This window comes from Barbus barbus (assembly GCF_936440315.1).
Source record: "Barbus barbus genome assembly, chromosome: 27".
NCBI lineage: Eukaryota > Metazoa > Chordata > Actinopteri > Cypriniformes > Cyprinidae > Barbus > Barbus barbus.
In genome coordinates, this window is record NC_136755.1 from 30,154,268 (window position 1) to 30,394,267 (window position 240,000).

The 240,000-nt window shown below is 38.8% G+C and overlaps 6 protein-coding genes and 1 long non-coding RNA gene across 10 annotated transcripts in view; 3 read left to right on the top strand and 4 right to left on the bottom strand.

Annotated features, from left to right (window-relative positions):
* Positions 1 to 9,325, top strand: part of LOC306847565 (ras/Rap GTPase-activating protein SynGAP-like) — a gene marked incomplete at both ends in the record, with an annotated part of 77,718 nt that extends 68,393 nt beyond the window's left edge. Inside the window, 6 exons of the mRNA XM_079381562.1 lie at positions 1 to 172; positions 2,644 to 3,102; positions 3,946 to 4,119; positions 5,212 to 5,423; positions 5,504 to 5,576; positions 9,296 to 9,325. The exon at positions 1 to 172 is cut by the window's left edge and continues 368 nt beyond it. Of these exons, the coding sequence (XP_079237688.1) occupies positions 1 to 172; positions 2,644 to 3,102; positions 3,946 to 4,119; positions 5,212 to 5,423; positions 5,504 to 5,576; positions 9,296 to 9,325 (1,120 nt within the window). The remainder of the gene's footprint in view (positions 173 to 2,643; positions 3,103 to 3,945; positions 4,120 to 5,211; positions 5,424 to 5,503; positions 5,577 to 9,295) is intronic.
* An 18,660-nt stretch (positions 9,326 to 27,985) lies between these two features.
* LOC306846937 (tumor necrosis factor receptor superfamily member 6B-like) lies at positions 27,986 to 32,644 on the bottom strand. The gene is made up of 4 exons (XM_079380647.1): positions 32,462 to 32,644; positions 31,118 to 31,499; positions 29,113 to 29,289; positions 27,986 to 28,660 (listed from the first exon to the last, which is right to left on the bottom strand). The coding sequence occupies exons 1-4, from the start codon at positions 32,462 to 32,464 to the stop codon at positions 28,359 to 28,361; spliced, it is 864 nt and encodes a 287-aa protein (XP_079236773.1). The 5' UTR covers positions 32,465 to 32,644; the 3' UTR covers positions 27,986 to 28,358.
* A 15,307-nt stretch (positions 32,645 to 47,951) lies between these two features.
* Positions 47,952 to 82,397, bottom strand: LOC306847099 (ectonucleotide pyrophosphatase/phosphodiesterase family member 3). 2 transcript variants are annotated; one of them, XM_079380872.1, is made up of 25 exons: positions 82,310 to 82,397; positions 79,729 to 79,819; positions 79,015 to 79,146; positions 77,423 to 77,548; positions 76,927 to 76,987; positions 75,173 to 75,270; positions 75,025 to 75,104; positions 72,452 to 72,571; positions 72,273 to 72,382; positions 70,465 to 70,530; positions 69,993 to 70,065; positions 69,620 to 69,728; positions 69,416 to 69,538; positions 69,295 to 69,326; positions 65,624 to 65,751; positions 65,150 to 65,219; positions 64,843 to 64,930; positions 64,501 to 64,667; positions 60,093 to 60,138; positions 56,058 to 56,212; positions 55,789 to 55,915; positions 54,524 to 54,601; positions 54,189 to 54,321; positions 53,612 to 53,768; positions 47,952 to 49,026 (listed from the first exon to the last, which is right to left on the bottom strand). In XM_079380872.1, exons 1-25 carry the CDS (start codon positions 82,346 to 82,348, stop codon positions 48,853 to 48,855), a joined length of 2,583 nt encoding a protein of 860 aa, XP_079236998.1. In that variant the 5' UTR covers positions 82,349 to 82,397; the 3' UTR covers positions 47,952 to 48,852. The 2 variants fall into 2 exon arrangements, with proteins under 2 accessions (XP_079236998.1, XP_079236999.1); XM_079380873.1 differs by lacking the exons at positions 77,423 to 77,548; positions 79,015 to 79,146; positions 79,729 to 79,819; positions 82,310 to 82,397 and adding an exon at positions 77,318 to 77,336.
* A 620-nt stretch (positions 82,398 to 83,017) lies between these two features.
* LOC306847098 (autotaxin-like) lies at positions 83,018 to 112,088 on the bottom strand (the record flags this gene model as incomplete). Its single annotated transcript, XM_079380871.1, has 25 exons — positions 83,018 to 84,546; positions 87,835 to 87,988; positions 88,186 to 88,318; positions 88,811 to 88,888; positions 89,615 to 89,738; positions 89,838 to 89,977; positions 92,825 to 92,882; positions 92,956 to 93,125; positions 93,209 to 93,296; positions 93,370 to 93,433; positions 94,535 to 94,662; positions 94,740 to 94,771; positions 95,676 to 95,798; positions 95,989 to 96,097; positions 96,203 to 96,275; positions 97,249 to 97,314; positions 101,168 to 101,223; positions 101,439 to 101,558; positions 102,825 to 102,904; positions 107,445 to 107,542; positions 107,624 to 107,684; positions 108,075 to 108,200; positions 108,684 to 108,815; positions 108,895 to 108,991; positions 111,960 to 112,088. 25 exons carry the CDS (start codon positions 112,086 to 112,088, stop codon positions 84,376 to 84,378), a joined length of 2,610 nt encoding a protein of 869 aa, XP_079236997.1. The 3' UTR covers positions 83,018 to 84,375.
* Positions 112,078 to 140,839, top strand: LOC306847101 (tripartite motif-containing protein 16-like). Of its 3 annotated transcripts, none has more exons than XM_079380876.1 (7): positions 112,078 to 112,322; positions 123,279 to 123,855; positions 124,156 to 124,251; positions 124,332 to 124,565; positions 127,719 to 127,878; positions 128,006 to 128,053; positions 139,551 to 140,837. In XM_079380876.1, the coding sequence occupies exons 2-7, from the start codon at positions 123,283 to 123,285 to the stop codon at positions 140,072 to 140,074; spliced, it is 1,635 nt and encodes a 544-aa protein (XP_079237002.1). In that variant the 5' UTR covers positions 112,078 to 112,322; positions 123,279 to 123,282; the 3' UTR covers positions 140,075 to 140,837. The 3 variants fall into 3 exon arrangements, with proteins under 3 accessions (XP_079237002.1, XP_079237001.1, XP_079237003.1); XM_079380877.1 differs by lacking the exon at positions 112,078 to 112,322 and having other exon boundaries at positions 123,171 to 123,855; positions 139,551 to 139,751; positions 139,861 to 140,839; XM_079380875.1 differs by lacking the exon at positions 112,078 to 112,322 and having other exon boundaries at positions 123,103 to 123,855.
* A 23,119-nt stretch (positions 140,840 to 163,958) lies between these two features.
* On the top strand, positions 163,959 to 167,156 carry LOC306846832. Its single transcript, XR_013782116.1, has 4 exons — positions 163,959 to 164,516; positions 165,656 to 165,761; positions 165,891 to 166,159; positions 166,440 to 167,156. It is a non-coding gene; the product is annotated as an uncharacterized lncRNA (long non-coding RNA).
* A 42,255-nt stretch (positions 167,157 to 209,411) lies between these two features.
* Positions 209,412 to 212,506, bottom strand: LOC306847492 (uncharacterized protein; the record flags this gene model as incomplete). Its single annotated transcript, XM_079381433.1, has 3 exons — positions 212,396 to 212,506; positions 211,545 to 211,672; positions 209,412 to 209,573 (listed from the first exon to the last, which is right to left on the bottom strand). The coding sequence occupies exons 1-3, from the start codon at positions 212,439 to 212,441 to the stop codon at positions 209,412 to 209,414; spliced, it is 336 nt and encodes a 111-aa protein (XP_079237559.1). The 5' UTR covers positions 212,442 to 212,506.
* Positions 212,507 to 240,000: the final 27,494 nt, after the last annotated feature.

Genomic DNA, 240,000 nt, shown 5'->3' on the forward strand with positions numbered 1-240,000 from the left:
CGTGCCGTCCTTCGCTCACAGCGGCTTCTCCCGCAGCGAGGATCTGTCGGCCCTGCGCACGCAGAACAGCCTGGTGCAGCCCAACATTGTGCACTCGCACAGCTACAGCGACGACTTCACGCGCCACAACCAGGCCGACTACGCCCGCAGACAGCTCTCGCTGCAGGTGCAGGTGATCTGACGCACTCGCATCTCACCACAGAACACAGGAATAGTGCTGTTTCATTAAGTGAATACAATCATATCAGTTAATAAATGTGACCCGTGCTGGCAAACTGAGTCGAAATGAGCAAATTTTCAAAAATGTGTTATTTTTTTCAATACCTTCAAACTGATATATGCAATCACCAGAGTCACCAGAGTTGATTTAGAGAAAGATCAAGTTAAAGTTTACTGAAGATTACAAAGCAACATCACCAAGCAGCGTGGCATATTTTCCTCCTATTCTTTTCTTAATATAATTACTATATGTGACCCTGGAGCACAAAACCAGTCATAAGGGTTTTATTTTTTGTTTTATTGAAATTTATACATCATATGAAAGCTTAATAAATAATTCCATTGATGTATGGTTTGTTATGACAGGACACCATTCAAATGAACAGACACACACGGGAATTGCAACCGGTACATCTCTATAATTTATGCGGTTCCCATGGTCATGCTGCAAAATCTGGAAATATTAGGGCATTTTTACTCTAACCTCTACTTTAAAAAGTCATAAAGGTAGTGAAACCCTTTAAAAAAATAATATTAACATTTAATTTTTAAAATATCAATATGATTATATAGATTAAGTACTATAACAAAACCTCATATTGATACATATTTATTGTAAATATTGTAATTATAATAATTAGTGCCGTCAATCGATTAAAACAAATTAACTAATCGCACATTTTTCTAAAATTAATCGTGATTAATCCCACCTAACTTTAAAGTTTTTAAATATACTTTTATATTGCAATAATTTCACATTCAATCTTCAAATGTACAATTTACAAACATAAAGACAGTATATTTTTAATATTTATTATGATTGAATGCCAGCATCACTGATATCAATACTACCGATGTCTCTATAAAATAGTTTTCCCCTGAATATTTAACCATTGACTGTAGCCATTCAGCATTACAGTATAATTGAGATTGATCAATTTGAACATTTATTAGACTTAACTTCTAGTTTAAGTGAACTTAAAACAATCTTCACAAGAACCCATTATAATAAATGACATATTTAGCCACCTGTGCCCTTCAGCAGAAATATACAGAAAATGAATACTTACCAAACACTAAATTCTAAATTAAATATAGATGAACCCCTTAAAACTATACAAGTTATTGATTTCCTCTTTTTGTTTTAGTTCTTGGATGAATAGGCATCACAGCAGCTGGTTATTATCTTATATACCTGCTATTGCTTTAAAAGCTGCTGCTGAATGGGACGCGGATCTGACATTTTCTCACAAATCTCTTTACCTTTTCTGACCCACTTCAGGTCTTAAAGTCTCTATTAATGAGCGGACGAGTTGAATCGTGTGTTTTAGATGAGGGAGACAGTGCTGGGGTGCCTCAGGACCGTTTTAAAACCATTTCAGATGTGACGCATATATAACATATTGCATGCATGCACACAGTTTAAGGCAGCTTTAATCGTCTTTTTGGTAACTTCATGCTTAACTGACGGCATAACTATGACATTGCATGCACGTAGTTTCTTTCGCTGTTGGATATGAAATGACAGGCTACAGTATCGTTCCCGCGCTCGTTTGACTCGGAGGCGACGTATAGAGCGCGTCTGGAACGTCTCCCGCTTGATGAAGTGCCAGAGGCAGCAGTTGTGAGTGGGGTAGCCAACCCTAGCCCCGTCCCTGCGTTAATTGCGTTAAATATTTTAAACGCGTTAATCTGAAAAAATTAATCACCTGCGTTAACACGCTAATTTTGACACCACTAATAATAATTTATTAGTATATTAACGAATGTTTGTCATGAATACTGTAATGTTTATTATAAATATTTATTATAAATTTAAAATATTAATATATTTCTTCAGGATTTAATTGGATTAAAATGATAAAATTATTGTTCCATTGGATTCTTAATCTTAATAATAATATTATTATTTAATCTTATTTTTTAATTATTAATGAGGAAGGTCTTAGAACCTTCAGTGATCAGCAGGTGGGAACTCTGCATCAATTATATTTGAGTATTATTGAGTATTATTATAGTTTTTATTAATATAATGATAATTGTTGTTTTTTATTTATATTTTCTTTTTCATTTTAATGTTTTATTACAGTTTTAGTCATTTTGTTATGTGTTTTATCATTTTTATTTTTTTTAGATATGTCTGTACATTTCTATTACGTTTTATTTCCATTTTAGTTATTTTAGTAAATCAAGTTCAACTAAACAATGAGAAATGTTGGCAACTAGCTGAAATAAAATGCATTTTTGTTATAATATCTTATCTTTTATTTCCACTAATGTCACTGTATTTCTAGTAGCAAAAATTATTTGTAAAGGTTGGAGTTGAGTTAACTCTACCAGTGCTGATAGTCTGTCTCTGTGTGTGTGTGTGTGTGTCTGTGTGTGTGTGTGTGTGTGTGTGTGTGTGTGTCTGTGTGTTTTCAGGAGAATCTCCAGCAGCAGGTTCTGATGGGCATCGCCCCACAGACGTCCACAGGCACGGGGACGCCCGCTTCTCTGGCCACGCCCCCCACCACCATCCATCCTGTCCGTCAAGCCTCTATGGCCCCGCCTCCTCCTCAGCGCATGAAGCCTCAGCCCTCCCACCAGCTGTCCGTCAGCTCGGCCGCTAACTCCACGCCACCCAAGACCCGCCCCCAGAGCGGGAACCTCCTCCAGTCGCCCGACTCCAGCTTCGGGGGGAGGCAGTTGCCCAGGCAACAGCTGTCTGTGAAGGATAGCCCCGCCCCCGGCCTGCCGCATCAGTCCAGCACGGCCTCGGAGAGTCCCGCCCCTCAGGGCGGAGCCAATGAGAGCACAGAAAACACACCGAGCAACCAACCAGCAAAACCTGCACAGCAGAGCAACCAACAGCACCTGCTCAAGCCAACCATGAACAAACAGGTAAACACATATGCACACTTATTCACTCACACACACATACACTCTCTCACGCACACGCACACACACACACACACTCTAATGCACACACACACAGTCTGTTGTCACACATTACATTTGTCGTTCAGCAGATGCTTTTATCCGCAGCACCGGTGTGTGTGCGCAGGTTTGAGTCTCGTCTGGGGTTTTATTCATCTGGGGGTAATTGAAATTAAATGCAAAATGGGCATAAATGACGTCCGCAAGTCCTTTTGTGGGTCACTTCCTAAACTACTCGTTTATAGCAGATCTGCACCATTCAGAACTGAACTGACAGAGCATTAAAAAATTATAATTTGAATGTAAGGAAATAAAAGTAAAATGGTTTGAAAATCTAAGACAGCCAATGAAATGCAGTTGTCTATATTTTTGTCATCAAGTACAGAAACTTTTGTAGATCAGAGTGAAAGAGCATTTCCCAGAATGCATCACCTGTTTTGAATTTATTTTAATTGTTATTCAGTAAATATGCACTACCGGTCAAAATGTACATATTTTGATTTTTTTTTAATTCTCTCCTGCTCACCAAGGCTTTATTTGTTTGATCAGAAATTAATATTATCAATGTTGAAAAAACCCCCAATATTTTTGTGGAAACCGTGAAGCATTGTAATTTTCAGGATTCACAGATGAATAGAAATGTCTTCAATTTAACGCATCCTTGCTAAAAACATATCTTTCTTCTTTCATTGTACTGACAGTAGTGTGTCTGCATAGTCTCAGATTCTGCTGTAATCCGTGGATGTATTCTCATGTCGTCTGTATGTCAGATGAGCGTCATGTTTTCTCTGTGTTCGTGTGTTTCAGGGCTCAAAGTCTCCGTCCACTCTCAATACTCCCTCAGCTGCGTCCGAGCGTACGGTGGCCTGGGTGTCCAACATGCCGCACCTGTCTGCAGACATCGAGAGTCTGCGTGTGGACCGCGAGGAATTCAAACTGAAGGAGCACTCTAAGAGCATGGATGAGTCCCGTCTGGACCGGGTCAGTACTGACGCTACTGTAACTCATGTTAAACAAACATGACACAATAATAAACACATTGATGTTTAATGAAATTAATTAAAGGTCTGTAAAATTATTATATAAAAAAAAAATATGTATAATAATTAAAAGTCCAGCTCATATTTCACTTCAAAATCAGCTTTTTTATTATTATTAATACACACATTACAAATTAATAAATAAATATAAAAAATCCTTTATGCAAAAATATTTATTTTGCATCAAGAAAATGTGTTGGACCAAGAGGGGGGGTTTTCAGTTTTTTTTTTTTGCATTGTGAAATTATTTTCTTGATAATTAAACACAGTAATTTTTATTTAAGAAAATAAATTAGTATTTTTATGCAAAATACTTAAAATTATGTTTTGCATAAAATATTAAGACATTTTGCATTGTGACATTTTCTTGATAATTAAAGGCTTTGTAATGTGAATAATGTATCAGAATTATTCAGCATCACAGTAATAAGACTTAAGGATTAAATATGTTAAACTATCAGTAAAATTAATGTCAGTGCAACAAAAAATTATAATAACTGTATTTAAATGAAATGTTTTGAATGATTAACATATTTAAAAATAAATAAATTTCTATATGCAAAATATTTTAAATTATATTTTCCATAAAGAAAATGAAGACTATTTATTGGACCAAAAGATTTGGTTTTGCATTTGACGTAGTAATAAAAACAGTCCTAAATCAGCATAAATGGCCTTAATAATTTATCATAATTATTCAACATTACAGTAATGAAAGTTTACTATTAAATATGTTTAAATATTAGTAAAATAATAATGAATACATTTTAAAGTATTTTTATGTAAAATATTTACAATTATATTTTGCATAAAGAAACCCAAAATCGTAATGGCTTTATTTTGTTAAAGTCTGTATAAAGTCAATTCTGAGAATTGTTTGTAAACATATTATAAATGTTAGAAATAACACATTTTTCTGTGGTGTGACACACTCAGAACACACATTTAATATTGACTTTACACAGACTTTAAATTTCTGATCGTGTTGTTGGCAGTGAGATTTACCCTCATGCTCGTTTTATACTCTGTGCAGGTGCGCGAGTACGAGGAGGAGATCCACTCTCTGAAGGAGCGTCTGATGATGTCCCACCGTAAGCTGGAGGAGTACGAGCGGCGGCTGCATTCGCAGGAGCAGCAGACCAGTAATATCCTGCTGCAGTACCAGAGCCGTCTGGATGACAGCGAGAGACGCCTGCGCCAGCAGCAGATGGAGAAAGACTCGCAGATCAAGGGCATCATCAACAGGTCAGACGCGTGTCATGCACTCGTGACTTTGTCCCTGCGATTACCAGAGCATCCTGGGAATGTGTGTGTGTGTGTTGCAGGTTGATGGTGGTAGAGGATGAGCTGAGGGGAAGTGGAATGCCTGACCTCAAAACCAGAATATTCACTGAACAGGTCTGTCACACGCACATCTGTAACCTTCATGCCACTCCATCAGAGTGACCTGGTGCGTGACATCATCACATCTGTCGTGTGCGTGATAGTGAGTAGAGGAAGTGAGTGGGGCTGTGCGGTGTGAATCATGTGACCCAACACTAAACATTTCTGTGTAGACGACCAAGTACAGCTTGTGTCACAAAAAGACAGTTGCTGCATGTTGTTTACAGTAACTTGACATTATTCTAGAGATTATTCTCGAGTCGATCTGCTGTGCATCACAGGTGTGTGTGTGTGTCATTTGTTCCTCTGTATTTCTGCATACGTCTCATCCAGTCAGAAGCTAGTCTAAATCTGTTTACTAACATCAGTTTGACTGGGATTAATATAACGATGAACATAGCAATAACTTTCCAATAGCTACAGTGATAAATAAACAGATAACTATACTGATAACCATAACAGTAACTTTACTGATAACTATAACAGTAACTATACTAATATTGTATACCAATAACTACAGTGATACAGTAGCAACTATAGTAATAACTAAAACAATAACTATTCCGATAACTATAGTAACAACTTACTAATGACTAGTGATAAATAAACCGATAACTGTAATAATAACTGCACCGATAACACAGCAATTCCATGCAAATGTCAACCTTACCATGAAAAAATTAAGTTTTTACCAAAAGAACAAAACCCTGTTTAAGTTGTGAGTTTAGGTCTGATTTTTACTGCATTAACGTGCTTTAATAGAAATTAAGGAAATCGCTGTGTTTGTCCACCACATATGAGGGTGCACCTGTAGTAAAAATACGTTTTCATTCGACTGTGTTTCATGTTTTCAAATGAGATATCAAAGACTGCCCATTTTGTAATTTATGCCAACAGTACATATTTTGTAGAAAGATGGAGGCCTGTCTGAAAAGTAAATAAACTCACTTTTATTATTTTTGAATTTATAAGGACCTCAGGACGCTTCAGCCCTGTGTCACGTCCGTAACGTTTTAAAGATTAAGTTTATATCATATAGTAATTATTAATGCAATTAACTTGAAACTTTCTGTACAAAGCCAACTTATGGCCACACTAATTATGATCAACAGCTCATCTCCATTATTTGCTCTTATCGACCAATATTGCGTTACGTACGTGACCGTTACGGACGCTTCATATTAAACCATATGCATACTAGCACGCATGTTTAGTTCGTTGCTGATGACTGATAGTCTGTGCATGGCTATACTGCTGTGATCCGTTTCAGGCTTTCCATATCATAACATTTTAGAAATCAATTCATTGTAACATTTCAGAAATTGCATTCTCAACGAGAACATCAAGCGGAGATATATATATACTGCATTTGCTGTGCGGGTCAGAAATGCACAGGCGGACTGAAGGAAAAATCGCCAAAACTATTTTAAATGTCATATAATGTTCATTATCAATATCATTATCTTATTTAAACCTTTTATGTGTTTAAAACAAACTTGTGTCGCTATCTGCGTTGCATTCATGCAGAGAGCAAGATTTTGCGTGTTACGCATGCGGAGAGATGTGACATCATTCTTATTTCTCTAAGTTCGGGTCAGGGTGTTTCAGGATGGGTGCGGTCGTGAATCTCTCCTTAAGAGATGTGAAGGCCTTTGTGGACTCCTCTTTCCACCGTAACTTCGTGGGTTTATTTTTGAGTAGGGAGGTTAAAGGAGCTGAGACAAGACTATAAATACGAATGAAACGTCGATAAAAGTTTGCAAAGCCAAGGAAACGTTGCAAGCCAGTTCGGTCTGGAGTTCATGAGTGAGGCCTTGTTGAAAAATAGCTTTGAGAGATACATCGTTAAATCCACTTTGGGCGGCAAGAGTACGGAACTCAATAGCATAATCAGCAGCAGTGCGGGTACCTTGAGTAGTATGCAGGATCTGCGTCGTTACGCTCTTTCCTCCAGCTGGATATTCAAAAACTTCTCTTAGTTGTTGGATGAAGTAATCGACGGAGGTTCTTAGACGTGGATCAGAGTCCCAGACTGCAGCTGCCCAATCGATCGCTTTACCAGTCAGCAAGGTCATGATAAAAGCACATTTGTCCCCATCAGAAGTAAACTTCTCTTTTTGGTGATTGAGATAAATTTCCACTTGACGAAGAAAGCCTTTGCATTGCTCAGCGGATCCATTAAATTTATCGGGAAGAGCAAAGCTTACCGTTTTCGGTGTGGGTGAGGGAAGTGCTCTGATGTAGTGCGTCAGCTGTATTGACTGACTGTAGGTTAGCGAGTTGTTCCTGGTAGCCCTTTAATAGTTCACTTTGGTAAGCAAATGTCGTCTTCAGATTCGAAACTTCTGCTGGGTTCATTCATATTCTGTAATGATGGCGCTGAGGCAGAGTTAGAATCCACTCGCAGAAGTTTATTAAAAGGGGTTGCAACAAACAGAAACGTGAAGTCAGGTAAGAGGTCTATACCAGTATCACAGTTGAGTCCGTTGATACACACAGGGGCAATCCAGAAGGCGGAAATCAGTAGGCAGGCAAAGAGTTCGTACACAAACATCAGCCCAAACGAGCAAACAAGGCAGAGGGGCAAATCCAGGAAATCAGAGTCGAGGTCAACAGGCAGACTTATACACAGCAAGGCAATGAGAAAGACAATGGTAAACGCTTGGTAAGGCAGGTACACTGGAAATACTTCGCAGTTTGACATGTGCTCAGTTTCTGGCTTATAAAGCAACAAACAGGAAGTGGCAGTAGAGGAAGCAGAGGGAGTGGCAAGCAGTCAGTACTCTGGTGAGAGCTCCCTCTGCTGGTTTGGTGTTACAAGTACAGAAAAACAGCGTAGATCATTTATAAAAACATATATAAAAGAATGCTCATGCGCAAACGTCTACACCAATAAGCTCTGCTGTATTATAAACCAATGAAATTGGGGGTGGGAAATCGTCCAGGGTGCACTCGCTTCCCTAATTAATTTTTTAATCAGATTAGTTGTCCAGTCGGGCAAGTAAAATTCTCTTCTTTCACTTGCCCCTTCAAAAAATCCACTTGTCCCACACAAGCATTAATGTTGAGCGTACGATAATGTCTCTTTAAATGCTCGAGCTCTTTAAAGCAGGATGAATTCTGATTGGCTATCAATTGCTCTGAAAGTGACTCCAGTGATATCGTTCCTCTGTGTCATTATCATCATAGTTGTGAGTGTGGACTTCATTATCAGAGCCATTATTAAAGCTTTACGGTCATTGTTGTAATAATGGTTGTTTGTGTGAATGGGCCTTTTCAGTGAAATGACATGTCATGTTGTGCAGTGTTTTGTTGTGCCGCCCAGCCCCAGCAGTGAACACTGCATGTGTGTGATGAGCTGAAGAATCACAGTAAATGAGGGCCTGTGATTGGCTGACAGTAGCAGCATGTCCTCAGAGGGAGGGCCTGTGATTGGCTGCTGGAGAATGACTTGAATTCCTTCTGTTCTGTCCTCCACGTCTGTTTCCACTCGTCTCATCCACTCATCTTTCCATTTATTCACGTCGCTGACTTTCTTTCTTCAGCTGAACAGCAGGAGATGTTTAGCTGAATGTTCACGCTGCTCTTCTCCATGCGATCACTTTCATATTTTCTATCCACATGAGTTTATTTTTAAATGTATGATGAATATTGACTAAGTTCTTGCTGTTGAGATGAATTTGAGTGTTTTAACGCATCGGGTCACTGATTCTCGGCTTCTGTTTCTCCCTCAGCCGATTTATGGTGCCCACTCTGGAACATGATTGGCCCGTGCAGGACTAGCGGACCTGTGATTGGTTGAACCTCAATCCAGGAGCGTCTGATGATTGGCCGAGAGAGAAGTGAGAGGCGGAGCCTGAGCAGGATGACCAACTGCAACTGGACAAACTATCTCTCTTTCTCTCTCTCTCTCTCTTTCTTTCTTTCTCTTTCTCTTTCTCTCTCTCTCTCTCTCTCTCTCTTTCTTTCTCTTTCTTTCTCTCACTCTCACACACACATTGAGAGTATATATATGTATATAAGTGATATATGACTATATATCCCTCAGGTGTGTCTCTCTTTCTCTCTCTCTCCTGCTGTCTTTCTCTTTCTTCTGAATTTTTGAGCCAAATGGACGACAATCAGCATCTTGAGGCCGAAACAATCACAACGATAGCACAAAGAAAAAGAGGCAAACAGACGGACGGAGAGAGGGAGAGACAACTTTATACGCTCTCATTCTCTTCCCATCATCCCCTGCCTCTCTCGCTCTCTCTCTTTACAGCAGGAGTGTGTTTGTGTACGCGTGTGTGTGTGTGTGTGTGTGTTTGTGTTTGATCAGTTGCAGCCTCAACTTCCTAATAATGACTCAATAACAAATCTTGTTTTTTTCAAATGATGTTTTGAGGGGCTTGATTCTTTCTGAGCCAATCAGACATCGGTGTGCCGCTCAGAACCCCGCCCCTTCCTGTACCAAGCGGGGGGGCGGGCTCTCCTCTCCGTGCCTAAAGAGCTCCATCGAGAACAACAGGGCAAAAAAAGACTAGACGAGTGAGTCGGACACCATTTGCTCATCTCTGACAGAGACGGTCATGTGACCCGCTGGCTTCGCATCGTGGACCCAAGAGAGGAAGAGCGGTCGTGGCTTTGCTGTTTTCTGGGTTTTGTGGTGCTTTGATGGTAGAGAGCGAGCGGATGTGTTCGTTTAGTGCTGGTGTGTGTTTGTGCCAAACGCCCAGATGATGCGGTTTGAGACGCGACCGAGCTAAATCACCCACTGAAGCTCTCTTCAGACCCAGTGAGCCGCCCGATCCGATGCTTCACACATCCCACAATGCATTGAGAGACAGTGGAACGTCTAAATGTGTATGATACGGATTCATTATTATTCAGTAACTCTATCTTATATTCAAACTTTAGTTTAACTTGAAATTGTGACAAATATATTACTATTGCACAATAGAATGTACTTCTGTAAGTAATATTTCAGTTATTAAAACTGTAGTTTTTAGGGAATATGCCAGAATTTTTCTTACACAGGTGTTTTATCATTTTAACAGTAAATCTCATTTTGTGGCACTTTACCAAAAAATAAAAGGAATAATTCATTTTTGACTGATGAATTAAAATATTAATTAAATTTTTTAGGGTTTATGCCTTCATTTGATTACTGATGTTTTTTTAGTATTTTGTATTCAATCATAAACACATTCCTTAGGCCTTATTATTATTATAAAATTAGACGTTTTGATTATTAAAATGAAAATAAATCTAATTTTAAAAATTAAATGTATTTCAGAGGACCCTAATTTATTTTTATTTTTTTTTACTTTTAATAAATTGTTGGTAAATTGTATAAGTTACATAATTTCGATTAATTATGCATGTTTTTTTATTACTAAAATGTAATTTAACCATTAAAATGGAAATACAGAGAAAAAAATCATAAGGCCCTATTATTGTTCAAATTAATTCAATTGTTTATGTTTTATGAATTCAATTTATTTGATTCAATCATTAAAGCATAATCAAGAAAAATTAAACAGATTAATTTAACCATAAATTGAATCCAGAAAATTGAATATGAGGGAAAAAAAAACAAAAAACAGATTTTAAAGTTGCCTTTGATGAATTTCTTAGATTAATTGAGTTGGTAAAGTGTTTCTATGTGCTGTTGGGACCAGTCTCATTTTATATTATTATTATTATATTTTTAAGCAGGTTAGCATGACATGTTGACAGAAATTCCATAATGGTGCTTCCCTACAAATGTTTATTAATATTTTTCATAAAATGGTATTTGGTGTGATTTTCTGCTGCTTTGAGTCTGTGAGGAGCTTCAGTGGTCCGTGCGGCTCACTAGGTTTGAGAACGGTGCTTGTGCTTTATTTACACACACACACACACACACTCGAGCACTGACGTCATCCGGCGAGGTCGGCTGCTGAGTTCTGTACATAGAGTCCAGATTTACTGATGGAAAGTTTCTCTCATTTTAAGTCGGTTGAGTTTTTCTCTTTTCTTGGTGTTTGATGGATGATACTCATATACGCCAGTAGCTGCTTTGCTGGGGCTTTAGTCGATTACTTTTGTCTTTATTTACTTTTTTCTGTTCAAAGTATTACTTTCGTCTGCATTTCAGGTACTACTAGTTATGAAAAAATAATGCTAATGAACAGTGTTTCTGTGCCTACAGTTCCCCTAGTGCGCTCTGATTGGCTGAACACGAGCGGTCACATTTGCACGCGATGCGGTTCGGAGGCGGATGACGCGAGGGCGTTTTTGGGCCGGGTCTGTATCGATACGTCGTTTCTCACCACTTTTGGCGCAGTTGTGCGATCATATCAGCCAGCGTTTGTGTATAGGGGTCAATTATGCTACGACAGATCGTGATCGTGTATCTTTTCCCCATTGTGTAGCACACTAGCTCTTACTGCTATGAGTTTGTCTTCATGATGAAACGATCGGTCCTCGCCGCGGGACCCAGCCGCCAATTTAGCCATAGACACGGACAAGCCATAGCATTGACCCTTGACCCGATTCAGGAGCGTAGGATGTATATATTTATATATTTACCCATGGAAATATTCTGGAATGCGCGAGAGATTTGTTGATTCTAGAGTGGAGCATCTCTGAATATGGAGTGATGTTTTGAATGTTCATATTATTATTATTATAAAGATATTATATTCAAATATGATTATTATTGTAATTATGAATTTCATTTTATTGACAATGATTGATAAACAGAAATGTCTTTCTTTTTGTGAATATGGAGAAGTTTACATTTTTCTGGGGAAATATTACAAAACTTTAAATATTTAAACAAACAAATAAATAAATATATACATGCTTAACAGGAGATGTGCTTTTATTTGCTTGAGCCTGAGATGAACGAGTTATTCTGTGCGCGTCTGAATATCACAAACTTACAGATGCTTTATTTTTATTTGGCAAATTAAAGTACACCATTTCCATAGCAATTATTTAACCAGTAATGTGTAAACCCTTCAACACAGTCTTCAGTTTTTGAAGTGTCAAGTTCCTGGTACTGTACCGTTTTTTTTTTTTTTTTACAGTTTTTCTCGATTGCTAAAACACTATAACCAGGCTTTTTAACTAAAATTTCAAAACCATAAATCCATTTTTAAAAAAGCACACCCATTTCCCTGAACTATAAACGCTATTCCCTGCTTTGACACGAGTCAGATTTGGTGAACTGTTACTGTAAAACTCCACACAAATCCTATATTTCTCAGCGCTTACACCATGTGCTCGTTTAGAAACACTAGCATTCAATATTGTTCACTCAAGTCTGCAGTTTGAGCTCAATTAGCACACAAATGATCACACACCAATCAGAGCCTTCGATGGATAGATAAAAGGGTCGAACACAGCTTAGTTTTTCTCAGTGGCTTTTCCATGTATTCTGCTACATGTGTGGACATATAGTGGAACGAAACGGTGCTACATAATTAAACAAACATACAACAATAGAAGTAAGAAACAATTATGAACCTATACATAACTACCCTACTGAGAGCAGTAATCTAACTATACATATTACAAGTATTTGACTATATAGACAAACTATACAAGTATTATAATTACATTAATACTGTACGTGATATTGTACAAAAGAGGTATTTCAGGGCAAGAGTGCGAGATGATTTGTAGCGCATGTGCAAGTAAACATCTGTTATTTTATCACGTCTTTATAAAAGTGTCTGGTGCATATAGAGAGAAAAGAGTGTTACTAGTATACTGTAAAACAAATTAAATACAAATACTGGCAGCTCATTATACACCACATTATCCATTCATTTTACAGACATTTCTGTTAACTCTAAAACACGATATAAATACTGGGAAAACACCTGTAAAAAATAAATACGGAAACATTCCTTCAAATAGGGCACAATATATATTGTATAATTTTAACTTTTTTTTTTCTTTAGAGTGTATAATTTACATTTTCTTTAGCCTGAGTCTCATTCATTTCACTTTTGGTATGAAAGGCTTTTACTTTTGCCAAAAATTGAGCAGTTTTATTATTATTATCTGAAATGCGTTCAGGAATCACGCCAGTGTCACTCCATTATGAGGTCATCTAATACAAGCAATGGCAACCTAGAAAACCGGGAGTGCTCCTTGAAAGAGCAGTTCATCGTTTTACTGGAAAATCCAGATGGGTTTATTTTTGTTTCTGGATTCACTGGAAAAATGAGACTCATTCTGTTTCTGCCCCTTACGAAAAAGACGTTTATTCAAGTGTGCTATTAGTATACTCCTTTTAAACTAAAAAATAGGAAAGTCTACTTTTAGTCTACTTTTTATGTACTTCTCAGAAATATACTTGACTTATACTTCATCTAAATATATTTGATCTATACTTGTGCTCCGACTCCTCCGAGAATCTGTGTTTTCATTGTTATGGGGGACGCTTCTGTAGAATTTCCCAAAAACACGAGTGAAGAAGCACCAGCGTTGCCAACTTAGCAACTTTTCAGACTACTTGAGCAACTTTTTCTTCCAAAAGCACCTAGCAACAAATTTAGCTATTTTTAACATTTATTTGGAAACTTTTAGCAACTTTTGATAAATGACTCAAACGATAAAAAGGCACATATTTACAATTTAAATGACACAAAAAGAGAAAACCTGAATAAATAATAAAAGCTGAATAAATCATCTTTCCATTGATGTATGGTTTGTTATGATAGGACAATATTTGTCTGAGATGCAACTATTTGTAAATCTGGAATCTGAGGGAGCAAAAAAATCTAAATATTGAGAAAATCTCCTTTAAAGTTGTTCAAATGAAGTTCTTAGCAATGCATATTACTAATCAAAAATGAAGTTTTGATATATTTACTGTATGAAATTTACAAAATATCTTCATGGTACATGATCTTTACTTAATATCCTAATGATTTTTGGCATTAACAAAAATTTATAATTTTGACCCATACAATATAAAATATACCCCAGCGACATAAGACTGCTTTTGTGCTCCAGGGTCACTAATCACAATGCATAATTAAAAATGTAGGTAAAAAAAAAACTTTTGGAAAAATCAATACTGACAATTCCTTCATATTAACAGTAGATAGTGCCCTATTTTACAGACTTTTCTTAGAGTGTAGCACACTAACTAACTACTAATAACCACTTAAAAATATCATTGTTCAGAATGTGCAGTTTTAGTTATTTACCAGCTAACAAAAAATAAATAAATTGTAATTGTTCAAAAAATGTGTAAATTTTCAATAATTCAATGTATTTAAAAATGGTTATTTACATTTTAATATTATAATTATTTTATGAACACATCTAAATTAACACACATAAAATATATTTTTTGCAAACTTCCCCTGAAAATGAGTTGGCAACACTAGAAGAAACAGAAACATCAGATGCTTCCTCGTGTAATCGAACACCATCATCAGACAGAAAACAGTATCGTAACTGTGTAACTGTGTAACTGTGTAACTGTGTAACTGTGTAACTGTAACGTTATGAATCAAATGTCACCAATGAAGAGAGAATAATGACTGTCAAGCTTTGGGGTCTTGATCGACTCCATTATGTTTCGATTATCATTCTGAATCCAATTCTTAGTCTTTTTTCAGCTTTTTGTTCAAAATGTTGTTTATTTTTTATTTATGAAACTTACCCACATCCAAGTGTTTGAAAAAGAATGCATGAAGTTAGAATAAAATGTTTTTGATGTATTATATTCAAATGTTGATAAAAAAAATGAATGCTTGAAACTGAAAAAACAATTATTTTTGTTTAAAAACAGAGTATATTCTTTATTTTGATGTATTGGATGTTCAGATAAACAACTAAATATTTTGGGGGCCATGAAATTTTAGTGAAAATCATCAAAACGCTTATGGGGAAAGAGTTGAATGATTTCTGGCACAGATATTAAAATAAATATCATGATATTGTCAGTATGACCAATAGATGGAAGCAGAGGATCATTTACTATATTTAACCCATTGTCTCATATCTACTTGAATCACACAAACTATTTGCACACAGATGAGCTATTCTGAATTCAAAACAGCATGTTTCAGCAAAAGGTGGCTAATTTAATCTTATTAATCTTCTCAGTTCCTCTCAAATGTAAATCAAACACCCTTTCACAAACATGTCGTGATTTGATTTATTTAGAGCAATAGAGATACTCAGAAATGAACTGATATTAACGTTAAATCACTTTTTTAGGCAACAACGTTAAATGTTGAATGACATCATGACTTGGCTACAATTAGGAAAATTAACCATGATTTTACAACAAATAAGAAAACTTGGTAATCACAAATTAACCACGGTCTAGTTTAACCATGATATTTGTAGTAAAACTGTGGTTAGCCTATACAAATGGTTATCAATGCCCAAAAAGATCATGGTTACCACACTTTTACTGTAGTAAAACCATGGTTAATTTTCGTAGGAGGGGACATAAAATAGGGTAAGCTCACCAGTTTCCGTTCGTTCAGTTGCTTGGGTGTTGCTGTCCTCAGTTTAACCAGTGTTTGATTTTCCCTTTAAACTCTTCCTTCCTTCCTGTCATAATCCAGTGAGATGTTTGAGATCTGATCTGATCATCATCAGTCTGTCTGGAATGACATGAAGAAACAGAACAAACTGAGACTAAATCCAGAAGAACTGTGTCTCCAAGACGCTTCAAGAAACCTCCTGCAAAGCTCCTGAGAAACTCTGCTCAAGTGCACCGAGGACAAAAGCTGCTTTAAACACAAAGGATTCTCACTACAAATGTTCGTTTACTTTAGTTCATAGAACTTAATTGATCAAGAAAATCCATTTGTGACATTATTTTTGACAGCATCCTCATTTTACAGCATTTTTACACAAGTGCCTAAAGCTTTTCACAGCACTGGAGCTTTGCAGGAAGGGTCTGAATGTCAGCTCATGATTGCAGGTATTCGTTACCTCCACTGAATGTAATACATCATATTTAGCTCAATATAAGGGTTTAGTCAATGATTTGCTGATCTCGGCAGGTATAGGAGGCTGGTTTGCTGAAGCTTTGACTCCGTGAGCCGGTTTGTAGGTGCTGTGTGACGGGACACACTTCTTCTGGTGGAAGCAGGTTCCTGGGACAACACCCTAAAGAGACCCTAAAGAAACAAGCACAATGAATACTACTGCTACACATCTACAACTAATAATAATACATTTTATTTTTCACAGCACTCAAGGACACCTTATCAATAAAATACAATCAAAGACAAACAAATCAATCAAATCACTAAGGCCCTGTTTAGTGTGTTTTAGTTTTGAACTCTTTTCAAAAGGTTTTAATTCGGCTGTGGAGGAGGAGGAGAGGGGAGGAGGGGGGGAGAGGAGGAAGAGGGGAGAGGAGGAGGAGAGGAGGAGGAGGAGAGGAGGGGGGGAGAGGGAGAGGAGGAGGAGGGGTGGAGAGGGGAGAGGAGGAGGAGGAGGAGAGGAGGGGGGGAGAGGGAGAGGAGAGGAGAGGGGAGAGGAGAGGAGGGGGGAGAGGAGGAGAGGGAGAGGAGAAGAGGGGGGGAGAGGAGGTGGAGAGGGGAGAGGAGGGGTGGAGAGGGAGAGGAGAGGAGGAGGAGGAGAGGGAGAGGAGAAGAGGGGTGGAGAGGGGAGAGGAGAGGAGGGGGGAGAGGAGGAGGAGGGGGGAGAGGGGGGGGGGGGAGGAGGAGGGGGGAGAGGGGGGGGGGGGGGGAGGAGGAGAGGGGAGAGGAGGAGGAGGGGAGAGGAGGGAGGGAGAGGAGGAGGAGGGGTGGAGAGGGGAGAGGGAGAGGAGGGGGAGGGGTGGAGAGGGGAGAGGGAGGGGGGGGATAGGAGGAGGAGGAGGGGTGGGGGAGAGGAGGAGGAGGAGGGGTGGAGAGGGGAGGGGGAGGAGGGGTGGAGAGGGAGAGGGAGGGGTGGAGAGGGAGAGGGAGGGGTGGAGAGGGAGAGGAGAGGAGGGGGGGGGAGGAGGAGGGGTGGAGAGGGGAGAGGAGAGGAGAGGAGAGGGGGAGAGAGGAGGGGGGGAGAGGAGGGAGAGGAGGAGGGGTGGAGAGGAGGGGGAGGAGGGGTGGAGAGGGAGAGGAGAGGAGAGGAGAGGGAGAGGAGAGGGGGAGAGGGAGAGGAGGAGGAGGGGGGGAGGGGAGAGGAGGGAGAGGAGGAGAGGAGGGGTGGAGAGGGAGAGGAGAGGAGAGGGAGAGGAGGAGAGGAGAGGAGGGGGTGGAGAGGGAGAGGAGGGAGAGGAGGGGGAGGAGGGGTGGAGAGGGAGAGGAGAGGAGGGGAGGAGGGGGGGAGAGGAGGGGGAGGAGGGGTGGAGAGGGAGATGAGAGGAGGGGGAGGAGGGGTGGAGAGGGAGAGGAGAGGAGGAGGGAGAGGAGAGGAGGGGGGGAGAGGAGGAGAGGAGGGGGAGGAGGGGTGGAGAGGGAGAGGAGGGGGAGGAGGGGGGGAGAGGAGAGGTGAGTGAGTGTGTGTGTGTGTGTGTGTGTGTGTGTGTCTGTGTGTGCGCATGTTTATGTGGTTTATGAGGACACAAATTTGTATAATGACATGGGTATGACAGAGGTATTACAATATGAAGGTGGTTTATGAGGACACTGCCTATGTCCCCGTAATTCAAAAGGCTTAAAAAACATACTAAATGGTGTTTTTTGAAAATCTAAAAATGCAGCATGTTTCCTGTGAGGGCTAAGTTTAGGTGTAGGGTTGGTGTAGGGCAATAGCACACACAGATTGTTCAGAATAAAAACCGAAAACAGAAAATGAATGGATCAATTTCCAGTATCATGAAAGACAATTTAGGAAAGGTCTGGATACAAAACGATTACAAGAAAAACAAAACTTTGTACTCACTGGAGATTTCAGGAAGTGGTCAAAGTTGTTTACAGTTCTCAATGGGGCCTTCTTCAAAACCGGGATATTTTCCATAAAACGCACAGATGGAAGACAACTTGGACTACCGTTACTCAAATCAAACCCTGTTGCAAACCCGGCCGGTTGGATTGAAAAACAACTGCAGTATCTGCGGGAGGTGATACAACCAGCGATTGCATCTGCCACAAGACAGCATCAGAGAAACCCTCAAAAGGTAGACATAAACTAACTAACCTACCTACAGCAGCATCGCAGAGCAAAGGCGATTGATATTATTCTAAATGACTGCAAGTTTCCCACGCCAGCGCTTGATCCTGGTAACACTGAGCAAGTGTACAATTATTATTGGAAAAAATGCCAGTCTGATCCCTCATCACGCTTGAATTACCCCCGTGGAATGATGACTTAAACAACATAATGACTGACTCGCCGCTGTCTACATCAGCGTTTACAATAGAAGAGATTAAGAAAGTAATTGTAAATCTGCCCAATAACAGCGGCTCAGACGGTGTTACTTACGAGAATCTGAAAGCCGCTAGGCAAACATCCTGCTACATATGAAAAGCATATTTAACACCTGTTTGATTAATGGTAAAGTCCCTAGTTCATGGAAGAGAGCACTCATTCATAGAATACAGAAGAAAGACAATGTACCAGAAGACCCCTCAACATGGAGGACATCTCTCTATTGCCATCTCTATACAAAGTCTTTATGAAGAGCCTGCTTTCAAGAATACTACCTTGGCTGGTTGATGCTGGAATTTTGTCCAACAAACAAAAAGCTTATATTGAGCAACAAGGCATGAATGAGCTTTTTTTTTCTTAAAAACGGCCATTGACGATTTCAAGCACAAATCTGCTAAACTATATATTGTCCTCCTCGACTTCACATTGCCTCATAGAGTCATGATTGAAGCATTGGAAGAGATACAGCTCCCTAAGATCTGTGTGGACATAATAAAAGATGTATATTGTGACTCCTACATACAAGTGATCTGTGGAAAAGACCTCACTAGACCGATACCACTTGAGGTAGGAATCAAAACTGGCTCATTGAAATCACCTCTTCCTGTAACTGTGCAAGCAATAAGAGACATAGCTTTTTCTAAAATTCAACATCTTTTTGCAAATGTCCATATTCCACAAAGATTATTGCATGAAATGGACAACAAAACCGTAAACGTGGTTAGGAAATGGCTTTGTCTCAACACACATTCCACAAGATGTTTAATCTTCCAGAAAAGACAGGACGGGGGGCTTGGAGTGCCAAACTGCATGTGGGAGTATATAGCCACAACACAGTCTCACCTTACCAACATGCTAAACTGTGATGATTTCAGCGTGAGGCAAATGGCCAGAGCATCTTTACTGCTGGATTTTAAAAGATGGAAGGTGTTACATGCATGTGGTGGGGAAGACAGCTTCCGGGGTTTTAAAAGAAAGACCAATGGAAAGCTGGATGGACGGCACAGGGATTTGGTGTGTCATCAGACTGGCCAGATTTAAACGATCTATGCTGGAGGACAGGTACTGAACTGAAGTGGACCTCCCACTACCAACCTGTAGAGGTCTCTGATGCAGTCGTAGAGGACCCATCTGTCATCGTGGAAGCCAGGCTGCACCATAACAACATTGTTCACCTGCTCCAGCCTAGAACATCAACCCAGACTCTCTTGTCTATCCAAAGAGCCCAAAATATGGAGTACTGGTCCAGTCTAAAACTCCAGGGAAAGTTGGCAAAACTGCCCTGTGCGGACCACTCTGTATCACACACCATCTACAGCAATGCCACCATCAGTGAGGAGATTCTTACTTTCTGTGTAAAAGCACGTCTGCAGGTTCTTGTAATGTGGAATCAAATAAAGTATATAAATGTGTGTGTGTGTTTGTGAAAGAGAGTGTGTGTGTGTGTTTGTGAAAGAGAGTGTGTGTGTGTGTGTTTGTGAAAGAGAGTGTGTGTGTGTGTTTGTGAAAGAGAGTGTGTGTGTGTGTGTTTGTGAAAGAGAGTGTGTGTGTTTGTCAGTAATGCTGGATGTCAAACTCCCACTCAAACCCTGTTCTCCAGAACCCATCTCATCAGTGCTGAAGAAGCAGGAGACGTGTGGACCTGCAGCTCACTGACAGACGCCCACGTGTCCAAGCGTGTGTTTGATTTTCTGTGTAACCACCATCACCACTAAACTGGAAACTGCTGCAACAGCATTAACACGTATCTACAACAAACATGATATCATAGGCTACTGAGCTGGGGACTACTTTCAGGAGCTGTGTAATATCGCTGCGCCCGCTGCACCCACGGTACGGCAGCAAAGCTCCTTGATTATTACGCCGGAATGAGAGTATAGGTCCTAGCCATATCAGCCCAGAAAATCACAACTTTTCATTTTCTGTCAGTCTTAGCACACGATGTAACTACAGAAGAGTCACTATTTAAATAGGAAAATTATCGAAACTCTTTGGTCATTTTTGAGCGAGATGCTAATGGTCAAATCCAATTCAATGATCTATGCTAAGCTAAGCTAAAAGTGCTACCGCCAGACCCGGAGATCGGCTGAATGGACTCAAAAACGGTAAAACTCAACTGTTTAACTCTCGGGGAGGTGGAAAATGAGCCTATTCCCCAAAAAGTGGAGTGTTCCTTTAACCAACAATGAAACAATTTACACAGAAATTTATAGTGAATTTAACAAATAATAATAATAAAAAAAGACAAAGACTGAAGTAGTATTTTCCGGTAACACATACTGCACTAATCTCTCTCTCTAACATATATATCTTAATAAGATCTGTATTGGAGCTTTTTCAGAAACAGATAAAAAGTAATTGTCTAAAATGTTCACAAATGTTCAGTATTCATCTTCCTGATGTTTATTTTACTCCACTGGGTCATTTAAAGGAATAGTTCACCCAAAAAAAGAAAACTTGCTGCAAATGTATTTCAAGATGGGGAAGAGTTATGAATCATGAACTCTATGGTATTTGAGTTAGAAACGTCTTAATGCTGGATGTGTTTCAGCTTTTGTGTTCTCCAGATGTTAACTGATGGACTGGAGTGGTGTGGATTATTGTGATGTTTTTATCAGCTGTTTGGACTCTCATTCTGACGGCACCCATTCACTGCAGAGCATCCATTGCTGAGACACTGCAGATTACAGATTCCGTCTCCATTACAGATTTCCGCACAATTTTGGCGATATTTTATAAAAGTCGATAAAAACGTATTGCGAAATGACCACGTTTCCATTAACAGATGTTATGCGACAAAAACTTAATTTTTAATTTTAAAAAACGTAATATTTTTTCCTCTCACAATAAGTCATGGCAACAGAATTTGATGGGATTTTGACAGATTTTGGCTATACTTAATGGAAGGAGGCGTGTACATGTATCTTTAGTAAAGTAGCACGGAGAGCTGCTTCAGAAACTCATAAACACAAGCATAGAGTAGGGGGGCTGAGATCGACTCCGGGGGTCTTATCAGAGCCACACTGCGCCGCAGATGTGTGCAGTGTCAATGATCTAAGCAGGAATGGCAGGCAGAGCCCCTTATACTTGAGAGCGGCCACATATTAAGTGTTTCTTGGAGGTTATAGTAAATTGAAGACTGATCATATGACATTTTACTTACACCATGTGACCTGTAATTGCGAAAAAAAACGTTTCCATTGCAGTTTTGCAAATTATTCCTTTTTTGCATTGCCTGAAAAACCACCTCATGCGAGCGTAAAAACTTTTTTGCGGTATATGGGCGTTTTTAAGAAATTTAGGCATTTCCATTAGGCGTATTTTCAATTCGCAGTTTGAAGGGTAATGGAATGCAGACACATTTCTACAAACCTGACGAAGAAACAAACTCATCCTAATCTTGGACGACCTGAAGGTGAGCACATTTTCATTTTTAGCTGAACTTTGGATGAGTCACTTGAACTACTGTGCTATTTTGATACTGTTGCCGTGTCATGTTTGGTTCATCCGTTCCTATGTGTTTACGAGCGGTTAATATTGTACACCATCTTTGTCCATATTAGCATGTTTATTTTTGCAAATAAAGACTAAATAAAATGAGCTCCAAGAATAGCATTATGCAAACAAACACAGCTGGCTCTTTCACAGAAAGGAGTGCAAACATCAGCTCTTCATATTTGAGTAAAAGCAGATATAGACTGTCTCTGACGCCAAATACATTTATTAATCAAATGAGCAAACGGAACCACTGACCACAATTAGTTAATGACGAACATACAAACCATGTCACAGGAAGACTCCTTTAAATTCCCATGAGTGAGTCTGAAAATAACACTTTGCTCTATAAAATCACCCAGGACATGCAGTCAGATGTTCAAATGCTCCAAAAGTGAGAACTTTAGAATGAAGCTATAAGAGAAGTCAGAATTACAAGAAAAAAAATCAGAATTGAAACAAACTCCGATATTGTAAAAAAAAAAAAAAAAAAAAAAAGAATTGTGACATACAAACTCTGAATTATGAGACAGTCATTGTGAGAAAAACTCAAACTTGTAATAATCTTTGTGGCGATCTCTTATTCGAAGGAGCGCAATACCTTATCCCCTAATAGCCCTCACACGCACTTCACGACTGAACTGGTCAAGCTGCCACACAGACCCGACTACACCGGGGAACACCTCTCAATAAAGCGAGTCAGGTATCAGGCGGAGTGGGGTCACAATTTATGAAAGCTTTATTTATAGTAATAAAATACACTATAAATACTATCTTTTGAGCTGATGCCATATATTGACAATCAAATAAAACTATACTAACGATACACAACAGCAACTCTTCAGAATTCTGGGTGGCGCACCTAGACAGGATGGAAACAGCAATCAGCCGTCCGTCCACACACACACACACACACACACACCACAAGTGAATACAGCATTCAGGCAAAAACCCTCCACCACACACAGAGGAAGGCTGCTCTTCCACAATTAGCCACCTGGTTCTGATGAGAAACAAAAAGAAATCAATAACTCAAACACGTAGTCAGGTTAGAACACCATGGTCAAAGCACATATTACAATACACATTTTAAACAGAAGTATTCTCTGTCTCAGTTCTGCCCAAATAGGCAAGGGTCTGCGTCCAGCCACAACAAGCCACAACAGAAAACAATCTTCATTTAAGAACCAAACAATAAGCAAAAACAAACTCAAAAAGGGACTGTGACAGAGAAAAAGTTGATCTATTGTACACCGCTATAGACTTTAATTCCAATGTTTCTCAGTTTCACTTTACTCACGACGCGTCACTGGAGCGGGGAGAACACCACAGCACAGTCCAACTGATCCTGCGAGAGTTAAACACAGTCAATATACTCAATTACAGAGAAAAGAAGTGCACCGGCCGATTACTCCAACCGATCTGCCGACTCAATTCAATCCCAAGGCCGCGGCACAAAGCCTCAGTATGGAAGAACCACTCGAACCATCAAGTTTCCAATCACAGTTGAAACAAACCCCCGGGCCCACTGCAACACCGCACACGCTGGCTCACACCTATAATATAAAACACACCTCTTAACGAGCCAAACGCTAAAAACATCCTCGCAATAGATTTGACTTACCTCTAATGCGATTCACATAACCTAGTGACGGTGGCGTTTAAATACATCTCCGTAAAGACCACCATTGCTGCAGACATCCCGCAGAGCTCCTCAGTCCACCCTTTAACAAAATAAAGCCAAATAAAAGAAATCCTCGCCGGAAGTGAGCTTCCTCTCTCTCTCGCGGACGCAGAACAGACACACATAGGGCCCCTACGGCCACTTCTATATGTTGTTCAATTAACGTAATTACCAACACTCCTCCTATTACGGGGTACGTCACAGGTAGACCGTACTGCTAGGTTTCTGAACTCTTTCCCCACCAGTGTTTTTGCTGATTTTCACTAAAATTTCATGGCAACCAGAATATTTTGTATGAATATTTGAACATGCAGTACATCAAAATAAAGATCAGACCCTCTACTTTCAAACAAAAAAAAAAAAGTTTTATTCTAGCTTCAAGCATTGTTTTTTTTAATCAACACTTGAATGTAGGTAGGTTTCATAAAAAAGCAACATTTTGAGCAAAATCGTATTTTTATCAAACACTACACTACATCATTTGTCATGGTGTACACAGCAGGGAGGAACAAGGTACACGCAGACGAGGATGTAACTCAAAACAAAGGACTTTAATGTCGACATCAAGGTAGGGCAAGACAGGACAAGGTAGACATCGACATCAAACACCGGGGAGTAACGAGTAGACCAGACGAAATAACACTGCACAGACAGGACTAGAAATACACAGGTAAATTAACAAACATGGCTGAACAAGGATAAACTACTGATGACAGGAAACAAACCAAATACGGGCATGAAAACACAGGGAGCACGTGGAAACACAAGACACACACAACAGAGGTCTGACCATATTCAGTAATATTATCAAAGCAAAGATGCAGTATATGGTTTCCATCGGTCCTCCCAAAGCTTGCACAGGCCTTTAACACTTTCTGGATTGATATTTCACTCTGTATCCCTAATAAAATCCCTGATATAGACAAAAGCATCCAGCTATTGCTGTAGACAATACATGCACAATTGCGACAGTATATGGTTTATGTGTGTTTTTCAAGTCATCTCCAGTTAATAAATAAAAATAAGATACATAAGATATTAAGTCTTGTTTTCAGAGTTTTTTTTTTTTTTTTAAATTAAACTAATTTTTGTTTAAACAAGAACCAACAAGTATCTGCCAGTGGGGTTTTCTTTGTCCATTATGTTTTTTTTTTTTGTTTTTTACCACAATGGCATTTTTTTTCTTTAAAAAAATGACACTAACATTGATATACTACCATTCAAATGTTTAAGACAAGTAACATTTAAAATTATAATAATGAATAAAGAAATTAATAGTTTTATTGATCAAGTGTGCATTAAATTGATCACAAGTGACAGTAAAGACCAGTTTAGGGTCAATATTGCATTACTCCCCAAAATGTAACTAATTACGTTACTTTTTATGGCTAGTAATGCAGTATGTTACTACAATAATGGGAAACAAAGAAACTACCATTACATATTTGAAAAAGGCACTTGAAAAAGTTATGATTTCAGAATGATGTAGCCTGAGAATAATTCAATTTAAACAAAAAAAAATCATATAGCTGACATAAATGGGTAAAACTTTTTCCTGGACCAACTAGACTTGGGCTAAACCCCAAATGTTTACATTGTCTGGCTCTGATCCTTATATAAACTCAGAATTATGAGGAAAAATAGTCAGAATTATGAGATAGAAACTAAGGATTATGAGGAAAAAGAAAAAAAAGTGAAAGTGACGTGACATACGGCCAAGTATGGTGACCCTTACTCAGAAGAGCAGTCTGGGTTCTAACCTTTTCAACCAAAAAGGTTAGAACTGTGAGATATGACATAATTATGAGAATGATGAGGAAAAAAGTCATTTTTCAGAAATGTTAAAGGTTCTTTATGGAATCATCAGTGTCAGTAAAGAGCGTTGATTTCTAAGAGTGAATGTGAAGAGATAGTTTCAGGATTACACATGACCTTTGATTTGTGTCTCTATTTAAAAAGCAGAAGAACTGGTTTCTGTTCCTTTCTCTTCTAATACTTCTTTTTTTTAGTTTACACTAGGTTTCCACGCTATGGAATGCGGAAGCATCATTGTACCTGCTTCAGCACGTCACTGACAGACAATCCCATTACATATGGTTTAGAACATCACGTCACGTACCATGAAGAGTTTCCACAGATGCTTGTTCAGGAATTCCACACAAAACATTAAAGCTGCACGTTAATCACAACCACATGCAAAAGAGACGCATTTACATGAAAGAAGAGTAAATGCGCAGTTTACATGTGACACGAGAGGCACAGTATCACTAACACTGAGACATCAACTTACCTGCCTGCCTGTCAGTCTGTCTGTCTCTCCGTCTGTCTGTCTGTCTATCTGTCTGTCTCTCCGTCTGTCTGTCTGTCTGTCTGTCAGTCCTTGTCTGTCTGTCTGTCAGTCAGTCTGTCTCTCCATCTGTCTGTCAGTCCTTCTGTCTGTCTCTCCGTCTGTCTGTCTGTCTGTCTGTCTGTCAGTCCTTCTGTCTGTCTGTCTGTCTCTCCGTCTGTCTGTCACTCCGTCTGTCTGTCTGTCTGTCAGTCTGTCTGTCTCTCCGTCTGTTTGTCTGTCTGTCTGTCAGTCCTTGTCTGTCTGTCTGTCTGTCTGTCAGTCTGTCTGTCTGTCAGTCCTTCTGTCTGTCTGTCTGTCTGTCTGTCAGTCCTTCTGTCTGTCTGTCAGTCCCTCTGTCTGTCTGTCTGTCTGTCTGTCTGTCAGTCCTTCTGTCTGTCTGTCAGTCCCTCTGTCTGTCTGTCTGTCTGTCAGTCCTTCTGTCTGTCTGTCTGTCTGTCTGTCAGTCCTTGTCTGTCTGTCTGTCTGTCAGTCCTTCTGTCTGTCTGTCTCTCCGTCTGTCTGTCTGTCTATCTGTCTGTCTCTCCGTCTGTCTGTCTGTCTGTCAGTCCCTTCTGTCTGTCTGTCTGTCAGTCCTTGTCTGTCTGTCTGTCAGTCAGTCTGTCTCTCCATCTGTCTGTCTCTCCGTCTGTCTGTCTGTCTGTCTGTCTGTCAGTCCTTCTGTCTGTCTGTCTGTCTCTCCGTCTGTCTGTCACTCCGTCTGTCTGTCTGTCTGTCAGTCTGTCTGTCTCTCCGTCTGTTTGTCTGTCTGTCTGTCAGTCCTTGTCTGTCTGTCTGTCTGTCTGTCTGTCAGTCTGTCTGTCTGTCAGTCCTTCTGTCTGTCTGTCTGTCAGTCCTTCTGTCTGTCTGTCAGTCCCTCTGTCTGTCTGTCTGTCAGTCCTTCTGTCTGTCTGTCAGTCCCTCTGTCTGTCTGTCTGTCAGTCCTTCTGTCTGTCTGTCTGTCAGTCCTTGTCTGTCTGTCAGTCCTTCTGTCTGTCTGTCCGTCTGTTTGTCTGTCTATCTATCCATGATTAAATACAAAATCAATAGTAGTTATTAAGATTGATGTGGTTTGGATTTGGTAAAATGTGCTTGGAAAAAAATATCATCAGAATATCAACGTGCCTAATAATTATGCTCACGCTATATATATATATATATATATATATATATAAACTTTCAGGCTAGGCTTTGTCAAGCAAACTTCAAAGTTTGTTAACTGACTTTAGTTTTTACTTCATTTTTAGTTTTAAGTTGTAAGCATTTTAGTACTAAAACTTCATTTATTTAATTTCAATTAGCTGCGTTAAATTTTTTCAGCAATTTTTTTTTTCATTTCAGTTTTATTTAAATTACCAAAAAATGTTTTTAAAATAGTTTGTTAACAATAAGTACAGTTCGAAATGATCCGATCAGACTTGACGCGATATTAATATGTCTTGAACTCCCTTCCTAGTTGAAACTTCATGTTTGTTTCCACAGCTGTGCTTTTTCAAATGCATTCTTCTGCATGATATTTCTCTTATCTTGCCTAAAATATGACAGCAGACGCATTTCAGGTCAATCAAAGGAAAACCCTAGAGACAGAATATAGTTCACATCCGCTCTTTTCACTGTTTAATGAGTTGTTTTGTAGTCTTATACAGTTTGGTCAATAAATAGAGAACAATCTTTAAATGCAAAACCAATACAAAAAGTAATCTGTAATATTTACAAAACAGTGGAGTCTAGTGCAATACAGCAAGTGAAATTTATTGACAGGACAGACTGTAAAGTGCATGAGTACAATCTGAGTGTCACACATCCAACATCCTTCACTGGAGCCTTAAACTGATCCAGATGTTAAAGTATCTAACGGTCACAACAAATCTGATGCACTTCTAGATTTTATAAAGCAGGTAAGACAGTATCAAACTCAAATCAGTGCAGTGTGTTTTTCAGTGCAGTGCAGTGTGAACAGGCTTCATCTTTTATACAGAAGTGCAGTGTTAGTGCAGCGTTGCTGGAACTGCAGGATTTTGCGTGCGATCCTGTCTGCAAGCAGGTTCAGGTGCGACTCCTCCAGGATGGACGGCAGATTCAGTGGTTCCTCCTCTGACGTCTCTTTGCTCCAGTGCTGGAGCCGCTGCATCGAACGCAGTGCAGCTCGCTTGCCATTCCTCTTCTTGCGCAGACGGCGGTTTACTAACTTCTGCAGACCCTCAGTGGAAATCCCGTTCTGAACCTGCAGACTGGACAGAACCGGCTTGAATAAATCCATCCAACCTGGAAGAAAAACATCAGCCGAGGATGAATTTACAGATGCAGCATTCTCACTCAAGCTATGACTATAATTTCACCCCGTTATATCTCGCAATTCTAGATTTATTTCTTGCAATTCTGTGATAATATTGCAACTCTGCATTTTCCTTGCTATTCTAAGTTCATATCTTGCAAGTTCTAAGTTTACATCTTTTAATAAGTTTGTATCTAAAAAATTTGCGTTTATATATTGCATCTTCTGTTTATATATCACAATTCTGCATTTACATCTTAAAGTTCTAAGTTCTAAGCTCACACTTGTGATTACATCATGCAATTTTAAGTTTATATCTTGCTACATCTCACAGTTCTCAGTTCTCATTGTGAAATATAAACTCCAAAAGGCAGTTGCTATGGTGATCTGGGTGGTTGTGTGTGCAGTTGCTGTGTAATTGTGAATGTGTGTGTTACTGTACCATTCAGTGCGAGGTCACAGGGTGCACACACATTATCGTGCCACCTGGATCCCGGCAGCACCAGTTGTTCATCTGTCTTGCAGGCGCTGTGAGTAACGCATGCTGCATGCGTCTGCGTGCCATCTGCATAGCGTCCGTCTGCGCAGAGCTCACACACCGTGTCTCTGTGTGGTGTCCCTGCAAACACATCATCAAACATTACACATCAGTCTCCGGGATACACCTTCACAGTAATCACTGTTTGAACAAGACCAGTGCAGACAGTGAGTCTGCGTCCTGACCACAGCCAACAAAAGCACCGGCTGTGTGACAAAACACACTGAGCTTTTAATGACATCAACGGATCACGTAGAGTCATCCTGCAGATGAACTTAATGGTTGCCAAGCAACATGATGCAGCGGCACTAAGGGCTGTGAGTATCAGCTGTTGTGCTGTTGCCCAGCAACCATAAACAAGCTACAGGTACACTTTAGAACTTACTTGGAGAAGAATAGTTATACTGAATATTAATTAATATTATGAATTGTTCTGAATATTTATTAATTTCAGTACAATTTATCTATATATTTAATATAAGTTATATATATTACAGTGTTAGTAACTAGTTACATGTAATGAATTAAGTAATTTAATTCCAAAATAAATCTAACCGTAATCTGTTACAGTTATTGAGAAAAAATATGTAATTAAATTACAGTTACTTATGAAAATGTTAACGATTACAAGGGAGTTGCAACATACAGATTTAATTGATTTCTTTCATAAATTGCATTGTTCTAAAATATAAGATGTTTCAAGAGTTTAGGGCACATGCTTATTCAATAAATGTTGTATTTCCTATTTGGGTTTATGTATATGCTTTATTTTTTTAAGTTTAATAGTTTTTCCAAGGCATTGTCAGATGCCAGTGTTTCCTGTCATAGCTATTTATTGTTATGATATTAAATCTGTATTTAACCCCAGAATGATCTCAAAGTAAAAATGATGTGCTATTAAATTATTATAATCTTAATTTAAGTGATGAAGGTGTAATGATGAGGGGGGGGGGGGGGGGGGGGGGGGTAGTTATGCTACTTATTACATTTTAAATAGAGTAACTTGTAATCTGTAGCCTATTAAATTTCCTAAGTAACGTTCCCTTCCCTAATATTTACAGTCAAGCCAGAATGTATTCAGACAGCTTCAACATTTCTCACATTATGACGGTTTATTTGCTATAGTTTAGAAAATGGTAATAAAATATGAGAAGAAAGAGTTAAACTGTGTCAGAACTTGATAATGCCAGATAACTTTGATAGAAAGGCATGAAATTAATTCGCTGTCAGATGTTACATTTAAGAACACAATTAGATAAAACCAATTTAGCTCAACTAATCACCAAGCAATGCTTCATTTAGTTCAGTCTGTGGTGGAAAAACATCACATTAGCAATTAAAGAAAAACACTTCAGCAAAACATGCTCAGCTCAAAGTGTCTGAATCATTTTTGAGCCCAATTTTACTGGAAGTCCACAATAGACAAAAATACATTGTATGGCTCAAAATTATAGATTTTTCTTTTATGCCAAAAATCATTAGGATATTAAGTAAAGATCATGTTCCATGAAGATATTTAGTAAATCTCCTACCATAAATATATCAAAACTTCATTTTTGATTAGTAATATGCATTGCTAAGAACTTCATTTGAACAACTTTAAAGGAGATTTTCTCAATATTTAGATTTTTTTGCTCCCTCAGATTCCAGATTTTCTAATAGTTGTATCTCAGCCAAATATTGTCCGATCATAACAAACCATACATCAATGGAAAGATTATTTATTAAACTGACCCTTATGACTGGTTTTATGGTCCAGGGTCACATATTTCAGAGTTTAATTTATTTTGCCATCCTCACTTACATAAACTATAGTGTCCTGCACCCACTAGTAAAATACATATGAAAATTGATATAATTGCTATTTTGACTGTATTAATAACTGGTCGGCTATATATAGGCTGGTCACCTGGAGCTTTGACTCCGTGGTCCGGTTTACAGGCGCTGTGTCTCCTGCAGAAGTGCTGGTCCCAGAAGAACCCCGCCTCACACTCGCACACCGTGTTCACGGTTCCGTTACACGGCTGAACGACCCGCTGGTGATCGGAGCACGCGTTGCAGCGCAGACAGCCGGGGATGTAGTTCCAGAACTCCGTGAACAAACCCTCTCTGCAGGGCGCGCAGTCCGTCTGGCTGGAGCTCGTGCAGTGCGCGCGCAGGCGCGTTCCCGGCGGGCACCTGTTACACAGCAGCTGCTGTCCGGTGACCGGATCCCTGCGCCGGTAAGAGTGACCGTCCTGCGCCAAACCGGCTCCACAGAGAACCGGCAGAACCAACGCTGTGAGGAGAAACTGAAGCGCAGAGAGGAGAAACGTGGGTTTCACTTTATTTTGATGGTCCCTTTAGTTTAACATTCTACTGAATAGAAGTCATGTTGCCACTACATTTCTACGAACTCTCATTAGTGTTAGTAGTGTATTAGTAGACTGGTAGGGTTAGGGTTAGAATGAGTTAACACGTTCTTGCAAAGTTACTTATAGTCAGTAGAATATCTGTTGGGAGTCCAACACTATAAAGAGTTAGTAGATATGATGCAGACCTTCTAATACTCTTATGAGAGTTTGTTGACATGTAGTTGCAACATTACTTAGTGTCAACAAATTGTTTAAAAGGGGCCATTAAAATAAAGTGTTACCGAAACGTGTTATACATGTGACCCTGGAGCACAAAACCAGTCATTATGGTCAGTTTTTTCGTTAAGATTGATGCATCTGAAAGCATAAATAATCTCTCCATTGATGTATGGTTTGTTATGATCGGACAATATTTGGCTGAGATACAACTATTAGAAAATCTGGAATCTGAGGGTGCAAAAAAATCTAAATATTGAGAAAATCACCTTTAAAGTTGTTCAAATGAAGTTCTTAGCAATGCATATTACTAATCAAAAATTAAGCTTTGATATATTGTCGGTTGGAACTACAAAAAAATACATTCAAGGAACATGATCTTTACTAAATATCAGATTGATTTTTGCCATAAAAAGAAAAACCGATCATCTTTAGCAATGCATATTACTAATCAAAAATTAAGTTATATATATATATAATATATATATATATATATATACGGTAGAAGATCTACAAAATATCTTCAAGAAAAATGTATAATTTTGAGCCATACAATGTATTGTTGGTTATTGCTACAAATATACCTGTGTTACTGATGACTGGTTTACATATAGAAAAAATAATTATACAAATAACTAAATGATATAAAGTGAAGATGTTAAGTTTTTAAACGGGTCACTCACCATGGCGCGCGCTGTTGTCGGGTTTCATTGATGCGCAGGGATGCGCGGGTTTATATCCTCAAGACACGCCCACAGATCAATAAGAACTAAACCATGACTCTAATGCTCATCATCACACTTAACATTAAAACGAGAGCAGAGTGAGTCATTCACCTGCTGGAGCAGGAAAAAACCCTCAGACTCGAATTGAAAGAGGAACCGAGACCCTTTACATCACGCCTAGAACACCACAACAATGAATCAGCAGAACACGAGCTACAACACATCATTCACCAAACACAATCAAATAATAATAAAGGAATAAAACAGAACAAACACAACTAATTTCAGTTTGAATGTTACATCTCATGATATGATGGTATTGATATGATCAGGATTTTTTGAGTAACAGTATGCTTTTCATAATCACCAGATCTTTCCAATCTCATAACAAAACATTTCAAAATACAGTAAAAGATTTTTCATGTGAAATGAGTCTTGATGCATAAAAGAGTTGTAGTTTCACTGAATTAAATCTTGAGATCTTGTCTCATAGATGGTAGAAATACAACCCCCTGCTGAATTAAACATCTGAAACTGGCCTGTGCTGGTCGATTGGTTTTTAGCTGGTTAGTCTCCCAGCGTGACCAGCTGAAGCTGTGGTCAAAACCTCTCTAAAACCACCAGGTATGACCAGGCTGGAAAACCAGCTCAGTCTGGTTTCAGTTGGGTTTTTGTCAGCACATGATTAGGGTCAGAAATGCCCAGAGGTTCTTATAATACGATTTAGACTAAGCTGGTTCTATCTGGTCTTCCAGCCTGGTCATAGCTGGTTTTAGAGAGGATTTGACCCTTTGTTTAGCTGACCAACCAGCTTAAGCCAGATAAGACCAGTCAACCAGCACAGGCTGGTTTCAGCTTTCAGTAAGTCATGACCAGTCTTGAAGAAAAACATAGATGACTAAGACTAGTTTATGCCAACAGATATTGCTTCAAATCATATATCTTGATTTGTGACTATAAAAGAAACATACAACTGTATTTCATTGTCTGATAACTGAAAATTAATTTCTTTATGAAATCTGCGAACTATCATGAGGTTCTTTCGGTTTTCATGTCATCATATTTCTTTAGTGCACTTAAACAGCATAAATATTAATGTTGTTATTAACGGAACTGAAAAAAATATAAAAAAACTTAGAATAACCAAGTGTGGTAAACTGTAAATCTTAGTTAGAAATGGTTGCCCCACTCTCACAATAAAAATAAAGTGATACATAATTTGTCTTTGAGACTATTAGAATATTGTATCATTATAAAATTGATCATGCCCTGACTATTCATTGTGATTTATTTCTAGCTATTTTTGACAGTAAGAACAGACTCCATTTGTAAATGTTCTGTCTAGTAACACTAGCAGTACTACTAGTTAAGAGCTGTAGTGCCACCTGCAGGCCGATAAACACTGACACAGATGAAAAACACCTGATGTTAAAGCCATTGCTCATCCCAAAATGATGTTTTTTACTTTCTTCACCAAAGTTACAATGACTTACATTGTATTCTCTGTCCGCACAATGCAATGTCATCGGGAAACCATTTCACCAGCATTCTTCAAAATCTCCTCTCAGAAGACAGAAGGTCATACAGGTTTGGAATGTTTGGAAGCCAGTTTCCACCACAGAGTAATAACCACAACAACAGAAAAAGAGAAAATAATCATGACTTTATCTCACAATTCTGACATTTGTCTTAGAATTATTGAGATTTCAGAATTATAAGAAAAAGTTGTGAGATATGACCTCAGAAATACAAGGAAAAAGTCAGAACTGCGAGATATAAACTCAGAAATATGAGTAAAAATTCTGAATTTCAAAATATAAACTCAGAAATTCAAAGAAAAAGTCAGTATGGCTGGATATATTGAATTGTCTGTGTTTTCTAATGAAGTTGACAACTTGTTGAACACTGATGGATTACTGCTTAGCCTGGATGAGTTGTCTTCTCACTACAATGACCAGTTGCAGAATGTTTTAGATGTTGTTGCACCTGTTAGAACTCGGATTGTCTCATTTGCTCTTACTGCTCCACGGTACACTTCTGAGTTACGTCTGTTAAAAGCTAAGGGGCGTCAACTTGAGCATTTATATATGAGATCTGGTTTAATTGTCAAGTCAAGTCAGTATTATTTGTATAGTGCTTTTAACAATGCAAATTGTGTCAAAGGAGCTTTACATGGGCTTGTTATAAAGCTGGGTGGCTTTATATCAGCTTTACAGTATTTAGACGGGAAATAGTTTGTCGAAATAGTGTCATTCTCCTCTGGTCAGACAAAATCAGCAGTTGTACACAAGGAAATGTATGATCACCACATCAGAGACTACAAAGATGCCCTTTCTACTGCTAAAACTAATTATGCCAATTTGATCAACTCTGGTGACGGGAATACAAAAATATTGTTCTCTACGATGAATAATATTTTGAGACCACCAGATGTTTTTTCATTACATTCGCATTCTAATACTACATGTGATACTTTTATGAATTATTTTAGCGATAAAATTGAAACTATTCATAAGAATTTAACTCATAATGGGGCATGTGGTTCATTCTTCTCTCGTCACAATGTTTCCACTCTAACTGCTTTCTCTAGCTTTTATTTGCCTACGGCGAATGAAATAGCTGAATGTGTTCAAAAATCTAAATCTACTACCTGTCAGTTAGATCCTATTCCCACACACCTTGTCACCTTCTTTATTACCATTGATAACTCAAATTATACATTCTTCTCTTATTACTGGTACTATTCCTTCATCATTTAAAGTTGCGGCCATAACTCCCATACTTAAGAAACCTGGTGCAGATTGTAATAACCCAGAAAACTTTCAACCCATCTCTAATTTACCATATCTTTCTAAATTATTGGAAAAAAATTGTTGTTCAGCAGGTACATACCCACTTAATGGAGAATAACTTGTTCGAGCAATTTCAGTTTGCCTATCGTCCATATCATAGCACAGAGACAGCACTTATTAAAGTCACAAATGATTTGTTAATGGCTGCGGATTCAGGAATTTTATCAATACTCATTCTTCTAGATTTAACTGCAGCTTTCGACACTCTCTCACATAGCATTTTATTGGAGAGGTCGATTTCTATTGGGATCACTGGTATCCCCCTTGATTGGTTTAAATCATATTTATCTGGTCGGACTCAGTTCATTTAAATACATTTTTTTTAAATCACGGATATCTCAGATAACCAGTGGTGTGCCTCAAGGCTCAGTCTTGGGTCCTCTTCTGTTTATTGTTTATTTACTACCTCTAAGACAGATTTTCTGTAAATTTAATATAAATTTTCACTGTTACGCAGATGTCAGGGAAACGTCAGAATTGCGAGATATAAACTCAGACATATGAGGAAAAATTCTGAATTTCAAAATATAAACCTAGAAAATTAGGAAAAATTCAGGATTGCGAGATATAAACTCAGAAATACAAGGGAAACGTCAGAATAGCGAGATATAAACTCATAAATATGAGGTAAATTTCAGAATTTCAAAATATAAATTCCCGAAAATGAGGAAAAATTCAGAATTGTGAGATATAAACTCAGAAATACAAGGGAAATGTCAGAATTGCGAGATATAAACTCAGAAATATGAGGAAAAACTCTGAATTTCAAAATATAAACCTAGAAAATTAGGAAAAATTCAGAATTACATTTACATTTATATATTTATTCATTTAGCTGACGCTTTTATCCAAAGCGACTTACAAGTGCTATATATGTCAGAGGTCGCACGCCTCTGGAGCAACTAGGGGGTAAGTGTCTTGCTCAGGGACACATTGGTGTCTCACAGTGGATTCGAACCCGGGTCTCTCACACCAAAGGCATGTGTCTTATCCACTGCGCCATCACCACCCCGAATTGCGAGATATAAACTCAGAAATACAAGGGAAACGTCAGAATAGCGATATATAAACTCATAAATGAGGAAAATTTCAGAATTTCAAAATATAAATTCCCGAAAATTAGGAAAAATTCAGAATTGTGAGATATAAACTCAGAAATACAAGGGAAATGTCAGAATTGCGATATATAAACTGATTAATGAGGAAAAATTCAGAATTTCAAAATATAAACTCAGAAAATTAGGAAAAAGTCAGAGTTGCGAGATATAAACATGGCAATACAAGTAAAAAGTCAGACTTGCGAGATATAAACTCAGCAATACGAGGAAGTCAGAATTGCATGAAACACTCAACAGTCCATTCTACTAACAGTTGCAAAGACACTGACAGTCAGCAGAATGTCTAAAGTGTGTAGAGTAAGCAGAATAAATGCCAGAACTCTTCCTCAGAATTAAAAGAAACAAAGGTAAAATTATGAGAATTAGTCAGAGTTACCTTTTTTTGATCAATTATGGAAAAAGGCATGAGGGCAAGTAAATGCTGATATTTTTCTTTACCAGGTGAAACTAACCTTTTACTTCAGTTAAAGTCAGCATCTGATTCATCCTGTTTCTGAACCGGTCATATGTGTCAAGATATTTTTGTACATCGCTGACTAACAGCAGTGCTTTTTATGAAAGTCACACGTCAATCAGCAGCTTCTCACACTATTTTATCATATTCATCGTCACGCATTCTGGATGAACTGAATCACTGAACATTCAAACACGGTGACAGAGCATTAATGTATTTGCTAATAGCTGTTGGACAACCACTGATTTATAACAGTGAGTCATTGGCGGGCCATTTCCCATTTCAGGGGATTCTGTAAACACACTTGAGCCATTACTCATGAAAAATCTCCTGCCAGCAGAGGAGGTAAAATGATATTAGGGAAGCCTTTGTTTACATCACAGTCAAACACATGGTAACTAATGAAACTAACCCACTCAGATGAATCAGCCATATAGAAATACTAAGAAAAACTTAGAAATACTAACAAACATCAGAAGCAAATTAATTTATGAGACCCAAGCAGCTCTTTTAGTGCAATTGTACAAATGTCCAGCTACAGCTGGTGCTTCACGTGTCTTTTTGCTGTCGTATCCTTACAAATTCTTATCAAGTAAATGTCTACAATCAAGGTATTCAGATACTACTTGTAGCCTTTCCCTGATACAAAAACACCTGGCATTGCGCTTGAGCTATTTGTTTTGGTTAATTAAAAAAAAACTAAAAAAACATGCAAACACCACTTTAGAAATATTTAACTGTAAACAGCATTGTTCTAACTAAGGTATTACATGAATAATAGATTTAGTAAATCCATTTGCCACTCGTGACGCACTGCTCCCATGTACTGAATATAAATAACAGTGTCCGCACACATTTGGATAATAATCTCTGGACAAACAGATGGAAAATCATTGATATACAATGATATTGGCAATGGACCCAGAATAGATCCTTGGGGTATACCTGTGGATATACGCAAGGCTGTTGAGTTATAATACTGTGCTTGTGCATAAAGTGTTCGACTTGATCAATATGATTCTATCCAATACAAAGTCTCTGGAAAAAAAATTAAAACCTATTCATTTAGACATGGGGATTCTGTGGATAGCAGTGTCAAACGCCTTCTTGAGGTTAAGAAACACCGCTCCAATAACCCCACCATTATTCAATGAAGACTTGACTTTTTCAGTGAAGTAACAGTTGGCAATCTCAGTTGAGTAGTTTGTTGTGAAGCCAAATTGCATTGGATGCATGGCAAACAAACTAGTATTCAACTGATCAGTGATTTGCACAGCATTCATTTCTCTGTAACCTTAGACACCGTAGAAATAAAACACCTATAATTACTAGGATAGTGGGAATCTCCACTGGTCAATATAGGAACAATGACTTCCAAGCAAAAGCTGAACAGCAAGCTGCCAAAGGCTTCAGAATGGAAAGGTGACAGGTTTTTATTGTGCATTCATGCGCTTATCCAACACTGCATTCATCTGAAGAGTTTCCTGAGGATCGGTGATGTGTTTCTACAGGAACATGGATCTGAAACGCATTCCGGAATCATGCCAATGTTTGCAATTCCTCTTCAGAGAAGTGCGATTCACTTCCTGCGCACGCGAGTCACTCCATTATGAGGTCATCTAATACAAGCAATGGTTCCCTTGAAAACCGGGAGTGTTCCTTGCAAGAGCTTTTGAAAAGCATTTCATCGTTTTACTGGAAAATCCAGTTGGGTTTTTTTTTATTACTGGATTCACTGGAATAATGAGACTCAGAGGAACGGTTGTTTGTGTTTCTGCATCACGTGCAGGTCTAGATGAAGTCAGACAGGTCTAAAGAATGTAATTACTAGATACCTCATCCATGAACTAGCCACAAAAACAAAGCTGCTTTTGTAAAAAAAAAAAAAAATGTGTGTTGATGAGTGAGTCACAGGCGTGAAACCCACACACATGCTTAATAACTCACTAAATAGAAACAGAAATCACAACATATTCACTCATGTAATAAGTCACAGCAATAAGAGATGACAATCTCAAATAAATGTTTAGACGTCGCCATCTGAAACTACTTTAAAGTGTTGTTCTGCAGTACAAATATTTAGCACAAATCCAGTACTAAACCTTTCAAAAATCAAGATGCATTAACATTGTATTAACAAAAGCCAAAAGGACTGAATTTTTTTTATTTTTGTTTAAAATAAATATTTTGTAACGCATTACAAGTAACATAATCAGATTACTTTTTTCAAGTAACTAGTAAAGTAACATTACTTTTAAATTTACAAGAAAATATCTGAGTTACTTTTCAAATGATTAACAGCAGTTCCTGTGTTTCTGATGTATTGAGTGACAGCTCTGGTGTTGAGAGAAATCAGGAGTAAGTGCAGAGTATTGTGTGTGAACATGATCTTACTGTAGTTCTAGACTAAATATCTACATGATCTTACTGTAGTTCTAGACTAAATATCTACATGATCTTACTGTAGTTCTAGACTAAATATCTACATGATCTTACTGTAGTTCTAGACTAAATATCTACACGATCTTACTGTAGTTCTAGACTAAATATCAACACGATCTTACTGTAGCTCTAGACTTCTAGACTAAATATCAGCATGATCTTACTGTAGTTCTAGACTAAATATCTACATGATCTTACTGTAGATCTAGAGTAAATATCTACATGATCTTACTGCAGTTCTAGACTAAATATCTACATGATCTTACTGTAGTTCTAGACTAAATATCAACATGATCTTACTGTAGTTCTAGACTAAATATCAGCATGATCTTACTGTAGTTCTAGACTAAATATCTACATGTATTTACTGTAGTTCTAGACTAAATATCTGCATGATCTTACTGTAGTTCTAGACTAAATATCTGCATGATCTTACTGTAGTTCTAGACTAAATATCTGCATGATCTTACTGTAGTTCTAGACTAAATATCTGCATGATCTTACTGTAGTTCTAGACTAAATATCTGCATGATCTTACTGTAGTTCTAGACTAAATATCTGCATGATCTTACTGTAGTTCTAGACTAAATATCTGCATGATCTTACTGTAGTTCTAGACTAAATATCTGCATGATCTTACTGTAGTTCTAGACTAAATATCTACATGATCTTACTGCAGTTCTAGACTAAATATCAACATGATCTTACTGCAAGTCTAGACTAAATATCAACATGATCTTACTGCAGTTCTAGACTAAATATCTACATGATCTTACTGCAGATCTAGACTAAATATCTACATGATCTTACTGTAGTTCTAGACTAAATATCTACATGATCTTACTGTAGTTCTAGACTAAATATCTGCATGATCTTACTGTAGTTCTAGACTAAATATCAACATGATCTTACTGCAGTTCTAGACTAAATATCTACATGATCTTACTGCAGTTCTAGACTAAATATCTACATGATCTTACTGCAGTTCTAGACTAAATATCTACATGATCTTACTGTAGATCTAGAGTAAATATCTACATGATCTTACTGCAGTTCTAGACTAAATATCTACATGATCTTACTGTAGTTCTAGACTAAATATCAACATGATCTTACTGCAGTTCTAGACTAAATATCAACATGATCTTACTGCAGTTCTAGACTAAATATCAACATGATCTTACTGCAGTTCTAGACTAAATATCTACATGATCTTACTGCAGTTCTAGACTAAATATCTACATGATCTTACTGTAGATCTAGAGTAAATATCTACATGATCTTACTGCAGTTCTAGACTAAATATCTACATGATCTTACTGTAGTTCTAGACTAAATATCTACATGATCTTACTGTAGATCTAGAGTAAATATCTACATGATCTTACTGTAGTTCTAGACTAAATATCTACATGATCTTACTGTAGTTCTAGACTAAATATCACGATCTTAATGTAGTTCTAGACTAAATGTCATCATGTATTTACTCATCTCACCTGCACTAAAACACATTCAGTGTTCCTCAGAATCAATAAAAACAGTAAAGCTTAAAACCAGCGAACCTGTAATGATTAAATGTTAAATAGCACAAATATTCTTTATGTATTTAATTAATAATTTAATCATATTTAGTGCTGTCAAATGATTAATCACGATTAATGAAAACTTTTGTTTACATAATATATTTGTACTGTGTATATTTTTGTATATAAATACACACAAACATATAGTATATATATTGACAATATTTACATGTAAATATTTATAGTCATGTAATTTATATTATTTATAAATATATTTAATATATAACCATAACAGATTTTTCTGAAATATAAACATGCATGGGTGTGTATTTGTATATACATAATAAATATACACAGTACACAAAAACTTTATTTTGGATGCAATGAATCATCTGACAGCACTAATTATTTTATTAACCAATGACTTCACTGCTGACCTTCGATGTTCCAATTCAACCATACTAGCAAACAAAAATCACTTTACATAAACATAACATTTGTGGTTTATTTTATTTTAATTGCTGAAGAGTGTTGAACTTTCTTTTCCTGTGTCAAGTCAATTCAAGTTGTGTTTACTGTCATTCTGCTACATGTGTGGACATATAGTGGAACGAAATGCTACATAATTAAACAAACAAACAAACAACAATAGAAGTAAGAAACAATTATGAACCTATACATAACTACCCTAATCTAACTATACATATATTACAAATATTTGACTATATATACATAATCTAAGACAAACTATACAAGTATTTTTACATAAATAGGTATGTAAATAGGTACATTGGGAGGTATTTCAGGACAAGCAGCAGTGCGAGATGATTTGTAGTGCATGTGCAAGTAAACATCTGTGTTATTTTATCGCGTCTTTATAAAAGTATCTGGTGCATATTTATTAACCTTTATTTAACCAGGAAAGAAAACTCACTGAGATTACAATCTCTTTTTCAGGAGTGTCCTGGCCAAGATAGGCTGCCCAAATTGACAAATACATATAATAAAGAATCACATAAAATACACAAAATACTACACAAAAAAAGAAATTCGCTAAAAATACAGCCATTAGAAACATATCTTTCTACAAACAACTTAAGTGTTTTAAAATATCTAATTGGCACCAACTGATTTAACCTTAATTTCATTTGAAGAAAATTCCAGTCCGGAGGGGCAGCATATTTAAAAGCTTAGTACCCAAATTAGTTCTAGCAGAAGGTATGTAGAGATTATAATACATTTGTGAATGAAGTGAATAATTACCAACTGTTTGAGACACTGTGGTAAAAAAAAACTAAATTGCCTTATATATCATTAGGTACAAATGCATTTTTCGTTGAACAGCAAGGAAGGACCAAGCAACTCTACTGTATAATGTACAATGATGTGTTAAATGTTTACAATCAGTGATAAACCTTAAGGCACCATCATGCACAGCATCTAAAGAGGAAAGAAGATAAGATAACAAGATGGCGCCACGCATGGCAGCCATTGTGCTTGGCTCTCCAGTTGTTTTAGTGTTTTTGTTAGTTTTTCCTGTTTTTTGTTTGTCTAACATGATCAGTTTCACTAGGGAAGAACTGCTGAATATTCGGCAGAGCACACCACAAAATCTCCAACCGGTTTTCGATTATTCTGATGTTTTGCTGAACATAGTAGTTGCCGGAGCTGCAGCGCTCTTTAGACGCTTCAGGAGGTGCAGACGGGGAAGTGAGCCGGCGCATTTCGAATGCTGTTGCCTAGCATGTGGCGAATCTCCGCTCTCTACCCAACAAAACGGACGAACTCCTTCTGCTTTCCCGGTTTAACAAGGACTTTTCAAACTCTGCTGCTCTGTGTTTCACGGAAACCTGGCTGAACATCATATCAGACAGCGCCTTACATCTGTCTAATTTCCAGCTGATCAGAGCAGATTGCGACGCGGAATCAACGAGGAAATCCCGCGGCGGGACATGCTTCTTCATCAATGAGAAGTGGTGTACAGATGTAACTGTGTTAAAGAAGATGTGCTGTTCAGATCTAGAAACGCTCTTCATTAACTGCAAGCCGTTATGTCTACATTCCACCGCAAGCGCACGTGAGAACAGCTTTACAGAAACTCACTGATCTGATCACAGACACAGAACAACAACACCCGGACTGTGTTTTAAGTATTCTCAGGGACCTTAATAAAGCAAATCTCACATGAACTGCCAAAATACAGACAGCACATCACATGTCCCACCAGAGACAGTAATATATTGGATCACTGTTAAAGGACGCATATCACTCGGTTCCACGAGCAGCTTTAGGACTCTCTGATCACTGTTTGGTTCATATTATTCCATCCTACAGGCAGGAACTTAAATCTGTTAAACCTGTATTAAGGACTATAAAGAGATGTGCTAATGAGACAGAGCGGGTTTTACAAGCCTGTCTCAACCTTACTGATTGGACTCTTTTTGAAGCTACTGCAAACGATCTGGACGAGCTCACAGAGACTGTAACATCTTATATCAGTTTCTGTGAGGATATGAGCATTCCTAACAGGACTCATCTATTCTACAACAATGACAAACCATGGTTCTCTGCCAAACTCAGACAGCTCCGTCAGGCCAAAGAAGATGCTTACAGAAAGGGGGATAAAGTCTTGTACAAACAGGCCAAATACACACTGGAAAAGGAGATCAGAGCGGCAAAGAGGAATTATTCTGACAAGTTAAGGATCCAATTCTCTTCCAGTGACACGGCTTGAGTGTGGAAAGTTCTGAAAGACATCACCAGTTACAAGACACCATCCCCCAGCACTGTGGAGAATCAACAACTGGCAGACGATCTGAATGAGTTCTACTGCAGATTTGAAAATAAATCATTCACACCTCCTGCAACCCCCCTCTCCCCCACACCTGAACTGCAGATAAGAGAAGATGACATGGGATTCCATAACCACAACCCAGTTTTATTATGCCCTGTTTAGAAACAATGTTTACTACCCCTAGGCGCGGGGCGTAACAATGATCTATTAATATTGTTTAATTTTTATATTTGAATGTCTTATATGTCTTATATTTGTAACCTGTATTAGGGATTTACACAACAAAAACAAAACAAAAACAAAACAAAACTGCATGTAGTTTCAAATAGGTACTTTTAATTTTTTTAATTGATGTGAACTTATAGCAAAAAATTATAATTTTGTTTTTTTAAAGTGAAGTGACATACTGCCAAGACGTTTTCTGCCCGAAGAAGGCCTCACTCATCGGCCATGGGACTGCGCGATCGATCTCATACCAGGTGAGCCAGTGCCCAAGGGTAAAATATACCCACTGTCACTTCCCGAACAGAAGGTCATGGAGGAGTATATCGATGAGGCACTTAAGCAAGATTACATCTGCCCTACAACCTCCCCTGCTGCTTCGAGTTTCTTCTTTGTGGCCAAGAAGGACGGAGGCTTGCGGCCTGGCATCGATTACTGGGCACTGAATAATATAACTGTCAAATTCCGTTACCCACTTCCTCTCGTCCCAGCCGCCCTAGAACATATTCGAGGTACCACCATCTTCAGGAGGTTAGACCTCCGCAGCGCGTATAACCTCATCCGGATACGCGAGGGGGACGAGTGGAAGACAGCCTTTGTGACTCCTACCGGCCACTATGAATATCCGGTTATGCTGTATGGCCTTGTCAATGCCCCCACCGTATTCCAGGACTTCATGCACGAGGTGCTCCGAGAGCATCTACACCGGTTCGTCCTAGTTTACACCGATGACATCCTCATCTACTCTCTGAGCTTGGCCGAACATCGCCACCACGTTGCGGAGGTCTTACAACGCCTGAGAAAGTTCCAACTGTTCCTCAAAGCCAAGAAATGTTCATTCCATCAACCCTCAGTGCAGTTCCTAGGATACATCATCGACAGTGGTGGCATCCGAATGGACGAGGGGAAGGTGGATGCAATCAAGACCTCGCCCGTACCTTCCAGCATCAAGGAACTCCAACGATTCTTAGGTTTCTCCAACTTTTACAGAAGATTCATCCAGAATTACAGTGCCATAACCAGTCCCCTTACCAACCTTTTACGTAACATGCGTGAAAACAATGATCATTGGTTCTCATGTCAACCATGCACTTTGAGCTTCCGTTTACCATATTTAATGTGCATAAGATAAATAAAAAATGTAACATACTTTTTAAGTTGAAATAAAATTGTAAGGAGTAAAAAGTACAGTTTTTTCTTCAGAAATGTAATCAAGTAAAAGTACAAGTAGTCAGTTTAAATTGTGCTTGAATAAAGTCAAAATCCCCCAAAATAATACTTAAGTAATCAAGTAAAATTACTCAAGTATTTTACACCTCTGCGTGAAAGTGCTTTGAAATGTATTGAATAAAAGGCTACAGAAATAAACGTGACCGACATTTACACTTCTGCATTTTGCAGACGCTTCCATCCAAAGCTCCTAAAAAAGAGGAACAACATGATTTCATCCCAGAGCTAAAAATATTCATAGAGCTAGACTAGAGCCCCTTTCACACAGAGATTCCAGAAAATACACAGGTGTTCACACAGAAGGCACTCCGGCAATTTTCCGGGACTAACGTGCAGTGTGAAAGGGGCTTATGAAATGAGCTCCAGCTGAGAAGACAAGAAGTTGGTTTAGTGTGTGTGTGTGTGTGTGTGTGTGTGTGAATGAAAGAATAAAGTGAAAAATAACAGGCTCATGCTAAAGAAACACAAGCGCTTTTGAAGAAAAACACCACTGAACCTCTGGAGAGTTTCTGAGCACAAACCACACGCCTCAGATGCGGAATATTGAGAAAAGTACACGGACAAAAATAGCACTTTCCCTCACTGCGGTCGCTCTGAAACACGAGAAACGTCTTGGAAGTGGGAACATGATTAATGCATTCCTATCAGAAGCCACGGATGAATCACTTCTGCAGAAACCCACTAAAACAACAAGCAGCAGCAGTACACGACCATCCAACAGCACATAATGCAGAAACACAGTGAAGCACAATAATATCTGCAGCCATGGTAACTTGTGAACTCTCTGCTGGTGTGACCTTTGACCTCTGGGGTCAAGGATGTGACATCAGCAATCTTTCTGTCATTACTTACTGTACATTCAAACGTGACTTCACCTCAGTGAAACGCGGAAGATATTTGAAGAAATGTGTTTACTAAAACTAAAAAGAAAATATTTATAATTATTATTTTTTATTTTTATATTTGCTTTCACATCAATTTGAACAAAAAATATTAACAAAAACTATACTCTGTTCCAAAGAGAAATACCATATCTGTGCTGATTAAAAGAAAATGTGGGCGAAAAGATTGAATCCCAGATTTGGTGATAAAGCATAATGAGAGATTTATCAGCCATGACTTGTGGAAAGTGTGGAAAATAATCCATAAGAAAGTGCAACAATTATCCCAGTTTCATGGGAAGTTTTTATAGGCTTTGTGTGTAAAGCTGTGTTTTAGTGCAGTGTGATAACATTAACTAGCATTTCCAGGAAAGCTCAAATCCTCTGCGGTCTAAATGACAGTGACAGTAAGTGAGGTTTGGGTTTCTTTCTGAGGCGATTTTCTCTAATAAACCAACACAAACACAATGAAGGCGGCGTTCGTCTAACCTCCAGCTTCCTGCAGTGCATTCTCTGGAAATCCATCATTCCACAAAGAAATATTGACTCTGAATGAAGTCAATTTTGAGACATCATCACAGGAAGAGGAATGAACCCCCCCCCCACACACACATACACACACACTCATTCTCACACACACAACAGGGATTTTATTAACTAAAAGTAAAACTAAGATTAAAAACAAAAAGTTTTGGTAAAATAAAAAAATCTATGTGTGTATATATAGCACAGGTATATTTGTAGCAATAGCCAACAATACATTGTATGGATCAAAATTATACATTTCTCTTTTATGACAAAAATCATTAGGATATTAAGATCATGTTCCATGAAGATATTTTGTGAATGTCCTACTGTAAATATATCAAAACTTCATTTTTGATGAGTAATATGCATTGCTAAGAACTTCATTTGAACAACTTTAAAGGAGATTTTCTCAATATTTAGATTTTTTTGCCTCAGATTCCAGATTTTCAAATAGTTGTATCTCAGACAAATATTAATCTTTCAGATGATGTATAAATCTCAGTTTTAAAAATGTACCTTTATGACTGGTTTTGTGGTCCAGGGTCACATATTAGATAAAAAAAAAAACTATATAAAAACTTATATATAACTATATAAATTATAAATGAAAAATATTAGATGCAAATTTTAAGCTGAAGCACCAAGATTACTAGATTTAATGGAAATAAATAAAAAATAAAGCTGATCTAAAACAAAAACTGAAATAAAAATTAAACCTAAATAGTAATATGCCAAAAGCCATAGAATTACAAAAAGAAAAAAAAACAAGAACTAAAATTAGAATGAAAACTGAAAATATAAAAATAAAAGCCAATTCAAAATAATAAAAACAGTATATATGTAAATAATACTGTGCTACACACATTTACTTGATAAATTGGAACTTCTACGCTGCAAAAAAATTATAATAGAAAACAAGAAAAAAAAAATGAAAATTTTTTGCAGAATATAGACTTCTATTGCTTTTATATACAGCTATTTACAAATACTCTAACAACCCTAACAGAAAACCTTCTGCACTTTTACTATTTTACTTTAATTTGATACCATTTTTACAAACGAGGACGCCTCAGGAGGAGGTTTTGGGAGGTGTATTTCACTGAAGGGTGCAAAGCCATAGAGCAGAAGATCTGGTTCAGGACTCATCGATAATAAACTCATAGACTCATAGAAATAAACCGGCTAGAGCAGCAGCAAACTCAAGTCCAGCCTCTCAAACACGGACTGACCCGGGTCAGACATACTGCTGTTTCCATCATACGATGATCAGAGCGTCTATCGATCGTTTGGGAAACACAGCAGATACTTCCCAGCAGCCCAGTCTGATCTCATGCATTAACACACGCACGTTTGCAGGAAACCACAGAGAAAATACTGGAATTGAAACAGAAGTTCAGGAAATTTGTGTTGAAGTTATTTTAATGCGTAATGATGATGACATCTGTGTGGCTTTGTCACTGCAGTGAATCAGAATAAGATCAAAAATGCACTCAGAATCTGCACTCAATTCGTTTGGACCACAGCAACTTATGAGTGAATATGAAAACTGTTACCAAACTGCATGTGCCCCTTTTTATTAATTAAAAAAAAAGGAGAAATTCTTTGAAATTTCAAATTGCACAAAAAGCACACAAAAACCCCCAAAACAAACTATTTAAAAATCAATTAATAAATAATTATAACAAATTTAATTTGAATAAATTACTGTATGAAATTTCTAAAAGCATATAATCTGAGAGTTACCCATATTAACCCCACTGGAGTGAATGGACTTTAATTAAATTCCTTTGAACCTACATATTTATTTCTAACAAAACATCAAAACAATATAAATATTGCTCTAAGAAGTTTTCAAACTAAATTAATTGATTTTACCAGCATAAACGAGTGATCTTTTTGTTTTATGCTGCAATGTTTGGTCAATAGACGCACATAATCATAATCATAATCATAAATTAAATCATAAATTCTAAATTCAGTCCAAAAGTGTGTGAGATATGGAGAAAAGGCTTTATATATTTTAAAAGGATTTTTGACACTAATATAAATTCATAGATACATTTCCAGAAAGTATTTTTGACGGCTAATACATACTCGGGTCAAAACGGTTTTATCTCTGAAAAATAACTGTAAAAAAATGAATGAAGTGTATTTTGAGAGTCTAAAAGCATTTGCAAAGTTTCTTTCCCCTACTAAAATCTACATATATTTTTTTAACTATAATTTTACGCATCTATTACAGGTCAAAATGGACCTGAATGTGTTATGAGGGTTTAATAAATACATGAACACAATCAAATCAGACTCAAGCTTTGGGATGAATGGCGGCAGTGGGGCGGGTCTTCAGGCTCAGGAGCTCAGCGATTGGACGCTTGCTGTCCTGGAAAAAGTCCAATCCGGTGATCCACTCCACATCTCTGACGCGTGATTGGTGCATCCACAGGAGAGGCTCCACCCACTGAGACTCCGGCTGATCGTCCTGCACACAAACAGCTCTTGAGTTCTCATGGGTCTCATTATTTGTTTAATTAAACATCCGTTTTCAGGAAGTATCATCATTCAAAATACAGAAGCAGCAGAGACCAGAACAATGAACGATGACCAATGTCTTTGTTCTGTTGACGAGCATCATGGGACACACACCTGCGTCACTGTCCTCATATTTACCTGTATTTGCATTGTTTTCCATATTACACATTGTTTCAAAGCAGCTTTATGGAAAATCATGGAGTAAATCTTCTCAGAGTCACAACTGAGCATTCATTTTGTAGTGATAGAGGATTGTGAAATCTAAGATTATGAAAAGATTTGGTTTTAATATAAAATGTTTGTATTCAATTGTATAATTTATATGTGACCCTGGAATCTGAGGGAGCAAAAAATCTAAATATTGAGAAAATCGCCTTTAAAGTTGTTCAAATGAAGTTCTTAGCAATGCATATTACTAATCAGAAATTAAGTTTTGATATATTTACGGTAGGAAATTTACTAAATATCTTCATGGAACATGATCTTAATATCCTAATGATTTTTGTCATAAAAGAGAAATGTATAATTTTGATCCATACAATGTATTGTTGTCTATTGCTACAAATATACCTGTGCTACTCATGACTGCTTTTGTGCTGCAGGGTCACATATGATTTAAATTAATATGCATAAATTAAATGGCAAAGATGTTAGTTTTACAGCTTAATGTCACAGATTTTTTTTTTTTATGTTTTCATTATTTTTAACCACATTTACTTTTTACTTAATGTATAAATAAAAATATATAGCAGTAGTTTGTTTCACAGTTTAATCAATGTCACTGAAAATTATTTACTTAATAAAAAGATGAAAATAAATAAAAATATGAATGTATATTTTTGTGCATTTATGAATTGTATAATTTATATCAATTGGTATGCATGCATAAAACAGCAAAGATGTTAGTTTTACAGCTTAATGGCAATGAAAAACGAAATATAATAAAATGAATAATTCATTAAATAAAAATATTTAAAATGTATAAATAAATAAAACATTAATAAATTGTATAATTTAAATTAATATGAGTAAATAAAACAGCAGTTATTAGTTTTACAGCTTAATGATACTAAAAAAATTAAATAAAACATCTAATATTCAAATGTATTTTTAATTTTTTTGTGAATAAAAAATGGATTATATATAGTAAATAAATATAATAAAAATCAATGCATTGTATGATTTATATAATTGAAATTAATATGCATAAAACAGCAAAGATGTTATTGTCATAGTATTTATACACACACATATTAGTGCTGTCACACACATACAGCATATATTTTGAAAATATTTACATGTATATACATTTACTTATTTATATTCTTATATTTTATATTATATATAAATATATTTAATATATAAACATAACATTTTTCTTAAATATACACATGCATATATTTATATATACATAATAAATATACAGAGTACATATACATACATCTTCTGAGTACATATACATACAAAGAATGCAATTAATCGTTTGACATCACTAATATATATATATATATATATATATATATATATATATATAGTGTGTGTGTATTTATATATATTTATATAAATATATACAGTATATACACATACACACATACGCTGTGTTGCTTAAAAATTTGTGAACCTTGTAGAATTTTCTATATTTCTGCATAAATATGACTCAAAACATCAGGTTTTCATATAAGTCCTGAAAGTAGACAGAGAACACAATCAGACAAGTGAGAGAAAAATATAATTTGTCATTTATTTATTGAGAAAAATGATCCAGTGTTGCATATCTGTGCGCTGCAAAAGTATGTGAACCTTTGCTTTCAGCATCTGCTGTGACCCCCTTCTGCTGCAGTCACTGAAGGGAAAGTTATATATAGCAGTAAATGCTGATCAGTCCTGCACAATAACATGTAGGAGTTTTAGCCCAGTCCACTTCAACTCTGTGATGTTGGCGGGTTTCCTCATATGAACTGCTTGCTTAGGTCCTTCCACAACATTTGAATTGGATTAAGGTCTGGACTTTGACTCAGCCGTTCCAAAACATTAATTTTGTTCTTTAATCATTCTTTGGTAGAATGACTTGTGTGCTTGGGGTTGTTGTCTTGCTGCATGACCCACGTTCTCTTGAGACTCTGTTCTTAAACAGATGTCCTGACGTTTTCCTTTAGAATTTGCTGGTATAATTCAGAATTCATCGTTCCATCAATGATGGCATGATACTAGCACCACCATGTTTCACAGACGGGATAAGCTGAAATGCAGTGTGTTCTTAATAGCTGTTTACCTGTTGCTATTTAAAGCTGATTTTATTTCATGATATTGAGCCTGATGAAGACCTGAGGGTCGTTATTAAATTCATTTGGAGCAGCTATTTTCAGTGTGCGGACTTCTCTCCTTTTCGTTCCTCAGTTGTCCTGCACCTGAGCCCGATCTGGGTGTTTTTTTATTATTTATTTTTAATAGCTTCTCATTTAAACCAATAAGTTCTACTTTGGTTTCATCTACCCACTAAACCTTTCTCCACTAGTCCTCTGGCTTGTCCACATGATCTTTACCAAGTAATTTTCTTTTTGGAGAGCAGTGCATTTCTTGGAAGGTGTGGCCTAATGGTTAGAGAGTTGGACTTGTAATCCAAAGGTTGTGGGTTCGAGTCTCCGGCCGGCAGGGATTGTAGGTGGGGGGAGTGAATGTCCAGCGCTCTCTCCACCCTCAATACCACGACTGAGGTGCCCTTGAGCAAGACACCGAACCCCCAACTGCTTCCCGGGCGCCGCAGCATAAATGCCCACTGCTCCGGGTGTGTGTTCACGGTGTGTGTGTGTGTGTGTCTGTGTGTGTGTTCACGGTGTGTGTGTGTTCACTGCTGTGTGTGTGTGTGTGTGTGTGTGTGTTCACTGCTGTGTGTGTGCACGTTGGATGGGTTAAATGCAGAGCACGAATTCCGAGTATGGGTCACCACACTTGGCTGAATGTCACTTCACACTTCACTTCTTGCAGCTCTGCCATGCACACCATGCTTGCTCAGTGTTCTCCTGATGCTGGGCTCAGGAACATTAACATTAGCCAATGTGTTACTCTGGGAACTTTTCTATTACACGTTCTGCTTTGGAGTGACCTTTGTTGGTCGACCACTTCTCGGGAAGGTAACAGTGGTCTTGAATTTCACTCCATTTGTACACAATCTGTCTGACTGTGGCTTTGTGGAGACCAAACTCTTTAGAAATGGTTTTGTAACCTTTTCTAGCCTGATGAGCAACAGCAACTCTTTTTCCCAGGTCCTCAGTAATCTCCTTTGCTTCGGACTTGATTCACTTCCACAAACATGATCAGACTTTGATAGATTCCTGTTCTTTGAATAAAACAGGTCATGTAGTGACACTTGATAGTCATTGCACTGACAGAAAGCACCTCTGCACAGATGGACTTTAAATTAACTGCTAATACAAGAGATTCACATACTTTTGCCACTCACAGATATGCAATATTGGATCATTTTCCTGAATAAATAAATGACAAAGAAAATATTTTTGTCTCATTTGTTTGACTGGATTCTCATTGTCTACTTTCAGGACTTGATGTTTTGGGTCATATTTATGTGTAATGAACTGCCATGGCTATCTGCTCTCATGACCGGAGTGGAAAACAGATCTGAAATGAAACGCAACTTTCTGTTTTCAGCTTAGAAACAACACAACGGTGACAGTATAGCTCAATGAAAATAAACAACTTGACCAAAATTAGCTTTTGTCATTTGTATTGAATCTGATTGGCTGACAAACATTCTAAGGTGTGCAATTATTTTCAGGGAAACGCGCGGCGAACAGTTCCAGCTCTTGACCGCATTACATGACCATATCACTTCACCAAATGATTTTGGTTATTTAAAAAGGTCCTTACAGCCTAAAAGAAACTGCAAATGAGAAATAATTTTGGTTCTGTGTGTGGTACGATAGAATAGAGCCCTGCACGGGCCTCAAATTTAGGCCCTAGCCCGGCCCTAGCCCGAGACGCTCAGGCCCTATCCCGGCCCTAGCCCGAGACGCTCAGGCCCTAGCCCGGCCCTAGCCCGAGACGGAGCATTTTTGTTCGTTAAATAGCCTATAAGTTTTAGCTTTTTTAAAGTAACGACCAAGCGGCCAGCGGCATGAGCTGATCATAGCCTATGTTTGATCAATTTATCCTTCTCATATCATCACGACTTGCCTAAAATAACATCTATAGATATACTAAAACAGTTCAAGTATATAACAATGTTTAAACGTTAAACCTGCTATAATAATAATAATGTGTGTATCTATATCTGAGTTTGTGCTGAGAGTGGAAGCTAAAGCTGCTCTGCAGGACATGGAGACACCAGCAAACACTTGCTTTGTTTTCAGTGGAAACATTAAAATAGCCTACGCCCTCTTTTTTTTAATTTTACTGATTCATCAAAAAGAACCAAATGGAAGGATTATCGTGACGATGGATTCAGTGAAACTGCCGCAGTCATGCTTTCAGATGTGTGTGACAGCGACAGGAACAGGAAGTGAGAGTGTGACACTCACGGCGCAGCTCTCCATGTTGTCGCTCCTGTGCGGCAGAAGGAAGGAAACCGTCTGAAGTTCACCAGAACATTCTCTCACCGTCTGCGTGTCGTTCTGACAGCTCGTCACCACCGTGAAATAATGAGTGGGAACAGGAATAGACGAACCTGCAACAAACCTGAAAAATAAATTTATTTTTTAAATTATACAGTAAATAATTACATTTAAACTAAAACTATTAAAAAAAAATTTGTTAATTGAAATAAAGCTAAATATATATATATATATATATATATATATATATATATATATATATATTGCATTATTATTATTATTAGTAGTAGTAGTAGTATAGAATAAAATAGTATAAAATGTGAAATAAGTTAAAGCAATTATTAACTGGAAATAAATAAAAACTAATGGAACAAATCACAAAGTTAGAAAAAAAAACTAAATAATGACATGATATAAAAATCAAAGCTAATTCAAAACATGTATATAAAAAAAAACTATAATATAAATAATACCAAAATTAGACTGGAGAGTAATGGATTATGTAAAAAGAATGAAATGTAGGGCAGGAATCAAGAATACGTACTCCTGGATCTGCTCTGGAGAGTCGAAGTGTCCGTCAAAGTTGTAGTCGTACACTGGGCCAGTGACCACATTAATACCGTTATACTGAGATGCGTATTTGACCAGCAGAACCTCCTGCAAATACTGCCAAAGTCCTGGACAAACACTCACCATCAGTGACCATATACACATGAAAAAAACATGATTCAAACACTCACTACTTAAACGCTCACACACTCACGATTCAAACAAACTCACGACTGAAACACTCACGAATCAAATATTCACAATTCAACCACCACATAAACACCAAATTGAAATACGATTCACAGAAACACTCGTGACTCAAACACTCACTCTTGAACTGTGGGAAGACAGGCACCACGTTTCCGAGTGTCAGAGCATCAAACTGATCTTCAGAGGAGCGGTTCAGATCTGACAACACAAACACATTAAACTTGACTTTTTAGGCTTTACGGTTAACTACAACTGGTAAAAACATTTGTTAAAAAATAAATACATATTTTAAAAAAATATATACATACTTAAATTAATATGCATAAATCAAACACTGAAGTTATTTTTACAGCTTAATGTAACTGAAAAAATTAAATAGATTTTTTAAAATAAATTATTACTTTATTCTGTATTCTGAAGTGCCTCTCAGAGTTATTTGTTATATTAATATATTATGAATATTAAAATAGATAAATATTTGTTTTAAATAAAATAAAATTAAACAAATAATATTAAACAAAAATAAACAGTTTAAAAATAAAACAAAAACTAGTAAAAACACTGGAGTGTAATGGACAATGGAAAAATTATAAATTTAAGGCATGACATAAAGTGCCCCTATTATGGTTTATGAAAGGTTCATATTTTGGTTTTGGGAGTCCCCAAATGCATGCAAGGTCAAAAACACATTCGTTGTCTTATATTTATTTTTACCTTACTTGCTCAACGACTCCCAAACGATTCGCTCAACGATTCATTTTTCCAAACCCCTCCTTTGCATGACGCTAATCTGCAGTGATTGGTCGATTTCATTTCAAGCAGTGTTTGTGAGGGCAGTGCTACTTTGTGTACAGAGTTACAGAGGAAACAGCTATTTTTAACGCTTCAATAGTGCACCTAGTGGCAAAGAAAGAATTTGCATTTTCATTCAGACCAGCGCAAAAATCAAGTTTTCCCAGGTCTGCGTGGGCGGGGAATATGCTAATGTTTCATTTTGACATCAACATGAAACGGCTTGGGATTCGTTTTAAAAACAACTCGTTTCAATGTTTCAGAGTCGACTCTTTCTTTTGAGAGACATTTTCAGATTTAAAACTTTGCAGGATGTTTTCATTCACTTACAGCTGTGTTACACTGCATGAAAGCTCATTTTCAAAAATACATAACAGGGGCAATTTAATTCAAATTATCAGTTGTCGATTGAATGTTAAGATGTGTGAGCTTCAAGGAGCGGAGTTTAAAAGTGCTAAATAATTGGAGAAATCATGCATACGCCACCAGAGAGAAGATCCAGTTATGACATTCTAATTAAAATATTACCATGTCCAAAAAAAGGTATAATATTAAAATGCATCGATGAAACACACACATGCACACACACTCACTGGGTGGGAACAGGAAGGCATGTGTGATGTTGCCAGCATTGTTGTACTGGTCACATGTCGCGCTCTGATTGGCTGGAATCCTGATGTCTGCCCGGAGACCATCAGAGAGGACTGGAGAACTTTCAGCCTACAAACACACAGTTTGTCATTACAACCAGATCTGAGCATCTTCAGCTGAAGACATGAGTCATGCTCTGATGATGTGACATGCCCTGGCTGGTTGCTAGGGTGTTGCTATGTCACTGCTACAGTGTGTGTGCGTGTCTCACGGTTTTGTCCAGAGTGAAGGAGCTCCAGACTGGCGTGTGTGTGCGTGTGCTGTAGGCCGTGATGAATCCGTGTTGATGCAGGATACAGTATTCAGCGTCAGACTGCAGGACCCGCGGACGGCCGAACAACATGTGCTGCCTCTCACTCTCCGCCACTGCACACACACACACACACACACGTTTAACACACAAACACAAGAATACATCTACTGGATTTTACCCCCGCTGCCTGGCCAGGGCCAGTATAGCCCGTGATGCTGAAGAGGTTCTCTGGCCTGTCCCAGACCAAAGACGGGATACTGGGGCAGAATAATTATTTTTGTTGTTGTTTGCTGTATTGTACTGTACTCTACACTACATTAAATTGAGGAATAAAACATTTGGGGAGTACCACAATCAACACTTATTACCGGTTTTTGTAGTATTGTTTTGAATTGATCTCATCAGTGTGTAAAACTGTGTTGTGTGTGTGTTTTTGAGGGTTTGTGTGTCATGTCTGAGAGCAAAGGTTGGTTTTTCAGCAAGATTGAGTTGTTTTGAGTGGAGAGCTTCATTTTGACCTGAATATAGGAAGTTTGGGGAATCGAGTTAGAAGTTATGGATTCGTGTTTACTGTTTTGAGAATACGAGGCATAGTTTCAAGAAATGTGTTTAAGCAATCGAGAAAAACTGTATTATCAATGTGGAAAACAGATGGGCTGCACAATATTTTTGTGGAAACTGTGACATTTTATTTTTCAGGATTCACAGATGAATAGAAAATTCAAAATAACAGCATTTATTTGAAATCATTTGTAGCATTTTGTTGCCAGCAGATTCATAAGTGATTGGGGGAAGATGACTAGTGCATGTTGCACTTTCAAATGCATGTTATAATGGGTTTCCATCCAAATCAAACACCCACATACAGTCCGTTAAGGTCAGCTGTTTAGCAGGTGACCGACAGAGAAGGCCAAAGACCTTCTGCTGAATTTCATCAGGTCTGGTCTGAGTAATCATGGCTTTCAACATCATGTAATCTCACCGTTACCTCAGCAGTACTCCTAAACACTGACATGAGTCTGATAAGTCCTTTACAGTCTTACACAGTCACTTCTTGATTTTCCACACACTAAACTTCCTCTTTCAGCAGGTGAATCAGCAGTTGATCAGAGGAGAAACACCAAAGTCATGGGTTTGCTTCCCAGGGAACTGAAATGCCAGTGTAAATGTCAATAAGCTGCTCTCACTGACCAGATGGTTTACATAACCACTTGGTAGCTGCTTTAACTCAAAGTGACTTGCATTGCGCATTTTCCTTGTGGTTCACACACAGTATTTGGCAGAGGTGGGGGACTCGACTCACAATTTTCAGGACTTGCGACTTGCTTGATTAAAGTATGAAAATGACTTGACTTCACTTTGACTTGAGAGCAAGTGACTTGAGACTTGACTTGAAGTGGAAGACTCGACAATGACTTGAATTTTAATAAACAGCATTAAAATTCGTTTTAAAAATAACTATTGTGACGTCAGCACCAATCAGCGTCTGTGCCTTTAACGCTGCACAATTGAAACTGCGCCAAACAGTAGTCGAGCTCCACAAATAGTCTCGTTTGGCTATAAGGACTTCGAACTGGACCGTGCCAATAAAAAAAGATTTGCCAGATGCAGAGTATGCAACGCAAGAATATCCGACACGACAACCGCAACGTCAAATTTTATCCGACATTTCAAGAACCACAAGGAAAGTCATTTCTTTTTAGTCAGTAACGATTAATCTAATGAATTAATAATTTATGTTTGTCATAATTTGGCCTTGGTTGCATATTATATTTTATTTTTTCTTATTAGATGTGATCATTATCATCATTGATACGTCTTGTAGATGTGGGGAATTTGACAGCGCATGTTTTACGGCCTTCATATAAAAAAAAAAAATATACATATATACCTGTGTGTGTGTGTGTGTGTGTGTGTGTGTGTGTGTGTGTGTGTGTGTGTATATATATATATATATATATATATATATATATATATATATATATATATAGAGCTTAGTGCTAACATCTTGGCGAACCTTATTTTCTGTAAATGCAACACATTTTAGACAGTTTCAATTAAACTGAATTAGACAGATTGGATTATACATCTTAGACTGGATTTTAAAAGTTTTGTGTAAGTAACAATTTTATTTTCAGATATTAATGTAGTACACATGCATATAATTCATATATAGCAAATGTATAATGAATAAGATACATAATATATGTATACAAGTTAATCTTTTCTGTGCAAAAATAAATATGTAAAAAAAATTTACCTCTATTTATTTTAGTACTGTGACTTGACTTGAAACTTATCACGACTCGACTTGACTTGCTTAGGGTGAACCCTTGACTTGACTTGCTTGATTTGTCTGAACTGTGACTTGAGACTTGATGGTTAAGACTTGAGACTTGCTTGGACTTGACCATGTGTGACTTGTCCCCACCTCTGCTATTTGGGTGTTGCAACCGGAATGATCTTACTATTTAATCTACAGGAATGCCTGTAATGACAGCCAGCAGTTCACTGCAGCAGTTCACTCCTCCATACAGGCCTTCTCCAGATCTTTCAGGTTTTGGGGCTATCGCTGGGCAACATGGAGTTTCAGCTCCCTCCATAGATTTTCTATTGGGTTCAAGTCTGGAGACTGGCTTTGAAATGTTTCTTACGGAGCCACTCCTTAGTTGCCCTTGCTGTGTGTTTGGGGTCATTGTCATGCTGGAAGACCCATCTTCAATGCTCTTACTGAGGGAAGGAGGTTGTTGCCCAAAATCTCACGATACATGGCCCATCCATCCTCCCCTCAAACGGTGCAGTCGTCCTGTCCCCTTTGCAGAAAAGCACCCCCAAAGCATGATGTTTCCACCCCCATGCCTTACGGTTGGAATGGTGTTCTTGGGATTGTACTCATCCTTCTTCCTCCAAAACACAGCGAGTGGAGTTTATACCAAAAAGTTATATTTTGGTCTCATCTGACCACATGACCTTCTCCAATGCCTCCTCTGGATCATCCAGATGGTCTTTGGCAAACTTCAGACGGGCCTGGACATGTGCTGGCTTGAGCAGGGGGACCTTGCGCGTGCTGCAGGATTTTAATCCATGACGGTGTAGTGTTTCTAATGGTAACCGTTGAGACTGTGGTCCCAGCTCTCTTCAGGTCATTGAGCAGGTCCTCCCGTGTAGTTCTAGGCTGATCCCTCACCTTTCTCAGGATCATTGATACTCCACGAGGCCAGATCTTGCATGGAAACCCAGTCCGAGGGAGATTGACAGTCATCTTGAATTTCTTCCATTTTCTAATAATTGCGCCAACAGTTGTTTCCTTCTCACCAAGCTGTTTGCCTATTGTCCTGTAGCCCATCCCAGCCTTGTGCAGGTCTACAATTTTGTCCCTAGTGTCCTTAGACCGCTCTTTGGTCTTGCCCATAGTGGAGAGGTTGGAGTCTGATAGATTGAGTGTGTGAACAGGTGTCTTTTATACAGGTAACGAGTTCAAACAGGTGCAATTAATACAGGTAATGAGTGGAGGATAGGAGGGCTTCTTAAAGACAAACTAACAGGTCTGTGAGAGCAAGAATTCTTGCTGGTTGGTAGGTGATCAAATACTTATTTCATGCAATAAAATGGAAGTTAATTATTTAAAAATCATACAATGTGATTTTCTGGATTTTTTTCTTAATATTCTGTCTCTCACAGTTGAGGTGTACTTACGATGAAAATGACAGATCTCTCCATTCTTTGTAAGTGGGAAACTTGAAAAATTGGCAGTATATCAAATACTTATTTGCCCTACTGTAAGAATGTTCATAAAGAGGTTTATCAGGGGTTCAAGTTTGGGGCATGCCATGCAGCAAAAATAGAGGAAACTATTTCTGAACTTCTATGCGGCATCACAATGTCAATACATGTGATGTGAATGAACGAAACCTGCTGTTATGACAACAGACGTGTGAGTGAGTGAGTGAGTGAGTGAGTCAGGGACTCAACACTCATCAGGAACACACTCACCTTCAGCATCAGTGAGATTCAGATGCGCATTGATGCCACTTCCACTCTGAAAACACACACACACAGCTAAATGAGTGGAGCTGTCAGTATGTTTGGGTCAGTGGCAGTGCAATTATCATTGTTAATGACAACTACTAAAATGTATTTTCAGTAACTTCAAGAAATAAAACAAAATATGATGCTGCCTAGTGTGTGTGTGTGAGTGAGCGTGTGTACCAGTGTGGTGCAGCTCCAGCCTTGTGTGTGTGTGAGCGAGTATGAATGTGCGAGTGTGTGTGTGTGTGTGTGTGTGTGTGTATGAGTGAGTGAGTGTGAGTGTATACGAGTATAGATGAATGAGTGCTGGCCTCCACCCAAACAAACTTGGTGCAAGAGTGCTAAAGGACAATATCTACTTCTCCCACCATCATCCTTCAGTGGTGTGTGCCAATCCACTCAACCTGAATGGCACACAAACCTGGACAGAGTATGAGTGACCAGAGGTCATATCAGCTTTCGAATCATCATGTGGTTGAAGAATCCCACAATGACACTGATAACACCACGCAGCCACAGCACACTCGGCTCATAGAAACTATCCTGGCTGAGCCCTGCCCGCATTCCATCTTTCGGATGAGACGTTAAACCAAGGTCCTGACTCTCTGTGGTCACTACAAATCTCATGGCACTTCTCGTAAAGAGTAGGGGTGTAACCCCGGTGTCCTGGCCAAATTCCCTCCACTGGTCCTTGTCAATCATGGCCTCCCAATAATCCCCATCCGCTTGATTGGCTCTATCTCTCTCTCCTCTCCACCTGTAGCTGGTGTGTGGTGAGCGCACTGGTGCCGTTGTGCTGTGGCTGCCGTCGCATCATCCAAGTGGATGCTGCACACTGGTGGTGGTTGAGGAGAGACCCCCTATATGATTGTAAAGCGCTTTGGTTGTACAACAATACACAATAAAGTGCTATATAAATGCCTCATTCATTCATTCATCCATCAAAGACAGATTGTGACGTACTACAACAGCTCCAAGACTCAGCACCCAAGGACAACTTTCTGGAAAACAGCCAGGGAAGCCAGGACAACATATTACATCCACCGGAAACACAAGAGCCAGAGCCCATCTCACCAGACACATTGTCCCTCTCTCCAGCATCTCCACTAAGCTTCTCACAGAAAATGGAGGAACTGGTGTATGCTGGGACCAAACTCTCCCACTTTTTTGCTGCAAGCCTCGAGATATCAACTAAAAAACGGCAGGCCCCACAACCACCAAAGCCTGTGGGCCCAGCTCACCCTCCTCCTGTGAGAGCTCTCCAACCGCTGACACAACGCCAGGGCCCAAACCCTCCTCCATCTGGTGTAGGTGAACCAAAAACAACTGATAATAGCTCTCAGTGATGTGTGTTGGGTCCCCACTATGATAGCAGCAACATTCACAAATGTTTACAGAACAAGCGGGAACCCAGTGTGCCTGTAGCTTTCTCTATCGATCAGAACTGTTATCAATGATTTCTTCAGAGTTTGACTGTTTTGCTATTGCAGGGGATTTTAATATTCACATAGATAATGCAGAACTACAAAAGAAATTATAACTGCTTTAAACATTTTTGATCTGATTCAGCATGTGCTTGGACCCACACACAATCGTGGACACACCCTAGATTTACTCATCAGTAGAGGTCTAAACATTTCATCCATTGTAATTAAAGACGTAGCATTATCTGATCACTTCTGTATTTTCTTTGATATACTGATCTCTGTTACCACTGAATCTAAATCTGTCTCTCTCAGAAAGAGATGCATTAACGAAAAAACTAGTGTTATTTATGGAGGCTATATCTTCAACACAAAGCATTTCTGCAGACTCTGTTGATCTTCTCCTTAATTCCTTTAACTCAAAAGTTAAGAATGTTATTGATGATATTGCTCCCGTGAAAGTCTGCAAGAAGAATGGCAGACAAAAATCACCTTGGAGGAAATCAACAGCAGTACAGAGCATGAAAAGACAATGCAGAAAAGCTGAGTGGATGTGGCGGAAGACGAAACTCGAAATTCACTATAGCATCTATAAAGACAGCCTTCATGCTTTCAATGTAGAACTAGCCACAGCTAAACAGACCTTCTTCTCAAACCTTATAAACAGTAACTTAAACAACACTCACACTCTTTTTGCTACTGTGGAGAGACTGACAAACCCCCCAAGTCAGATTCCCAGTGAAATGCTCTCCGACAGCAAATGCAATGAGTTTTCTTCCTTCTTTTCTGAGAAGATCAATAATATCAGAAAGGAGATTGGCACATTTTCTAGTTATGCAGAGGTCACACAGATTCGACCACAATTTCAAAAAGTAGTAACTATCTCTGTTTTTGAAGCAATTGATTGCAAAATTTTGGAAGAAATAGTACAGCACCTTAAATCTTCAACCTGCTATCTTGACTCACTTCCCACATCTTTTTTCAAAAGTGTGCTTAATTGTTTAGAAGCTGATCTCTTAGAAGTGGTGAATGCCTCACTTCTTTCTGGGACTTTTCCAAACTCCCTGAAAACTGCAGTTATTAAGCCCCTACAAGCGCAATCTCGATAACACCATGTTGAGCAACTATAGACCCATATCAAATCTTCCTTTCATAGGTAAGATTATTGAAAAGGTATTTTTTAAATCAGCCGAACAACTAAAACTCAAATGGATATCTGGACAATTTTCAATCTGGTTTCAGAGCGCATCACAGCACAGAGGCCGTGCTTAAGATAATAAATGATATTCGCTTTAAAATTCATCAGCTGGAAAAGAATGTTGTTTCAAAGGTGGAGCAGTTTATCAAGTATTGATGAAATATTTGTTGAATGAGCACTGTGCTACGTCCAAACTGACTGCACTGTATTTTATGTATAATCATTTTCTACTCTTAACTGTTTTGAATTCATTTTAAATACATTTTTATATAATTTTAATAGTTTAAGCAGAAGGCTAAAGTAAGTGCTGTGATGGTAAAGATAATGTGGGCAAAGAAAGACAAGTGTGTTGGCTAATTAGTTGAAAGTAGAACCTCTGAGTTCAATTTGTTAGGTTTCTGGTTAGGGACTGTCTCTAAGTGGAGGGACTGCGGGAGGGGGAGAGCGATGGACTCACTTAGACGTGAGTGAGGGACACCAGCAGAAGAATACTGGTGTCATAATTAAGGTACACCTGTAAGTGTAAAGGTGTACGAGTGCACATCTATAGATTGAGAGATGTGCACAGTCCGGGGGGGGGGGGGGGGGGGGGGGGGGCAAAACGCATTCTCTAAGGCACTAAGAACCGTAGTGGCAAATAGTACAGGAAAGGTATAGGAAATACAAAGACAATATGAGACACTAGACGTGGGGTTCTAGTCGTAAATCGCTCTACCAACTCTAAACTCCTACCATTACAGACAGGGGCACGCCCTGAGTTTTAGCGAATAGGTCAGGTATGATGGTCAAAGTAAGTAGGGGGTGAAGTAGTGGAATAGTTAGGTGTTTTGGAAGGTTTTTTCACTTAGTGCGGAAGAGACTGAACAAAGCTTGAGAATATTTGTTTTTAAATTCCTTGTTTTTATTATTATTTTTTAAATTCTTTATTTTCATTGTTGAGATTATTTTTTAATGACTATTTTACTTCCTTTAATGTAAAGCACTTTGTATGAAACGGTGTATGAAATGTGCTATATGAATAAGCTTGCCTTGCGTGAGTGTGTATGCATGTGTGTGTGTGTGTGTCTGTCTGTGTGAAAGTGTATGAGTATGAATGAATGAATGAATGAGTGTGTCTATGTGTGTGCGTGAGTGTATGGGTATAAATGAATGAGTGTGCTTATACGTGTGTGTGTGTGTGTGTGTGTGTATGAGTAAGAACGAGTGAGTGTGTGAGTGTATAAGAGTAAATGAGTGTGTGTGTGTATGAGTAAGAACGAGTGAGTGTGAGTGTATAAGAGTAAATGAGTGTGTGTGTGTGTGTGTGAGAGAGTATGAGTATGAATGACTAAGTGTGTGAGTAAACGAGTATGAATGAATGAGTGTGTGTATGTGTGTGTGTGAGAGTGTATGGGTATAAATGAATGAGTGTGCTTATACGTGTGTGTGTGTGTGTGTGTATATGAGTAAGAACGAGTGAGTGTGTGAGTGTATAAGAGTATGAATGAATGAGTGTGTGTGTGAATAGGAGTATAAATGAGTGAGTGTGGGTGAGTGTATTTTAGTGTATATGAGTGTGTGAGGGAGTGAGTGTGATTGTGTGTGTGTGTGTGTGTGTACACCAGTGCGGTGCAGCTGCAGCCCAGTGTGTGTGTGTGTGTGTGTGTGTGTGTGTGTGTGTGTGTTTGAGTGTATACGAGTATGAATGAATGAGCGTGTGAGTGAGTGTTAAGTGTGGTGCAGCTGCAGCTATGTTTATGAGTGTGTGTACCAGTGGGTTGCAGCCCAGTGTATGTGTAGGCTCCAGGCTGGTGACTGGGCACTGCTCTGGGTCGCTCTGCTCTGTCGGGTGACTGGGGTTGTAGATGGGCATCCGCAGCAGGTGGTTCAGACTCCCGTGAGTCCCGTTATTGTGGAATGGAGTTATTTCCAGCACATCTGATAGGAAGAGAAAGAAACAGATCGACAGCTTAGATGTGTATTGGATGTGCTGTGTTTTCCATTCTATATTTTCTTTATGATGCTACTGTATTCCCTACTGTAAAGCACTTCAGATCAGCTTAGCTTGTGCTCTAAAAATAGACTCAGATGTCATGTTTTGTGGGTTTCGTACCACACATGAGGTTGTACAATTCAATGTTGGAAAACGGCTCCACTTCCGTCTGAAAGTGGAATTTTGGCCCTAAACTGAGAAACGAGGCCTGAGAGAGAAAGAGAAACCACAGTATGAGACTGGAACACACACATTTAACAATTACATTTGTACATTTACATTTGTACATTTGGCAGATGTTTTTGCTCTCTTTTATTAACTTGCTCAAACTGCAAATCAGACGAAATTAATCAGCAACACATACTCCTGAAAACACACCTGCAGGAACTCTCGCGCACACACACACACAACACACACACACACACACCTGCATGCTGTAGACGTCATTGTCATATCCATGATTTCCTCCTGAGCAGAACGTGAGAGACCCCTGATACCTGCAACACCACACACCATCAGAACATGTGCTAGGGTACATAGTTGATGTAAGTCCAGTCAGTATAATCAAACACAGCTGGACTCAAATGAAGGTGTAGAACCATCTCAAGGATGATCAGAAGAAATGGACAGCACCTGAGTTAAATATATGAGTGTCACAGCAAAGGGTCTGAATACTTAGGACCATGTGATATTTCTTTTTTAATAAATCTGCAAAAATGTCAACAATTCTGTGTTTTTCTGTCAATATGGGGTGCTGTGTGTACATTAATGAGGAAAAAATTAACTTAAATGATTTTAGCAAATGGCTGCAATATAACAGAGTGAAAAATTTAAGGGGGTCTGAATACTTTCCGTACCCACTGTAAGTGTGTGTGTGTGTGTGTGTGTGTGTGTTCTGTACCTCTCAAAGAGCCAGCGTGGGTTCACCATGATGCTGACGTCTTCGATGCGTCTATTGTTTGCGTAATGGAAGCGTTTGGGCAGGTGATGTTTCAGGTATGGCTTGATCTGCTGCGCTGGCCGTTTACACTGAAGAACAACAGCCAATTACACACACACGAAACACACTCAGAACACTGAACACGTAACACAAGTAACACACATGGAACACTGCACACATAATGTACATGTAACACATGAAACTCTGCACATGTAACATGCATAACACATACGTAACACTGCACACGTAATTCACAGGTAAAACTGCACAGGTAACACACACATACTACACAAAACATGTAACACATAACCCACACTGCACACGTAACACACAAAACACACAAAACACTGCACAGGTAACACAGATGAAACACTGCACACGTAACATTGGTGATGGCTGAGGAGATTCCCCCTTCTATGTAAAGCGCTTTGAGTACCCAGAAAAGCGCTATATAAATGTAACAAATTATTATTATATTATTATTATTATTATTATTATTATATTATTATAATAATAATAAGACACACACAACACTAAAGATGTAACAACTAAACACTACACAGGTAACACATAAGTAACACTGCACATGCAACACAAATCACAGCACATATAACACACAAAACACTACACACATAACAAAACATTGCACATGTAATGCACCCGTAACGCTGTACATGTAACACACATGAAACACACACGAAACACTGCACACTTAACATGCAAAACACTGCATGTGTAACACACACAAAACACTGCACGTGACACAGTGAAACTGCTGAGTTCGGGTCATTTTGACCCTGAAAATGCTACTTCTAACGGCACTGGACTAAAACTTACTGACACAGGGTGAAACAACTTCCCAAAAAATGTACAGTATGCAGTGTGTTTTTAATGTGCTGCCCTCCACGTGAGTTGGTGTGATGAATGAGCTGGCATTTCAACATCTTCCTGACACATCATTTGATTAGACTGAATAATTACAACATTTTTACACTAAATATAAACCATCACATCCTTAATATCGCTGTGTCATTTCACATTTATTCCTACAGCAAAACCGCTTTACAGAGATGAACAAAAAAAGTAACTGTCAATGTTGCGAAATTAGTCAGTTATGAATCAAATTCAGTTTTAGTTTCACTTGTAATAACTTATTGTACAAAAGCATGATCCGCACTCACATGAAACAGTAAAACATTAAACTTGTAAATAATTATAAATACTATATTAATAAATACTATTTATGTTTAATTTATTCTCATTTTAGTAATTGTAAATGAAATGATCACAGATAATAATTTTGATGTACTCTGAAACCTGAAACCTGGCTGAAACCAAATGAATATTTTGGTCTAAATGAGTCTACTCCACCAAGCTACTGTTATAAACATGAGCCCCGTCAGACTGGTCGTGGCGGCGGTGTTGCAACAATATATAGTGATATTCTCAATGTTACTCAGAAAACAGGATACAGGAGATTTAACTCATTCGAAATACTTCTGCTTAATGTTACACTGTTAGATATGCAGAAGAAATCTCTCCTATCTCTTGCTCTGGCTACTGTGTATAGACCGCCAGGGCCATATACAGATTTCCTAAAAGAATTTGCAGATTTCCTCTCAGATCTATTGGTTAATGTTGATAAACTGCTAATTGTCGGAGATTTTAACATTCACGTTGATAATACAAATGATGCGTTAGGACTTGCGTTTACTGACCTAATAAACTCTTTTGGAGTCAAGCAAAACGTCACCGGCCCACTCGTCGATTTAATCATACGCTAGATTTAATTATATCGCATGGACTTGATCTTACCGATATAGATATCGTGCCTCAAAGTGATGATGTTACTGATCATTTCCTTGTATCGTGCATGCTGCGTATTACTGATATTAGTTATATGGCTCCACGTTATCGTCTGGGCAGAACTATTGTTCCAGCCACCAAAGACAGATTCACAAATAACCTGCCTGATTTATCTCAACTGCTCTGTGTACCCATAAATACACATGAACTAGATGAAATGACTAGCAACATGGGCACTATCTTCTCTAACACATTAGAAGCTATTGCCCAACTCAAATTGAAAAAGGTTAGAGAAAAACGTACTGCGCCATGGTACAACAGTTATACCCATTCTCTCAAGAAAGAAACTCGTAATCTTGAGCGCAAATGGAGACAAAACTAACTTGGAAGTTTTTAGAATTGCGTGGAAAAGCAGTATGTCCAGCTATAGACAGGCTCTAAAAGCTGCAGGGTAGAGCATATCTGCAAACTCATAGATAATAACCAAAACAATCCAAGGTTCTTATTTAGCACAGTGGCTAGATTAACAAATAAACAGACACCGCCCGATCTAAATATTCCCTCACAGTTTAATAGTAATGACTTTATGAATTTCTTTACTGATAACATCAGAAATACAATATCAAATGTAGATTCTACTGCGTCTAGTATTTCAGCTTCATTCATCGCACCCAAAGAAAAACTGCAGTGCTTTACAACTATAGGACAGGAAGAGCTAAATAAACTTATCAGTGCATCTAAACCAACAACGTGTTTATTAGATCCTGTACCCACTAAACTACTGAAAGAGTTGTTACCCGTAGCAGAAAAACCGCTTCTCAATATTATTAACTCATCGTTATCTTTAGGTCACGTCCCAAAACCATTCAAGCTGGCGGTTATTAAGCCTCTTATTAAGAAACCACAACTAGATTCTAATGAACTGGCAAATTACAGACCCATTTCAAATCTTCCGTTTATGTCTAAAATTTCAGAAAAAGTTGTGTCTGCTCAATTGTGCTCCTACTTGCAAAATAATGATCTCTATGAAGAATTTCAGTCAGGTTTCAGGCCTCACCATAGCACAGAAACTGCACTTGTTAAAATTACAAATGACTTGCTTCTTGCTTCAGACCAAGGCTGCATCTCATTGCTAGTATTACTTGATCTTAGTGCTGCGTTCGACACTATAGACCATGATATACTCATAGATCGATTACAAAACTGTACTGCAGTTATATCTGATCAAATGTACATTATTATTATTCTTTAGCTTGGGTTGAACAAATCATTTTTGCTTAGATGGAACAGCAGCTACGCTAATTATGTCTCTATTTGTTTCTCTGTTGATTAACATCCTGTGGTAACTAGGAATGACAGAAGCTTCAGTCTGGATCCAACCCTTAAATGATCTGAGATGACCGAACACCTGAGAAAAGATGATGCCAACCCCTCAGAGGACCTCAGAGGATGCCAACGCTCAGACAACATACAGAATTAACAAATTTTGCCATATGTCAAATATATTAAGGTTCTGCAATATATAAATATATTGTGGAAACTTAAGTTCCTGTAGAGCTGCTTTGCAACGATTTGTATCGTAAAAAGCGTTATACAAATAAACTTGAACTTTATTTATTTGTAGTTAGTAATTTTAGTGCTTCAACGTATTAAATGAAAATCAGAAGCCAAAACAAATTTAAGTATATTTATATTTTAATAAATTTTAGCTTTATTTCAATTAACAACAACAGTTTTATTGAATGATTTTAATCCCGCTCTGAATACCATCTATAAACATCAGCAGGAAGTGTGTAGTTTGTACTGTAGTATGCAGGGACTCTTACCGACATGTTTGCCACGAGTCCAACAGCGTCCACTGTCAAAGACACACACACACAAACACGTTACTGACACGTCACTCACTAGGGCTGATCTTAACTGTGTGTGTGTGTGTGTTTGACTTACAGGTGTGTGTTGTGTTTTTTGCTCTGATTCGTCCAAACGGCCCCTCATTGACAAACAGATGATTGACATCACCTATAAAATCCTGAAGAGCCTCTTTACGTTCGCAGCTGGTCTCCTCCATACCTGTACACACACACACACACACACATCACACTTGCACATAGTGTGTTTCCTCACAGCTGTGTGTGTGTGGGTGTGTTTTACCGTGATCAGCGACGATAATGATGTTGACACACTGATGAAGGTTGAGTTGTTTGAGGCCGTTCATCAGCTGACCTATGACTCTGTCCACGCCCTGCAGAGCTAAGATTAGCTGCACACACACACACACACACACACACACACACACACACACAGATGTCAGCAGATGGTTTGATTTTGAAAGTGTTTTTCAATATAAATCAGCGTTTTAAAGCTGTTTGTGGCATTAGATCAACATCATCTGATGCTTCTGGCCTTCATATGTCAGCGCAGACAGGAAGTGATGAGAAATATCATCAGCACACACCAGTGAGTGTGTGTCATCTGCTTGTGATGCCTGATAAACAATGCTTAGAGTATGTGTGTTTGTGCTCACCCCTCCACTGACGGGTCCATAATTGTGTCCTGAGCTATCCGGCTCCTCCAGGTATACTGTGAAGAAATCTGGCCTACAGCAGCAGAAACACACAGACACGTCTGACTGATGAACGTCCAGTGAACCTTATTTTGCCTTTGAATGAAGTTTATTTTTCTGACCCCCATGGACAGATTTTTTTCTGGTTTAAAGCATGAACTCACTTCATTTTGATCAGTTTCAGAAAATAAGAATTAATCTTCTGTCACTTAAATGTCTCTTGTTTTAGGAATGTTCAGATCTTTGTTCAGGAAACGACACAAATTAAATATAGAAATCGAAGTAAGATTGTTTTTTTTGCAGTGAATGTAACGGGTTGTGAAACAAACACTCAAGACGCTCCAGCTGTGAAAACTCCCTAAAGACACAGAGCTACAGATCCTGCAGATTCAGATGCGTGATGTGATGAAGGACAGTGATGAAGATGATTTACCGTCTGTCCTCTGGTAACTGCAGCCACTGCAGAACACTGAAGATCCTCTCCTCATACGGGATCTTCCTGCACACACACACACACACACACACACACTGAAGGAGTGGATTGCAGATCTACAATGGCCCTCATATTGATGTTAATTATAATATTTCTTGAATATTATTTATCAAAGTTACATTTATGCATGTTAGAAAATAAGTTGAATATGGCTTACGTCTGCCTTGTTACTCTCTAAGAAGCTGATCTCAGTGTGTGTGTGTAGTTAACAATATTTAATAATATTCAGGGCAGAGCCCGGCAACTTTGAAGTACAGATAAGTGTTCTCTGCGTATGTGTGTGAATGTCTATCTTTGCAGCTAGGTGCAGAGAGAGAGCTCTAGGAGGAAATCATAATTTGCCATCACCATGATGTCCAGGGTAACAGAGATACGTCTCTGGAGAGACCTATTGCGTCTGAACTCTGATCAATTGTCACCAAATATAATCACTAGAAGATATGCTTCCAGTTTTACGTCCATGTGTGGAGATTTTCAAAGTTTATCTACCAACCAGAATCTTGCTTATCTATGTGTTGACGTAATTAGTGACCTCTGTTAGAGTATGCGTACGCAGAACGGCCTACAAACTGCATCGCGAGTGTTGAAGCTGACTTCTGCTGATGAAACTGTGAACTATTTTCTTCAGTAAAGTTCTCTTTAATTTATCCCATCTCTGACTCCTGGTCATTGTTCATCACACCTGGTCCATGGGTTTTAACTGTTACTCCCCAACAGTTAAACACACACACACACTCTCTCTCTCTCACACACACACACACACACACACACTCTCTCTCTCTCACACACACACACACACACAGTATGATCAGGTCACATGTTCAGTCATGTTTAAGTTTGTTCTGTGAGATGATGTACTAAATTGAATTTTTGACAGCAGGTAGATGTAACCCATTACTACAACTACATATTAATAATAAGACAAGAATTAATATTAATAACAGCAATAATAAAACTAATACAAATTATAATAGTAATACTAATAACACTACTAATAATACCACTGCAAATACCAGTACTTAAAATAGATACTAACACTAATAGGAATACTAATGATAAAACCAATACCAATATTAAAATTAAAACTAATGCAACGAATAATATTAAAACGAAGATTAATACTAAAAGTAAAATTGATCTACTACTACTACTACTACTACTACTACTAATTTTAATACTATAATTTAAACTATTACTACTAATAAAATTAATATTATTACTAATAAAATGATAATACTAACAATAAGATTAATATTTAAAATAATACTTTTTAATATGAATACTAACAATAATACTAAATTTAATACTAGCAATACTAATACTACTAATAAAAATAAAACACTAGATATACTACTATTAATCATAGTAATAATTTGAATTTCTAAAGCACTTTTCCAGAGTTTAAAGCAGTAAACAAGCACATGGACTACATTAAACACAACTACACAATTTCTACATAAATCTTAAACAAATGCAGAGGAGACCCAGAGTCAGTGCATGGTCAGATATTTATAAACAGTGATGAAACAAAAACAGACACCATCTGATAACATCTGCACTATCCAGTGAATGCACGTTATTTATTTGATAAAATACAGTGCGTCAAAGAGCTGCGGCCTTGACGATACTCCCCACCTGATCACTGAACACTGTTTATACTATCAGGAATGAATCTGACGCACAAACCGTCCTCACCATGTGATGTGTGTGTGTGTGTGTGTGTGTGTGTGTGTGTGTGGAAAACTGACCCGTCGTAATTCATGTAGATATCTGGGAAACTCCCGTTTATGGCCACATCCGATCCCGGCCAGAAGAATGTTCCCGCCTTCAGCCCCTGATACATGGCTGTGTTCCAGATCTGAGGTCAGAGGTCAAAGGTCAGCACAGGACATCAGGGTCTCAGATGCGTGTGTGTTTGTGTGTTTACCGGTTGTCCCTGGTACCATCTGGGATTGTTTTTCTCACTGTTGGACAGACTGAAGGAGGCGTCGAACACGGGGTCGTACATGTTATTATCCACCAGCCCGTGCGACTCAGTGTACAGACCCTGAACAAGACCAAACACATGACATCACTTCCTGCACTCACACACTTTAATCCAAGACACCTTACAAAAACAAGACACTTCATCATGTTTGAGCAGGAATTTCCAAGACTCTAAACAATCAACATGATGCTGTTAAACCTGCTTCACACACAATCTCTGGACGATAGTTTAGAGTGTTTTCTCCAGTAAAAGCTCTTTTAGTGTAACTGTACAAGCGTCCAGCTTCAGCGGCTGCTTCAGGGTCAAATCTGGACTGATTTTGATCAGAATAACTGCAGTCATATCTCCAGATGAACTCTTTCTGGACTGAAGCAGCTCAGCTTTACTTGATTCTCCATCAATCATTTTCTAGAAAATCAGTGCGTCTCAAATCTGATCATCAGGATCTTTTGAGTTTAATGGAGAGATAATAATGTTTTGAATGTATAGGTTTCATAAATGTAGACCGTTTTGAGCAGCCGTGTTCAAAGGAATTTAATGAAATACATTGAAGTCAATACTAGTAATATTCAAATACAATTTTTTAATTTTTGAAGTTGTTAAATATTGTAATAACAAGGTAAAAGCTGTTAACATTGAAAATTAGCACATTCTCTCAATAGAGACATTACTCATTAATAAATAACTAAAGTCAAAATTATTATTGTAAATCCCATTTTTTCATCTTTGACCTAAGAGGAATGCAGATGCTCAAGACTTCTTTTTATGAAAAAGAAGAAATTCATATTAATTCATTTAAAAAAAAAAAAAAAAAATGCAAAACGGCAAAAAAAGAAAAAAGAAAAAATAGGACTATTTGCTTTTAAACTACACACTTTTCACTAAGTGTAAGCAGTAAGTTTCGGGAGTTCATATTTAGTCCATCTTCTATCCTGAAAAGTCTGTCTTGCAGAGATTGACTGAAAATGAGCGGCAGATTGTGGAAGATCAATTCTTGAAACGGTGGTACAAGAAGATGTGGTGCTGGTCCTTCAAGAGTCACTCTCCACTGATCGGTCTATAAAGCCTGTACAACAAACCAGTCTCTCACAACACTTCAGCATGTTATTCTTATGAAGAGAGGGTCATTTTTAGGATTTCTTACCCAAGCAAAGTCTCTGAGAAGCTGATACACTGTTCTTCTGGAGACTGATGTTTCCTGATGGTTTCACACTAATTCATCTTCATTCTTCTGTAGTTAACGTGTCTTTTCTTCTCCAGCTGTTTTGTTCTGACGCCGCTGACCCAGTGAGCATTTCACTGACCGATGGTCATGTCTTCACTTTGCACTTTCTGTATTTGGAATATTTCTCACGGGGATTTAATCACTTTTGACTTTTCAGTCTGAGTTCAATCTCTTTTTTGGCTCAATTCATGTGAAAGAAAACCTGACTTATAATTCTGCATATAAGGAGTTTTTCACTTCCAGCCCTCACGGACAATTATATACCACCCATTAATGATTAAATACATTATTTAAGATTGGTGTGGTTTGGAATTGGTCAAATGTGCTTGGAATAAACAAATATGATCAGAATATGAACGTGCCTAATAATGATGTACGCACTGTAAGATGTGCTCACTTTACTCAGAGAGAGCCTGATCTCGAAATGGAACATGAACTGCGAGCGCTTATTGATTTTAATACCCCGCATATTGATAGCATGAAAATGATAAACAATATTAGAATGTTTGCGGGAGCGGGACAGGGTTTAGGAAAAGTGTCCCGCGCAGGGCTCTAGCTGCGCATCAACACACGACCCCATCTCCAGCCCAATCATTAGTGCCGTTTCCTTCTGTCTTTGACAGCACATATAGGACCATTCTTGAAATAGCACCATATACTAGATTAATCCAAGCACTTTCAAGGACCTATGTTTGTTTTCAAGTACTTTCCAGGCCTTGAATCCATATGACTGAAATACAAGTACTTTCAAGAAGCGTGGGAACCCTGTAGCAATAGCCAACTATACATTGTATGGATCAAAATTATACATTTCTCTTTTATGACAAAAATCATTAGGATATTAAGTAAAGATCATGTTCCATGAAGATATTTAGTAAATTTCATACAGTAAATATATAAAAACTTAATTTTTGATTAGTAATATGCATTGCTAAGAACTTCATTTGAACAACTTTAAAGGAGATTTTCTCAATATTTAGATTTTTTTGCTCCCTCAGATTCCAGATTTTCAAATATTGCATCTCAGCCAAATATTGTCCAATCATAACAAACCATACATCAATGGAAAGATTATTTATTTAGATTTCAGATGATGTAGAAATAACAGAATTTACCCGTATGACTGGTTTTGTGGTCCAGGGTCACATGTTGTTATATCCCTTCTCCTTGCTTCTCGAGGAGAAGCGATATAACAACATCAGCAGCCACAGACATTTACAAAATAGGAATTTCTGAAACTTCGGAACAGGACGGTGCAGGAGGAGTGTGTTTGTGTCACATGACTCACTGTGATGATGGAGTAGTGGTTAGGGAACGTCTTACTAGGGAACACAGCCTGCATGAAGGGCGCCGATGTGCCGCAGCGTCCTGGACACACACACCGCGGTTTAGTGGATTACAGAGGATGAACACGTGTGTGTGTGTGTTTGACTCACGGATCTTGTCCAGCACTGGCACGACCGTATGCCACGACTGCAGATACTCGGCTCTCAGACCGTCCAGAGACACCAACAGCAGCGGCTGCCTCTTAAAACTACACAAACACATCATATGAGTGAAGACGTTCACCCTTTAACTTCATGCTGTTCTGATGTTTTGTGTTCATCTGCTTCTCCCATTTGCTCTTTTCACATTGACTATCACTCTATATATTAATACGGAAATGTACTATTGTAAAAGTGTAACCATGTTTTTTCTATAGCTAAACTTTTTTTGTGTGGCATGAGTGATGCTTCATTCACAAATGAATCGATTCTGTTCCAAGACCTCAATCAAACAAGTAGGCAAAATGGTCTGAATTGGTTTGCAAATCAGTTTGAACGATTTGTTCAGTTTCCTGCAAGCACTGAATCATCTGAAGTTGTTTCTTATTCATAACACAAATTTGAAGAATACAATGAACATAGAGCGTTATGAAGTGAACTGAAACCAAATCTGAAGATCCGAAGTAACTAGCAACATTAAGGATATTTTGTCCTCTTTAAGGATCACTGAAGTAACTACCAAGATTATTATACTTGAGTAAATACTTGCACCTTTTATTAAAGTTTTTGAAAACTCTACCCACCTCTGTTAGAGCTGCAGTGATTCACTCATGACTCAAGACACTTATTGGACATTAATGTTTGCACTAAATTACCACATTGTAAATAGTGTTATATTTTATTATCTAGACACTCTATGGGACATTCATGTCTGCACTCAACTACTATACTGTAAATACTGTTACATTTCTATCCTTAAATTTATCTTGTCTATTATTATACTAAGTGCCTTTTTATTTTATTTTATACAGTAATTTTATACTTTTACTACATTTACTATGTTCTGTGTGCTGCTTTCTTGTTTTACTGCTGCTGGCCTCTGTGAGCTACCAAACAAATTTCGTTGTATAACTACAATGACAATAAAGTCTCTTTACTCTTTACTTTATGACTGATTCAGCGGTGTAGCGATTCATTAGTAATTCACATGCTGAAGTCATGTTGTATATTCCAGTCTTTGCTCAGTGAATGAAGCGTGTGAACTCTGATATACTGTAACATCTCATCTCATCTGTTTCTCATCTGTGTAATTCCTCTCTGATTTTATCTGAGTATTAATAGGCTTTTCTACATCATGATTGTGATGAGATTCAGTGCAGGTTTTGTTCACTTCACTTTGATTTGAGTTCATTCAAGACAGAAATTCAACAGAACTCCTCAGTTTTACTGGATTGATTTTTTACAGCATATGATCATAATATGTGTCCCTGCAGCACAAAAGCAGTCATGAGTAGCACAGGTATATTTGTAGCAATAGACAACAATACATTGTATGGATCAAAATTATACATTTCTCTTTTATGACAAAAATCATTAGGATATTAAGATCATGTTCCATGAAGATATTTAGTAAATGTCCTACCGTAAATATATCAAAACTTCATTTTTGATTAGTAATATGCATTGCTAAGAACTTCATTTGAACAACTTTAAAGGAGATTTTCTCAATATTTAGATTTTTTTGCTCCCTCAGATTCCAGATTTTCTAATAGTTGTATCTCAGACAAATATTGTCCGATCATAAACCATACATCAATGGAAAGATGATTTATTCAGATGATGTATGAATCTCAATTTACCTCAATGTACCCTTATGACTGGTTTTGTGCTCCAGGGTCACAAATGTGTGTGTGTGTGTGTGTTACCTGGCGGGACATTTGGCAGTGCTCATGTCGACACACTCATCCTGAACCCACTCTGTGTCTCCTGCATCACACACAGAAGAATATTGGAAGATTAAAATCATGAGATATTTGGCCTTCAATGCATTTGTCACTCTGATACTGAACACTCAAAAACACTCTAAAATAATGTGACATTGTTAATCTTTATAACTCGTAAAATTAAACATTTTTCACTCAGAAATTTGCCAGTGAATTTCAGAAATTACTACAAAGAAATAGAAAGTAACACACTGAATTAAACCATTTTTTTGGGGAGAAACCTGAAATAGTTTTGACTTATTTACAGATTAATTTTCTATGCTGTCACTGTTTGTGTGGTTCAGAATGAAGTGTGTGCTTTAACTCAACACACATCAGACTCCTGCTGCAGAAAGCGCCCGAGTCCCTGAAGCACAGACACACTGCTGCTGCTGCTGATGATGATGATGATGATGATGCTGATGAAGGTGGGACTCACCCTTGCAGACGCTGTTGTAGTTGGAGCAGCAGTCTCCTGCGCTCATGCAGTCCTCAGAGCAGTGGCACCTGCTGTCGGTCATCCGTCTCTCTCCGCAGCGCAGCGCAGTGCACTCCCAGCTCTCAGCTGCACACAACAGCTCTACCGTTTCATTCACATTCCTGTTATAACACTCACATTCTCATGCTTGTGTTAATATTCCATCTGTTAAACATCCCTGAGGTTATGGTAATGTTCAGCAACTGTGAACATCACCTTACAAAATATACGTTTTACAGACTGAACTTAAATTTACAGTAAAAAAAAAAAAAAAAATAAAAAAAATAAAAAAAAGTGTACTTCATTAACTTAAATATTGTTAATATATCAAATGAGTAATATGTGACTCTGGTCATAAGGGGCATCTTTTTAAAATTGAGATTTAAATGAAAATCTGAAAGCTGAATAAATCATCTTTCCATTGATGTATGGTTTGTTATGATAGGACAATATTTGGCTGAGATGCAACTATTAGAAAATCTGGAAAATATCTAAATATTGAGAAAATTAATTAAAAATTAAGTTGATATATTTATGGTAGGAAATGTACAAAATATTTTCATGGAACATGATCTTTACTTAATATCTAATGATTTTTGTCATAAAAGAGAAATGTATAATTGTGATCCATACAATGTATTGTTGGCTATTTCTACAGATATACCTGTGCTACTGATGACTGCTTCTGTGCTGCAGGGTCACTAATGTGTCTAGTGCCTTTATAACATATGGACACCCGGCATAAAACATATGATCGATACAAACAGCGCTTCCACAAGCTGATGGAAATACCAATATATAGGTGCACACAGTGTCATACACACACAAATACAAAACATCATAAGACACACAACACTAAAACAATGCAATATAAATTAATTTAACAGCATAAGATGGAACATTTAACTCTAATGTACAGAGAAACTAAAACATTTTTTCACTTCCAAAAATTGTAAATTGAACAGTATTTTACAGTAATGTTACATGAAATGTCCCATTAGATTTATTATAGCTTGTATATTGAGTACAGTTAAAGGCAATTATAATAAATATCAGACTTTATACAGTAAAAGGATATATACTGTATGTTGTTGCTCTCTCGTTGGCCTGTTTGCTTCTACTTTGTAAGTCGCTTTGGATAAAAGCATCTGCCAAATGACTAAATGTAATGTAAAAATTATTGCAATTATAATGGTGAAAGTTAAAATTGCAATAATTTTTCATAATTGCCTTAATTGCAATAAATCAATAAAGAAATCAGTCACAGCAAACATCAGCAGGAATTCAAGCTGAAAATTAATAAATGAATAATGTGGTTTGGGACAGGCTGGTTGCTTATTATATTTTGACACTTAACAGATGCTTCTATAGAGGGAATAATTTATCATCTAACTTGATTTAGAAAACATGAAGGCAGTGTAATATCATAACTGAGTCGAACCATTAGTTAAAAATCTGTCAAATGTCTGTTGATATTTTTGTAAATCTGTTTATATGAGATCAGAGACACAAGAGCAGACATTTAGATGATGACACACATTAAGGGCACTCACTAGGCAGCAGACAGATGTCTTTATAATCAAAGCAGCAGCTGTGAGTCTCCACACACTGACTATCACAGCGACACGACGCTGAATCCACATCCAACGGCTCGTAACAACGATTCCTGCAGGACAACGACACATCTGAAACACACACACACACACACACACACACACACACACACACACACACACATCAGTGGATAGGTGAACGTCCATGTCATTATTTCATTATAAAACAATGTCCTAATACAAAAAAAAAATGGTTCTAACAATATAATTTTCAATAGGCAAAATATCATGTTTAATATCTGGCAATAGCATAGCAACACCATAGCATACCCAGAATACCCTGGACACCACATAACAACCTACCTACCTAGCCATCTGAGAGACAGTATGGCCTTAAAAACAGACTTTAAGCTTTTAAAACTGCTTCAAACTTAAAATATCCAAACTTAAAATATTTAAACCACAAACTTAAAACCTCCAAACTAATTTTTTTTAAAACTTAAAATCTTCAAACTATTTTTTTTTTTAAACGGCAAACTTAAAATCTTTGACATCTTTACACTTAAACTATTCAAAATATTACAAATATTCAAACTTCAAGCTCACTCCAAACTTTCTAGCTAGGCTTTCTCAAGTCAACATGAAGTTTGTCTTTAATGTTTTTCATCTATTTCTGTGTTAAACACAAGGTGCTGATGTTGATGTGTTTCTCACCTTTATCCCTGCAGTCCTGCAGCTGGAGACCGAGACCCAAACCCAAACCCAGAATGATCACCACCACACACGCGGCCAGAAGCACCGAGATCTACACACACACACACACACACGTTAAAACATCAGAGGCTTAACATTATAATCCAATATAATATAATAATTCAGAGATTCTAAACACTAGTGGGCAGGAGCATTAACTTAGAATGGTCTTATAATAAGTTTTATCATTTCATTGTTTTTAAAAGTTCTCATAACTTAAGTCAGTTTGCATAAAAACAGATGGGTAAGACTGATTTTCCCTTGAGACAGCGTCTCAGCATTCTGCATAGTGGCACTTAATGCAACTATCCCCTGATGTGAAAGAAAATTAAAAAGACTTTTAAAAAGTGCAAAAAAAGCATTATTTCCTTATCAAAAAAGAAAAGAAAAAAGAAGCACAACATGATCTGTGATTGTATTTTGATATTTCATAACATAGTTTATCAGGCCACATCATCACATTTATATCAGCTTCACTCCATCTGTTTAACACACACACACACACACACACACACACACACACACACACACACTAGGGAAGTGCATCTCATGACATATGAGATATATATGCAGCAGCTAGCGATGCATGTGATATGATTCAGCTCTATTATGATGCAGTGCGATTCGATGCAATGGAGGTCACTTTTAACGCCTCGAGGCCTGTTTCATAAAACAAGTTCACCAAATAAACCAGCCTTATTTCAGTTAACCTGACTCATTGTCAAATGATTTGGTTCCATAAAGCACATTTATCATAGGCCTAGATCAAGTTTAGTGGTAACTTACGCTGGGAAACTAGCCTGGTCTATAGTAACCTGGTTTTATAACAGCTGTACCTTTTATAGTTTGCAGAACATTACAATCTAAAATGGCTCTTTAAAGCATTCAAATTAAAGTTTAAGTTTAAAAAGGTAATTGGTCGTTTATGGAACCCCTTTAGCCCTGATTGATTGATTTGATTTGTTATTTCAAGTCAGGTTTTGGACTAATCTGTGTTTCCTCGGGTCTCTGTGCTGTTGTTGTGATTCATCATCGTCACGCGCTTGAGAAACAGTTTAGAAGAGAAATCAATCTACAAATAAAATATTGGTCACAGTTTATTGGTCACTTTCTAAATAAAAAGTATAGCGCATCCTCTAGTAAAAAAAAAAAAAATTATATATATATATATATATATATAAACCGTTTTTTACCGATGCAAATATATTAGAAATGATGCATCACGGTATAAATGACAACTTGTATCCGATGCACACTTTTTAAACCGATGCATCACATCGTTCACTTTTTATGCCGATGCACTGAGCGAATCCTCCCATCCCTACCACACACACACACACACACTCACACACACACACACACACGTTGGTTTTTGTGGTTTATGGGGACTCTCCATAGGTGTAATGGTTTTTATACTGAACAAACTGTGTGTGCTATTGCCCTACACCAACCCTACACCTAAACTTAGCCCTCACAGGAGACTTTGTGCATTTTTAGATTTTCAAAAAAAACACCATTTAGTATGTTTTTTAAGCCTTTTGAATTACGGGGACATAGGCAGTGTCCTCATAAACCACCTTCATATTGTAATACCTCTGTCATACCCATGTCATTATACACATTTGTGTCCTCATAAACCACATAAACACACACACACACACACACACACACACGTCACGTTCCGTTCATGGCTCCATAAAAATGAAATAGCTCAGTAAAATATTCAGACTTTGTATTTCAGTTGTCCATTGCCAGTCGTGTGTAGTAACTGATTACATATTTTCAGGATTACATAATCAGATTCCAAAAATCAAGTATGCAATTAGATTAGATTACATTTTAAAATGCTCATAAGCAATTATAATTACTTTATGGATTGCATGATTACATATTAACAAAATGGCAGTTAAATTATTTAAACATTATTTTCCCAAATTCCGTTTTTTTCTTTTCAAGTTTCCTTTTCTAAATATTCAAGCATTTAGCTTTGACAATATTCACAATTCATTTTCTCCAATATGAAAAATTTGTCCATTAGAATTTGTAATATAATTATCAACAGTGCATACAGTAAAATAGATTTCATATATATATATATATATATATATATATATATATATATATATATATATATATATATATATATATATATATATACACACACATACATGCATATATATACGCATATATATATATACACACATATATACACATGTTAATACTGTTTTTAAACAATTAGAGCCCGTCTGACTGCTGATGAGTGTGTTTGAGGTTTCCATGAATGAACATCTCACACTCATTAACAAAAGCCAATCCATAACTGTGATGGGACATTATTATTCATCTAGAGCTCATGAAACCTCTCTGATCCTCCACAGATGATCCTACAGAAACACTCACCAAATCAGTCCTTCTACCATCAAACTGGAGTCAATAAGAGGAACTACTCAACTAATAAACTCAAAAACATGACTTTCACTGGATCCAGTAGGATTTATGAGATCGATACATTAATAATCAGATGAAAAGAGTCTCAACTCACCACAAGGACCTTCTTCTTCTGCTTACTCTTGAACTCCATGACGGCGAGAAGAACCGAAACACACTCAGACCTTCTCCAGGTGTGTGTGTGTGCGCGCGCGCGTGTAGTGCTGGAGTGTGTGTCTGAACTCTGGACTGTTTGAGAACAGCAGCTGATAACACACACACACACACACACACACACGTGTGTATCTAAGTTAAACTGTATTTCTATTTGAGTGCTGGGACTTCTGAATAACTATGAAAGTACAAACATTTCCTCTAATAATACAAGCTGCTCAAACTGAGATGGTTATTGCAGGATATGTCGTGATGATCAGACTTTAGATATTGTGCAGATCAATGTATTTTAGTCATTGATATACTATTAATATTTTAAATTTGTTTCTCTTTTAATTTTGGTTAAAGCTTTAATAATTCTGTTTTTGAGGTGTTAGGTCTATTTAGTATCTATACATTTTATTTGTGAGTTTCAGTTAAATACTTCAATTTAAACTAAGTTTTGAGTTTCAGTTTATTGCAATAACCCTGGTGCAGATAAACTGGAGAGAATGAGGTTGAAAAACAAGTGTTAATATTTTACTGCTCAGTATCAGATTATCTGCATTTTAGTTTGGTAATAAACAGGGCAGAGTGAGAACCAAATGCACACGCAGATGTATGTGAACAGCAACATGTGACACAAACCATGTTTTTTGTTGATTTTATTGATGGAACGTAATCATTAACACTCATTAGTAAGACAGCATCACTTGCTCAGATGATGGTCACATGACTGTCTCCTGCCATCAGCAAGCAGATTCACGATCACTGAACACGCACAAATTCACCTTTCACACCTGTGTTCTCACACTTTTTACACGCTAAAGACAAATCCAGAGCGAACAGAGAAACCAGCAGGACAAATACTAACACACACACACTTAGTTTACACGCTGCGTTCACCACGTCATAATTACCGCAACTACTAAACAACCTGGAACAATCACATCCTCGCAATCATGCCTTTCTATGGAAAGACTAAATAATCAATAGATAAAACCAGAACACAAATAAAAGACACTGGTAACATTTCACAATGAACTCCTATCAGTTGATGACTTTATGCATTAACAAATATTAACTAACAATAATGATTCTTACAGTATTCCTTAATATTTGTTAGTCATTAAAAACACAACTGTACATTGTTAGTTCATGTTAGCTCAGCGCCATTATGAAAATTATAATTTGTATGTTAATATTATTTAATGTATTAGGAAACGTCAAAGTGAATATTAACTGCACTGCAAAATATGTTCTTCAGTATTTCTCTTGTTTTCCAGGTCAAATATCTACACATCTTTAAATCAACATACATTTACTGGAGAAGCCAAATGACTATGAAATCCTGCATTTTTTTTAAATTATAATCACAATTTTTAAGCTTAAAATAGTTGTTTATTTATTATGAATTTGAATTTAAGTCTTTTGCATCCATCAGTAAATGCATCTCATTTTAAAAATGTGAGAGATTAATAAATGCTATATGTATTTCAGTTAGTTCATATTAGCTAATGCGGTTTACTAATATTAACAAATGCAACTTTACTGTTAGGCATTAGAGTCGTTATGCAAATGCATAGTTTATTTGCCTTTGTACTATAGCGACTAAAATGTAACTATTGTATGTTCTTTGGTTTGGATTTTAGATTAATCTTGCATTATGATATTAACAATAGTCAATTATAGGAATCATTATACTAAAAATAAAATACAAAACTCAAGCTGCTGCAATTTTAAATGTGTTTTTTTCCATGATATTGCACAAGTGTGAGTGTACCAAAAAAAAAGAAAAGTTTCCAAGTTTCGCAAGGATGTGAGCGCACCTGGGAATCTGGTAATTGCATGACGGCGTGAACACAGGTTTACAGACGTGAGGAGCTGGAGGCTGAAGTGGGACTGCGCTTGTTTGTTGTGAGCCTTGAGACGGTTTCATCATTATCAGCTTGAAGGTGAATAATAAATACGACAGTGTATAAAACTATACAGTGGAAGTGTGGGGTGCGGTGAGTGTTAGACGTCACGTTACACGTCATCCTCAAAGGTCCGCATGTGTGTTTTGAGCGCCAGCACACGCGTGTAGGGCAGCGCGGCGGAGCGGAAGAAGTCCAGTCCCGTGAGCAGCTCCACGTCTCTCACTCGAGCCGTGTGTAACTTCAGCAGATCCTCCACCCAGTGAGACTCGGCCTCGCAGCTCTGCAGAACACAGGGTTAGCATTTCATTTAACATGCCACAAAACGGTTTCAGAAGTAGCTTTCTTGTCTGTATTCATGTATTTCCTGTTGAAATATGAGAAAGTAAACCAAAAAGGCAAGAGAACCAAAATTTAAATGCATAAATAAAATTTGTCTCAACTACTGTACATAACATTGTGAAAAGATTCAGGGAATCCAGAGAAATCCCAGTACATGCACGGCAGGACACCTCAAGTGAATGTGCTTGACCTTTGACCCCTCAGATGGGATTGCGTAAGAAACAGTCATGCTGCAGTGTTAAATATATCCACATGGGCTCAGGAGTACTTCAGAAAACCACTGTCATTTACCACAGTCTGCTGCTGCATCAAGAAATGCATCTTGAATATCTGTTACTCCAGGAGAAAGCTCTACATCAATTCAATGCAGTGATGGACCAGAGCTCATCTCAGATGGTCAAAAACACAGTGAAAAAGTGTGCTGTCCTCAGATGAGTCCGCATTTCAACTTGTTTCTGTCTTCAAAGAGGGACCATCCAGACTTTAATTAGCGGCAGAAGCACAAGCACACATCTGCGTGCAGCAGAGCAAACAGCATGGGTGACCGGCGTGTGTGTGTGTGTGTGTGTGTGTGTGTGTGAGGGTACCAGTGACATGAGGCTTATATTGGGATTGCACAGAGACATACTGCCATCAAGATGATGTCTTTCATGGGAAGTCTATGGTTAGTAGATTAAGACAATGTCAGTTCTGATTCTGCATGTGCTACTACAGCGTGGTTTTGTAGACTCCGAGTGAATGTGTTAGACCGGCCTGCCTGCAGTCCAGTTCTGACTCCGATTGAAAATGTATGACCAGTCATGAAAAAGGAGAATCACAACGACGATCACAGACTGCTGAGCTTCTGAAGGCTTGTTTCAAGAGAGACTGGACAAACAATTTGCTAGCAGAACTTTAACAATAAGAATCCTCAATTCCCAAACAATGAAACATTGTAATTAAAGGGAAAGTTGACGTGACAGTGTTAAACGTGCCTCTGTCCCAACTTTCAGTTCATGAAAATCGATTCATTTACAACACATTTATGTTGGTCAGTGAAAACTTTTCTTTGCACTTTTGTCAGTTAAATAAAAGTTAAAGAACGAACAAAATCAGATTGTATTGCTTTTTACACAATGTCCCAACTGGAACTGTGGTATGAATGTGGAGCAGCTTAGATTATTTGATGAAAAATGACTGGGTTAAACGGAGATCTTTGATTTCAGACTTTGAGCACAGTCTTGAAGATAATTTACTCTGCCGTGTTGTCCAGGAGGAAGAGCGGAGGTAACGTTGAGATGTGAGCAGTTGTGTAAAGGTGAAGCCAGAGGGTTTTATCTGAACTTCATCCGCCCGTCAGCACTGACTCACCGTCTGAACCGCAGACTTTAGCAAACACTGCTCTTTCCAAACTGTACTTTTCACCATTGCGTTAAGAATATAAATCACATTTAATATAATTTACTGGTGAATCATAAAGCAGTGTCACTGTGGCTTAATTAACAGCTCACTCTCTGTGTGTGTGTGTGTTGTGGTCTGGTGTCATTTAGAATCTAAATGGCTCCATCTGCTGGTCAATCCTCACACCTACATGACAAACTACACACATCATATTCACTAATAATAATTACGCACATTATTCATATTATATGCACAGGAGAACATCTTACAAACACTTCACATTTCTCAAGTGTGTGTGTGTGTGTGAGACTGACATTGCAGCTCTCGCTGTTGTGTGTGTGTGTTAATGAGTGAGTGAGTGTTAGTGATGCGCGGGGGCGGGTTGTAAAAATAGATACAGTGGTGCAGGACGGGCCAAATAATTTCATTAAAGCGGGACCCACGGGTTGGAAAAAACCCGACCAGTGCATCACTAGTGTGTGCGCGCGTGTTTTTGGGACAAATGAGGACGTAAATTTGTATAATGACACTAAAATGAACACTCGCCAAACACCAAATATGAGTAAAAATCTGTGTTGGCGAGTACATGTAACCGTGTCAGTCGCCAATTGGCAGGCAAACTTTTTCAAAGTATTACAATGCAACGCAGAGAGAAGAACAGCCAGGTTTAAAAGGGATACTGTACACACCGAGCCGCTCTTTACGGTCATTTAAGACTACGTTTACAAGGTAACTGGCCAATTTAAAGTAAAACCTGCCAAAATGAAGGAACTAAAGAAAAAGAGAAATCACTCGACTGATTAATAAAGATGAATCTGTATAGCTTATGCATATGCAATTTATAGTGAAGTGTATGTGAAGATTGTTTTAAAATCACTTAATATTTCAGAGCCTATTAAAATGTTAAAAATAATGGCTCAGTTATACTGTAATGTTGAATGGCTATATTAAATGCATTTTCCCTCAATTTTACCTATTAATTAGAGACACCAGTAGCAGTATTGGTATCAATACTTCATTAAAATGGGCTACTTAGTAAAAAGATGCCAATAAAAACATGTTTCTACATTAATTTGGGAGGTTCAATGTACATTTATTTCTAATTATGGCAGGATTGAATTTCCATATAATTTCACAAAGTAAAAAATTATATTTATAATATGTATAATTTTATTTCCTTCTATATTTTTCCTCCCATTTATTTATTTTAAAATGTATGCATTTCCACATTTATTTATTTCTACATTTCTTTGTCTGTAGGGTATATATTAATATTAATGCTACTGAGGAGCACCTATCCGCTTGTCAAGGGCTGAAGTGTCCATTTATAGAATGGCTCGTAACTGTAATTGTATATTATATAGTATATAATATCTGTAGAGGCGTTATTTCAGATCCAATACATGGCGGGTTTTCATGCACGTCAGCAAGTTATTAACAGATTTTATTCCTATTTTTCCCAGTCTTTGAAAACATATTTCCTACATTACTTATTTTATTTTTTGTTCAGTCATTTAGATGTGTATTTCTATTTTTTTTCTGCCCATTTTTAATTTAATTTATAAATTCATTTAAACAAAAAAAAAAAAAAAAACCTAAATAAAGTGTAGCCTATAAAGTCCAATCAGAAGTTAATTATAAAATCACATTGCAATTGAATAAAGTTAAAGGTGTAATCTGCCGATTGGCCTGCAGGTGACCTCATAATTCTGTCTTGTGATGCATGTATAGGGATTTACGATTATTCCAGAGCACTCGTAGACCTACGAAGATTTGCAGGTACTACTTAAGTTTCAGAGTAATGTACACTGTGAGTGTGTGTGAGTGTGAGAGAGAGAGAGATACTGACTTTGCAGCTCTCGCTGTTGTCCGGTCTGTGTGGCAGGATGAAGCAGGTTACTCTCAGATCTCCGTCACACTCGTCTAGCGTCTCGTTGAGCTTCTCACAGCTGCTGATGATGCTGTAGAAGTGAGTGGGGATGAAGACGGAGCCCAGCGCCAGCCTGCAACACACCGCAGGAGAGGAGAGAATAACTGAAATAATTACATTTAAAAATATTTATATATAATGCATGCATATAACTAAAATTGATTTCTATTTAAAATAAATATTTAACAAGAATTATTTTATATTAATTAATTTGACAATTTAAACATGTTAATAAACATAGCTTGAGGGTCAGGGTTGTGAGTTTCTCACTCTTTGATCTTCTCCTCTGGGTCTCTCAGTCCGTCATGATCGTGGTCAAATATGGGTCCCATGATCACATTAATGCGGTTTTCCTCAAGGCTGTATCTCTTGAGGACGTCCCTCTGCAGGAAACTCCACACCCCTACACACAAACAGTTTATTTAGTCTCATTTCTCTCTCAACACGTTTATTCTTAGGTGTGATGTTTCATGTTTTCAATCATACGTTACTCTGTTTGAACTGCAGCAGTGAATGGAGCTAAAATACATATGTATTTGTGAAGTATATTTAATTAAAATATGAGTTAATTCATATGCACAAATCAGTTTTTATATAAACAGCAATTCACAAACTCAGCAAATTCATATTCACAAATGCAAGTTTGCACTTCTGATTTTACGTGCACTGATCGTTGCTCTGCGGATCATTGTGTGGATTGCTCTGGATTGGTACCCATTTTCAAACTTTCCTGCCCTGTGGTTTTTAAAAAGGCCTCAATTTTTTTAACCAATCAAATGAGTTTTCACTCCAGCTAATTTTCCACACACTCAATGCTGAGAGTCTTGAAGCGCAGCTTTGTGCATGCATTTGTGAATCATATTTAGTAAGTAAGTGTTGGCAGTACAGCACTCACTCTTGAAAGCGGGATACATGGGAACGGTGTTTGTGATGAGTGAAGCCTCATATCTGGATTCAGCCGTAACAGAGAAATCTACAGAGATCAACAGCAGTCATTCAACACATACATCAGATTTACCTGGAAATCATCTCGAGCCAAGACACTACAGGCAAACCATTGCTTTATGCACTGGTCAATTTTGCTTCCATATCATGAAACATCCAAAACACACATTGAAATGTTTATTTTATTGCTCTTTATCTGCATCTGTAGATTTCAATTCCAATCCTCTCTATATTCTGATGGTTTGTTCATATTTAGTTTAGTTTAGTCACTTTATTATCCACAAGTGGAAATTTGTCTTTGGCTTCACCACACAAATACATTTAACATCTTCACACAATTCACAAAATAAATAAACAAGTAACAATCCCCTCCATCTCACACTTCACACTGATTTATACATTTTACTCCTAAAAACATAGAAAAAAAAAATTTCTCTGTCTGTTGACAGTATTTTCTGATTTATGGAGTGATAAAGAGAGAAATACAGAATATCCTCGGAAAAAAAACTTTAACATGACAAAATCAAATGAGAATTATGAACCAATGCTTAAATTTCTGTATGCAATCTATTTGCATGTTTAAACATTTCATCAAACTTTGATAAAAAAAAAAAAAAAAAGCAATAGTCTTTGATTAATTAGCTGAAGTATGGCGAGACCTCTTCTGAAATCAGGCGTCACTGAGGTTAATTTTTTTTTTAATTCAGTGAAATATCATCTTGATTTCAGATCAACAGATGAGTGTGTGACTTACCCGGTGGGTAGAGGAAAGCATGCGTGACGTCTGGCTCCTGGGTGTACGAGTTACATGTGTGCGTGTGATCGAGACGAGGGTCTGCTCTCACACACTCGCTGGACGACACGGCCGGAACATCCACCTGCACACACACGTTTGGGTTTTATGGTTTATGGGGACAGGCAGAGGCAGAGGCAGAAGGGCACACGTGGCGCCACGGCTCCGAGGAACATCTGCGCACCTGTGCTGTGAGTGTGAACGCGCTCCACAGTGGCATGTTGATGACGTGACTGTATCCGCTGCAGTAATCCGAGTGACACAGCTGTGTGTAAGACGTCTGGAAGAGAACCGCCGGACGGCCGTATGGCAGGTGTGTGACGTCTGCACAAACACACACGATCAAAAATCACACGCTCAAGAGATTCACTCATTCTGTCTGCCTGGACAATCATTCCTCAAAATATTACATACAAATAACACTAAAAGGTGCACTTCTAATGTTTTTGGTAAAAAAAAAAAAAAGGTGCATTTCTCCTCGTCTTGCTTAGTTTTATTTATTATTTTTATTTTATTTAGTACAAGATAAACTAAACAGACAACTATCTGAAATAAATTGAAAAGCTTTTTTTATTTAATTTTATTTCAGTTAAAAACATGTTTCCTGGTTTTAGTTCACTATCAGGGCCGCACGGGCCTACCGGGCACTGGACCAGAGGGGCCCGGCCGAAATACTGCTGCTCCCGGACCGTGATTCCCCCTCAGATTTTTGAGGCAAGAGGATTTTGAATGCAGCTTCCAAGAGACAAAAAATAGCCTAATAATATTTTTTATATTTAATAAACAATCACACCGATGTAATTGGATCATTCAGTGCGGCACATCATCAGCTGCTAAATTGTTTGCTCATCGCCGCTGGCTGGCACGGAGCCAGAGACAGCCATGTTTTTCTACAGCACTGCGCATTATAACCAATCACATGATTCTGTTGAACTTATGAGTACAACGGCCAATAAGAGGCTGTTTTGTTAACTGCGCGCGCTCCCTGAATGATTTCTGCTCTGCAGATTTCTCTCATCAGAAACAAAGTGCAGAAGTGCGTACGATGCAAGCAAGATATTAATTTCACATTGTAAACAACTTCAGTGATTAACGGGAGTTTTTGAGAGTGCTTTAATTCTGCTAATGATAATGTTCTTTGAGACTCCATTTAAATTATATTTACACAGTGCAAATTGCCCGACTTTTGGCAGAGACTATTCACAGTAACTCCGCCCACCAACGTGTGAGAGGGACTGCCAAGTTTATAAAAAACGGCTTTTAATCATGAGATCCAGTGGCGCAGATGGTAAAGCGCATGCTTTGACGCGATAGACCTGGGTTCGAACCTGCGTTTTGCCGAACTTTTTTCTCCCTTTTCAAGTCTCATATCACTTCGTAAAAGTATTTGTCAATAAAAATGAAAGAAATAATCAAAAAGTTGAAGTATTGGGTAGGGCTCGGGAGGGCTTTATTGTACCAATAAGGTAGCATCCATTTAATAAGTTGAATTAAAATTATTAAAAATGTACACTCAATACGTTAATGCATACTGTTTTATAATGTAATACAATACTGAAGTGCAGATAATTGTCACTATTTTGCGACAAGTAGAAAGTACTGCTATTTTCACTTGGCGTAAATAGAATCCATCACTATTTGAATTTAATGAAAAAATGAGTGCCATTTCAACTGAGGGGGGCCTTTAATCAGTCTGTGCCCAGGGCACCTGTGTCATAATCCGTCCCTGATAACTATAATAACCCCAACAGTGTTGGGGAAAGTTACTTTGAAAAGTAATGCATTGCAATATTGTGTTACTCCCTAAAAAAAAAAAAAAAAAAAGTAACTAATTACGTTACTTAGTTAATTTTTATGGAAAGTAATGCGTTACGTTACTTTTGAGTTACTTTTTAAATCTGGGCAGGTCTTGCTTTTTTGTTTTTAATATAAAAAAAAAAAGCTATTCTTTTACAAATGTAAACGCCCTTTCAAATCAAAAGTGAAGTGAATCCGGCTCAGACTGAAGGAAATGTAGATTCAGGTCTGTACAGTAGAGGGCGCCGCTCAAACTAATCACATGAAGAATATGAGAAGAAAGTTCAACACCATTCAGCAATAACTAAAATCAAACACAAATGTGTCATTTTTGCTAATTAGTATGATTGAATTGAATCATTGAAGGTCAGCAGCAAAGACATTAGTGGATAAAATGGGATTATATAAATGTTTGTCTTATTTAACCTATTTAATCGCAGGCTTGTATAACATTCTGAGTTTGCATTTGACTTTTTATTGATGTTGAGGAACACTGAATGTGTTTTAGTGCAGGTGAGATGAGTAAATACATGTAGATATTTAGTCTAGAACTGCAGTAAGATCCTGTAGATATTTAGTCTAGATCATGTAGATATTTAGTCTAGATCATGTAGATATTTAGTCTAGAACTGCAGTAAGATCATGTAGATATTTAGTCTAGAACTGCAGTAATATCATGATGAGATTTAGTCCTGTAGATATTTAGTCTAGATCTACAGTAAGATCCTGTAGATATTTAGTCTAGAACTGCAGTAAGATCCTGTAGATATTTAGTCTAGAACTGCAGTAAGATCATGTTGATATTTAGTCTAGATCTACAGTAAGATCATGTTGATATTTAGTCTAGAACTACAGTAAGATCATGATGATATTTAGTCTAGAACTGCAGTAAGATCATGATGATATTTAGTCTAGAACTACAGTAAGATCATGTTGATATTTAGTCTGGAACTGCAGTAAGATCATGTTGATATTTAGTCTAGAACTACAGTAAGATCATGTTGATATTTAGTCTAGAACTACAGTAAGATCATGTTCACACACAACACTCTGCTCTTACTCCCGATTTCTCTCAACACCAGAGCTGTCACTCAATACATCAGAAACTGCTGTTAATTATTTGAAAAGTAACTCAGATATTTCCTCCTAAATTAAAGAGTAATGCGTTACTTTACTAGTTACTTGGGAAAAGTAATCTGATAATGTAACTCGCGTTACTTGTAAAACGTTACCCCAACACTGAACCCCAATACTTATATTTTTGGTTATGTTATATTGCATACACACGAGCACACACACACTTCCTCCCGTTTCATCACATGACATGTTAATGAAGGATGTGAACATGAATGTGAAAGTGAAAGGGATCTTAACTGCTCAACAGTCCATCAGTAGCGGAAGGAAACCTCTGGGAACTTTCTTCAATGTTGTTCTGTGAACGAGAAGAGACTCAATCCACTGACCTGTAGAGAACACGCATGTGTGTGTGTGTGTGTGTCGCTGACCTCATCGTCACAGTTACAGCCCAGGTCATGGGTCACCTCAGAGGGCGGGGCTAAAGGCGTGGGTGATGTCACTTCCTCTGGCTGTGTAGGGGTGTAGGGGGGGCTCCTCAAGACGCTGTTTAGACTGCCGTGAGTCCCGTTATTAGGAGCCGGAGTCAAACCCAGCAGATCTACACACACACACACACACTCCATTATCTGTCATGATTCTCATAATTGAAGACCACAAATAAACCCGGCGGGATCTTCTCACCACACATGACGTTATACAGCTCAATGTTCTCAAAAACAGGCACTTCTGTCTTGAAATTGAAGCTCGGTCCAAATCCCAGAAAGATCGTCTGTGAGAAAAACACAAGAGTGATAAGACTGATGGACAGGTTACTGTACTGATTGACTGATTGATTGATTTACCTGCATGCTGCTGATCTTGTTGTCAAAGCCATGATCTCCAAAGAAGCCGCAGGTAGCCGGATCTCTGCTCACACACACACACAACAAATATCACATCTTACTCTCAACTAAAATGGGTTTTTTGAAGAAATCTTCAGAATTCAGAAGGTCAGATGGGATGTTGTCAGGCCACATGTCCTGTCAGCGGTTATACTGGGCTTGTAGCATACGATCTTCAATTGCACACACAGATACGGTTGTGCACGCTGTAGCCTGTATCACTTCATATTGAAGCGCGAATGAAACTAGGAGCATGCGTTCGAGCCGCGTCACGTTCAGCAGCAGCAGCTCTAATAGCAGCCAAATGACCAGCTGCTGTGACGTCTATTCATCAAAGAACAAGAGGAAAAAGAAAAAAAAAGAAAAAAAAAAAAAAAACACGTTTTATAACTTTATACTATTTCTGTATATTTCCTACTTGCTGAAGGGCACAGGTATCTAAATATGACATTAACTTCTAATTTAAGTGAACTTAAAATAATCTTCACGTAAACTCATTGTAGTAAAAGTTATAGTCTAATAAATGTTAAAATTGATAGACCTCAATTATACTGTAAGGTTGAAAGGCTATAGTCAATGGTTAACTATTAGGAAAAATAGAGTAATTTCCTAGGGATATAAAAAGAGAGTTCTTGAGTGATAAAAAAAAGATGCCATTACACAAACAAAAAAAACTTTTTTCTACATTAATTTGAAGATTGAATGTGAAATTGCAACGTAAAAATATATTTAAAAACTTAATAGCAATTAATTTCAGAACAAATATGTGATTATTTTTAATCAATTGACAGCATGCATGCATATATATATATATATAAATTAGTTTGTGGTTTATGGGGACTCTCCATAGGTGTAATGGTTTTTATACTGAACAATCTGTGTGTGCTATTGCCCTACACCAACCCTACACCTAAACTTAGCCCTCACAGGAAACATGCTGCATTTTTAGATTTTCAAAAAAAACACCATTTAGTATGTTTTTTAAGCCTTTTGAATTACGGGGACATAGGCAGTGTCCTCATAAACCACCTTCATATTGTAATACCGGTGTCATTATACATATTTATGTCCTCATTGGTCACAAAAACGTGCACACACACACACACACACACACAGTGATACCCACATGGCCACGTGCCACTTCCTGTCCATGAGCAGGTGCACGTCCTCAATGCGTCTGTTGTTGGCGTAATGTAGGCGTTTGGGCAGGTGCTGCTTCAGGTACGGCTTGAAGTGCTGATTGGGCATCTTACACTGGAAACAGGTCAAAGGTCACATGCAGCACGGTGTACAAACAACACCTGCCAGGAGGATGGGACTGATGGACTTACTGTTAAATTAGATACGATCTCCTTTGGATCATCTGAAACATGAAGAAATGAGGGACTATAATCAGCTGAGAAGGTTTCAGAAGTACACATCTGTTTCTCTGAAATCTGTTTTTAGAGTGTGTGTGTACGCAGGGTGTGTACTATTTTATTACCACACTGATTTGAAGAATTTATACTTTACAAGAGTGCTACTGAAACTCAATTATTGTACTCAATTACAATTTCAAGGAAAAACAGTTTACCATGTACTTTATTTTAATGAAAACAGCCAATGAATTCTATTTTGATATAAAAAGGTGTGAATTCTAGAAAATTCATAAAGTGATCAAATGTAAACAATGCAATGGAAGTTGCTTTGGATAAAAAAAAAAAAAAAAAAAAAAAAAAAAAAAATCATGATATGAATATATCAATTTAACAGATAGAAAACTGACCATAACTTTGATCGTTAGACTTTGTAAACTGAAGATTCATCAGTTAATTTAACACAACTTTGAACTAAATTAACCACCCATTTAATTCTAACCAATGCCAAACAAATGTTAGTCATATTCAAATGATAACGAGTGATAACGTTAATAGATATACTGCTGGTGAACTTCAGGTTTAATAGCTTCAGCTGACCTCTGGTGTATCAAAAGAACAACTACAAATCATGCAAGAAACTTATGTAATAAATTTGACTTATACAGTAGTTTTACTTTTTTCGCATTCATATATTTTGGCAAGACCATATGATCTTAATTGGAGTAAAATATTGACAGTATACTTTTTTTACAAAATTGCTGAAGAATATCTCTACAAATTCAGACAATGAAAAACTCAACAGGATAAATATTTCATGAAGTGACTAAATACTGTATGGGCTCACCCTAAAATGCAATGATTTATAGTTTTTATAACGAGCTTAACGGAGAGGAATGTGTGTGTGCTCACATGGCGTGTTGGCGTTTTTAGGGCCGATTCTTCCAGAGGATCCTGGGATCAGTGTGATAGCGTCAACATCCAGTCCGTAAGAGCTCAAATACTCTGTTCGTTCACAGTGAGACTCCTCCATCCCTGAACACACACACACAGAACATTTGCTGTGAAATGACCATTTAAATGATGGTGCTAGATCTGAGTCTGTTCGATTCATTCATCATTTAAATCAGATTTAGAGCAGAATTGTACTTATTACTCATTCTACATCATAACTTATGATTCCTCAGACCTATAAACCTGATTTTACGAACACCAGAGATCGTACCGTGATCGCCCACCAGGATGACGTTCACACAGCGATGGAGGTTCATCTGTTTCAGGCCGTTCAACAGCTGACCGATGATGTTATCGATCTTCTTGAGTGTGTTATCCAGCTGTCACGCACACACAGTAAAAGCAGTTAAAACATGTCATAATTAATGTCACACACTAATCAAAGTCTCTGAATGTGTGTGTGAGAGAGAGAGCGTGTGCTTCACCTCGTTGCTCAGTGGACCCAGGATGTGTCCGTATGCATCCGGCTGCTCTGAATGGACAGCGTAGACATATGGCCTGGAAAATACAAACCACACAAAAATACATGATTAATCAGCACAGTAAAACTTAAAAAAAAAAAAAAAAAAAAAAACCACGTAATGCAAAACGGTTAAGTTTATGAATAATGTTGTGCCTTGCGCAAATGAGGCATTATCCAATTAAATATGCACTAATTTGCATAAATGTCCAAAACAGAAATCTGAGCATTGGTTCATAATTGTGGTCTGATTTTGTTGTCATATTAGAGTTAAAGGTTTTTCCAGAGGGGAGTATGGTTCTAGTCATCATTGTAGTAATTTTCACTAGTTATTACAGTAATCGCTAAAGTTATTACATTTCTCACTGTAGTTATCACTAGTCATTACTATAGTTATAATAGTAATTACTATTATGATTTCTAAATCATACAGTCATTGTTGGAAAGGGTTCAAATACACAAAAATGCTGGAAAACCAAAGAATTTGTGGGAGCTGAATGATTTTTCAGAAGAACAGCAGGCAGTTTAACGGTTCACGACAAACAAGGGACTCATGAACAACTATCACTAAACAAATAAAAAACACAGCTGTGGATCATTCAGGGAACAACAGTATTAAGAACCAAGGGGGTGTAAACTTTTGAACGGGGTCATTTTTATAAATTCAACTTATTTTCTTTTGTGGACCATGTAAACATGTTATGTGAAATCTTATTCAGGTCAGTACTAAAACAATAACATGCATTTTGTACGATCCCTCTTATTTTGGTAAAATGATCAACATTTTGCAGATTCTAATTCCTAGTCATTCAGTTGAACTCTTGACCTCAACTGAATGACTAATTACAGTTCTTAAAGTGGATAGCCTGTTATAGTAGAAAAAAAAAAAAAAAAAAAAAAAAGTACTACTTTGAATGTTTTATTTTATGCATTCCAGTAATGAGACCCCCGGGGGCTTAACTGTCCCTCATCAGAATGTTTTGTTCCCCCGCGAGCAGTCAAACACCGCACCTCTCGTCATCAGGCAGGTGCAGCCACTGCAGGATAGTGAGGATCCTCCGCTCCAGAGGAATCACCCTACAGACAGACAGACAGAGAGACAGAGAGACAGAGAGAGACAGACAGACGGGTTCAGTCAGCCCTTCACACACAACGTCAGGGCTCTTCTTCACAAGTGGCTGAACATGTTTTCAGAACGCAAACAAGTGAAGCTCTTCAGAAAAGAACATGAAGCTCGGGATAGACTGAGACTCTCTCCACACTCTAACAAAAATCTAAAAGGGCAAACATAGAAAAATACTTACATGTTTTGATTTAAAAAAAAAAAAGAAAAAAAAAGAGCTTTCGACTGCATTTGGCATGATGGTTTACTGTACAAATGATTACAAATTGGCATAGGTGGAAAAACATTTGATGTTATACAATCCATGTATAAAAACAGTAAATGTTTGGTCAAATTTGGGAATCTCAGAAGCGCGTTCTACCAGCAGGGTCGTGAAGTGAGGCAGGGATGCAGTCTGAGCCCAACCCTATTTAACATCTACATCAAGTTCAAGTTGAGCTTTGTCATTCCGCTACATGTGGGGACATACAGTGGAACGAAATGTCGTGCCTCGCAGGACCACGGTGCTACATAAATACAGACTTACAATGAAGTAAAAAAAAATAAAAATAAAAAATAAAAATAAAAAAACTAAACCTATACACAACTAACCTACTGACAGATTTAACTAGAAGTATACTAATTATACACCCACACACAGTATTTACCCTATACAAAAACAAAACAAAAAACAAACTGCTTCAGAAAAATGTTTCAGGAGGTAGGGGTTTGCATGGGGTTTCAGAGGGGAGCGGGGTGGTTTGAGTTCAGGGCTCTCACAGCCTGGGGGAAAAAGCTGTTGAGCAGTCTGGCGGAGCGGGCTCTGATGCTCTGGTACCGTCTTCCTGATGGTAGGAGCTGGAAGAGACTGTGGGAGGGATGGGTGGAGTCCTTCACGATGCTGTTGGTTTTGCTGGAGCATCGTGTAAGGAAGATGTCCAGGATGGAGGGGAGAGGGGCACCGATGATCTTTGCAGCTGTGTTCACTGTCCGCTGGAGGGTCTTGCGGTCAGCAGCACTGCAGTTCCCGTACCAGACAGTGATGCAGCTGGTCAGCACACTCTCAATGGTGCCCCTGTAGAATGTGGTGAGGATGGGTGGAGGGAGACTTGCTCTTTTCAGCCGGCGGAGAAAGTGGAGGTGCTGTTGTGCCTTTTTGGAGAGTGACATGGTGTTGGTAGTCCAGGTGAGATCCTCTGTGATGTGCACCCCCAGGAATTTAGTGCTGCTGACTCTCTCCACAGTCGAGCTGTCGATGGTCAGTGGGGGGGGGTGGTCAACGGAGTTTCTCCTGAAGTCCATCACAACCTCCTTTGTCTTCTCCACATTGAGGGACAGATTGTTAGTGGCACACCATTCAGCCAGCTGTGCCACTTCCTCTCTGTAGAGCGTTTCATCGTGGTTGCTGATGAGACCTACCACTGTTGTGTCCTCAGCAAACTTGATGTGGTTGGAGCTGAACTTGGCAGTGCAGTCGTGGGTCAGCAGTGTGAAGAGCAGCGGGCTGAGCACACAGCCTTGTGGGGCACCTGTGCTCCGTGTGGTAGAGCTTGAGGTGTTGTGGCCGACACGGACTGACTGAGGTCTTCCGGTTAGGAAGTCCAGGATCCAATTACAACGGGAATTGTTAAGACCCAGCAGGTTTAGTTTATTTATGAGCTGTTGTGGGATTATTGTGTTGAATGCCGAGCTGAAGTCAATGAACAGCATTCTAATATAGGAGTCTTTGTTTTCTAGGTGGGTAAGAGCCAGGTGGAGGGTGGAGGAAATTGCATCGTCCGTAGAGCGGTTTGGACGGTATGCAAACTGGAGCGGGTCGAATGTGTTGGGGAGGCTGGTTTTGATGTTGTGCATGACTAGCCACTCAAAGCACTTCATGATTGGAGTCAATGCTATGGGACGGTAGTCATTTAGACAGGACACAGGTGAGTGGTACCGGTAGATTGTTGTGGATTTGAGACATGTGGGGATGACTGCCTGGCTCAGCGAGGTGTTGAAGATATCTGTTAGGACATCTGTCAGCTGTGCAGCACAGTCTCTCAGAACACGGCCAGGTATGTTGTCAGGACCCGCAGCCTTGCGTGGGTTAATCCTAGATAGGGTCTTCGTTACGTCGACTGGAGACAGAGCGCCCGGTCGTTGGGAGGTGTGGGCAATTTGTGCAGGTGTGTCATTCTGCATTTCAAACAGTGAATAAAAGTGGTTGAGTGCATCGGGGAGGGATGTGTCATCAACGAGCTGGCAGAAGCTCTGGAAAGCTCCGGCAGTATCCCGGGCCTCGCTCTGCACGTCTCTGAAGTCAAATGCCTGCTGCATGCGGATGACCTGGTTCTGCTGTCCCCTATAGCCGAGGGTCTCCAGCACAGCCTGGCCCTGCTGGAACAGTACTGTGAGGAATGGGCTCTGACGGTCAACCTGGACAAAACCAGAGTCATGGTGTTCCAGAAGAAGGCCAGGTCTCAGGGAAGCAGATACCAGTTCAGTTACGGAGGAGAAGTCCTGGAGCACAGCACCAGCTACACTTACATCCAGATCTCTGCATCAGGGGGCTTCAGTCTGGCTGTGAAGGTCTTGAATGAGAAGACCCGGAAGGTATTTTATGCCATCAAATCACGGTTTGGCCAATTAAAATGACCAATTAAAACATGGATTCAATTATATCATGCAATCATTAAACAGATTCTACTGTACGGGAGTGAAATTTGGGGACCAATAATAAATTAAAAAAATTGGGATAAAACTTCAATAGAAAAACTACAGAAATTATCAAAAACATTTTAGGGGTCCATAGAGGTACGTCCAATGATGCCCGCAGAGCTGAATTAGGTTTATACCCACTGAAGATTGAGATCCAGAAGAGATGTGTTCAGTTCTGGCATCACCTCCATCAATCTGATCCCGATTCAATCCGATATAAAGCCCTCCTTAGTCCTTACCAATGAAACCTCAGCAGAATCTCATCCTCGAAACACTCGCTCTTCAGCTAGTCCATAAAACCCAGCTCCTCGCTGAATACAGCTTCAACCCCAAAACCATTGTTAAAGAAATTGACAAATCTACAAAGACACTCACGATGAATCTCTAAAAATACACTTTGACCTTCAAAATAAACTCCAATGCTACTCAACCCTAAACAGAACCACTAAATTTGCCAATTATTTATTGATTAAACCATTTAAAGAAACACAAATCCTCTCCAAATACAGATGAAGTAAGCATGATTTAGAAATAGAGAGGAAGACACAGACAAACATGGCCAGAGCGAGAGCAGAGGATCTGTAGACACTGATCTACAGCAAAATAGAGGACGAGAAACACTTTCTGCTCATTTGTCCTAAATATCACAATGTGAGAGAAACACTTCTCCTCAGATCTGAAGCCCTGATCCCATCATTTACTGAACTTAGTGATACTGAGAAAATGCCCTTCTTACTTGAAGATAAGATCAGATGCACTAGCTGCTAAATATGTATTAACCATTCACAATTTTAGAAGTTACACATGATTAACTTCAAACTGACTTTTCATTTATTTAGATGGATTTTTTATATATATATATATATATATATATATATATATATATAAATAAATAAGTTAATGCTTTGGCAACATTGTGTTACACACTCATGCTAATAAAGCTGAATTGAATTGAGTGAGTGAGTGAGTGCGTGAGAGATTTAATCCTAATTTAAAATGACACTCTGCTGCAGAAACAGCCTATTAACCAGGAAAACAAACATTTACGATTAGAAACCAATATTATAATCTCACTCTATGTGACTTTATCTGTGACATTCAGCACATTTGGACTGAGATCTCGGTGCTCACCAGGGCCAGAAGAACGTCCCAGCCTTCACGCCCTGTTTCTCTGCTGTGATCCAAATCTGAGACAACAAACAGAAAAACGCTCTAAATTATTAAACATAAACCCACTGAGCCGGATGATTTATTTAGTGTTCACATGTAATAAGAAACATCCTCTGGACCACAAGTACAGAATCACATTTATGCCTTACATATGCAAACAACCTTATACATCTTATGTAAAGCGTCTCAGCTGTGATTGGCTGAGGCATGTGTGGGTGGAGTCATGACTCACGGGCTGCCCACCCCACCAGCAGGGATTGAGCTTCTCTTGTCCTCTCAGTCTGAAATGAGCTTTGAACACAGGATCATACATGGAGTTACACACGATCCCGTGAGACTCGGGATACAAACCCTGAGGAGGAACACAAGACAAATCACAAGCAGTTCACTTAAAGGGTTAGTTCACCCAAAAATTAAAATTAGCCCGTGTTTTACTCACCCTCAAGGCAGCCTAGGTGTATATGACTTTCTTCTTCGAGACGAATCCAATCGGAGTTATTAAAAATGATCCTGGCTATTCCAAGCTTTATTTGCCATTCTATAGAATGTGGCGATGGGAGGGTGTTTTTGTTAAACAGTCCAAAAGTAGTCAAATAAAGCGCATCTATTCATATTAAAACATGCCTTACGCAGCTCCAGGGGGTTAATAGAGGCCTCCTATAGCGAATCGATGCCTTTTAGTAAGAAAAAGATCCATATTTATATCCATATCCGTCTTTCGGATGAGACGTTAAACCGAGGTCTTGACTCTCTGTGGTCATTAAAAATCCCATTGCACTTCTCGTAAAGAGTAGGGGTGTAACCCCGGTGTCCTGGCCAAATTCCCTCCACTGGCCTCTATCATGCCTCCTAATAATCCCCATACACATGATTGGCTCTATCTCTCTCCTCTCCACCTGTAGCTGGTGTGTGGTGAGCGCACTGGCGCCGTTGTGCTGTGGCTGCCGTCGCATCATCCAAGTGGATGCTGCACACTGGTGGTGGTTGAGGAGAGACCCCCCCACATGATTGTAAAGCGCTTTGGGTGTACAGCAATACACAATAAAGCGCTATATAAATGCATCATTCATTCATTCATATTTAAAACGTTATGAACACTTCTCACACTTGCTCTAACTGTCATATGCAGAAGCCGTGGAAATATGGATATTTTATTACAAAAATGCATGGATTTGCAACAGGAGGCTTTTATTAACCCCCTGTAGCCGTGTGAGGCACTTTTTATTATGGATGGATGCGCTTTATTGGACTTCTTTTGGACTGTTGAAAGATAATAGCCATTCACTGCCATTATAAAGCTTCGAAAAGCAAGGATAATTAATATAACTCTGATTGAATTCGTCTGAAAGGAGGATGTCATGTTTCAATATTCTTGTTTTGTTCAAATCAAATCTTAAATCTCAACGTTGGAGAACACGAAACACTAACAGATCTCTTATTAAATGTTCTTGCGCAAAAACGCATTAAGACTTCATTTCAACATTTCCTCTCCTTATACAGTCCAAAGCAAAGCCTGCTGGGAATTAGACATGTTCTGCTTCATAGGAGTTTTGTGATTAGCGCAGTGATTGAGTGAATAGTGTGACTCTGCTGCAGTGTTGTGAAGTGTGTTTGGTACCGTGGCCAGCGTGTAGAGGTTGGGGAAGGTTTTGGACGGGTACATGGGTCTCATATGAGGGGCGTGGGTTCCACACGATCCTACCAGAGAAACACATGAAACAGTTTTAATGAGCATCTGCTCCTGTCCCAGTCTGATAGACCTAAGATGCTGTTCTTCATTAGACATGAATGAGAGTGAGAGATGATGTGAGTCTCTGTATTGGGTCACTCAACACTGTGACCAAACGCTCTCTGATAATGAGCGATGTCACGGTCATGCCTTGTCCAAATAGCCACACTTGGGGTCTTTGCATTTGACTACTTGAATGACGCATTCCCTGTGTTTGGTCTTAAGTAAGGATGAAGACCACAAGTGTGTGTTGAACTTTTCATTATCTGATGGGACACACTTATAGTGCGATAAAAGTGCAAGTGTTTACATAGCTTAACTTTTATTTTAATTTAGTGTTGTCAAACGATTAATCACATCCAAAATAAAGGTTGTGTACAATATGTGTTTGCTGTGTATGTTTATGTATATGTATATGTATATGTATATGTATATGTATATGTATATGTATATGTATATGTATATGTATATGTATATGTATATGTATATGTATATGTATATGTATATATATATATATATATATATATATATATATATATATAAATACACACGCATGTAGATGTAAATACATGTAAACGTTTTCAAAATATATACTGTATGTGTGTGTATTTATATATACACACAATATATGTGTGTATGTGTTCTGTGTATATTTATTATGCAAACAAAAACTTTTATTTTGGATGCAATTAATCACGATTAATTGTTTGACAGCACTATTTTCAATACTTTGCATGTTCAAATCCACTTCTAAATGTCTGTTCAGTAGCCCCTATAGCAGATGACACTTTAATTTGTGGTGCTTCTAATTAAGTGATAAAAAGCAGTTGCAAGTGTTGAACAAAATAAATACCACCACTACTCATCTTTGCACCAATAAAACGAGCAACACTTTGTTTTTCTACCAAGTTATATGTAATATCTAATTATTAAATGAATATTTAATTTACATTTGAAAGGTTTCCGTGACCTCTCGCGAGATTTCTTAAACATTTAAATGGTCAACACTGCAATGAATCAGCTACAAAAATATGTAACGCACTGTTTGATCTTTTAAGGAGAGACACTACAAGCAAAAAAAAGTTGTTTCATATATTGGTCGATTTTGAACTTTAAGAGTTGTAACAGACTAGCGCAAAGAAAACATCCAAAATACAGTTTAATGTGTACCCATGGTTATATTTGCATTATTTTAAAGGTGCAGTAAGCGATTTCTGGAAAATGCTGCTGCCATTTGAAATCACCAAAATGAACTAGCTCCGCCCCCACAGCCACAACACAGGCAACAATTAATGGGGCTATAGCGATCACTAAAAGGGGAACCAAAAGGAAAAGCATTATATTAGGAGTAGGTTCTCACTTTTCAAACACTTTGAGAGCCGATGCTTGAAACAGATGGCAAACGTTTAGAAGCTCCAGGCTTTTTCTCTTTTTCATAGATTAAGTGAAGGAAAATAATAATGCAAATGCTAAAAAGGGAAGATGACACATGAGCAGTGTTGGGGAAAGTACATTTTCAAAGTAATGCATTACAATATTGCACTATTCCCCCAAAAAGTAACTAATTATGTAGTTACATTACTTTTCTCATCTGGGCAGGACTTGCTTTTTTGTTTTTAATATAAAAAAAAAAAAAAAAGAAAAAAAAAAAGTTATATTTTTTGGAAATGTAAAAGCCCTTTCACACCAAATGAAGAATAAGATGCAGGAGAAGAAAGTTCAACACTTTTGCTTATTATTATGGTTGAATTGAATCATTGAAGGTCAGCAGCAAAGACATTGGTTAATAAACTGAGATTAAATACATAAATTATATTTGTCTTATTTAACAAAAGACAAAAATATTGCAGGTTTGTATAATATTCTGAGTTTGTATTTGTCTGTTTTATTGATTGAGGAACACTGAATGTGTTTTAGTGCAGGTGAGATGAGTAAATGCATGTAGATATTTAGTCTAGAACTACAGTAAGATAATGTAGATATTTAGTCTAGAACTACAGTAAGATAATGTAGATATTTAGTCTAGAACTACAGTAAGATAATGTAGATATTTAGTCTAGAACTACAGTAAGATCGTGTTGATATTTAGTCTAGAACTACAGTAAGATCATGTAGATATTTAGTCTAGAACTACAGTAAGATCATGTAGATATTTAGTCTAGAACTACAGTAAGATCATGTAGATATTTAGTCTAGAACTACAGTAAGATCATGTTCACACACAACACTCTGCACTTACTCCTGATTTCTCTCAACACCATTGCTGTCACTCAATACATCAGAAACACAGGAACTGGAGTTAATCATTTGAAAAGTAACTCAGATATTTTCTTGTACACTAAAAAGTAATGCTACTTTAGTTACTTGGGGGGGGGGGGAGAAATCGGAGAAATCAAAGCATCTCTCTAATGTTATCTGTAATAACTATCGTAAGCCAGCTGTGCTGTTCAGTACTATTAATGCGGTTTTGAACACTCCAAGCTACTTGTTTAGAGCCTTCTGCTGAAATGTTACAGTTTTACACTTTATTGATAAGATTGAGACTGTTGAAGCTAATATTTCTCTCCCATTGACTTTTTAAAACCCATTTCCACTGAGTGCTCTGCTGTTTTCTCTTGTCTCTTGCCTCATTGAGAGATCATTGTTAAAATGAAATCATCCTCATGTGGGATGGATATTGTTCCTCCTTGTCTTCTAAAAGACTTATTTGAAACTATTGGTCCTAAAATTCTTGCAATTATTAATAGTAGCCTGGCCTAGGGAGTTGTACCCAAGTCTTTTAAACACGCATTAGTGGAACCAGTAAGAGAGAAATCTAATTTGGATTCATCAGTTTGCTAATTTTAGACCCATCTCGAAACTTTCGTTTCTTTCCAAACTACTGGAGAAAGTTGCATTTGGACAATTGTATTGATTTCTAGATCTACATGATATTCACGAAGTGTTTCAGTCTGGTTTTAAATCTCTACATTGTACAGAAACTGCACTGTTGAAGGTTAATGATTTGTTACTTGCTACTGCCTCAGGGGACTATGCCACTTTAATTCTACTAGACCTAATGGCTGCCTTTGATACTGTAGACCATACGATCTTGATTACACGCTTATAACAATGTTTTGGCATTAAGGGTACTGTGTTGGGATAGTTTAGATCCTATTTGTCTGAAAGAGCTTTCTCAGTTCGGTTTGGAGAGTTTGTCTCCTCAACTGCTTCTTTCATGTGTGAGGTCCCCCAGGGCTCCATTTTGGGGCCTATGCTGTTCTCCCTGTATATGCTCCCCTTAGGACATATTATGAAATTTGGTATTTCTTTTCATTGTTATGCAAATACACAAATGTATCTGCCTTTGAAACTAAAAGATACTTGCTCTTTAGCGCCTCTACTGCAGTGTCTTGAGGAAATTAAGGCCTGGATGGCACTAAATTTCCTTAATATTAATGAAAATAAAATGGAAGTTATGCGGTTTACGCCAGGAGGCACTTGTGAGTCATCAGATTTGGATCTTGGTGAAATGAAACCACTTGTGAAGCCCCATGTAAAAAAATAAGGTGTTATGATGGATTGTGATTTTAAACTGGACAGATTAACTCTGTAGTTAAATCTAGTTTTTTTCCAATTGAGAACTCACCAAGGTGAAATTTTTCCTGTCTTCTAAAGACTTTCAAAGAATTGTACATATTTTTATTTCAACTCGTCTGGATTATTGTAATGGCTTCTATATATGTATTAGTCAGGCCTCTCCAGACTGCAGATGGTCCAGAATGCGGCAGCTCGCTTCCTGACAGGTACACGAAAGCGGGAACACATCACCCCTGTTCTCGTCTCTCTTCAATGGTTACCCTTCCATTTTAGGATTAATTTGAAGATTTTGGTATTTGTTTTTAAATCTCTTAATGGTTTAGCACCTAAATATCTTTCTGATTTGATCAAGATGTATGCCCCCCTAAGAGCACTTATGTCTGCTGACCATTTGCTTGCAATTGTCCCACGGGTAAAGTTGAAGAGCAGGGGTGATCGGGCATTTGCTGTGGCGGCACCGAAGCTCTGGAATAGTTTGGCCCTCTACATTAGACAGACTCAAACACTTGCGGTTTTTAAACAGCCTAAAAACCTATTTTTATCGTCTGACATTTGACGCTATGTGAGAGCTGCTTTCTTGTACTGTATTGTCTTGTGTTGTTGACTTTGTATCATCAATATTTTTATTCTTTTATGTGTATACAGCACTTTGATAAACACTTGCTGTTTTTTTTTAAAAAGTGCTTTATAAATAAACTTTGAAAAAAGTAATCAGATTACGTAACACGTTGACATCTTACTGCTGATTGGCTACAAGTGTGTTTTGGTGCTCGGTCCAATTCCCTTCTCAGCTGCATTTTGAAAAAAAAACTAAAAAAAAAAAAAACGCTTACTGCACCGTTAAACACAGCGTCTGACCGCGGTCCAGTGTTAGTGTGTGTGCAGTGAGGGACTGTGGGATTGGTGTGATGCAGAGATGAGGTTCTGTACTCAGTTTGTGGATGTTGGGCAAGACGCTCTTCCCTTTCTTGATGTAGGAGGCACGGAAACCATCCAGAGAGAGCATGATGAGAGGAGGACGGACAAACCTTCAGCAAACACACAAGAGCAGATTGAGTGCACAAGCTCAAAGTGTGCATGTCTCTCACACACGCGTCTACATCACTCACCCTGCAGGGCATTCTGGTCTCTGAATCTCCTCACAGTCACCCTCCAGCCAGGAGCTGTCGCCTGCAACACACACGCACAGACAGACACATCCACGCACGCACACAGAAAATAGTCAGGATGAAATCTAATTACCTATAAAATCAATTTAATTTTTCCACAAATTCTGGGTTTTCGGTTTTAATTTTTCTGGATTCTGCTTGAATAGTTTAACTTAATGATCAAAAAATGGTTGTGAACATTTTATTACTTAAATTAATAACTATGTGCTTGTCTGACCTGTGTTGAGTGTGTGTGTGTGTATGTCGGACCGGTGTGCGTGAATGAGAAATGCATGCGTGTTCTAACCCATGACAGTGAGTGCATGTGTGTGTGAGTGAGGTGTGTGTGTGTGTGTGTGTGTGTGTGTGTGTGTGCACGCGTGTGTGAGAGATGCGTGTGTGTGAGACTGACCCTTGCACAGTGATCTGTAGTTGGTACAGCAGTCTCCTCTCTGCAGACAGTCGTCTGAACAGTGACAGGCGTAATCCTTGTTCCTGACCTCACCACAGCGCTCCCGTGAACACTCGAACCCTCCCGCTAAACACACACGCCACACAATAACCACACTGCATGACAGCGGTACTGGTTTACTTCTGTTCATTTGGACCAGTATAATAACACTGTTTATTCGAGTTATTATACTTAACTAAAATCCCACCTAAAAAAAAAAAAAAAAAAAAAAACTTGCAAGAGTTACTTGCAAAAGAATAAACCCTAATATTTCTAGTTTTCAATTAGTTTAACTATGTTCTCTATAACAATCTAAAATTGAAAATGAATAAACTATACACAAAGAAAGTGTAAAAATGAGAAAAAAAAAAAACAAAATGACTAAAACTTTAAAGTTAAAATGCAAATAGAAATATTGAAAAGAATTATTTAGAGCATCTTAATGTGTTATGATTATGTAATCCAGATCTCATGTAATCTGTGACTAGCCAGCTCTGGTCGTGAGAGTGAGAGTGAGAGTGAGAGAGTGTGAGAGAGAGAGAGAGAGAGAGAGTGTGAGAGAGTTCTCACCGGTCTTGAGGCACTGCTCGTCGAAGTCAGAGCAGCAGCTCAGGTACGTCTTACACAGATTATCACACCTGCAGCTGGGCGGCTCCGCCTCCTTCAGCTCGAAACAACGGCCCTTACAGGAGCCTGAGAAATCTGACCACACACACAGACCTCAGTCTGATGCAATAAACACACATGAATAAATAAATACAGACGGTTGAGACGGACTGACCTCTGATCTGTGGAGGAGTGACTTCCACCTCTCCTGAGGACTGACCGGCCTGAAACACATACGCTTCACATATGGCCAGCGCTAGCACACACACCGCCTGAGGAACACACACACAGTGATATACTGTAAATATAGTCACAGAGCTACATAAGCCCTAAAAAGGGCAAAAGCATAAAGTGACATGAGAATTACTTTATTGCCATTTTTCAATTATATTTGATTTTAATGTTTGTATCCCAGGACACGTCGCTCCTTTGGGGTATAAATTGACTAAAAACAGAAACTTGTTTATCGATGCTCGTTATAACATGGCTGTAATTCCTGAACGCTTTGGAAACAGACCTAAGGTTAGTATCTTTTAAAGACACATAGCAGATTATTGCTGAAGTGAAAGCATTTCAAAACAAAGTGTAAAAAAAAAAAAAAATAAATAAAAAAAAGTTTAATTTTGCAGTAAAGACAATGTAGAATACATTTTTACATAATTTTTATAAAATGTTGTACTTTAAACAGCTACAAAATCAAAGCCATATGTCTAACCAAGTTAAGTTGATATCACAACAATTGTGGTTCCTGTGAGATTTAACAAAAACTCTGTTGAATTGTTCTGATGCAGTTTTCCACAGATCAATCATTTGTCACAATATCACAAAACAGCAAATAAATATGGAACCTTGACTGTCAGATCTTTCCAACCATATGTGATTTATCAAGATTAAAAGAGATGTGATTTTCTAAGACATAAGCCACAAAATAACAGTCTATATATCTGCATTTATACTCCTAAAAATGTGACGCATCTCCTGAGATACAAACAGATTAAACAAAACGCAAGCATTGAATTCATAAGATTTCAGTGTAAACCTAACAAGCTAATGCTGAACAACAGATTTCTAAACAGGCGAGTCCCCTCCAACATGTGTAAATATTAACTAGATCAACTTTCATCAGAGAGCGAGTAGATTTCCCGCTACAGCCGGCCATGCTGTTTTAAATGCTGCCCGTGAGCTAAACAAAGAATGGAGGAAGTCAATACATCTAAAGCAGGAAATAAGACCTACACTGTCACAGCTTCTCAAATGTTTGTCCACCAGGATACATCACCTCTTTTAGGGTTAATGTGTTGTACATGCATTAAGTGCCCTAATAATATTATTAATAATAACAATAATATGAAAATAAGAGAGCTGAACAGAGCATTTACAAACCATGACCCAAATCACCCCACTATGAGGACAACCACATCATTAAACTCTGGCTTGAACAACCAAATTACTAAAACTTTAACTACAATTCAGATGAGAATAGAAATATAAAAACACTGCACCAATATCCAACATCTTTGTTTTTATCCATTTTAACAAAAACTTCTGTCTTTCTTGTTCTTTCAGTCTCCGCTGTATTTCAGTCATCAGTCATGAACTTCACCGTCTGTGATCTTACAGCAGAAATTCAGGTGAGGTCTTACAAACTTTGATTTGAACAAACAAACTTATTTGACAATGATACAAGATTCACAACAAAGATAATAGACTGTAAAATTAACAACCTTAAATTAAAAGCAATGAAGAAATAAAACATGAATATTATTAGATGAATATAATACATAATTTACCATATATTAGTACAAGTATTTAAGACTTTACATCGCATATGTCTTTAAATTTTTGGTAACTTCACTTAAAGCCTTTAAATATAATGCATTATAAAAGTAGTTTAATGCATTAATTATGCCTTGTAATGTATTTTTGGTTACAAATATTTATGACAAGATATAATGCATTACAACGTACACTGAACAAAATTATAAACGCACTGTTTTTGCCCCCGTTTTTCATGAGCTGAACTCAAAGATCTAAGATTTGTTCTATGTACACAAAAGGCCTATTTCTCTCAAATATTGTTCACAAATCTGTCTAAATCTGTGTTAGTGAGCACTTCTTTGCCGAGAATCCATCCACCTCACAGGTGTGGCGTATCAAGATACTGATTAGACAGCATGATTATTGCACAGGTGTGCCTTAGGTGGCCACAATAAAAGACCACTCTAAAATGTGCAGTTTTATGCAAAATGAGCTTCCTCATCACGCTGGATATCGGACCATCATTAACGCATCTGACTGTGAGAATGACAAACACAGCAGACGCCCACTGACCAACACCACACACAAAACACCTTCTGCACTACTGTACTTCATACATGATCACCTGGACCTCTAACTTCGTTTATATACATGCCATTTCACTTCTGTTTTAGATGCTGCATTTCAAGGTCTTTGATTATCAATTTTACAATTGATTTGAAAGCTTTAATGCAATGCATTGGACAAAAGCATCTGCCAAAAATGCAAATGCATGAATGAAAAACAACACAGTAATCTAATCAGATCCACAGCCTCCTTAAAATAGAGTTGTGACTGTACAACAGCATGAATTAATAAGGCCAAACCTACTATTGATGCTTGGCAATGTTTTTCCTCTAACATACTCAATTATATAAAGCAATGGTAGTTTGTATTAACGTCATTTCAGTTTGTTATTTTAGTACTTAAAGTTAAACTAAATGGAAATGTTAAATTGACAACTGGCTGAAATAGGAGCTCAAATGTGATTCATTTCAAATTGGCTTTTTTACTTAATATAATAACCCTGAATCTAATGGACTTTCATATTTTATTTTAATTATATAACCTGAATTATTATGAATCTTACTAAAGAACCTAATAAGCAGACATTAGATACTTCAATGATTACATGATAAAGTTTTATGCTCATTAATCTACATTAAACACGTATTTCTGCAGCTCTGCCTCTGATATGAACTCATCAGATTGTCTGGTGTTTTTCTGGAGTGGGAGAGAGATGTGAACACAGGATAGTTCGATAGTTTGTATTTACACACCAGCTTGCGAAATCTGACCTGCAAAAAACGACCAGCACAGACATTTATTTCAGAACTTAGCAAATAACAATTGCGACACTATTGTGTTTCGTCTGTTCTCAGCTCGTGTCGTGTCATAGCGCGTTATAACGGCAGCGAGAGTGTGTTTTCATCGCAATCTTACCAGTTTTCCCACGCTCATGATTCCTGATAATCCTGCTGCTGAGCGACCGCGCTGCTCCGCTGCTGCGCGCGCTCCCGCGTCTCTGCGCGTGACCCCCCGGTGCGTGACCGCGTTCGCTGCGCTGCGCATGCGTGGAGAAAGCCCGGGAGCGCTCGGTCTGAGGCGATGCGGTGAACGCTGCGATTAGCTCGTTAGTCGACACAAAAATCACCCAAAGTGTGATTTTAAATAACGTTTTAAATAACATACATTTAATGGAGCGATTTTTAAACTGTTCGAACTGAGAGTTGATCGGTGAGTTTCCTCAGAGCTGCTCAGACATGCCGCAGATTTTCCCAGAAAAACTCCTCATATATCCAGCAGGTAAGAGACAGGAAAGAGCTCCAGCAGAGGACTGTTATTCATCTGGTAACGAAGTAATTATGAGACAGGTGTGTGTAAGACGCTTCAGGTGTGTTCCCGCGCACACTGATGATTGACAGGTGCGTTGGAGGCCGCCAGCCTCTGATTGGACGATTTCACCTCAACATCGACCCGCCCACTTACTGTAATGTTGAATATTTTTGTGGAAACCGTCATACATTTTATTTTTCAGGATTCACAGATGAATATAAAGTTAAAAAGAAAGGAATCATTTGTAAGGTTAGAAATGTCTTCATACATTTCTTCTTTTTTTGTAAATCTACTTTTGAATAGTAATATATCACAACATATATTGAGCAGCACAACTGTGTTCAACATTGATAATAATCAGAAATGTTTCTTGAGCAGTAAATCAGCATATTAGAATGATTTCTGAAGATCATGTGACACTGATCCAAATATGATGCAGTGTATATACTGAATCTGGTTATGTATTTAGTTTTCTTTTATTATAATTGCCTCTAAGCTAATCTGGTTAATTACTGGGCCATGTGATGACAGTGAGTGTGCTGTAGTAGTGTGCTACTGTCTGTCACAGATTCTGTTTTTACGGTAAGTACAGTACACTAGTAATCCATTCAGAATGGTTTGAGAAACTGTTGTCAGTGTTGATGATTGCGGTCCCGTTCTGCTGGATTCGTCTGATCTGATGGCAGGTCTTCAGCGCTGCTGTTTGAAGAGCTGAAGGCAGATGAACGTTGACCAGAGACAGACAAATATTTACTCCGGTAAAAGTGCAAGCGCAACACATTTCCCGCATGTTAGAACCTGTACGGATCCATACTGTTCCTGTCAGAGCTGGGCCTCTCTCTCTGGCTCGTCTATTCAATTCACATAACTTTATTAGCATAAAGCACATTTTGTGTCGCAAAAGTATTAAAATGACATAGAAAAGTATTTGTAACTTAATTTGAATATATATAATAATCATTTGATAATCAAAATCAACATGCAAATTGTAAAGAGAAATATTATCTTGAAGAAGATTATAACTAAATTTTTAATCTTATTTTTGTATTCTAAATGTAGATATTATTTAAATTATTTAGAATTTTTGTTTTTGATCATACATATGCATATATGTTGACTTGATGTATATATGTGTTTAGGTTCAGGTTGGTGTGATCATTAACAGCGAGTATCAAGTCATTCACAATAACAGGTTACTAAAGGGAGGTTATCATGAGATACGGTTTGTCCATAATGCCTTTATGAAACTATCCAAACATCAATATTTTTGCAGTCAACTTACTTTGTCAAGTTGCATCTACATTTCTTTACTGGCATGATATGAGTTAATTGAATACGATAGCCAGCCTGACATCAGTGCAGACCTCAAAAATAACAAATCTGAAGCTTGAGGTCATTTAATTGGATCACGGCCTCCATGAGGTCAGAGGTCAGAAACGACTCATCCAAACCAAAACCTCAGTAATATTTCATCTGTGGATGGGTGAAGATGATCAGATCCACACCCATGCAAAGGTATGTTAGCTACAACACACTGTACAATAATAATACAGATAAATATTATAAATAATATAGATAACTGCTTCCTCTAAGATACAGGAACATTGAGTGCATACAAATGCAAGTTACTTTGCCTGGTCTGTTAGTTTTTAATACATTAGTTAGATCAAATAATGATTGGATATTTTAATTCAATTGAATCTGATTCAAATTTGATCTGTTCCCCAGGTCTAACATCTGCCTCATGAGACAAAGACTCATTTTTTCTAAAGCCTTCAATGGTAATATGCTGTGAATTCTTTTACTTGCGTATATGTTTATTTTTGCTGTACTTTATAGGCTTTGTTTGTCCTGTCCTTTATATTTATATAGCTCATTTTATATCCTCAGTATATTAATGTTGATTATTGTTTAGAGGATTTCTGCAGAGCTCAAGGAAATTACAAAAAATGTATATCGATATTTTACATTATGATACCGTAGTACTTTTCCATTGATTCATTTAGCATTTATTGTTCATTCATGTTAGAGGGTCAAAGAAGATTCAGGTCAAAACATGGCCAACACTGTTCACACCTGCAGATCTACAGGACGCTCTTCATCAGCGATCAGGAAGGTTCTTCACTGAATGCTGTACATACTGTGATAGTAGAGGAATTCAGATTGTGTCATTGTCTAATCATGGTTAAAATGACTCTCTAGTTGCTGCTATGGTTATAATGACTGGTTCCCAACGGAATCGTATAGCCAAGCTTGAGAAACTGGAGTTTTGACTGATCTGATATTAGTGTGATTAAAGATGCACATATAAACCGGAGCACATCAGTGTTGAATGGATATAAAGCCGTTCTACTGTTTGCCATCTGCAAATATGATGTGCTCTGAAAACATCCTGAGATACATCACAGCGAATATCAATGCATACATAATTTAAAACAAAAAATGAAGTATATGAAGAAGAAAATGATAAAAACTATTTATATATTTACAAAATATAGTCCCTGTCTTGGCATAAAAGGAAATTTGTGTCCTTGTATGACTCAACTAGCTAATTTAATATAGATATTTACATTACTTTCCAGGACATTTATGGTGCAACAGGAAGTATAGCACAACAAACAATTAACAAACTGGTAAAATCACCAAAGAAACCGAGTAATGATAATAAATATTATCGTAATAAAATATTGAAATTAATAATAAAAGTTAAAAAACAATACCCTAAATCAGAATTTAAATGTTTCCTGGGAGAAAAAGAGCCAAAAATATCAAAAGTTATAGGCCTATTAGAGAAGAAATTAAGAAAATTAAACCAGATATAGAAATTGAGTTAAAAATTAAATTTCCCAGTAATCCAAGTTTATTACACGAGTTTAAGAGCTTCTGAGAAAAACAAACTAATAATATAAAGACACAACTAAAAAATATAATTTTACGAGGGAAATTACTGAAAATATTTGTTCACTTTTTCTAAGTGTTGTGAAGTAGTTGACAAACAATATAAATAGTTTATATATGAGAAGCTCAGTGATTATTTTAACACCTTTGCTGTTGCATTAGCTTATAAAGATATAAAAGCCATCACAAACCATTTTAATCTGGAAAAAGTAAAACTATATCTTTAAATTTAGAATAATTGTAGTGCATGTGTGTTGCTATGTAGATATAATTGTATGCATTTTTTAAAATCAAACCATTGACATTGCATTGTGTAATGGCTCTATTAGCAGCGGCTCGCCCATAGAGGGCGCTGGGGCGCCGACCTCCCTGCCAGTTTTTTATTTTTATTTATTTTTTTATTTAATAATAATACGTTTTTAATAATCTCTCATTTTGAAAAATGATCTGTGTTAATGACATGCTATTAATGGTTTTACTTTAGAATGTGTTTAGAACTCTCCAGAATGATATTTGCATTCACTTCATGTTGGTGTAGTAGTAGCCAATAGGCTGTCTTCCCTGGGCGCCAGTTCGCTCAGCCCTACAGTGCTGGAATTTAAGCCAATGGTTCCCCTGTTGCTACGCAAAAAAGTTTATATTTTGCCAATCATCGTCGTCGAATTTTATGGTTTGGGGGCTCTGAAAATATCACCCGTAGTACCAAGATTAGAGCAGTGCACCTGCTGCGCGGGACATTTACCTCAGAGGAGTGCGAGTGCAGTATGGCAGCGCCGGCGACGTCGAGTAGCATTAATGTAGTCGTGGGAGTTGAGCTAGCCCCAAATTCAGTTAAATCTCTACACCTGTATCCCTTCGAAAGAAGAACATTAGCGGAAAAACTAATTGTAAAAGAACTCGGACCAGACAAGCCAGAGGTGAATATAACCCAACAGGCGCAAGAAAAGGAGAAAACCTACAAGAGAACCTTTTCCCGAGGTTGGTTCGATCTAAAGGTTTATAAAGCATGTTGCAGTGCATTCTGGGTTCATATATATATATATATATAGATGGATATTATATATCACTTAAATGACTAATAGGTCATTTTCATTGTGATTTAAGTGAAATTACTGAACTTAAATATATACGAGCTTGATAAAAATTATCATTCTAGAAGAAAATTTCAGATGGCACTTAGAGGCTTTTGCATCTGAACTCTTCATATATATATCTCACCATATATATATATATATATATATATATATATATATGAACCCAGAATGCACTGCAACATGCTTTATAATTGTCACCATTGTTGGAATTCACAGGCTGATTCTTGATGTCTGTGTGTCTCTTTTTTTGTATAAGAGAAACTTTTTAGAAATTATTTGGATTACATTGTAAAAGTTAAAAATATTATACCGTACAAGGCCAGTGCTGCTATAATTAACGTGGTACAAAAGCTGGAACTCACAGAAAATTCAGAGTTTACAAGTTGTAATGAAGAGATCTATGAGAAAGTGAGCGCTTTTAACCAGTTGGAGTCTTGTAATTACAATAATTCCCACATAGCGTGAACGCATCTAAAGTCTATAAAAAGAAACTATTCACCTCCAGAGACTCTCTTCTGGTCCGAGTCAGTTTTTCACACTTTAAAATAAATCTATAATAATAATATAATAAAATAACACTTTAGATCAGCAGCACTTTCAGACACATGCAAACTCTAAATTTTCTCTTTTTCTAAATTAAATAATTTATTTTCTAAATATTCCAATATTCTTATAGATCATACTCTGTCTTTAAAGATATTGGAGTACATAAATTATTTTAGACTGAATTTTGAGGAGGTTAACTTTAAAAATGAGTTTGTCTCTGTCTCCTCTCCACCTGTAGCTGGTGTGTGGTGGGCGTTCTGGCACAATATGGCTGCCGTCGCATCATCCAGGTGGATGCTGCACATTGGTGGTGGATGAGGAGATTTCCCCCCTTCCATGTAAAAGCGCTTTGAGTACCCAGAAGAGCGCTATATAAATATAACAAATTATTATGACCATTTATTAATTTGCATTTGCCATAATTGAGTTTAAATTTATTATTTATTTTGGCCTTCAAAATGGTGCCACTGTGTTTGGATGCCGTCCAGGCCGCTCCACTTTTTTACTTACTTTTACTTTCTCTTTTTACACATTTCACTTCGGCACTGATCACCTATAACATAGAAACACTTCCAGGACATTTTAGCCACGAATCCAGCATGGCCTCTGGAGATTCTTCGGAACGCAGAGATGAACAATAACCCCCCGATACAACAGATCAAGAAACACGCTGGGATTCGACACAGACTCAGGAAAAGGGCTCACAGTCCTCCTCTTCTGAGCATTCTGCTCGCAAATGTCCAATCCTTGGAGAATAAGATGTACGATCTTAGAGCCAGGATTAGTTTCCAACGGGACATAAGGGACTGTAACATCCTTTGTTTGTCCGAAACGTGGCTTTAGTCCATGGTCCCGGACACTGCTGTAATGCCAAGTGATAACTTCTCTGTTTTTCGGACGGACAGAACAGCAGAGGCCGGTAAATCCAGGGTTGGAGGAGTGTGTTTCATGATTAACAAGAAATGGTGTGATCCCAGGAATATCTCCATTCTGTCACGTTCCTGCTCGCCTCATCTGGAACATCTTTCCATTATTTGCTGCCCATTTTATCTGCCCCGGGAGTTTTCATCGATCATTGTTACTGCTGTGTACATTCCACCACAGGCAGACACCGGCTTGGCTTTGTCTAAACTTCACGATGTGTTCAGCGGCTACATTAACAAACATCCTGACGCTGCCTTTATCATCGCGGGGGACTTTAACAAAGCCAACCTCAAGCAGGTCATGCCGAACTTTCACCAACATGTATCCTGTCCAACTAGAGGACCAAACACACTGGATCATTGCTACACTCAGTTTAAGAATGCCTACAAAGCCCACTCACTACCGGCTTTTGGCAAATCGGACCATGCTGCCATTTTCCTCACATCGGAATATAAACAAAGGCTCGTTCAGGATCCTCCGGTGCAGAGAGTAGTGACGCGCTGGTCCTCCCACTCAGAGACTATGCTGCAGGCGGCTCTTGATGACGTCGACTGGGACATGTTCCGGGCGAGTTCTTCTGACGTCAGTGAGTTCATGGATGTAGCATTAAGCTTTGTAAACACGCTAACCGAGCAAGCTACAGAAACAATAACGATAAGGACATTCTCCAATCAGAATCCGTGGGTGGACAGAACAATCCGTGCTGCGGTTAACACACGCACTGCCTGTTATGAAATCAAGAGAAGGATTCAATAGCAGATAATCACAGTTTATTATAAAGAAGAACAGAGTCACAATTAGCAACTGAGCTTGTGCACAGCATAGATGGGAGACGGATGCAGGGACGCAATGGGCAGCCAGATCCGACTGTAGAATCTTCCGAAGTCAGAGCAGAGACAGGAAACACACCAGGAAGCAAACGAGAGGCAGCACAGGAACACATAGAAACACTGAGGATCTGACAGTGAGAGTAGCGTTATCAGATCTTAAATAGTCCCCAGTAACGAGTAACAGCTGGAACAGCTTAGCCCGTAATCACGAGTTGGCCACACCCACTCATGCCACACACACCACAACAGACAAGCAGGCTGAGACAGTGATTCTATGAACCGTGACACTGCCGCTTACAATGAGGCTCTTCTGACCGGGAATATGAGCGAGTACAAAGCATCGTGCTATGCTCTCCGACGCGCAGTAAGAGCCGCTAAACACATACAGAGAGAGAATTGAGTCTCATTTCCAGCTCAATGACTCTCAACGGATGTGGCAGGGACTGAGGACCATCTGTGCCTTTGGAAACAAATCCTCCGCGGAGGTGAGAGCAGATCCGTTGCTGGCCGACGAGTTAAACATCTTCTACGGCCGCTTCGATGGCAACGGCCGACCAGCGCGTCAGGAAGCAGCAGGCAGAGCAGCGATGATCCTGTAATCACCGTGTCGGAGGATGAGGTTCGGAGGGCGCTAAAGAGAGTGAACGTCAGGAAAGCAGCCGGACCTGATGGGATAACCGGCCGTGTTCTGAGGTCCTGCGCCGATCAGCTCGCTGGTTTGCTCACTTCTATCTTTAATGAGTCCCTTGCTACCTCCGTGGTTCCCACCTAATTAAAAAAATCCATCATTATCCCCTGTGCCTAAGAACAATAAACCCTCTTGCCTGAATGACTATCGCCCAGTTGCCCTCACATCTATAGTCATGAAGGTTTTTGAGAGACTTGTAAAGAGCCACATCTGCTCCTCCATCCCTGATACTTTGGACCCTCTTCAGTTTGCCTATCGCCCAAACAGATCTACGGACGATGCCATCTCTCACGTCCTCCACTCTTCCCTCACACACTTGGACAGCAACAATGGGAATTATGTAAGGCTGCTATTCATTGACTATAGCTCCGCTTTCAACACTATAGTCCCCATCAAGCTGGCTTCTAAACTCACAGACCTCGGCCTAAACTCCTCACTCTGTGACTGGATTCAAGACTTCCTCACCGGCAGACCTCAAGTGGTGAAAGTTGGCCAGTTCACCTCAAACTCCATCACTCTGAACATAGGAGCCCCACAGGGCTGTGTCCTGAGTCCCCTGCTCTACTCTCTCTACACGCATGACTGCGTGTCCTCTCACAGCTCCACATCTATTGTCAAATTCGCTGATGATACTGTGGTTCTGGGCCTCATCTCCAACAACGATGAGACCGCATACTTGGACGAGGTAGAGAGACTCACATCATGGTGCCAGGACAACTGTCTCTCTCTGAATGTGAGCAAAACTAAAGAGCTGATCATGGACTTTAGGAAGAGACAGCAGCAGCCCTACACTCCTCTTATGATCAGTGGGACCCCTGTGGAGAGGGTGAGTAGCTTCAAGTACCTCGGTGTAAACATCTCTGAGAACCTGACTTGGACTACACACATCCAAACACAGGTTAAGAAAGCCAGGCAAAGACTGTACCATCTGCGACAGCTGAGGAAATTCAGGGTCTCACCAGCAATCCTGAAAACTTTCTATTCAGGGACCATAGAAAGTGTATTGACTCAGTGCATCTCAGTGTGGTATGGAAACAGCTCCAATCAGGACTGCAAAGCTCTACAGAGAGTTGTGCGCTTAGCTGAGCGCATCTCAGGGTCTGCTCTCCCCTCTCTGCAGGACATCTACCTCAAACGCTGCAAAAATAGAGCTGTTAAAATCATCAAGGACTCTAATCACCCTGGTAACCATCTATTCACTTTGCTTCCATCTGGTAAGCGCTTCCGTAGCCTGATGGCAAAACCTGAGAGACTTACTCCTAAACTCTAACTCTGTGTCATAATATCACATGACTCCATGTAAATATCACCATATCAATAAGCTATTCATAATTGTTTCTCATATGCATACCTCATATGCTGCCATTTAAATACCCTGCACAACTTTTTTTGCACATTCTTTTGCACATTCCTATTATATTACTATTTATGTCAACAACATACTGACCTGCACATTTATATTTATATTTTTTTATATTTTATTTTATTTTATTATTTTTACTTTTCTTAATATTTGTATTCTATATAATTGCACTGTCCTTGGAGCGGACCTGACTTACATGTCACTGCTGGTTATACTCTGTATAATTGTGTATGTGACGAATAAAAATCTTGAATCTTGAATCTTGTTTCATGTTCTTTTTTTCATGTCTTTTATTTTGAAGTTTAGTCACAGTTCCTGTTTGTTTCATGCTTCTCTTGCCCTCTTGTATTCCTGCTATTGGTTCCTCTGTTTAATGTGTCATGTTCTGATTGGTTGTACTAGTCATGTGTCTTGTTTCCCATTGGTTTGTTCATGTCATGTGACCCTTCTTGTTTGCTATAAATAGCCATGTCATTGCCTTTGTTTCTTGTCGTGTATTGAAGTTGTAACCTACTGTCAGCGAGTCTAGTTTGTTTGTCCATGTCAAGTTTGGTCAAGTCAAGTCTTCGTTTGGATGATGTTTGGATCACTTTTGAAATAAACTGCACTTGGGTTCTCACTACGCTCGCCTTCAGTGGACTCTCATTACGGTGCCGAGAAAAGAAAAAAAAATAGTGAAAACGAAGCCTGTGCATCGCTTCATAATCATAAGCCCCTTTCACACTGCACGCTGGTCCCGGAACATTGCCGGAAAATTGCCAGAGTGCCTTCTGTGTGAACGCAACCACGACCCGGGATTGATTCCGGGACCAATCCCGGGTTGGGGACCTAGTAACATTGCCGGGTCCAGTCCCGGAACGAGCGCTGTGTGAACAAAAGCCGGATAAATGCCGTAAAGGCTGATGACGCGCGTTATCATGCGACTCTTTTACCAGGTGTTTTGAAGGCAGATCAACATTCACACAACGAAAAATGTGTAAACTGGAATGAAGCAGCGATCGGAGCTCCTCACTATCCGCGCTGAAGCTGAAATCGTTCGCCAGTTTAGTTTTTTTTTTAGTTTTTTTCGTTCGCCAGTTTAGTGAAATGGTGCGCGGCGCATTATATACGTCACATGATGACGTCACGTGTCATTCCGGAACGCGCGCACAGATTCCGGAAAATCACTGGCAGTGTGAATGCAGCAAATCTAACGACCCGGGAACAATTGCCGGAACACATTACCTGTGTATTTTCCGGAATCTCTGTGTGAAAGGGGCTATAATGTGTTTTAATGTCAGAAATAATTTCACCACCATGTTCCCTTACAGAAATTAGCCATGGTTTTAACACCAATAAAACCAAAAATCATGGTGCTTGTAGCCATGGTAACCACAAATTAACCTTGGTTTTGTTACTTCAAATAATAATTTACAAAGAAGTATTAAGATAATAATTTTTGTGCTTATAAAAACAGACCTAAGCCAACAACAGCCTTTAATTTTTAAAATGCATTATATAAAAACAAAGAGGCAATAATGATTGGTTAATTAATAATTATATGGTTTCATCCAATAAAACTGTTAAAATAGCCTACATAATGTAGGCTAAAACAAAATAAACAGTTTATGTACATTTACATTTTATTACAAATGCCTGCAAAGTGAGCCGAAGGCCTGGTAATTGCTGCTGTCACACTTTCAGGACGATCAAGTCCTTTAATATTGACCAAACATTTCATTCAAATATCCACTTCATCTTTCATTTTTGGCCATCTTTTTGCTATAGATGACACAGCCTCTATCATTTCTTCAACAAAAAACATGTGGACATCACAACCCTTACAAAAATAAACCGTGGTTTTATCATAATAAACCTGCTTAATTTTCTTTTGTGTGATTTCTGAATGCTTGAGAATATAAAATCAATCACACAACTGTATTAATAAAATAATAGCCATAGGGAACTTCTAGGGCTACAATTGTAATTTGTGAATAATACTATTTATTTATTTACTTTTATATTGTATTTTCGTTTTATTTTGACCCCTATAGTAGGTGTTTTTTTGTTTTTTTACTTCTATAATATTTGCGGGAGGAGACACAACAATACAATCCTGCTTAGGGCACATTTGGCCAGCAGTGGTCCTGGGTGAGACCCTCCCATTTACTCCCTCAATTGAAAATCATTCATTGGTTTGTCATTTAAATGTGTTCTCAGTTCATCTGAATGATGCACAACACTGACATGCAACAGAACAGACACTGTAAAGACTCACCATGCACTGCATTACACTGTGTGTGTGTGTATGTGTGTGTGTGTGTGAGAGAGAGAGAGAGAGAGAGAGAGAGAGCAACACTGACATGCAACAGAACAGACCCTGTAAAGACTCACCATGCACTGCATTACACTGTGTGTGTGTGTGTGTGTGAGAGAGAGAGAGAGACTAAAGGAGAAGGAATGAGGAAGTTGCTGCTTTTTTTTTTTTTTTTTACTCACGTGACTCAAACACAGAAGCAGGAAACAGGAATCACATGAGTTCGGGGAAAGTGAAACTGAAGTGTAGTTGAGCTGTTGTGTGTTTGTGTCTCTGTATTCACGCAGTAAAATGGCTGAACCCAGATTTTCTCAGGATGAGTTCTTGTGTCCAGTGTGTCTGGATCTCCTGAAGGATCCAGTGGCCATTCCCTGTGGACACAGTTACTGTAAGAGCTGTATTACAGACTGCTGGGATCTGGAGGATCAGATGAGAGTCTACAGCTGCCCTCAGTGCAGACAGACCTTCAGTCCAAGACCTGCTTTAGCTAGAAACACCATGCTGGCTGAAGTGGTGGAGAAACTGAAGAAGACCAAACTCTCTGCTGACTGTGACGCTGGAGCTGGAGATGTTCAGTGTGACGTCTGTACTGGAAGAAAATACAAAGCCATCAAGTCCTGTCTGATGTGTCTGGAGTCTTACTGTCAAACTCATTTTGAGCGTCATGAGGAGTTTCATTCACGTAAACCACACAAAGTGACTGAAGCCACTGGACGACTGCAGGAGATGATCTGCCAGAAACATGAGAAGATCCTTGAGGTTTTCTGTCGCACTGACCAGAAATGTATATGTGTGCTGTGTACGATTATTGAACATAAAAACCATGACATTGTACCAGCTGCAGACCAGAGGACAGAGAAACAGGTATTTAAAACTAGAGATCAAGTCAATACTCAGTGCAGTGATCCAATAGTCTGTTTATTTTCTGTGTAGAGCCAGAGCTTAATTACACAGAAACACTGTCAGTCTGAAGCTCTACGTCTGACTCAGTTTCACTTTTATAATACTTACACTTGCAGTGTGAAACCAGCATTAATCTTCATGTTTATTCATCTATTTCAGCTATTAGTTATCAGCTCCTCTTGTACTGGATTCATCTGCTCACGTGATGATTTAGTGCCAGTAGTTTTCTGTGAGATTCACTATTATCTGTTTGTCCTGCAGAAGCAGCTGAAGGAGACGCAGAAGACGCTCCAGCAGAGAATCCAGCAGAGAGAGAAAGATCTCCAGCAGCTGAGAGAGGCTGTGGTGTCTCATAAGGTGAGTCTGGAGAAGAAGAGAAGTTTGTCTCCGTCTCAGTTCAGACTCACTGAAGCCTGAATCACTGTGTGTCCTAACAGCGCTCTGCACAGACAGCAGTGGAGGACAGTGAGAAGATCTTTACTGAGCTCATCCGCTCCATTGAGAGAAGCCGCTCTGAGCTGATATGGCTGATCAGAGATCAGGAAAAGCAAGCATTGAGTCCAGCTGAAGGACGACTGGAGCGACTGGAGCAGGAGATCAATGATCTGAGGAGGAGAGACGCTGAGCTGGAGCAGCTTTCACACACACAGGATCACATCCAGTTCCTGCAGGTAACACAGATCTAGAAGAACAGCATCATAGTGGACTTGAGCAGATCCTGCTGTGACAGGAGACCAGTGGTGTAATCGGGGCCATATGCAAGTATACGCCGTATGCTTACTTTTTCCTCGGGCTGTTTGTGTATTACGACTTCGTATTTACGGCTTTAAAAAAGTTGTATTTTTTTAAATATTAGGCTATACCAAGCGTCCAGCGCCAGACAGTGAGTTGAGCATATGTTTGATCAGTTTAGCCTTCTCAAATAAACATCAATGCTTCATGCATTTTACAATATACATTTTAAAGATTTAAGATAAATGTGTGATAAATATAAAATCGTTTGTGCAAAAAGTGGAAGCTGAAGCATGTTTAGAAGGACATGGAGGCGCTAGCCAGATCACTTGTATTTTTTATTTTTTATTAATAAGAGGAAAATTAAAATACGCTGTAATTTTTCCTCATAAAAGTATACATCATTCGAAGCTGCAGATAGTTTTATTTGTGTGCACTCACAATATCAACAAATTATTTTGCTTTTTAAAATAAAGAAAACAAACATGGTCTTTATCTTGAGCAGGAACACTTCACAAAAACTGAGCCGAAACTCAGCAAATACTTGCCTCACTGACATGATAAATATATTTAGAGAATGCTATAAAATACTACTTTACAACAAAATAATTCAAATCAAAAAGTAAAAACTCTTTCATTAGCCTATGTACAGTTTGCATATGGTCTGGAGCTGACTTGCTACGCCACTGATTCAGCACCATAGTCATTTACCATGGTTATACTTCTTGTGACCACCATCTTACTAATACAAATTATAAGCATATATATATATATATATATTGGTGGTGGTGGTGGGACGGGGTAATAGTAAAGCACTTTTTCTTTAGGACTACACCACTGCAGGAGACTCACAGAGAAACATTTCATGAGTGTCTTATTATATAATAATCAGTCAGACTCTCATCTTCTTCTGAAAGAGACGCTGCTTACAAATGGCTTTCAGCTCTGGAAATCTGTACGGATTCATTTCTCTGAGCTCTTCTGGAAGATATATTTAGCTGTCAATCACCACTAGCACCACCAACAGCTCAAGAGCCGCACAAATCTGATGTTGGAGCAGGTTATTTGGTGAAGTGTGGAGCTGATCAGAATCAGAATCAGAATCAGAATCAGAAAGAGCTTTATTGCCAAGAGTGTTTGCACACACAAGGAATTTGTCTTGGTGTTATGAGCTTCCAGTACAGAAAGTACAAACATAGTGCAGACAACATATAATTAAGGTGATAAAGAACACTAATGAAGAGAATATACAATAATTAAGAATAACAATAGTAATAAAAATAAAAATATACAGAAAAGAGACTTGACCATAGACAGAACTGTGAATGTGCATGTGTCCTATGTACAGATGAAGGTTTGATGGGTTATTTACAGATGTACAGTACCGGGGTGTGTTATGTGTTGTTCAGGTGGGATACGGCCTGGGGGAAAAAACTGTTCTTGTGTCTGGCTGTTCTGGTGCTCAGTGATCTGTAGCGCCGGCCAGAGGGCAACAGTACAAAGAGAGAGTGAGCTGGGTGTGAGGGGTCCAGAGTGACTTTCTTTGCCCTTTTCCTCACTCTGGAGGTGTAAAGTTCTTGGAGGCTGAGCAGAGGGGCACCGATAATCCTCTCAGCAGTCCTAACTGTCCGTTGTAGTCTTCTGATGTCTGTTTTGGTAGCTGAACCAAACCAAACAGTTATAGAAGAACATAGGACAGACTCGATGATTGCAGAGTAGAACTGTTTCAGCAGCTCCTGAGGCAGGTTGAACTTCCTTAGCTGGCGGAGGAAATACAGCCTCTGCTGGGCCTTCCTGACAATAGAGTCAATGTGAATATCCCACTTCAGGTCCTGAGAGATGGTGGTGCCCAGGAATCTGAATGACTCTACTGAAGTCACAGTGCTGTTCATGATGGTGAGTGGGGGGAGAGCAGGGGGGTTTCTCCTGAAGTCCACTATCATCAGTTTTGAGCGTGTTCAGCTCCAGGTTGTTAAGACTGCACCAGACAGCCAGCTGCTCAACTTCCTGTCTGTAAGCAGACTCGTCACCGTCCTTGATGAGGCCTATGACTGTAGTGTCGTCCGCAAACTTCAGGAGCTTGACAGAGGGGTCCTTTGATGTGCAGTCATTCGTGTAGAGGGAGAAGAGCAGTGGGGAGAGAACGCAACCCTGAGGGGCGCCAGTGCTGATGGTGAGAGTCCTGGATGTGAGTTTGCCCAGCCTCACTAGCTGCTGCCTGTCTGTCAGGAAGCTGGTGATCCACTGACAGATGGAGGAGGGCACAGAGAGCTGTCTCAGTTTGTCTGAGAGAAGGTCAGGTATGATGGTATTGAAGGCCGAGCTGAAGTCCACAAATAAGATCCTTGCATAATTCCCAGGTTTGTCGAGGTGTTGCAGGATGTAATGCAGTCCCATATTGACAGCGTCATCCACAGACCTGTTTGCTCTATAGGCAAACTGAAGAGGATCCAGCAAGGGTCTAGTGATGTCCTTCAGGTAGGCCAGGACCAGTCTCTCAAGTGACTTCATGACCACAGACGTGAGTGCGACAGGTCTGTAGTCATTAAGTCCAGTGATTTTGGGCATTTTGGGGACGGGAATGATGGTGGAGCTTTTGAAGCAGCAGGGAACTTCACACAGCTCCAGAGATCTGTTGAAGATTTGTGTAAAGATGGGGGCCAATTGGTCAGCACAGACTTTTAGACGGGCAGGTGAAATACCGTCTGGTCCTGAAGCTTTCCTAGAATTCTGTTTTCTGAAGACCCGGTTCACATCCTCTACACAGACTTTAAATGCAGGTAGAATGGTGGGGGAGGGAGTAAGGGGGGTTGCAGGGGGGGAAGGTGAATGTGTGAAGTGCAGATCAGAGCGGGTGCTGGGTGTCAGTCTGGCCTTTTCAAATCTGCAGTAAAACACATTGAGATCGTCAGCCAGTTGTTGATTCTCTGCAGACTGTGGGGGTGGTGACTTGTACATGGTAATGTTCCTCAGACCAGTCCATACCGACGCCGGATCGTTGGCTGAAAGTTCTTTTTTCAACTTCTCAGAGTAGTTCTTTTTAGCCACTCTGATCTCCTTTGTTGATGAGTTTTGATTTGTGTTTTCTGTAGAGTTTCCAGGCTCTCTCAGCACCTCCTGAATCTACAGACGGAAATGATGATCTCTTCAGTTCTCTCGTCTCTTTTGATGATCTGAGAGAATCTGTTCATCAGCTGAGAGACAAACTGGAGGATTTCTGCAAAGAGGAGCTCAAGAAGATCTCAGACAGAGGTAAAGTCTCTCAGAAACCAGTCCATCATCATCATCTCATATCATGGAGAACATCATATTAGAAATGTGTTAGGAACGGATGCAGGATCATGAGAATCACACTGTTCATGTCTGTTGATCTCCACAGTCACATTCACCAACATTGATCCCAGGACCAGGAAGGACTTCCTACGATGTAAGTCAGTAAGAAAACAAGCAGAAAACTCTCTGAGTTCATGTTCTTCTGTAGAAGGAGAAAAAAGAGTTTGATAATTGATGTAAATGATAGGGCTGCCCTCGACTAAATATTTTTCTGATTGACTAATAGTCATTAATTTGAAGCCATTAGTCAACTAATCGCACATTTATATTAATTAACTATTTAATTCATAATAATGACCCTTTAATTGCCTATAGCCTATCAGCGCTCACATAAAGCTTGCCACAGCGCACCGCAGAAGTAATGATTATCAATATTTCAGGGATAAAACAGCAAGAAGACTGCCTTAACATCATAATAATTGATTGATAAACTAGTGTTTTCTGTATTTTCGGCTGCAGTGATGAAGTCAACACTGACTCATCATCTCCTCAGTGGACATGTTTCATACGGATTACATATAATCTGAAAATATTTGTTTGCATTTGAATTGCTTCATTTAAAAGTAGACATTTCGCTTTCTGTAGATATATGTTTCATGTCTGTGAGGCAAGCACAGCGTTTCGGTTAATATATATATATTTGTTGTTGTTGTTATTGTGAGTGCACACAAAAGACCTTTTACAGATTAGAAAGATGTATTACTTTTATCTGTATGACCAAACATGACGGAGTATTTGAAGTTAAATGCAAATGATTGCAGCGGTCATGCAGTGAGCTTCTGTTCAGCTTCTGGAATAGCACACATGTACAGGTTAACATTAGATTGAGTCAGGCACCTGCAGAAGGGGGGCTTTGGGGACTCCAGCTCTTTTTCAGAATTATTCAAAAGTGAAATATATAATAATATATGGTTCTTTCAGTGAGTGGGTCGATGGAAGGACAAAATAAACCAAACAATATTTTAAACATTTTTCATCAATAATCAAAGCTAGTGTGTCGATTCAATTAAAAATCCACATATTAAATATTTTAGAATATTACATAATTCATCAATGACTGTTTGTCATGTATAATACACCAACCAATCATGATCTGGCACAAGAAGTTCAAGTTTCATTGGACAATATGTGAAATGGAGCGGCTATTTTCCGTTCTTGCTCATAAATCGGTTGAAAATGACACGGGACAGATGAGCTTATTTGTGGAGCAATCTGGATCAGCAGTTTGTCTCATTTTATAAATCAAATTACATCGCTGGTGTCACGAATCCGGTTCATGGGTTCCCGTCCGACTGCCACAAGAGGTCACATACACTGTTATGTGAAGTGTAGGCTGAAGAACTTTATTATATTACCATTTCTGATAATTATGCCTCATTATGAAAGTGCCTTATGCTCATCAAGCCTGCATTTATTTGATCAAAAATACAGAAAAAACTATAGCCTAATATTGTGAAATATTACAATTTAAAATGTTTTTCTATTTTAATATACATTTATACTATTTTAATAAAATATTTATTTATGTGATTCAAAGCTGTATTTTCAGCATCATTACTCCATTCTTCAATGCATGGTCCTTCAGAAATCATTCTGATATACTGATTTATTATCAATGATGGAAACAGTTGTGCTGCTTAATTTTTTATTTTATTTATTGGAACCTGTGATACTTTTTTGGGGTTCATTGATAAATAAATTTTTTTAAATGAACAGCATTTATTCCAAATATAGATGTTTTCTAACAACATCAATCTTTACCTTCAGTTTAACAAATCCTTGCTGAATAAAAACTAATTTCTTTAAAAAAATAATACTGACCTCAAGCTTCTGAATGGTAGTGTAGGCTATATTGTTACAAAAGTGTTATTTTAAATAAATGCTGTTATTTAACTTTTTATTCATTAAAGAATCCCAGGTTTTCAACATTGCTAATAAATAAGCATTGCATGAAATGCATTAAGTAAATAAAGTAAATAAAGTATATTAAAATTTTGATCAAATAAATGCAGGTTTGATGATTATTAACTTCTTGTAAAAATATAAAATAGTAATGTATCCAATCTTTTGACCTCTATTATTTGTCCATTTGAGCCGCTGAGGAACTCTCTGCTCGTCCCTGGATTGAGTGGCCATGTAATGATGCGACTACTTACATGTTTCTGATCATAAAACATATTTGAGGCTGATGATTGAAACAAACGTTTGCATGTCCTGACTCCTGACTAGGGGTGTGCGATATTTGATATCTCAATATTTTCTGGATGAGGATAATTAGGTGATATTTTGCTGAGTGTGTTATTGTTCCATGGACAGCTTACTCCTAAAGTGTTTGATATTCTTCATGTGTGGTGGTCAGTTCAAAACAGTGACAGAAATTAATACATTTTCTGCCTGTAGATCATTGTGATTAATGATCTGTTCAGAAATACAATGTGATTTGTGTATTCTAATGTGTTGCATTAGAAATGTGTTGGGCTCTTTAAGAACAGGCTCTCCCTCATTGGGTATATATACAAGAGACGCACGAGCACACAGTCAGTGTGTGTGTCTGATATGTCATGTTGGTGACACAAGCTCTGTTAATAAAATATCACGTTCACATGTGGCCGTCACAGTGTTAATTATTCGGACGGTATACAACATGGTGTCAGAAGACGGCACGGACTTTTCGCCTGCGAGTGAACCATTTTTGTAGAAAACAGAGTCTGCTCCTAAAGGTTTTTTTTTCTCAAAGCTGAATAGTGAGTGAATATGGCAGATTGTTTTCGGAGACCTGACCCGCTTTCATTTGAAGGGCACGTTGCCGACAATTGGCGAATCTTCGAGCAGGAGTGTGACATTTTCATCGCGATGGCGCACCATGATAAGCCTGAAAAGACAAGGGCCTATATCCTCCTCAATCTCGCAGGGCCGGAGGCCATAGAACGAGAGCGTTCGTTCGTCTACGCAGCGGAGGTGCGTGCACCGGGTGCGGATGGCGCTGTTTTAACTCCCACTGAATCAAGGGAGGATCCTGAATGCCTGAAAAGGAAGTTTTGTGAAATTTGCAACTCTCAACAAAACAAAACCATGGAGAGACACAAATTTCACTCCAGAAACCAGAAACAAGGTGAGACTATTGAGTCCTTTATCAGTGATCTCAGGATCAAAGCAAAAGCATGCCATTTCGGAGAATTGACAGACGAGTTAATCTGTGACAGGATAGTATGCGGCATCAACAGTGAAAGCTTAAGGAAAGTTTAAGTCGACACTGGGGCAAAGTGTAACGTAATGTCGCAAACGACATTCAAGCGAATTGCCACCAATGCACAACCAGTGGAGCAAGAAAGCACACCTAACCTTGTGGCTTATGGTGGTGGTAAAATCGAAACTAAAGGTTTAGTTACATTGTTGTGTATAGTTTAAAAGGACAAAGTCACTCACTCCCATTTTTCTTGGTGGATCAAGAAGTCCAACCGCTGTTAGGATTTCGTGCATGTTTAGACATGGGGATTGTCACGATGAGCCCACGTTCATCTGGTCTGTATGGAGAGCAGTACTGAACAAATCCTCAAAGACTTGTTCACTGATGAACTTGGAGAACTCCCATTCACATACTCCATGACAGTAGACTCAAGCGTGCAGCCTGTAGTTCGCCCTGCACATCGCATTCCACTGGCAATGCAGGACCGTGTTAAAGCAGAGCTGGACCGCATGCAGAGTTTGGGTGTCATAACACCAGTCTCAGAGCCAACAGACTGGGTTTCGTCCATGGTCGTGACACATAAAAAGGACAGACAAGAAATCAGACTGTGCATAAATCCTAAAGATCTCAACACTGCCTTAAAGAGACCCCATCATCCAATGCGCAGCGTAGAGGAAGTAGCATCCCAGATGTCGGGGGCAACTGTATTTTCTGTGCTGGACGCAAAGAACTCTTTCTGGCAGATACGACTTGACTGCAAGTCCTCTATGATGACAACGTTCAGCACTCCATTTGGGCGCTATAGATTTCTTCGTATGCCTTTCGGCATAAACTCCGCAAGCGAAGTGTTCCAGCACTCAATGGAGCAGCTATTTTCAGGTTACCCCTGTGCTATCATTGTCGATGATATCATCATTGGAGGCCATGATGCTGTAGAACATGATGTCAATTTGAAAAGAGTGCTGAATCGAGCACGCAAGATCGAGCTCAAACTAAACCCTGCCAAATGTAAATTCCGTCTGGACCAAGTCAGCTATGTAGGCCATATCTTCACTAGCGAAGGCTTGAAGGCGGATCCTTCAAAAACAAAAGCAATCTCTGAGATGCCAGCTCCCAAGGATTTTCCAGTGTTGCAGCGCTTCCTTGGAATGGCAAATTACCTGGGGAAGTTTATCCCAAACTTTAGTGATGTTGCTGCACCTCTAAGGAAACTAACACACAAGGAAACTGTATGGTGCTGGTACCAGCAGCACCAACAAGCATTTGATACTCTCAAAGCTTGTTTGACCACCCCACCTGTTTTGTCATACTATGATGTAAAAAAGCCAGTCACATTAACTTGTGATGCATCATGTTTTGGATTCGGTGCTGCATGTATGCAGGATGGCAGACCAGTTGCATACGCGTCTCGCACACTCACAGACACGGAGATGCAATACGCACAGATTGAAAAGGAGCTGCTTGCTGTCGTATTCGCCTGTACCAAATTCAGGGATTATGTGTACGGAAAATCAACAGTCGTCAAAACAGACCACCAGCCCCTGGTGACCATTCTAAAGAAACCCATTCACACTGCTCCTGCACGATTACAGAGAATGATGCTCAGGTTACAGTGCTACGACATCACTCTGGTGTACAAGAAGGGTAAACACATGTATCTTGCGGACACCCTATCTCGAGCTTCAAACACAAAAGTCCCTCCAGATGCTGAAAATGACACATTTGAGATCATGTCCGTCAGTTACATCTCTACTGGCCGACTAGAGGAACTCAAAGCAAACAGCGGAGGATGAAGTGCTGCAGGCTCTTAGCATTGTGATTCAACGAGGTTGGCCAAATAAAGAACATAGCTTGCGCCCTGCTCTGCGTCCATACTTTCCCTACAGAGATGAACTAGCTGTGGAAGACGGAATAGTGATAAAAGGCCACAAAACTGTCATTCCTCGCTCATTACAGAGAGAATACATTGGCATAGTCCACGGAGGACACCCTGGTTTGGACGCTGCCAAGCACAGAGCAAGAGGTATCATTTTCTGGCCAACGATGACTGCTGATATCGCAGCGGAACTCCTCGCATGCTCAGTCTGTAATAACTGTAATCCCGTTAACTCCAAGCTGTTAGAGCCAGCTCCCAAACCTGCGCAGCAAGTCACTGCACAGCTTCTCCATAAGAGGATGACCCAAAAGCGATACTACGATGCCTCAAGTCGTCCACTGCAATCACTGACAGAGGGACAAGTTGTCAGAATGCAAACCCCGAAAGGATACGACCACCTTGGCACAGTAAAGGAGGTGAACAAGGAGCCTCGGTCTTACACTATCCAATGCAATGGGAGAACATACAGGAGGAACCGACGCCACATCCTTCCCGTTGGAGAGCCCCCTCCTTCACGGCTTACCCCCGAGGACATTGACTCTCAAAATACCACGACACATACACAGGACTATGTTCCCCCTGCACCACAAACACACCTCCCACAACCAGAATCCACACCGACTGCCTTGCCAAAGCATACCGTTTTCCTGCGACTAATAAAATTTTGTTTTTTTTAGACTATTAAAATTGTGATCTTCGTAAATACACGCGACAGAATCAATCAAATATCACAGCCAATCAGAGGTGTGTGTGGGCGGAGCCTCTCTGGAAGCACTAATGGATACGTTTATAATCTAATTCATAAATATTAAACCTTTTAACATCATTAAATGTACTGAGTGACTGATAACATCTTTGTCATGAAATACACTCGTTGGTTCAGAGCGAGTCCACAGTTTAAACTTTAAACTACTTTCAAGATCTGAGGTTAAACTATCTGTTGTTGGCTATAAGGTCACGGAATATGATATATAAACTCATATTAGACACGATTGACTGAATAAAGCACAAAATTATCTGAGATTATCTTTTTAATTATAGTTTGTGTAGTTGTTGCAGCCGCGACGTCGCAGAAATAAATAAATAAAGCGGTTCTAAATGAGAAATTTGCGGCTAGTTTACAATTTTTTACAATCGCTATGGCAGTTTTTTCAATACATTTAACAAGTTTCCTAAACTCTTAACACAGTTAGCACTACATCCGCCTGTGTAAGCTATACTATTAACACATTTCTTGTTGCTTTAACACAAAATGCATACAATTAACACAAATGTAAAATGCTTGAACTTCTTTTACACACAAGCTCAAACAAGACCAAAACAATGGATTTTTACTGCCAAATTTTCCAATGCTTTAACACTGTATGTCAGAACAGATAACACCATGTTCTAAACCTAACCTTACAGGCTAAAGTCAAAGTGAACAGCTGTTCATATTGTGAATTGAAACACAAATATATTCCCTGTATTTTATTCCATTGATAATGAGAAACAGCTTATTGAAGTTATGCAAATATATAAATCACAGCTGATTCCCATCTAGGAAGCACACTCAGGTGTTGAGGTTCTTTCAATCACATGATCATATGTTCTAAAAGAGGACTCTTTGGGCTGATCTTGTGTGGAAAAGGAACAATATAGAGCAACACAAAGAAAGAAAGAAAGAAAGAAAGAAATGCTTGCATGAGGGAGAGGAAGACGAGTACCAGGACAAGGGAGAGGAGTGGGGCAAGGACAAGGACAAGGGAGAGGAGTGGGGCAAGGACAAGGACAAGGGAGAGGAGTGGGGCAAGGACAAAGGAGAGGAGTGGGGCAAGGACAAGGGAGAGGAGTGGGGCAAGGACAAGGACAAGGACAAGGGAGAGGAGTGGGGCAAGGACAAGGACAAGGACAAGGGAGAGGAGTGGGGCAAGGACAAGGACAAGGGAGAGGAGTGGGACAAGGACAAGGACAAGGGAGAGGAGTGGGGCAAGGACAAGGACAAGGGAGAGGAGTGGGGCAAGGACAAGGACAAGGGAGAGGAGTGGGGCAAGGTAGAGGGAGAGGAGTTAGAATGTGTGGTGGCGCTCAAAGAAGGACCAGAGCTAGGGTAACTGATCAAATAAGAGCTACTATCATTGACCATGTCATAAACCACGGGCTATCATACAGAGAGGCTGGTGAACGAGTACAGCCAAATCTCAGCCGGGACACAATGGCATCCATTGTCCGTATTTTCAGAGAAACCAACAGGTAGGATATTGCTTCTCCTACAGCAAAGTGTAAATACTGTAATATTACCATTTACAGTATTAGAGTGACTGTATGCCTCCAGTCTCTAATATGTAACTGTATTTTGTCCCTCTAAGGATTCAACGTCTACCTCCCTCAGGGGGCAGAGGGAAGCTCCTGAATGAAGAACAGGAACTTGCTATTGTCAACATGGTGATTGCTGACAATGAAATAAAACTGAAGGACATTCAGTCCAGAGTTGTAGAGGACAACCTTGTCTTTGGGAACATTGCAGCAATCAGCATAACATCCATTTCTCGGACTCTAGCTAAACACAGAGTCTGAATGAAAAAACGATACAAAGTTAATTTGAAAGGAACAGTGACGGTATCAAAGAACTCCGTCACCAATACGTCCAGGTAAGGTTACGCAATACAGTCATTACTGTACAATACAAGCTTCGTAAACACGCTAACCGAGCTTCGTAAACACGCTAACCGAGCAAGCTACAGAAACAATAACGATAAGGACATTCTCCAATCAGAAACCGTGGGTGGACAGAACAATCCGTGCCGCGGTTAACACACGCACTGCCGCTTACAATGAGGCTCTTCTGTCTGGGAATATGAGCGAGTACAAAGCATCGTGCTATGCTCTCCAACGCGCAGTAAGAGCCGCCAAACACAGATACAGAGAGAGAATTGAGTCTCATTTTCAGCTCCACGACTCTCGACGGATGTGGCAGGGACTGAGGACCATCTGTGACTTCGGAAACAAATCCTCCGCGGAGGTGAGAGCAGATCCATTGCTGGCTGACGAGTTAAACATCTTCTACGGCCGCTTCGATGGCGACGGCGCGTTTCTGCCGACCAGCGCGTCAGGAAGCAACAGGCAAAGCAGCGATGATCCTGTAATCACCGTGTCAGAGGATGAGGTTCGGAGGGCGCTAAAGAATGTGAACGTCAGGAAAGCAGCCGGACCTGATGGGATAACCGGCCGTGTTCTGAGGTCCTGCGCCGATCAGCTCGCTGGTTTGTTCACGTCTATCTTTAACGAGTCCCTTGCTACCTCCGTGGTTCCCACTTCATTCAAAAAATCCATTATTATCCCTGTGCCGAAGAACAATAAACCCTCTTGCCTGAATGACTATCGCCCAGTTGCCCTCACATCTATAGTCATGAAGGTTTTTGAGAGACTTGTAAAGAGCCACATCTGCTCCTCCATCCCTGATACTTTGGACCCTCTTCAGTTTGCCTATCGCCCAAATAGATCCACGGACGATGCCATCTCTCACGTCCTCCACTCTTCCCTCACACACTTGGATAGCAACAATGGGAATTATGTAAGGCTGCTATTCATTGACTATCGCTCAGCTTTCAACACTATAGTCCCCATCAAGCTGGCTTCTAAACTCACAGACCTCGGCCTAAACTCCTCACTCTGTGACTGGATTCAAGACTTCCTCACTGGCAGACCTCAAGTGGTGAAAGTTGGCCAGTTCACCTCAAACTCCATCACTCTGAACATAGGAGCCCCACAGGGCTGTGTCCTGAGTCCCCTGCTCTACTCTCTCTACACGCACGACTGCGTGTCCTCTCACAGCTCCACATCTATTGTCAAATTCGCTGATGACACTGTGGTTCTGGGCCTCATCTCCAACAACGATGAGACCGCATACTTGGATGAGGTAGAGAGACTCACATCATGGTGCCAGGACAACTGTCTCTCTCTGAATGTGAGCAAAACTAAAGAGCTGATCATGGACTTTAGGAAGAGACAGCAGCAGCCCTACTCTCCTCTCAGGATCAGTGGGACCCCTGTGGAGAGGGTGAGCAGCTTCAAGTACCTCGGCGTAAACATCTCCGAGAACCTGACTTGGACTATACACATCCAATCACAGGTTAAGAAAGCCAGGCAAAGACTGTACCATCTGCGACAGCTGAGGAAATTCAGGGTCTCACCAGCAATCCTGAAAACTTTCTATTCAGGGACCATAGAAAGTGTATTGACTCAGTGTGGGTGAGTGCATCTCAGTGTGGTATGGAAACAGCTCCAATCAGGACTGCAAAGCACTACAGAGAGTTGTGCGCTTAGCTGAGCGCATCTCAGGGTCTGCTCTCCCCTCTCTGCAGGACATCTACCTCAAACGCTGCAAAAGTAGAGCTGTTAAAATCTTCAAGGACTCTAATCACCCTGGTAACCGACTATTCACTTTGCTTCCATCTGGTAAACGCTTCCGTAGCCTGATGGTAAAAACTGAGAGACTTAGGAGGAGCTTCTTCCCCCAGGCCATCAGGCTCCTAAACTCTAACTCTGTGTCATAACATCACTTGACTCCATGTAAATATCACCATATCAATAAGCTATTCATAATTTTTCTCTACCTCATATTGCTGCTATTCAAATACCCTGTACAACTTTTTGCACATTATTTTTGCACATTCCTCTTATTACTATTTAAGTCAACAACATACTGACCTGCACATTTATATTATATTTTTTATCCTATTTTATTTTATTCTTATTTTTTTTTATGTTTTGTACTTCTCCTTCTTAATATTTGTATTCTATATAATTGCACTGTCCCTGGAGCGGACCTGACCTACATTTCACTGCTGGTTATACCCTGTATAATTGTGTATGTGACAAATAAAACTCTTGAATCTTGAATCACAGTGTGTTTTGCAGTAAACTGCTCTATAAACCTGGAGTACATTAGGACATACAGTAGATATACAGTACAGCACAGCATTTACATACACTGTGTCTAATTATGTTCAGAGAGTCATGGAGTTGGAGGCCAATCAAGTCCCACATGAAATTATCTATGTTGACGAGGCTGGCTTCAACTTGGCGAAAAGGCGTCGCCGTGGGAGAAACATAATTGGCAAAAGGGCCACAGTTACCGTGCCGGGCCAGAGAGGAGCCAACATCACCATGTGCGCCGCAATCTCCAACAATGGTGCACTCCTGCATAAATGTGAGATGGGCCCCTACAACACCGACCGCCTTCTCCTGTTTTTAGAAGACCTGCACGAAAGACTGGTGCCAGAGGTAGAAAGGGGACAGGTGGGGGACCACTTGTCAATATATGTGATCACATGGGACAATGTGGCATTCCACCATTCCGGTGCAGTCACAGCCTGGTTTGACGCCCATCCAAGGATGATGTCCCATTTCCTTGCCCCTTACTCCCCTTTCCTCAACCCCATTGAGGAGTTTTTCTCAGCCTGGAGATGGAAGGTTTTTGACCATCGTCCACGTGACCAAATGTCCCTCCTGGATGCAATGGATGCTGCATGCCAAGACATCACAGCTGAACACTGCCAGGGGTGGATAAGGCATGCAAAAAGATTCTTCCCACGATGCCTTGCCAGAGAAGATATCAGGTGTGATGTGGATGAGAACATGTGGCCAAATGCAGAAGACCGGGCAGATTAGAAGATTACTTTGTTTTTTTTAATTATTATTCCAGTGCTTTTTCTGTTTGTATATCTGCAGTAATGTCATTTTGCAAATAAAGTCTTTACTGCAGCAATTCTGTCTCTGTCTTTTTTTTCATAAACTGTACATTCTATAAAGCTACTCTGAGATGGTCATTCATTTTTTGTATTGAATTTCTGCAGCGAAAGAAACAAAATGCATGCATTTACTAAACCCAACAAAACAAAAATTTAGACAGGCTTCAAAAGAAACTACAGTGCAAAACACAATCTATGATCAATACAATATACTGTCTATTGTATAAGGGCAGACCTGACACATAAAATAATGCAGTTTCTGTAATTTCAGCTGATGATAGTGTTTTTTTTTTTGTCATTGTGTTATGATTGACTAAATGTTCCTGTTGGAAGAGAACATGTGTTAGTGTTTTGAATAATTATTTGATTTTGAAACATGTTTGCAGTGTTTTGTTAGACATAGTGTATTGTGTTAGTGTATTATTGTATTTTAAAAATAAGTTTTGGGGTTTAGTTTACAATGTGTGATTTTGAGCATGAAATGAACTGTTTTGCCAATTGTGTGTTTTAGGTGAGTTGGTGCGTTAAGAGTTTTGGAAAATTGTTAAAAGTATTGAAAAATCTGTCATAGCAATTGTAAAAAACTGTAAAAACAAAAGCTCTGATTAACATAGAAATATCTTTTATCTTGTGTCGTATAGTGAGGACATGCCTCTATTAGTAAATGATGATTAGCACAGATATCTGGTCATCTGTACTGAGACACTGATGATACACTGAACATGAAGAGTTCAGCTACATGAGAAGATCAGACAGATTCATAATTCCTGATTCTGATGTGTTTTATCTCCATCAGATTCCCATCAGCTCACTCTGGATCTGAACACAGTGAATAAACGCCTCCAGCTGTCTGAGAACAACAGAGTGATTACTTACACTAATACAGATCACCAGTATCCTGATCATCTAGACAGATTTGATTATTATCTTCAGGTGTTGTGTAGAGAGAGTGTGTGTGGACGCTGTTACTGGGAGCTGGAGTGGAGTGGAGATAATGGTGTGGATATATCAGTGTCATATAAGAGCATCAGCAGGAAGGGATCGGGTAAAGAGTGTGTGTTTGGATCTAATGATCAGTCCTGGAGTTTGATCTGCTCTTCCTCCAGATACTCATTCAGACACAATAACATAGAGACTCGTCTCCCTGTGAAGTCCATCATCAGGAGAATAGGAGTGTTTGTGGATCACAGAGCAGGAACTCTGTCCTTCTACAGCGTCTCTGACACAATGACCCTTATCCACACAGTCCAGACCACATTCACTCAGACCCTCTATCCTGGGTTTAGAGTTTATCTTGGATCATCAGTGAAACGGTGTTGATGAATCAGAATAGACTGACGAGAGATTCTACCCATAATGCTTTGAGCTGCATGATGAACATTCTTGTTTCAAATATACAATTAAAATAGAACACAGCACTCTCTAATTTCAGATATTATTGTAGAAGTTAGAACATCACAATTACACATAATAAAGAATAACTGATAACAAACTATTTACTGTTTTACATATTGATATTTACCTGTTCCTTTTACAGCAAAACCTGTTTTATTTGGTACTATGCCCTGACCCTAACCTTATCTTTTATGATTCACAATTAAGATTAAATAAATAATCAATTAAGATGATTCCTCATCTTCAATGGAAGTATAAGACATGTGATTTAATATTATACAGCATATATCTATATGATATACTAATAAACAACTCATTTATATTTCCTTTTTAATGGATTGGCCTACTATTAATGTGCTTTTAATAAAATATTATAAATATGATGTGTTATAGATTACTAGTATCAACTAAGACAAGTGATTATAATGGGAAATATATTTAATTACGAGAATTAAAGTGTGACAAACTGTTACATATTCTATATGATGATTTGCTGGAGCTTTGAATCCATGTTTGTGATGCTTTACTGCCTTTAGCCCTTTGCTCTTTCTCTCTCTCTCTGGCTTTTTCTTTTGTGTGAACCCTCAAGCATCCTTTGTATAGCAGCCCTTCATTTGTCATTCATGGAAGATCATTTAATAAATGTCATATCACTGTCTTCGATAAAATAAAAACTAAATTTATACAGTTTGTGATTTTTGGTGTTTGTTGGTTTTTATTTAACTGTAAGATGTAGCGTTACACAGTTTTGATGCTGTTTTATGTCTGATGATGGTGTTAGATTACACGAGGAAGCTGATTCGGTTTCTGTTTTTTAAAATTCGGTACAGAAGATGTGTGCTAGCGCCCCGTACAGTATAACAATGAAACACGGATTCTAGGAGCACATACACTTAGACTTTTTCTAAGTATAAGTCAAGTATACTTAAATGTCATTTTAAGTATATTTCTGAGAAGTACATAAAAAGTAGACTAAAAGTATATTTTCCTATTTTTAGTTTAAAAGTAGTATACTAATAGCACACTTGAATAAACTTATTTTTATGTTATATTTAATATCTCTTATACATCAGTAAAAAAAAATAAAAATAATTCCAGTAAAGTTCAGACAATCAAAACCGGTTTTGAAAAAATTGTGGTGACATCTGGCGATGTTACGGGGCTGACGAGACGTGAGACGTGTGGATCCATGTGCAAAGCTTTATTATAAAACATGGTCATACAGGCAGGGTCGGGAGACAGCAAACAGGTATGGCAGAGGCAAGACAGAGCAATCCGTGGAGCAAGCGTGGGTCGACGATCGGCGAACAGTATCCAAAGGGGCAAGGCAGAGAGATAATCCAGAGACGAGAGCAATAATCCAAACGGGGAGCGAACAGAGTCCAAACGGCAAGGCAAAGGGGTAAATCCAGGAAACAAAGGCAGGTATCAAAAACACAGGTAAACAGGCTAGGCAAGACTACGACTAGGGCTCCGTAAAGTTGCTATCGCTTGATGAGTGATAAACGCTAACAATACTCAGAGCCCTAGTCGTAGTCTGTTTACCTGTGTTTTTGATCACTCAGAGGCTATGCTGCAGGCGGCTCTCGTCTCTGCCGACCAGCGCATCAGGAAGCAGCAGGCAGAGCAGCGATGATCCTGTAATCACCGTGTCAGAGGATGAGGTTCGGAGGGTGCTAAAGAAAGTGAACGTCAGGAAAGCAGCCGGACCTGATGGGATAACCGGCCGTGTTCTGAGGTCCTGCGCCGATCAGCTCGCTGGTTTGTTCACTTCTATCTTTAATGAGTCCCTTGCTACCTCCGTGGTTCCCACCTAATTAAAAAAAATAATCATTATCCCTGTGCCTAAGAACAATAAACCCTCTTGCCTGAATGACTATCGCCCAGTTGCCCTCACATCTATAGTCATGAAGGTTTTTGAGAGACTTGTAAAGAGCCACATCTGCTCCTCCATCCCTGATACTTTGGACCCTCTTCAGTTTGCCTATCGCCCAAACAGATCTACGGATGATGCCATCTCTCACGTCCTCCACTCTTCCCTCACACACTTGGACAGCAACAATGGGAATTATGTAAGGCTGCTATTCATTGACTATAGCTCCGCTTTCAACACTATAGTCCCCATCAAGCTGGCTTCTAAACTCACAGACCTCGGCCTAAACTCCTCACTCTGTGACTGGATTCAGGACTTCCTCACCGGCAGACCTCAAGTGGTGAAAGTTGGCCAGTTCACCTCAAACTCCATCACTCTGAACATAGGAGCCCCACAGGGCTGTGTCCTGAGTCCCCTGCTCTACTCTCTCTACACGCATGACTGTGTGTCCTCTCACAGCTCCACATCTATTATCAAATTCGCTGATGATACTGTGGTTCTGGGCCTCATCTCCAACAACGATGAGACCGCATACTTGGATGAGGTAGAGAGACTCACATCATGGTGCCAGGACAACTGTCTCTCTCTGAATGTGAGCAAAACTAAAGAGCCGATCATGGACTTTAGGAAGAGACAGCAGCGGACCTACACGATCAGTGGGACCCCTGTGGAGAGGGTGAGTAACTTCAAGTACCTCGGTGTAAACATCTCAGAGAACCTGACTTGGACTACACACATCCAAACACAGGTTAAGAAAGCCAGGCAAAGACTGTACCATCTGCGACAGCTGAGGAAATTCAGGGTCTCACCAGCAATCCTGAAAACTTTCTATTCAGGGACCATAGAAAGTGTATTGACTCAGTGCATCTCAGTGTGGTATGGAAACAGCTCCAATCAGGACTGCAAAGCACTACAGAGAGTTGTGCGCTTAGCTGAGCGCATCTCAGGGTCTGCTCTCCCCTCTCTGCAGGACATCTACCTCAAACGCTGCAAAAATAGAGCTGTTAAAATCATCAAGGACTCTAATCACCCTGGTAAGCGTCTATTCACTTTGCTTCCATCTGGTAAGCGCTTCCGTAGCCTGATGGCAAAAACTGAGAGACTTAGGAGGAGCTTCTTCCCCCAGGCCATCAGGCTCCTAAACTCTAACTCTGTGTCATAACATCACTTGACTCCATGTAAATATCACCATATCAATAAGCTATTCATAATTTTTCTCTACCTCATATTGCTGCTATTTAAATACCCTGTACAAGTTTTTTTGCACATTCCTATTATATTACTATTTATGTCAACAACATACTGACCTGCACATTTATATTTATTTATATTTTATTCTTTTATTTTTTTTCTACTTTTCTTTTTCTTAATATTTGTATTCTATATAATTGCACTGTCCTTGGAGCGGACCTGACCTACATTTAACTGCTGGTTATACTCTGTATAATTGTGTATGTGACGAATAAAAATCTTGAATCTTGAAAATAAGACCACCTGAATTAATTGGACCCTTTACTCCTGATATATGTCATACTGAAGAAAAACGTATTAGTGCGATAAAAGAATAAGGAGATTATAGAGGAACGACGATTAGTGTGTTTATTAAATTTTACTAATAGAAGTCCCTAATTAGGCTGAAAAAAAATCATGATTCTTGTATAATTCAGTTATCCAATTTCTCTGGAGATTGCTGATGTCTTTTCACGGCCATAGTTGTTCATCAATTATGATCATCTGCATTCAGCCGCAAACATGAGGTGCTAGCTGGCGCGGGTGTGGATGCGGGAATTGCGTGTCACGTGTTTTTTTGTTGTTTTGTTTGTTTTTTTGGAGAAACTGGGATGGTGCACCCCTGGGTGTTGGTGCCCTACGTAAACTGCGTACTCTGTGTATAGAGAGTGGCGGTACTGACAAGAGCTGAAGGACTTCAGAGAACAACAGGCAGATAAAATGAAAAAAACATGTGGAAGAACGTTCATTGTCAACCGTCATTCATTATTTGAATTCAGATAATAACTGTTGTTAGAGCATTATCATTTTTTGCTACAAGTTCACATCAATTAAAAAAATTTAAATTACCTAATTGAAACTACATGCAGTTTTGTTTTGTTTTTGTGTGAGTGTGTAAATCCCTAATACAGGCTACAAGACATTCAAATATAAAAATTAAAAACAATATTAATAGATCATATATAGAAGTAATGTTAATAAATAATTATAATATTTATGGTATAAATATACTACTAATAATGAGAATAAACTATTATATTTTCTAAACCCTAATTCATGCATCCTTACAATTGTGTCTCTTCAGAAGACTTAAACCGCTCATTTCATATTAATTTATTATATATTTATTTTATTATTTTTGATCTCTTTATGGACATTTTGAAGTGTCATAGTTTCAGTACATGGATAGGGAATCGCTCAAATTTCATTAAAATATCTTAATTTGTGTTCTGAGTATGAACAAAGATTTAGAACCACATGGGAGTGAGTAAATAATGACAGAATTTTATGAATAACTTTGGTTGAATTATTCCTTTAAATGTTGTGTTAATAGTTTAAATATTTTGCTTATTGATCCAGCGTGTTTGTTGCATTATGCATGTGCCAAAATTACCAGATGGAGCAAGATGAAGGTTTAAGGTGGTAAAGTTTAGCTTTCTTTAAATGAAATACAAGGTTTGTTGCGATTTTTGATTTAAGACTTTGCTTATTGCTGCAGAATTTAAATTTTTAAACATTTTTTTTGGCACAAAATAATAAAATTTTTGTTGTAAATTTTACTGCATACCAAATAATTAGTTGAGTTTTTTTTATTATCCTAGTTTGAGTGGAGTAAAACTGCATACCAAGTCGTGTTCCTTTTGAAGGCTTCATTTTGCCAAATGCCAATAAACACTTTCTGTAATGATGACAAAGTCTTGTTTGTGTTGTATTTACAGTATTGTTCGTACTGTGTGCATTTGTGTTCTTAAATGTTGTGAGGAGCATACAATGTGTCTTAGAATCTGGATGTAAGATTAAAAGTAGTTGAGTCACCTTAACAAATTAAAGCAACTGGCTGCAAAGCTTTTTTTGAGTTTACTGAACTTCAACTTAGTTCTTGAAGTTCAGTAAACTCAAAAAAGCGTTGCAGCTGGTTAGCTTCATTTTTTAGGTCGACTCAACTTTTTATTTTTTTACAGTGTGTAAGGACTACTCACTTCGCACTACAACAAAACTATAATTAGGTGTAAGTGCCTAGGAACTTTTTCCCAAGAAGGAGTGATGAAATGTAAGTATCCAAGCATTAATTCACTTAACTCGAAATAAATTGATATAGCCGGCATTTATTTAACAATGAACCATAAACCCAGAATGACTTTTTCCTTCCATTTCAATGTATTTAGTTAGAACACAATATCGATTTGTAACTCAGAAATCAATGTCCTTTTAGTAAAGAACCAATGTCAAATATTGGAATGTCCTTTCAATTCGGAAATCTAAATCCAATATGTTTCCTTCAGTATAAAATGTCTTTCTAGTCCAATGTCTTTCTAGTCCGATTAGTGTAAATGTATTTAGGAAAAAAATATGGGAGTGGAAAAAAATCAAATGCACCTTTCAAAACTAGAAATCAGAGCTCTGATAAAAATCCTCCAAAAATGAAATAAAATATTCTACCCGGGTATTGTGTTTTTTTTTTTAAGTATGCTGAGATCTCCTGCGCTTATCTGTGAGATGAAATGAAGACACGTAGAATGGAATGATTCCTGCTGGATAAAGACTCCTTGCACACTCTGCTCTTTCGCCGTGCTTCCGTCTGTCCGATGGCGATGAATCCAATGCCCGTAGCAAATCATGCATGAAAAAAAACCAACCTGCATAACAGGGCAACATTCAATTACTCTTATCAAAATAATTTCTAATTCCTTCACCAGATCTGGAAACAATATTACTCAAAAACCCATATTCATAATTGTACAGCAGTTTAGAATTTGAACAGGATACACTCTCTCAGTCGCTGCACACGTAACTCAGACTAGCTAATTACACTGTAACCTAGATTATAGCATCTCAGATTTATGCGGCTCAAGTTACTCTCCAATTGTTTTTTTTCTTTTACTCTGAAGAAAATACACATCAAGATATTGAAATATCAAGATCACAATTTTACCAACAAAACAGTATCTTGCAAAAACAATACTTAAAACTTGTGTCATGCTAGCAACACACATGGTGAACACTCGGCAAACTCACCGGAGAAACAAATCCACAAATCTTTGTCAGTGCTAAAACGTCTCTTCCCTCGTGATAGCGTATAAAAGATGATTTCTAAGTAGAACTAGCAAAATAGTTCTAAACCTTATGGTTTAAATTTTACTCCGTGTGGTTCTTTCCTCGTGTAGAGCTCAGCTCACTACAGGTTCTGTTTTTTTCCGTTACTGAAAAACTATATTGGTTTCACCTCTCTGCAGCGCCACTACTGCCATCTGCTGGCCAATAATGATATGCAGTTAAAACACCTAACTAAAAATAATCTAAATACTAGATACAACTAAAAATCTCTTAAATTTGCTTTAGGTTACTTTTAAGGTGGTTACATCCTCACCCCCTTAATCTGCATGCATCCTTGCATGTTGCAGCCTACACTGTCTCTGATGTTAAAGGCGTCATATTACATATGCAAGGTACTGTGTCAAGAGTAAGGGTTTGGGAGAAAGCTTTGTCTAACCCAATTAAAATTGAGTGTATAACTGTAACTAGAGGGTTCCCTAAAGTTGGATATGTCAACTTTTTGGGAGCTGTTCGATCTCTAGAAGATCTTCTCAATGGCACCTCATCGTCAGAGATAACCTCCGTCTTCTCAAACTCGGTGGGTTCTTTTACATTCAATTCTTCCTCCATCTCATCCCATACAGTGTCTGTTCCATTTATAGGAGTACAATGTTCAATCAGATCTGTGACAGGAACATCAGGAATACTTTCCTCAGCTCTTATAGTCTCAGGTACAGGTGAGTGTTGAGCTCGACTGACCCCACAGGTTCCATCACCTTCACCATACTGAGGTTCAAATACTGGAGCTTCAGGGTTCAATGTAGATACATCAAAGTTTGTCCTAACTACCTGATTCTCAGGAACGGACTCATTCACCATTTGAACATTTCGGTCATTTGATATCCCAACTTGAGATCTTTGCTTGTGTCTGGCTTCCTCTTGAACTGTCCTGCTGTCCTGCTCAACACTTGCCTGGATGCTTTGTAACTCAGGGTAGGGCTGATCGTAAAGAGAATAGTACTCAACCTCATCCTCTACCTCAGACAATTCGTCATTATCTTCAGCACCATCACCCTCAGGAAGAGGTGAGTTATCAGATTTCTGTCTAGATTTTGAATTTGTGATGCGACGTAATGGTACATCTTTCACAGTGGATGGAAGAAATCCACACGGCAAAAGCAGGTCTCGGTGTAAAACTCTTTCGGGTCCATCTGTATGTTCAGGAACGACAACATAGACAGGGGAATCTTCAATCCGCTTGACAACAGTATATATTGTTTCACTCCATCTATCAGCAATTTTATGTTTCCCCCTGATGCCAACATTCCGCACTAGGACTCTATCTCCCGCTTCCAATGTGGACTCTCTTACTTTGCTATCAAATCTCTGTTTGTTCTGCAAAGCATTCTTTAAACTGTGTGTAGTAGCTAACTGATAGCTTTCCATGAGACTCTCTGTCAACCTCTTAACATACTCAGAGTGAGACACTTTAGTGTTTCCCTCTGAGTTCAGCCCAAAGGCTATATCGACTGGAAGCCTTGGCTGACGGCCAAACATCAGCTGGTATGGGGAGTAGCCGGTAGTATCGTTTTTTGTACAGTTATATGCATGTACAAGGGGCTGCACAAAATCCTTCCATCTGGCTTTGTCGTCTTCTTGGACCGTTCCCAGAATTTCAAGAAGTGTCCTGTTGAATCGCTCCACAGGATTTCCACGAGGATGGTAAGGCGTGGTTCTCATTTTTTTTTATTCCAAGCAGCACACACAGGTCTTTGATCAGAGCTGATTCAAAATCGCGACCTTGGTCGCTATGCAACCGCTCGGGAAAGCCATAATGGATAAAAAAGTTGTTCCATAGCGCTTTCGCCACTGTCCTTGCCTTTTGATCAGCCGTCGGAACTGCTACTGCATGTTTCGTGAAATGATCAGTTATGACCAAAATATTCTTTGTTCCTTTACCGTCCGGCTCCAGTGAAAGATAATCTATGCAAACCAACTCTAGAGGACGTTGCGTTCTTATGTTCACAAGGGGAGCGCTGCGTTCAGCACGTGCCTTTCTCCGTATACATCTCTCACAGGTCTGAATTTTTTCTCTCACTTCCATAGCCATATGGGGCCAAAAGAAACGGGCACGCACCAAGTCCAGTGTTCTATCAGTACCCATATGTCCAACAGCATCATGAAGACTTTCGAGTGCTGACTTTCTGAACCTTTGGGGAAGGACAAGCTGATGGAAAGGCTCACCTTGGCTCATGCGTTTTCTGTACAGAACAAGATTACCAACTGCCCCAGTTCTCTCAGCATCAACTGGACCTCTCTATCTTCCTGACACTTTAATCTGAATGAGAGTCGCTTTCCTGTTTGGACAATATCTATTACTCTACTGATGGCCAGATCCTATCTTTGCTCACGAGCCCAGTCTTCAAGTGACATTTGTGGTAATGTACATGATCCAAGCATATCAGGTTGACTGAACCCTACAGGAATAACAGAGGCCTCAATCGCCAAGCATTCGACTGGTACAGGCAGTGAGAAGTCTGGTACTGTACTTATCACTGAAACACACTGATGCCTCTGACAGACTGCTCTCACAGCCTCAGATGGGAAATCGGCTCCTCTGTCATCCCGTAAGAACTGGGAGATGAATCGCTGGATACGGTCATCCTCATCCTGGGAAGCTAGATCAGGCTGCTGTTGGTCATCAGGATGTGGACGCCTTGAGAGACCATCCGCATCTTGATTCCTCTTCCCAGCCCTGTACAGGATGTTGAAGTCAAAACTGGAAAGAGCGGCCAACCAGCGGTGACCTGCTGCATCGAGTTTAGCAGATGTCAGAATGTACATCAGTGGGTTGTTGTCCGTCACAACGGTAAACTTTGCTCTATAGAGATAGTCGAAAAATTTCTCTGTGACACCCCACTTTAAGGAAAGAAATTCGAGTTTATGTGCAGGGTATCTTTGTTCACTACGGCTAAGTCCTCTGCTTGCATAGGCTATCACTCTCAATTTGCCTGCTTGCTCTTGGTATAGAGCCGCACCGAGACCATGAGTGCTTGCATCTGTGTGTACAACGTAGGGCTTCTTCGAGTCGGCGAACCCAAGGACCGGAGCTGTTGTGAGTTTCTGAATGAGTCTTGAAGGCGTCCTCACAAATCGATGTCCATTTCTCATTGAAGGGCCTTTTGAAATCTGCACTTGAGGAACGTATCGAGCTACTGTGCGAGGAGGCTGACCGCCTTTTTGGAGGTAGGTACCCAGTGGTTAAGTCATTGAGAGGTCTTGCAATTTTGGAATAGTCTTTTATGAATCGCCTATAATATCCGGCAAATCCAAGAAAAGACTTAAGCTCCTTGATGTTATTTGACCTGTGCCACGTCGTGAGAGCAGCTATTTTGGCCGGGTCGGTGTCTACCCCACTTGCAGACACCACATGCCCAAGATATTTAACAGATGTTCTAAAGAATTGACATTTCTCTGGCGAAAGCTTTAAGCCAAATTCCTTCAACCTCTGGAGAACTCTAAGTAATCGGCCCTCATGTTCCTCAAGAGTAGCTGAGAAAACTATGACATCATCAAGAAAAACCAATACTTCTCTCAAATTCATCCCACCCATGCACTTCTCCATTACTCTCTGAAAAGTACTGTGAGCATTCGTAACTCCCTGCGGCAATCTGTTGAACTCCCAGAAACCCATCGGGGTCACAAAAGCCGTTTTACACTTGTCTTCCTCCTCCATTTCAACTTGATAATAGCCAGACTTGAGATCCATGATAGAAAACCACTTCGAGCCAGTCAAGACAGAGAAGGCCTCTTCAATGTTGGGTAAGGCGTATGCATCTTTGATGGTTTGGCTATTCAACTTCCGATAATTCACACATAGTCTGATGTCACTGTTCTTTTTCTTAACCACAACAATCGGAGAAGCAAAAGGGCTTTCTGATTCACGTATGATGTTAGCGTCCTGAAGCTCTTTTAAATGATGTCTGACAGCTTCATAGTCAGAAGGATGGATCGGTCTGGGCCTCTGTTTAAATGGAGTTGGATCTGACAAGTGTATTCGATGTTTAACTTTAGTGGTATGACCAAAATCGAGGTCACTGAGTGCAAAAACATCTGACACTGAATTTAATTTCCTAGTGATTCTTTCCTTCCACTCTTCGGATAAAGGAGAGTCAGCGAAATCAAAAGTGAGTTTCCCACAATCAGACACATGCATGGAGTTGCATGTTGCAGAAGATGAAGTAACATCACAGTGTAGTTCTCTTGCATTGGGAGTTGGCAGGGATGACACAGCGTTAGGAAAGGAAAGCTCAGCAATGTTGTGTCCTAAGGGCACTTTGATGTCATGTACCATCTCATTCTTAACTAAGACAGGCACCTTGAAAGATGGGACTGATGGGCTTGTCATAACGTAGCTACAGAACAAGAGACCAGCAGGTAATCTCGATTTGGGAGGCTCTACTAAGAAAGTCGTATTTGTAGCTACAGGGATATGTCTTGTGTAGCCACTTAAAGCCACCTTTTCTCCTGCAGGAATGATGACACTCTTCTTGCTCTGCAGCTTCACAGTCCCCACTCTACCATTTTTCTGATTTATTTTGAATCGGTGATACAAATGTTTCAGAAGTGGAGAACCATGACTGTCCTTGGTCCTGTGCGTCACAGACTCACCCTGGACAAGCGCACACTTTTCGTACAGAGGATCAAGTGTATTGGTGCCTATCAGCAAGGGGACATCCTCATTTGCCTTGTGATCAGGTACAACAAGTGCAAGAGTATGATTTTTTTCAGACTTTCCCAAGATATCTTCTGGAAAGTCTACGTCAACTTGAATATAGCCCAGATACGGTACTTCCTGACCACCCGCACCTTCTATGTCTAAAAGACCTTGAATGGGACAAATGGGTTGATGTGAAAGGTGGTTCTCATGGAAAGACTTTGAAACTGTACTGACCTGAGAACCTGAATCCAGAAGGCTATCACACTGAACTCCCTCAATGATAACAGTTGACATACATTTCGGTCCTATCAACCCCTTTGGAAGAGCTCCATCAACTAACTGAACTTGCGAATGAGGTTTACAGATGACTGTTTCTACTTCTTGACTTGGCGTGGGACGTTTCATTTTATTTCTGGGCGCAGTCAGTCCCTCCACCGCGACCCGTTCCAGTTTAAATGCCCATATTTGGTTTGCCATTCATCTTGTCTTGCTTTCAATTCCTCATATTTCTGATCCACTAAAGGCTTATTTGGAGGATTTTCACACTGTCTTGCTAGATGCCCATCATTACCACATTTAAAACAGAACCAAGCCTTTGGCCTGGGCTTTGGCACTGTCTGTTGAGCTTGAATTTCTGCCACCGTAGCTGAGGTGATTTCTTGAGCTGGATTTTGAGTTTTGTTAGCATGTCTCTGTTGCCTTTGCTCCTTCTTTTTAGTAAGCTGCATTTTTAGTTCTGCAACCTGCTTCCGCAACGCTTCAGTTTCTGTGATGATGGTCTGCAGGACATTAGCACTAGCATCATGAGAACAAGGGTCTTCATTCACTACCTGCATATTCATAAAATATTTGGGCTTTGTGCTCCCTAAATGACGCTGCATGCGATCATGCTTTGCCGCTCTCCTATCTTCCTCTGTTCTCACCTGTAATAGGAAGTCTGAAAAATCGGGAGGCGATTTTTGTTTTCTGTTTTAAGCCCCAACTGCAATGCCAGAATGAGAGACGCAGCAACTGTTTATTGGCGTCTGCTTTATCAATGCCACCTCTCTTTGCTGCAGTAGTGATGAGCACCTGCAATCGCTGCAGGTACTCTGAAGCTTTCTCTCCCGTGTTTTGATGAGCACTGAGGAACCTTGCAAAGATTTCGTCCCCATCCTCCACTAACCCATATGCTGAATCAATATGTTTCACATAATCGCAAGCATCTGCATGTGGACCCAGCTGTCTGATTAAATCAGAGGCTGGTGGAAGCAGACTTTCTAAAATTTTACGTCGCTGCATGTCAACCGGAGTTTTGTCTTGAATCATAAGCTCTACATGAAGGGACCATGTCTGGAAATCCACTTCATTAGGAGGCTTAGGAAGTTTGTCTGAAAATGGACGAAGCCGTTTGGTTCCCTGATTTGCAACAGTTGCGTTATCACTTTTAATGATATGCTCCACAATGATCTTCTGAACGTCTGGTGGATTGAAAAGATCATTGGCAGAGGCTACTTAATTCATTGCAGCTGATTGTGTTACTGTCGTCTGCTTTCTGGCTGTAGCCATGAGTGTGGGGGAAGCATACTGAGTTTTATTCAATGTATTGCGTGGTTTACAAATTAAAGGGGTCCCACTATCATCTGAATCTGGCTCACTATCACCGTGTGAGCTGTCACTAAAATCTAAGGGCTTTGCTTGCACTGGGGATTTCTTTGGAGTAGAAGCCAGGAAGTCGTGGCCTAATGGCTAGAGAGTCGGACTCGTGATCCAAAGGTTGTGGGTTCGAGTCTCGGGCCGGCAGGGATTGTAGGTGGGGGGAGTGAATGTCCAGCGCTCTCTCCACCCTCAATACCACGACTGAGGTGCCCTTGAGCAAGGCACCGAACCCCCAACTGCTCCCCGGGCGCCGCAGCATAAATGGCTGCCCACTGCTCCGGGTGTATGTTCACGGTGTGTGTGTGTGTTCACTGCTGTGTGTGTGCACGTTGGATGGGTTAAATGCAGAGCACGAATTCTGAGTATGGGTCACCATACTTGGCTGAATGTCACTTCACTTTCACTTTCACTTTCACTTTCACTTTATAAGCCCTATCTACACGTCAAAAAATATTAGGGTCTCCAACACTAGAGAAATACTTTGGGAGGTCAGGTGCTATGTTTGTAAGAGGTTCCTCTGATTCGAACTCTACAAGAGCTTTCACACCATTCTCTTGCCCTGTCTGCCTCAACCTAAGAATTTTGTTGACAGATCCAAAAGTCGAGCAGAATTCAGTTATCTGTTCATCAGTATCAGCTGTGGTAATACCTTCAATGTACACAGCATTCTTTAAATTGACGCCACACATCTGTTCAGTGTCCATGGCTGCATAGGATTTCACACAATGTAAAATCGTAAACTAAAATTTTTTTTTAAGAAGAAAAAAAAAAAAAATATTACACTGTCAAATAAATCAAACACAGCAATGTAACCCAAAAAATATATATATCTCAATTATTTCTACTCCTCCTGGCTGGCTCGCCACATTATGTAAGGACTACTCACTTCGCACTACAACGAAACTATAATTAGGTGTAAGTGCCTAGGAACTTTTTCCCAAGGAGGAGTGATGAAATGCAAGTATCCAAGCACTAATTCACTTAACTCAAAATAAATTTATATAGCCGGCATTTATTTAACAATGAACCATAAACCCAGAATGACTTTTTCCTTCCATTTCAATGTATTTAGTTAGAACACAATATCGATTTGTAACTCAGAAATCAATGTCCTTTTAGTAAAGAACCAATGTCAAATATTGGAATGTCCTTTCAATTCGGAAATCTAAATCCAATATGTTTCCTTCAGTATAAAATGTCTTTCTAGTCCAATGTCTTTCTAGTCCGATTAGTGTAAATGTATTTAGGAAAAAAATATGGGAGTGGAAAAAAATCAAATGCACCTTTCAAAATTAGAAATCAGAGCTCTGATAAAAATCCTCCAAAAATTAAATAAAATATTCTACCCGGGTAGTGTGTTTTTTTTTTAAGTATGCTGAGATCTCCTGCGCTTATCTGTGAGATGAAATGAAGACACGTAGAATGGAATGATTCCTGCTGGATAAAGACTCCTTGCACACTCTGCTCTTTCGCCGTGCTTCCGTCTGTCCGATGGAGATGAATCCAATGCCCGTATCAAATCATGCATGAAAAAAAACCAACCTGCATAACAGGGCAACATTCAATTACTCTTATCAAAATAATTTCAAATTCCTTTACCAGATCTGGAAACAATATTACTCAAAAACCCATATTCATAATTGTACAGCAGTTTAGAATTTGAACAGTCGCTGCACACGTAACTCAGACTAGCTAATTACACTGTAACCTAGATTATAGCATCTCAGATTTATGCGGCTCAAGTTACTCTCCAATTGTTTTTTTTCTTTTACTCGGAAGAAAATACACATCAAGATATTGAAATATCAAGATCACAATTTTACCAACAAAACAGTATCTTGCAAAAACAATACTTAAAACTTGTGTCATGCTAGCAACACACATGGTGAACACTCGGCAAACTCACCGGAGAAACAAATCCACAAATCTTTGTCAGTGCTAAAACGTCTCTTCCCTCGTGATAGCGTATAAAAGATGATTTCTAAGTAGAACTAGCAAAATAGTTCTAAACCTTATGGTTTAAATTTTACTCCGTGTGGTTCTTTCCTCGTGTAGAGCTCAGCTCACTACAGGTTCTGTTTTTTTTTCCGTTACTGAAAAACTATATTGGTTTCACCTCTCTGCAGCGCCACTACTGCCATCTGCTGGCCAATAATGATATGCAGTTAAAACACCTAACTAAAAATAATCTAAATACTAGATAAAACTAAAAATCTCTTAAATTTGCTTTAGGTTACTTTTAAGGTGGTTACAAGTGCATGGTACAGGCCTCTGGTTTCCTTTGCTCCATTTTCCCATCAGCCCTTTGTTGCTATGGTTACTCATTAATCAGCTCACACCTGATTGTGTTTTAGTTAATCACTGTGTGTATTTAAGCTCTTCAGTTTGATTTGTTTCTTGTGTGCATGCCGTGGATTCTGTCATTTGGGTTAACCAAGTTTACTTTGTTTTCTTTTGGTTTAATAAATATAGTTTTATTTCCTTCACTTGTCTTCTTTGGACTGTTACATCATGTGATTTGTTTGGTAAAAATCACTAAACAATTATTTAGTGTTAATTAAACACATTCTCCTTTGTCTCCTGCTGTCTGTTATCTTGTTGGAATGAATCAGAGAATAGAATTAATCGGTCTGAGATTGTTCAGTTATATATAGTCTAGGCAAAAAAAAAACTTGTATGTACTAGTATATGATAATAATTCAGATAAATACATAACATCAGCTGCGCAAAGATGAATCTAAGTGTGAGAGATGCACCAGAGACTCTCACTGTTAAGGCGCCGGTCTGATCTGGGTTTGTTTATGTTGTGTCCTGGTCTGTCTGAAGCACATGGCTGTCAGTTGGTAATTGTGTGTGTCATGTGGTCTATTGTTACCCCCGCCCCTCTTGTTACCTTATTATCTTATTAGGGTTGACACCTGTTTGAGGTAATTAGTCACCCTTTATATTCTCCTCTTGTTTTCTGTCCTGTGCCAGATCGAATCTCTGCTTTGCTGAGTTAACCTGGCTCTTGTCTCTGACGGTTATCTTGCTCCTGTTGTTGTCAAGCCTAAGTCTAGTTCTGTTTTTTCCTCAAATTTATTTTTTACCTTTTGAGATTAGGGATTTTTCTTTTGATTTAGTTTAGTGCTATCTAGTTCCTTGTTTTGAGCTCCTGCCTTTTTAGTTTTGTTTTTCCTTTTTCCCTTTTGCTCCCCAGTTCCCCCATATTTCGTACCCAGCTGCCTGCCATTGTCAAGTGGGGGCCTTTTTCAAGACCATGCTCAGCCCTGGTGGATTCTGGGGCTGAGGGGAATTTCATTGATGCCACCCTGGTGGCCCGGTGGGGCATTCCCCTTACCCCTCTCAAGACGAAACTCATTGCCAGGGCTCTCAATGGCGCCATCCTCACCCAAGTTACTCACGTCACTCCCCCTGTAAGTTTAACCGTTTCCGGCAACCATTGTGAGGAGATTACGTTTTACCTCCTCGAGTCTCCCAGCACACCCATTGTGCTGGGGCACCCGTGGTTGGTGAAACACAGCCCTCACATTGGTTGGGCTGAGAATTCTGTGTTGGCATGGAGCTCATTTTGTCATAAGTTTTGCCTTGGGGTTGCCTCGTCTGCTGGTTTTTCTTGTTCTGTGTTTCAGGAGGAGCAGACTGCGGATCTGACCGGTGTTCCTGCTGAGTACCTCGATCTTCGGAGGGTTTTTAGCAAGTCACGGGCGGCATCTCTCCCTCCTCACAGACCCTATGACTGTGCCATCGACCTTCTCCCAGGCACTTCTCCGCCTCGTGGTCGCCTTTATTCTCTCTCAGCGCCCGAGAGGGAGGCTATGGATAAGTATATCCAGGAGTCTTTGGCAGCTGGCCTCATCCGTTCTTCCTCTTCTCCTGCAGGTGCGGGGTTCTTCTTTGTGGAAAAGAAGGACGGTTCCTTGCGCCCCTGCATCGATTATCGTGGGCTGAATGACATCACCGTAAAGAATCGGTACCCCCTGCCGCTGATGTCCTCAGCTCCCGAGCTGCTGCAGGGAGCGAGAATCTTCACTAAGTTGGACCTCCGCAATGCCTACCACTTGGTTCGGATAAGGGAAGGGGATGAGTGGAAGACAGCTTTTAACACCCATACTGGGCACTTTGAATATCGGGTTATGCCCTTCGGGCTTACTAATGCCCCAGCTGTCTTCCAAGCCCTGATTAACGATGTGCTTAGAGACATGATCAATAGATTTGTCTTTGTGTACCTTGATGACATTTTAATTTTTTCTTCGTCATTGCAGGTACACACTCAGCATGTCCGTCAGGTGCTGCAGAGGTTACTTGAGAACCAGCTGTATGTCAAGGCGGAGAAGTGCACATTCCACGCAGACTCAGTTCCGTTCCTGGGACAGATAATCTCGGCGGAGGGGGTTAAGGTAGATCCTGCCAAGGTAAGGGCCGTCTCTGAGTGGCCAGTCCCCGACTCTCGTAGAGCATTGCAGCGGTTTCTGGGATTCGCCAATTTTTATCGGCGTTTCATCCGGAACTATAGTCAAACTGCTGCTCCTTTAACTGCTCTAACCTCCACTTGTGTTCCTTTCAGGTGGACGGAGCAGGCACAGGGGGCTTTTACGAAACTTAAATTATGTTTCACATCTGCACCTGTTTTGTCTGTTCCAGACCCTGATCTGCAGTTTATTGTGGAGGTTGACGCTTCTGAGGTCGGGGTCGGGGCGGTTCTTTCTCAAAGATCCCCCCTTGATGGGAAGGTGCACCCTTGTGCATACTTCTCGCACCGCCTGAGCCCGGCAGAACGGAACTATGATGTCGGTAACCGTGAGCTGCTTGCGGTGAGGCTGGCACTGGGTGAGTGGCGACACTGGCTGGAGGGGGCGGCGGAGCCCTTCTTGGTTTGGACGGATCATAAGAACCTTGAATATGTCCGTTCGGCCAGGAGGTTGAACTCTCGGCAGGCCAGGTGGGCTCTCTTCTTTGACCGGTTCCGTTTCACCCTCTCGTACAGGCCTGGGTCCAAGAATATCAAGCCGGATGCCCTGTCTCGTCTCTTTGCCAGTCCGGGGAGCGGGTTACCGCCCGACACTATTTTGCCCCGGGGTGTCGTGGTGGCGGCTGTTTCCTGGGGTATTGAGAGGCGGGTCAGGGAGGCCTTGCGGGGGGTGGAGGTTCCGAGAGGCTGCCCGACTGGTCTGTTGTTTGTTCCAGGTCCGTTGCGCCCTTCAGTTCTGGAGTGGAGTCATTCTTCTAGGCTGGTCTGCCATCCAGGTGTGCGGAGGACGTTGGCTTCTGCCCGTCAGCGCTTTTGGTGGCCGTCTCTGCACCATGATGTCAGACAGTTCGTGGCTGCTTGCTCGGTTTGCGCCCAGAACAAGACTTCTAACAAGCCTCCCATTGGTCTGCTGCGGCCTTTGCCGATTCCCTCCCGCCCTTGGTCCCATATTGCCCTGGATTTTGTCACTGGCCTCCCCTCCTCCACGGGCAATACCGTGATTTTGACGGTGGTGGACCGCTTTTCGAAGGCGGCTCATTTTATTCCCCTACCTAAATTGCCCTCTGCTAAGGAAACTGCTCTGGTGGTAGTCGATCACGTCTTCAGGATTCATGGTCTTCCCAAAGACGTGGTCTCTGACAGGGGGCCCCAGTTCGTTTCCCATTTTTGGAAGGAATTCTGTCGTCTGATCGGTGCTTCTTCGAGTCTGACGTCAGGATTTCATCCGCAGACCAATGGGCAGTCTGAGCGAGCCAACCAGGATTTGGAGCGGATGCTCCGCTGTCTGGCATCACACAATCCCGCCTCCTGGAGCCAGCAGCTCACCTGGGCAGAGTATGCCCACAATACTCTTCCTGTGGCGGCCACTGGTATGTCCCCTTTTCAAAGTTCTATTGGTTATCAGCCTCCTCTATTTGCTTCACAGGAACCTGATGCCGCAGTTCCCTCCGCCCAGGCCTTTGTCCAGAGATGCAGACGCACATGGGAAAGAGCCAGGAAGGCGCTCATTCAGGCGGGGAGACGTGCCAAGGTGGCAGCTGATCGTCGTCGGACACCTGCACCCAAGTATGTCTGTGGGCAGAGGGTATGGCTTTCCACTAAGGACCTGCCCCTTAAGGTGCCAGCACGCAAGCTGGCACCCAGGTTCTTAGGGCCATACCGCATTACCAAGGTCTTAAGTCCGGCGGCGGTGCGGCTCAGGCTCCCATCTGTCTTTGCTCGTGTCCATCCTGTCTTTCACGTGTCTCGCGTCAAGCCTGTTATTTCTTCCCCTTTGAACCCTGGTGTGTCTGCTCCTTCCCCCCCTCCCCCCCGTCTCATTGACGGTTCCCCAGCGTTTTCTGTTAGGAGGCTGTTGGACGCCAGAAGGCGTGGCAGGGGATACCAGTACCTTGTGGACTGGGAAGGGTACGGTCCTGAGGAGAGGTGTTGGGTGCCGTCTCGGGATATCTTGGACCACTCCTTGATCGAGGATTTCCACCGTCGACAGGCCTCCTCTGTTCCTGGAGCGCCCGGGGTCGCTCCTGGAGGTGGGGGTACTGTTAAGGCGCCGGTCTGATCTGGGTTTGTTTATGTTGTGTCCTGGTCTGTCTGAAGCACATGGCTGTCAGTTGGTAATTGTGTGTGTCATGTGGTCTATTGTTACCCCGCCCCTCTTGTTACCTTATTATCTTATTAGGGTTGACACCTGTTTGAGGTAATTAGTCACCCTTTATATTCTCCTCTTGTTTTCTGTCCTGTGCCAGATCGAATCTCTGCTTTGCTGAGTTAACCTGGCTCTTGTCTCTGACGGTTATCTTGCTCCTGTTGTTGTCAAGCCTAAGTCTAGTTCTGTTTTTTCCTCAAATTTATTTTTTACCTTTTGAGATTAGGGATTTTTCTTTTGATTTAGTTTAGTGCTATCTAGTTCCTTGTTTTGAGCTCCTGCCTTTTTAGTTTTGTTTTTCCTTTTTCCCTTTTGCTCCCCAGTTCCCCCATTGGCTCTGGCTGCTGGACTCCCTCCTGCCTGCCTCCTCCATCCCATCCCTGGCTGCTCATCATCGCCTGCTCCCTTGCCCTTCTGGTTCTGTCCATCTAGCTGCTCAACCATTGTCAGCCTTGTTCACCAGCCTCAGGAGACCCCAGTTAAGCCAGCCTGGCTTCTGCCTTCGTCTTCTTGGAACCAGTCTCCCGCTCTCTCTCACTGTTGCCATTTCCTGCATCCTGGAGTTTCATTACGGAGTTGGTCTACCTCGTAGCTCTTGGACTGTTGCCCTCTGCCTATCCCTCAGAAACCCCTTTCCTAGACGCTTCCTGCTGAGTTGTTCATCTCTGCCACGGACCTGGCTGGAATCTCTCCTGGTTACCCTCTCGTGCAGCAGATAGTTCCTGAGTTCCTGTTTTGTGTTTGAGTCTCAATAAATCTGTTATCCCTGCAACTGATTCCTCTTCCTTTACCACCCCTGACACTCACACACTGTGTGGGGTTTTTCTGGTTACAGAATGACTATAATGCCACTTCGCTTTTATATCCAGACCAGAACTGTAAATGTTTAAGTAAATCAGTAAATGTTTTACCATTTTATTTGCAGTTTAGACTGACTACTTTACCTCAGGCCCGAGGCTGAGTGCTAAAGGTGTAAGGGAGTGTTGTTTTGTCAATGCTGTCAAGTAAAATATGTCAGGAATGTACTGTAAGACTGCTAAAGGTGTAAGGGAGTGTTGTTTTGTCAATGCTGTCAAGTACAATATGTCAGGAATGTACTGTAAGAGTTCTAAAGGTGTGAGGGAGTGGACTCCTATCTGAACACTCTTGAGCACCCGTGGGGGATTCTGTAGAGATGAGTTGAGCAACATTAGAGATCAGGGCGTTTAAGGAGGTCAAACTGTACGTAAATATTATACATCAGTTGAATTAAATTGAAGGATCTAGGGATGCTCAAATGCAAACTGTGTGTTTTGCTTCAAGAGAGCAATCATACATTCTTCATTAATTTATAATAATTTATTCCTATAATCATATAATCTTTTATAATAATTAGTCATTAGCCATTTGTATAATTTATCATTTGTTTATTATTATCATTTGTATCATTTTAATTATATTATTCAGTTACTCTTTAAGATTTTATTTTGCTTATTATTCTGCTGGCATATTATTTTCATAGTTGTTTAGTCTTATTATGTGTGTTTTAAGGGCTGATTGTCTTCATGAATAAGAGATACGTGGGAGTGTTTATGGAAACTCAAGGTTTATGGGATGTTGTTTGAAGCAGTTTGGTATGAGTATACTTGTTGAATTTGTGCTGGTCAGACGAAGTCTGAGCATTGAAACATACGCAACTAATAAACTCTTTCATCATCACTTCTTCTCCTGCTTCTGCTCTTCTCTGGCTTTACCTTCACTCAGTCAACTTCTTGGCTGATAGAAGACTGTTAATAGAGTTTTGGGTATTTTGGGTACCAGACAAGACTTGCTGTTAACAGGTTTTTGGTATTAGACTACAAGTTGTTCTGTTACCAGACAAAACGGATATTTGGTGTCCAGGGCTGGATCTTAATTGTCTGGTGGAGGCAGGATGGAATAACACAGAGCTGTTATCTCCATAAGAGCGGAGTCAGGATTGATTCTTGCATGACCAGACGGGATAATTCCACAATTGGAAGATCAATAAGCAGGAGCTATAATAAATTATACATAGTTGCTAAATATCCCTCTATGTTATTATTTATGTTCTAATCATGAAATATTAAGTTTAAAAGTTATTACATGAAATAGCTTCAATTATACAAATTAAAACAGATTTTTGAAAAATCTGGTATTTAGGAAAACATTGCCATATAGCAACAGTGTACCACAATGGAAAATTGCCAAAAAAAGTAGTTTTTCTATTAAATTATGATTTTCATTACAATTGAAATGCACATTTCTTTTATATGCATTCAATCTTAATTGCCATCAAAATCTGCCACACACACACACATAATGTAACGGGGTGAACGAGACGTGAGATGTGCGGATCCAAATGCAAACTTTTATTTATAAACATAGTCAATAAACAGGCAAGGTCAAACAACGGCAAACAGATATGGCACAGGCAAGACACAAGAGTGATCCTAGGGCAAGCGTGGGTTGACAATTGGCGAACAATATCCAACAGGGCAAGGCAGAGAGATAATCCAGGTACATGAGCAATAATCCAAACGAGGTGCAAACAGAGTCCGAACGGCAAGGCAAAGGGTTAGTCCAGGAAACATGGGCAGGAATCAAAACACGAGAAAGCTTGCAAGGAAAGACTAACAACTGAGTGGGCTCCGTAGAGTAGCTATCGCTAAGATATATGCTAAATACTCGGCAGAGAGAAAGATGAAGTCCATGGTTTATGTAGGGTGTGTGATCAGTGCAATCAGCTGTGTGTGTCGTCAGTGCAATGGATGATGGGAATTGTAGTCTGAGGTGGCGTGCAACAGTTAGTGTAGTGCAAGAGAACAAAGAAATTGGTAACACTGTCTATGAAGCCCATATTTATAATACATTATAAGGGTATTTTTAAGGCATTGTAATGAATGCATAATGCATTATAAAAAACCTCATAATGTGTTATAAAATCTCATGAATAATCATAACAACAATTATAATAAATTATAATACTTACGTATTTGTGGTTATAACTTTTAAGAGTATGATTATTTATAACACACAATGAACACCATATTAAATCTACTTCGTTTATAATAGGCTATATCATAGCTTGACATTGTTTATTTAAGATCTGCACAGTATCTTACTACATCTCTTGAGTGCAATGTTTATATGTACTGTATAAAACTAATTGTATTAGTAGACTAATAGGGTAGGGTAGGTAGAATGTTCACATACTTGCAAAGTATCCTATACTCAGTTTGTCTGTTGAGGAACCATCAAAATAAAGTGTTAGCATACAGTATATTCAGCAGACACACTACTAATGCTCTCATGACTGCTAGATGACATGTAGTTACAGTTACTTATCAACAGCTGTCTAAAGGGTGCCATCAAAATAATCAAACTGATATTATTAAAAAAATAAAATGTTCAAAGCAAATGTGTCATATTACACATTTATCGGATCTGACATCTGATCTTATGGCTGTTTGAGAAAAAAATATATTATTGTTATTATTATTACTTATAAGTGGTCTTTGTCTGCTTTAAGTGAAGTAACATAAGTGGCATGGCAATATATGAGACTTATAAATTATAATACATTATAACTATGAGAAATATAATACATTGTAACATACGTGTTCATTGTGTGTTATAAATCATAATACTCTTAAAATCTATAACCACAAATAAGTAACTATTATAATACATTAAAACTGTTCTTATGAATATTCATGAGATGATACAACATATTATAAAGTTGTTTATAATGCATTATGCATTCATTATAATACCTTAAGAATACCTTTATAATGTATTATAAATACTGGCTTCATAGAAAGTGTTACCAAGAAGTGTTTAGATCAGTTGCAAAAACACAAAAGACCTTTTGGTTTGTTAGGATCTTGTGACCCGAGAGCACACCTGGCTTTTTCACCAACACACACAGAACAGATAATATAAGTGACTGCTGTGAAATCACACAGAGACCTTTAAAATGATGCCAGACATAAAAACATTAAAGCAATGCATCCATGAGATATAATAAATGCAGTATAAGCACTGCATCCACACACCCAGGAGGGAGAGAGGTGGCTTAAAGATAAAGGGACAGTTGAGCAAATGGGTTTCTTTCAGGTCTTTTCTTCAGATTAGTGAGTTTTGTTTTGTTGCATCTGTTTTGTGAGAGTTCCTGAACTTTGATCTTACGGTTTTAAAAACTACATTTTAGTCTGGTCTGCCTCAGTGCTCTAACAGCGCTCATCAATGACAAAATGACTGAGATGAGTTGAAATTCAAGCACGAATTCCAGCATGATTGCTTCTGTGAAAAGGGCGAGGCACGATGTCAGTAAATGCAGAATAGTTGCAAATACCTGTTCTTCTACACTGATGCACACATACCTTGAACACACACCCAGTGCAGTAAATGACAAAAACATCCAAAAAACTGCTCAACTCTTTTGAAAGTAGGACCATTATGTGTGAGGGTGACAGTGGGGAAAAAAGTGCCTTGAACATTCAAATGTCATTTGACTTAAAAACAGCACATCATTGACCAATGTCAGGGTTCTGTCGTGTCTGTCATGTGTTCCTGCCTCATGTTTCCTTATTTGGTTTGTATCCTGTCCTTGTTTCATGTGATCATTAGTTAATTCTTGTCCAGCCGTGTTCGTCTCATTATCTATGATTTACCTGTTTATTTATAGTCCTGTCTGTTCAGTTCGACTGCGTCTGGTCTACTCGTTACTCTCCGGTGTTTGATGTCTGTGTCTTCCCCTGCCTTGATGTCTCTAAAAGACTATTATTTGAGTTTACATCCTCGTCTGCGTGTTCCTGTGTCCTCCCTCGTGTGTGCACCGTGACAACCATAAGGCTGTCCCTTTTAATTACTATATTGCAATTTGTTGTATTTTCAGAATATCAAGGAAGGAGGTAGAAATTAATTGTAGAAACAGTGCTTTGCAGCAGTGTGACTGTCAGCTAAAGAGAGTCTTTCTCAATCTTGGAGATGTTTTGCATCCATCACATGTGAAACGAGTTGAACAGCATTGTTTCATTTGTCAGCACTGATGGAACTATTCTGGAAAATTCCACACCACCACCAAGGGTGTGGTCTATCACACTATAAAAGAGCTCAACTCAACCACAAGACATAAAAAAAAAAGACAAAAAAAAAAGAAAAATGAAAAAAATACATAGTTTAAGTAATTTGCAAAATCAACGTTTTAATGATCAAGAACGTTTTACAGCACAAGCCCCGGACATTTCATCTCTGGTGAGTTATTCTGATCTGTTTTATTTAGCTAAGGATTATATTACCTTTTATGTACTGTCTTTTAAAAGACAGATCTGAACGTAAATGATAATTCACAAACACTTTGGAATACAGACCTAAGTTTAAAAAGTTACAGAAGTAATTCCATTTTCTTTACACAAAATATATATTTTACAAAATAATTTGGACATTTGGAATAAAAAAAAAAAAAACAATTCTCTAATGCAAAGAATATGACAAATATAATATTTCTGTTAGCTGTGGAAATGTCATGTCATGGGTTGGCATTTAGAAGAACTGGTTGACTGACTTTGATTTTATGAGGATTTTAAAGGTTTGGCCTGTAGTCAGACTATAAATGAGCAAACATTTATCTGCTTTTCTATGTTTTTTTGTAATTTCTATGTTCTTATCTTGTCAAAAAAGGTTGTGGGGCAGGACAGTAACTGTAGGGCAGCATACAGAGCTTCTAAATCAAAAAGAAAGCAGTGTTTTGGTGGCTCCTGCTCCAGGAACTGATAAACTAAAGTCAAATATGATGAGTTTTAAGGCTCTGATTGAGTTAGTTTGGATTACAGTGATGTTTAAACAGCATATTTATGATTTTCTCACACTTAGTATTTTTGTCTCGTTTTCCAGTATAAATATCTAAATATCCTTAAATCAAGATGCATAAACAAAAATGTCATGGCTATTGTGTGCTTTCTGATAAATGTATCAAAATGAATTTATATATAAAACAATGACAAATATCTGCCAGGGAGGTCAGAAAAATCCTCTTGTTTCACCTTATATATATATATATATATAAGGATTTTAATTTTATAATCAATGTTATTACAATAACAGAGAGAAAGAGTTTAAAAACGGCATAAATTGGTCTCAAGCCAACAAAAATAGCTAAAACCTCTCTGAAACAAGTACAGGTACTACATATTTCTTTATGTACAGTAGCTATTTTTTTAGGCAAAATTAACTGTTTTACTTTCTTCTTGTTTTTATCTATTCACAAGTGCAATGGTATTGTGTTATTTTAGATGAACAGTATGATAAATATATAGGCCTACTTGACAGATTGAAATTAAACTGTTAATTTTGTTTCTTTTTTCTAATATTACGCCTGATATTATCTCCTATAGAATAATAATCCAAAGCTCGGAGATCTTATTGAAGTCAAAAGAGGCCCATATCAACACTGGGTCGTTTACTTTGAAAATGGAAATGTCATTCACTTGGCTCCAACATGTGAGTTAAATACATAATGATTTTTATATGCATGCTGCCAATTGAGCTGAACTTGTATTGAATCTTAAACTTTCAATTTATGCCTCATGAGTCATGATTGTTTTTACTTTTCCATTTGTTTCTCTATAGCTGAGCACGCTGAAGCCGGAGTCAGCAGTGTGATGTCAGTACTGCACAACAAAGCCACAGTAAAGAAAGAACCACTGCAGGATGTGGTTGGCAGCGATGAATATCAGATCCACAATGTCCTAGATAAGAAATATCCTCCACTTCCCAATTCAGATATAAAACAGAAAGCAGAAAGCCTTGTGGGTCAGGTACTTCCATACGGTCTGTTCACAAGCAACTGTGAGCACTTCGCTACGCTGATAAGATACGGACAGCCACAATCCCAGCAGGTACAGTTATTCGGCATGACCTTTTATATCAGAATTATACTGTACTCATAACTGTCTCAAATTTGACTATTAAACACTATATTATGTCAAAAATGTTTCAGTTATTTAGATATAAGGTGTGTCAACCTTTCATATTAATAATACATCAAATAATATATTATAATAATTCACAAATGCAACACATTATAACTAAATGTCTACAACATTAGGATTAAGGTCACAAAGGCAACAACTTTTGACACCATGAATTAATACACATGCTTTCTGTTTATTCTTACAGGTGCAAAAAGCTGCAGCTTTGTTTTTGTTTGTTGCTTTTTTCGTATGTTGCATCATTTGTTTTGTTTCATATTTGAAAACGAAAAAAAAAGTATACTGTGTGCTTTTTCTTTCCATTGTTTTATGCCTTTGCATGGGTTTTTTTCTGGGCATTCAAAAAAATCTTCAATCACCCATAATTTGAATTTCTCAGACTGGGCAATATAATCATAGTTTTTCTCCACTTCTCATCTGATGTTTGACTGGTACCAATATCATTATAAACCTCCTCACCCTCACCCTGGACTCCCCGTCTCTTCATTCCTGATCCAACACTTGTTTTACAGTCAGTTTGCATGTGTAATGATTACACTTAAAGGACCTGAGTAGTAATGAAGATCCATTGATTAAAAATAATGTACTGGACATTTAACAAAAAACTCCATAGATCAAAATCTCCAGGGAAGGTTTTTCAGGGAAAGAAAATAAAAAGCACTAGTACAACATACAAAAGCTATAATAAAAAAGAAATGCTTGAAAGTAACTTAATGAAGTGGGAAGATGTGAGCTACATTTTAAAAGTTACATTTCCTAGTAAACCAGTTACATATGATTTCAAGAGCTAAGAGAGGACAGGTGCATAAAATAAAAATACAGCTATAATATATGGAAACATATGGGTGGCAATGCAATATGTAAAATGACAATGTATTTCTGTATTTAAATTTACATTTTCCCATATGTGCGACAAGCATTCAATTATTTAATCTACACTTGCCATTTCTTACACTAGGTTTAATCAAAAACATTTTAATGCTTTATAAGTTGCAAAGTTAAATGAAAATGTATTGATTAGACATGTTTAACATGATCAAGAAAAAACTGTAGCAAAATTATAATTTAAATGCTGTTTTTCCTAAATGCATGTAGACTTCGAGGTAAGACACTTGAGATTGCGTTTTCATCGTGATACCGCGGGATAATTGTAGCAAAATGTAGTGTAAATTTCAGAATGCATCCTGAGCCAAAGGTGCAGCAAAAAGGTAGCAAAAATGATGATTTAAATGTCTTTTATTTTGCTTAAATGCATTGACACTTTCACTTAAGACATTTTAATTGCATTTTCATTAAAGGAATACCTTAGCTTATTACCGTTACTGTGGCAGCCAACAACAGCACAGCTTAACCCTCTGCACATTTTTATATTTAGTTATGTTAAAAAGTTTCAGTTCAGTCTATCTGTTTTACCCCGTTATAACATGGATGTCTAGACAGGCCGTAGCTGTCGGGCAAGATGGTGGATAGCAGCGACAGCACATAATATCCGTGTTCTGATTGGTTAGATCGCCTGTCAATCAAGCTCTTTGCGAACGGTCAATTATGTGGCAAAACATGGAAATGATCTGTTGTTTTTGTTTACTGTATTTATTTGTCTGTCCAGTGTTGTGAGTTTTGGTTATTGTGCTGTTGAAAGACCTTCGAAATAACAGAAATCATTTGGTGAAGTGATAAGGACATGTAATATGGTCAAGACCTGCCAGGAACTATGTTCACAGTGCGTTTCCCTGAAAATACTTGCACACCTTAGAACAGAGGTCCCCAACCACCGGGTCGCGACCCACTACCGGGCCGTGGAAGAATTCTTACCGGGTCGCGAGAAAGTTCTGGGGAAAATGTGTAAAGATATGATTTTTCTAATTATTCTGTATTTTCGTTGTATGCGATTGATATCGAGTAGCAATTTGACGATTTCTTGTTAAATTAGTAAGTAAAAGATTGCTCTGATCTGTCATTTAGGCTATTAGAGCTTAAACGTATCGCAGTTGATCAGATCGGTATGCCGCTCAGTCTGAAACACGTCTCTATGTTTATACGCGCTTCGGGTGTGTGCCAGTACAGCACGAGCATAGAGACGTGTTTCAGCAGCACAGCATACCGATCTGATTCCTCTTTCATGTATCCCTGCGTTTAAGATACATATGCATGGGGGGGCTTCAGTTACATCGCAATACTGGAAATATTTCTGTTTTAAACCATGAAGGCGAGCCGATGGATATCACAAAAGCAACGTGCAAATTTTGCGCAATAGTTATGCCGGTGAACGTCTTAACTTCAGTCATACAGAAAGTAAAAGTAAAAAAAAAATAATGGAGTTTTCTAACGCTGCATTAACAGCGCATATTCTCTAAGAGACAAGAGACGAATATACTTCAACATGTGCTGATAACAGTATAAATGAATAAACCTGTTTTAAAGACCATCCACAACAACACCCCCCCAAAAAAGGTTGTAGACCCCTGCCTTAGAAGGTTCACCAGCCAATCAGATTCAAGCATTCAATGGCTCCATAATATAAGCTAAATTATGCACTATGCAAATGATGTTTTCCTTTCTGTGTTTATTATTTATTTCTATAATCTTACTACTTGATTTAGAACGTTCAGAGAACATTAAAAAAAATGTTTCCATGATGGTTGCAAAATGATAAAATAGAAAAAACATTCTCTTAATGTTTTCTCTAATGATCACATTACACTTAAAAGTGCTGGGTTATTTCTGTAAACACACAGTTGGGTTGTTCATGCTGGGTCAAATGGACTGCAAGGGGTTCTTTCTCCACTGAATACCTGGGTTGGGTAATTTTGACCCAACTAGTTTGTTTATTTTTCCTCTTCATTGAATTTTCTGGATTCTTCACTCGTCTTGTCATCAGACGGTCAAGCAACTTGCAGCAAGCTGGATTATAAGGTAAATTAATATGAAGATATGATTATTTATCTCTAAGCTGTTTTAAGAGCACACTGATTTCACGGTTAATGTGATATTTGATCTGTCGCTGTGCGAGTTAACGTTAGCGTTATTCTGTGAATGAAATAGCCGCCTACATTTTTTGTTGACATTTTGTGTATTGACAATAGTCAGAGATATCGCTGAGAGCTGATGTATTTGTCGATAGTCAAGGCGATATTACAGGAGCTGCCCCATATCTTAAAAACACATTGTTTTCTGTGAATGTACACAGCAGCAGCACCTCTGCCCTAAGGTCATTAACATCTACATATTCCTAATAAATTATTTTATGTTTGGTTTTAATGTAAACCATGAATTATATCATTCATGTTGGCTGACTAAGTCGCACTTCAGCCATGCCATTGTCACTTGGTCTGCCTGTATCATTTGTTTCTGATCCAATCTGTTTAAATCCAATCCAATCCAATCTAAGCTATTTAAAGGAATGAAGACATTTTCACAGGAAAAGTGTTTCAATATGTCATTTTGATTGTGAGATCAGCTTCACAGCTTGCACTGTATTATTCTTATGGTTTAGATGCTAAAAGGGAGAGTGCTTTCAAAGTCCTGCCCACTTTGCTTCCCCAATCAATATACAAGAACGGAGGAAAGGTCTTCAGACCCACAACCACAGAATCCTGGAAGTCATTCATTTGATGTACAACCTGTAAGTTTTTTTTTTTTTACTTTTTCTACTCTATACACAGTACTGTGCAAAAGTTTTAGGCCACTAGTATTTTTAACAGTTACAAATGGTTTTAAGTCTTTTGCTGGAGTGTGTCAGTAGGAAATATCAGTTTACATTTCCAAACATTAATTTAACCATTAATCGTTATAATCCAATGAGATTATTAAGATCTGATCTGATCATCATCCAGTCTGTCTGGAATGACATGAAGAAACAGAACAAACTAAAACAGACTAAATCCAGAAGAACTGTGTCTCCAAGACGCTTCAAGAAACCTCCTGCAAAGTTACAGTACTGTTAAAAGTTTAGACACTTGTCTAAAAATGCTGTAAAATGGGGATGCTGTAAAAAATAATGTCACTTCTATAAACTCAATGAAATCAACATTTGTTGTGAGCATCCTTTGTGTTTAAAGCAGCTTTTGTCCTCGGTGCACTTGAGCAGAGTTTCTCAGGAGCTTTGCAGGAGGTTTCTTGAAGCGTCTTCAGTTCTTCTGGATTTAGTCTGTTTCAGTTTGTTCTGTTTCTTCATGTCATTCCAGACAGACTGATGATGATCAGATCAGATCTCTGTGTGGAGCACTGGCTGTTTTCAGACTCCTTGTGCAAACAAAAATCTCACTGGATTGTTACATGCAAAATGAATGTTTGAAAATGTAAACTGATATTTCCTACTGACACATTACAGCAAAAGATTGAAATAACTGACTTAAAACTCTATTTTTATTTAGCTGACTAAAATACTAGTGGCCTAAAACGTTTGCACAGTACTGTATATATATATATATATATATATATATATATATATATATATATATATATTGGGGGCTTTAAATACCCCATAATTTATGCCATGTTGGTTGGATGAAATTTAGGTAGACAACCAAGAAGTGCCGGTAAGCAGAAAGAAACCTAAATCATTAACACAGGCCTTTTACCAGACATTTACCAGACCCAGTTCACAGGAAAATCCTAATGGTAACTGATTTCCATAAAATACACTAAACGTTATTTAAGTCAACTTAAATGTTGCAACTTGTAAAACGTACTAGGTTACATATGTAACCCAGGTTCCCTGAAGGGAACGAGAGCTGCGTCCGAAAACGCTATGGGAACGCCTTCAGCGTGACCACGCTCTGAATATCACCTGTCATCAGTCAAAAAGGCGAGACGTCACGGGCGGGGTGACGTCACGACCAGGAAGTATATAAGCACGTGTGGCGGAGCCGGCGTCAGCTTCAAGTCATGAAGCAAGCGCTGGCAGGGATGCCGGAAGTGTGGCTACGAGACGCAGCTCTCGCTCCCTTCAGGGAACCTGGGTTACATACGTAACCTAGTACGTTCCCTTCCAGGAACTTCGAGCTGCATCCGGCCAGAACGGTGCTACTAACAGTAGACTGACCTCGTCCTGGCGCACTCTCGCCAGAACTCCCGGGAGCAGAGCGATCGGGGGAAGGTGTACAGACGAAGCCTCGGCCAGGTCTGTACCATAGCATCCAGTCCCAGAGGAGCTGGAGGAGCTAGAGAGAACCAGAGGGGACATTGTGCTGACTCTCGAGTCGCAAAGAGGTCCACCTGTGCCTGGCCAAAAACCTTCCAGATCTGCTTCACCACCTCGGGGTGAAGCATCCATTCCCCGGGCCTCGGCCCCTGTCTCCACAGGACATCTGCTCCCACATTGAGATACCCAGGAATGTGCACAGCTCTCAGTGATAGGAGCTTGCCCTGGGACCACACAAGGATCTGGTGTGCCAGCTTGTACAAGGGGCGCGACCGCAGATGTAAGAGACCACTGCCGTGCTGTCGGTGCGGACCAGCACGTGGTGACCTCTCAGGTCCGGGAGGAAGTGCTTCAGTGCACGGAACACAGCTAGGATCTCTAGCCAGTTGATATGCCACATCAGGTGGCGACCACTCCACAGACCGCGGGCAGGGTGGCCACTCATGACCGCACCCCAACCGGTGAGGGAGGCGTCCGTCGCAAGCGAGACGCGGCGACAAGGAGCTCCCAGCACCGGGCCCTGTGACAAGAACCAAGGTTTCCTCCACATGTCTAAGGCACGGACACAACGGCGTGACACTTTGACAGCGTGGAACGGGTTTCCCCTCAGGGAGACCCCCTTGGTCTTGAGCCACCACTGTAGGGGCCTCATGTACAGCAGGCCAAACGAAATCACGTTGGACGCAGCTGCCATGAGCCCAAGCAGCCTCTGAAACTGCTTGACAGTGGATGGCTGGCCCTCTCGCACTCTCATGACTGCCGTGAGGATCGACTCGATCCGAGCAGGGGTCAAACGAGCCTGCATCGTGGTCGAATCCCACACCATGCCTAGATAAGTGGTTCTCTGAGCCGGAGAAAGCACACTTTTCCTGGCGTTTAGTCTTAACCCCAAGTCTTTCATGTGGGCGAGATTGACATCTCGATGCCGAATCACCAACCGCTCTGATTGAGCGAGGATCAACCAATCGTCGATATAATTGAGTATGCGGATGCCCTGCAGTTGCAACGGGACCAGAGCTGCATCCACACACTTGGTGAAAGTGCGGGGTGAGAGTGCTAGGCCAAAGGGAAGAACCCGATACTGGCACGCTTTGCCCCCGAAAGCGAACCTCAGGAACTTCCTATGAGAGGGAAGGATGGAGACATGGAAATAGGCGTCTTTGAGGTCTATTGTGACAAACCAGTCCTCGGACCTGATTTGCGACACGACCTGCTTGACAATGAGCATTTTGAACTTCAGCTTTCTGGCTGAGCGGTTCAACAGACGCAAGTCCAGTATGGGCCTCAGCCCCCCATTCTTCTTTGAAACAATGAAGTACCGGCTGTAGAAGCCGGTGTGAACCTCGTGAGGAGGAACCAACTCGATGGCTTCCTTCCTCAGCAAAGTATCGACTTCCTGTTCCAAAACCAGAGCCTGCTCGGGGCGGACCGCAGTCACAACAACCCCGAACGGCGGAGGTGGCCCATCGAACTGGATGCAATAGCTATTCTCTACCGTGTGCAGGACCCAAGGAGACACATTCGGCAGTCGTTGCCAGGCTGCCAAATGATCTACTAAGGGAATCAGTCTCTCGAGACTGACCTCTGGTGTCAGAGAAGCGGCCAGACCGCTGCCTCGATGCTGCGCACCGAAAGGAGACACGCGATCTGGCGGCTGAGGCGAGTGTCTCAGGCCCGCTGTAATCACAGGCGGAGAAACCTGAGGAAGATACTCGCTGGGACCCGCTGTGCCCTGGAACAGCGGCAGGGTTGGTAGACAGGTCCCCGGAGGGCACCGAGGGGAGACGGTCACCGAGTACCGTGGTGTAAGCCGCTCCGCCCCAGTAGGAGTTGTCCATCAGGACTTCTTTGCCGAGGACCTCTTGGCCGACAAGACAGCCCTCAGATCTGCCTTTGGCCGTGAGGTCCCCGGTGCAGAGCGCTGCCGCTCTCGGCTCCGCCGCGGGGGAGCACGAGAGGCGACGCTCTGTTTCTGCGCTGCCCTGTGTGAGGAGCTGGCATGCGGAGAGTTAGAGAGCGGCGGGGGAGGAACCGCTGGAACGCCTCCGCTTGCTTGCGAGCCTCCTGAAACCTGTCGACGATGGAGCTCACTGCGTCGCCGAACAGGCCAGAAGGCTGAAGCGGGGCGTCCAGAAGGCAGACCCTGTCCTTTTCCTTAATATCAGACAGGGTCAGCCATAAATGCCTCTCCGTTGCCACCATAGCTGCCATGGAGCAGGCCGATGGCACGGGCCGACTCCTTGGTGGCACGGAGGGCAAGATCAGCGGTCCTCCTGAGCTCGGAGATATCATCAGCTCTGATATCCCCGCCCTCGTCTAACTCTCTCAGCAGTTCGGCCTGGTACGCCTGCAACACTGCCATAGTGTGCAGACACGCACCGGCCTGACCTGCTGCCGCATACCGCCTGCCCACTAAGGATGATATGGTGCGCAGAGGCTTAGTGGGCAGAGTAGGAGCCTTCAGAGATGATGCCGTGGAAGGAGACAGATAGCTCGCAAGCGTCTGCTCGATCTGGGGCATCGCCTTGTACCCGCGCACATCCAATTCCCGCACATTACCGTAGTATTCAGATGCAGGAATGGGCGGGATGGATAGGGTTTAACCCACGATTTTGACACCTCAGTGTGGAGATCGGGGAAAAACGGAAGGCTCCTGTGTAGAGGTGGCAGCCGCGAGCGTAGAAAATGCTCATCAAGAAGACTATAATGCGGCACAGATGTTTGCTCGGGGGGCCAACTGATGTCGAGCTTGGCCACAGCCCGAGTAACCACGTCTAACAACTCCTCATGCTGGGGCGAGAGAGGCGGCGAAACCTCGTCAACGCTCGTCACGTCAACCTCCTCAGAGGAAGAGAGACGAAGCGTTGAGTCCTCATCTCGGGCGGAAGGAACCGCTTCCCCGAGAGACGGGACACCAGATCTGGCGGATACGGGAGGAGATAGGGACATGCCCGCCTCACTCTCGCCAGCCAGATCAGCCTGCGAGCCCCACGAGTGCAGCCGCCGCTCTGCCTCGGCAAAAGCGGGACCAGCACTGCGTGGGGTGCTCACAAAGGCTCCCTCCTCAAAGAGAGCCCTCCGGGTGCGGAGTGTGTGCAGCGAGAGCCGCTCACAGTGCGGGCAATCAGCTCTCGAGAGAGCCGACGCCGCATGCTCCGCACCCAGGCAGACCACGCACAGACTGTGTGTGTCCCCACTCGTGATGTAGCGAGGGCAGGGACTAACACACAACCTGAAACGCGATCTGGGATCGCCCAACGTCTTGGCCTTGGATTTAGGCATCTTTTCAGACAGACAACACTAAATAAGACTCACAAGACACAAAACGTACTGACAACATACAGAGCGCTTGCTGAATGACAGAAAGCTGATGCCGGCTCCACCGCACGTGCTTATATACTTCCTGGTCGTGACGTCACCCCGCCCGTGACGCCTCGCCTTTTTGACTGATGACAGGTGATATTCAGAGCGTGGTCACGCTGAAGGCGTTCCCAAAGCGTTTTCGGATGCAGCTTGAAGTTCCTGGAAGGGAACTGTAAGTTATATTGCAAGACTAAGTGTTGTGTAATTAACAGGTGGGGACCATGCATGCATGATGCATTCCTGCACATTTTGTGCCGTGGTGACGAGACAACAACATCCCACACCTTCGCAATAACATCTTCCTTCCTGAGAGTTTCTGCAGCATGCAGTATATCATATTGAGGGTCATGAGTCTTCATGTGTGAAGTATTTGAGGGCAAGTTTTTTCTGGCCTCTTGTAATGTTTTAATTTTTTGTCACATGTATTGTCTGTTGTAGGTCTCTTTGTTTGGCTTAGTTTTAATGGCACAATGTTTGGACTGATTCTCATGTGGCAATAATCAATTTCATGGTGTTATGATGCTGCAGTGTTGACAAAGAATAGGAATCTACAGTACCTAGTTTACAAAGTTTTGTTTTAAAGAAACTGATCTACAAAAAACTTTGTTTTATTTGTGTCTGTAGGGGTTGGATGTAATGTGTAACAGTAGCACCAATTCAATAATTGTTTTAAAAAGAAATGTGAAAATTATGAAATTTATATTTACAGTTGCATTTTTGTGTTGTGTAATTGTATTACAGAAAAATAATATTTTTACATTCCTTTGTGATGGTTAATGTTATGGGAACATTAGCAAAAGGTTCTTGTGACATTTTGTTTAAGCTGGGGAAATGCCATTTCATGGGTCTGCATTCAGAAGAAAGTGAGCTGACTTTGAATAAAGCAGATGCTCATCTGGGGTGTGAAATCAGAGACTTAAGGAAGTGATTTGATATTGTCATTCCTGCAGGTGTTCTTGCCATTGTTAATCGAGATAAACAGCATTGTTACGTGTCCTGACTTAAATGGCTGGGCATAATCAGACATGAGCAATCTTTTACAAGCTTTTTTTTTACATTTACAAGCAATTTGCATGACCCACCAAACCAGTTTCTTTAAGAAAAGCAAACTTATTGCCAAAAATGGTCCTGGGGCAGGAGTTCATCTGACAGACAGATCCAGTGGTTGAGAGACTGAACTATAGGACAGAATACAGAGCCCCTCCATCAAAGAGAAAGTACTGTATAGTGTCTTGGTGGCTCCTGTCCCAGGAACTGCTAAACTAGGACCATGGTAAGTTATCACAAATGATGTTGGCATTAGTGGAATCACATTGGCATGGTTCCAGTGCAGTAAATGATGCTTAACCTTATGAAGCTAATGTATCACATTTGTTACATGAATTTCTCTAAATGATCAATATGATGCTGTTAAACCTGTCACACACAATCCACTGCATCTCTTCTGTCGTCTGATTGATAGTTTAGAGTGTTTTATCCAGTAAAAGCTCTTTTAGTGTAATTGTACAAGCGTCCAGCTTCAGCTACTGCTTCAGTGTCAAATCTTGACTGATTTTGATCAAGTAAGTGTCAGAATAACTGCAGTCGTATCTCCAGATGAACTCTTACTGGACTGAAGCAGCTCAGCTTTACTTGATTCTACATCAATCATTTTCTAGAAAAATCAGTGCGTCTCAAATCTGATCATCATGATCTTCTGAGGAGCGTTTGTTTCCAGAAGCTTTACTTTCACTGTTCCTCAGCGGAGGAATGATCTTCACAAGCCTCCAGAACATCTCACATCTTCTGAGGAGCGTTTATTTCTTCAGCTCTCAATCAACATTGCATTGCTTTATATGTTTGGATCATTAACATTCCATCTTACTGAGACATATTACTGGAGATATAGAGCGATATTTTGATAATTTTATGTCAGTATCTGCTGCACTGTCATAAACTAATCTGTGCTTGGACTGGATGGGAAAATGTGGCGATTACAAAAATAAACTAATGTCCTCGAAACATATAAATAAACTAATTCAAAATACTACTGATTGTATCGAAAAAATATCTAGAAGAATATTATAATGACATCTTTAATAAGGTTTTATATAATATAATATTAAACTTAAGATTGATCTTGATAAATCAAATCAGTTTGCTTTTATAATTTTTATTAAAAAGGACGGAACATTGGATAATGAATATCCAGAAGTGTACAATCCAAAAAAAAAAAACACAAAAAAAAAACAGTGGAGATGATATATTTGATCTACTAAAAGAAATTCTTGATAAAAATGATTGTCCCTATAAGGAGGCATTGATATTTCTTTAAATAGTCCCTGTTTAGCAAGGCACAAATATGTCTTGCTCAGATCAAGCTATTGATATAGCACAGAAACTATATGAAAACTGGGACATTAATGGCTTATGAAAAGATTTTGCCTTGTAAGTCTCTTAATAATTGCACTTACACTTTTGAGTCCCAAACTTTAGGAACTAATGATAAAACAGAAAATAGAAGAGAAGGTGACAAGGAATTATTAGAATTATTACAACTGATTTATGAAAAAGTTCTTGCACGTCTTGACGTACAAAACAACATATTTTCAATGGAAGATAATATAGATAAACCGGAATGCGTTTTTGGTCAAAAATAAAAAATAAATATACAAAAAATCCCCAAAATAAAGAAAAGCTTAAAAATGAAAAATATAAAACGTTTTTCCAGTGCATCCATGATATTTCCATGTTCCACTTTTCCTAGCCACAACCTACACATAACATTCACAAACATAAAAGCAAGCATAGGCAGTGCTGCGTGTATGATTTGGCATGGCAGAATGCGCGCAACGAGCGCATCAAGTATACATCAGTTTAATAACTTTGATAACTTAAGATAGTTATCTGCAAGTTATCAGTAATCGGTAACAACAAATCTGATTGGTTAATAATACACATCTTGATTTGAATTATTGAATAACTCAAAACTCAAACATAATCAAATCTCTTTCATAGTCAAATCCCAAATATTCCAGTATAAATATACAGTATATATAATATACATATAACAGTTAAACAGTTGCCCACAGAAAAAAACAGGGGCAACCCCACTTCCCGTGCCTATGAAGCCTGGTCTCATTTTTTGGGTGGCAGCTCTAGATATAAATGGATATAAATACTCTTTACCTATCATTCACAAGCTGCATGCACAGTAAAGAGCTATAAAGAAGACACTTATAAAGTTGTGCTTCTTACAATGGATTGTAGGTAAATATCCACCTCATCCAGCACTCTTTTTCTGCTTTCCGTCTTACAAAATATACTATTTGTGTGTGAGAAACCACTAGAAACTATTCAGACCATGAGTGAACCATGAGTGAACTATTCGAATAGATCAAACTGAATTGTGCAAATCTGTTTATCTTGGCATCGGTGAGAAGATCCGCCAGAGCTGTGCCGACTTTACAAAACACTTCTGGCTGACTGACGGCTTTTTCTATCTGGGCCGATCTCGGCTGAAAGCTGTTTGTACGCGCGGCAGGTCCACACTCGGTGTAGTTGTGTGTCTCCATCTGTGGCCTGGGTTAGTTTAGTGTCTCTATCTCTGGCCCGGGTTAGTTTAGTGTATCTACCTCTGGCCCGGGTTATTTTAGTGTATCTATCTCTGGCCCGGGTTAGTTTGGTGTCTCTATCTCTGGTCTGAGTTAGTTTAGTGTCTCTATCTCTGGCCCGGGTTAGTTTAGTGTCTCTATCTCTGGTCTGAGTTAGTTTAGTGTCTCTATCTCTGGCCCGGGTTAGTTTAGTGTCTCTATCTCTGGCCCGGGTTAGTTTAGTGTATCTATCTCTGGCCCGGGTTAGTTTAGTGTCTCTATCTCTGGTCTGAGTTAGTTTAGTGTCTCTATCTCTGCCCCGGGTTAGTTTAGTGTCTCTATCTCTGGTCTGAGTTAGTTTAGTGTCTCTATCTCTGGTCTGAGTTAGTTTAGTGTCTCTATCTCTGGCCCGGGTTAGTTTAGTGTATCTACCTCTGGCCCGGGTTAGTTTAGTGTATCTATCTCTGGCCCGGGTTAGTTTAGTGTCTCTATCTCTGGTCTGAGTTAGTTTAGTGTCTCTATCTCTGGCCCGGGTTAGTTTAGTGTCTCTATCTCTGGCCCGGGTTAGTTTAGTGTCTCTATCTCTGGTCTGAGTTAGTTTAGTGTCTCTATCTCTGGCCCGGGTTAGTTTAGTGTCTCTATCTCTGGCCCGGGTTAGTTTAGTGTCTCTATCTCTGGTCTGAGTTAGTTTAGTGTCTCTATCTCTGGCCCGGGTTAGTTTAGTGTCTCTATCTCTGGCCCGGGTTAGTTTAGTGTCTCTATCTCTGGTCTGAGTTAGTTTAGTGTCTCTATCTCTGGCCCGGGTTAGTTTAGTGTCTCTATCTCTGGCCCGGGTTAGTTTAGTGTCTCTATCTCTGGTCTGATTTAGTTTAGTGTCTCTATCTCTGGTCCGGGTTAGTTTAGTGTCTCTATCTCTGGTCTGAGTTAGTTTAGTGTCTCTATCTCTGGCCCGGGTTAGTTTAGTGTCTCTATCTCTGGCCCGGGTTAGTTTAGTGTCTCTATCTCTGGTCTGAGTTAGTTTAGTGTCTCTATCTCTGGTCCGGGTTAGTTTAGTGTCTCTATCTCTGGTCTGAGTTAGTTTAGTGTCTCTATCTCTGGCCCGGGTTAGTTTAGTGTCTCTATCTCTGGCCCGGGTTAGTTTAGTGTATCTACCTCTGGCCCGGGTTAGTTTAGTGTATCTATCTCTGGCCCGGGTTAGTTTAGTGTCTCTATCTCTGGTCTGAGTTAGTTTAGTGTCTCTATCTCTGGCCCGGGTTAGTTTAGTGTCTCTATCTCTGGCCCGGGTTAGTTTAGTGTCTCTATCTCTGGTCTGAGTTAGTTTAGTGTCTCTATCTCTGGCCCGGGTTAGTTTAGTGTCTCTATCTCTGGCCCGGGTTAGTTTAGTGTCTCTATCTCTGGTCTGAGTTAGTTTAGTGTCTCTATCTCTGGTCTGATTTAGTTTAGTGTCTCTATCTCTGGTCCGGGTTAGTTTAGTGTCTCTATCTCTGGCCCGGGTTAGTTTAGTGTCTCTATCTCTGGCCCGGGTTAGTTTAGTGTCTCTATCTCTGGCCCGGGTTAGTTTAGTGTCTCTATCTCTGGTCTGAGTTAGTTTAGTCTCTGGCGGGCCGCTGCTAGAATGAAGGAGATCAGCGCCTGAGAGAAAGATCTGGAGGTTAATCCTGAGAAGATTTCGGCGGACACAGTTCTCAAGAGGAATACTTCAGCTGCAAAAAGTAAGTTATTTAATTTATTTAATATTCAGTCGCGTGTTGTTTGATGTTTTAAATGCCACAAAGAGTATTTAGATGGTTTCTATTAGGAGGTTTAAGATGATTGCATATGGATATATTGAGTGTTGATGAGTAACGTTAGGCCTAACTTTTAGGCATGGTCTCTTTAGAAAAAAAATGTTTTTTTATTTAAAAAAAACGATGAGCTGTATCCAGTGCACAATAATGTTAGCTAATTAAATTTTAATAAGTTAAATTCTATTTTGTTTGCTAGAATTCATTAGATCGTCTTTTTCAACGAGTGATTGCTAGTGAATCATAGGAGTCGACTCCGCTGCTGGCGCCATAAATATCTATACGAGTGACTCTCTGATTTGATTCACTTAACCATTCAAATGAGTCATTTGTTTGTGACTCAAACTGAGCACGCTGTTAAAGCACCTAATAAGTTTAAGTTTCCACTGCTGAATTTAATAATAATATTTATCTTGTGGTAACACTGCCGTGTGGGAAGCTCTGACACAGAAAAACACTTTAGATATGTAAGAGAAAGCCGTAAAATGTAAGTGCATCATGTTTTGTTCTTGAATGGAGGCCTAATCTGTCTGCTGCACTAGAGCAGGTTCAGTTTTTAGAGTGAATGAACTTTTGAAGCATATATATGCAGTATGAAAGTACTTGTTTTACCGTGGTGGGGATTATTATGAGCAAAAACATTTTTAAAGTTTAATCTGAACACTTTATATGTAATCTGACTTTTTTTCTGTTTTTTTTATTTTATTTTTTTACAGAAATTGAGCTGCTGCATGAATTTATGCATGCACATTCATCAAACATATGAGGTGCGAATTCTGGGTCTGGTCCTAATGACTGTACAAAACTAATGCTTAAGATTTAATAATTACCTTACAATATATATTTATACATATATTTCAAGGCTGCAATTTGGAAAACCTTTAATGCTGCTGAAATGGAGGTCAAGGGGACTATGAAGAGGTGGCAGATCAAAAGGGAGGACTTCAGGAGGCAGACACACTCTGTGAGTTTAAGAGTCATCTCTTTAACCTTCCATACACTACACACTATCACATTTCTATCATTCAAATCCCTTAAAGTATTTTTATGCTGCACCAATTAGTTTAAGCAGCAACACTTCCCATAATATCTAAAGTACTTGTTAATTTGTAAGAAGAATGACATCAATGCTTATATTAGTCGCTTATTTACTGTCTCACCCTTATCCCTAGGTTACAGTAATCAGTTGATCCAGCCGGTATCCAGACCAGACGGTGGACCTGTTCCCAGGAACAATCACAACACATCCCTGAATGTCAGCAGAGACCATGTCAACTAGATGACAGATCCCTGTGAAGAGCTCATTGATGGCCCCAGCTAGGGCTGCACGATTAATCGGAAAAAAATCACGATCTCGATTCATACATAAATGCGATCTCATTTCTAAATTATGGCGATTCACTTCCGTGTATTTCCCTGCATTCAGATCATGCTGAATTCACGCGTTATTGGTCACTCACACAATAACAAAACACTATTAATTCACCAATCAATCATAAATCTCGATCACTTTTCTCCTCTCCCTCATTGGCCACGTTCCACTGTCACTCACGTGACGTGTAACAAGGCGGCAGAACTAAACGGAGTCAATAGGCGCGTTCACAGAATGATCACCGTATGACATCAAAGTACCACAAGAGCTGTAAGAAAGCAGTCGGATCCTATGCATTCAAATCGCTCTTGCGGTACTCTGATGTCATACGGTGATCATTCTGCGCAGCGCTGCTTCAACGGGGCGTCAGCATCAATGCTTGACGGAGGGCGTGTCTGAAGCTTGGTGCTGACGCGCCGTCATAGTGATAACAGCCAATCACATACTTTTCTGGTGCTGGATGAACGGGATTGGCTAGTGTCTGCGCTTGGGTATTTACATAAAGCGATCTGATTGGCTGACGCCTGCGTTGGCGCTTGAAAAGTTGAAAAGCTTTCAACTTCTGCCGCGTGCAACGCCAGTGAAGCGACGGAGGGACCCTTTTTTTTTTTTTTTTTCGAAGAACTATAACATACAACATGTTATAGAAACAAAATAATAAATAAAAGGAAAAGAAAAAGATAGAAAGACAAATTACAATAAACAAAACAGTTGCCAGGGAGAGGAAAGTATTAAACTTAAGAAAAAAAAAACGAAGAAAAAAAGAAATACATATATACACTTATATATAAAATCAAATAAATAAATGGTAAAATTCACAAACTTTCAAAGTTCTTACAGCTTTCTTATTCACAGAGTCTCTGATACTGTCAATATAAATACATATTTCAGTTAACAAAACCATAAAATTGGCTTTTTTATTGGTAAATTTACACTTATGAATGTGAAATTTACGGAAGTTATAAGCGGCCATGCATTATTATAATTTTTCTGTTTTGTTTTCTCGTGATCACGACTTAATTTTCTTGTGATCTCGACATAACGAAAGTTGTTTTGTCGTTATCACGGCTTAATTTTCTCGTGATCTCGACATAACGGAAGTTGTTTTGTCGTTATCACGGCTTAATTTTCTCGTGATCTCGACATAACGAAAGTTGTTTTGTCGTTATCACGGCTTAATTTTCTCGTGATCTCGACATAACGGAGTTGTTTTGTCGTTATCACGGCTTAATTTTCTCGTGATCTCGACATAACGAAAGTTGTTTTGTCGTTATCACGGCTTAATTTTCTCGTGATCTCGACATAACGAAAGTTGTTTTGTCGTTATCACGGCTTAATTTTCTCGTGATCTCGACATAACGGAGTTGTTTTGTCGTTATCACGGCTTAATTTTCTCGTGATCTCGACATAACGAAAGTTGTTTTGTCGTTATCACGGCTTAATTTTCTCGTGATCTCGACATAACGAAAGTTGTTTTGTCGTTATCACGGCTTAATTTTCTCGTGATCTCGACATAACGAAAGTTGTTTTGTCGTTATCACGGCTTAATTTTCTCTTGATCTCGACATAACGAAAGTTGTTTTGTCGTTATCACGACTTAATTTTCTCGTGATCTCGACATAACGAAAGTTGTTTTGTCGTTATCACGACTTAATTTTCTCTGTGTATTCGGCATGAGAAAATGCTATAGAAGCAGCATCATCGCAGCATCATGGATGATCGTATTCGCTTTTACTTTGATCAGGGACTCACTCAAACTGAAATAATAAAAATAAAAATATGGTATAAATACCATCCCAAATATTGAAGGTGTTGTGTGTGTGACCGACTACATTGATCCATGATAGAATACTTTTCATGCATATTCATACTCGGCCATTTTAGCTCTGTGTCTGTCAGTGATTGACGACTTACACATAAGTGTTCGACACTTGAGAAGGAGGCTGTCGGGTCTGCAACTTTATCGTCAACTTTATCGACCCTGATTTTCTCACGATAGCTACAATTACGTCGTGAGAAAACGGTTTTTACGTTGAGATCAACAACTTTCGTTATGTCGAGATCACGAGAAAATTAAGTCGTGATCACGAGAAAACAAGACAGAAAAATTATAATAATGCATGGCCGCTTATAACTTCCATAGAAATTTGGTCAACAGAACAAGTAAATGAATTAAGTAAAACTACGCGACGCGAGGGACCCACAATTCAGTTCGGCAACGCTTGACATCACTCTATTCAAAGTAAACGAGAGGCGTTGACGCCGACGTCCCATGTGAATGTGAATATTTTTATTTATTATTGTTAATGTTCTCATATGTTCAACAACTTAAAGCTTTAAAATTATTCACATTAAGGGGTCTAAAATAAAGAAAAGAGACAATTTTTTGTTACTCCAGCACTTTATTATACTGAATGTCCTGTGTTTTTTTTTTTTTTTGTTTTTTTTGTACTTGAGTGCAATACATTTTGGTTGAAAAAATGAGAATCGTGATCTCAATTCCCATGGAGAAAAATCGTGATTCACATTTTAGCAAGAATCGTGCAGCCCTAGCCCCAGCACAGATCCTCAGCAAAGACTACGAGAACCAGACAAGCTCTCTGCACAGACCCTTTTTACCAGCTTCATCTACTGGCATGATGTTTCTTCAAGCAGAAGAAGTTGGATGAAATATTCTGAATGATATCAATCCACAATCTGACTTGTGATGCGGCCTGGAATAATCACACCATGTTCATTCGTTTGGCCAGAGGAGACTGTTTCCTGACTGAGCCTGGTCTTGTTTGGGTTCCTGGTCACTGTTGCCTTTTGTCTTGCTTAGTTGAAGACACTTAATATTCAGCAATATTATTGACTCGACTGAATTATGACACAATGTTTATATATATATATATATATATATATATATAACATATAGAGTAAATATAATTTACTTGTTACTTTGTGGTTTAAAAAGTGTTAATGTTTATACTGTTGTGCATTTGTTCAGTGTTAATATATATTTATAGTAAAGTATTTGGTAATTTTATAATTAAAGTCTTTTTAATGTTTTTAAATGGTTGTTTTTGTGTTTCACTGCTGAATTACATTTAGTAGGTTCTGGGCCACATTTGGCTGGGGACCAAGCCGAGTCTCAGCCGGATCTAGCTTGAAGTGTCTGGGCCAGACCTGGGCCACATAAAATAATAGAAGTCACTACAGTTTGCGGGCCAGATCTGGGCCACGACAATAATTAAGAGTCATTTTACAGGGTGTGGGCCACTTCTGGGCCAGAGGAAATTGTTTGAGTCGGTTTTTAGTGTGTGGGCCAGTTTTGGGCCGGGGACCCAGACAGAATTGGGCCAGAAGTGACGCAAGGTTGTGGGCCAGACAAATTTTGCTATCTGGGTGCCGTTTTCTCTCGTAGTGGAAGTGTTTTGTGCGGCCTCAGGGCAGACATTGCCATAGTTACATAACATAACATAATGGAAATGTATTATAGGAGTTATTTGCTATTTCTTATTTCATGGGACTAGTTTATAGCGTAGTTTTCATGTCAGACATAGTTAACGATGACATTTTACATGTAATTGTATTTTTACCTGGCAATCCATTTTGCTCTGGATTTTTTTTATATCTCTGTAAAACATTTTTGATGGATCATCCAATGTGAAGTCTATTATCTTCATGTTTTCAACACTACCTACATGAGCTCAGTGAAATGTTCTATTAGTCATTAATAATCTGCCTGGTTAAAACTGACAAAAATAATTTTATTTTAAATTATTTTTTAAATCTCTGGCGGAGCCGTGAAGAGCCGTGGAAGCGGCAGGATTTTGGGAGCACGAGCACCGCTTGAGCACCTCCAGCGAAACCGCCTACTTTCCTGCTATTCACAATTTGAATAAAGGTTTTAATAAATGAGTTTTGTCTACCTCATGTAAGAGATTTAATGTGGTTCGGGTCGGATAATGGGTTGGGTGTTCTGTCAATTACTGCGGGTGCGGGTCTCAAACAGGTCCCGTGCAGGACTCTGCCTCCAGATGCTATGTTGAGGGAACCACTTATTCAAATTCAAATTCAAATTTTATTTGTCACATACATATACATACATAGTACGACATGTAGTGAAATGTATTGTACGACTGTCCAACAAATTGTCCAACAAAATTAAGAAAAACCTCAAGTTTACAAAAATACAAATAGAGAAAAGTACAGTAAACATATATACAGAAATAAACTAGCAATAAAATAAAATAACAAATAGATATGAGAATAAAAATAGATATGAAGAATAAAAATAGAATATGATTCTATATAGATTCTATAAAAAGTAAAGTGTATGTCAGTGATAAAGTGTCCGTGTGCTGTGCAGTGCAGTAAAGTGTATAAGTGAGTAAAAGGAATACTAAAGACAAAAGACAAATGGTATGTAAGTCCCACTCATTTATCCTTACGTAACCTTTTACAAATTAGTGCAGATTGTACTTGAAAAATGTGCAAAGTAAGGTGATGTGATTAGAGTGGAGAGTGGTTAAGACTCTGAATGGTCTGCGGGAAGAAGCTCCTCCTCATTCTCTCTGTGTTCGCCTTCATGGAGCGGAAGCGCCTCCCTGAACGCAGCAGAGAAAAGAGTCCATTGTTGGGATGGCTGAGGTCCTTCACTATCTTCCTGGCCCTGGTCAGGCACCGCTTGCTGTAGATCTCCTGCAGGTCAGGGAGCTCGGTGTGAATGGTACGTTCCGCTGAACGCACCACCCTCTGGAGGGCTCGTCTGTCCTGCATAGTGCAGTTCCCGAACCAGGAAGTGATGCTGCCCGTCAGGACGCTCTCGATGGTGCAGGTGTAAAAAGTCTTAAGCACCCGAGAGGGAAGTCTAAAGTCCTTATTTTACTCATGGTCACGAGTTTAATGCATAAACAAACCTGCGTGACCATAGCAACCTGGGATTATCAGAGATGGATTTATTAACATTTAATTTTGAATGAAAAGATTATATTATTACAAATTGTAACATTATTAAATAATTTTAACCATAGGTCTAGGCTGCCGGACTGTATTGTGCGCGATGTAGACCGCATTCAAATTAAGTTTATCATGAATACATTACATAAAGTCCATAAAATAAAATAGGCCTACAAGAAAACAGTTTTATCCATCCAAAGTCCATTAACTGATCATCTTTTTCCATAACATTTGTTTATTATTATTATTATTGGTTATATAGCCTACTGTAAATGCCTACATGGATTTATTTATATACATTTTCAAAATATTTTGTCCAAATGTTTCCGTCTTGTATTGGCAAGTCTTGAGGTTTTGTGGTGCTCAGATTATTCCACATATTCCAGAATTGATTATGGTTCAGTAATCATAACATATTAACTCGTGGGAGTGTGATAATATGTTGGGGCCACCATATATATATATATATATGTGTATGTGTATGGAGGGAACAACCATAGTTATACTAAATGCCTCATTAGCGACTATTTCTGAAAATGATAGATTCTGTCATTTCGATCATTTTGTTACAGCAGAAAGAAATTAACACTGTAACTTCTGACGACATTATACACATTAAACTCGTGGCCACGAGAAATGGATGTTGTTCCCATAGACATAGATAGATAAATTTTAAATATTGAATTTAATGTTCCGAATTTCTTCTTCATCTTGAAAGCTTGACGCTGTATTTTTTAAAACTGGATATTTGCAGTCAAAGAATTCAGAACAAAAACTCTGCTGTTTGAAAATACATGTCTATTAAAAAACTGTTATTTAATTTCAAATGTTCATTATTCAAGTTTAAAAAAAATCTAATTCAGAACTATGTTAAATGCCACATTATATTCAGTTTTGTTAAATGACACCTGTCAATAATTAAAATTTACACAATTCAAATTCAAATAGTTTTGTCATATTATAAGCTCCATAGTTGTTCTGCACGCTTAATAAACAAACTCCAGCTGTTTCAAAATGCAGTGCCGAATTTGATATCATAGATTATGATAAAGATTTATGTTAATAATGATGATAAACTCTGAACATTTTTACTCAATATGTATTAATCTAACATCCTATCACACAACAGAAATAAATGCTACTGCAGCCAGTCAGTGCATGTCGCTAATAACAAGTCTGCATGTTCTGTGTGTTTCTCTCTTTGTGTGAATGCGTGAAGTAGTTTAATCTGTTACACAAACTCAAAAACACGTGACTTGCGGTTGAGCCGAATTTTGCACCCCTGCCAGATTATGCATCCCTCTATGAAGTGAATGTGTCCAATTTGGATAAATCTCTTTGCCAAGCTGAGAGAGGATGGACACTTCGCAGTCACTCTTTTGGACAAATCCTTGGTCCAGTTCTGTTCCTTAACAAAATCCAGGTGAGATCTCATTCATCGTAACTGCCTTGATTGCCTTTGCATTAACGTCTTTTAGAGGACTTTGTAGTCACCAATTTTATGTGGAGTTCAGTAGACTTAATAATGTCTAAATTTATGTTGGAATACTGTATTCAAAATGATTTGCCTAGGCCAAGTTACAAAAGTATGCTTAATATGTTAACTGAAAAAGGAATGCTGTGGTTTAAACCAACAATAACTTCCATATTTTGCTCCATCAATTATGAAAACTGATAATATATAGCTGATTAGCATGATAAAAGCTAGCAAGAGTTTATCTAAAAATATTATTTAATTTAATCTGAATGGAGTAAGGCTCTAAGATTTTGTCCACACAGGGCTTCACAACATGCACACACGCACACGCTCACACACACACACACACACACACACACACACACACACACACGTTTGTTTTCACACACCTAAACTTAGCCCTCACAGGAGACTTTCCCCCAAAAAAACTCACTCTGTATGATTTATAAGCGTTTTGAAAAGTGGGGACATGGGTCATTGTCCTGAAAAGTCACCTTCACCTTGTAATACCTGTGTCATTATACACATTTATGTCCTCATTTGTCACAAAAACGCACGCACACACACAAACCTGATCATTTTCACTATACTTTATTAGATTTATTTAACTGTAGCATAGACCTGGTGTTTAAGGGCAAAATGAACTATCGTTATTATAAACTGAAATAGGTCAGATCAAAAGTAAAATAGCATTCTGTCTGTCCATTTGATGAACAAATGTCACTCCGTTTTGTCTGTCACTTCCCCAAGTGTCCACCAGATGCCACCTATAGTCTAACATGGAATTGTAACTTGGCTCACATCTTTTATTGACGTCCTCACTCATTTAGTGTATTTTTAATGTTATAAATCCTTTTTTATTATGCATAAAATTCTATTCATTGCACATTTTCTGTGATTTGATTACCTGGTTCCTCTGTGTGATTCTCCTGCTGCACACATAGATTGCAGACATCTACTAACCTGTTTCCTTACAGGAAGAGCTTGATGAGATTGTCTTAGCTTGGAACAATCACAGAATACGGCCCGTCCACAACTCACGGTCACCACATGGCCGACCATCCGTCATGTATGCAGTATCTCATCTCTATGGAGCCACAGACCACCTGCATCCAGTACATCTGGAGAACGTCCAGGTCTGTTTAGAAGAGTGTATTTTCAAGGACTTTCCATGCGATGAAGACATTTTTAACACGTGTTGATCTTATGTCAGAGCATGATTTGAACCTTACAAACGATGTGTTTGCAGCAGTGGACTTGTACATAACCCTTAGGGAGCTAATTAACAGTGAGTTAGAGCCTCATAACTAACAAATGTGTTGCTGAAGACTTAACATGTGAGATTTGTATTCTACTGGTCAGTAGTGAAGACAAACAAGTTATGTTTTAACAAGGGAATGGTTTAATTGTCTCAAAACAACACATTCCAAAATTGCAATTGAAAAAAAAAAAATACTGTAAACTGTAGCATACTTGTGTTATAGTAATGAGAGAGCAGTAATGACGAGAATAAAAAGAAAAGGAAAGCTTTGTATAATATGTGTAGAAAAACTTCTTTTTATCAACATGCATGACAAACTGTTGTAGAATCTTTGTTACTGGAATAACAAAAAGGCCCTTTTAAACTTTGTACCTCAGAGAGAATATTAACAGGAGATTTGGAAATGTGAACATGTAAAACACATCTTGAGAAAAAAGACAAAAACAAAAAAAATAAAGCTTGCTTTGACCTCAATTATGTTGTTTAAGCTTAGCTTCAGTTCCTTCCTAAAGAGTAAGCCTATACTAAGTTTACTAGACTATATCCATGACCCATGTGTTGCTCTCTAACTCTGGGTAGTTATCATGATTCACAGGCAGCTCCAGGGAACAGCCACATGTGTGTGCAATGGGTCGTCTTTGAAACAAATGTCAGGAACAAATCTGACCCGGTGAAAAACTGAAGGAAGAGAGACAGGTGTTGTTTATCTAAGAAATGTACTTAGATACCTGCCAGTTTGTTTTTGTTGTACATTCATCGTAGCAGGGTAAGCTATTGATTTCATGACCTTTCTTGATGTCGGTTGGAGTTCATCATGGGCAGCTGCGATGTCCTGGAGCTCAGTTCTCACAGGTGCAAGCACATCATGCCACTGCTCTATCACAAGCGCAGGTTCTTGAATCAGCTTCTGATGTGCCATCTCCTCCAAAAGCTGCTCGATATTAACAGCTGTTGCGACACTTCGACAGTTATGATGATCCATCACCTCAAACAGCTCTTCTTTGTCCACATCTTCAAAATGTGAATGGCGTGATTCTCGGATCACCCTGTGTGATTCTGTAACATATCAACACATCCATGGGCTGCCTGTTCCAGCATCACAGGTGCTATTAAGGTGTCATCTAGCGCAGTGTCTTCCAGCCCAGAGACGTGTCCTGTGGAGACTGTTACTATATATTTGTATTTATTAAGCACCGACAAACACAACAGCAGTTGACCATAGTGCTGTACAAATAAAATAAAAACCCAGTAAAAAGTAAAACATCAGTAAACTCAAAAGATAATTTAACAAAACAGATAAAGGAAGGTTATTCCATAGCCTCGGCCCAACTATTGCAAATAGTAGTATGTTTTCTAGCTGGATGTTGTGCTTACGATCAATAATCACATCTTTTGCATTCGACCAAACTGATTTGCAGAATAAAACAGGAGTCCAGCTCGCTGTGAAGCGGGAGCGACTGGCGGCAGAGGATTCCGCTTGGTCTTAAAGCCTTCCTTGAGCAGCTACGTTCGCAATTCAAACAATACTTAGGAAAAATATTAATTTATTTGTTATTTGTATGTTCTAGGTGGTCATACGGCGTATGCCTGCAAATACGGGGCACACTGATGCCTTAAATGAGACGATTCTGTATTATACAGAACAGTTGGCAACCCTAAAATGCAAAAGAGAATTGACTCGGGGGCCCCCTAGTGTTCGGGGCCCTGGGCTGCAGCCCATGTTGTCCATTAGAATAGCGCGGCCCTGGTCACTAGGGATGATTTTCTTCTTGGTTGTCAAATAAAAACGCAAGACTGGTAATTTGTTCTGCTCATAAAGTTCTCCAACTGTAATCTGGTCATCTATTGCTTGCTCTTTAAAGTCTGTTACATCAACCAGAAAATCTGTGACGTTTCCCTCGGAACTTTTCTCACCAGGAAACAACAACTTGACAGCCTTTTCAAGTAGATCCTTTTTTCTACAGTCCTTTGACACAGAGATGTTACGTGTACCCCCACCTTTTTTTTGTTCGGACCTGAGTAAACTTCCCTTCTCGAAAATGCATCCATCCCATCTCAATTATTCGCAAACTCTTTTGAGCATTTTTTGACATTGTTTTTTCACATACATTGTCAGTGTCACCTTTGCTTCTTGCTAGCCTGGTTCTCAGCCGATCAAAAAGTTTATATTTTCGTGGACGGGCCACTGGGATCTTGTTCTTTTCGCCTGCAGCATCAATGAACAGCCAGTCGGTCACCATAGGAAGGCAGATATTCCTTCAGCTGGTCATCTGTCATAAGCTGTATGACACTGCAATCAATCTGCAAAAAGAATATACTTTAAAACACTTTAAATATAAGTTTACCATTCTCTGATGTCAGTGACCCTGTGAGGTATAATTCAGAAATATTACTGATTCAACTGAACTGACATTGGGTGAGGACTGAGCTGAGCTGGACAATGGCATTATTGTTTTCTGCAGAGCTACTTTGTAGCAGGCTTGATCTCATTTCATAACAGACCTTAAACTGTTTTTGAACATAACTGAATTAACGCTGAATTGACTTCAGCTGAACAATGTCACTATTTATTATTCTTTAAGACCATAATTTTCCTGTTTCTTACTGTAAAGCTGCTTTAAAACAAATGTGTATTGAGCACTATAGAATTAAAGGGGACTTGGATAAACTATAATGTATAAGGAATAATGTACAGTCAACTGGTTGTTATAAACCCAGGGCTTTATAGTGAGTTATAGAGGCGGTTTGTTGTTTGAACCAGAGACATAGCATTCAGTACTCGGTGTTGAGTACTCAGTATATCTAGAAAGAAACAAGACAGAGCAGTTTAAGCACTTCTACTGGAGAAAATTCTCTGGGACAGTTTTTAGGGACTGTAGGCTACATGTGATACATATTTAACAGTTTCTTGAATACATTCCCTTACGAAAATTAACCATGGTTTTACTATAGTAAAACTGTAGTTAACCATGACTGTAGTAACCCTGGTTTTTTGGTGTAAACTGTTCTGATACCATGGTTTTACTACAGTCATATTGTAGTAATAGTATAGTAAATCTGTAGTAAACTATGACTGTAGTAACCATAATACAAACATTACATTCTAAACCTAATATTTATTTTAAAACAGAATTTAAAACAATTTAAACAAAAACACAAAATGTTAACTTGTAAGAGGTTCGAGGACCAAGCACAATCATTCGTCTGAACAGAGTAATTATAACAATAGTGCCTTTATTGTTCTAAACCTACTCTTAATTTCTAACAAAAAATATTTTAGCACATTGTGTATTTTAGTCAGAATTATGAGCGGTCTGTTTGTTATGATGCACTATTCAAATTCGTTGATGATTATTTTCATTATAGATTAGTTGTTGCAGGCCTAGTTTTATACAACCTGTAAACTCAAGCCCAACACAGGCAGATGTGTGCACTGTGCAGTCCATAGGGTGCTTTAACAACCTTGATTACAATATCAATAAAGGGAAAAAAGGTTCTTTCACTGGAAAAGCTTTACACATATTACAAAATACATTCACAAGAAATGATAAGTACTTTTAAGAATGATATCAACTCACATGAGATGAAGATTTCAGTCATTTCAAGCCTAAAGCAAGCTGATTTATTCTACATCGAGTCACCTCACGGGGGCTGATGAAGGCCAGATGAATCCTCCACACTTTTACTTGGTGAAGAAAATGCCCCTCTTTTCAAAAACCTTTGATGCTGCATACATGGCAGTAGTTGTCAGTATGAAGTCTATCATATAGTCCAGTAGGTTACAGTCCACCTTTGGTTTGTTTTGATCCTCACCCAATATGGTCTCAGGACCTAACAATCGGAAGAATACACAATATTAATAAGCTTGCTGGAATACTCAGTTGTTATTGGTCAGTTGCACACTCATCTACACTCTTAAAAAAAGGTGCCAGAAAGAAGCAAAAAGGGGGTTTCGTTTTCATCCCGTGGATCTGCCACTGATGTTTCAAAGAGTTCCCGCTTTACCTGTCCTTCTGATGAATGCTTGAGGCTGGGTACATTGGATCCTGTATAAAAAAAAATAAAAACTTTCATTAGTTTCTCAATTTTAAAAGGTTTAGCACAGGTATAATGAGGCAAAATGACAAACAACGATAATGGAAAGGTATTTTTAAGCTGAACAGCAGTCAGAATAGCAACAAAATTAAAAGTTTAGTATAAAAAAAATACTGCAATCATGTTTTAAAATGAAATAAAAAGGCTGAGTGATACAAATCTTAAAATATAAAACAAAGTGTCACTTTATCCCACTATCAAAATGAGTTTCAAAGTTGTGATTTAATAAAGATTTAATGAGATTTTAGTTTGTGAATGCTGCGTGTCTGTGTTGTGTTTAAATCATAGACTGTAAAAAAAAAAAAAAAAAAAAAAAAAACGTTTTGGTTATAAAAACACACCTAAGCCAACAACAGCCTTTACAATGACTTAAAATGCATTATATTAAAACGAGGCAATAATGATTGGTAAATTAAAAATAACATGGTTTCATTGAATAACACTGTGAAAATACATAATGTAATACAAAATAAACATGTTATTACAAAAGCCTGTAAAGGGAGCCGAAGGCCTGGTAATTGCTGCTGTTATAGTTACAGGACGATTAAATCCTTTAATATTGTCCAAACATTTAGTCTAATTCAAATATCCACTTAATCTTTCATTTTTGGCCACCTTTTTGCGATAGATGACACACAGCCTCTATCATTTCTTAAAAAAAATAACGTGTGGACATCACCAAATTAACCATGGTTTTATCGTAGTAAATCTGCTTAATTTTCTTTTGAAGTGAAGTAATTTTGCTTGATTTCTGAATGCTTGAGACATAAAATCAATCAGACAACTGTAACTTGTATGTATCTGTCTAGATCAGGGTTAGGCAACGTCGGTCCTGGAGAGCCGCTGTCCTGTAGTTTAGCTCCAACCCTAATCAAACACACCTGAACAAGCTACTCAAGGTCTTCAGGATTACTAGGGCTACAGGCAGGTGAGGTTTTTTGTTTCAGGGTTGGAGCTAAACTCTGCAGGGCATCGGCACTCCTGGACTGACCTTGCCTACCCCTGGTCTAGAGCTACAATTGTTATTTGTAAATAATATAATTTTATTACAATTTATTTACTTTTATAGTTTATTAAAGTTCTATTTTGATCCCTATGTTTTGTTGTTGTTTTTTTTACTTCCATAATATTTGTCAGAGGGGGCACAACAATACAGTTCAGCTTAGGGCATCTATTTGTCCAGCAGCGGCCCTGTCTAATGGTCTCGAGCAACACAAAATGTCCTCATTTTCCCCTGAGCATGCAAAGCCAGTCACGTTCCTCTCACCTGTTCTCTCTTAAATGTCCTCCAGGTGAGTTCAATTATCCATACATTCAGTCAATGGGAAGAGAACGTGCTGCCAAAAAGGTTCATATAGGTGAGGGCAAAGCCAACACAAGAAAATAAATCCCCAGTGTTCATCACAGAGGGAACGACTTTGAACAAACTATAGAAATCACAACGAGAAATCTGTCTTGGTTCGATATCGAAACTGAATTGATGATTGTATATCGTGATGACAAATAAATAAGATACATGAAATTAATAGGTTTTACATATATAATTATTATATTTTTTTTTTTTTTAAACCATACTTCCTGGCTGCACATCACAACAACATGGATAAACATTACTTCTGTCAGGACCACTACTGTCAAAGATGATTGACAATTAGCATACAGTTTGGATTGGAGGTATAGTTCTGTTCTGGGCAAGAAGCCTAGCATGGATGAGAGCAGGGAGAGCAGCAATAACCCCCAGGGTAAACAGAACAGAACCAACATAAATGTATTGCAGATATCATTTTAGTTCAATATTTTAATGTAACATTTTAGAAATGAGTCTGATTCAAGGATAATCAGAAGGCTGAATCCTGATTGACACGGGGAGGAGTCGGGGATGGAGGAGGGTAATTAGCTATTGAGTAACACGAAGCTGGTGAAGGACCTTGTATATGAGTGCCATGATAGGTGTCGCATCCCTATAGGCAGACGTGGATCAGCTGCGAGTCAGCTGATGCAAGCTTGACTAACGTGACCTGCCAGAACTAACGCTGATGCTAGATTATTAAGCATACTGTAGTAAACATGTATAATAAAATACAATTTCATGACAGTAGCCACGTATTTATGCAGTAAATTTGACCCAATTAATATGTTTTGTGGAATTATTGTAGCTATGTGAAGTAAAATGATGGTTTAGTAAGTCATAATTTCGACTTTTTATCTCGTAATAATGACTGATAAAATATCTCGTTCAAGAAAAATATCTCGTTCAAGTAGGCTATGTCATAATTTCGATTTTTTTGAGGAATTAATTTTTTTCTTACCTGGCGGAAATGGGCTTCCATAACTTCCATATTCTTCCATATTCCATATTTCCATAGACTTGTTAAGTCATAATTTAGATTTTTTTAAAGTCATAATTTCGACTAATTTCAACTTTTAAAATCATAATTTTGACTTTTTTAAGTTATAATTTCTACTTTTAAAGTCATAATTTCAATTTAGTAAATCATAATTTCGATTTAAATCATAATTTCGACTTTTTATCTCATAATTTATACTTAGTAAGTAACAATTTCGACTTTTAAAGTCATAATTTCGATTTAGTAAATCAAGTCACCTTTATTTATACAGGGCTTTTAACAATACAGATTGTGTCAAAGCACTTAACAGTATCAGATTGGAGGATAGAGTGTCAGTAATGTATAAAAATAAGATTAAACACTCAATTTTCAGTTAAAGGTATTTCATTATTGAATTCAGAGATGTCATTGTCTAGCTCAGTTTAGTTTAAATAGTATCTGTGCAATCAAATTGACGATAATCGCTAGAAATTAAATGTCCCCAACTGAGCAAGCCAGAGGCGACAGCGGCAAGGAACCAGAACTCCCTCTGAGACAGAATGGAGAAAAAAACCTTGGGAGAAACCAGGCTCAGTCCTCCGATGATCAAGGCCGCAGACATCATCTCCCGGCGCCGATCCACCATCTGATCCGGACATGGACTGAGAAACAGAATAAGAAAGAAACAGACTAATATTAGCATAGATGCCATTCTTCTTATGATGTAATGAGTACATCATGTGTTATGAGGAGTGTTCCCAGTTCCGGTTGATCTAATTAATGTAGGCTAACAATCCTTTAACGGATTTGAATAATAGAAGTGTATTAGTGTGTTATGTGTAAGCCAGGTTAAAGAAATGTGTCTTTAATCTAGATTTAAACTGACAGAGTGTGTCTGCCTCCCGAACAGTATTAGGTAGATTGTTCCAGAGTTTGGGTGCTAATTTTGATAGTTTTGTGTTAAATTTTGATATTCTAGGTATTATCAAATGGCCAGAGTTTTGAGAACGCAGCGGACGTGGAGGACTATAATATGATAAGAGCTCACTCAAGTACTCAGGAGCTAAGACATTCAGGGCTTTATAAGTAATTAACAAGATTTTTTAAATCTATACGATGTTTGATGGGGAGCCAGTGCAGTGTTGAGAGAACCGGGCTAATATGGTCGTACTTCCTGGTTCTAGTAAGGACAACCACCCAATAAAGCATTGCAATAATCTAGCCTCGAGGTCATAAATGCATGAATTAGTATTTCTGCATTTGACGTTGAGAGCATAGGTCGCAATTTAGATATGTTTTTGAGATGGAAAAACACAGTTTTACAGATACTAGAAATGTGGCTTTAAAATGAAAGATCGCTATCATCAATCAATGCCACATCCTAACTGATGAAGAAGAAATGACAGAGCAGCCATTAAGTGTTAGATAGTGTTCTAGGTTATTACATGTGGGGTTTTTAGGTCCGATAATTTAAACATCTCTGTTTTTTTAGAATTTAGCAGTAAGAAGTTACTCGTCATCCAGGTTTTTATATCGACTATGCATTACATTAGTTCCTCAATTTGGTGTGTTTCACCGGGCCGCGAAGAAATATAGAGCTGATTATCATCAGCATAACAGTGAAAGCTAACACCATGTCTCCTGATAATATCTCCCAAGGGTAACATGTAAAGCGTGAAAAGTAACGACCCTAGTACTGAGCCTTGAGGTACTCCATACTGCACTTGTGAACGATATGATACCTGTCACGAATCCGGTCTGTGGCCTTCCACCCGATAGCCACCAGAGGTCGCCTCTCCCTCATATTGACTCTCACACCACACAGCACACTTGTTCGCCCCGATACAGAATACTCGGCCAAACAAGGATCCAGCAGCTTTTCTAAAGAACCCTGGCCAGGTATGGACCCATTCGACCAGCTGCTTGACCTACGATAAGGGAGTTCATCCATTGAGGAGTACGTCAATCAATTTTGTGAGTTATCTTATACAGGTCTTATACAGGTCCTATCTTATACAGGTCCTATAGTAGAGAATGAGTGGAATTATTCCTCAGGGGATCTATAGTGCACTATCTGATGCGATACTGTAGCTAACGGCTGCATGGTTAAAATTTTATCTCTGATAGTATCGATCTTGGAAGAAAAGAAGTTCATAAAGTCATTACTGCTGTGCTCTTGGGAAATGCCAACACCTGTTGATGCTTTATTATTTGTTAATTTAGTGACCGTATTGAATAAATACCAGGGGTTATGTTTGTTTTCTTTGATCTTCCTTAAGTGTAAAGGAGCAACCGTATCTAAAGTGCTAGAAAAGAGAGAGTCCATAGTTTCTGTTACATCATCAAGTTGTTCTGCGCTGTTGGATATGTTGAGGAATTGAGATAAATCAGGAAGATTACTTACAAAGCAGTCTTTTGTGGTAGAGGTGATGGTTCTAACATACTTGTAACAAGGAGTAGAATTTATAGTTTTAGCTATATGGAGTTTACACAAGACTAGATAATGATCTGAGATATCATCACTTTGCTGCAGAATTTCAACGCCACTAACATCAATTCCATGTGACCGTATTAAATCTAGAGTATGATTTCGACAATGAGTAGGTCCGGAAACGTGTTGTCTAACCCCAATAGAGTTCAGTATGTCTATGAATGCTGATCCTAATGCATCTTTTTCATTATCGACATGGATATTAAGATACGCAGCACCATAACTTCTAAGGAGTTATACTTAAAGCCTGCCCTCTGAGAAATACTGAGAATATTGCTATAAATTGTAGCAACACCTCCCCCTTTACCTTTTGGAGTAACTCATAATTTTGACTTTTTATCTCGTAATTATGACTTAAGTATGTCATAATTTCGATTTAAGGCATTCATTTTTTTTCTTATCTGGCGGAAATGGGCTTCCATACTTATCAGGTTATGATAGTGTTTTCCTCCTCATCATCTTCATCAGTCAAATATGTTCAGAGGAATTGGAGTTGGAGAGGAATGTGTGTGTTTGTCAAGAGATTACAGTTCTTTATTCAGGCACTCAAAATACAGCTGAATATGAAACCTTAAAGTTCTTGTCCTAAAAAGCAGTCCATCAGTCTGCAGTTTGTGTGCAGTTTGCCAAAAAATGCCACAGATTCTGTTCATCATCGTTAGTCAAACATGTTCAGAGAAATAGGAGTGTCACACAAGAATTTAATTTGATAGGAAACAGAAACGCACATCATACCTGCTTCGTCCTGAACAACACACACAATAAAACTGGTTTAGGTTTGCTCATGTTTAGTGAACATAAGAGATGTTTCAAATCTATGCCAGATTATGCATTATGCAAATTACTTTCTTCCTCAGTGTTTCTGTCTTGTTTTCCGATACAAATATCTAAACTTCTTAAATCAAGATACATTTACTGCAGAAGCATATTTACTTAAGATATAGTAAGTCTTGTGAAGTGATGTTTAAAACAAGAAGAAAAAAAGCCATTGGAGTTTGGATCATTGGATCTTGTTTCCATATGATTTAAGATTATTTTTCTATCTCCATTGACAGATTTTTTCTTGTTTTAAATTATAAAACATATATCAGAAAACTGAGCTTAATATCTGAAATCATTTGCTTCTCGAGCGTATTTTGATTTGAACTGGAAAACGACAGAAAACTTTCAAATGAGATCTTAAATAACTTCTAATTATTTGTTATCTACTGGTGTGTGAGAGTACGTTAGTAGCATTGTTACGTTTTGTTTTTGTTTTTTCTTTCTTTTTTAAAATTTAGAGAAATAATTTTAGAGAGCCATCAGCATCATTTCCTCATATTTCTTAGCTGTCAGATGACACTTTTCAGTGATGATCTGATTTGCTGTTAAAGTCTTTTAAGGCTTCGAAACAGAAATCTGTTTTTGCTTTTTAAGAATGTTAAAATGGATAAACACAAATCTCATTAATCATACTCAAATGTGAACTAGAATATGATCAGACGTGTGGCTTTAGCATCATTGTGTTTCTCAGTAAGTGTTATTTTATTTTTCCAAATAATTTGCTGATTGCTTTTCTAAAACTTAGACCTTGGTGAACTATTTGTCCATTGACTGATATCAGGATCACATGAATGAGGTCATGATTTCTTCATAACAGATCAAACCTGATGATCAGCACAGATTCGTTCTGTGTTCATTAGTGAAATGTGTTCAGAGTAACAGGTGTGTCGAGTGTAAGTTTCACTTGATAGTAAACAGAAACACTCAGTGTATCTGAGGCCTCTGGAGAAACACGATACAGTTTAAACAAATAGAGAAACACACAGAAGGACGGCTCATTTATTGGTGTGTAAGATGACATATGGCATCATTGGATGTCATGAAGTGCTTTAGTTTTGGAAAGGAAGGAAGTTAACTGGACATTGAATAAAGATACTGTATGTGCTGATCTGGGCTGTGAAATAAATGACACTTGATCTTTCTCCCTCTTGCCTGGTGTTCTTGGCATCATTCAGCATACCTGAAGGCACATGCTATTCCAGATGAATGGCATTTTTATGCGTCATCATCATTCACTGAACTGGTTTCAGAAATTCCTCACCTTAAAGTATTGTGATTAATCAGACTATAAAAGAGCAGTCACGAAAAATGAAGACATGTTGGGGCAGGAGCACCACCACAGAAGAAACTCATCTCAGCACATCAAACAGAACATGTCTACAGTCTATTCAAAGACCAAACTGACCTCAACACCATCAAACTTCAGATGTTCACCTTGGAGGCTCCTGCCCCAGGAACAGATCTGGCTAATGCCGGTGAGTTATTCTGCCCTGATTGAGTTAGATTGGATTTCCTTGCTTTGGTGTTTAAATGTCTTCTTACTATGTTTCTCTTCTCCACTGTAGAGCAATATCATTTTTAAATGTTATAAGGTTGTGTATATCATTTTTAAATGCTATATGTAAAATGTTTAAAACCCATATATATATATATATATATATATATACACACACACACACACACACACACACACACACACACACTGGTTAACCTATAAAGAGTGTGGCCTAATCACAACCAAAATTGTTGAATTTAAGGACCATATTTAAAATTTAAAATACAATACTATTTTTCTGCTACGTCTAAGGTTTACATTAAGGTTAAAAATTATACTAACAATTGGTTTTGATTCTCCTGTTTAGTTATAGAATAGAAGAAAGCAAGCTGAGATCAAAAGACAGCAAGATTTCAGACGGTAAGAAATCATTTATGTACACAAACACAGATTCTGATCATCTTCAGTGCTTCAGATGCAGAATTGAGTTGAGTTTTATCTTCTAAGTGAACAAATGATGTATATATTTTTTCACACATGGTCATTAAACTGCGATATAAACAGAACAATGAGATATTTAACCAGAACAGACCTAGTGCTTGTGAAGGGTATATTTGCAACTTTGTCAATAAGAGTATTTTACACAATAAAACATGAACAAATACATGAAGATTTTAGCCTGATGATCAGAACATGTAATTAAAGAAATAGCATGATCTGCAGAACGGTTATTAAAGGTGAAAAACATAACCGCTAAATTCAGGACTCTTTGTCTGTTCTAGACTGTGAAGTGAATAATATAATCAGTGACTTGTTTATTGATCTGGTTTCCCTCTCAATGTTTTGTCAGCCTGATGGAGGTTTCTCAGGATGAAGACGGGACGGATGAGCTGTGGATATACAGAGATAAAAATGGCATCATCAAGGTTATTAATTTGATCGCTAGGATGATATATCTTAAAACGGTAGTTAATCGAATTGATTTGAATTGTCCTAATTATTTAAATAATAATATTTTTCTCAAAAATAGTTTGTTTCCTGTCAATCAATCTCTGTCTTCTAAAATGTCATATTTTATAAAGCACTTTAAAATCAATGAAATGGTTAAGTTACACAAACAGTTTGCATTTGCAGTGATTGAACTTATTAAAGGAGAACCTGTATTAATCGGACCCTTTAAGCCAAAAAAAGTTCATCAGGCTGGAAAACATCCTGAGATACATCATACTGAACATCAATGCATACAACTTGTATATGAGTATATTAAGAAGAATAAGAGGATGATAAAAGGTATATACATGTTTACAAAATATAGTCCCTGTTTAGGTAGAAATGGCAATTGTGATCCTTGTATGATCGAGTTAGCTAATTTCTCTGAAGAAATGTATAATGAATATAATATAGATGTTTACATCACCTTTCAGGACATTTATGGTGCATTGGGGAATATAGTTCAAGAGCTAAAGGATTCGAGTAGTTATAAAGAACCTTTGATTAGAAACATAGTACAGGAGTTAAAAGAAATGTTTAACAGAAAACTCCGTAGATCAGAATTTACAGGGAAGATTTTCCAGAGGAACCAAAGAAAAAGCACAAGCAAAATCATTAAAAGCTATATTGAAAAAGAAACGCTTGAACGTGATTTAATGAAGTGGGAAGATGTGAGCTACATTTTAAAGTTTATTTCAGTTACATTTCCAAGCAAACCAATGACATTACATGAATTCAAGAACTATGGAGAAGGACAGGCGAATGAAATAAAAATACAGCTGAAAAACCTGAATGTTAGTGAAGAAATTGCTGGAGAAATATGTGCTATTTTTTATTCTAAGTGGTGTCCTATAGTTTATGAAGAATATGAGGAGTTTATATATGAGATGCTCAGTGATTATATTAACACCTTTGCTGTTGCATTCACTTATAAAGACATCAAATCCATCACAAAACATTTTAATCTGGAAAGAGTCATTGTAACTCTTTAGAAAGAACTTGTGATGCATTATGTTTGTTTTGCATGTCTGTCTTCCAGATTTCAGAGTTTTTCTGGATCATTTAGCTGGACTCCATGTAACCGATCTGTCAGCTTCAGTCTGTTTCAGTCCTCTTCTCAGTTGTGTAAAAGATCTGCAAGTGTCTATTTCTCTGTAATCATCTCCATATAAATGTTGAGATGTTTCCATCTACAGACTGCTGATTCTCCATCTTAACACCTGTTAAACACAACTGCATTTATTCAATAAATCAGTTTGCTTTCACTTTGTCTCCTGCTTTATGTTTTTGGCTGCATGAGAGTGAATCTCTAACAGAGAATAGCGTTAACTTTAACTCTCTTCCCTGAATCTACAGACCTTTTTCAGCCAGATAATCTGTAATAATATGATGTATATGACTGATACAGGTCCTGACAGGTGTAAAGGCCTAAAGAAATGCAAGTCCAACTGAAAAGAGTCAATTCTGAGAAAGAGCAAATAATGAGCCATTACAATTGCATCTTTATCCAGAGCGACTTTGTATTCAAGATACACATTTTCATTTTCAACCAGTGATCTCAGCGTTGCTAGAGCCATGCATACTTGTTCATTGTGTGATTTATTAAAATAGCATTAAATTCAAAACGGAAAACATTATCCATGAGCTTGAAAATAGCAAATGCATCTTACTATCCACACGCGCGCATCTGTAGATCAAGTGGCACACAAGCTTTCATTGATGTCTTCTCTGAGTCAGTCCTTCTTCATTCATTTGAATTGAGACTTTTGTTCCACTCTTTAAGCCTCAGTCAAACCACAAACTAATATCTCTGGTCCACAGAAAACAGCTGTTGTACCACTAGTTTACATGCAATCATTTCTCCATTAAAAACAGGCTTATTCCAGAAGTGGGAATCAGGATTTGGAGAATTAAAATATTGAATTATAAAATATTAATATAATATATTTAAAATATTAAATAGTTCTCTATTTAAATATGAAGAGGTCAAACAGCAGATTAATGAGTTACTCCAAATTTCACGAAAAACCTGGAAAAGCCATGAAATTTTTGGAAAAGTAATGGAATTTTATTTCACAAATCTCTGTATAATAGAGTTATATTTAGTCAGGTCCTGAATTTTGGTGGAGGATTGTGTGTATTTCGCATAGTTTTACTCGTTCCCTCAGCTTTCAAGTTTATAATGAGGGAAATTCCTGCAAACATTTATTCAATATAGTAGGTTAGATGCATGAATAAATCCACACAGACTATCATATTAAATCAGTTTTTTTAAGCCGTGTGATGCAGTTGTACTGCGTCTTCTCTCGTTCACTCTTTCGAAGTAGCTTCACATCAGCACATCTTCTACACTACTAGAACTACGAGACTTTCGCTCACGCTTCAGGACAGTTGACAGATTGTCACTTGCCTAATCGGGTCATTGTTGCATCGTCACAAAACTGTATCATTTGCACATCTTTTGAAGTATTTTTTAGGCCATTCGATACTCGCACACTCCAAAGGCTTTTTTCTGTGCACTCACAGTCAAGTCCAAAGTGTGCACACATAAAGCTGCCTTGCGAGTGTCCTGTTGAGTTATTTTTTGTAGTTTGTTGAGCTTACGCAGCCAAATACACACAAAATGACGTCAAAATGGCCATCCTGGCGAGTATCCTCGTTAACACAATAATCCCACCTAACATTAGTTTTTAAATACACATTTCTATTGCAACAATTTCACATGCAATCTTCAAATTAATGTAGAAGCAACATAAAGACAGTAGATGTTTGTAATATTTGTTTAATGGCATCTTTTTTTATGACTGAATGCAAATGAAAGTGACATGACATACAGCCAAGTATGGAAACCCATACTCAGAATTTGTGCTCTGCATTTATCTCATCCAAAGTACGTACGTACGTACACACACACACACACACACACACACACACACACAAAAAATTACTTATAGTTTAAGTGAACTTAAAACAATCATCACATAAACCCATTATAATAGATGTCATTTACCTGTGCCCTTCAGCAAGAAGGAAATCTACAGGAATTTAATAAAGTTATCAAACACTAAATGCTAAATTTAATATAGATGAATCCTTAAAGCTATAAAAGTTATCGATTTCCTATTTTTTCTAATTAATTAATTAACAAATAATTAATTAATTTGCTTGCGTTAACACACTAATTTTGACAGCACTAAATTTTAAGTTAAATATTTTTGTAAATAATTTCCAGCAAATTTGTTGAACTATTTTTTCTTTGATATCAGGATCACATGAATGAGGTCATGATTTCTTCATAACAGATGATCAGCACAGATTCTTTCCATCATCATTGGTGAAGGATGTTCAGAGGAACAGGTGTGTCGTGTGTAAGTTTCACTTTATAGGAAACAGTAACAGATCAGCGTATCTGAGGCCTCTGGAGAAACACGAGAACACCGGTACAGTTCAAATAAATACAGAAACACACAGAAGGACGGCTCATTTATTGGTGTGTAAGATGACATATTAATGACATCACTGGATGTTATGTTTCAGTTTGGATATGTTGTTTTGGTTTGCGTTCTGAAGAAAGTTAGCTGGACATTGAATGGAGCAGATACTATTGGTGCTGATCAGGGTTATGAAATCAGTGACACATATAACATGTCAGATTTTTCTCACCCTTGGCAGGCGAATGATTTTCTGTGTTCATTCACTAAACTGAAACGCCACGTCATAAAGGGACGGGCCAAATCAGACTATAAATGAGCAGTCATTTACCAGCTTTACCACAAACACATGATCCACCAAACCAACTTCTATAAGGAAGAAAAATCCAAAAATCTAACTTCAAGTGCTGGGGCAGGAGGACTATCACGATCAATCAGACAGACTGTAGGACTCATTGGCTGAGAGCGACTGTACTGCAGGCTGGCATACAGAACATCTCCATCTAACGGGACGTGTCTTTCAGAGTCTCTTGGGTCCTCCTGTCCCAGGGATTTCTGAGGGAAGAGCCATGGTGAGTTTGGGATTGCATTACTTTTACATTTTAAATACCATAATAATGACTAATGCTCATTTCTGTATGTTTGAGGTTTGCATTACTATGAAAATCATGCTAACAGTTGGTTCTGGTTTGTCTTTTCTGTTATAGATTAACACATTACTGCTTAGATTCAGAAGGTGAGATGATACACAATACACACAGAGTCTGCTTTAAATGTGACTTTTTCAACATACTTTGTTGAACTTTCATTTGGAGCTCTTTCAAAACTCAACTTTTTTGTTTGTTTGGGCTTTCTCGATTTAAAGAAAAAAAGCTGTAGTTTGGTATCATTTGTACCATAATTCAAGTGTGAGCAACCTGTCTGACCAAGAAAGCATCCAAAATCTTCACTGTTTTACAAGTACTGCACTATTCAGAATTCAGCTCAATTCATTACGTCAGATGTTATCAGTTGATGGTGTCTTAGAGTAAAATAAATTGGGTGGCACAGGTAAACCACTGATAGAGAACTATATCATATAGTTACATAAACAATTACACAATCTGTTGAGCCTGACGATCTGAGTTTAAAGGATGAAATAGCATGATCAGCAAAAGAGTAGCTTAACCTGAAACTATTAGATCCCACGGGCTCTTACGATTGGTCCAGATGCTACAGTTGCTACTATAAACACTGGACATTTATCAGATTTTGAGCGATACGACCTGTTCCCTCCATTCCTCCTCTCATACAGAACAGCACATTTTGTGTCCTTAACCTCCAGACCTGACCATTCCAGAAAAGCATCGGTTCTGGCCAGTATGTTTTTAATTACGCTCTCTTCTCTGGAGGCCATCTGAACATCATCTGCATAGCCCTGTACTGGGATAGGAGATATCACGCCAGGGGAGGAACATTGACACATCCACTTTAACCATTGATTAATGGCAATTATGAAATTAATTGCACTCCACTCCATCTGAAATGATGTTGGGGGAGTGAGCTGTTCTCCACAGATTACTTCAATAAAGGAGCCTCTATATACATCTTTCACTATGTCAATGAACAGCTGAGGTAGCTGTATTCCTCCAATGATCTGATCACGACATCATGAGATAAAGTCCCAAATGCATCTCTAAAGTCCAGGAAGACTGAATACAGTCTGCATGACTCATGCTTAAAGTCATCTATCCCTGCCTCCACCAGCCACGGAAGAACTCTGGCCAGTATGCACTTCATGAACACCTTATAGATGATAGGAAGAAGGGATATAGCCCTCCATGTCGATGGATCATCAGAGATGTTGTCTTTTTTTGGAATACGATGAATTAATGCTGCTTTCCATGAGTCTGGTATTCTCTTATTTTCCAAACAGACATTAAAGACAGTTGTTAAAGTCTGACATGACTGCATATTTTTAAAAGTCTTAGTCCTAAGATTGGGATTCTGATCACGGATGGAAAATCACAGGACGATGTTCTTTCTCCTGCTCAGAGACTCAGAGATGCTGGGATCGAGCTGTTTGCCATCGGTACCAGAACAAAACCAGCTCTAACTTAAATACGGTGCGTTTCTGAGATCTCTGTTATTTTATGAGCAGGCTCAGGAGGTTTCTTCAGGAGATGGAGGTTAAGTTTCTCTTCTGTGTGTGTTTCCATGTGAAGAAGTGTCAGACGCTCCCAGTGACCTTCTGAGGTCAAGGCCAGGAGATTCTGTGTCACCCGTCCAGAGAATGTCTAAGCGCCAAGAGAACGAGTGAATGTGTGATCTAACCAAACTGATGCTGAAAACAATGCTATTATTCATGAATAAATTAAATATGGCATCTAAGGCTTAGAAATATTCAGACACAGACAGCAATCTAAAACAAAGACTTTTAATGTCCGATTAAATCAGTTTTTAAATTCAGCAGTTAAACAGCAGAATAAAGAAAAACAGAGAATACATGCATCACATGCAATCCACACTGACAAAGGGAACGAGGAACTTCTTCAAAACACAGACTTTAATAACAGAACTCAGGAATCGCTGGAGATACAGATACACATGGAATGATGATCAGACCGCACACAGGGAGACGCAGGGCTTATAAAGGGCAGACTAAACTAGATAACTAACAACACAGGGCTGGGAACTAATTAACTAATGAGACATCAAACGAGGACAGGAACGGGAAGACCAAATATGGGCATGGAAACACAGGGAGCACGTGTCTGACAACAGGACACAGAAAACTGATTTATAGATTAGATTAATTTTACCAGGAGAAATTAGAGTGAACACATTCAAATCCTGATTTATTTTTATAATGTTTGAATTTTTGCATTCAATTTGGCATCAAATATAAAATTTCACGGACAAATTGAAGTGGTTTCTGTAAAAACTATATATAATCAATTAATATAATATAACATAATATATAATATAATATAACATAATATAATATAATTCTTTTAGCATTTAATAAAAAGGAGAAATAATTTTCTTCTTTATACATTCAATTTGTCATTGAATGCATGATATAAAGAACACATTTAAGAGGTTTCTCTTAAATGCAAAACTATATATTATTAGTATAATGTAATATAATATAATGTAATATAATGTAACATACTATTTTTATATAGCATATATATTTTATATATATATATACACAGTACATTTTATATTTTATATATTTAACAAATAAAAATTATTAATAATTTTATTCACTAAAATTATAGTTTCATGTATGACATAGACAGATATATATTTCTAGCATGGTCTGTTGTGATTTCTGCTGTGTTTTATGGTTTATCTCTGGGTCTGGTCTCCACGTCACAGAATCCAAAGTTGAAAAACCCCCAGAAATGATCTGAAACGAGCAGCGAAAAGCCAAATGATTCACTTTCACATCACTGCTGCTACTGTATATCAGACACTTTCATTTTCTGTTATTTTTTTCTCACCCAATAAAACTAGGTGGCAACAATGAAGATGATGCTGATGGACAGGAAGATGAAGATGCCATCAGAAGTGTTTCTGTTTGCAGCATTATTCGGACGGCGTGTGTGCTGCGTTTGTTCTGAAAAAACAAACATGTATTGTTTTATCTTCTCACACCTTGTTGCATCTTTCTTTATTTAAGTGTGAATTAAGTATTCAGATATTTTTCTTTCATAGAGCCATCCCATAATTATAATATTACCATCAGACTCACCTGTAACTGGACTGAATTCATCTGAGGTCCTACAGAGAACTGATGGAACAGAGAGTAGAGCTGAATATAAGCTCATCTATACAATAATCACGTCATCATCTACTATAAACACTTATATTTGTTATAATAACAATGATATTATCTAATTAAATACCCATCATATATTTTACCCTTTATGATATACAGTATACTACCATTCAAAGACTGAATGCTAAATTATTATTTTTATTCATCAGGGATGCATTAAATTGATCAAAAGTGTCAGTAAATACATTTATAATGTTCCAAAAGATTTCTGTTTCAAATAAATGCTGTTCTTCTGAACTTTCTATTCATCTGTGAATCCTGAAAAATAAAATGTGTCACAGTTTCCACAAAAATATTGAGCAGCACAACTGTGTTCAACATTGATAATAATCAGAAATGTTTGTTGATCAGTAAATCAGTATATTATTATGATTTCTGAAGATCATGTGACACTGAAGACTGCAGTAATGATGCTGAAAATACAGCTGCAGATCACAGAAATACATTACAGTTAACACATATTCACAGAGAAAACAGCTCATTCTAATAATATTTCACAGTTTTTACTGTATTTTTGATCAATGCAGCCTTGGTGAAAAGAAGTGTCTTGTTTAAAAAACAAAATCGTACCAACCCCGAAATTACATATTTAAATACAGAAATCTGTTCAAATGAAACACCACAGATTTGACTTTCATACAGTGAATAATTTTTTGCACTCACCATTACAATACACTTGCATAGTCTTCTGCAGAGAGATGCAGGTGAGAAGACACGAGAAACACGAGTAGTTTTAGATATGTGAGGACAGTGTTTATATCACACATCACTGATATGATGGACTGACAGAACTCCTGACCTTCAGTGGAGCGCAGTGCATCCAGAAGATCACATCAGTGTGTTTTCCTCTCAGAATGATGCTCTGAGATCCTGCATGATGAACTCTGCTCTCATCCACTCCTCCAGACTCATCAACCACCGCTATACCCTACAGATCACAAAGCATTCATATACAGCTTCAGGCCTGAGAAGAGTTTCATGGCATATTTATTTTCTGATTGATAAACACTGAATAAAACATCAGAGGCTAAAGATACTTCTAGAGCATGATGAAGACCCATTTCCAAGAAAAACATCATGCTTTGGTAACTCATAATCATAACAAAAAAGTTAAAATATGATATAAAATAACATTTAAAAAAGTAGTAATTTAAATTTTTGTCACATTTGATTTTTTTCACCTATATTTTGAAATAATATGTCATAATTTTCTATTTTTGTCATAATTATGACCTTTTGTAATTAATTAGATGTCTTTCTGACAATTATGACTTAATATGTCATCATTTAGACTTTCTATATGATAGTATTACTTTTTCCTCATGATTATGTTTATCTCATAATTTCAATTTTTTGTCTCACAATTGTGACTTTGTGTGCCATAAATTCAATTTTTTTTATCTCATAATTGATTTAATATATCAGAATTTCCCTTTTATGTCATAATTTCAATTTCTTCATTTCATAATTATGGTTTAGTATGTCATAATTTTGACTTTTTTATCTCATAATAATTTTTTATTTCAAGATTTTGTCATAATTATGATATTATTTCAGAATTTTAAATTTTATCGCATGATTATGACTTTGTCATAATCTTGCCTTTTGAATCTCATAATTATAACCTTGTATATCATAATAATAATAATAAATAATACATTTTATTTGAAAGCGCCTTTCAGGACACCCAAGGACACTGTACAAATCAACGAACAAAATACACTTAAAACATCAGAGCAGGTAACAGTTAAAACAAGGTGCAACATGACAAGGTAAGTACATGACTAATCGATGTAAGACAAACGAAACAGATAAGTCTTGAGTCTAGATTTGAACAACGGAAGAGAGTCTATGGCACGGAGATCTGGGGGGAGGGAATTCCAGAGCTGGGGAGCAGCGCAACCAAATGCTCTGCGGCCCATGGTCACAAGTTTAACGGGTGGAACAGAAAGCTGAAGAGTAGAGGAAGAACGAAGAGTGCGAGCTGGAATAGCAACATGAAGAAGATTCGAGATATAAGAAGGGGCCAGACTATGAAGTGCTTTAAATGTAATGAGGAGTATTTTAAAGTTAATTCTTTGTTTTATGGGGAGCCAGTGGAGTTGTTGTAAAGTAGAAGTGATATGGAAAAAGTTCGGAGTCTGAGTTATGATCCGTGCTGCAGAGTTTTGAAGGAGCTGCAGTTTCTGGAGGAATTTATTAGGAAGACCATAGAGAAGCGAATTGCAATAATCAATCCGAGAGGTGACGAGGGAGTGCACGAGGATAGCAGTGGTGTGGGGGGTGAGTGAAGGATGAAGACGAGAGATATTACGTAAGTGAAAATATGCAGATCGAGTGATAGTATTGATATGTGACCGAAAAGATAATGTACTATCGAGGATGACGCCCAGGCTCTTAACTTGAGGGGTAGGAAAAACAGATAAGTTATTAATGACTATTGAAGAGCATTTGTATTTGGAGAGAATGGATGGGGTACCTATGAGAAGGACTTCTGTTTTGGAATTGTTAAGTTTAAGAAAATTAGCGGAAAACCAGGAATGAATTTCTTGCAAACAGAGGGCAAGGGAGGATGGAGGGAAAAACTCGAGTGGTTTAGTGGAGAGGTGGAGCTGGGTGTCATCGGCATAGCAGTGAAAGTGAATGTTGTATTTACGGAATATATAACCGAGTGGAAGAATGTAAATGATAAAAAGGAGGGGTCCCAGGACAGAGCCCTGAGGGACACCGGCAGATACAGAAAAAGAGTCAGACCTATGGGATTTGAGTTGAATAAACTGTGTGCGACCAGATAAATATGAAGTAAACCAGGCGAGGGGGATAATGTTGTCTGTTTATGTGATAGTTAAGTTAATTTCTTCATATGTGTCAGGAGTGGGCTCGTGACGGTCAGACTCACGTCAGCGCTCCACTGCGTGTTACAGCTCGGGTCTGGACGGTCACTCAGCTCAAAGGAGGACGAGCTGTTGGTGAAATCTCTTCTGCAGCACAGGAGAGCATCTCGTCCTGACACCATCACCAGCAGATCTGCAAGAAACCAGATTGCAACATTAAAAAACCTCTAAAGTTTTAAAGCAACATTAAAAGTTATTGAGGAAGCGCTGTCTGTATCAGTTTCCGGTGGGTTTCCTGACGCAGCAGCGCTCACATGCTTCAGACTCTCTCAGCCACCGTGTATTTTTGGCTACTATCGCTGTACTAAATACTATCGCTCTTTTATATCACGGTGCACTTACACCCACACGATGATAGTGTTGTGAAGTGTGATTGTATGATTTATTACATTCCTTACATGTGGTTCACACGCATGCTCGTCTGTGATGCCTCTGGGTTTCTGGGGAACATTCACATTCCTGCATTTGCAGACGCTTTTATCCAAAACAACTTACAATACATTTAAAGTATACACCTGATCAGTTCATGCATCCCCTGGGAATCAAAGCCGTCACGCTGGTGTTGCAAGCGCCATGAGCTACATGAATACTATCATGATCTGATAAAGACGATCATCAAAGAAGATCTCAGATGCTCATTAAAGACTGAGAGCCACGATGAGAAACTGAGTTTGGCTTTTAATTGTCAAAAGAAAACCATGAATGTTCTGACATGAACTTCCTTGCCAACAGAAAGTTAGCAATGAGCAGGAAGTTTAGCTTTAGGAAACTTTTCCACTTTCACTTTTAAAACGAGCTTCAGTTTATAAAGTTCATAAAGCTTCACCGAACACATGAGAAAAGAAACCACACTTACATGTGCACATTAGGATGCAGCATCTGATCCCTGGATTGTGTGCCATCGAGACTAACTTTAACTAGCTTTAAACAAAGCTCAACGCTACATAAGCAGCCAAACCGAAAGAAAGAGATGGACAAGGTGGGGCTCTCAATCTGTCTGTCTGTCTATCTATCGGTTTGTCAATCTTTCTTTCTGTAATGTAAATGTATTTTTCTTCTAAACTTAAATACACTTTCTTATACAGTACACTCCAATAAAACTTGTTGAAATTTCCATCACCAGCTCTATGAAGTTGAATTTTCAACATATTTGACATACAGTGTCATTTAAGAGAGTACTGTATTTGTATGTAATACAGTTTTTCGCCATTGGTTTGGCTCATTTCTTGAAACAGAAATTACATTCTCAAAACTCTAAGATCATTTGGCAAAACACTCTTACAGTTTAGCACAACACTATAGCTCACCTGCAAAAGCTCATATCTTTTCCAAAACTGTTCACTCAGGCTTCAATCTAAATCCCTTTCTCATTTAAAGAGTCAGTGTCTCCAAAATGGCAAAGATCCTTCTCAATAGCTTTGGCTCCTTTCTCGACACAGATCGGACATTCTCATCATTCTTGGTGCTTTTGTCAAAATAAACCTGGATGGTTGATCACAACAACATGGTTCACCTGCAAAAGCTCATCTCTCCTAAAACAGTTCACTCATGTGTCAAAACTACATTTCTTTCTAATCTGAATAGTCAGTGCACCCAAAATGCATCGTCCCTTTGGCATTGTGTGAGTACTGCCATACAAAATGTTTAGATGTTTTGTCACTATGGCAGAGGACCAACAATATACAACAGAAAAGAGTAGCCTCCAAGGTTTGACATCACAGATTGCGCTCACACTACCAAGGAAATTATAACCATTTTTTATTCACACGCAAAGAAAGTTTCATATGTAAAAAGAAAATGTACATTACAGTAATAAATTGTATAAACACAAAATCAAAAAACAAGGACTTATTCAGTGGTCGCTGTACTCATTCTCCTGCTCTTGTCCACTGTCTTCACCCTCCTGATTATTTACACGCTGTTGTCCGTCTGGCCACAGATTCTCGTCCACATCACAGCGGATACTTTCTCTTGCGATGCAACGAGGGAAGAAACGGCGTGCATGCCGCAACCATCCCCTGCATTGATCTCCTGTAATGTCGTCACACGCTGCGTCCATAGCATGGAGCAGGGACGGCTGATCCTGAGCATGATGCTCATACACTCTCCACCTCCAAGCAGAGAAAAACTCCTCTATCAGATTGAGGAAAGGAGAGTAAGGTGGTAGGAACTCCATGACCATCCTTGGATGCGTTGCAAACCAGCCCCTAATGAGTGGGCTATGGTGGAAATTGACATTGTCCCACACAATTACATAGGTGAGGCCCTCTCTCATTTTCAGGGATAAAATCGGTATAAAGGCGATCCAAGAAGATGAGGAGCTTGTGTGTGTTGTATGGGCCAAGACTGGGGATGTGAGTGGCCACACCATTCTCAGAAATGGCAGCACACATAGTTATATTGCCCCCTCGCTGACCTGGGACATCCACTGTGGCCCGGTGGCCAATAATATTACGGCCACGTCTTCGGCCCTTGGCCAGGTTGAAGCCAGCTTCATCCATGAACACCAGGATGTGAGGGGTCTCATGTCCTTCCAATGCCATTATTCTCTAAAATATAAAATCAGTCATACAGAAGAGTCATATACTACAGTTAGACAATTACATGTTCTCCCCCACAGGTTCAATATACTACAGGCCACTACTCCAGTGGTTCTAAACTAGTGATAGGCCTATGAGGAAGTACTGCAGGGGTATTTGATAGAAAGGGGAGTGGGAAATACTGATGACTTACTGAGATGTTACAGTACAACCTACAGTATTAGATTTGATTGGGAGACAACAAAATAAGGATTATCATGATAATTGTATAATACAGTAAACTGCAGTTTTCTGTTGAAATTGTTGAAGTCAGATGAAGCAAATACTGATTCTGAAATCAGGTAAAGGAGGTATTGAAACCAAATAAGTGAACTACTGCTTACTGTGATTATAGGTAAGGTTATAATGAGAGAAAACCAGTAACTGATTTACATTTACATACTGGTACCGCAGCTCCTTCACTCTGTCAGAGTTCCTCTCAAATGGTACCTTGTAGATTTGTTTCATCGTCATCTGATGCTTCTTCAAAACCCGGTCTATTGTGGAGATGCTTAGTGTTTATATTCTGGAATATATGATTGTCCTGAAGGATGGCAGCACGGATCTGTCTCAATGTGATGGCATTATTTGCCATCACCATGTTACTAATCTCTCTTTCCTGTTGTTCATTGAGCAGGTTTCCTCTGCCACCCACGCGAGGTTGTCGTCCAATCCTACACAAAAAACAGAATACAGTAAGTTACCAGTGTAATTGTATTATTGTTTTACTCATAGTAACTTCACCACAATCCTAATGCAACATTGCACAGTGACTACTCTAAACTGTATAAATTATGTAATTCCATTGTTTACAGTAATTTGTTCAATATATTTCTTGGCATATTTCGTATCAAAACATCCCACTAGTCCTCTTTACCTGCTAGTATAGACCTACTACTGTAGGCAGATGCACACAAAATCTCTACAGGAAGTTATAAATTTTTTGCCTCACGCACAGTGCCCTGTCCTATACAACATATAATTCCATCATAGATTACATAGAGTACATACCGGTTTTCCCTGCGAAAGGTTTGGATGATGGAGGACACTGTAGAGCGAGGCACATTAGGCTGCACTCGACGACCTGCCTCTGCCATTGTGAGGCCATGGTTTATGACATGGTCTATAATTGTGGCCCGAATTTCATTCGGGACAGCACAGTGTCTTCCTGCTCCTCGGCCTCTTCCCCCTATTCCTCCACCATGCATTCTCAGTCCTCCTCCTCTTCTTCTTCTTCCTCCTCCTCTTCCTTGAGGAAGAACTTCCCCTTGTCCGTTTGCTTGGCCTTGTCTATCCATGTTCAGAGATCGGACTGGCGCTGGTCAAGCTCTATATATCTGTGTTTGGCAGCACACGATCAGGGAAAACACCTGTGTGTGACACTCCCCCTTCGTTAGTCTAGTTTCACCTGACTTTAAATGACTATCATCAATTTATCAAATATTCAAAGAAATTCATATATGGTATTCATGGTATTATGTTCTTGACCAATTTTGACAATTGAACAGACAGTTGTGCATGCGAGTACTTATACAATGAAATCATGCTGACATGTTTTGGAGAGAATGATCATTAGACTGAGAATCAACTAATCAGTTTAGATCTACAAGATCTATTCATTTGGAAAATGTGCTAAATGTGGGCTAACTGTATAACTGTAGGCTACTTGTACTTAATCATTTGCAAAGATGCACTGAGACAATTGAGACATGTACTAAGGCATTTGCCATTTGATAAAATGAATGAGAAATGCCATTATGTTGTGAACATTTGCCAAGAGGTTTGGAGGTTTGTCCATGTTATTTTGAGAATGTAATTTCTGTTTCAAGAAATGAGCCAAACCAATGGAGAAAAACTGTAATATTGTACTTTACATTTGTGTACAGAATACTTTCAATATCATTATGTTGTTCTCACTTAAACACATTTAATTGCAAGCAAAAGTTTAACAGATCTAAACAAAATTAATTTGCATTCAAATACATTTGATTATAATTCGACGAGGCTACACTGCACTGTAAAAATGACTGACTTTTAGTTAAGAGAACGAGTCATGAATGAGTCTAACAATAGTCTTTGGTCTAACTATGAATTAGGACTTGAACTTGAACAGAAATGAAAAGCCTGAAATAACATGTAACTCTTTATATCATAAAGTAGTATCTCTTTTGTTTTATGCGCATGCGCCAAAAATACTACGTGATGACAGCGCACTACAGTGTTTATGTAATCGAGCCGTGCGAAATCATAAGCGTGTAGGGGGCCAAGAAGGTGGTGAGATAGGAGGAGGTGTTTGAAGTGTCGTCAGGAAAGTTTAAGGTTCGATGATAGTACAACCAACATAGCTGAAAATATTTTACATAAGAAGAACAAATGGAAAAAAATAAGAACAGAAAAAAATCTATTAATTAAACTCGCAGTCTGAGCCGAATTTATGGGCAAGAGAAAAAATAAACAAGCTCCCGTCATTAACGTGTCAGTGTCTGCACTTGAGCCGAAGATGGATCCTCTTCAAAGTACCTGTAACGTTATGATTGAGTCCACCTCTTCAGCTGAGGACAACACATTGATGAGTGAAGACCCAACAAATGACTGGTTTAACTTTCAACCCAAAATGTGTGATTTGCTAGCAACTCCTCTGCCTGATACTCCCGTTAAACAGGGTCAAAAAAAGCCTAAACGAGAATACAGTGAACATGATGACAATCAGCTGAAATTTTGGCTGCAGTTCGCGAGCTTTCTGGTAAATATGACAAAATGTTCCAGAAAATTTCGACAATTGACAAGACAACTGGCGTTACAGCAAAGCAAATTGAAAGTTTGTCGTCAATCGTACACCAGCTTGTTACTGAGGGGACTTCTCACAAAGAGGCGTTGAAAGTCATGTCTGCGGAGATCCAGAATCTTAAACAGACGAATACAACGTTAAAAGAAGAGGTACAGCTGAAGCTACACGGGGTGCAAGAAAAGGATGGAGAAGACGTTCGTGCTGTTGTGATCAATATCCTGGGCACTGTGGTACCTGGCATCAGTGAAAGGATGGAGGATGCTGTGGATCCATCGTCTCGGCCCGCGGGAAAAGGACGGTACATGCAGATCTGTAATCATCCTGTTTGCTTTCCGTCGTTACCGAGACATTGTCTGGCAATCTGCCAGAGAGTGTAAATTTCTGCGAGACAACAAGCTGCGATTCACAGAGGCCTTATCCCCAGAAGACAGGGAGGCAAGAGAAACACTTTGGCCTCTGGTGAAGAAGGCTTCTTTTGCTCTGATTGACAGAAAGAGATTCAACTATGCCAATGTGAAATAGAACGTATAAGCATTCTTTGTTCGACCGGATTTTAGGTAGTTTTCAGTTGTTATAGTTGATTATTTAAAGTAATAAAAGCCTCATGTCGGGCTAGAGACTGAATTTTTTTCCTTTTTTTTTTATGATTCTGCCATCAGTGAATACTGTTTAAGTTGACTATTAAGTCATACGCTTAATTTTTGTATCTACCAGTTATTATTTTTATTTACCTTTACACTCTTCTAATTTAGTGGGTCATTGTTGGCATATTTTTTATAAAGACATGTTTTGTCTTGCTCAAAAAGTAGTTTGTGGGTGTTGTCTTAAACAGACGCTCACTCTGTGGGTGGTGATGGTGCAGTGTATAAGACACATGACCCGGGTTCGAATCCACTGTGAGACACCAATGTGTCCCTGAGCAAGACACTTAACCCCTAGTTGCTCCAGAGGCGTGCGACCTCTGACATATATAGCAATTGTAAGTCGCTTTGGATAAAAGCGTCAGCTAAATGTAAATGTAGTTATCTAGTTCAAGATCATTATATGAGGTTATTTTGTTTGTTCTAAGACCTCGGTTGGTTGTATATCATTCCTTCCTTTAAAGTAAAGTTTCCCTACAGTTTCTTCAGTTGCTGGAACAGTAGCTACTTTTTTCAATCTCTTTAGTCTTTTGTTTTATTTTGTCATGGACTTTAAGTTCAGTTCAGTTTCTGTCATGTCTTTGAATGTTAGAGGTATGAGGGATATGGTAAAGATGAAAGCTATATTTTTGTTTTGTAAAAGCTGTGATACCGATTAAATTTTTCTTCAGGAAACACACTCTTGTGAATCGGATGTTAAATTCTGGAAGAATCAATGGGGTAATTTAATTAATTGTAGCCATGGATCTAATCATTCTGCAGGGATTTCAATTCTTTTTCACAAGTTTAAGGGGCAAGTTCTGGAGGTAATAACTTCTAGTGAAGGCAGATGGATCATTCTGTCACTAAAGCAAGATAACTCTATTTTTATTATATGCAATCTATATGGTTGTAATTCTCTTTCAGCAAACACAATATTATTTACTCAGATTACTTGTAATTTAACAGAAATACATAATAAATACCCAGGATCCTTTCTGATTTTAGGTGGCGATTTTAATGAATGTTTAGATGATACAGTGGACAGATTCCCTCCTAGAAGCAATGAAGCTCTTCATAGTAACCATAATTCTAATAATATTTTATTAATGTGTTCTTCTCTCTCCCTCACAGAGCCTTGGCGTTTTTTTCATCCAGACACACAGGACTTCACTTGGTCAAATAGTAAAATGACCTTAAAATCTAGAATTGATTTCTTTTTAGTTCTTTTTCTTCAATTCTTCAATATGTAAAAGATGTATCTCATTCGTTTGCCCCTCTCTCTGATCATAAACAAATAATCTTAAAATTAGAGAGTCAAAAGCTACGAGGTTATTGGAAATTTAATAATCTTCTCTTAAATGATGATGTTTTCAATGACCATATTAGAAATTTAACCAAGGATATATTTTCTGATAAATCTCATAATGGATATAAAGAGAAATGGGAATTTTTCAAATACAGAGTCAGGCAAATAGCTATAAATAGAAGTGAAGAATTGAAAACATTTAAAAATAAAAAGATGACTGAACAAATGAAAAGAATAAATTCTTTAATGGCGGGTAATTTATCTCAAGAAGAGGAGCTAAAAGAATTACACTTACAAATGAATAGCATTATTTAGATATTGCCAAAGGTGCTTTTGTTAGGTCTAGAGCTAAATGTCTGGAGGAGGCAGAGGTAAATTCAAGTCATTTTTTGCATTGGAGAAAAGGAACTGCAAAACAAAGCTTTTAACACCCTTGAAAACTCATTTCTTTTGCAGACTCTCAAGCTATTTGGTTTTGGTGATTTTTTGTTAATGTTATTGAAATGTTTTATAGAGATATTAGCAGCTCTAGAAGACTTCTAAAACTTCTAAAAGGTTTAACATTAACTGTGGTGTTAGACAGGGTTGTCCTATCTCACCCTTCTTATTTATTTTAGTCACGGAATTGTTATCTTTAAGTATCACTTTTGAAAAAAGCTTGGAAGGCATATCTATCTTTGATAGAGAAATGAAAATCTCCCAGTTGGCCGACGATACTGCTCTTTTTTGAAAGATAAGAGTCAGCTATCTAAGGCTTTAAATGTACTTGAGCAGTTTTCAGGTGCTTCTGGACTGAGACTGAATATGTCCAAGTGTGAGATAATGATCTCCATGAATATGACGATTCTTCAATTAATGGTATCTTAGTAAAAGAGACTGTAAAGTATCTGGGTATTTACTTAACAAAACATTTAGCAGCGAGACAACAACTTAATTTTTCTGGTAGGTTGAAAAAAACACAAAGTATCTTTAATCTTTGGCTCCAAAGAGATCTTTCTCTTCATGGCAGGGTTCTTTAGTCCAAAGCAGAAGGAGTATCTCGCTTTGTGTATCCTTCTCTTTCTTTATTCGTTCACGACTCTACCGCTAAAGGAATTAATAACATGTTTCTAGACTTCATATGGAAACATAAACCTCATAAACTCAAAAAAACAGTCCTGGTGAATAGTCGGAGAGAAGGTGGGCTTGAAGTGTTAGACTTTGGTGACATAATGAATACATTTAAAATAAATTGGATTAAAAAATGTTTAAGAAGTCCCAATTTTATATGGTTTTTTATTCCAAATCATATTTTTATGAAAATTGGTGGGCTTCCTTTTATATTAAAATGTAAGTAGTGACCTAATAGGTGACCAGTTGCACGGTCCACATCTCATCAGCAGGTCCTTCTCTCGTGGAAACTGTGTTATTAATTCTTCACCTCAGAAAACATTCTTATGGAATAACTCAGATATTAGGAAAAAATTACATAGTTAATTTTTTTTTTTTTTTTTGTTTGGGAAATGTTTTATTCATGAACAAAAAGGTGCTAAATCAATGCCTTCTTTTCCACATTTCTTACTTGAAATTGATGCTTTCCTTAAATCTCTTAGGTTGATTAAGAACAAGAAAAGTGATAGATTTTTGAAATATTATGATGATTGTTTTGGTAATACCAATGATGTATAAGTTTTTTTTTTTTACCTTAAGTTATTATTAGCTATTCTTCTGTATGCACCTATTTATCTTTGAAAGGGAAACTTTACAAGACGTGTTGTTTTGTTTTGTTCTTCCTGTAAAGGTTGTTATGTACGTGTTGTATTTGTCTTAATGTTTGCATAATAAAAAAATTAAAAAAGTAATGATCCGCGCTTGTCAGATCAAAGGAGAACACAGCGGCGCGTTTCAGACTTCATTACTGCACATAATTAATCAAGTACATCTTGATATAAGCTGTCTTTATTCTTAATTTAGATGCAGGAACATTCTTCATGAAGATGTGTGAGAGAAGCTTGCAAGGCAAGATGAGGGAAAACAATTGAAGGTACCTTTCTTCATTTTCATAGATGTTGGGATATTTATCTATATTTGGGTAACTGATAAAGCTCTGTTTTATTCCCTGTAAAGCAGGAATAAAAAATGTTTGTAAAAATGTTATTTATTTTTAAAGCCCAGCGTCAGTGAAGATGGTGTGATGGGAAATCTGCAGGAACATCTCCCAGCGTTCTTCTACGATGTTGCCCTGATGATTGAGGTAATTCAGCTCTTAGGTGATGCAGATGTGGTCAAAACTTTACATACACCTTGCTGAATAAACTGCTTCATCAGAGCAGAAATTGCATTTTTTTAATGATTATACCCTCTTACTGCTTAAATGATTAACATTACAGATACTGCTAGGTGTATATAAACTTTGGACCTCAACTGTGTCTCTTGCTTTCACTCAACTGAACCATTTATAATGACTGGATATGTTTTATAACAATTGTTCTTCTTTCTTTCCTCAAGGAATTTTTTCTGACTTTCCTGCCTCTTTGGAACCTTTCCGTTCACAGAGACCGTGGAGAGATGGTGTGCAGCTTCATGACATCTGAAGTTTACTGCCGATGAAGAGCTTCTGGGACACCGTGCCCCTTTTTCACAAGGGACACATAAAGAAAATAAACATTTTGATTTATACGTACATTTATTTTTGTAGAAATGTGTTACATGTCAACTGAAATTTCACCATTGCTTATTTGTTTTTACACACACACACACTTAAATCAGTAAGAAATTTAAATCTGAAGTGTACAAAAAAATGAATTCAGGCATCTGAATTTATCGTTTTGAGGGGGAAAAAAACTCTAATTCAAGAACTGAGCCAAAGTGATTGAGAAAAACTGTGAAGTTACTGTATATGTAAAATGCAAGTGGACTACTGTAACATGAATGATGTGTCATTTTGAACAGGGGATGTTAGTTCTGTGTACAAATGATCTTAGGTTTATGTTTATGGTATCCAAACAAACAAAATTAAGAAACAAAAAAGTACACTTTTTTACACAAGTTTTGTGTCTAGACTTTTGAAACAATGTCATCAAGGTTTATATGTTAGTGCTAAAGTGATTGTTAAAAACCATCTGCTGTCCTTCTGTAACAGAAGACACTGAATGATTCACTGCACTGCCTTCTGATTTCATGACATGAGCTTCAGATGCGTTTCATGCTTCTGAACAGCAGATGGTGATGTTGCTCTTTCTTACCAAGTGAAAGAAACAGACAGAATCACCTAAATAGAATAATATTCACCCAAAGCTGAGAGCAGCTCAGACAGAGACTCTTCCTTCAGAGGACTATTCATCTCACTTTAGGGGTGAAAGGGCCTTTATAGTCCCCCAAAATATCACCTTTTTTCTTTTTCTTGGTATATTTTTCTTATTAAATACAAATAAGCAAGCCCAGCCGAGGTGACAAAAAGTAATGCAAAAGTATCATATTGCATTACTTTCCATAAAAAGTAACTAAGTAATGCAATTAGTTACTTTTTATGCAGTAACACAATATAGTAATGCATTACTATTACAGGTCACTTTCTCCAACACTGTTCACACAGAAGAGACACAACACACATGCTACCAATCATAAAAGTGCAAAGGATTATTCTTTTTTAGTGCAGAGTTGTTGGTTGGGAGTTTGTGCCTACATTAAGGAACAGATGTGATAAATTATTAGTTTCACACACATTAACCTGTGAATCTTGCTATATTACAACCCAATCTCATTTTATACGCAGAATAAATGAGTTTGGCGTGCATATGATACACAGTGGGTAGGATTAGGGTTGTGAGTTAGTTGTGTATCATAAGTACGCCAAAACTGCGTATTATATGCACGTCAAAGTTCATTTCTGCGTATCAATAGCACGATTTTCTGTTTGTATTTGGCGTACTATTTATACACATTTTCATGAGACCGGGCTTATTAAGACTGACTAGGAATGTCTGGTTTAGGGTGATTTAGAGCATCCCAAACAGCAAAATCCCTGAGGCCCGGATCTGGCCCACATACCACGTGGAATAATGGCACTTGGGCGGTTCGGTCCTGTTCGCTAAATTTGGCCCACAAGCAAGCTAAAGGTAGTCTGCATGTCAGCTGTGAAAATAAAGTGTAAGTTATTATGGCAATGAACACAGCTAAAAGCCAAGCCACCTTCATGATACCTAAAACCCAGGATTGGTGCAAACTAAACTGAAACTTACCTGGCTAGGCAGCTAATCTGGCACATTTTAACTAATAATGAACCAAATAAACCATAAATATACATTATCTGGGCCGCACTACGCCTTAAGTGAGTTATGCATCAACAATACTCACTATATTGTAAAGAGAAATTTAAAAATGTTCTCCCTAAATGTTCAAATAAGTTCCAGAAATGTATCCTACTTGGAAAATCATCCAAACTCAAGTTTTGCACAAGCAGCAATTCAGATAACTATTCATAGACACATTCCAAGACTTTAAAAACAGTTCCTCACAAGTTTGAAACTAAACGCTTCTCACTCAGACTCTACCTACTCAGTAAGTCTGTAAGTGTGACGGCTACGCTGTGTTAAAGGTCTCATGACATGCTGTTTTTTGGATGCTTTTATATAGGTTTAAGTGGTCACTAGTACTGTATCTGAAGTCTCGTTCCCGAAATTCAGCCTTGGTGCAGAATTTCAGCCACTACGAGCCAGTCCCACAATGAGCTTTCCTTAGGACGAGCCATTTCTGTGTCTGCAGCTTTAAATGCTAATGAGGAGGAGAGAGGCGGGGCAAGGTGGAGGGTGGGTGTGGCCTGCAGCTTGCGGCCACGGTACCATATGCTAATGTTGACAGTGGATGTATGGCACAATATTTAGTAACTTTCAGACCCTTTAGGCGGCTTTTTTCCCATAACGGGTACATACTAACAAACCTAGCGACTTAAAAAAAACCTTATGATTGAGTTGTAAGATGTCTCCAGTACTGCCCCGCGAGCGCGAGGTCTCTCTCCCGGCGCAGTGTCGCCTCTCTCGGCGTCTGTTCTGAGCAGCGAGCTTTAAAGCAGCAGACTCATCAATAAATCATTTACAAAACAGCGTTTTCAAGCACTTGTCGCTTACTGACTGTTTGGACTTTTAAATATGAACATAATTTGTCTGTTAATATGCGCAGTTTATTACTCAGACGCAAAGCAGTGCTTCGCTCGTTTGCAAGCCATGATGTCTCTCGCTCTCCTCGCACGGGCGGAGCTCATTTTCTCATGGGCGGGCAAAGCAGAGAAAGGGGAGGTAACCTTTCCCCGTATGACGACATAAGGGGAAGATTCCAGATCGGGCCATCTGAGCTTTCATTTTCTCAAAGGAGAAGCAGGATACCCAGGGCTCGGTTTACACCTATCGCCATTTCTAGCCACTGGGGGACCATAGTCAGGTTAGGGGAACTCATATTAATGTTAAAAAAACTCAAAAAGTGAAATTTTCATGCCATGGGACCTTTAAAGAGCACATGAAGACAAGGGTAAATCCGAACACAATGTAGCACAGCAACATATAAAACATGTAGACATAAGACCATACAAACTCAAAGTAAACTTAAGTACTCAGACCAAACAAGGATAATTAACTAGGCACACCTGAACAGAATAATACAATCAACACAACAAGGGAAACGGTGCAAAAGGAAAACAAAGTCCAAATTAACATGCACCGTGACCTATCATTATAGAGCACTTCTGTTAATGCTGCACAGTACACATATAAACACTGCCATTAAAAACATGCTTCAAAAAATAAATTGCTGGGTATGTAGCCTTCTTAAGACTCATATCCAGATCATCCTGCATCAGTTAACTGTGTTGCATTCTACTAAAAGTAGCCAAATTATATTAGTCCATATTTACCATTTCAAACTTCCATTTCGATCAGCCAGTGTCAAGGGCTACATGCAAACCAGAAATGGCCCTAGTCTGCTTTAAAATATATGGGGCATATTTGCCATGTCAAATGTGGGACAAGTTAGGCTTACGCACTGATTAGCCAATGCTGACTGTGCCGTGTATTTGCCAAAAGTGTCCCAAATTGCTATTAATTATTTGGGCAATATTTGTCATTTTATATGCGGGACACTTTAGGCTCACAGTCACATTAGCCAGTGCTTACTGTGCCACATCTTTGCTAAAATTGGCCCAAATATGTTTGAGGATAACTGGGCCACATTTGCTGAAACTTACATGGACCACATTTGGTTTACAACCTAATTAGCCTTTGTCGATAATGCCACATTTTTGCCAAAGGTGGCCCACATTTGGTTGGCACTATTTGGGCCATAATCACTGTTTACCACATGGGCCACTTTAGGGTCACATTCAGATTACTCATTGGATTACACATTATACAGAGACCCACATGCGATTTGATACATTTAGGCCATTTTTGCTGTTTTACATGTGGGCCACTTCAGGCTTACATCCATTTTGTCCGCACCATAAGAAGGCCATCAGTGCCGTATCATTGCCTCAAGTGGCCCACATCCGCACGCTATCTGGGATTACTCTGAAGGGAAGTGTGATTGTGTGTCGGAGCTGAGGGACACTGGGAAACCCTCTGACAGCGTCTGGATGCTGGCATGTTCTCTGATTCACTGACTGTGCTCCTGCTTTGAGTCACAGAGACACAGCAGAGCTCCAGAACCGTCTGAAGACAGAGAGACGGGACCCTGCCGAGAACAACATCCCAGAGAGAAACACTGATGTGCAGGACATTCATCACAGCCTTTGATTCAGACCTGCTTCTGCTGTGACAAACCAATGAAGAACGGCTAACAGAGAACATTCTGGCAAGCCTCTCCAACGCTCTTCCACTAACATTAACAGAATGTTCATTCAGCATTATCAGGTCTTTAATAATGTTCTCAAAATGTTAGCACAAAAATGTTATAGTTACACATTCTTGAGATGTTTTTATTTCTGAAATTTTTAAATGTTACTACTTGTTTCAGAATGTTTGGAGAAAATTCAAAAGTAACGTTTCCATAATTACTTTATTTTTTATTTCTGTTTCTGAATGTTTTGAACTTTCAGTGAGTAATCAGGAAAAAAAAGTGTTTTCACAGCTTTATGGCAACGTTAGGAAAACACACAATGAACAACAAATCAAGCCAGAACAGAGCAGAAGTGATCAACGATAGGATAATTACGTGAGAATGACATTACAGAATGGGTTTATATGAGTGGGTTTGTGAATCATATCTGTGAGTTTGACACATGCAGCAGATGCGTTCATGCATTCATCACATTAATGCACGCGCTTAATGCATCTCATATTAATTTACTGCTCTATGCATGTATTTTTTACTCTTTGTCTTTAATTGCATGCTGTTATATTATCCCCTTATAATTCACTGAAATCCTTTCAGAATCTCTGCATTCATTCATTCATTCATTCATATTGCAGTGAGAGCAGTGTGACGCAGACAGACAGACAGACAGGTGAGGGTTTGTTCTCTTCTTATGGCCCTAGTTTCCGTCTGTTTCGCTCATATCCTGCAGGGGACGCCGCTGCTCCGTGCTCGCACGCCGGAAGTGAGTTTGAGTAGTGTAGAGTTGAGTTGAGTTTGCAGAAGTTCTGACTCAGGGGAGTTCAGCAGGTCATTAGATTCACTCCTGCTCTTTAAACTCTCCTGCAGCGCACACAGATCTACAGCAACACACGTGCTTTACTGACAAGTGTTATTATATTAATTGTAAGTAGAGTATATAATATCAATGAATAAGTGTTTCTGGAGGTGTTTGTGTGTTTATTGTGTTTCTCCAGGTGTGTGTTTCTGCAGGTGTGTGTGTGTGTGTGTGTTCTGGCTGATATTCACGTATATTCACACACACACACACACAGACAGAGAGAGAGTTTGAGCTGTGGCACGCGGTCAGTGCAGACAGACATCTGTCCCCATGGCAACAGCCTGCTATGGACTTCCTGTGAGCGAGACAGACGCTCTTTATTCCTCCGTCTCTCTCTCTAGAGATGTAAATATGAGACGGCTGATTTGAAGAGTGCTTGACATAACGAAAGTCTGATGGAAAGACGGAGAGAGAGAGAGAGAGAGAGTTGTAGAGCAGGTGAGACGTGTTCATATGCAGCAGATATTGATTCATTTAGCAGATGCTTTTATCCAGAAACACCCGAGCTGCTCAGAGGAAGACGAGGATGATGATGATGCTGCAGGAGGATGAAGTGCGTCAGTGTTTGTGAGTCTGCAGACGCTGGCTGAAGGTTCTGAAGGACAGATTCACAGAAAGAGTCTCTTCTCTCATCACTGGATACAGCAACTGCAAACAATATTAAAGCAGTAGTTCAGCCAAAAATTTAAATTTGCTAAAAATGTTCACCCTCAAGCATTGCATCAGTGTCTCAGCAATGGATGCTCTGCAGTGAATGGGTGCCGTCAGAATGAGAGTCCAAACAGCTGATAAATACAGTGCATCTCCTGTTGTCTCTCACATCAAAATCCAGCCACATATTTGTTTAGAGCTCTTCTGGTTTGTAAACAGTGCTTGATCTGAGCAGATTTCTCTCCTGATTCAGACCAGAACACTTTTTCACTGGAGGAAGAGTTATTATGGATTATAGACTCTATGGTATTAGAGTTAAAAACGTCTTAATGCTGGATGTGTTTCATCTTTTGTCTTCTCCAGATGTTAACTGATGGACTGGAGTGGTGTGGATTATTGTGATGTTTTTATCAGCTGTTTGGACTCTCATTCTGACGGCACCCATTCACTGCAGAGCATCCATTGCTGAGACAGTATATGTGTGAAGTGCAGGGCTTGAAATGCAGCTGCTCCAGAGTAGTGTTCAGCTTTACCCAGCTGGGATGTTCAGATGTTGTTCTGGGTTCATCATCAGCTCGTCTGTTTTTTCTCTCCTCTGATTGTTGTCTGGCAGCCTCTGTGAGAGAAAGTCAAGACCCGATTGAAAACAGCTCTCTCTTTCACACAAACAGCTGCTTTGACGGTCTGTGTGTGATTTCTATTGTTTGTTCCATTTACTTCAATAACATGATCTGAAGCAGCTCAGTTCTTCAGCATCTCCACTTCTCACTGGGTTTGACCGCAGCGCCGTCTTTCTCTTATGGTGCACACAAAATTGGGATCTACTGGTGTTTTGTGTTTTGTGTGATTACATGCATAGGTTTTGTTGCATAAACTAAATCTGGACAGTGGATTTGTAGCTCAGCATGGACATGAAGAGTAACTTTAAGTTCAGTTGCAGTTTTTGTGATTCTAAGTGTGCTAAAGACTGGAGCTTGTGTTTCTGATTGCAATTATTATTTTTATATATATATATATATATATATTTAGCATCTGTGCATTGCATAAGAAAATTAATTAACTAAGATAAGTTTGATTGTTCGAATCGACTCTATGAAACTGATATATTCGGAATGAAAGATGTTCAATTAAATATTCTATGATTTAGTTAATTAGGGGGTTTTTTTAGACTTTTTTAACTGGTGTTATATTAGGGTTAGTGAAAAACATCTGCTGACTGAATGAATGTAACATGTCTGGTTTTCTGGTTTCCCCTGTGACCTAGTTTTCCCCATTCAGTTTAATTAGTCATTCAGTTCACCTGTGTTTGCAATTATCTCATTAGTCTCCTATGTTTGGTCCATCCTTTATAAGTCTTCAGTTCTCCCTGTGTATTCGTCCGTTCTCGTCTATGTAAACTTGATTTATTGTCTACCTTTTGATATTCTGATTAAAATACCTTTTGTTTGTATCACCGTCGTCTGCCTGCAGTTGTGCCTCATCAGCCCGTGACAATGAATGAATGTGATGGAAATTAATCTGCAAATGTTCGTCACTCAAACACAGTCAAGTCACATTTATTATTATAGCCCTTTATGCAATGTACAGTTGTGGTCAGAATTATTGGAACCCTTGGTAAATATGATCAAAGAAGACTGTGAAAATTAACCTGCTTTGTTAATCCTTTTGATCTTTTATTAAAAAAATTCACAAAAAGCTAACCTTTCATTGGATAATAAGAATTTAAAATGGGGGGAAATATCATTATGAAATAAATGTTTTTCTCTGATACACATTGGTCACAATTAACGGCACCCTTTTGTTCAATACTTTTTGAAACCTCCATTTGTCAGTTTAACAGCTCTAAATCTTCTCCTATAATGGCTGATGAGGTTAGAGAACACCTGACAAGAGATCAGAGACCATTCCTTCATCCAGAATCACTCCAGACCCTTCAGATTCACAGCTCCATGACGGTGCTTCTTCTCTTCAGTTCACCTCACTCATTTTCTACAGGGTTCAGGTCAGAGGACTGGAATGGCCAGCAGAAGCTTGGTTTTGTGCTCAGTGACCCATTTTTGTGTTGTTTTTGAGGTTTGTGTTTGGATTATTGTACGGTTGGAATATCCAAACATGGCCCATTATAAGATTTCTAACAGAGTCAGTCACTTATTGATTTTTTATCTGTTGGTATTTGATAGAATCCATGATGCCATGTGTCTGAACAAGATGTCCAGGACCTCCAGCAGAAATATAGGCCCACAACATCACAAATACAGCAGTATATTTCATTGTACACATGGGGTACTTTTTATCCCTGTGTTCACCAAACCCATCTTGAGTGTTTGCTGCTAAAAAGCTCATTTTTTTGTTTCATCTGACCATAGAAGCCAGTCCCATTTGAAGTGCCAGTCGTGTCTGATAACTGAATATGCTGGAGTTTGTTTTTGGATGAGCTAGGAGAATTTTTCTTGAAATCCTCCCAAACAACATGTGGTGATGTAGGGGCTGTTTGACAAATTTTTTTTAAGGTTTTCTGACCCCGAGACTCAACTATTTTCTGCAATTCTCCAGCTGTGATCCTTGAAGAGTCTTTAGCCACTCAAACTCTCCTTCTCACCGTGCATTAGGACGATATAGACACACGTCCTCTTCCAGGCAGTTTCATTACATTTTCTGTTGATTGGAAATTCTTAATTATTGCCCTGATGGTGGAAACGGGGATTTTCACTGCTCTAGCTCTTTTCTTAAAGCCACTTCACTAATTTGTGAAGCTGAATTATCTTTTGCTGCACATCAGAAATATATTCTTTGGTTTTTCTCATTGTGATGGATGATTAAGGGAATTTGGGCTTTGTTTTCCCTCCTATTTATATTTCTGTGAAACAGGAAGCCATGGCTGGATAATTTCATGTTCATAATCACCCTAGAGTGCTCAAAATTGTGAATATGAATGGGAGTATACTTCAGAGATATTTTACTCTTAAGAATTTCTAGGGGTGCCAATAATTGTGTCCAACGTGTGTTTGAGAAAAACATTTATTTCATAATGATATCCCCCCCCCCCCCATTTTAAATTCTTATTATCCAATGAAAGGTTAGCTTTTTGTGATTTTTTTTAATAAAAGATCAAAAGGATTAACAAAGCAGGTTAATTTTCACAGTCTTCTTTGATCATATTTACCAAGGGTTCCAATAATTCTGACCACAACTGTAGACTACTGCTTTAAAAGAGCTTCACAGTAATAAACGGGAAAATAACTACTAATGTTGCACAAGTTTCAGCTGGACGCAGCTCTACAGAAGACAATAGAGTCGTTCTGTGTCAACTAAACAATATTTCAGAAACTTTCCCAGCTAAACTGTTTGATTTTGGTCATATTTTTCCCGAAGAGAGACAAACATAAATAGCGCTGAAAGCTAAAATACTAAATGCAGTGGATTACTATTTACTATGCAATGTTTAGTAATGCAGTGTTTTGCAGAGGAGGCTCAAATTGACCATCTTCATCTGAGATTCAGAGCCAAATTACAGGAGAGTAAAATGAGTTCAGAAAGATGGCAGCATCATGATGTTATTTTCAGACGGAGATTCTTCTGATAGGAGAGGCTCTATTAGTAAAACTTTGACTTCAGCTGTCTTTGCTGCATTATATGACAGTTGTGACACTTCAGAAATTGAGAAAAAGCTCTTTTTTCTAGGTCTTTTCCAAAGTTTGCATGCCTGTAAATCAAGAAGTATTAAAGATGTCTTAGATTTGTCCTTTTAGATTCTAATTATTAATAAACGTTCCTTTTAAGGCTCTATATAGTTCAGTTCTAAAGATATTGGGATCTCAATGCAGCTCAATGAGTAAATTGTTAATTTGTATACATCTTAATGGTCAAAAACCAAACGCGGGTCATTTTGCATTCAGCAGATATTTACAGTATTTAAAGAGGAATGTCTTAAGAATAAATGATGTTTAAACTGCAAATGTATCTTGTTTCTCTCTATCAAAACTATTGTATTGAACACACCTGTCTGAGTGGCAAAAATATATTTTTTTCCAAAATTTGCATGCCTTTAACTCAGGAAATATTAAAGATACCCTAATATGCTTTTAGATTTTGGTTCTTAACAAACTGTTATTTGATTATCTTTATTTTGAAGGCCCTATGTTGTTCAGTTCCAGAGATATTGGGATCTAACTATGGCCCCAAGAGTAAATAGTTGAATGTTACCCGTTTTCAATGGTCAAAAAACAAATGTGGGTCACGTTGCATACAGATGATCCTTTTTGTATTTAAAGAGGAATGTCTAAAGAACAACAACAAAAAAAGGTGAAACTAGAAATGTATCTCATTTCTCTAAACAATTGCATTGAACAAACCTCCCAGGTTAGTACACTTCCATAATGCACTTAAAGTGCTCTATTGTTGCACACTAATTTTGTACTTAATATACTAAAAATGATTCTTTGGTACTTCTTAAGATAAACTAAGTGTACTCAACTGTTCTATTTTGGGACACTAAAATGTGCTTTTGAAATGAGTGTACTTTTTAATTTTTTTAACTTGGGCTGTCTGAGTGCCAGAAATGTCCTTATGTCCTCTTTGACATGTAATGCAACAAAGATTGCTGAGGTCAATCACTATTTTACTAATAGTGCAGTTTAAGCTGAAGCAGGAATGAATACCCAACAGTTGTATCATCGTCTGTGAGTGAATCTCGCTCTGAGTTGTGTTCTTCTCACTGGAGGTCAGTGTCACACGTGAAGGTCGTGAAGCCCTGTTCTCGTGTCAAAAACAATTACAGTGCAATCTGTGTCAGAGCAGTATTTTTAGCAGAACTCATCCCATGAGCCGTGAATAGCCCAGTGGGTGGATAGACGCCCCGCGTGTGTCTTGGCAAAGGAGGAACTGATGCTATAATGGAGAACTACAGAGAGGCCTGAATCAAACCCGCTCATTACAGTGATGGTAGGGACACATCTGATGCCTTTATTTAGTCCTGCATCTGAGCCAAAGTTCATTTCTAGAGTTCACGAAGCTGATCTTTATAGTCTTTAATCACAGCTGTAGACACAGAAACAGATCCTGTGTTTAGGTGAGTCAGTTTTTTCTCCTGAATCACTGGAAGAAGAGTGACGTTCTCTCTCTTCCCACACGATCACGTATGGATGCATATGAAGCTCCTCGCTAACACACGTCGCGTTTCTTCTGTCCGCCGCAGAGTTTCAGCTACTCTGAGATTCAAACATCTTCAAACCCTTCAGCATCCTCACGTTCAGTTATTTACTCATTCATGTTAGTCATGTTTTGTTCCTTTATTTTATTCATACATTTGTTCATTTCGTCATTTGTTAAATGTATTTATTGTTTACTCATTCATTCATTCATTTGTTAAATGTATTTATTGTTTAGACATTCATCTATTTATTCAGTCATTTGAACAATCGATTGATTGTTCTTTTTTTATTTACTCATTTATTCATTTAGTCTTTTGTGTTTATATATACTTATTCATTCATTTGTTCGTTTATTTAGTTGTTTGATTGTTTATTTACTCATTTATTCATTATTTTAGCCATGTTTATTTACTTAATTTATTTGTTGATTTATGTAGTTATTTGTTTATCATTTCTTTATTTCACTCGTTTATTCACTGATTCTGAATCTCAGCTCCTGCGGCTGGAAAGGAAAGGTCTCGCGTCTAAATCTGGCAGACGCACACAATGAAGCGCTCAAACGCCTGTCACACTGATTCACTGACATTTCACTCCATCACTGTCATCTGCCAATCACAGCGGGAGGAGGAGGATGCATATTCATGAGGACACGCCCCTGTGTGGGAGACTGAACAAACACGCCCTCAGAGTAGTAAATGTGATGAACTCTTTTCACTGTGAGTCTGCAGTAACGCTACACTCAGTGACTGAGAACGACTGTAGTGTCAGTGACCCCTGATGACCCACAGATATCTTCAGCTCTGTTCAATAACTGTGGAAGACGCATGCATTCCTATGCGTGTATTTATAGTCTCTTGTTGATATTATAATATGACTAAACGATATGATATATATGTCTGTCATCGTAATGTCTCGCTCTACGGCTCATTTAAATACCAAGATGACTCAATTCAGTTCATATAGCTAATTATCCGGAGCATGCAGGGATTGATGGGAAATGTCATGATTGAGCCCTGAACACTTCCTCCTCAGCACTCCACCGTGGTGACGTCGTCTTCAGCAATGCTGGGATGTTTTCTGTTGTTAGCATGTTGCTGTGCTGTTGCTAGGGTGTTTTGAGTGGCTAAATGTTTTGCTGTGCAGTTTTGAGTGATCATTCATCTATTCATTCATTCATTGGATTTTTCTGATATAGTTAGTCATGTGTCTTATTATTTATTCATTTGATCAATTGTTTGTTTGTTCATTGACTGATTGATTGATTCATGTGTTCATTCATTCATTAATTAATTTGTCCATTTATGTGTTCATTCAATCATTCATTCATCTCGTTTGATCAGTCATTTGATTATTTGTTTTTGGGAAGTGGTGTGTGGCCAAGTATGATGACCCATACTCAGTATTTGTGCTCTGCATTTAACCCATCCAAGTGTACACTCAGTAGTGAACACACACCCGGAGCAGTGGGCATTTATGCTGCAGCGCCCGGGGAGCAGTTGGGGGTTCGGTGCCTTGCTCAAGGGTCTCACCTCAGTCGTGGTATTGAGGGTGGAGAGAGTGTTGGTTATTCACTCCCCCCACCTACAATCCCTGCCGGACCTGAGACTCGAACCCACGACTTTCAGGTTAAGTCCAACTCTCTATCCATTAGGCCACGACTGCCCCTCAAGAGTCGCTTGAGCAGATTGAATCTGATCCTGCATATGAACAAACACACATCTGTTATCATTTACTCCCTCGTGTCCCAGGGGAAGTCGTGGCCTAATGGTTAGAGAGCTGGACTCGTAATCCAAAGGTTGTGGGTTGGAGTCTCGGGCCGGCAGGAATTGTAGGTGGGGGGAGTGAATGTCCAGCGCTCTCTCCACCCTCAATACCACGACTGAGGTGCCCTTGAGCAAGACACTGAACCCCCAACTGCTCCCCGGGCGCTGCAGCATAAATGCCCACTGCTCCGGGTGTGTGTTCACGGTGTGTGTGTGTGTGTTCACTGTTGTGTGTGTGTGTGTGTTCACTGCTGTGTGTGTGTGTGTGTGTGTTCACTGCTGTGTGTGTGTGCACGTTGGATGGGTTAAATGCAGAGCACGAATTCTGAGTATGGGTCACCATACTTGGCTGAATGTCACTTCACAGTTCATTCAGACCTGTATGAAGATATTCTGAGGAATGTGTCAGTATTTTTTGAAGCTTCAAAACATCTGCTTTAGTGTTGCACTGAAGAGAGTCATGCAAGTGAATAAATGAAGACAGAACGATCAGGTTTTGAGCGATCGATCCCTTCAGGACTCATCTTCATTTAGAGCTGCCGTTGATCAGCATGAGTTGTAATAGTGACTGTAGCATCTGTGATTCTCGTGACTCATGATCTGATGTCCATGTGTCTCAGACGTACCTGCTGTGTGTCTGTGTTAATGACGAGGAGTCCAGCGTTCCCGTGTCGTGACTCACGGCTCACAGATGGTGTCAAACGTCTCCTCAGGAAACTTGGCTGACGCGAGTCTCATTTATAGCGGATGTGAGTCACAAACTCACCTTCATTCACATCTCATGTGACCATCATTCACCTCAGACCAGACCTGCTCAGAAAACACAGCAGACTCGCGCTTAGAGCATCATCAACATCTGCTGGGTTTTTCGTTTTTATGAAGTCTCCAATGAGAATACGCTGCAAACGATTCAGAGTGAGTCAACCGTCTGAATGAATCATACTGAATCGAGAACTTTTTGCAAACTCGATTAGATCAAGAGCGAATCTTTTGCAACTCTAGCATCACTGGTTCTGGGGAACATGGCTGAAATATTATCAGAGAAAATTATTCTCAGATCAGCATATGAGTCATACTTCAATTGGAGTGACAAATGAGGGGCAGAGATTGTAGAAATACTTACTAAATACTGAAGAATAAAAGGTTTTACCATGAATGAAAGTGGTCAAATGGAAACTTGAGGACATTTAGATTTTTAATTTTGTGAAATACTGACAGTTATGTCACAAATAAATAAAAACACATCCAGGCTTTTCTAAAATGTGGTCTGCCATCATGATCTCAGGACAGTTTGGAATTCATATGAGTAAATGTATCAAAATGTAGATGAAAATATGCCAAATCTGCAAGTTATTGGTGTAACACCACAGACTGTAATAAAGTCAAATACACAAAACACATGTTAAGAAAATTAAAAGAGAATGAAGGTGGGAGACACCACTTAAAAAATATAAATATAATAAAATATGCATTTTTTTCATAGTTCAATTATGTAATTTTTAAATAAATTAAATATTTTTTAATAAAAAAAGAATAATTAATTAACTTAAGTTGCTTCATTACATTTTATTTAAATGAAACTCAATCTATAATCACAATGTAACTACTTTGTGTTAAAATGTTACATTGTTGCAGTTCCATCCTAAGATGACTCTTTGATGTGTGGATTTTATTACACGCAAACTCAATTAAATGTGTACAATATGAAACAAAAAATGCATGAATTTTCACTGTAGGCTACAGAATGCAAATAAGCAAACATTTGATGTTTTTGGTATTTGAAATTTATGATTCAAAGCGAATCTGTGAAGCGCCAACGAAGAATGATGATCTTGCCATCAGACAAGAATTAAACAGCAATCAAGATTTCAATAACATAAAGCTTAGATAACTTCTCCATACTGTAATTAACATATGAACACTGCATCAACTCTTGTTAAAGTCTGTTTTTTGTCATTTTTATAATTTGTTCTATGACTATATCAGTTTTTTTATGTCAGATATGAGTTTGAGCTCCATGATTTATAATGTGAATCTGATCTGAATCACCTGACACTCTGATTTGAGTCCATGGGTTGTCCAGTGTTTCTGGCATTGCCACTGAAGTATTTCATTTATTCAGCATTTTTCCTTTTGTAGAAGAAAACCCTCTGATGTCATGATAGACAGTGACTCATCAGGTAAGATTTGTCTCAAATCTTTTGCGATTCATGTGTTTATCTGCCGCTTTTACACTCGTGGGTCAGTAATTGTCATAATTGGAAATCTGTATCCAGTTATTTTCCCTTTCTTTCTTCCTCTCTGTTGGTGTTTTGCTTCCTGTTTATTTCAGCAGGAAGTGATGTCGCTCGTCATGAGTCAGATGGATAGAACATCACTGAATGGATGAAGGTTTGCGATTCTCAATGAATTCATCAAGGTCTTATTACACAGTTCAGCTCTGGCTCTCTAGATTAATCATGTAATTAATGGCTGATTAAATGAATCTGATATACAGCGACTTCAGCAGTGTTTGGACACTTTACAGCTTATATTTGGGCTCTGTCGGTTTAACGTGCCAATTATGTTTGCATAAAAGAGCACAACGCGAGATTGTGTTGTATATTACCACTGAAAGTCGATACTGTATATTGTATTTACACACTACTACATTGTATAGATTAATGTGATTTGTTTTGATACAGAAGTCAAATATTGTTATGCTGATTATTTCTATATTTCTGTTTTATTGTAGAACCACACACACATACACCCCCCAAATCCATCCATCAATAAACCCCTTTGATTGAAGTTGACCGCTTGATCCACTCCTGTGGTCTAATCGGCACGCTAAGAGGAAGGCTAGAGAAACGTTTTCAACATTGATAATAATCAGAAATGTGTGTTGAGCAGTAAATCAGTATATTATTATGATTTCTGAAGATCATGTGACACTGAAGACTGGAGTAATGATGCTGAAAATACAGCTGCAGATCACAGAAATACATTTCAGATATTCACATAGAAAACAGCTGTTTTACATTCTAATAATATTTCACTATTTTTACTGTATATTTGTTCAAATAAATGCAGCCTTGGAGAGCAGAAGAGACTCTTTCAGAAACATTACAAAATCCTACTGACCCCAAACTTTTTGCTTCATGTTTTGAATCTACTGAACTTGTTGAAGTTGTGAAGTTGATCAGAGATCTTGTGCTGTGTTTCTTCAGGAATACTTTGAGCTGAGTTCTGCTGCTTCATATAATGACTGATATAGCAGTGGGTTATTGTGTAATTCAGTGTGCGGTCAGCAGGACGTCTCATGCATACTGGGTCGTGCGGAGGACGGTGTGTTTCCGGTCGGCCGTGTGTAATGAGCTCATCTGCATTCACACACTCTCAGAGACTCAGTGAAGATGAGCACAGCTGACCCCTGATCCTCGGTGCTGCTGATGAGAGGAGCTGTGCTGTCAGACAGGAAGAAACACCCTAGCAGCCGCATAGCAACGCACTAAACACTCAGTCAGTAGCATTAAACCTATTGCTTACCTGCGTGTCTCTGTGACAAACCTGTGAATTTAATTGAATTTGAATTAATGAGTTTATTACATAAAACTAATTATTCATGCCATATTATAGTTTAATAAAACTGAAACCATAAATACAAAGCAATAAAAAACAAAAACATTTTGTTACTTGAAATAAAAAAAATTAAAAACAGTTAACTGAAAATAAAATAAAAATAATAAACTGCAATCAAATTCTATAGACATTTTGTTTTAAAACACACACACAAACACACAATAAGACAGGGATATATATCCTGGGCAAACGCTTGAAATTATTATGATTTTTTAAGTTTTTGCAAGAAGTCAGAAACTGTATTTGAGCAAAAATATATTTTAAATAATATTCAGAAACTTATTTAAATTGTAATAATATTTATAACATTCACAATATTACTGTTTCAATTATATTTTGGATCAAATAAATGCAGCCTTGGTGAGAATCAGAATAGACTTCTTTCAAAAAAATGCTAAACATTACTAAATATAATGTTAAAGAGGTGTGTGAACTTGCAAGTATGATGTCAGACACTGTAATATGGTCTGGTCCGCTCCCTGCTTACCGGGGTGATGAGATTCATAGCAGACTGTCGTCACTCAATGGCTGGATGTCTAAGTGGTGCCCGCAGAATAACAGACTTTATAGACAATTGGACGAGTTTCTGGGGCAGACCTGACCTGTTGAAAAGAGATGGTGTTCATCCCTTCTGAGGTGGTGCCGCTCTTCTCTCTAGAAATATGGCACGTAGTCTTAGAGTTCGTACTTGACTAACTAGGGCCCAGGTCAGGAAGCAGACAGACTGGCTAAACCGACCGTCTGCTAGCCGCCTCACGTCACAGAAGTCAGTTAATTCTCAGCACATAGAGGCCGTTTCTCAATACCAAGTTCGCAGAGTCTGGACTTCCGTCCTTTCGAGTTTGGACTTGCCAAGTTCGACTCAGAAGAACGAATTCTCGAGGACGGGAGGACGAACTGAATTCTGGGTTATGGCCCGTATCAAGTCCGCACAAGTCACCTCTCGATGCATCCTCGGTAAAAGGGGCGGATCAAGAACACATCCGGGGATTTAAACTGGACTTGGCTAGATGTGAACTTTGAATTGGAACAGTACTTGGGCAGCGACTGATGACGTTTCACAAGTCCACAAGAACACAAGTACAGACAAGTACGCATATTGAGAAACGGCCAGAGACTCCTTCACCCAGATATCACACTATAGAGACTGTGTCTGTTCCCTGAACTAGAAAATACAGAAAACATCCAAACCAAATTAAGAGTAACAATTTAATTGATGTTCAACAAATGAAAAATGCAAGAGAAACAATTGATAAAGCTTGGCTTACTGAATATCAGGTCCCTTTCTACGAAAGCGCTTTTTGTAAATGATTTGATCAATGATAATAATCTAGGTTTGCTCTGTTTGACAGAAACATGGCTAAAACCAGATGACTACATTACTCTAAATGAGTCTACCCCCCAAGATTACTGCTATAAAAATGAGCTGCGTCCGAAAGGCAAAGGGGGAGGTGTTGCTACAATTTATAAAATTTATAATTAATTAATTTATAATGTATAATTTATAGCAATATACATTTACATTTACATTTAGTCATTTGGCAGACGCTTTTATCCAAAGCGACTTACAATTGGGAAATATTCTTGAAATATTCTCAGTATTTCACAGAAGACAGGCTTTAAATCAAGTCCAAGTCAATATTATTTGTATAGTGCTTTTAACAATGCAAATTGTGTCAAAGCAGCTTTACATTGGCTTGATATAGAGCTGGGTGGCTTTACAGTATTTAGACGGGAAATAGTTTGTTGAAATAGTTAGTGTCATTCTCCTCTGGCCAGACAAAATCAGCAGTTTAAATCTAGACTAAAGCAGAGTCAGATTGTGCAAAGGATTCATCTGGTTCCTGTGATCTTGTCCTGATGGCCGTCTTGGAGACAGGGTCTTCACTGGCAGTTGTGGCCTAATGGTTGGAGAGTCGGACTCGTAATCCAAAGGTTGTGGGTTCGAGTCTCGGGCCGGCAGGGATTGTAGGTGGGGGGAGTGAATGTCCAGCGCTCTCTCCACCCTCAATACCACGACTGAGGTGCCCTTGAGCAAGACACCGAACCCCCAACTGCTCCCCGGGCGCCGCAGTATAAATGCCCACTGCTCCGGGTGTGTGTTCACTACTGAGTGTACACTTGGATGGGTTAAATGCAGAGCACTGAGTATGGGTCACCATACTTGGCCACACACCACTTCCCTTTCCTTTCCCTTTAATGGATCTGAATTATAGAAATACGATAGTGTGTTATGTGTAAACCAGGTTAAAGAGATGGGTCTTTAATCTAGATTTAAACTGACAGTGTGTCTGCTTCCCGAACAGTGTTAGGTAGATTG

Coding starts and splice junctions, on each gene's coding strand:
- LOC306846937 (XM_079380647.1), bottom strand. Junction 29,290..31,117: donor CCACGGAGTCAAAGCTCCAG/GTGACCAGCCTA, acceptor ATGTGTTTGCAG/GGACACCACACAGAGACACG. Junction 28,661..29,112: donor CTGTGACCTCGCACTGAATG/GTACAGTAACAC, acceptor TTTTTCTTCCAG/GTTGGATGGATTTATTCAAG.
- LOC306847099 (XM_079380872.1), bottom strand. CDS start 82,348: ATGGAGTTCAAGAGTAAGCAGAAGAAGAAGGTCCTTGTG. Junction 75,271..76,926: donor ACTGCCAAATGTCCCGCCAG/GTAACACACACA, acceptor GTGTTTGTGTAG/TTTTAAGAGGCAGCCGCTGC. Junction 72,383..72,451: donor GATGGTACCAGGGACAACCG/GTAAACACACAA, acceptor CTCTGACCTCAG/ATCTGGAACACAGCCATGTA.
- LOC306847101 (XM_079380876.1), top strand. CDS start 123,283: ATGGCTGAACCCAGATTTTCTCAGGATGAGTTCTTGTGTCCAGTGTGT. Junction 123,856..124,155: donor ACCAGAGGACAGAGAAACAG/GTATTTAAAACT, acceptor TTTGTCCTGCAG/AAGCAGCTGAAGGAGACGCA. Junction 124,252..124,331: donor AGGCTGTGGTGTCTCATAAG/GTGAGTCTGGAG, acceptor GTGTCCTAACAG/CGCTCTGCACAGACAGCAGT.